At 43.1% G+C, this 288,358-nt stretch overlaps 3 long non-coding RNA genes across 3 annotated transcripts; 2 read left to right on the plus strand and 1 right to left on the minus strand.

The window, feature by feature from the left end:
* Positions 1 to 97,727: 97,727 nt before the first annotated feature.
* Positions 97,728 to 229,204, plus strand: LOC142827152 (uncharacterized). The gene is made up of 4 exons (XR_012901611.1): positions 97,728 to 97,906; positions 221,406 to 221,601; positions 223,962 to 224,095; positions 225,583 to 229,204. It is a non-coding gene; the product is annotated as an uncharacterized LOC142827152 (long non-coding RNA).
* LOC142827151 (uncharacterized) lies at positions 101,635 to 130,179 on the minus strand. Its single transcript, XR_012901610.1, has 3 exons — positions 129,982 to 130,179; positions 129,565 to 129,695; positions 101,635 to 102,094 (listed from the first exon to the last, which is right to left on the minus strand). It is a non-coding gene; the product is annotated as an uncharacterized LOC142827151 (long non-coding RNA).
* Positions 229,205 to 276,835: 47,631 nt separating the features above from the next.
* On the plus strand, positions 276,836 to 287,237 carry LOC142826758 (uncharacterized). The gene is made up of 3 exons (XR_012900990.1): positions 276,836 to 277,023; positions 281,132 to 281,221; positions 286,784 to 287,237. It is a non-coding gene; the product is annotated as an uncharacterized LOC142826758 (long non-coding RNA).
* The last annotated feature ends 1,121 nt before the right edge of the window (positions 287,238 to 288,358 follow it).

Genomic DNA, 288,358 nt, shown 5'->3' on the forward strand with positions numbered 1-288,358 from the left:
CGATAAAGGGCTTTCAGGTCGGCACAGGAGTGTCCAGACTAGCGCGCTGAGCCGACAAACAGCTGATCAGCTGTTTGTCGGCTCAGCACAGCAGCCATGTAAATTTAAATGAAGCCGCAATTATTTAAATCGCGGCTTCATTTCCCTTTGCCGATTAACCTAATCTACATGGCTCCATCGATGGAGCCATGTAGTTTAGACACAGCCTAAGATATAACACCTATTTTGAAATTACTATTTCAAAATAGGGTGAATGTAGACCTCAGGCTACATCTAGACTGCAAGCCTCTTTCAAAAGAGGCTTTTTCGAAAGATACTTTTGAAAAAGTCTCTTTTGAAAAAGAGCATCTAGACTACAACTAGTACGTTCAAAAAAGCACAGTTTGCATTACATAGCACCTTTTTTCGAAAGAGCACTTTAGAAAAAAGGTGTTCTTCCTCGTAAAACGATGTTTTCCGCAGTCAAAAAAACTGCCGCATTTTTTCGATTTACTTTTGAAAGAATGCAGCAGCAGTCTAGATGCAGGGAAAAAATTTTCGAAAAAAAGCCACCTTTTTCGAAAAAACCCTGTAGTCTAGACACACCCCCACATCTGTGCTTATTTTGAATTAATTGGCCTCCAAGGCTTCTCACATCTGTCCTGGTCACCACTCTGTCCTGGTCACCACTCTGTCCACACCCATCAAAACTTTATAGTTTCCCTTCCCCTGAAGCCTTTAAAGCTGCAGGAAGCAGGGAAAAGGCTTGAGGCACCACATCAGCCCTGCCAGCCCTGCTGCCTGCAGAGGAGCCATGGCAAAAGAGGGCACCCTCCTGGACTGGTACAGAGATCCTGAATCTCACTGAGGTCTGGTGGGGAGGAGACCAACATCCAGGATCTCCACACCAAGAGGTGCATTGCTGAAGTCTATGGCCAGATGGCCAGCCTGGCCCAGAAGCGGCACAACCAGACCCTGTACCAGATCCGAATGAAAATTAAAGAATTCTGGCAGTCATACTCCAAGGCCAAGGATCAAAGTTCCTGCTTTGGGGCAGCACCTCACACCTGCTGCTACTTCAATCAGCTGCAGGCCATCCTGGGAGGGGGGCAGATCGCCCCTCCCCCCATTGTGGACTCCGGCCTGGCCACACCCATCATCAGCCTCAATGAGGGCAGGGCTATGGAGGAGGAGGACGATGAAGGGGAGGATGAAGTGGCCAGCCTGGACACCATGCCAACCAGCCAGGAGGTTGTCTTCACCCTAGAGCCAGTACCAACTACTCCCTCCCCCGCCCCAGGACATCTCCCAGAGCTCAAACAAGGCCAGGGAAGACAGTTCAGGTGAGTTACATAACTATCCCTATCTAAATGAGGAAGGAGGCAGCAGGCAGTGAATGTTCTTCGCTTGGGCCTCTTGGTCTGTGCATGTGGATGAACATGGAACACCAGTCCAGAGCACTGAGTCCCATGACACTCTCACACAGGAACCCCTCGCTCCTTCTCACAGGGTTCCTGCACAGACCTGCCTTACTCCAGCCTCCGTCGTGAGACACCTTCCCACAACAAGCCACCACTAAGGAAACTGGAGTCAAGAAAACATACAGCCGTGCTGTACATGGCACATGGTCATGCTCACACTCTCAGGCAACATCCTCTCCTGGGCAAGTATGGTGATGCATAAGAGACTGATCCCCTGCATAGGAGCCTGCTAAGGGGAGGAAGATGAGAGGACTCCAGTACCACCCTCCCCAAAAAGCAGCATCTGCTGCTCACACACACCTCCCTCCATACTCTCCTCCAGCGAGCAAGGATAGAAGTTCTCTCTCTGCATGCCCTGTGCATGCAGGACATGGAAGGAAGCTGAGCTGCCCATCTCCTCCTCCCATGCCTGCTTGTCCCTGGGATGTGGGGGTAGTGAGGCTCCCCTGGGACATCTGTGCCCCTGCAGGACAGTGTCCACTGTCTAGGCAACAGATGGTCTTGTTTGAAGTACATCACCATCACGTGAGCCGATACCTTCAATGTCGGCTCACAGATTAGGGCTGGGCTACATGCACGGTGTCTCCTGGGATGACTGCCCTTCTCGCTTTTCTTCAGAACTGGCCAAGCAGTGAGCATGATGCATCCACCACCTTCAGCACCATGAGCATGACCCTGTGAGACCCGCAAGTGGAAGCAACCCCAGGATGCCCTGGCGAGGGAACACCTCGAGTACCTGCCTGGCCTCCAATGCAATTTTGAGTAGAAGGACCAGGGGTAACTCATCAACTGGGCAGAGCACTGTGCTGATCGGGAACTGAGCCGCACCCTCTGAGAACAGCTGTGCTGGCAGCAGGAGAGACTGTGCACTGCATTCCACAGCACCATGGAGCACTTGCTCACCACCATTGAGCGCTCCAGCAGCCACCCTCCAGCACCTGCTCCCCTCCAAGTCCTTCCAGCACCCACACTTACTTCTGCTCCCAGCTCCCAACCTCTCCTCCTAGCTGCCCTGGGGCCACTGAGGGCTGCCTATACAAGGCATCCCAAGGGGCCCAAGGCAGGCACCTGTCCCATCCCTGAGCCCCTCTTCCATCCTCCCAGGTGCACATTCACACATTACCTCATATTGATGTTGCACATAAGAAATGTCAACCTGCACAAAAGAAAATTCAACCTGCCCAAGGATGGAAATTCTGAGAGGGAAAACTGATGACGACTCACTGGAGGGGGATTGTAGGTCACGTGCTGGTGTCCCATCACCAGAAGGAAGGGGTGTGCTACTTGCAGAGCGCCATGAAGGTATCCTGCATTCAGAAGTTCTGGAGCCACTGCTGGTTGTCCCACCGCTCCAAGACAATCTGGTCCCATCAATTAGAACTGGTGTCCCAGTGCCAGAAGTGGCAGTGCACGGTGTGCTGTGGAGGATGGAGGGGACTGAGGGGTAGGAGGAGCTCCCGTGGCAGGGTGAGGAGGTGACCTAGTCTGAGATGGCCATCTTGGTCCTGAAGTTCCACAAGGGTGGCCTGCATTAACTGTGCCAGAAAGTGCAACAAGAGGTGTAATAGCCTGACACTGCTTTGCAGCAGGTCCAGCTCTATGGTGGAAGTGCTGTGGCATCTGCAAGGGCAACCAGAGCATGTGGTGTGGGGTTTGCTGTCCCTCAAGGAGGTAGGCAAAGGAGAAAAGTCTGAGACACGGCTGTAGAGGGAGCCCCATCAAGTGCAAGTCTCAGATAGTCTTAGGAAGCAGCTACAGGAAGTGACAGTTGCCCTGATGCCCCTCCCAGAGTGCTTCCGGGGGGCCTTAAATGCGATTCAGGTTCCAGTGACTATGAACGTGCTATTTTGATATAGCTCCATGCTATTTCAATGGAGATTTGTAATGTGGACGTGTTATTTCAAAATAGTTATTTCAGGAGTTATTTCGAAATAAGTTATTTCAAAATAATCTTGTAGTGTAGACATAGCCTAAGGTGCCACAGGACTCCTCGTTGTTTTTTCATTCATGAACAGTCCCATTTATTTCAACAAGGCTCACTTCCTTGAAAGTTAAGTGTTTGCAAGATCAGGACCTTCGCTTTTCCCCCTTTCTACTTTCTCTCCACAAAGAGCTAGCATTATTTGTGCTGGGAAACAGTCCACACTGAATACTAATTTGACTGCTTGGATCACTGGCATGTATTTTGTTGGAAGTGTGAGGGGTGATAGTGATAGCCCAGCTAAGTTATACTGAATTACTTTTAGTCCCTGACTGGGTGACCTAGTCTTTATACATTACTTATGCTTCCTCATCAAACTACTGGGGAATCATGAGTAAGAAAAGTGTTTATCAGCCTTACCAATGGCACGGTTCTCCACTCTTACAATCCTCATTTGTTCCTCTGCACACCAAGGCTTAGCCATCACAGTAAAAAGTTATGAAAACGGTCATCATTTTCAAATTCAGTGACTGCCTGGCTGTCAGGAAGGGAGGGAAACAGAGGAAAGTTTCATCTCTGTCCAGTTTGCTTGGTTGTAAGCTTCTTAACCATGTTAAACAAAGATTTATAACATATTGACTGGTTAAGGCCCGTGGGTTCAGAAAAGCAAAGGATGCGGGCAGAGGAAACAAAAGCTGCTAATAGAAATGTAACATCGCATTATGATAATTAGCATGAAATGTGAGGATTTTTATAAATTGCTTATCTGTTTTAATTATTCCTGAGATGTCTGTAATATTAATGCATGGATAAAGAATGTTTAATTCAAAAATAAAGAGAGATCTACATTTATTTTTTCCCTGTGCATAACAAGGGGAGCCTTGGTATTAAATCTTGAACTTCCAAACTCTTATAATTTAGAAACAAATACATTAATCAAACATCTATTATACAAATCAGACCTTGTCAAATCCCAATTCTGATGGATTAACTAGCCAGGGAGTGTTAATGCTGTGGAAAATATACTGTTTGCTTCATTAAAAAAAATCCTTTGTCACTACCATTACCATAAATGCTATAATGAAAAAATCTGAGTAGCAGCTTTTTGCAAATGACATTTCCCTTCCCTTCTCTTCCCTTCCCTTCCCTGCATGTTTCACAAATTTGACTTTCCCCAAAAGACAATAGTGTGTATTAAGCAAAAACAAGATGATTATAGGATGACAAAAATTTTTTTGCTTAATCTTTCTTGGGAGCCATTACAAGGCAGCATTATAGCTATACTTCATCTTGCAGAAGGAATGCACAAAATATTAATTTAAATGGATGGACACAGACTTAAAATGAAAAAAAAAGAGTGAAGGAGTAAAAACAAAGACTGATAAATGTGGCAGATATAGAGGCAAACAGTTTCAACTCAAAACCAGAGCTCAGAATTTCTGGTCTGCCGGAGTTTCATGTTTATTAAAGGGGATTTATCCTGGAACCATCAAGGCTGAGCCTACTAGCTGTTCAGTTCTTCTTCATTTATCTTATTGATTTCCAAGTTACAAGGATTAGAGCAATCTAGTCATGCAGACCGCCTCTTGTAGACTCCATTAAATACAGAATCTGCTGACAAGATGGAGCTCTCCCTATCTTCTCCCTATTTTGGTTGCACTATAATGAACACACAGCCAATGCAAATCAAGCTGCCTCTCTATTACATCAGTCTTATCATTTCTTGTGATTTTCTTTCATGGAAAAAAATATTGCAGAGAAAATCCTCAGGAAAGCAGAGCTTAACATACAGATTAATGTATATGTTAACATATGGGAGCCTGTTCACAACTGGATACATAACTGCTATCACGGAAGAGCAAATGCTGCAATCAGAATCTCTTATTTCTAGGTTTTGTTTTTACAAGTTTGCCTCCCTTTTGATTTGCTGGACATAAAGTAATTCGCACTTAACAAAAATCCCCAGTGAATATTACTGTTTTGAAAGAAGCCAAATATAGAGCACCTTTTTATCCAAAACCAGGGACAGCACTGGCAGGAGACCTTCAAGGTCCCCCCATGTTACCCCATTCTAATATCTCAGCACTGACTGGAGGGATTGCTTCTCCTGCCGGGCACATAGTTTACTCTCCACATGCCTTTTACTATTGATCCTGCTTCATGGAATTCAATGGGAGCTTTTCTGTTGGTTGTGAGTGTAAGCTTAGGCTCCTCATCCTTGAACTCTGCTGAGACCCCCAATAAATATACCTATTTGGACCTGATTCTTCAATGAGCACTGGACCCTTGTGGCTGTGCAGAGCTCCACTGAAAGCAAATACATCAGTGTGGCTCTGTGCAGGTGCAGAGATCCTCATGTGTAGTGTTCATTGCAGGACCAGGTACTTTGATGGCAATGTTTGTTATGCAGACATCTGCTCACTAGGAAACAGACAGAAGTTACTTTTTCATTTTATTTAAGCTCTGACATAAAAGTTTCCAGGGGCTGCTTCTTTCCTGTTCAAATTTTCCAGGTATTCCAGATCTATGTCTTATTAGTAGTATTCTATTTGTTTAGGCTTTTTCCTTCCTTCCTAGCAAGACTTCTTTTCTGTATTGTTCTCATTAAAGATGTTTTTAAAAAAGAATTCAAGGTCATGATTTTATTAATCAAACTGCTAAAAACTATGTGACCTCCAGACATCTCTGCTCTTATGTGCATTACTAACAGATAGCTCTAGCAGTATGCCATCAAAAACTTCTTTTGCTCACCATCTTTGAATCAAATATTAGTTAAGTAAACATAACTGCTGAAGAAATAATCTCCCACATTCTGATTTAACTAAAACCAGTACTTTTGCATCAGGCAATAACATCCTAAAGATCTCAGGATACAGAGCTCACTATATTATGTCACATCTTCCAGGAACAATTTCGTCTTTTATTGGCCAAGCAATGCATTGTGTTCTGTATATTACTCTCCTTCTCCATGCATTTTTTTGCCTTATAAACCTAACTAGCGCTATTTTGACAATGAGGTACTGAACATGCTTTTAATTTCAATTTAATAAGAGAGGTATTATATGCAATGAAGTAGAGTATTAAAAACACATTTCTTGAAGCTGTATAACAGATTTTTACATCTCTAACACAGCTGTTAAACCTCAATAAATATGTATTCAGATATATTATTTGTGTAGAAATTGTCTACACAAGACATAAAAAAGTATGCTTTCCCAAAGTACTGTGAAAAGAAATACTAAGCCCTAATTTTTCAATATGCTTTGGACTGTGTAGGGTAAAGATAATTTACATCCTAGGAAGGTAACATTGATAGAGCTCTAAATGGTTTAGAAGTTGGGGATTCCAGAAAATGAATAAAAAGAGTCCCAGGAGTTAATATATATTATTCCTCATTTCCCCTTGCGTAAATCCAGTGGCATGATCTGGCATGTTTCGATGAGAAGAAGAATAGAATTTTGGTGTATTCATAGAATTATAGAACCATAGAGCTGGAAGAGACCTAAGAAGGTCATCAAGTCCAGCCCCCTGCTCTAGGCAGGACCAATCCCAACTAAATCAACCTGGCCAGGGCTTTGTCAAGATGAGACTTAAACACCTCTAGGGATGGATACTCCACTACTTCCCTAGGTAACCCATTCCAGTGCTTCACCACCCTCCTAGGCTGTGTCCAGACTCAGGGTTTTTTTCCAAAAAAGTAGCCTTTTTTCGAAAAAACTTCACCTGCGTCTAGACTGCAGCCGCGTTCTTTCGAAATTAAATCGAAAGAACACGGCTTTTCTTTCGACGGCGGTAAACCTCATTGCACGAGGAAGAACACCTTTTTCGACGCAGATCCATCGAAAATAAGTGAGTGTGGACGTGGGGAGGCCATTTTTTCGAAAATACTGGCCTCCAGGAATACTGGCCCCAGGGGCAGCTCTGGCTCCATGCCAAAAAAATGGGTCAAAACAGAAAAACCTCCAAACAAAAAACCTGCTGGGGTGTCCCAGGAAGCTGAGCACTCCAAACCAGCACTGCAATGCCTTCCTTACTTCCTAGAGGGACAGCAAAGGCAGCTGCAGAAGCAGAGCAACGGGTGTTCAGGAGTGTCCCTTTAACCACGCCGCGTCTCTGCAAAGGGCAGGCAGGCAGCAGCACCCGGAAGGAAATGCTGCCCCCATGCCCTGGCAGAAGCGGTCCCGGGTGGCTTTTAATTTCGAAAGAGCGTCCAGCAGTCAGGACACTCTTTTTCGAAAAAGCGGATCGATTTTCCGATCCGCGTATTGTAGTCTAGACGCGCTCTTTCGAAAGAGGCTCTTTCGAAAGTATCTTTTGAAAGAGCCTCTTTCGAAAGAGGCTTGCAGTCTAGACATAGCCCTAGTGAAATAGTTTTTCCTAATATCCAACCTGGACCTTTCCTACCACAGCTTGAGACCATTGCTCCTTGTTCTACCAACTGTCACTACTGAGAACAGCCTCTCTCCATCTTCTTTGGAACCTCCCTTCAGGAAGTTGAAGGCTGCTATCAAATCCCCCCTCACTCTTAGCTTCTGCAGACTAAACAGACCCAACTCCCTCAGCCTCTCCTCATAAGTCATATGCTCCAGCCCCCTAATCATTATTTATGGGGACATTGGAAAAGGACAAAGCAAATTCTGTTATACCTCCTATTTAAACGTATGCAAGATCAGGCTCTCTACATAACAGGTAAGATGCAAAGAACACGGAGTAGTGTAGTAGTGCTGGGGGTAGCTAATCCTGAACTACACTCCATGCTGCCGAACCCCATGGAGGGAGTTTATACAGGGCTAGTAACATACGAGTGGGGTTTTAATGGGATGAGGATGTGCATCATTCACTCCAGTCCTTGTCCACATGATTAGGGGCTTATCTAGCCTGACAGTAAGCCTTTTGCCCTGGAGAACCATGATTAACGGGGGCAGGACCAGTTCAGAGAATGCTTGCAAAGACATTCAGTTGGGCCCGTGTCTGCAAGTGGCAGGATTCGGTATGTGACCTTCTCTCAAACAACTTACATTCTTCTGTTCTATCATCCTGCATGGAGAGGGGAAAACTTTAGGTCTGTGGGATGGGAATGGGGCCTAATAGGGGACATTTTCAGCCATGGAGTCTTAGTTATCACTGCAGCAATACTCCTTTTTGGTACATAGTCCTTATTAACCTTATTCCAGATACTGAAGGAATTCAAAGAGAATGTTAAGAACCTATTGAAATAGATATTTCTTAATACTCAGGGACTCATTTATATATGGCCCACTGGGTACATGCTAGATTGTGCAACTAAGGAGTAAGTTCAGTGGGTCCTTCTGAGGGGCAGCATGTCCCACTGGTGTCTAACCAGATAGTGCTTACTTATAGAGTTTTTTTGTTTTAAAAAAATCCATCAACAAAAATGTGTTCTTCAAGGTTCAGTGGCCAAACACTCAAAAGTAAGGACATGCTAAAGTTAAGATTACCTGTGCAATTTTAACTTTTTTCCCTTGTGCGGATACACAACCACCTTGAGTGATGTAACCACATTAACTTCTGAAACAAAAAATATTATGTCCAACTATGTATTTTCTTGTGTATCTTGCAAAGAGGGCAGTGACTCAGTCAATGCATCCAAAGAAGAAGACCTCATCGTGCACCTTATACAATAATGTCTGGCTAGCATACACAAATGTAGTAGGTAGCACAGAATGGAGGGTGCTACATATGTGGATGTAAGGTGATAAAAATCTACACTATATCCTTTAACTGTATTGTGTATGCATAAGGGGGCAAAATTAGGATTGTGTATGTGACCTCAATGTTGCCATTTCCTAATTAGCTGTGCAATCCAGAATATTCTTAGAATATCTCTTAGAATATTCTTAATGGAATAATTACATATCTATAATCTAGCTTCATAAATGGGTTACAAATATTTCCACTTTGCTGGTATTTTTTTATCTGGGCTTTAGGAAATTATATCTGTTTTCACCTCCGGACTACTTTTGCTCTGTGTTCTTGGTTCTGTTTGTTTGTTTACAAAATTAATCTTGTTTCCTTTTAGCACATGAAAAAGCTATATCCTCTTTACATGTGAGTGCATGCATGTATAAACAAATACACAGAGGCCATACAGCATGACATATAAGTTTGTTACTGTGTGTACATATATGTATGCCCACATCCATCTTTTTAGATGTATAGTGTGTGTGTTCTCACACACACACATATATATACAAGGACAAAATATTTGAAGGTAGCAGCCATTTATGATAAGCCCACATGTTTTCAGCCGGCTTCTTTCAATTACCACCCACTCTGGTAAATATGCTTCCCCTCCCTGGTCTGCCCTGATAAAACTGCACTGACCTGCAATCTCAGCAAGCTGATGGGCAGATCTTGTTTCCGATGCGCATTTTGATGAGCCCTCAGTACAAATCCAATCTGAGTTTTAGGCTAGCTGATGCATGGCTGGCCTCCTGTTCTATTTAACTCACCATATTTTCCTCATTCCACATACCAAATTCTTGTTTATGGGTTCTGTTCAGACTAAATTGGAAAACAAAATATATTCTGGTATATTTGATAAAGCTGGGCACAGAGCACATGAAAAGGAAGAGTAGCACAAATTTTTAACCATAATTTAGTATACAGATGGTCACGATAGGAGGTGTCGGCTGTAAGAAATGAGTTGATAAGGAAGATTTGCTTGACTGAATTTTGATTTTGTTTCCAGCAGACCTCCTCACATGGCATTGTTTATGCAAATATCCCCTCTTTTCAGAAAGCGTCTGGCTTCAGAAAACCCCTGGCAGTAGAGCACAAAAGCTAAGTTGTACAGCAGCTAGAAGACCTAAAAAGGCAGGCTGAATGGAGCAATGGATGCAATATGCAGGCAGTTGGACAAACAGAAGAGCCATTCTTCTCTGGTTACCAGTGGTGTGTGGAGAAGGCAGCCTACCCTTGAGGCAGAAAGAAATGGCCCTGAATAAGGGGATAACTGCCCTGCTCCTATAGAGAAAAAGAAAAGGCTAAAGAGACTAGAGCCAAAGATTACAGACACAAGTATGCTAAAGTAACTTCTTTAACCTGTTTTTAAGACATCATTAAGGATTGCAAAGTTTGGGAGGGTAAAATGAAAAGGTGCCTAGAAAATATGTGTAAATCTTCTTCACCCTCCATTTGTTCTGCAGTAGGAAAGGGAAGATTGAGGAAGGGCGAAGAGTCATTGCTGCCTTCCACTCACATTTCACTTCTACATTCTGACCTCTAGAATTTGTATTTAGACTATTGGCTGAAATAAACAAAGGAAACGGGAGATATTTTCCTAGGAAACCGGCATTTCATTTGGTGGCTTGTACTGCAATAGATTCTGAAAAATCTGTTTTTCTTTGCACTGTGCACACAGAATAGCTAACTAGCTATATAGACGTATCTGCTCACACATCTGTTTATAGGCATATGTGTCGGTATGCATGTCCTGTATAACATATATACACACACACACATACTGATATAAATATATGTAAATATACATAAATGTTAAGTAGGCAGAAATACTACATTAACCATAATGATGTTATAAAGCACATAGCAATGAACACATCATTTTGCAAATTCTGAACATAAGTCTATTTTTCACACAGGAAGTAGCATGTTTCTGCTGAAATTCTAAGAACTTTGATGCATCAGGTCTATAACACTTTTCTATTATTTCTGCATTATTAAATGGCTGATGACATAAAACAAATAATTTTGTCTCTTTCTAAATATATGGTGTTACAGTTGACTTAAAACCCAAGTCTCTTTAAATATATGATTGGAATTATTTTCCTAATATAAAAATATCAGTGTGTGTATATTTTTGTAAAAGATGCATGCCAGTGTATATGTTTTCCTTGAAGATGCATATCATTGTATGTCTGTTTAACATACATACAAATTCTGAAACTTTAATTATCAAATTGTACACGCAACTGCATATTCCATTTACAGCTTCAGTGAATCTATGGGGGGAGGATTATGTGAGAGGGGGGCTTTTCCTACATTATGAAGAAGACATCCACTCTGGTAAGTGAAAATGTTGCCACGTTAAGTAAATGAAAATGTATTTTTAATTTCCGTAGTTCTGGATGCTCATCTTTTAAATGAAAGAACATGTCTGGAATGGTTGCTTTAAAAAGGCATTTGAAGATAGCACAAAAAGCCTTTAGAAAGCTTCTTGAATGTGGAATTTTGCAAAATCCAATTCAACCTTAGATCCTCCTCTTTTTAAGCCAGAAAATCTAAGAAAACACAAGTACAAGAGACAGTGACATCATCTACATTTCAGTTGCCTGGCTTCAGTATAAAAAAAGCTATCCCCCCCCCTTTTTTTTGTCCCCCCAAGAACAGGAACAGAATTTTTTTTTGGAAGGTTGGAGATCAGAGTGAGAGGTTATTTGGTATCTGCCATCAGCCTGTGTTTTGCATATCAATAAAAATTAATAAACTAATTTCAGGCATACATAACACAGTTCATGTAGAAGGCCCATTGTTAGGAGAGGAATAGTATATTCTTATCAGTGGCTTTAAACAGCTATTCATCATTTCTAAAGGGCAATTATTTGGAATCTATTAAACTGGAATTCATAATACTCCTGCATGCTGAATTTTAAATAGAAATCTGTATTTAGATGAAGGAATACATTAGTATAAGTCATTAGAGCACTGAAAATCCATGACTTGCTCGTTTTTCACTCACTTGTTTTTGTTTTGTTTTGGTTTTTTTGCGGATAATATAAAGTGCCAAGGATGTGAGCATTTAAATAAAACAAAATAAAAAATGTGTGCTCTTCCATGTAGATGCAGTTATAGATAATGATTTATTCCTCTCTTTTTATTAGAATATTTCCGTAATTGCTAATTATTTCTGAGAAAATAAACCATCCACAATGACCACCTGAAAAATCAAAGACACAAACAAACACATTTGTATTCATATATTAGGATGAGCAGAAACAAATATATGAAATGTATCTGAAATGTAGCTATCTGAAATGTTTGATTAAGGTAACCTACAAGACAGCAAATGATAGATATATATGTTGATTTCTTGTTAGATTTTTAAAAATACACTTGTAATTTGAATATTCTGATTATTCAGTACTGTTTATTAGAGGAAACGAGTCAACAATGGCCAAAAAAAATCAAGTAAAAACAATATCCACAGTACAAAATTAGTAGAGGGAGATGGATAAGGAAGTGTTGACCAATTTAGTAAATTCTAATAAATCTTTTAGCAGGAAGTCCATAAATATAAGCAAGCAATAATTCAAGCTCTATGAAAGATAAACAAACAATCTAAATTTCAGTGTCACATGCTGTTCATATTCTGGTTTACGAAAAGGCACAGCACACAGGTAACTTGCAATCTGGTTTGGAACTGTGTGAACACAGACCACTCCCTCACACATCCTGTTGGATTAGAAGCATTTACATACAAACACACACACACACGCATAAAGCAGAGAATAAATAACGCTGAAGTTGATTTAAACAATTAACCAATAGCTAGGAGAACACACACTCTAAATTTGCTACTTTTCTAAATTTGCTACTTTTGCAATCATGCTGCTGCTTTACAACTGTACTCAGGCATTTTTTTTTGTTTGTTTCCTTATTTCAACAGAAAAGAAATTAGACGTGCACACACACACACACACACACACACACACACACACACACACACACACACATCTTCTACTATATATTTGACAGAGTTTGTGTGTCTGTCTTTCGGTCCATCTGTATGTCTGTTTGTTCAAGAACTCCTAAATGGTAAGAGCTAGGACCACTAAATTTGGTATGAAGCTTTCTCTTATCATAACTTAAAGCAGGGTCAGAGTTTGATTGTGCCAGGACAATGGGATGTGCCTGGAATGCAACTATTTCTCATTAAATAGAAAGGAAGGGTTCTGCTAACAGGGCCAGCTAATACTGTATAATAATCACAGTGGGGGGAGCAAGGAATAGTCTAGGGTAAATCTGATCAGAGGTTTGACACTCCAAGGCTCTGTTACTGTAGTGTTATTTCTGAAATAAAGTATTGCACATTTACATAGCAAGCCCATTATTTCGAAATAAATTTGAAATAACAGGCTTCTTATGCTGACTCCTGTAAAGCTCATTGTATGATGAGTAAGAGAAGTCAGGGGAAGAGGGCTCTATTTTGAAATAACTGCTGTGTAGACTTATTTCTACTTAAGCTACACAATTAGTGTAGCTCAATTTGAATAGTTTATTTTTGAGTTTAACCCTGCTGTGTAGACATGCCCCAAGAGAGCTGACTTTTTTTTTTTTTGGATAATTTTTCATTCTCTCTTTTGTGCACATATTTATTATGGGTTTACATAGGTGTAGTTTGGATTTGAGGATTTCAGATTGCTTATCAAGAACACATTGTAATTATTAATAGTACCCCTATCAGTCCCACTTTTGTCCCCGCCATCATATTTCAACATTTCAAACCTCATTCTTATCCGTACTGGGAAATAAGGGTCCAGGGATCAGAGGATAGGTTTCCGCTACAGAGAAGATCAAAGCTGCTGCTGTCAATCTTTCAGGGTTCGAATTAGCGAGTCTAGTGAAGACACACTAAGTTGAACTAAGAGGGGTCCTCCGGTTGATGTCAGTAGTCCTGATTCCATGAGGAGCAAGGGAAGTCAAAAGAGCATTCCCCCTTCAACTTCCTGCAGCATGCACAGCACCAAAAGTCGAGTTAAGGTACTTCAATTTCAGCTACAAAATTAACATAGCTGAAGTTGCATATCTTAATATGACCGTATCCCATTTTGTAGAGTAAAAATCAAAACAATGAATAATAAAATTGCCCAGAGAATTTGAACTACAAAAATCAAGAACATGCTGATCTACTTATGAGCATTGTGAAAGCTGTTTTTTTAAAAAAGGCTTAACTGATAAAGGAAATTATCCAAAGGGATACAAAATGAGAATGCACACATTTTTTCTCTCATGTAGTTATTTTTAAGTTGTATCACAGATAAATTTATGCAAAGTATTGTGATACTTATTTATGGCATATTCTAGACCTTTCGGCTTCCTCTCCCAGTTTCCTCATAATTGGCCACTGATCGTATCACACAGATTACTCTAGTGGGTGAATGTGGCTAGGGGCTGGCAACAGCAACCCTGTGTTGAAGAGGCATCTCATTTCCCATAACAAAGGTCTAATAGTGACCTCACTGGGAAGAGCAAAATCAATTATAGGAATGTAAAAATCTCTCTGAAATCAGGGAAAATGTGTTTTCCAATGTATTCCTTCAAGATAAAACATAGCCAAATGGAGTGTCATGTGTGCCATGGTTTATCTCTTAGATAACTCGAGTACTATCCCTGGAAAAGAGAAGGGAACCAATTTCAGTAGAAGCTATGGCACAATTAGTGAATAGTAGTAGCAGTAGCAGATACTATTCAAATTAAAAATAAGAGCATACACTGGAATTCAAGTACTTCCAGTTCTAGACTTAAATTGAGTTGTTTTGCATAAGCTATATAGAAAAGGCAAAATAACCCTTACTGGAGTTTATGCTGTAGAATATAGTTCTATAAACATTTTTCATGATAGCGCAGGAATAAACTATTAATCTATATATTTTAGAGAGTTTGTGCATCTGTCTGTCTCTGTGTGTGTCCATCTGGCCATCTGTGTGTCTGTTTCAAGATCTAAACGGTAAGAGCTAGAGCCACCAAATTCAGTATGCAGATTCCGCTTATCACAATAAAGTAAGGGGTTGGTTGTGTCAGAACAATGGGGTGCATATGGAATGCAATTGTTTCTCATCAAATGGAAAGGTAGGCCTGTGATAGCAGGAACATTTATACCCCAGAATGACCACAGGGGGCAGCAAGTGCACCAGCCCTAGGGAGCAGCTGCTGGCTGGCCAATGTGGCCTTGACCACCCTGGCCTGGCCCTGGGGAGCAGCAACCAGCTGCCCCCACCTCCTGGCCTGAGCCCCCCCGCCTGTTCCAACTCCCTTCATGCCCATTCTGTGCCCTGAGCTTCCACTCACTCCTCTGATTTCTGCACCCTACCCCTTGCCCTGAGCCCCTCCTCACATCACAACCCTAACTCCCACACCCCCGCATCTCCAGCCTCCTGCTTTGTGCCTCCCACATCCCAAAGCCCCTCCCCTGATTTCTGCAGTCCCTGAAGGACCCATGAAATGCTGGGTAAATCTCCTAGTATTCTTTATATTAATTCTGGAGTGCACAGTGGCATTCACCATGTGCAGGTGGAGATATGTCCCCTGACAGCAAAGGTGGTGTCAGTAGTTCCCTTGTAAACACCTGCTTTGGGAGCTTTATAATAATATAGCCACATAAATTTGTTCTTTGCTGAAACTTTCCCTATTTTATCACAAAATGTGAGGCGACAACAGAGACTCTACTACTAAGAATGGTTGGTACACACAGATGTATTGGCTTGTATGTGGCAGCCTCAATTATTAATAACTCCTCATTAGTCAGGCACAGGACAGGGTCTCTCTTTGCCATGTCCCACTAATGTTCCATTTGCAGAGTGCAAATCAAAAACATCAGAGCCCATCTTGCCTAAATCCCCTTCATCTGAGTATCTAGCAAGGCAAGCAGAGAGCTCAGTGAGTGTGCGAGCCAAGCTCACAGATAAAAGAGGACTCACGAAAAAAAGGTAGATCTCAGTAATGATCTGCAGGGTTACTATTCCCTGCCTGTCCCTCTAATTCTGTGTGACTCCTTTATCATCTGATCTTGTATCAGCTGATGCTAATTTATGAACTAGGAGACTGTGTCTGAAAGCTGATTTATTTGGCATCCAGTTTGTGTGGTAAAAGGGAATGTGTACTTCAGTAGTTGGATTATATGGAGAATAGCTGGTGTCTGCAAGCCACTGCCCTTTATTAGGTGGAATGTACATGCATTTTGCAGGCCCTGTACATTCTTTATAGGTGTAGCTGCTTGTACATCTCACTGTGTTCTTGAAGCTGAGAGTTAGAACTTTCCTTCCAAAACAGAATTTAAACAGCTGGAGTTGGTGCTATACACCTTAAAAAACTAAAGAAAAGGCCAACAAAACTTCTATAGAAGAATGTTAAGCTTGCAAAGTCAAACACTTGACAGTTAAGAAGTGACAATATTAAAGTTGCTTGTGCAACCTCCATATGGCCACGTGTGCATTATTATTACATGCTATTTTTTACTGCAGGACTTCTGTTCCTGTCTGCTCTGGCCCTCTGCTCCTCTTCCCTCTTTTTGATCTGTTTCCTCCCCACCTTCCCACTGCTCTTGCTTGCCTGCTCCTTACCCCTCTGCATTTGAACCTGGAGTCTTCTTCCTTCTCCTTCTCACTACCTGCATACATGCAGGGGATGATGGAAAGCAGAGGAGAGACAGCTTCCCTGCTCTCAGTTCCAATGTCTGATCCACAGCAGACCCTGGTAACTAGGAGCAGCAATTGCAAAAAAATCCTGCTGAGCTTCTGAGCCCTAGAGGCCACTCAGTGTGGATGGAACTCTGTGGGGGTGGTGGAGTGTATTCAGTGTGGGTGGAATCTATAGAGAATTTTGCTGCCAAACTCTGCGAAGTCTCCTAAGTGTGGGCAAATGGAGATTTTCAGAGGGTTATAACTTGTTGATTAGATTTTCACAGAAGCAGCAAAAGACACTTCTCTCTCCCTAGGGAAACTCTCCTGCAACTTTTCAAATCACTGCTCCAAAACACAGAGGTCTCCATTAAAGGACTATAAATGTTTTCTACCATTAGCAAAACAACAGGATCCAAAATGGTTCAACTGTTTTTCCTGAAGCTTCAGAAATAACTTCAGCCTGGAGCAGGCACCTGTTCTGGAAAATTTCACCCCAAATGATTAAACTTATAAGCAATGGAAACAGGATCTTATACAGAAAACCATCTGGCAGACGAAGCTAATAGGAGAAATGCCTATAGTGAGGCCTCAGAGATTGTTAGGCTCAATCCTCAGTGCTTGCCTGAGTGCTTGACTCTACACATAAGTTGTCCTCCGGAAGTGGATGGGACAAATCACAAATTACTAACAGGTGCAAATGGGGTTTTGGTTTTCAGTGCAGTCTTTTCACATCCATGGAAAGTAGCAGATTGCTCACACTAGAAAGTAAACTTTTCTGATGGTCCATAGATCAGGTGAATCAATGCTGAATGCTTTCCATGCCCACTGAAGGCGAATGTAATGAAGCTATGCCTCAAGAGACTGGTTAGGCCATTTTTCTAAACACATGCATCTATATGACAACAAATATGTACCATCAGCGGCGGATATACGGAAGGGCGAGCAGGGCAGCTGCCCCAGGCCCCGCGCTCAGGGGCAGACTGGCCCGATGGGATACTGCACTTTAAATTCCCTGGCGCTACACGGTGGAGGAGCGCATGTGCGACATGCTGAAACGCTGCTCAACACAGATGAGAGAGGAGACGCCCGGTGAGAGGGGCCCCATGAAATTATGCTGCCCTGGGCCCCGCAAAACTCTCATCCACCCTTGGGTGCCATTCTAATCTGTTCCACTACTAGGGTAAAGGAAAGTACTCTGTTTAATAATGCTCATATCATTTTACACATACAAAAAGAAATTTCAGCAAATAATTACAGAATTTTTACAAAAATGAATTATATTGGAAGTAGGGAAAATAAAGTCTGGCATTTCTTACCCTGTATATGATAGGAAGGCCCTGGCATCATTCAGTGAGCTGCCACTGAGAGGGAGACATCTGAAATTTGCATGAAAAGCTGTCTGAAAAACAAATGAAAAGGGACAGATAAAATCCCACATTATTAGCTAATATAGCATATGAATTTCAGTGTGCAGTGTGCACATTACAGATAGTCATGCTTTATTGTTGCAGTGAATTAATAACATTGTCACAATGGATAACATCATATATTCCTCCTATCCAAATGATAGGAAAACAATTAGGATTTCATAATGGCATGGTTATCCCATGGCTACTTTAGGATTAAAACCCCCCAACAAGTTGAAATTCTTTAGTGGTGAATGGTGTAACCTCAGACATGCCACTGTGTGAGACAGCTCTCAAAATAAAAGCCTACATTCATGGCAGATTTATGTATTGTGTGTGAGTCCCAGTTGTTTTTGTGCTGCTGACTAAACTTAGTTATACTGAGGAGTAGATAATAAAAGCAAGCTCCTAGTCTACTTAATATTTTCAATAGTGATAGAAATGTTTTAATATTTTCAATGTTATTTCTGCCCTTCTTGGAAAGGACAAGGTCTTGGTTTGCTGGAAAGATAGCAGGGGAGGGGAAGGATGTTGTTAGGAATGAGTCTAAGTAATTCTAAAGGGAGTATTATACCTTTGTCTGGCCTCCCTGAGGGCACATCTATACGTCCCAGAACATAGACATCCAGAGGTTGATTTTCTGGTGTTCAATTTAACAGGTCTAGTATAGACCCGTAAATCAAAAGCTGAGGGCAGCCTCCACCAGCAACCAGTATACCTTCTTTTGCTACCCTCAGCCTTCTGCAGTGTGAAGCCACCAAGGCTCGGCTTAAGGTAAGCTGACTCAAGCTACACATTTTACGTAGCTAGAGTTGTCTACCAAAAGCTGACCTTCCCGGTCTAGTGTAGACCAGGCCTCAGCGCGTACCTTTCACCTGTTCCTTATTCTTAAATTCCTTCAGATTGAGATTTGCTTAGATTCACACCCATTTACTATCAGGTAATTCCATCTTCTGAATTTGGTCCATTGAATCTGAGTCCATGTCTTACTGTGTAACTTAGATTCCTTTATGCTCACACAATTGTTAGTATTAGTAAGTCTAAGGGTGTCTGAATAAAAAGCCTTCGGAGTAAATGAAAGGATATTTAATTAAAGACATTTTATCATTGCCTCCAAATTTGATCCAATGCCACTATTGCACAATATTCCTTGTGGTATGTGTATCATTTAATTTCAAAACTAGATAAACTGTATTCTTTTCCTGGTGAACTATGAGAGTTACACAGTTCCCATTGTCCTGTTTCATTGTGGAAAAACTCAGGTTTCTATTCATAATTCTTATGACTATCTTAACTATATTGCATTTACAAAACTACCAGTGGAGATAACAGTATCTACAATACTGAATTTAAAATTATTCCCCATTCATTTTCCTTTGTTGCACCATAGAAATAACAAATGCATCATACACTTTTAGTATTAGAGGTGCTTGCAATCTCCAGGGACACATTTTCTGATTAACAATTTCCAAACTTTGTCAAGGATTGCACATTCCCTTTGGTATTCCTTATTAAATTATGCACTGCTTTTCTTTCCAGCATACTTAGAATATCTCACTGATATTTGAGGCAGCTCATATTCATGTGAAGATATATGACCACTATAGATGGTCAAAAATGTAAATACATTCTGTAAATCAATTCTATGTAGCCTCTTTTGATCTAATAATCTGTAGATTTTTGAATCAGTTTGTCTTTTGTGTTTTGTGCCCAGCATGCAAGACCTCCTGTGTATAGTGTGAAATGAAATACTTGTGTTGTAGCTGACTTCTTATGAAAAATTAATGAAAACATCAAGCAATATATTCCACTTTATGTTTTTGTAAAGATTTTGCACAGAAAGCAAATTGGACTGTCCATGAGCACTGTAGGGTTCTGAACACCACCCAGGTGTAATGTTTCAAGGATAGACAGACCCTTATTACAACTGATAGATTTTTATTATTTTTAGGTCATTCTACTTTGTCTTTTGGTAGTAAATAGCTTGACATGCAGCAATTTGTTTTTTAATTGAAATAGACACAGAGAATCACGTAGGATATGTCTACACTACAACGTTAATTCGAACTTAGTTCGAATTAGTTAATTCGAACTTAGTTCGAATTAGTTAATTCGAACTAAGCTAATTCGAACTAATGGATCCAGACTAAAAAACTAGTTTGAATTAGCGTTTTGCTAATTCGAACTAGCATGTCCACATTAAGTGGACCCTGAACCAGGCTTAAGGATGGCTGGAAGCAGTGACGGCAGGGCATCAGAGGAGAACTTAGAGTGTGGAGATGCTGTCTCAGGCTAGCCGAGGGCTGTGCTTAAAGGGTCCCGACCCCAACCCCGGACAGACAGTTCTCAGGGGTGCCCCGCTTGCAAAGCAGTCCTGGCTTGGATTGCCCGGAGTACCCACACTGGGCACATCACAGCACTCGGCCATCAGACCGGCTGCACTTGCTGCAGGCTGCCATCTGGGGAGACGGGGCAATTGGGGGGCTGCAGGAGAGCTTCCACCCCCAGAAGCCCGCAGAGCCAGCCCAGTCCTCCCCATCAGGGGCGCGTACCCCATTCCTCCCTCACCTCCTTCCACTTACCCTTCCCTAGCCCTTCTTCTTGATGTACAAAATAAAGGACAATTGTTTTCAAAAATGGAATCTGTCTTTATTGCACAAAACTGGGGGAGGCTGGGAAAAGGAGGTGGGAGAGGGGAAGAGAGAGGCTGGGAGAGGGGAGGGCAACTAAAATGATCAGGGGTTTGGAACAGGTCCCATATGAAGAGAGGCTAAAGAGACTGGGACTTTCAGCTTAGAAAAGAGGAGATGGAGGGGGGACAGGATAGAGGTCTCTAAAAGCAGGAGTTGGGTGGAGAGGGTGCATACAGAAAAGTTCTTCATTAGTTCCCATAAAGAAGGACTAGAGGACACCAAAGGAAAGGAATGGGTAGCAGGCTTCAAACTAGTAACAGAAAGTTGTTCTTCACAAAGCAAAGAGTCAACCTGTGGAACTCCTTGCTGCAGGAGTCTGTGATGTCTAGAACTAGAACAGAGTTTAAAAGGAAGTGAGATCAAGTCTTGGAGGTTGGGTCCATGGAGTGCTATTAGCCAGGGGGTAGGAGTGGTGTCCAGCCCAAGGTTTGTGGAAGGCTGGAGAGGGATGGCACGAGACAAATGGCTTGGTCACTGTCTTCGGTCCATTCACTCTAGGGTCCCTAGGGTTGGCTGCTGTCGGCAGACAGGCTACTGGGCTAGATGGACCTTTGGTCTGACCCAGGACGGCCATTGTAAGCTCAGGGCTCAGGGTCAGGGCTCTCAGTGGACCACCTTGATTTTCATGCACACCTGCTCCTGGGTGGCCAGGCTGGCAGCTCTCCTGCCCTAGACAGCCACTTTCCTGTGCCTAGTGCGGAGATTGTGGACGAGGTCCACGTTGTCCGCACTAGCCCAGGCGGGTGCCCGCCTCTTGTGGTCCTGTGCAAGCTCCTGGGAGCCGCCAGCCTGGTCCCGGGAAGAGGGGGAGGGCTGGGGGGCATCGGGTGGGTGGCTCGAGCCGTGCCAGGTGCAGGGTCTGCTGGCTGGGTGCTGGCAGGCTTGCACCTGGCACAGGTACCGTAGCCATTCCGTGCCCCTTTAAGGGGTCCGGGGCGGGGGCAGAAGAGTTTCCCTGGTGTTGGCCAGAGTGGCCACCAGGGAAACCTGGGGAGGGCTAGCCTCCCACTAGTTCGAATTAAGGGGCTACACACCCCTTAATTCAAATTAGCTAGTTCGAACTAGGCTTAATCCTCGTAAAATGAGGTTTTCCTAGTTCAAACTAAGCGCTTCGCTAGTTCGATTCAAATTGGAACTAGCGGAGCGCTAGTGTAGCGCCTATGAAAGTTAGTTCGAACTAACGTCCGTTAGTTCAAACTAACTTTGTAGTGTAGACATACCCTAACATTCTTCCCAAAAAAGCTAACTTGGTATGCATAGTGCAGTGTATTCACCAAGCATATAAAAAAAGGTGAACAGTTGCATTTTTTCTTTTTGCTTATCAGTGAGACTGTTACTATCATATGCCTATTTTCTCTAGCTGTCTGAGAAGGGTGACTGAATATCTTTTGCTATTATTTATTAGTAATGTAGTGGTGCATAGACACGCTAATCAAATCTCCAGGTGCTAGGTGCTGTACATACCCATCATAAAAACAAAGGCAATCCTAGCTGTAAACATCTAGGCTGCATTTAGTCTGGCACGGATGCTTTTGCACAAAAAGTGCTTTTGCACAAAAGCATCCGTGGCCAGTATAGACGCGCGTTTGTGCAAGAAAGTTCCAATGGCTATTTTAGCCATCGGGCTTTCTTGCGCAAAAAATTAAGGTCCCTATCTACACTGGCCCTCTTGCGCAAGAATTCTTGCGCAAGAGGGCTTGTCCCTGAGTGGGAGCGTCAAAGTATTTGCGCAAGAAGCACTGAATTCTTACATTAGAACGTCAGTGCTCTTGCGCAAATTCAAGCGGCCAGTGTAGACAGCTGGCAAGTTTTTGCACAAAAGCAGTTGCTTTTGTTGAAAATCTTGCCAGTCTAGCCACACCCCCTAGTCTTTAATATTTTTCTGTATACTATATATATAAATTAAAATACATAAAATCTCCCTTAGCGTGAGAGGTTTGAACATCATAGATAGATGTTATTGCATTTCCTGTACTTCATATAAAGAACCCTATAAATATCACAGTAAAATTAACTATGAAGAGGGCATCATATTAAAGAAAGTAATGCCAACCCATGTGCAGATTTCCACCCGCTTCTGTAGATGAGGGGGGCAAAAGTGGAAAGCTGGCCTGATGGGAGGACTGAACATTGTGACAGTGAAAAGCTGTTATTACCTCATATCGCTTGGGGAGAATCACAATGCAAAATATGGGTGCTAATAACTAGCAGTGTACATGTGTGGAGATGGGGCCATGACATAGTCTGATCCTAACCTGTTACAGTCTCCACCAGCTAGACTTTGTGAAGTCTTAATCAAATTTTCAATCTCCTTACACTTATCAGTCCCACCAGTGGATTTATTTTCCATGCCAGGTATCTGTCTCAGTCTGTGTTATTATTATTAATTATGATTATAATGTTTCAGACAAAATGGTCCAGGTATTTCTGAGAAGAAGGGACTATATTGTTCTGCTTGTGTTAAAAAAAATCGTACAATAATTTCACTGGCGGGGAGCGATTCTCATACCTCTAGGCTTCAGAGCAGGAATTTGAAATTTGGTAAGAGGGAGACCCTGGTATCAGGGATATGCCTTTTGCCATCCCTGTGAAAAATTGCACTAATTTGGACAATTTATCAGCCTCTAACAATCTGCACATGCCCAGTAAAGACTTATTAGAGATTAGCTATTCAATTCTCTGAAGAGGCTGCCTGTACTGAACGTGCTCCAGCCCTTCACTACTTCTGCATACCAGTCTGTACGTGTACCATCACACAGAGTGACTGAGCGTGCTCTAACCCAGGGCTGCAGGAGCTGGACTTTCCTTACAATTTTTCTTCCTGGCTGCTATGATACTAGACATGAGAACTGCAAGGAAGGAGACTCTGGGTATGTCTACACTACAGCGCTAATTCGAACTAACTTAGTTCAAATTAGTTAATTCGAACTAAGCTAATTCGAACTAACAGATCCAGACTAAAAAACTAGTTCAAATTAGCGTTTTGCTAATTCGAACTAGCATGTCCACATTAAGTGGACCCTGAACCGGGGTTAGGAATGGCCGGAAGCAGTACTGGCAGGGCATCAGAGGAGGACTTAGAGCGTGGAGATGCTGTCTCAGGCTAGCCGAGGGCTGTGCTTAGAGGGTCCCGACCCACACCCCAGACAGACAGTTCTCAGGGGTGCCCCGCTTGCAAAGCAGTCCTGGCTTGGAGTGCCCTGAGTGCCCACACTGGGCACATCACAGCACTCGGCCATCAGCCCGGCTGCACTTGCCGCAGGCTGCCATCTGGGGAGACGGGGCAATTGGGGGGCTGCAGGAGAGGTTCCACCCCCAGAAGCCCGCAGAGCCAGCCCAGTCCTCCCCATCGGGGGCTCGTACCCCATTCCTCCCTCACCTCCTTCCACTTACCCTTCCCTAGCCCCTCTTCCTGATGTACAAAATAAAGATAACGTGTCTTCCACAATGGAATCTGTCTTTATTGAACAAAACTGGGGGAGACTGGGAAAAGGAGGTAGGAGAGGGGAAGAGAGAGGCTGGGAGAGGGGAGGGCAACTAAAATGATCAGGGGTTGGGAACAGGTCCCATATGAAGAGAGGCTAAAGAGACTGGGACTTTCAGCTTAGAAAAGAGGAGACGGAGGGGGGACAGGATAGAGGTCTCTAAAAGCAGGAGTGGGGTGGAGAGGGTGCATCCAGAAAAGTTCTTCATTAGTTCCCATAAAGAAGGACTAGAGGACACCAAAGGAAAGGAATGGGTAGCAGGCTTCAAACTAGTAACAGAAAGTTGTTCTTCACAAAGCAAAGAGTCAACCTGTGGAACTCCTTGCTGCAGGAGGCTGTGAAGGCTACAACTAGAACAGAGTTTAAAGGGAAGTGAGATCAAGTCATGGAGGCTGGGTCCATGGAGTGCTATTAGCCAGGGGGTAGGAGTGGTATCCCTGCCCAAAGTTTGTGGAAGGCTGGAGAGGGATGGCACGAGACAAATGGCTTGGTCACTGTCTTCGGTCCATCCCCTCCAGGGTCCCTAGGGTTGGCCGCTGTCGGCAGACAGGCTACTGGGCTAGATGGACCTTTGGTCTGACCCAGTACGGCCATTGTAAGCTCAGGGCTCCGGGTCGGGGGTCTCAGTGGACCCCCTTGATTCTCTTGCACACCTGCTCCTGGGTGGCCAGGCTGGCAGCTCTCCTGCCCTAGATGGCCACTTTCCTGTGCCTAGTGCAGAGATCGTGGACAAGGTCCACGATGTCCGCACTAACCCAGGCGGGTGCCCGCCTCTTGCAGGGCAAGCTCCCGGGAGCCGCCAGCCTGGTCCCGGGAAGAGGGGGAGGGCTGGGGGGCATCGGGTGGCTGGCTCATGGCGTGCCAGGTGCAGGGTCTGCTGGATGGGTGCTGGCAGGCTTGCACCTGGGATGGGCACCGTAGCCAGCCCGTGCCCCTTTAAGGGGTCCGGGCCCGGGAGGGGGGCAGAAGAGTTTCCCTGGTGTTGGCCAGAGTGGCCACCAGGGAAACCTGGGGAGAGCTAGCCTCCCACTAGTTCGAATTAAGGGGCTCCACACCCCTTAATTCGAAGTAGCTAGTTCGAACTAGGCTTAATCCTCGTAAAATGAGGTTTTCCTAGTTCGAACTAAGCGCTCCGTTAGTTCGAATTAAATTCGAACTAACGGAGCGCTAGTGTAGCGCCTATGAAAGTTAGTTCAAACTAACGTCCGTTAGTTCGAACTAACTTTGTAGTGTAGACATACCCTCTCTCTCCATGTTTCTCGGTGGTCCCTTTTATGGTGCCCAGGAAACAAGGAGGAGGAGGAAGAAATTACTAGACTGTAATAGAGAGAGTGAGGAAGGGAGGAGGCAGGGGCTGGATGGGATTGGGGAGGGGAATAGAAGCAAAGAATGGGTAGACGTGAAGAGGAGCAGAGGGAGGGGACATGGGCAGGAGTCAGGAAGTGGGGGGTTAGATGCAACTGATGAGAAAGGGGGATAGGAACAGGGTAGTTACACAGTGATAGGAGACCAGGTAATTTAAAAAGTATCATTATTCGTATGTATAAAGAGGCTGAATAAAGGCTGGACAGAGAACTTTCATTTTGATATTTCTGAACTGCCTAATGTTTGACTTTGCAAGCCTATGATTCTTTTAACATAGTTTTTGTATGAAATATACTGTATGAAATCTGTGTTAGCCAGTAAACATTTTGTCTACCTCCTGACTATAGGGAAAAATGCACCCACAGAACTCAATTCAAAAGTCAAAATTCAATGGTTCAGTAAATGTAGACACTAGTCTAGGATTCTTAGGTACTTTGATGATTGGTGCCTAGATAGATAAACAAGAGAGACAGAGATGATATATTATAGAGAAGAAAATAAGTTTTCTGGTTCACTGAAGCACAGAACAAATCCTCTTTCTGACTTACTCCCTCTTTCTGAGACAGCCATAATGCGGCTTTTCAATAAAGCACAATGGAGTATAATACACAGGTCTTCTTTTGGCTTGCCAAGGAGAGTAGACTTCATTTATTTTATTTTACAAATCATTTGATATAATCATAATATCATCAATGGAATTGAACTTTTATGACTCAAAAATAGTCTCCTGCTTTGAAAATAAATGTCTTAGCCTCCGCATTTATCTTTCAGCAGGTGACTATTATCCAGTCACAACGTTCAATTTCATTGACATTATCTCCTAAATTGAATCATAAATGTGAGCGAGATCTGTAACATAATATGCAGACTTGGGTGTTGCTGTGAATGAGGTGGAATTTCAGCTCCTGTCCTTCTGTTTTATTTTTTTAAAAATCAGTGGATCATTTCCAAATGAACCTCTCCATCTTCCTTTGAAAGATTGTAAGCACAGCATGCTGTCTGCAGTCAATTGAACCTCTATTCCCCATGGTAACTCAATCCCTTGCCCTTTGTGCATGTGAAAGCTATGCAACTGATTCCCAAAATAAGATGGCATCCTTAGCCCAGCCGAACCTGACATGATGCACATATAATTTAAGAAGAAAATGACACAAATTTTCCAAAGCTAGGATCAGGTACTCAATATAAGTGCTGTCTATGTCTATGGAATGTTACTATAGTTAACCAATACCTACTTACTACACCAAAATGTGCCACATCTTCCTCACCTTTCCCAATAATGTTATCTGAGAAAGAATCAAAATACCAGCTGCTTGTCTTTGCCTTGGATAACTATACTAGGTCTTTGCTGCCTGAAAGTGAAGATTGAAAACAAAACATAGAAGGTGTTTGCTTTTTCTAAAGGCAGTTCCCAAAACTGTTCCTTATAAAACGCTTCTCGATCACCACTTTGAGCTATACCACACTAGCAAATACTAAGGACATCAAGTGTGGAGGTGTCACAAGACCTGAAATGAAGGTGTAACATTTGCATTTTAAGACATCAAAGACAAAATACTGCTTTTAGTTCTGATATGCTGATGTCCTGACAGGTCCTATACTGCTAGAAACCCAGGTGGGAATTTGGCACACACAAAGCGAGAACATCAGAGCTAAGATCCTCCATAACTACTGTAAAGCAACTTTTGCCAAGATACTATTAAAATCTGTTTACCCTGTAATGTCTTTGGAGATCTCCTCTACACCTGAATTTTGGTGCCATGTGTCCTGCTAACTCTGCAAACAGCTTGTATCTATAGGAGTCAAAGGAGTTTTTTCAGCATCTTTTCTTTTTGGACCATAACATCAGCATACTACTTTTCTTATCTTACACTAGATTTATGGTAGCTGTATACATGACAGCACTGGCTCATGACTGTTCAAAGTGTTTACAGTGAAGGGAAGTGCTGCTATGATAATGATATACTGAAAATTAAAGATAATTCCTTGGGGGTTGGGGTGCACTCTATAAACCTCCTAAGAATTACTGTATGTCAAAATGGCAAATAAAGAGCTATATTTTCAACAGACATTAACTTGCAGCTAGATTAGGAAGTGTGTTAGTTGATACATGTAAGTTTATAAATGATAAATAAATGCCTTCTTTATAGGGCACACAGGCCTGTGCTGTTTTTGCCCAGCAAGGCCAAGCCTACATTGCTAAGAATCCTGTCAGATTAAATCAACCTGCAAATATGTAATTGTGGCATATCTGGTTACCACTGGTATAGTGAACCACTGTAGTCATTATCTCAAAGCTCTTTCATTCTGAGGAGCATCAGTGTTCAATTATAGCCTTTTATGAGGCTTCATTTGTAGGCATCTCCCCTTTTCAGACTGAGCTTTGCTGAGTAAACGATGTCATTGTGCCTGAGAATGTCCTCAGTAATGCTGAACATTAAGCCTCTGTGCACAGTGCTCCTTGAACTGAGCACCACATTTATTCCAGTCTCCTTTTTGCTTCCTCTGAGATAAACTGACAGATGTGTATTCCCACACGCACACATACCCCTTAATGGAAGCAAGCACTGCGTGAAAGGGAAGACCAGCACAGTACACGCTGTATGCTAGTAAACAGAGCTGGGAGTTCTACAACAAGGCTGCTTCCATGGAAGAATTCACCCTTGAAAGGCCCTCAGCAACTCTCAAGCCACACTCAACACTTGGGTTAAGGGGCAACTTCAGCCATCCCCTCTGCCAACATAGAAAGCTCTCCTAAAAGTGGAACAAATGCAGTTCTCCTTTGCATGAGGGGATAAGATGTTGGGTATGTATGATGATGGGGATGGAAAAGGGCCTAGCTCTGAGAGCTATAGCAGATTCACATCCCCTGGGGACTGGCCACAGAAAGAGAGAAGTAGCGTATATGGACTGCTGAACTACACCTGCATGAATGGGGTGAGAGAGGAGATGACTTGGGGGGCAGGACAGGGGTTGGGTTGTGAACAAACCATTTGCACTGTTTGTGAAGCACTGGATTTGAGCCTAGGATCTTGCCCATGTAAGTGCCTAATATTAGATATATATTTTTGTTAGCCTCTAAGGTGCTACAGGATGTCTTGTTTTTTTAGGGTCTTAAGACTGGTGCTGAAGACTGTGCTTGAGCTCTCTGCACAGAAGGAATTGCATCCAGAAAAAAAAAACAGGGATTGGCATTTTTCATTTTCATCTTGTCCCGTTCTTTAGAAGTGCCTTTTCCAGCACAAAGCTGTATGGAACATACTAAAAACAGATAAGGAAACATCCATACTGGTCTTTTTATTACAAAATTGGATATGCCCAGCTAGCATTATCTTCAAGTTTATACAGGTAAAGTGACCAGCTGCCGCAATGCCCACAGGGAGTTGAAGAAGTAGAGTAACCTGGTTGTAGATACAAATTGATAGCACTGCTTAGCGCACCAAAATTCAGATATAGTTTCCAATGTCTGAAACAGCTCCTCAAAATTAAAGAAGCTTGGTTCCTATGTGGATTGCTAACAGAGTCTAGCTTAATGCTGATGAGTTCTGAAGACAATGAAAGATTTAATTCTGAAAGAGCACATGTGGGCAGAGTTCCTTCTACTCAGAGCTTGTGGTAGATACGGGGTCTATATTATCGCACAGATATACATATTTGACCCAGTCCTGTTCATACTGAAATAAATGGCAAAACATTTAGAGAGTTAATAAGACCAGGAATAGGTCTACTGTAAAAGTTAAACTTTTAATGTCCCATGCCCAGCCTCAAAATCTGAAATAAAAAAAATGAAAACAATGAATACAAAGATGCCAAATCTGTGTGACATACAGTGTATATTCAGAGGTGAAAGTAGGCGGATGCACTTTGGTGCACAGTTCCAGCAAGAGCTGGCTGAGCTGTGGCAAGAGCCAGCAAGGAGGTATTTAAGGATCTGACAGAGACCTGGGCTGCAATAGGACAGTACCTGTAATAAATGTTAAGTTACTTTCACCTCTGTATATATTACAATATATTGTTTTTCTTTTCTATACATTATTTATTTGTAAACATTCTACAGTGTCGTCTTTGAATACAGGTCACTGAGACAGTCCATAACAGTATAAATGATGACTGAAATACTCTAATCAATGTCACTTTGCTTTAAATAAAATAATAAATAATAAATAATAATAATATTAAATAAATAAACAACTACTATCTTATACATGCTAGGGATGTTTTTGTAAAGAAGAGTTTTTAGGGTCTTTAGGGTTTTAGGGAAGAATTCACAAGCTGGACTCCATACCATGACTTAAAATTAAACCAAATGTTCCTTTATAAAATAAGAAACTTTGGGGATAAATGAGACTCCTAGATGGAAATCATGATTTCCAACTTGTGTTTCTTTGGGGAACTCCCTCCCAAGTTAGTCCATACACCCATCATACAACTCACATGACACCTAAGATACTGTACCATAAATTATTGCTTCATCATAAAGGTCCTCTGTTTTGCAAACAAGGGCTCAGTATGTGGAATGACAGCTTGATTTTTCCATTTTGACATTTATTAAAAATGAACTACAACATAATCAGGCATAGAAACTTTGTGTATATTTTGTGGAAATCATTTGCGCTCTCAGCCTTCAGCCCGCACCTTTTCCCGAGACTCAGACTGAAAAGGGCTGCAATAGAGATGATGAGTAGGTGATGCTGTTAGCATTTCAAAGTAATAGAACTAGTCAACCTTTCACTAGATTCACAGGCAAAAGAATCAAAACAAAAATAATTTTTAAAAACTGTAAAGGGTTAAAAGAGGGTTAAATAAATTAATACAAATATAGGTTGTACCTTGGTTTATTTAGCACAACTCACTATTAAATCATACATCATCTTCTTTGATACCATTTTGGGGGCTGATGCAAAGTCCACTAATTTCACTAACTTTGGTAGGTTTGACTCAGGCCTTTAGATTTCAAAATTCTGAACAGCATTGGGAGCACATGCATAAAGCGATGCCTAATTAGGAAAGCACTCAGAATATGCCTTGTGCTCTTCTGAATCTGGATACTTTCTCAAATTGGCACTTAGTGGCTACCTACCATAGGGGTCCAATGCTTCAGCCCTTACTTACCTACATAAAAATAGTGTAAAATATCATCAGATGAATAAGACTAGACGGATAAAAAGCAGACCACAGAAGACCATTTCTATTATCCCTTTTTTATCTCTCTCTTACCTGTTCTTAGGTATCTGTAATGGTGGTGTTATAGCTAACTTCTCTTTTTTTTTTTTTTTGGCTGATCCTATTAATTTCATAATACTATATTGTCTTTGCAAAATGTCATCCATAATGGCATGACAAGACTGACTTACCTGTCATTACATGTCATTTACATGATGCAAATTACACAAATTTCTTCATTTTAATGGCTTTCAGCTTACCGCATCAGTGGCAAACTGTTCATCAAGGCAGCACAACCTGTTGCAACATGAGACTTCATTATGTCACTTAAGTGCTTTATGGTGATGGTTTGGAGGGCTAGAGAATGGGAAACTTTCTGTCTTACTCGGTAATTGCTAGCTCAAATTAAGTCAATTACTGTCTAAGCCTCAGGGCTGCTCTAACTTTTGTCTCATGGCCCCAAATCACTAAGAATTGCTGGAGACTGCCCCGCCATGCCCCTTACTCCAGGAGATGGGATCGTATAAAAGTCACTACATTATGACATATTTTTCTATCTTCCTGTTTACATGTAAATTAACACCTGGGCTCTCCTCAACATCTGTAAAAATTATAATTATATCACAAAAGGTTGTTGTAAGAATAGAGTATTTAACATTTGTGAGACCCTGTAGTGCTGGGGTTAACAAACTGTCTAGAAAACAGCAGAAGTGTCAGTAAATCAGAATACTAGGTATCATGAACTGTTGGCTAACTGTCTGGCAAGGTCCCAACAGAATAAAATGAGATGGTAGGAAACAGCTTTGTATTTTTCAATCTGAAAGTGATCCTCTGAAATACTCCTCTGACCCCTTCATAAGGTGAAGTTTCATCACGCCACATCATGTGACCCTACAGGTTCATAACAGAATGTGGCTGACTCATAGTCTGGGAATTCTGAAAAGACGTGGCCTTTGGTGCTAAAAACTTGCTGTACAAGAAAAACAAGGAAAATTTGTTACTTGGAACAAATATCAGATGCTTGCCACTTTGTTCTTTTACAGTTAATCATCACAGGCACATTTTGATAGACGTTGCAGTGTAGCTGCATAGTGCTGTCAAGACAGACACAGCAAATCTCTGGTTTTCATTGTTATACTAGACAGTTTGTATAAAATTGTCTCAGAGGGGTAGCCATGTTAGTCTGCAACTTTAAAAAAAATGAGTTGTCCTGTAGTACCTTAGAGATATATATCTATATATAGCATCATGAGTTTTCGTGGAATGAGTGGAGAAAAAGAGTATAAAATGGTGATGCTATATCTTTTCCCATTAAAACAGATACTGAAATGGGCCCTACTTTGGATAGACACAGGAATAAGAGTCATGTTTCTATCAACTGGGGGCAACCTAGAGCAAATTATTAGCCCTTTCTCCAACTGACTGACGGATTCACCAGATAAACCTAAAAAAGAACCCACATGATTCGTAGACAGCAGCTGTAGCAATAGAGACAATGGAAGCCTCTCTGCAATCAAAGTAGTAAGAACTGTGCTACATGTATATCATGTGGAAATTACTATTTGTATATCTTACATCAAGCAGATCCCATCTGTCTAATGTCTGGGCCTTCTGAATTGGAAAACAAAGTTTCTATGCCATTGTTTTAAATGGTTGAGATCACATAGTTTCTAATTCAGCTAATTAGTTATTGTCTACTGTGATTAAACAGTTTTTCCAGAACTACAAAGCAGTCAGAGTAGCTTAAGGGATTTTTAATAAGAGCCACAACCTTTTACCACTGGTCAGTGGTGGCCAAAAGTCATTATGCTCTGATAGGCATTTTATCAGAGTGACTAGAAGTCCATCTCACACAGGGCTGGTTCTAGGTTTTTTGCCGCCCCAAGCAAAATATTTCCCCCCCCCCTTTTTTTGTAGGCCCCCTGGCGTGGAGGGAGGGGGTGTTCTGCTTGGTGCGGTTGGCCCAGGCCACAGGATCTGGCCCAGCACAGCCTGGCACAGGGATAAGAGCTCTGCCTGAGACCAGGACCATCCCCGAATTACCCAGAGTGCCAGGCTGGAGCCCAGATGCCTGGGTTCTGTCCCCAGACCTGCTGCTGGCTGGCCTGGGGCAAGTCGCTTCCTCGCTGCCTCAGTTTCCCCTTTGGGAGCCGGGGAGATGTTGCTGCCCTGTGAAGCCAAGCACAGTGACTGGGTGGAGAGGGGCAGAGGGACTGGGGCTCCCTGGCCAGCCCCTCCAGATGGACCCCCACACACCACGACTCCCCGCAGGGCCCCGCCCGCCTTCCCCTCCTATTCCCCCCACAGGACCCCGCCGGGTCTGTGACATGGTGCCAGACAGCCAATTAGCACACACAGCGGGGCACGCGCAGGTCCCGGCCCTGCGGGAAAGAGACTCGGACAGCACCGCCCGTGGAGGGGCGGGGCTATGGGGCACCTGCCTGGGCGCTGGGACCCCCCCCGCATTGGGAGGGGGGTGCGTGGAAGGGGCTGCTGCTGGCAGGTGACCGCAGATGTGGAGCAGAACAGGGGTGGCACAGTAAACACAAGTATGGCCGGAATGCCGACCCTGGAAATGTGCTGCCCCAAGCACGTGCTTGCTTTGCTGGTGCCTAGAGCCGGCCCTGACCTCACAGTAACTAATCCCATAAATATCTCAGAGGGGTAGCCATGTTAGTCTGTAGCTTTAAAAACAACAGGCAATCCAAAATCTGGTGCCACAGGACTGCTCATTGTTACTACCATAACTGGCAGCCTGACTGGAAGCAGAGAAGCTCTGGGGACAGAGGTGATGGAACAATGTGAATAGTGGGAGGGCTGAGAGCCATTTAGCCAAGCCATAAACCTGTATATGAATAAAACCTCTTCAGGACAGTAGGTGTGAAGGTCAGGGCTGGCTCTAGACTCCAGCCCCCCTACTTTCAGCGACTATGTGGATTGTGCTAATCACTAAAGGAGTCACTGAAGAATCAATGGGCTATGGAGACTGAGCTATTCACTCATACAGTCAGGTTTAAGATCCTAAGGAATCTATTGCTGCCCACCCAGTATCTGTTCTGTGGGTATGTAAAGGGCTTCACTCTCCAAGACTGTCCATCTGGCTCTTTTCATGAACATTAAAGCTTTTATGAGAGACAAAACAGGAAACTGATTGGTTAGTTTTTACTTCGAGTATGGATCTGAGACTTGAATCCTGACTCTTACCTAAACATAAGCCACTAGCTGGCCTTCAGCCTCAGGCCCTTCTTGCTACCTTCCTGAAAACAAACTCTGGATACATTTGAGAAGCCATTGAAAAATATAGAAGTTTCTGGGTCAGATAATTATAAGTGTCAATAGGCAAGGAGCACAGAGGAAATGTGAGGCTACAGGAATCTCTCGTATCTCCTATTACATTCTAGTTCACCAAAGAGTGCCATGTGAAGTTTCAAATAGAAACCAGTGCGTCACATTGGTCATCAATATCATCACGAAAGGTATATATGGCAGTTATGCTATGTAGAGGTATGGTGATGAACACTGAAAATTATGCTCTTAAAGGCTGTATCTAGGCCCAGAGACTGGTCACTAGCAAAGGTGAAAAACAGGTTTTCTGTCTGACAAGAAAGGTTCACCGAGCTCCCTGTTTACATGTAAACGAAATATTGTATAGTTCACAATAGGCCTCTTCTCACCAGTTGGAACCTGTCTGGAGGATTATGAAAACTTCAAAGGAAAAAAAATAATGGAAGGTGGTGGGCTGGATAAGCCCCTGTCTTGAATTGCACATCAAAGGGTCAACTTCACCTATGAAGTAAAAAACCATGTGAGTTTGCTTCATGAAAAATGGGTCTCAAAACCAGGCTTGGTTGAAAATGCTAGTGAGAACTTTGGGTGAGCTTATTTTGAAATAGCTTATTTTGAAATAGGGAGCATTGACACAGCACTTATTTCAAAATAGAATACTCTTCTTCCAACTTCCCTTACTACTCGCACAGTGAGGGTTACAGGAGTTGGAGTAAGAAGTCCTCCAGCTTGACAGTATTTCAACACTCTTTCAAAATAACTGCCTGCTGTATAGACGCGGACTAAGTTATTTCAGAATAATACTAGTTATTAGGAAATAATGTTGCTGTGTAGATGTACCCGTTGTGATCAGAAAATTTCGAAAATCTTGAAAATCCCTGATGAATTTGTAAGCTTATTGGAACATCTGGGGTATGGGACATCATTGTAAAATTAGGGTCTCCCGTTATATTTCCAACACTTAAAAAAACTTGTAATATATTTATGAACGTTATTTTGACCTCTGCTGACAACAGTCTCAGAAAAATGCTAAGATCCATAGCCTTCACACAATTTTGGGGAGGCATAACCCAAGAGAGAAACTAATAGTCCTGTGTTTAAAAGCCCTTAGTATTTGCTAAGATTTTTACCTTAGAGAGAGAGCTTACTTTCACCCATATTACAATGACCCATAGTACAAAAACAAAACACCCATGTTATAGCTAAGTTAACTAAGAGCTTGCAGGCTTCAGGGGGTAGCCAAGTTAGTCTGTACAGAAAAAAACAACAAATGGTCTGGTAGCACTTTATAGACTAATAAACATGGAGATGGCATCATGATACCATGTACGTTTTGCTAGTCTATAAAGTGCTACCAGACCATTTGTTGTTTTTTAAGAGTTTGTAGTAAGACACTTCAGGAGAAGCTATAAGCAGAACTGACGGTTCTTTTCAGCAGAACCAATGCTCATCCACACTGCCACACGCACTTCCAAAAGGAACATGTCAAACTGGGTGCTTCTGTAACCCCTACAAACTGTGTAACCTTTCAGCAGGAAGACCACGTGTGTATGTTGATGATTCTGCTATCACTTTTAACATAAAGGCTGTGTCTAAACTACATGGCTCCGTCGACCGAGCCATGTAGATTAGGGTTATAGGCAAAGGGAAATGAAGCAGCGATTTAAATAATCGACGCTTCATTTAAATTTACATGGCTGCCGCGCTGAGCCGACAAACAGCTGATCAGCTGTTTGACCGCTCAGCGCGCTAGTCTGGACGCTCCCCTGCCGACATCAAAGCCCTTTGTCGGCAGCCCCGTTATTCCTCGTGGGATGAGGTTTACCGGGGCTGCTGACAAAGGGCTTTGATATCGGCAGGGGAGCGTCCAGACTAGCGCGCTGAGCGGACAAACAGCTGATCAGCTGTTTGTCAGCTCAGTGCAGCAGCCATGTAAATTTAAATGAAGCGGCGATTATTTAAATCGCCGCTTCATTTCCCTTTGCCAAAACAACAAATCTACATGGCTTCGTCAACGGAGCCATGTAGTTTAGACGTACCCCAAGAAATCAAGTAATTTAGATAATTTTGCTTTTTCATCCAGCAAATCCAGATTCATTTTTCTCCCCTCAGATTACTCAGTAATATGACATTGTTAAATCTTCTATTCAGTATGACTACTGTAGGGGTTTCTAATCAGAAACAATCACCTGTCAGAACTGTGCCATCAAAAAACCCATCTTCAGCACAGAAAAAAAATAGAGGGAAATGTGAGTAAAGCATAAATCTTCATTAAATCTCTCTCCTGATCTCATGACGTTGCATGACAGTGCCCTTCAGCAGGAAATAGGGGAGAGATGGCAAGGGAAGAGAGAGAAGTGGTCTAAATGAAGCTTACCACAAGGAAGGAAGCATTCTTATCCATGGGAGGCAGGCAGGAGCACCAGTGATAAAAGGAAATAATTCAATATCTTATACTACCCCCTCCAAAAAGCTCCATTTGAAGCCTAATCCTACTGCCATTGAAGTCTACAGGAGTTCTGCTGTTGAAGTCATTGGGACAATTGGATGTTCACTGCTTAGTAACACCCCCAAAAAACAACATCTACAATGCAAAGCCTTCTGTTTAAAGGGGGAACATTTGCATGTAGGGGGTCTAGCTTCCTCAGAAGATTGCTAATGATCTATCTTTCACCTATACCTCACCAGTCTGGGTCCTGTGCAGATTATCTATGGGATGTTTAGGAGACTCCCCCCTCCCCCCCCAAGATGAAATTGGTCAGCTACCATATCGCATATACCTGTCCTCACACACATACGGGGACTCTTTTTACCATATGTTTGTACAGTCCTTACATACCGTGGTCCTTATTTGATTTGTGTCCTCTTTTAAGACCTTTGGGACTTGCCTGCAGGCTCCAGAAATTAAAGATTAGTCTTTAATTAAAGGTTATGTCATGGGATTAAATCTCCAGGAACACATCCAAGCAAAATTAGCAACCCTAAAGAAGGACCAAATGAAGGTACTCAAAATTTGCAAGGGTTGGCAACCCTGCCATTCCCTCTGTTTCTCTTTTGCACAAATACACAGTATAAAGGACAGAAGACAGATTAAAAAAAACATACATAAAAAGATCGGGGTCTGGAGGCCAAGTTTATGCTTTTTGTGGCTCTGAATTGTGATTTTTGAACCTTTGAGGTTGGCGAGACAGAAATTTGTGGGTATAAATCAAAGCAGGATCTGGGGCAGGTTTTGCTAGCTGTACTTACAGTTTTCCAATCACCGTCTGCATCTTCTTATCCCTTTTACTCACATGAGTAGGGGTTGGCAGACTCTGGTCTTGAGTTAGCTCATTTCCTTCTGAAAAACCTGCAGGGACAGTACAAAAGAATGTTTTCTGGTTGCTTCAAAATAGACTTCTTAAAACATTCAGGGATTTGATGAATTAGGAGAAAAAACCCCACAGTGACACTGGGCATTTAAATCCCAGAGACTTTTTCAACTTATTATGGTATGTTTAATTAATTGGAGCATGTATGGTTGGATAGAAACCTTTTATTTTAGTAGGGCAGTTTCAAAAGAGAGGGGGAAAAGAAATCTAAGAATGTCCTTAGCAAGCAAAGGCCTGTAGGTTTGGATAACATGACATGAATGTCTCAGAAGTCTGAAAAAGTTTGATTAATTTTTGTTTCCTAATTTTTTACTGCACTTCTGTGGTGCCAGTCTTTGGCTGAAAATGGCAACAGAAATATCAAATTACCACAAAAGAGCCTGTTCTCACAGTATTTCTGGTCCAACCAAAACCAAGATATTCTTCTTTCCTTGACACCAACCGACATTCATTCTTTCAGGGTGATCTTTTAAGGGAAGTGCCAGTTAAAACCACCTAAGAAATGTTTACTTCCTCTTCCCATCTTCCTCCACCTAGATTTGTCATTTGTACGGTTGTATGAATGCTGAGAATAGAGATTTTATAAACGTTCTTGGCAGGTGTAAAAATCAAATACTTTATTTCTGCACTGCTGTTTTTCTCTTCTTTCCATACAGTCATGTACTGTGTATGTTCTCTAATGGGGGGAAGTGCTGTGGATACAGATCAAAGCTTCTAATCGAATCAGGGACTAAATTTGGCTTAATAGGCTAACTAGTTCAAATGTGATTAAGGTTGCAAGAAACCAATCCTTCTCCTTAACTAGGCCTGGCAGTTCTGGGTTAAAAACTGATTTTATAAGGCTATATGCTCCTCTTCCATATTAGTCAAATTTCTACATTTTTCTGTTTCCACAATCTGCAATTTGTACATTTCCTAACAAAGCCTTGCCAAGCCATCAAATGGACAGGTTGGCAACTTTACAATGAGCAGCTTTTGTTTATTTGGGGTTGTTTTTTTTTGGGGGGGGGGGGAAGAGGTAGCTATCTATTTAGCCTCCTTCCCCCTTTCCCTCTCCTAAGAAAATCAACTGCAATAGTTTTGTGGGGTCTGATATTTATTTGGTCACCTTGAGCTATTGCTAGTTTATGATGCCCCAGTTGAACTTTTGTGGCCATGTTGTATACTGAGTTATACCAACATATGGAAAAACTTAGATTGAATATTCGTCCCTTTCCCTCACAACAAATACCGCATGGTCTACATAATTATTGCATTCTTCACAAGCATCATCATCTGTTTTTCCCCATATATTTTCATGGAACAAATAAAAATCAGCCCATTTGCATGCTAACTAAAAATTGGGTCAGTGAGCACATTTTAAAAAATGACCAACATTGGCCACATTTAGGATATTTTAGGTAAATGTAGAATTTTACATTTGTTTTCATACACACACAATAGTATTATCTATTTATTTATATGCCATCATAGTATTATCTATTTGTTTATAAGCCTGTCCAGGTCCCGATGAGATCACATCACAAAGAAAAACATAGGAAAGACAATGTCAGATAAATAGATACTGTGCTTGGAACATCCTTTTTCCCCCTGCATGAGTTAGGTAGATAAAGCTAGATAACTGATCCCAAATAAGGTCCCACTCTGTTTCTCTGCTTCCATTGAAGCTGCTAATGGAATTCTCATCTCCAGGAATTAATTATATATATATATATATATATATATATATAAAATACATGGTTGTAAGGGGTTCTGCAGTTTCAACTTGGGCATATGTTCCGACATATTCTCTGGTCTCCACCGTAATGACCTTGGGAAGTCCGGTTGTGTAAAGCCTCTTCACTCTCCAAATTGAGATACAGATTAACAAGCCAAAATATCATCCTAAATTTGACATAGTTATACACACTCGTACTCTCTCTTTATACATAGTCTTGATCCTACACCCACTGAAGTTAATAGGACTTTTGTCATTGATTCCCATGGTGCAGGATCAGCCTTTACATGAATTCATGTGCACACATAGAAGATATCATTTTAAGCTTCCTGTTGGGATTCTGGCAATACACAATTTTTGTCTTCTTATTACAAATGATATTTTTCACAGTAAAATAACACCGCAGCTATGTAAAGAAATGGTGCCATGTCCCCTCCAACTCCTAAAGTGCGATTTCCTAGAGGCAACTCCATGCAAACCTTATACTGAAAATTATTTTGCATTCTTTGGATTACAGAAGCCAAAAATAGCCTATAGGATATAGGGTGTATCTGAATAGATGCAATTACAAGGTGTCCCTGTGGTGATACCTAAAGAATCAAAGAAGAACAAGCTCATCACAAAGTCATCTAATACTCCAAGGATGATCAATGTTCCTTTATGAGTGCATGTATAATGAATATATCTCAGCCTCAGCTGATGAGCTACGCTATTGTAAAGAAATCGACAGAAACTTAAACTAGAAGCTTCCCTCCCATCAGCCTGGAAAAGCACATGAAGCAGAGAGAGTCATTTTACTAATGGAGTTGTTTCTATTTTCTATCCCTACCAAATAATTTTCCCTTTGTTCTTCATTTTTTCAGTATTCATTTTGTAATATTTTAGTATATACAATGGGATGAAATACTTTGATTTACGTTTCTGAAGCTTATTTGAGAAAGCTGGATCAGTACCTTTCTGCCCTATACTTCTATCTTTAGAATACATTCCTTACATTTTTGGCACACTGAACTTCTGTCCCACCACAGGAATGAAAATATTATTTCTTCTTTAATTTTAAAGCTCACCTGTTGAGTTGCAATGTTGAAACAATTATTTATTTACACATTGCATATAACAGTAACAGTATCTTTCAAGCAAACTATATTCTACCTCTTCCATATTCATGAAAAAAACTCCATTTTCTATGGACAGCAATTGCTTACCTTTCTAAAGCACTAAAGACATCAGTTCTTTAAAATATTGCCCACAGTTTAAATCACTGAATTACAGATAAGCCAGAAATGCATCAAGATTTACGGCTCTGAATGTATAGTCTTTCAAGACTCTCTTAATCACCTTCTTTCCCCTGCCCCCTCCTTTTTTTGTCCCATTTTCCCCTTTTCAGTATCTGCTGAATACGGTTCCTGATTTCTGCCCCTGCAGAGGGCAACAAAGAGCTTTTGGTGCTGGTTGTATGATTTGATTTGCACCCTAATGAAATACTGTAACCAATTACAGCATTCTCTTGCTATCAGACCTTTGTGAGGCCTTGACAACTAACTTGAATCATGTTAGTTACTCCAGGCTGTGATCACTTCTCTAAATGCATGCTATTGCTTTGCTGCTGGTATATTTCACTGGCCTGACTGGCCTGCTAACCAGTTTTCACATCAAAGGGTTGATTGTTCTGACTTTTTGGCCATGTGTCTCACAAGGAAGCATACAAACCTTTTAGAAAAAAGGAATGCTGGAAAGTTAGATTTGTAATCACTCAAACTAGCCTATAATGTTTGTAAGTCCTGCCCCCAATAGAGTTGGTGAAGTATTTAGCTTTTGAAATCATGATTCAATAAATCAGTTGTCCTTTGTACACAGGGAAAATGTTGATTTAGGCTAAGTGCAAGATAATACTTAAAATAGTGCTACATACAGAAACCATTTGAAGGTTCTATGCTTTGAATAAGAGAAAACAAGTCGTCTGAAAAATTTGTATATACAGTGGTTCAGTTATCCGGTGGTGTGTATGTGTGTGTGTGTATCTATCTATATAGCACATGCATGTGTGAATAATATTCATCTCACCAGCTTAACGGTTTCCAGCTTGCTGTATCTATTATCATTTGTGGCACAGTTTCATGCCTAGTGGCTGACATTTTCCTGTTCTATATCTCTTCGTTATTGTGAACTTATGACAGCACAACTAAACATTTAGACAGCAGGAGGAGCTGCGTGAGTCCACATCTCTGCTGAATGAATCAGGCATATCAGTAAAAAATTCTACTAGCAACTTCTATAGACCAGGAGAGAAATATTTAACTGGATGGTGAAAAGTCAACGGTGAAAAAAACATAAATGAGCTCTCCTACAAAATATAACATGCTGTTAGTTTTACTCAGTTGCAAGGGCTATCTATCTAAAAAGACCTAAATTATTGTTGATCTTGGTATTTCCTTCGTGCAATAGGGAGAAGGAAGTCACTTCTTCATTCAGGATATATAATAGGGATGTGAACAATGAGTCGACTATCTGATAAGCAAATGCTTATTGGATAGTCAACACGCTGGTCAACTAGTCACTCCTCCCCCCCCCCCCCCCCCCCACTTGCTGCCTCTATCAGAAAGAGACAGCAAGAGGAGAGGAGGAGGTGGGAATGCTTCAAAGCGGTAGCACCGCATGGAGCCTGGAGTCTGCCACTTTGAAATGTCGTGTGGGAGTCCCCAGCTGGCCCTGGGCTGCGTGCAGCATTTCAAAGCGGCAGTGCTGCATTGAGCCCGGGGTCAGCTGGAGAATCCCCTGCTGACCCTGGGCTCCATGCAGCACTGCCACTTTGAAACACCATGTGAAGCCTGACGCCAGGCTTCCCATGGCATTTCAAAGCGGCAGCACTGAACGGAGCCCAGGGTCAGCTGGGGATTGATTGAGTCCCCTGCTGGTCCCGTGTTCCCTGCAGCGCTTTTGCCTTTGAAGTGTAGCAACAGCTCCAGGGCTGTTGCTACACTTCAAAGGCGGAGGTGCCCTTATCGACTAATCGAACAGTGGATGCAAATTGCATCCACTATTTGATTAGCCAACTAATCAAAACTTTACGTCCCTACTATATAATCAGTGAAACCTAATTGTTTCAGTTCATCCTTGGCCTGACCCTCAATCTGCTCTCATCTATGGAAAATGAAAATGAACAATCAGATCTCACCCTGTATAATGCAATGGCCCATATCCTAAACAATTTTGACAAAATATGTCTTCATCACTTTTGCTAGGAAACCTTAACTACATACATTCTGGGACACCTGACTGAGGGTAGCACTGAAATCAAGAATCTGTCTTGTGTGCTTGCATGTCTGCTTTGCATGCATCTGGTAGGCCAGGGTATCTCATTCTGGGGCTGTCAACCCTAAGTTAGGTTGTGAGTAGGCATCAAAGGGTCACATGAGGGGCTAATTGTGCCTAGCTCCCTGCTTCAGGAATTGTGACCTCTCAGGTTGCAATGCCACTCAGGTCTGGCACAGGCACCCCTCCTCTGTCATGATGGTAGGGAGGTGGCCACACCAAATTTCAAAATGCAGCACTGTGACCCCATGCAGCAGGCCGCAATGCCATGCTCATAATTTTGGCACCTGTCAGAGAGCTGGGGCCAAACCTATGAAACACTGTGACCTGAAGGTTAGAATCCCTGTCCCCCGCATAACCAACTTAAGCTCTGTCTCCCCCAAGACCCTATATCTCCATTCAGCTTCTTTTGTTTGTGGCATCAAATTTCCTGGACAGAATGCTGGTCTCCTACCTAAAAACTGAGAAGGTTCATTATGGCTCTACCTTGCATCCAGTTATTGATTTCAGAAGGCATTCTCAAACACTGTTCTCTGTAGGGTACCAGTCCATCTCCCACTGAAATCAATGAATGTGCTGCATTGAGTCCACGGGAAGGTGAGATCGAGGGATATTTGTGTCTAAATTCACAGGCACCTGACCTCGGGGATGAACACCTACAGAAAAAAATGAGTTGGGGTTTGGCACCTACCAGCACCCATCTCCACCTCATCCTACACAGTGCTTCCTGCCCGTCAGCAGCCCCACTGACAGGAGCAGAGGTGGGAAAAAACCGGCTGGGGTGGGGGCTTGAGGGAAAGGGTGGGGTGGGAGTGGGGCCTAGGGCAGAGCAGGGATTGAGCACTTCGAGGGCAAGGGAGAAACTGCTTCCTATGTCTAAATTAATACCTTTTTACCCTTTTTCTAAACTATTTACATAATACACACAGTGGTGCTAGAGGTGAACACCAAACAGATAAGTTCCAACAACATGGAGGAAAATAGGCACAAAGAACTCCTGCACATAACATGTATACTACAGGATTGAATCGCCGGAGCTTCATGAAGAGGTGGTTACATTCTTTTCAGTCTTCATAGGCAAGAATACAGTATCCATTCTTCCAATGCCATATATCTGTCCTTCCCCTATACAGCTATGAATTGTTCAGAAATAGCTCCTTCTAGGGCTCTCTCGCACATGCAAGACTAGTGGTTTCAATTCATTTGGGAGCAATTACCTACAATAAGTTGGATTTGTAAAACACATCCCTGTTTAAAAATTTATTCTGGAAAGTTATATCTTTGAATAGACCCTGAGCAATATCTCCATATGTAAAACAAATCTGGGTCAGTCCCAGACTTGCTTCTCAGCCACACCCAAGCCAGAACAACTCTTAATGCTAACAAATTGGACCACTGCTTTTGCTTTTCACCTCAATTGCTCTCTCGGGCTATGTCTACACTACAGCGCTAATTCGAACTAAGCTAATTCGAACTAACGGATCCAGACTAAAAAACTAATTTGAATTAGCGTTTTGCTAATTCGAACTAGCATGTCCACATTAAGTGGACCCTGAACCGGGGTTAGGGATGGCCGGAAGCAGTGCCGGCAGGGCATCAGATGAGGACTTAGAGCGTGGAGCTGCTGCCTCAGGCTAGCCGAGGGCTGTGCTTAAAGGGACCCGACCCCCACCCTGGACAGACAGTTCTCAGGGGTGCCCCACTTGCAAAGCAGTCCTGGCTTGATGTGCCCTGAGTGCCCACACTGGGCACATCACAGCACTCGGCCATCAGCGCGGCTGCACTTGCCGCAGGCTGCCATCTGGGGAGAGGGGACAACTGGGGGGGCTGCAGGAGAGCTTCTACCCCCAGAAGCACGCAGAGCCAGTCCAGTCCTCCCCATCGGGGGCTCGTACCCCATTCCTCCCTCACCTCCTTCCACTTACCCTTCCCTAGCCCCCCTTCCTGATGTACAAAATAAAGAAAACATGTGGTCAAAAATAGAATCTCTCTTTATTGAACAAAACTGGGGGAGACTGGGAAAAGGAGGTGGGAGAGGGGAAGAGAGAGGCTGGGAGAGGGGAGGGCAACTAAAATGATCAGGGGTTTGGAACAGGTCCCATATGAAGAGAGGCTAAAGAGACTGGTACTTTTCAGTTTAGAAAAGAGGAGACTGAGGGGTGATAAGATAGTGGTCTATAAAAGCATGAGTGGGGTGGAGAGGGTGCATACAGAAAAGTTCTTCATTAGTTCCCATAATAGAAGGACTAGAGGACACCAAAGGAAAGGAATGGGTAGCAGGCTTCAAACTAGTAACAGAAAGTTCTTCTTCACAAAGCAAAGAGTCAACCTGTGGAACTCCTTGTTGCAGGAGGCTGTGAAGGCTAGAACTAGAACAGAGTTTAAAGAGAAGTGAGATAAAGTGATGGAGGTTGGGTCCATGGAGTGGTATTAGCCAGGGGGTAGGAGTGGTGTCCCTGCCCAAAGTTTGTGGAAGGCTGGAGAGGGATGGCACGAGACAAATGGCTTGGTCACTGTCTTCGGTCCATCCCCTCCAGGGTCCCTAGGGTCGGCCGCTGTCGGCAGACAGGCTACTGGGCTAGATGGACCTTTGGTCTGACCCAGGATGGCCATTGTCTCAGTAGACCACCTTGATTTTCATGCACACCTGCTCTTGGGTGGCCAGGCTGGCAGCTCTCCTTCCCTAGATGGCCACTTTCCTGTGCCTAGTGCGGAGGTCGTGGACGAGGTCCACGATGTCCGCACTAGCCCAGGCGGGTGCCCGCCTCTTGCGGTCCTGTGCAAGCTCCCGGGAGCCGCCAGCCTGGTCCCGGGAAGAGGGGGAGGGCTGGGGAGCATCGGGTGGCTGGCTCGAGCCGTACCAGGTTCAGGGTCTGCTAGCTGAGTGCTGGCAGGCTTGCACCTGGCACGGGCACCATAGCCAGCCCGTGCCCCTTTAAGGGGTCCAGGGCCGGGAGGGAGGCAATAGAGTTTCCCTGGTGTTGGCCAGAGTGGCCACCAGGGAAAGCTGGGGAGGGCTAGCCTCCCACTAGTTTGAATTAAGGGGCTACACAGCCCTTAATTCGAACTAGTAAGTTCAAACTAGGCTTAGTCCTCATACAATGAGGTTTACCTAGTTCAAACTAAGAGCTCCACTAGTTCGAATTAAGTTCCAACTAGCGGAGCGCTAGTGTAGCGCCTATCAAAGTTAATTCGAACTAACGTCCGTTAGTTCGAATTAACTTTGTAGAGTAGACATACCCTGGGCTACTGTCCTATTGCCAGCTGTGTCTCACTTTTCTCAGATCCGACTATGATTTCTACTAGAAATGAGTAAATAGTTGAGGCAGGGAAAGGGGGACAGGAGGAGGTAATTGCAAATGTTTGTTCTAATTCAAAGTTCATTTCAGTTTGAACATCCTTGCAAACCTTAGGTGAACCTTTGAGAATTCAAGCCCCAGTAGCGTGAATATTTGCATAGCAAATGCGCCGAGAATTGTCTGTATTCAATTGTAAAATTCATAAGCTGACATTTGAATGATATGGTCAAAAATCATTTGCTGACAAAAAACCAAACAATTTGAATAACTAATAAAACTAACTGGTTTTCATGATCTGTCATTAGACACAAAAGAAAAATTAATGGAATTGTTTTTTCACCATTTTCCAGTCTCAGGTTGTTCCTATAATATTGCCTTTAAAATAAAAATATTGTTAAATCTGCATTGCAATATTAAACAATGGACACAGTTCAGCTGTTGTTTGTTTCTTTACTCTACAGTAGCTGGAATGTTTCTAAACACATACAGTAGCCAAGGTTTATTGGTTATCTAGCATAACTTTACCACAATGCATAGGGATATGTGAATGAGTCCAGAGAAATACATAAGGATCCTTTATCTCCAAAGGGCCTGGCAGAAAGCCCTAGCTCTACCTTTGACCAATTAGACTTCTCATAGATATAAATGGTACATTTCTATCTAATCCATAGGATTTGTTAGCTCCCAGTGAAGTAAATCAAGCTTTAAGCATATTTATATTCTAGATGAAATGGTTCTGAGCTATTCTATGGTCCAACAAGCTTCATATTTTGCCTGGCCTAGTATAAGAATCATATTAGAAGGAGATTATTTTTTTACAGCAGCTGGCAGATTAAAAATCCCATTGGCTATCTGCCCTGCATTGTTCCAAAGTGTGCTTCAAGATCTGACTTTATTCTAAGTATTATCAGAGTAAGAAAGTAGGCCAGGCTCTGTCTCGAAAATCTCACTGGAAGGTGGTAAACTGTATGGCGTCCTATTACACCAGGACATTTCCAAGAGGCACATTTCTTCCAGGGCTCCAGCAAGCACCGGGTTCTTTTCTCTATACGAGGGATACAGGGGTTGGTCAAAATCCAAACTGTTTTGCTGTGGTACACTGCAATGCTCTGAGGCACATATCTAGAAAAACTATGTTTGCCATAACGACCAGCAGAATGTTTTAAAATTATTATTTGTAAAAATTAACTGGATAAATCTTCACTCAAAGCATCAATACAAAATTAGTATTGGTTGTCTTTAAAACTGAACGTTGTACTCATAGAAGATTCTAGATGGACAACACTGGAGAGTAAAGCCCAGATCAAGAAAGGACCTGTGGCTCCTGTATTTATCCATAGGCTGGGCCACTGCATTATAAGCTTTTCCGCGTCAACTCCACAGGCTCTCGGTAAAAATAAGCAGTTTGTTCAAGCTACATTCCTCAAAGGTTTCTAAAGCACACAGTATCTAAGATAGATGCCCATTCAGTTGTTTGTAAAGTTAACAAAGACGACAGTTGCAACCAATGGACATGGTGGCTTTCTTGTTGTAAACATTTGTCTACTAAGAACTGAAGTGCACCACAAGCTTCCTGTTAGCCATTTCAGTTACTCTGTGTCCGAGCAGCTCTGGAACATATGTCAGGTAACTTAGAGGTAAAAGGCTACCTATTCCAGTGTCAAATATCTGTCCTCTACAACATTCCTTTGACCCCTGGATACAAGTCACAAGTTAAACTGGAATTTAAGGATTTTTTATCTGAAAAACAAGGGCTAAAACTTTCACAAGCACTTGCATAACAAACTCCTAAGTCATGGTTTCAAAAGGGACTTAAGCTTTTGGTTCACAAAGAAGCTTAGGTGCCTAGAAAATCATGGGGGTTTCACAACACCTGAATTCAGCACCTAGGTTCCCTGTACAAGGAATGGAGAAAGACAGGCACCTCAGAGTGGGCCAGCCTACCAGGCATCTCCTCTCCTAAAGTATCTAACTTGAGATGCCAAGTCAAGAAGGGTATGTTAAGTCCCTCCCCTCCTCCTGCTTCTGCAGAAATAGGCACCTAAGACCAAGCTGCAGGAAGGCACCTTCCCTTGCTTTAGCAAACAAGAAGAGAAGGAGGCGATTTGAATTGGGATTTGACGCCTCTTAGGTGAGAGCTGTAACCACTGAGCTATGGGATATTCTCCTGTTGAAGCTGTTCTACTGTGGATAAATAATGAAAGAATCATTGGGCCAGAGACAGAGAGCACGCATGAGAATAATTTTGGTTGTTAGCATTTAGGACGGGGAGGCGAACCTAAGGCCTTGGGTGAGGAACCTAAGGCAAGCCGGGAGCTGCATATGTAGATGCAGCTCCCGGCTTGCTCAGATCTGGCCCCAGAAGCTCAGGGTTCCCCCCACTCCAGCACTGGGGAGCCTGCACTGGTGCTCCAGCACCCACACAGTCCCACTGTGAGGTTGGAGCACCCAAAATATAATAGGCCCATAGGCTCTGGTGTGTGAGGTGACTGTGGAGAGTATCTTTCTCTTTCTCAGTTGGGAGCCACAGCAACAAGTTGTTGTTTGCTTCTCACTGATTTTTCAATGGGTCAATAGCCCCCAACCCAAAAAAGTTTGCCCATCCCTGCTCTAGGCGGTGAGAGATCCAGGACTCAGTTCCTCCTGCTGCAGGACCTTGATTCTCCAAGACCACAGTGGAACATGATCAACAGGAGAAAGAGGTGGCAGACTCTTATTCAAATCCCTTCCCTGTCCACCTGAGGGGAAAGGGCAAAGACTTGAGCTGGGGATCAATCACCTTACTGTGAAAGAGCTCTAACCACTGGGAAAAAACTTACAAAGCAGCAGCAGCTCCTTCTCCACCTCCATTTTGTGTAAGCTCACTTACAGGGCTATGATCCATAGGCAAGGTATCAGCTTCTTTACCTGACCAAGCACCACAGAGGAATGTCCATCTCCCCCAAGTTTGTGAATCACTGAGGTGCTATAGGGTACATCTACACAGCAACATTATTTCAAAATAACTTAGTCCACGTCTACACAGCAGGCAGCTATTTCGAAATAACATCAAAATATTGTCAAGCTGGAGGACTTCTTACTCCAACTCCTGTAACCCTCATTGTACGAGGAGTAAGAGAAGTCAGAGGAAGAGAGCTTTATTTCAAAATAAGTGACGTGTAGATGATCCCAATTTCAATTTCAAAATAAACTATGCAATCGACGCAGCTCAATTTGCGTAGCTTTTTTCGAGTTAAGCCCTGTTGTGTAGACACACCCCTACTGTGTATGTTTAAGAACAGAAACATAGGGATTTTTTTTGCAAATATTTAGGCTCTGAGCAAATTTAGGCATCTACAGAGTTCAGAGGTAGCTGTGTGGGGTGTGAATTCTAGAGAGGAGCTTATTCTAGGATCTTAGGTACCTAATGCTGCAGGTGCTGGAACCAGTGGGTGCTATTTCAAGCCCTGGCTAGCAGTGGTTTCCATCACATACTGGATTTACAGTTTGGTTCAACAGCTCTCAGTACTTCCGTCCCCCTCCCCTCCTACCTGGGGAAAATTGTTCCAGTGCCCCTGAGTGCCTGAGGACTTTTGTGAATCTAGCTCTTAGGAACCTAAGTCACTCCGAAAGCTAAAGTTAAACCTAAATGGTTCTGAGAATCTGGACCTGAGGCACTTCTGAACATTTTATTTCAAATGTTATTTTCTTGGAGTCATTTTAATTATTTTTAAATTAGTAGTGGTCTTAAGACTTCCAGCCTGATGTTCCACTACCTTGCACTTTGAGTAGCCACTTACACCTCTTCAAGAGTGGGTATAAAATGCTACGTGTTCAGATTGGTTCAATTTTTACCCTTTTTTACATTGGGGAAGCCTTGGGGAAGCTGTGAAACTCATGCCCTTAACTGAGCTTGTTATATGGTGCAAGTAATTTGCAGAGTTTCAGTGCTGCTTAGGACTGTTAGCTTAGTGAACAAAACACGTACCCATTCTATCCCTTTCCCCAATATTCAGCAGTGAACTTCCCATAGGATTGACCAAGATTTATGGATGATATTTATTGTGATGCTGCTTGGTGAAACCATTTCATCTTTTCTCAAAAGGGAGTCAACGTAACACATGTTGAGTGAAAAATAAAAACAAATAATAAGAAAGGATAAGTTATTATTTTTGGCAAACAAAACATTTTAAAAAATAAAGTCAAAGTAAAAAAAAGGCCACAGAAATCATTAAGAATGAGGCTTGGAGAAAGGCATAGGTTTTGCTGATGACTAACATAAATGTCTTGGACTTGACTACTACCTCAGCATGGGCTCTCACTGCTGACAGGACATGCTGTTATTCTTCACAACAAGCATTAAATATACAGAGGAAAGGGGTTACAACGGCTGTACTGAAGGAAAATTACTCCATTTGCAAAACCAGAAATGGTTTCCCTGTAACAGAGAACAGTCTAATTTACAATTTGAAAGCACAATCTTATGCTTTAGGCAATCCTGTGGCTGCCACCAGAATCACCTCTGTTTTCTGAGAGAGAAAAAAAACACTTTTCCTCTCTATTTTTCTTCCCCTCGCCCCCAGCCTTTTGTATGCTACACTCTACCGAAAGGTCAGAGGTTAGGACTTTATTTTTCTCCAGACCATGAATGCTAAATAGCACTAGCACGAACAGTTCAATGACCCCTATGTGTGCTGAAGTTCCTGAAAAATGAAAACAAATGTTAAGTTGGGTTTCACATCAAACCCTTTTTTGCTGAAATATACTTATGGAGAACATTAGCCCACTTACAAAAATCAGGCTGAACTTCTGCCTGTGACTTCTGACCTAGCTCCATTTGAAAACAGCTAGCTTCATTTGTTGGAAGCCAAAGCTGCTGCTGGGCTTGCAGTCCAGGTTCTCTCATGTAATTCTCACTTGGTGCCTACTACTGTTCATGTGCAAGTTACATAAACCAGAGCAATCTCCAACACACATCAAGGGCACTGTTCCAATTTAAAAGTAGATGGCTGGAGTAGGTGTTATTTGTACCCTGTGTCAAGCTGTGATTGCTCACATCTGGCAACAAGCTGAATAGGACTTTTGATTCAGGGTGAAGACAGAAAAAGTTGGTGGTAAGAATGAGGCAGAAGATGAAGTAGGGTTTATCTTAAAGCTTTGTGACTTGAAATGAGGTCTCCACATAGACAGAAAAAAATCAAGTTAAAAGAAATGGATTTAGTCATGTATATGTGCTGCAGTATTGCCAGATGGCCATGACTACAAATAAAAAATCTGATCTTGTCACATTTAAAATCACTACATTAAAAAATAACCACTTGTTTGCTAAAAGCTTCTGACGCATAATATTTCTTCACTAGCCAATTAGCCAGTCATAAGATGGGATTTTCAGGTCTCTCCTCCACTTTGGTCTTCTCTCCTAAACCTCCGGTCTCTTGCTCTGTCTGTCTGTCTGTCTCTCTCTCTCTCTTCTCCTCCTACTGCCTCCCCCCTCTCTCTCTCAGCTCTCCTCTGCCTCCTGCCTCTCTCTCTGTCTCTCTCTTTCTCTTCTCCTTCCTCTCCTGCCTCTCTTGTGGGACCCCGGAGCCCAAATGGCCATTTGGGCTACGCACTCCCCGTGCTGCATGGGGGGCGCGGAGCCCAAACGGTCGCTTGCGCCACTTGCTCCCACACAGCGGCCTGGTTGAGCAGCACAGAAGTCAGCTGAGCATCACGGCGGGAGGCGAAGGGGGGCAGGGCGGCGACGTTCGTGGCCAGCAGGTGGGGCCTGGAGCCACTGTCATGCCGCACGTCACTGCCCCACACCCCTTCACCTCTAGCCATGGCACTCGGCTGACTCCTGCACTGCTTAGCCGCGCCGCTGCAGGGGAGCAAGCGGTGCAAGCGGCCGTTTGGGCCCTGCACTCCCCATGCAGCACGGGCCACCCATAGGGTACGTCTAGACTACATACCTCTGTCGCCAGAGGCATGTAGATTAGGCTACCAGACATAGGAAAATGAAGCGGCGATTTAAATAATCGCCGCTTCATTTAAATTTACATGGCTGCCGCGCTGAGCCGACAAACAGCTGATCAGCTGTTTGTCGGCTCAGCGCTGTAGTCTGGACACGCGGGTGTCGACATCAAAGGCATTTGTCGACCACCCAGGTATACCTCATCCCAGGAGGCATGTAGTCTAGACATACCCATAGAGAATAGCCAGCATTTCAGGCAACAGCACCGCCCAGAGGGAACAGCCAGCATTTCAGCATTACAGACTCTCAGACATTGGGCTACTATTATTTCTTCATGATTTCCAGTAGGACAATATATATTTTCTCTTTTTAAGTTTAGTATTAAACCATGGAAATGGTCTCTTGTATCACTGTAAGCCAGATACCTCTTTTTTAAATCTCATTTTCCTGGGGTAGTGTGGGGGGGGGAGGTTTCCTTCTCTCTCTCCTCTAGCCATTGTCTGTAACGCAGATACAGAGATTTGCTGAGGCTAAGACTGAATTACAGAGACCCACAGATTACAATCAGTCTGCAACTGTGGGCTGTACAGCTACTGATACAGAGTTTGCTGCTGCTTTTTCTTGAAGGGATTCTTCTGAGATAAAAAGCACATACACTGCATTGGTTGCTATTTGAGTATTTAATCTCATGCTCTGCTGCAGCACTGCATTAAAAAGCTGCCTATTGTGCTTATACAATACTGTGCAAAAAGAAATGTGTAGATGGATGCTAACAAAGCTTGCAAAGATACCTAAGTTGTTATTTAAATATACTTCGATTTATGAAAATCCAGATACTTAGAAATGAAAAAAAGCACAAGAGTCTCACTCACTTCAGGAATCTGAAAAAGTGTGGGTTGAACACATTTCGGAGCTTACAGGTATTTAAAGCCCTGAACTATGTGTTACAACCGTATTATAATTCTCTGTTGGTGCAGCTAAAAGCAATGTGTAATTCAGTGGTGCTACACCAGGGCCCCTTAAATAAAAAGATTAAGCACTAGGGGTCAAAAATCACCAGAGGTTCTGTTTCCCAAAAGCAATAATTACTCAAAAGCTTCCTGAGCACTTGAGTTCAATTATCTTTAAGAATTTTAAAGATCTGATTTGCTACATGCAAACCTGGCATCATTTTTGTGACTATAGAGCTGTCCTTTGTCCGCTTCTTTAATTATTGTTGTGGGTTGTTGTTGTTTTTAAATGGAGGTAGATTCACAGTGGTTTCAATTCACGGTGGCTTCAAGGCAAAAGAGAATTGTTAGCACAAATTTGTAAATGAGCACTTGTGAATTTAGAATAATTTAAGGGCACTTCATATTATATTTCTTTATATTGGAGAATGATTTTTATGTTTACCTTTTCTGTGAGAGATCAATTAGTTGCATGGGGTTAATCTATCTTGACAAATACTTCTACAACAGAGTTCAGAGTAGTTCATCTGTACTTGTGTAACCCTTGTGCCAGGTAGCGCCAGCAGCAGCCAGGGCTGGGTTCAACATCTAGGGGTCCCTTTTCATACATTTTACACAGAACTGGCTCGAGCTCCCACCCAGTAGCCTGGGATAATTCATACCCCCCTGGGCACCTCTGAGAGGCAATGCTTCCCCACTCGCAAGCATGGAGTCGGAGCGTAGAAAAGAAACTTTTAATGAAAGATGAAGAGAAGTTACATGGCATTAGCTCGGAAAAATACCACAAACATAGTTCCTCACCCCCCATGAGGCACCATCCCAGCTCAAATGGATTGAGCAATGTCCTTTGTCCCTCAGGCTTACTAGTCCAACAATGTAAGGGTTCCATACACTTACCCAAATTTTCTCCATACCCTACTTCAAATGCCCCACTTACAGCTCTGTCCAGTCAGTGCAGACCCTGACACATCACCCTGATGACTCCACTCATTGAGCCTGAAGCTATGCCTCCTTTGTGCTGCTCCTGTGGTCTGTTTGCACCGCCTGCCGCTGTTCCTACCAGCCACAGATCTGCTGACCCATGGCACAGCCACAAGCCCCCCCAAGATCCTCCTCGCCCTTCCAGGGAGCAGCACCAGGGGTCACAGGATTCTGGGCCCCCTCCTTGTCTGGGGTGAAGATTCTGACCCTCCTGGAGCTGTGTGGGGCGAAGGAGACCTTGAAGGATCTCCACACCAAGTGCAGAAATGCTGACATTTATGGGCACATGGCCAAAGCTCTGGTCCAGAGGGGACACCACTCCTGCACCCTTGACCAAGTCCAGAGCAAGGTAAAGTAGCTCCAGCAAGGGTACACCCGGGCCAGGGTACACAGCTCTTGCTCCAGGGCAGGACCCTGCTCCTGTCCATTCTATAGAGAGCTGCACCAGAACCTGGGGCGTATAGAAGCCCTTTCCCCACCCATACTGGTGGATTCGGGTTCAGACACTGGTGGAGACACCCATGGTCGCCCAGCCAGAGCTCCTGGAGGAGGAGGACAACAACAAGGAGCAATAGCAGCTGCAGGAAGAGGATGACACTGGTAGCGTGGTCATCCTCATGATGGAGCCGGTACCCCAGGCCCTGAACATCTCCCAGGCAACATTTGACGCCGAGGAGGGATCATCAGGTGAGTGCTCTCAGTTTGTCACACACACAAGGTGGGGAAGGTGGGCGCCCAGGGGATGGGGTGCAGTTGTTACTCAGCATGCTTGGCCTGGACTGTGTGCTGCTGTCTGTGCACATGGAAAAACGTGCACCAGCAGCGTGCACCATGTGGTCTCAGGAACCAGCCCCAGAGCAAACACAGGCTGCTACTCACAGGCTGGGGGGAGGCCCCACACATGCCCGCCCCCTGGGAGAGATGTCCTTACCCCATCAGCCACCACTGGAAGCAGGCTGGGCACAAGGACACATGCATGACCCCACACAGACCGAGTGGCGTACATAGCACCTGGCCATGCCTGCACGCACGAGGCACCACCTGCTCCAGCAGACAGCGCTGCTAGGTGCAGGTGTGTGTGCAGGCCCCAAGGAGAGACAGACCACTCCAGGCCCCTCTCCCACCCATGGGATCCCACTGTGGCCAGACACTTCCCTGGCCTGGTTGTCCCCTGGCCTGGTTGTCCATGGAGGGGGAGGAGGGAAGCGGGCAGTATGGTCCTCCTAGGAACCTCGAGGTCACTATGAGGAGGGCACAGCTTCAGGGACAATGTCTGCTTGGATGGATGACTGACCACCTCTCCCTCTTTTCTTATACAACCAGACCAGCCATTACTGAGGGGCGATCCACGCCATCAGAGGCAGCCACCTGAACCTGGGGGAGCCGCAGGTGCTGGTGGGTTCATGAGGACCTCATGCGGGAGGAAACCCATGGCCATCCTGTGTGACATGCAGCAGACCCTGGCCAAAAAGGTCCGCGAAGATGCCAAGTGATGCAACCGCATGTGTGACCAGCTTGTGTGGCAGGGTGAAAACGTGTGCCACCATCTGGGAAGTGATGGCATACCTGGGTCCTGTCTCCGCTCTCACTCTCCCCACTCTTGCTCTCCCTAACCCTGCTCCCAGAAGTAACTGCTGACCTAATGCCTTGGCTGAAGTGGTTCTGGGTGGCCTTTTATGCGAGAAAGCATCTAGATCCCTGATTTCCTCAAGATGGAATTTATTTTAGTCATTTTGAGTTTAATTTGCATTTTGTTCAAGGGTTACACTTCATTTTCATTTCCATTCTGTTCTGGATGTGGACAACGGTTGACACTTTGAGGCTTTGTACGTTTGTTAATTGCATTTGCTAAGTCATCCAGAGGTCTTTGGTCATTGGTGCCAAAGACACTTAATTTATTATGATGATACGCTCTAACATCATTGGCACTGAGCAGAATCAAATGAAGTACAAATTTAGACACATCTAAAGTATGGGGTTTTCTGGGGTGATTAGGTCCATTGGCTTTTTGGACATGAGATGGGTGAGAGGTAAGCTTCACGGGGGGGAAGGCTTCTCTTCCAGAAAAGAAACTAGTTAACTTTAACTTCTTTGAGGGATGCTGCCTTCTCTAAGGACCCAGGGAGTGTGTATATAAAACACTGTCAAGTGTAATTTCTTCTGCATGAGGTTGTTTATTTAGTTTGTCCTGCCCTGAGCTTTCGGAGTAGTATTCATTTCTTGCTCTATGGGAACTAAATACACACAGATGATTTTCTTGAACCTGGCTTTCAATAATAAGACATGCACATGCCCCTTACTCCTACACACAGGCATTGCTAATCAGGACAGAGTCTGGCCTGGAAAGGGTTGAGGAGCTATTGAAGGGACAAAGGCAGGGGCGGACTGACAATCAAAATAGGCCCGGAAAATGGGTTGAGAACACTTTGTCACATCAAAGAATTTTTTAAAAATTTACTCTTTGACCCTCATTAGCCACACCCCTGAACCCTGTTAACCACGCCCCTGACCCCCATTAGCCACACTCCCTGACTCCCATTAGACAGGCCTCTGGAGGTAACACACTCAGGGCAAGATGGACACATGACCAGAAGTAAAAGGTGTCATGTGACCCCTCTAAGGACTTTTCCCACCATACTCCTACCAATAGGGATTAGTTTGACCCCCACCAGCCCCCCCTCATGCAACTATCCTGCAATTACATTAACCCAATCTGTCTGATATTAACTCGGGGGCGGAGAGGCTGGGGGAGTCTCTAAGGGTACGTCTAAACTACATGCCTCCATCGACGGAGGCATGTAGATTAGCCAGATCGGCAGAGGGAAATGAAGCCGTGATTAAAATAATCGCGGCTTCATTTAAATTTAAATGGCTGCCCCGCTCTGCCGATCAGCTGTTTGTCGGCAGATCGGGGCAGTCTGGATGCGACGCGCCGACAAAGAAGCCTTTCTTGATCGGCACAGGTAAACCTGGTTTCACGAGGCATACCTGTGCCGATCAAGAAAGGCTTCTTTGTCGGCGCGTTGCGTCCAGACTGCCCCGATCTGCCGACAAACAGCTGATCGGCAGAGCGGGGCAGCCATTTAAATTTAAATGAAGCCGCGATTATTTTAATCGCGGCTTCATTTCCCTCTGCCGATCTGGCTAATCTACATGCCTCCGTCGATGGAGGCCTGTAGTTTAGACACACCCTAAGAGTTTCCTCCCATGAGCAAAATGAATTTTGTATTGTGCACCAATACTGAGTTCATGTGGCTTGTTTGGATGTGCCACTGCGGCACCCAAGTTATTCATAAATATTTTATAAACCTCTACCTTTTTCCTCTGCTGCCATGCATCCTCCCCTTGCTCCATCAGCTCCCCTGGTGCCTGCTGCCCCCCAACCCTTCACCTTCCTCTGCTGCCCTGACTCAGACTCCTGCCCTTCTTACTGCCCTCAACCCTCCTGAGACCTGGCCCCCTCCACCAGCCCTTCTCTCCCCCCTGTGCCCACTCCTCCAGTAGCCCCACTCTGATCATGTGAGCTACCTCTCCTCATCCCCTCTACTAACACCTTCCTCTACACACCTGCCCTGCCTCTCTCCTCTGGTGCTAGTCCCTCCCCTGCAGGTATCTGCCCTTCTGCTTCACCCCCAGAATCCCCTGGCACCTGCACTTTCCCTTACCCCTGCACCTTCCTGGTGCCTCCCCCTTCCCTCACTGCCCATGCCCCCTTTGCCCTCTTTTTCCCTGATGCCCACCCCCTCACCACCCTCTGCCCACTGTTCTCCTCATGCCCCAGTGCCCTCATACGTGACTTGCTCCATCCCCGCCTTCTTCATGCCCACCCCTTCTTTCAAGCCTTATCCCAGCACCTCCCCCTCCAGCCCACAATGCCCTTACCCTCTTCTTTCCCAGCATCACCCTGTCCCCCCTCCCACTGACACCTCCCTCCTGCCCTTTTCCTCATTATCTCCACTTGACCCCCTGGCATTTGTCTCTCCTCCACCCTGTCCCTTGGTGCCTTCCCCTTTCTTCTCCTGATCTGCCCCCTTCCCCTCAGCACAAGCCCCTTCCTCTCCCACCCCTTCCTCCTATTTTTCCCCCTCTCCCCACCTACCTTCTGCCTTCCCGTTTGCGGGGCTGGAGTCTGTGATCGGGCCCTAGCTGCTTCCGGGGCTCCAGACCACGTGCCGGGCCTCAAGCTGGGCTGTGCGGTGCAATTCTGGGCCGAGCACTTTTAAAGTCCCGGGCTGTGATGTCACGCCTGGGCATCTCCCCTCTCACCTGTTGTGCGGTGTTTGAGCACGTCACACATGTGCTCCCTCGGCCCCACTGTGCTTTGTACATGGCCGGCGCGTGGCGCTGGGGAATTTAAAGTGCGGGGCTGCGGCGCCCCATCACAATCCCCCTCCTCCTCCAGCAGCCTCCAGCTGGCCCTTCGGCCGGCCCTTCACAAGACGGCCCACCAGGAAAATCCCGGTGTCCCGCCAGGTCAATCCACCCCCTGGACAAGGGTAGCTCATACAAATGAGATCCCACAATTCCAATTATGTGTCCGTGTACTTCTGCTCCGCACAGCCAACAGCAGCTTCAGTAACTGTAAGTATCCCGCAATGGGAGACCACAAATAGGAAAGCAAAGCTCTTCCAGACTTGGACAGGGTGAGGCCATGTATTTTGCCCAACTCCCAGATAAGAAGTGAAATCATCTAGTGACACTTCTTTGGGCTCTGCTGTGCATTTACGATTCCCTCCCCTACAACGATCAATCAGGTGCTTAGACCCATCCTCTACATCTGAAGATGTAAAGGAGGCTCTACACAAGTACAATGCCTTTTGAAAGTCACCCTCAAAAACTTAGGATGCCATGGAAGCCACTGTTTCCTCATTGAGGGTATGTCTACACTACAGAGTTAGTTCGAACTAACGGAGGTTAGTTCAAACTAACTTTGATCGACGCTACACTAGCGCTCCGCTAGTTCGAACTTAATTCGAACTAACGGAGTGCTTAGTTCGAACTAGGAAAACCTCATTTTACGAGGATTAAGCCTAGTTCGAACTAGCTAGTTCGAATTAAGGGCTGTGTAGACCCTTAATTCGAACTAGTGGGAGGCTAGTCCTCCCCAGGTTTCCCTGGTGGCCACTCTGGCCAACACCAGGGAAAATCTATACCCCATCCCGGCCCTGGACCCCTTAAAGGGGCACGGGCTGGCTACGGTGCCCATGCCAGGTGCAAGCCTGCCAGCACCCAGCCAGCAGACCCTGCACCTGGCACGGCTCAAGCCAGCCACCAGATGCCCCCCAGCCCTCCCCCTCTTCCCGGGACCAGGCTGGCAGCTCCCGGGAGCTTGCCCGGGAATGCAAGAGGCGGGCACCCGCCTGGGCTAGTGCGGACATCGTGGACCTCGTCCACGATCTCCGCACTAGGCACAGGAAAGTGGCCGGCTTGGGCAGGATAGCTGCCAGCCTGGCCACCCAGGAGCAGGTGTGCAAGAGAATCAAGGGGGTCCACTGAGACCCCCGACCCTAAGCCCTGAGCTTAGAATTGCCGTCCTGGGTCAGACCAAAGGTCCATCTAGCCCAGTAGCCTGTCTGCCGACAGCGGCCAACCCTAGGGGCCCTGGAGGGGATGGACCAAAGACAGTGACCAAGCCATTTGTCTCATGCCATCCCTCTCCAGCCTTCCACAAACATTGGGCAGGGACACCACTCCTACCCCCTGGCTAATAGCACTCCATGGACCCAACCTCCATCACTTTATCTCACTTCCCTTTAAACTCTGTTCTAGTTCTAGCCTTCACAGCCTCCTGCAGCAAGGAGTTCCACAGGTTGACTCTTTGGTTTGTGAAGAAGAACTTTCTGTTACTAGTTTGAAGCCTGCTACCCATTCCTTTCCTTTGGTGTCCTCTAGTCCTTCTATTATGGGAACTAATGAAGAACTTTTCTGTATGCACCCTCTCCACCCCACTCATGCTTTTATAGACCTCTATCCTATCCCCCCTCAGTCTCCTTTTTTCTAAATTGAAAAATACCCGTCTCTTTAGCCTCTCTTCATAGGGGACCTCTTCCAAACCTCTGATCATTTTAGTTGCCCTCCCCTCTCCCACCCTCTCTCTTCCCCTCTCCCACCTCCTTTTCCCAGTCTCCCCGAGTTTTGTTCAATAAAGAGAGATTCTATTTTTGACCACACATTTTCTTTATTTTGTACATCAGGAAGGGGGGCTAGGGAAGGGTAAGTGGAAGGAGGTGAGGGAGGAATGGGGTACGCGCCCCCAATGGGGAGGACTGGGCTGGCTCTGCGGGCTTCTGGGGGTGGAAGCTCTCCTGCAGCCCCCCAATTGCCCCCTCTCCCCAGATGGCAGCCTGCGGCAAGTGCAGCCGGGCTGATGGCCGAGTGCTGTGATGTACCCAGTGTGGGTAGTCTGGGCACTCCAAGCCAGGCCTGGTTTTCAAGCGGGGCACCCCTGAGAACTGTCTGTCCGGGGTGGGGGTTAGGTCCCTTTAAGCGCAGCCCTCGGCTAGCCTGAGACAGCATCTCCACACTCTAAGTCCTCCTCTGATGCCCTGCCGGCACTGCTTCCGGCCATCCTTAAGCCCTGTTCAGGATCCACTTAATGTGGACATGCTAGTTCGAATTAGTAAAACGCTAATTCGAACTAGTTTTTAGTTCTAGACGCGTTAGTGCGAATTAGCTTAGTTCGAATTAACTAATTTAGTTCGAACTAACTCTGTAGTGTAGACATACCCCAAGTCTGCATCCACTATTGTACCTGTGGTGCTCCACTGGATGCTATGTGTAACCCACACAACTCCTGGGTGTCCTATCTAGTAGCATGGAGCCCACTTACAGAAAAAATGAGCTTGCACTACAGCCTTTGCTAAGCCAGATGGCTTTTAGTTCATGCAGTAGAGGTTCATGCGCAAAGCTCCAGAGTTCCCAGGTTCAGTTCTGCCTGTTGGCCTTACAAGTGGAGGCTCTTCTGGGATTTCAACTGGGAACGCTATGAAGCTTGGGATGTACTCCCTCAGCTAGGGGAAGTATTTAGCCCACACACTTTCTGGGTGTGGTGCACTGTCACATCTAGTGACACTGAGACCACTTACAGAGAGAGTAATGAGTCTGCTCTATAGCTAATAGCCAGCTGGCTTTTAGCTCATCTGGTAGAGGGTCATACACTAAGCTCCAGAGGTCCCAGATTCGGTTCCACCTGTCGGCATTACATATGCTGTCTCAGCTGGGACAGATTTGGCCTTCAGTGCCCTGGGCAGATAGCATATGAGTTTCAAACATTCTCACCTTGTTCCTGTCACATCTGCATCCTCCCTTCAACTTGATGGAAATAAGAAAGAAAATTATTTTGTCTTTTGTTCCCCTGGGATAGTGATGAGGAATTTCAATATTGGATTGATTAAACTAGATCATCCCCAGCAAGATTGAAAGCACCTAGGAAAGACACAAAGAAATAGCAAGGGTCACAAAAGGAAGACAGAAATGTATTGTTTTCTGGTTTTGGAGAGTTCTGCCTTGCACAGTGGAAACTTATTGTATTGTACTGTAAAATTAACTCAACAACAGCACTCTACTGTACAAAGAGAGTTTGCTGAATGATTCTGTGTCATTCCAATGTCTCAAGCATTTTGGAGCAGGAACTGCCTGTTATGGGTTTATTCATTGTTTAGAACAACATTGCCTTGACCCAACATTCACAGAATACTAGGACTGGAAGGGACCTCGAGAGGTCATCGAGTCAAGTCCCTTGCCCTTATGGCAGGGCCCAGTACTGTCTAGACCATCCCTGATAGACATTTATCTAACCTACTCTTAAGTATCTCCGGAGATGGAGATTCCACAACCACCCTAGGAAATTTATTCCAGTGTTTAATCACCCTGACAGATAGGAACATTTCCTAATGCCCAACCTAAACCTCCTTTGCTGCAGTTTAAGCCCATTGCTTCTTGTTCTATCCTCAGAGGCCAGGAAGAACAATTTTTCTCCCTCCTTCTTGTGACACCCTTGTAGATACCTGAAAAATGTTATCATGTCCCCTCTCAATCTTCTCTTTTCCAAACTAAACAAGCCCAATTCTTTCAATCTTTTTTCATAGGTCATGTTTTCTAGACCTTTAATCATTCTTGTTGCTCTTCTCTGGACCTTCTCCAATTTCTCCACATCTTTCTTGAAATGTGGCACCCAGAACTGGACACAATTCTCCAACTGAGGCCTAATCAGCGCAGAGTAGAGCGGAAGAATGACTTCTCGTGTCTTGCTCACAACACACCTGATAATGCATCCTAGAATCATGTTGGCTTTTTTTGCAACAGCGTCACACTTATGGTCCACTATAACCCCTAGATCCCGTTCTGCCATACTCCTTCCTAGAGAGTCGCTTCCCATTCTGTATGTGTGAAACTGATTGTTCCTTCCTAAGTGGAGCACTTTGCATTTGTCCTTATTAAACTTCATCCTGTTTACCTCAGACCATTTCTCCAATTTGTCCAGTTCCTTTTGAATTATGATCCTATCCTCCAAAGCAGTTACAACACCTCCAAGCTTGGTATCATCTGCAAACTTAATAAGCGTACTCTGTATGCCGAAATCTAAATCGTTGATGAAGATATTGAACTGAAAAGGTCCCAAAACAGACCCCTGTAGAACCCCACGTGTTACTCTTTTCCAGCAGGATTGTACACATTGCCTCAAGGCACTACAATAATAAACAGGGCTCGCCGAACTGCGGCGAGCCCCGCTCGCCAGCTGCGCTGTCCAGCAATCTGTACATGTTCAGATTGTTCTGCATATGCACAGGTTGCCCGAACCTGGCTCTTCCAGGTTGTAACCTAGTCGCCCTGGGCGAGTAGATTACATAGTTTGTAGAGCCCTGATAATAAATAATAATAATAATAATAATAATAATCCCCATGCACAGAACAGGAATTTAATCCCAAATCTCAAAAAATGTTTTAAATTTGTTTTTGAAAAAAAAAATCGTGCATGGGTGTCAAACCACACTAAGGGAGTGTATTTTATACACCTTTTAGTCTCTATGGATTTAAAAAGATTATATAGCATAGTTATTCATGAGGAGGATAAAACAGAGAGGAAAGCTGCTCCAGAGGTTAGAAAATTAGACTTGAGAGACCTGGATTCAAGTCACTGCTCTGTTTCAAATTTCCTATGAGATGCTGTGCAAGTCACTCAACATCCCAATCTGTAAAATGGTTTCCTATCTATAAAATGGAAGTGATAGCGCTTCACAAAGGTGTCGTGAGGATAAATACATTAATTATAAGGTACTTGGACACTATGGTGTTGAGGGTAATAGAAACGCCTTAGATAAATAAGTTAACCAGGGTACAAGCTTTATTGACTTTAACAGGAGCTGTGCCAACCACTACTTGTGCTGAATTTGATCCATACACACTGGGATTTAAGACCTAGATGTCATTTCTCCACAGAACCCAGAAAACTAACTGACCAGCAAGCTGTTCCAACAGCAACAAAGAGCAACCCAACCATGTCACTCTGATTATTCACACACATTTTACTTACCTTTATCTTGGTGCACTCCCAAAATCACTATCGTGAGTTTACCAGATTGGAAGAAAGCTCAGTCACATGCTTTTGTCCTAGAGATTACAGTACCTGTCACTGTTTAAGTCTAACACAAAACCATTTGCTGACGTGCCATACAAATAATGGAAAGAGCAAAGCTATTATTCTCAAATACAGTGTTCCAGCCACTATGGTCTGTGTGATTTTAAATGTTTAATGGGGATTTGACTGCAGAATAGAAGGGCTTGGTTGAATTGACCTCAACAAAGTCATGCTGAGAAACTGAAAATCCAATAGAGTGAAAGGCAAAGTATCATCCCCATTTCTTATTGCTTCCTGTGAGCAGAGGGCATTCAAACTGAGGAACTATATGGCCAGCTTTAGGATACCGGAAATTTTGGTTTGCTACATTTCTAAAACAGAAGCTATCCTTCAGGTAAGAATTTATGCCTCAGGACATTTTCCAAAGTGGCAAGTAAACACAATTCCCGCTGGAAATCAATAGCACTCAGATGCCTAATAGCTATTTCTGCCTTTGAAAATCTCCTTCTTAGTCACTTTTTGTGCATATACATGACCTGAGCTTCTGTAATAAATAGCTATGACTCCCTTCTAATTGCACTCATTTTTCTTTCCTTCTAAATTATTTTATTTTGGGGAGAGGGGTGGGAGGTTATATTTCTTAATCAAGTGGAAGTTTCAAGTTGGATTTAGCATTGGAGAATGTTTAGGGAAGTTTTAATTAAACTGCAAGGTGTAATTTGCTTGCTTCTGTTCCTTTTATGAGAAAGCTCTCAACAAAGAAAAAATGTTGGCGCACATTAGGCAATTTTTGCCTACTCTGCCCTGTTGAACTCTAAACAAGCAATTTACGGAAATATTTTTGTGGTCCATATTGCCAAAGCAAGATTCAAATAATAATTTTACCTGACACACATGGTTCTCTGAAAGAAGGAAGCTCCTATAAACAGAGCATTGAGTCCAGATCATGCGTCACCTTCCTGGCTGTCTTCCTGGTCTCCAGTATACGAGTGGGCACTGAGCAAATCTGAAAAAGAGTAGAAAAAGATCTTTTGTATTTTCTCTGAACTGCTCAGCAGCATGTGACTTTGCTGAAGACACAACTTGAAACAGAGCTTCCTTGAGCCTCTGGGATAACTCAGAATATAAAAGAGGCAAAGGCAATGGCCACAAACATTACACTACAGCAACTAGAGATGAGCTAAATTGCCTATTTAATCCCAATTCTCCCAATCCAGCAAATACCTTGAGATGCCACAAAATTTTCAGGGCTCCCAGCCCAATTCATCTGCTCATCTCATCCCAGGCATCACTTGTCTCCATCCTGTGTGTGCTATGGATGCTCCCCACAAGCCCAGCACTTCTTTTCTTTCATCTGAATTGACCATTAAGGAATCCCTTAGCAGTCAGGGATTTGGCAAGAAGCAATCAGCTATGCATTACACTGCCTTTCGTTGTTATTTAGATTGTAACAGGGCCTAGAGAGCATAGGCACAGGAACTAGGGATACTGTAGCACTATTAGGTATTAGCTAGGGCTTTTCTGCCAGGCCCGCACTCAAGGTCCTGGCAGCCACCACCCTGCACCGAAAGTCCCGGTAACTGTCATTCTGCACCCAGAGTCCTGGTTGCCACACATACACCCTGGGTTCTGGCTGCTGTCAAGCCCAGGTCTGTGCTCCTGGCTCCATGCCCACTCTCAGCTGAGGGTCAGACAGGGGTAAGGGAGATGGATTTCAGGACCTCCACTATTAAAAGTGTTCCCGTGCCACTGCTAGAGTGCCCTAAGTGAGCTCTTATTGCCACCGTGCTAGGCATTGTATAAGAAAGAAAGAAAGAAAGAAAGAAAGAAAGAAAGAAAGAAAGAAAGAAAGAAAGAAAGAAAGAAAGAAAGAAAGAAAGAAAGAAAGAAAGGCCTTTTTCTTTACAAATTAAGCACTGTATACCCACCTAGCTCCCAATGTAAAGGCGGCTAGGTATGCAGAAGAATTCTTCAGTTTACCTATAGGGCTATATCCCCTCAAAGGGTGGATCACCTACAGCAATGGGAAAACCCTCTCCATCACTGTAGAGAATGTCGATGTAATAGCAGCGTAGCTGCACTACCACCAGTGTTATTCTGCTGTAGCACCCATAGCATAAGACCATGGCCACAGTGTTTGCCTGACAAGAATACAATATGAGACAAAAGGGTGGGAAAACAGGCAAAGAGATTTGCCCATGGTTACACACCAAGTAAGTGGCAAAGGCTTGAATAAAACCCAAGTTTGCTAATTCTCAGCCCTCTGGCCATAGTACCATTATCTGACTCTGCTACATCTGGATCATCTCCCACTGTGGAATCTGGATCACAAACAGCCTTAATGAAAGACTAGCAGCAACAGTGACAGATGGCTATATCTCTCTGTCATGCAATATAGCCTGTAAATTACAGATTTCTTACTAAGGTAAACAGGCAGTGTCTACACCACAGGGAAAAGTCAGAAAAAGATATGCAAATTGTGAACTGCAATTTGTGAATCTTTTGCCGCTTTTCTTCAGAAAAAGGCTTTTCCAACATTTGGCCTATCTCCATGGAGCCAAATGTCAGAAAAAAACCCCTCTTTTGGAACATCCCTTCTTCCTCGTAGAATGAGGTTTACAGGGATGCCGAAAAACACGTCTGCTTTTCCAATTTTTTTTTGAAAAAGCAGATGTGTTCCTTGGACACAGTATCCCTCTGGTATCCCGGAAAATCTCTGCAGTGTAGACATAGCCTTAGAGTTATATGGACCCACACTCTCGGTCTTCACAAAACATTTGTGCAGGTATAGAATTAACATTTGTAGGGACAAATGGGCATTCATGCAAATAGGTGGGATAACTGTACAACCACATAGAAGGCTCAGCAGTGCCCCTCCTCACCAAATCATAGTTGCTTCTCCTCTCTTGGCAGCAGATGGCTCCATCTTTTTTACTTCTCCAGCTGTTCCTGAGGGGGTGGGTAAAGCCAGAGTTTGCTGTAGCTGAAAAAGAAACAGCCAGCAGGGAACAAGCAATTAAGTTGCAGCCCATAGGAAAATCTTCATGGAACACACAAGTCAGTTCTTAGAGGACGTAAAGTGCAGAAAGAAGTAACAGTCATGCCTGGGGGACAGATACAACTATGTATGAGGTAGGGTGCTGGGACAGAAGCAAGTGTGATGGGAGAGGGTATAAAAAATGAGCAGAAGCAGCCATGATGTGAACAATTCAGAGAGTTAGATATGCTGAGGGAAATGAGGAGAGGAAAGTTGTCTTCTCAGCCAAACTTGTAGACAAGTTCTAGAAAAGGTAGACAGTCCAAGGTTGGTGCTGCTTGCTGGACAGAATTAATGCACAGAAGACACAGAAAGACTGGAGGTGGTCATTACGTAGCATTTTCAAGGGGCAAAGAACTAAATGCTGTGCACATCTATCTGCCCATCTGATTTACACATCAGTCAATATAGTGATCTAACAAAGTAACGGAAATAACTATATCAACAGAGGGCTCTGTGTTTTTGTACAGGTTCATTCTCTGTCTCTCTCTCCCTCTCCCTCAAGTTTGCATAATCCCTTCAAATAAAATCTTCTAAATGTTGTCTGGGAAGCGCTACAAAGTGAAACCTCTGTGGGCCACATGGCCATGGTGTGACTGTTGTGTGCTCAAGTAATGATCATTCCACAATATATACCACATGCAATTTGTCTGTGATAATGGATTGGCTGGTTAGTTTTGCTAGAGAAATTAACCATGGCACTCTTACAAGACCTTGTTTTGTCCTCCACTGACTACTCTTTCTTCTTAACTAGCTCTAGTCATGTTTCTTTCCCAGTGCTCCTCTACTTTCTTCCTGCAATGGCTTATAGGGGTGAATACCATTGAATCCACATAGTAATTATCTACACAGATGGCCATTCCCCAAGTAAATCCTCTTTGATACCGAACAGTTGTTCAACACATCAGTTTTGAGTTTACTCCATTGGTTCAAAGTATGTTGAAAACTGCTTCACGTCAAACCAAAAAATATCACCCTTCCAAAATAGGCCAGTCTAAAAGTGTGTACATTTGCTGAAAGAAAGTCCCTGGCGTGTTTCTCTCTATTTCTGTGTTTTGACTCTGCTGCATAATAAATCAATCCTATCCACATTCACTGAAGCAGGACATTGTCTTCATACTATCTGTAAAGGGCCCAGTGCATGGTTGTCCTAAATAAATAATAAAATAACTCAATAATGCTCAGAATATTGTGCTAATTACCTAGGGTTCCTCTTGTTAATTTCTGAATCAGTTCATTACCCACCAGGCAGGATCATGGTACAAAAATTCTTTTAAAGAAATAAACATACCCCAAAGTAGCACATGCACATAAGGCCATGGAAGCATTGGTATGTTTAACTGTGGCAAGTGAAATTCACAGCAAGAAAAAGAATCTGTTGCTCAAGTGAACTATGGCATGTAACTGGCACCTTTCCAAATGCCACAGTATGCTAAACACTTAACACAAGTGCAAAAGTGAAGCAGCACATAGAAAGCTTCCCCCTTCTCAGCACTGCCCCATATAAGAACTTTTCTCAATGTGTCTGTGTCTAGACTGGCCACTTTTTCCGGAAAAGCGGTCGCTTTTCCAGAAAAACTTGCCAGCTGTCTACACTGGCCACTTGAATTTCCACAAAAGCACTGACGATCTCATGTAAGATTGTCAGTGCTTCTGCGGAAATACTATGCTGCTCCCATTCGGGCAAAAGTCTTTTTCCGAAAAACTTTTGCGCAAAGAGGCCAGTGAAGACAGCAGAGATTTGTTTTGTGTAAAAAAGCCCCGGTCGCAAAAATGGCGATCGGGGCTTTTTTGCGGAAAAGCGTCTGTGGCCAATCTAGACGCGCTTTTCCGCAAAAAGTGCTTTTGCGGAAAAGCGTCCTGCCAATCTAGACGCACTTTTCTGAAAATGCTATTAACGGAAAACTTTTCAGTTAAAAGCATTTCTGGAAAATCATGCCAGTCTAGACGTAGCCTGTCTGTCCCTGTTTTTCCTCTAGATCAGGGATCATTATAATTATAATCAAAATGGGTGGCCACATCCTCAATCTACATCAGCCCACAGATAGGACAATCATCCTGATGAATGGCCAATCCAGCACAGCCCCATTGCATGCTGGGCCATTGGTGGGGGAGAAGGATTATGCCTAAGGCAAGGCCCACCTCCTCTCAAAGATTCCCATTGAGCAGGGTAATTCTACATTGCTTCCTGCTCAGGCTGATGGCTGAATGCCACTGCTTGGTCTCAAGCCTGTTTTCAAGGCTCCAGTTTCATTTATCTGGGTGTTAAGATGACTGGGATAGCAGTGGGAAGCTGACCTGGAAAGAATGAAAATGGTAGAATACAGTTGCCAAAATTTAGAAGAAGAACTTTTGTAACAATGTTTTGTTTTTATGTCTAAACATTAATTAATCTTTCCAGTAAAACCAGGTTTTGTGAAGCACAGGGTTTTTAAAAGGAGTGCAATTAAAATTCCTCATGTAAAGCTACTTTCCACCGTTCAAGCTAAGACCAATGCATCTTAAAAAATAAAAGAAAACCACAACCATATGTGCACAAAGAATATCTGACAGCCTGATTTTAATAAATGAACACTTATTTATCTCTCAGTGCCTTTTTTCATAAGTGTCCTCAATCACATCACATCTAATTTCTTCACAAAGATTTCTACCAGATGGGCATAGAAAAGCTCATACCATTCCAGCCATAGCCACTCAGATCCTATTTTCAGATCAAGTACTAATGGCAAAATTTATTTTTTCAGTTCTTTTCTTTTCTTTTCTTTTCTTTTGGGGAGGGAGGAATGAAGGGGTGGGAACCTTCATTTTTTCATGCAATGACCAAACTATCAAAATTATGGAATCCTGCCACATTCACCCTCAAGTTTATGTCTGTGTATTATGTTTTGGGGTTATCTTTGAAGTTCCAACAGAATTACACTGGCTGGGACCCACTCTGGTTCATGTCTTTAGCCAAGAACTTGGACTTGAGACAGGTTCACGCATAGAACAGAAAGCTGTTTTCCCATCACATGAGACTTTCAGAGTTTTCATTTCTTTCCTCCCCCCAAAACAGGATGAAAGTCAGTCTCAAAAATGGTCACAGGATAACAAACTAAAAAACAAAAAGAAATCATTTGGGGTCAATTGCGAAGCTTAGTTTGGATAATTTTGAAACATTCCATTTTAAACTTGTCCCTCTGAGACTTCTTAGACATTTTAGTCTAAATTTATTGCAAAAAATAAAAATGACTTGAAAATCCAAAACTTTCGCCTTAAAAAAAAAAGTCAAAATATCCTCTTTCAAGGACTTTTAAACTTTTTTCTTTATTTTTTTTAATTGGGAGATTTGTCAGAAATTATTCCATTTCGTAAACAGTTTAAATTTAAAGAAAAAAATGGCTTGTTAACAACTTTCCAGACAACTGTTATTTATAATTCCCCTACTTCTTTACCTAAACTCAGGATGAATTATGAGTTATCCAGATACTTAGAAGCTTATATTTTAAAAGTTTATTATTAAATGGAGGAAAAAATATTTTAAAATCATGTCTAGTCTTTGCTTTGTTTAGCAATTTAGGGTAGGATTTTAAAAGGAACCTATGAGGTTTAGTTGCTCGACTCACAGTGAAACTCAAGGGGAATCAGGCATCTGCTGCTTCCTTGAAAATCTCAGCTTTAGTCAGATGAAACACAATGCCAGAGTCAAGGAATTAAGTTAGTATTCATACAGCAATCTGTGCCCCTTTAACAAGAAAACAAACAAACAAACAAACTAGGATCACACAAAGGCAAAATTATAACACGATCTGAGGAAGTTATGGAATCTCATTCTTAGCCAACGTGGCTGATCCCAAATACAAAGATACTAGTTTGAGGTCAATTGTGGACCATAATCCTTTCCTCCTCAGGTTTAAAAAAAAATCCACATTTCTAATCTGATCTAGATTTGCTATGCAAGTTTTGTCACAAGTTATTGCACCAAAATGGTGGGAAACTGTGGAAGAAAATACGATAGAATGTGAAAATTTGTTAGTTATTTAAAACACCTGCACTCCAGTCTAACCAACTCATTGTTAATAAAGATTTTTTTTCTAGGACCTTTGGATTGGTTTTGTCAAATAGGAGAGCTTGATTCTGGAAAGCAAATATGTTGGTAGAAGTGCAGAAGTATCTAAGGATATGTTTACACTGCAGGGAAAAGTCAGAAACAGATACGCAAATTGCAAACCGCAATTTGAGTATCTTTTTCTGCTTTTCTTCTGCAAGAGGCTTTTCCAACATTTGGCCTGTCTACACAGATGTGGCATTCCTAGACGTGGCAGAGCTTTTCTGGGATACCTCCAGTAGCCCAGAAAAGCTCTGCAGTGCAGACATACAGTGAACCCTCGTTTATCGCGGTAGATAGGTTCCAAACCCGACCGCGATAGTTGAAAATCCGCGAAGTAGGGACATGTATATTTAACATGTATACAGCGAGCCCTCGCTACTTCGCGGTTCGACCATCGCGGATTCACGTATATACATAATGTAATGAAAAAAGTCCGCGAAGTCGTGAATCCGCGATGGTCGAACCGCGAAGTAGCGAGGGCTCACTGTAGTCTAAAGATAGGTCTAACTATGTAGCAAATTGAGGAATCAAATACGTTCTTATGTATTACTTAAAAAATTGCAAGACACCTTGAAAAATGACACCTGAACCTCACAAATGATTCATCATGGACAGAGCCTTTTACTTGCATGGAGGTTTATTTAAGTCACATTACTGTCTGTCCAAACAAAGCATGTGTATTATATACATTCATATTCATCTAACATTGAGCAGTCACCATTGCGGATGGAAAACAGCAGGCATTTAACAGTGCTCAGGTATTAGCACAGATAGACACGCCTTGGAAACTCACAAACATTGGGGACAGACAGGGAAGGAGAGTATTGTGGTAAAATGAAACAATAACGAGAAGTTACAGAGACAGAATGTAAATATGTTGAATGACACCAGTGTTAACATATTCCTAAAACTGTAGAAAGTACCACAGAATTTTAATGAATGAAAATTTCGTATTTTCAGAATTTCATTTTTTTTTTAAATTTTGTATGTGAGGTAACACTTTCAGTGGAACAATCCTCTCTCTACTAACTCCATATTACAGCACTAGATCTATACAGAAACAGAGGGCAAAGTGCCTCCTATTAAAATACCAATCCCTTCAATACCTGTGTTTTTCCTAGAAATTTTCCATCCGAGTACTGATCCAGCCTATTGTGGGTACTTGGGAGATTTCAGATCACAGTTCTTGTGAAAAAGTAAAGAAAGTAAAAGAGCTTAACTGGCTTTAACAGAACGCACTCAAACTTAGCCATTAGAAGCCTGTGGTTCAATCCAAGTGAAAGTGGGGAGTGACTGGTGTGTAGTGGGGGAGGGGACTTTCTTTGCTTTTGGAGACTGTAGTTAACATTGTGGGACATTTATTTGCCTGAAGAATAAGATCATTTTTCAACGTATTTTCTGGAGCCCAAGAGCCATGTTTTCAGGGGAATGGGGCAGACAGACTGGCCTTTCCCAACTGTCAGGCTCTGAAGAAAGGCATCCATCTTCCCATATTGCAGAGAGCCAAAAGTTGGCAACTTGGGGGCAGAGATGGAAATGTTCTCACGTGACAGCATATTTAAGGAAGTAATTGTGCATATTTTTCATTTGGCATTGTCCATGTTAATGTCAGCTTAAAACAAAAGGGCCAAGTTTGGGCTTTTTGTAGAAGTGATTTCGGGAGCCAGCCTTCCTTAACAGGGGCCTGATTGTGTAAAACTATGATCATCCATCCCTTAAAATCATTTAAAGTGTCTAACAAAGGGCACCCAAAAATCACTAGCCACTTTTGAAAATTATGACCATATACATACATGTTTTGAGCAGCAGTTTAACTGCAAGTGCCCCAGGCAATTATCTGTGACAAGTCTGACAGGCAAAAGGGCAGACTCAGTTCAGAGCCATCACCTTCTAGGGTCAGAACTTTAAATCAACAAAATGGTCACTGAAATAACATATTTGTAAAGTTCCACCAGGGTGAAACCTGGATGTTAGAGAGGGAAAATTCTGATTCTCATGGGGAAAAAAATGTGGTAAACATCTCTTCATGTTTCACAGTGAATACATTCCACCCACATATGGACTTACCCAGTATACAGCCCTCTCTGTTGATTTTTTCACCTTATTTAGTAAGAAAAAACATAAAAACTATAATCTTTTTCATTTTCTTGTTGCTGAAGTCTCACGTCTGGGTTTCCAAAGTGACATCACTTAAGAGCAGAGCATAACCTCAATGTTTAGTGAAAAAACACAGGAAAAGCAGCACCTCCCTTGTGGAAGAGGAAAAGAACAAACGCACAAACAGTATTTCAAACACAAAAAACTACCACATACCACCAAAGCAGCCACTAGAAAGTTAGTGCCTCTCTTTCAGTGGCTATTTAAGGTTAATCAAACAAAGTCATGCACAAGAAATTTAAATAAAAATACCCAGCTCCAGGCCAAGAGTTCAAAGCTCTCAGCTATTTTCCAATGGTATTTCATAATATAAAACTGCAATGTGCAGCAATTCTCCATATACAGGATCTACTTAGCTATTTTAGGGTTTCATACCATTGCTCATCACTGTAGTAACTGAGTGCCTTCCATACATAATCAATAGCAATACGAAAGTCATAGTGGAGTCCTTTGAGATGGGGTTAGATTTTTTTCTTTATTATTATCTTTATTATTATTGTTATTTGTTGTTATTAGTTAGTTAGTTAGTTTTGGTTTAATTGGGGATGTCAAAGTCCTGACTGTCATTCTCATAATGGTAAGGCCTTTTACCAGGCTCCAAATGTTGTCTAATATAATACAAAAAAGACCCATGTAATGTGATCACACGATCAGTATTTCACCAGCTGATAAACAATACTGATAGCAATGTACCCCATACTAATACTGAAGAACCATTCCACAGAGGAATATTGTTTAGGAATAACCAATACAATCAGAGCACAAATGCAATCTCCAAAAAATTACATCACCAAGCCAAGGCAATATTTACCTATTTTTGACAGAAAGATCAAATTTAATTCATAGGGATTTTTTTCTTTACGTTGTAATTGTTTGTAATTGTAGTCATGATGCCTCTATATGCTAGTTTAGGAGCATTAACATTGCTCAGATAATCTTGCTGGTGAGAACAGAAACAGCTATCATGTTACTGGAAAGAACTGAAGCTGTATTGTGTAGTAGTCATTAGTCTCCTTGAATCTGTTCATAATGATGAATGTATCATTCTGCTTGCATGCAACTTTGGTAACAAACAGCACAGCCAAGACTTTTCCAGTTCTGTTATTCTGTTTTAAAAAACACTGACATTTTCTTAAACAGACATAATTTACAATTTTAAGTAACACAACAGTGCCTTGGTGTGTAAGGGCCAGCAAGCAAACAAGACTCCTTTCAGAAAGATTAGAAAAAAAAAAAGACTCGTGCTCAGTGAGGTCACTACAGCTTAAAGCTGGAAGAGTGCAGAACTAGGGCATTTCTGTGATTTTCTTATTTTTTATTTATTCATTTGCTTTGAAATGTGTATAATGCACCCATTATAGAGTCTCTGAGGGCATGTAGAGGAAAAACCAGTATCTAACACTACAGTACCCTGTGGAAGTAAATTTAGACACAAAGAGATCAACCAGGGTCATGATCCTGCTTTGGTTGAAGTCACCAGCAAATCTCCCATTGACTTTAATAGTGGAGGATCAGATTATTAAATTCTAAGAAGTCAATGAGAGAGTATTTTTGTTTACCTCACTGGGCTTTAGCTCATGCAATTAATGCACTTTTATTATCAGGACTCTTTCACTCTATTCTATACTCTGAAACTAAATTCTTGCAGGTGATGATGGGCTCTAAATTAGATGTTCTCATGCAAAAAAGAGATCTTGGAGTCATTTTGGAGATGTGCTGTGTGTGTAGTGGCAGTCAAAATGCAAACAGAATGTTGGGAATCACTGGGAAAGGAATTGCTAGTAAGACAGAAAATATCATATTGCCTCTGCATAAACCAGTGATATGCGTACATTTTGAATACTACATGCAAATGTGGTCTCCCCATCTCAAAAAAGATATACTGGAATTGGAAAAGTACAGAAAAAGACAACAAAAATGAGAAGAGATTGAGGAGAGATAAGTAAGTTTGTGACTTTTTCAGTGTAAAAAAGAGATGGCTAAGGGTATGTCTACCCAGCCAAGTTATTTCAAAATAACTGTACTAGCATCTACACAGACCAACCGCTATTTCGAAATTAATTCGAAATACCGGAGGGCTTATTTTGAAATTGGTAAACCTCATTCCATGAGGAATAGTGCCTATTTCAAAATTGCTATTTCGAAATAAGTGCTGTATAGACAGGGAATGGGGCTATTTTGAAATAGGGGGCCTCCAGCCTTTCCCAGGGTGCCCTGGTGCCCACTCTGGGCACAACCAGGAAAACTCCTCTCCTCCCTCTCCCTCCCGGAGCCCTTAAAGGGGTAGAGTCTGGCTACAGTCTTTTGTGGCTTGCACCAGGCCTGCCAGCCCAGAGACACTCTGCTGCTGCCCCTGAGCCAGGCCGCAGCATGAGCCAGCAAGCCACTGGCAGCCAGCCCTTCACCGCTCTCCAGGACCAGTCTGCCAGCTCCCAGGAGCCTGCCAGGGGCTGGAAAAGGCGGGCGCCTTCCTGGTCCAGTGCAGAGATCAGGGACCTTACTGAGGTTTGGGGGGAGGCCTGCAATGTCCATGATCTCCGCACTAGATGGAGGAACACAGATGTCTACCACCACATGGCTGCCAGTCTGGCCACCAAATGCCACATCCGAACCCAGGAGCAGGTTTGGATGAAAACCAAGGAACTTTGGTAGGCGTTTGCCAGGGCCACGGGGGCAGTCCCCAAACAGGGGCAGACCCAGACACCTGCCCCTATTATGATGCCCTGGACTGCATCCTGGGAGGCGGGATGGTCCGTATCCCCCAGGTGGTCATCGACCCTGGGGCAGAGGGCCCTGACCAGGGCACAGAGGAGGAGGGAGGAGACACAGGAGCCTGGAGGAAGCATGCCGCGCAGCCAGGGCCCCCGAGCTATCCCAGTGGACCTGTTGCCTGTGTCATCCAAGGCCAGGGAGGCAACAACATGTGAGTGCCATCACTATCCCCATATGTGGGGGTGGGAGGGGAAGGAGACCAGGGACCACTCACATGGGCCTTGCTGGCCATGGCTCACACAGCAACCTGTGCATGTACTGTGCCACCCCTGGCCATGATGGGAAGCGACTGTCTAGGAAGGAGCATGGCGGAAAGGGATCTAGGGGTCATAGTGGACCACAAGTTGAATATGAGTCAACAGTGTGATGCTGTTGCAAAAAAAGCAAATATGATTCTAGGTTGTATCAACAGGTGTGTTGTAAGCAAAACTCGTGAAGTCATTCTGCCGTTCTATTCTGCACTAGTTAGGCCTCAGCTGGAGTACTGTGTCCAGTTCTGGGCGCCACATTTCAAGAAAGATGTGGAGAAATTGGAAAGGGTACAGAGAAGAGCGACAAGAATGATTAAAGGTTTAGAGAACATGACCTATGAAGCCAGGCTTCATGAACTGGGCTTGTTTAGTTTGGAAAAAAGAAGATTAAGGGGGGACATGATAGCGGTTTTCAAATATCTAAAAGGGTGTCACAAGGAGGAAGGCGAAAATTTGTTCCTCTTGGTTTCTGAGGACAGGACAAGGAGTAATGGGCTTAAAGTGCAGCAGGGGAGGTTTAGATTGGACATTAGGAAAAAATTCCTAACTGTCAGGGTGGTCAAATATTGGAATAAATTGCCAAGGGAGGTGGTGGAATCTCCCTCTCTGGAGATATTTAAGAACAGGTTAGATAGACATCTGTCAGGGATAGTGTAGACGGAGCTTGATCCTGCCTTGAGGGCGGGGGGCTGGACTCGATGACCTCTCGAGGTCCCTTCCAGTCCTATTATTCTATGATTCTATGATTCTATGTGGCCCCAGCTGGCTGCCACACAGGGGCCGTGACCTGTTACCCACACGCAGGTATGTATGAAGGCACATGACGTGCTTCTGACCCTGGGGCGGGACACAGCAGGACACTCTCCCACCACAAGCCCCCTCTACACAGAGGCAGGGAACATCTTCCCTCCCACCCCGCCCCCCTTCCCAGGCCCATAGCACATACAGCACAAGGGAATGGGTGCACTCCTGGGCCAGCACCCACTCCCGGGGATAGCAGGACATCCCAAAGATGGACTCTGTGCTAGCACATAGGCTCTGATGGTATGGAAACCTACCATCCTCGGCTTGCAGAATGGGGCTGGGCTTCACCCACTGTGTCCTGAGGAATAACTGACCACTTCTCTAGTTTGTCCACAGCCGCACCAGCTGCGAGTGCAGGGCTCACCACCCTGCCCAGCACTACCTCCTGTACCCGGGCACTAAGAGGCTGACCCGTAACCAGGAGGAGTACCAGCAGCAGCACCCTGAACCCTGCACCACACTCTGGACTACTGGGTGCACAAAGACCTGCAGCTGCGGTGGGAGAGCTGGCAGGAGCTGCTTGCCTAGGGCCGTGCCATTTGCAACCACCTGCAGACCCTGGTGCAGAGATTGCTGCCTCCTGATGCTCCAGCCCCTGCTGCCTCCCCAGCTACCGTTCCTCCTCCCACACCTGCTCCCCCTCCTGCTTCTTCCTCCCCCCCGCCTCTCTCCCACGGGAACGCCGAGGCCCTCACACCCGCAGTGCTGGGAGACAGGTGGGCTGGCAAGATCCCCAACCCTGAGCCCTGAGCTTCTCCTCCCTCTTCCTCACCTTGCCTCCCTCTTCCAGCTCCCTCCTCCCAGGTTTCCCCCTTCCCTCTCCCACCCTCATTCCCTTCCCCCCCCCTCCCCACACCCCATTTTTGTTCAATAAAGAGAGTTTGTTTTCTGCAACACATGTGTCTTTATTGTACATCAGGAAGGGGGGGTTAAGTAGGGGTAAGTGGAAGGACGTGAGGGTGGAATGAGGCAGAAGCCCCCAGTGGGGCACACTAGGGAGACTTTAGTCCTCCTCCGGGTGGAAGCTCTCCTGCAGGGCCTCCCGGATATGGACAGCCCCCCGATGGGCTTCCCGGCTGGCAGCCATGCAGGGCTGCGTGTACAGGCCAGCCAAGTGCTTGGCCTCTGCCATCCAGACTTGCATCCTTCCTCTCACACAAATTGTGCAGAACACAGCACACTACCACCACGTGCGGAATATTCCACTTGGAGAGGTCCAGGTGGGTGAGGAGGCATCTAAAATGGGCCTTCAGCCAGCCGAAGGCACCCTCCACCACGACGCGGGCCCTGCCGAACCTGGCATTAAATGACTGTCAGGGAGGGTTGAGGTGTCTCATGTAGGGCTTCATGAGCCAAGGTTGTAGGGGATAGGCTGCATCCCCCACCAGGCACACAGGCATGTCCACATCCCCAACCCTGATGTAGTGGTCGGGGAAGAAAGTCCCAGCGTGCAGCCTCTGGCAAATGGAGGGTTGCAGTACAAACGTGCGTCATGTGCTTTGCCAGACCAGCCCACACTGATGTCCACAAAGTGGCCCCAGTGGTCAGACACAGCCTGCAGGATGATGGAAAAGTACCCCTTGCAGTTGATATAGAGTGAGGCCTGGTGTTCCAGGGCATGGATGGGGATGTGTGTCCCATCGATAGCCCCCCTGAAGTTGGGGAAGCCCAGGGCACCAAACCCCTCGATGACCACATCAACATCGGCAAGGCAGGTGACTCTGCGGACCAGCACTCTATTGATGGCCTTGACCATCTGCAGAGGGACACTCAAAACCGAGAGTCACTGAGGTGCCAGGGTGGCTGAGAATGCTCCTTCCCTGCCACTTCCCCATGCCCCTACTCCCCAAGAACAACCCCCCCTGCAATCCTGGCACCGTGGGCAGTCCATAGTGTGGGTGGGACAGAACAAACACTCCCATGGAGGGGACTTGCACCACCTCCCCTCCTTTTCCCTAGGGCAGCCCATCCCCTCCTTGCACCCCCCCTCCCTCCTGGCAAAGTGGCCGGAGACTGCCATACCTGTGTGAGCACTGCTCCAACAGTGGATCTCCCCACACCGAACTGATTCCCCACAGATCAGTAACTATCCGGCGTGGAGACCTTCCAGAGGGCAATGGCCACATGCTTCTGGAGGGGAATGGCGGGCCTCATGTGTGTGTTCTGTTGCTGCAGAGCAGGGGTGAGTCACTCGCAGAGCTCCAGGAAGGTGTCCTTCTTTATTCTAAAGTTCTGGGTCCATTATTGGTCTCCCCAGCACTCAAGAACAATGTGGTCCCACCAGTCGCTGCTGATGTCCAGACGCCAGATGTGTCAGGGCACGCTGGCGTCCAGGAGCTGCAGCTGCTCCTCCACATACCCCTGGATGACAGCCTAGGGGTTGGGCTGCAGCAGATGCTGTGAGGCAGCCTCCAGAAACTGCTGCCAGGCTTGCAGCAACACATCCAAAAGAAGCACTAGAGTGCCCAGGAGCAGCTCTGGCTCCATGGTACAGAGTGCTATCGTGTCCCGAGTGAGGGCAACCAGAGCACTCAGAGAAAAAATGCTTTGCTGTCCCTCACCAAGGTAGGCAAGCAAGCAGTGAAACCTGAGAATCAGCTGTCCACGGGGGTCCCTTTAAGCACAGGCCTCAGATACCGTCAGGCAGCATCCACACAAAGTAACTCCTGACCTGATGCCCTGCCGGAACCGGTTTCAGCTGGCCTTAAATGCGATTCAGCGTCCAATCAGTGTGGATGAGCTATTTTGAAAGAGCAAAATGCTATTTCAAAATGCATTTTGTGTGTAGAAGCGTTATTCCAAAATAAGATATTTCGAAATAACTATTTCAAAATTTTCAAAATAACACTGTAGTGTAGATATACCCTAAGGGAGGATATAATTGAGATCTTTAAAATCATAACTGATGTGGAGAGAGTAAATGAAGAGGTGCTATTTACTCCTTCACATAACACAAGAACTAGGGCTCGCTAATTGAAATTAAGCAGACTGTCTAAAAACAAACAAATAAAAAATATTTCTTCATACAATGCACAGTCAACTTGCAGAACTCTTCACAAGAGAATGTTGTGAAGGCCAAGATGACAACAGGGTTAAAAAAAAAACTAAATAAGTTCATGGCTATTAGCCAGGATGTGAAGGGATGGTGCTTGTTTGCCAAATGCTGGGAATAGGCGACGGGAGATGGATCATTTGATGATTGCCTCTTCTGCTGATTTCTTCTGAAGCATCTGGCATTGGTCACTGTCATAAGATAGGATACTGAGCTAGATATTCTTACATTCTTAGCCGGAGTGCTCAATTTATACCAAAATGGTGGCCTTGAAGTGAAAGATCATTATGATGCTTCTTGGTGGTAGCTAGGGGTATGTCTACGCTACCCCCCTAGTTCGAACTAGGGGGGTAATGTATGCATACCGAACTTGCTAATGAAGCCCGGGATTTGAATTTCCCGGGCTTCATTAGCATAAAGCCGGCGCCGCCATTTTTAAAAGCCGGCTTGTTTGAACACCGTGCCACGCGGCTACACGCGGCACGGGCTAGATAGTTCGAACTAGCTAGCCATTCCGAACTATCTGTACGCCTCATGGTGTACAGATAGTTCGGAATGGCTAGCTAGTTCGAACTATCTAGCCCGTGCCGCGTGTAGCCGCGCGGCACGGGGTTCGAACAAGCCGGCTTTTAAAAATGGCGGCGCCGGCTTTATGCTAATGAAGCCCGGGAAATTCAAATCCCGGGCTTCATTAGCAAGTTCGGTATGCATACATTACCCCCCTAGTTCGAACTAGGGGGGTAGTGTAGACATACCCTAGGGTTGTGAGGTAATCTCTCTGCCATCTGTCCTTAGCATAAGGAAGCTTTCTTGTCTGTGCCTGCTGAAAATCAATTTCTCAACTCCACATGGGGAACACAGCCATTCCCCTCAAGACTTATACTGTCCCCAGCCCTGTTCATGTTAGTGATTGGCACATTCCAACCCCCAAATCCTCCAAGCGTGCCCCTGGAATGAACAATTCCTGATCCACTGGAAATGGACATCATAAGTTAGTGTTTCCCAAATAAATAATACTCATGAGTATATCAGGTTCAGCCTGAGCTCACCATTCCATTTGACATGCACCACTTAGAGATGTTGTTACTGAAAACAAATAGAAGGCTATTTAACAAAGAGTAAGTTGAAACACTGAAAACAAATGCTTATGTGTAAAATAAAACTAACACGCATTTTAGAACACAGACTTACTTAACTAGTGACTAACACATCTTACAGTTGTGCTGGTATGTGTTTTTCAGCAAGTAGTCTACAATCCCTTTATTGTGAAACCAACCATTTTCGCAGCATGCTTCCCTAGTGAAAGATCCCCCCAAAACTCATCTTATTTATTTTAAACAGATGCCCCCTCACTATTTTTGTTTCTTCCTCTAGAGCTTCTCATATGTAATTCACAGTTTCCTCATTTGCATTAGGCTCAGTAATACACTTAGACTGAAAGTATGTCTCTGTTTAAAAGGCTACATCAGCATAGCTGAATTGCTTTAGTGTAGACACTACCTAAGCCAAAGGTGTAGACACTACTACATCTGTGTAGTTAATCCATCTTCCAAAGCAGTATTAATTAGATCAATGGAAGAATTCTTCCATCAACCTAATGCTCTATGCACAAGGACTTAAATCAGCTTAACGATGCCACTCACCCCCTAAATGACATGATTAAATTGACATAATTTTCTAGTGTAGACTAGGCTTTACATTGTAAGGCAAAGGATACCAATGACCATCCAGAGAAACTTTTACTACCCCTTACCTGAAACGAACTAGCTTAGCATTTTCTAGTGACCTGTCTTACTATATAAACCTATAAACACTGGGTTTAGGTACATAACTCCTTAAATATCATCAATCCATACATTTCTTTATTACTGGGATGACCAGTAAGCTGCAGGTTGAACTTCTCTAGTCCTGTACTCTCTGGTCTGGAAATATCCATGGTCCAGCATGATTTTAGTTAGCACGTGTGCACATATCATAGACATGGCCAAGTTTCCTGTGACCCCATAAAGTTTGTTTACAGCCACGAGTGTTCTGTGCTGTTATTTAGCTCTAATTTACCCCTAAATGTCTTCAAAGAGCCCAGTAAAAAGTGGAAATGTTGTAGACAATATTGACTTCCTATGGTTCAGCAAATTCTCTGGCTCGGTACGAGTCAGATCCCGAGGGTATCAAACTAGAGAGGTTCAGCTTGTAGTAGCTTTCAATAGAGACCTTCCATGCCTTAGCCAAACTATTAGGTAGATATGTCCCCTGGGATTTCTGGAAATTCCTTATGCCTGCCACCAGGGATCTCTGCAAAACCCTTATGCCTTCTGCCAGCCAGCATCAAGAGATCGTTGGGTCATTATAATTACAAACAACAGTTGACTAATGTCATAATTAAATAAACTGCCCCAATAAACTAAAACTTAGTCATAACACAAAAAAAGGTAAAAAGGTCAAAAATAGGGAAGTGAGTTCCGTAATCAAGGATCCTCCACTGAGAATGCCCTAACTCTATTTCTCTTATATTCATATCCAGGATTTTTAACAGTAGCATTCTAGTTTTATAGTTGATCTCAACTGCTCCGATGGTGCACATGGAAAGAAGTAGTGTCTCGAATATCCAGGATTTTAAAACCACTATATTCAAACCTAAAAATTGTGCTCTGAGAGACGTAAACTAGTGATTTCTGCACAAAACAGTTGACATATGTGCCACAGAACTGAAACTGCCCCAGGAAAGTAAGAGGGTGCTGCATTTTGCAGTAGCTACATTATCTGTGTGGTCTTCAAGACAAGCCCCATTTAGAAATACTGCAGAATGAATACCCCAAAGATGTGAATGAAATACTGGCCCAGTTGAAAATCCTGAACCCAAACACCTGAACTTTGAACATCAGCTCTGGGTTCAAACTATCTGGGTCTAAATTAATGTTTGTTTAAATGCTTTTAGGGCCTTATTCAAAGGACAGCAATGTGGACTAAAACCATGTGACTGAAGTTGTAGGTACAACTGGGATCATCAATGCTTAAGTACTTCAGAAAAGCCTGTTCTGAGGGTATTTGAAAGCTGAATGAATACATGGATCTCACAAGAAAGCTCATACGTGTGAAAATCTCCAGCAAAATTTTGCAGACTTAGGAAGTTTGGATAGTCTAGACAAGGTTGAGCTATGCATGCACATTTTTGAACGTTCATTTGAAATGAACTCAAGCTCTGAATCTTCCTGAGTCTAGTGTATACAAAGTAAATATATTCAAACTTTTTACCATTTTTATCATTAGTTGAGGAAAATCCAGTTTGTTAATATTTCCCCCCTGCCTCTGCAGCTACCTGGATGGATTCAATATAATCCAAGAGAGACAATTATGCTTGACACATCTCTCTCGATTCTTCCACAGATTACAACAAATTCAAATGTAGATTGGATGTTTTAAAACTTGGTTGAATATGGTCAGAGGTACATATTACCCATGAACTTCGGTGCTGAATATGTTTGCCTGATCAAAGTAATCTTCCATATTCCACAGAAGCTTTTGAAGAATGTTTAGAATCAAAACAAGTGGGGAAAAATCCTCCTTGTGCCAGACTCTAGGAAGTTTTTTAAACACACATCAAGGCAAAGCCATAAAGCAGCCAGGTGTCTTCTGCCAAAAGCAGCATTCTCACTCGTTCACGCTCTCCTGCTCCCTGGAAAAATGAATGCGATCTAGATCAAGGAAGTTACAGCAGGCCTTTTAGGTACTTTTTTTATGTGCAGAAATCTCTTTTTTTTTTTTTTTGCAAGCGGTCTTTTTACTTTTCTTTTGCCCAGCCAGCCCACTTCCCCATCCTGTATGTACACATCATGCTTGCACTGCACCAAAGGTCAGCAGATAAATAAGACCTGTCAGTTCTAGAACTGCAGTGGTTTGTCCCAGCTATCAGCTATATGCAAGGGGACTCATGCTAATGGTCACAACCTTCCTAGAAATTTTGGAATGTCTTAGGGTAACAGTTCATTTTGGAATGTCTCTTCTGAAAGTGAGAGAGAAGTGGGGAGGGAGAGTGTTCTTATTCAAGATTACCTCTGAAAAAGATAGCTTGGTGGAGGTCTGATAAGAGTGAATCTTTCAGGAGATAACACAAAAGAAGAGAGGCCTGCAATATTTTATCAAAAGGGGTTACAGTAAACTGCTCATTCCTTTGTTATCAAAATACTATATGCATGTTGTTAAAGGCCCCTTATTGCTGTAACTAAGTTACATCAGCTCCCCCACCCCCCATCCTGATCATATGCTGAATTCGCCATTCTGGAAACAGTGCTGTCTCTGAGAGGTACTCATTCTGGATGTATTGGTTTAGCACTGTGAAGGGCAAGTGGCCAAGTGGCACCAGGGTAATTTCGTAGTCCCTGCATCATAGTTGCAAGACTGAAAGATGCTGTATGTGGATTTACAGTGATAAACCAGATCACAGCAACTGAAGACATGGCTCTGCATCTAGAATCTGAAGAGTATTTGCACCCCTGCTTTAAGGATTATCCCACAAAATATGATGCTTCTGCTCTCATGTTACAGAAATTTACTAATCAGGGAAAGTGCTGAAATATCATATTGCAGGGTGCAACTGTGGGCAAAATCTGGATTTGCAAGTGATTTTTTTTTTTTTTTTTGGTAGGTAGAATATAGCCCATGTAAAAGTAGCAGAAAGCTTTAAACTAAATAAAATTAACATTTTGATGACCCCTGTTTTTATTATCTTATTATCATTAACTTCTCCTCCTTAGCCCTCCCCCAAACACACACACGAAAACAATCTTTGTCATTCTGGTTTTTCAACGGGTCTCTTTTCTTTCCTTTAGTATTTTTTCTCAGCTAGTAAAAATGTTTTTTACACTTCTCCATGTTTTTCTTTCCATCCATTATTCTTACTCTTTTTCAGTATGAGCCTCTTACCCATTGATATCTTTGTCTTCTCTGCACCCCAATTTCTCTTATGGCTTTCCCAGCATGGGAGAGTCCTCGGGTGCTGTAATGCTGGCCTAGCCAGCTTTCTGTCATTCTGCCTCACAGTACATCAGGGACCTGAGCAGCTAACAAGAGCACATGCAGAACACCATGGCACTCTGGAGATCCCTAGACACTAGATAAGACCACTGAGAATGTGGGTAGCTGGGAGCAAATTAGAACACTTTGGGGCTGCTTTAATTCATATCAGAGATTGAATTGCCTTGTAGCTGCCACCAAGGTAAGACAGTTATAAAGTCTTTTTTGCCCCTCTGCGGATCCTGCACCATGCAGAATTTGGCCATTTAAGAATTGGGACCCATCAAAAAGTAAACATCTTTCCCTCAAAAAAATCTCTGATTACATTGAAAACACATGAATAGAGCCATTTGTGAATTCAATAAGTTTAAGGGTTCGTGCATTCATCATTTCTTAAGGCGGCTGATCTGAGTGTATTCAAGTAGAGTATGGGGCCAAAAACTCATTTGCTTAACTCACAAAAAGTCAAATTCAGAAGCAGGGCAAGCTGGATTTGGTCTCTAATCAATAAGGACAGAATTCTGTAAGTAGTTAATAGCGGACAAACACCCTGATTCAGCAACATAATCAAGCACGTGCTTAATTTTAAGTGCTTAAGTTCCACTGAAGTCAAACATGTATTTATGTTGCTTGCTGAGAAGGAACAGATTCACAGAAGAACTAAGTTCAGTACTAAATATTTGAAGAGCTGGCTATAATTTTGTTTTTTGTCTAATGTCATAAACTTCACTCAGATTCAGATCTTCAGTGAGGAAGTGAAAAGGTTATTACTTCCGCTGAAACAGACAAAACTGCTAGGGAAAAAAAGAGCACATTCAATGCATTCCCCAAGGCAAACATTCAGTAATTATCATTGATAGGATACTACCTCCCTCATAATTCCATGAAGTATAAAATGCAGCAACTTACCTATCTTTAATTAGCTGTATTTAGTAGTTTTTATGGACACTGAACATGGTGTGTTAATTTGCATACATTAGCATGTTATTTAAATGCTTACCTCAAGGTACTCAATTTTATTACCTTTTGTGGCCCTGTTTCTCTAATGACTGTATTGGAATATAAACGAGATTCCCTATTGTGTTTGTTCCATTATCTTTATATGAATTTTGGAATAATGCATGTTGCTAAGATGTGGGAATCTTCTTGCAGAAGCTTTAGTTTTAAAATCAGAGTCTTTTCAGAAATAGCACCCGGTGAATTTTCTGTCCAGTCTTTATTTGCTTGCTGCTTTTCTATCTATCAAAATAAGCACCCATATTTTTTTTTAAATCAGATACAAGGTAGACATTTGCTCTGGTGCAAGCTTAAAAAGAAAAATTGAGCACAAAACAAAAAAATGAAACTCACTCAGTCCATCAGCACCTAAAGGCACACAGAGAGAAAAATAGCAGCTGCAGCTGTGGAAAGCTGAGAAGGGTCAGAGGTCAGCGCCTGCATCTGCATTCACTGAGAGACAGAGAGGAAAAATAAAGGGTCTCTCTTTGTTGCAACTCAGCACTATTTTAGAAAGTGCAGATACTAACTTAATTACCACAGTTCCCTTTTGCACTGGAGCACTGCAGCAGGCTATAAATCAATACCTAAGGTCACATTGCTAAAAGCACTAAAAAACAGCCTTTTCTGTTTCTCTCACGTGTTGTTTGCTGCTTCTGCATCTGTATCACTGGAGTTCAATATCAGATGGGAAAGAGAAGGCTAAAATAATGACCTAGTCAAACTCAAGGCAAATAAGATGACTGCATTAAATCTTCTAGCCTTTCACCGGTAGAAGTGAGAGTGCCCAGCAGTTTAAGGAAATTTCAGTGAGTCCTGGATGCTTGTTTTGGGTTATAGTTTGATTTTTTTTCCTGACACTAATTTCTACCGAGTAAATGGTTGGCAACTTGAACACATACCTGAAATGAACAATATATGCAAATGCATGGCATCTGATTTCAATAAGGTATTGGGTGTGGAGCTCACTTTAACAAAGGACAGACATTCTCATTTGATTTTCCATTATACCTGCAGACCCAGATATTTTACAACCGTTGGACAAGAAAACGTTTCACATGCAACGGTAAGATATGGGAGAGTTGCTTCCAGCTGAGACAGTCTGGGCACAACTTCAAATGGCTCTGCCAGGAGGAGCCATTTTTTTCATTTTGGCTCACATAGTCAAGCTGCTGTCTCTGGCATGTCAAATACAGTAGTGTGCAGGGCATACGGCCTGGTACCAGAGGGATGGAGCACTGTTTGTCTAGATTAGATCAGAAAACTGAGGCTCCACTGCCTTGCAATAATTCATATTCATGCTAGGCAAGAGCAACGGGAGTATAAAATGCTACCACCATTCTGACATGCTTCTTTTCCACATGTGTAATTCACTGTTCAAGGCAGAAGGGAATCAAGTCCCAGACTTCTGCCCGGATACCAAAGATCCCCATGAGCTTAGAACTAACTGTTTGAGAGAGAAACTTAAAAAACAACAAATAGTCTAATAGCACTTAAAGACACATAGATGGTATTGTGAGCTTTCATGGGTGCGACCTACATCTTCAGCCGGTCATCTGAAGAAGTGGGTTGTGCCCATGAAAGCTCATGATCCCATTTACATGTTTTGTTAGTCTTTAAAGTACTACTAGACTATTCGTTGTTTTTAAAGTTTTTCCTGTTACGGACTAACTCAGCTACCCCAATGAAGCTGTTTGAGTGATTGCCTTTCCCCCCTCAACTATGGTCTCCCATGACAGATGAAACTGTTGATCAATAGAAATAGATTTGAGAGCAAGGCAAAACATTTATAGAAACCAAACCTAGATGTTGGAGCTGAGGTGAATTTTTTACCATTGGCTTTCCACACACAAAATTAATCGAAGTCTGCAGACTGAAATGGAGGGAAAAGACACTATTAAGATTTTTATCTTTAAGTACTTGGAAAATGCCTAGATATTAAGAAGACAGGTACCATAAAATATCCTTGGGGATGCAGTGGATAGATACACAAACACAAAGAGATAACTAGTGCCCTGTTTGATTCCATATTCAATAGGTCAGCATATAATCAGGCCATGGTGGAAAACTGAAAATTTGCAGTAAAAATAAACAAAATTCTGATACTCAAGACTATGCCTGGAATCATTTTACTACCTTCAGGTCCATTATTCTAAAATATCCCCTTTTGTTTGTTTGTATTATCTAAATCCCTGGTTTGATTTTTAAAGTCTTAAGAGAAACTAAATTAATATCTACTGCCCAGTATACAACATTTATTTTCTTGATAATTATGGGAGTTGTAACAGGGTATGAACAAAACCCAAACTAGGTTTGCCCACTTTCTAATCGCACAAAACTGAACATTCCTGCTCCACTTCTTTCCAAAACCCCACCCCCTGCTTGCCCCATCCCCATCCTTCTGTCGCTCACCGCCCCGCTCCCCTCCCCGCCCCGACCCACACACTTTCACTGGGCTGACCCAGGAGGGTTGTGGTGCAGGAGGGAAGTGAGAAGGCGCATAGCCATGGGTGGGCCTGTGTGGGACAGATGCCAACCACTTAGTATCCAGTCCCAACCCCCTAGCCCTGGCTCTACTCCAGTACTTGTCACGCTCTTAGCATCTGCCTGGTGCTCCTGCCAAGGTGTGGGGGTGGCAGGGTGGATGGAGTTGGGCAACCCCCTGCATCGAGTAATTCCTGCCAGGGAGCAGGGGCAGAGGGACAGAAGCTCTTGCCATTAGAAATAAGTGTCTAGGGGTACGTCTACACTACAACGTTAATTCGAACTAACTTAGTTCGAATTAGTTAATTCCAACTAAGCTAATTCGAACTAACGGATCCAGACTAAAAAACTAGTTTGAACTAGTGTTTTGCTAATTCGAACTAGCATGTCCACATTAAGTGGACCCTGAACCAGGCTTAAGGATGGCCGGAAGCAGTGCCGGCAGGGCATCAGAGGAGGACTTAGAGCGTGGAGATGCTGTCTCAGGCTAGCCGAGGGCTGTGCTTAAAGGGTCCCGACCCCCACCCCGGACAGACAGCTCTCAGGGGTGCCCTGCTTGCAAAGCAGTTCTGGCTTGGATTGCCCGGAGTACCCACACTGGGCACATCACAGCACTTGGCCATCAGCCCGGCTGCACTTGCCGCAGGCTGCCATCTGGGGAGAGGGGGCAATTGGGGGGCTGCAGGAGAGCTTCCACCCCCAGAAGCCCACAGAGCCAACCCAGTCCTCCCCATTGGGGGCTCATACACCATTCCTCCCTCACCTCCTTCCACTTATCCTTCCCTAGCCCCTCTTCTTGATGTACAAAATAAAGGACAATTGTGTTCAAAAATGGAATCTGTCTTTATTGAACAAAACTGGGGGAGACTGGGAAAAGGAGGTGGGAGAGGGGAAGAGAGAGGGTGGGAGAGGGGAGAGCAACGAAAATGATCAGGGGTTGGGAACAGGTCCCATATGAAGAGAGGCTAAAGAGACTGGGACTTTTCAGCTTAGAAAAGAGGAGACGGAGGTCTCTAAAAGCAGGAGTTGGGTGGAGAGGGTGCATACAGAAAAGTTCTTCATTAGTTCCCATAAAGAAGGACTAGAGGACACCAAAGGAAAGGAATGGGTAGCAGGCTTCAAACTAGTAACAGAAAGTTGTTCTTCACAAAGCAAAGAGTCAACCTGTGGAACTCCTTGCTGCAGGAGGCTGTGAAGGCTAGAACTAGAACAGAGTTTAAAGGGAAGTGAGATCAAGTCATGGAGGTTGGGTCTATGGAGTGCTATTAGCCAGGGGGTAGGAGTGGTGCCCAAGGTTTGTGGAAGGCTGGAGAGGGATGGCACGAGACAAATGGCTTGGTCACTGTCTTCGGTCCATCCCCTCCAGGATCCCTAGGGTTGGCCGCTGTCGGCAGACAGGCTACTGGGCTAGATGGACCTTTGGTCTGACCCAGGACGGCCATTGTAAGCTCAGGGCTCAGGGTCGGGGGTCTCAGTGGACCACCTTGATTTTCATGCACACCTGCTCCTGGGTGGCCAGGCTGGCAGCTCTCCTGCCCTAGACGGCCACTTTCCTGTGCCTAGTGTGGAGGTCGTGGACGAGGTCCACGATGTCCGCACTAGCCCAGGCAGGTGCCCGCCTCTTGCGGTCCCGGGCAATCTCCTGTGAGCTGCCAGCCTGGTCCCGGGAAGAGGGGGAGGGCTGGGGGGCATCAGGTGGGTGGCTCGAGCCATGCCAGGTGCAGGATCTGCTGGTTGGGTGCTGGCAGGCTTGTATCTGGCACAGGCACCGTAGCCAGCCCGTGCCCCTTTAAGGGGTCCGGGGCCGGGAGGGGGGCAGACGAGTTTCCCTGGTGTTGGCCAGAGTGGCCACCAGGGAAAGCTGGGGAGGGCTAGCCTCCCACTAGTTCGAATTAAGGGGCTACACACCGCTTAATTCGAACTAGCTAGTTCGAACTAGGCTTAATCCTCGTAAAATGAGGTTTTCCTAGTTCGAACTAAGCGCTCTGCTAGTTCGAATTAAATTCAAACTAGCGGAGCGCTAGTGTAGCGCCTATTAAAGTTAGTTCGAACTAACATCCGTTAGTTCGAACTAACTTTGTAGTGTAGACATACCCTGGGTGAGGGAAGCCACTTCAGGCTGGGATGGAGGGTTGGATATGGGATCCTGGCAGCACTTACCATGTCTCCCAAGAAGTTGTCATGAGACATTCTAGTTGAAACCAGATATCAACAACCCTGACCCAAATAGTAAGTCAGGCTAGGCCTTCATGTTTAAAGACACCTGAAATTTGCATCACTGCCTACAGCACATTTCTGCCATCAAAAAGTCTGTCCTTTTCAGAAAGTGGCACTGTGTGTGATCATTAATCATACACACTCTGAAGTGATGCTACCATAAATACTGAATCTGCATAATATTCACTGCTGAAATTGCACTATTTTATTTTTTCCCAAAGACTATCAAATGCAGAAGTGACAGGAAGAAGGTCAATAAAAGACAGAACAGAAGGGGGAAAATACCTCAGTCCCTTCACTAGATTTTGCTTTGACATTTTAAAGCAGTACTATACATTTCTTGTACAGTTTTTCAGTTCTTGAGTATTATACCTAGTTCACTCTCAGTCTTAAACACCAATCCTCAGTCACATCCAAGTAAAGCTTCAACATAAAAAGGAAAAATCTTTCTTTCATTATTCCAAAATAATATATACTTTCTCTAATTATTTTAATTTTTCCTCCCAGACTGTCACACAAAAATACATTCCTCTTAGATGCACTTTACAGTATATAGATTTGCTTCTTAAATCAAGTCCCAAGATTCTATTCCCAAAGATGGAGCTTGGCATTTGAAAATGTAACTCTTAATCAGTAATGCTGCACAAAGCAATATGTTTCATATGTCTGATACTGGTCTGATTCCAGATTTTTAAAAGAAATATCACAATATTAAAAAAGATAAACACATTGTCATTTATAAAACTCTGTTTTAACTATAATTAGTTTCATGCCTTTATAAATGTATGATATGTAATTCACGAAGATTTACACATGTAATAGATTTATATAAATACCCATGTGGTTAAGTGCCTAGAACAAGAAAATGAGATGCTCAAAGTCTGTTTTCCATTCCTGGCTTGATGATAAACTTTCTATGTAAACTTGGTCACGTCAATTAGCCTTACTATGCCTTAGTTAACACAGGAAGTAATAAAATGATGTAAATTTTCTGTAGGAAAATACATTTCATGGGAATGTGTCAGTTTTGACAAATTTTCGGTGGGAAAGTATCAAATGTATCATTTAAAATTCCTTATTTTATTTTGACTGAAATGTTTCTTTTGGATTAAGCAAAAACAATGACTACTACAAAAATTAAAATGATATAATTTCATTTTGACTTTTTAAAGTATCGATGCTTCAAATTTTTGATGTTGCTGGAATTTTAATTCCACCTTTTTTAAAATTTCAACTTTTCAATCTGGTATAGAAAGAAAACAAATTTTCTAGTGTTGGAATCCATTTTGTAATGACCTGTATTAGTTGACTCATATGTAAAAAAATGGAGATAGTAATACTTTCATATTTTGTGGCATGTTTTGACTCCATTGCTTGGGTTCAGGTGGTTAAAAATTGTGTCACACAATTCTGCTGAAGAATCATTCCTGTGAATGAGAAAAACATACCACAGGTCTGTGCATGGGACTATTGCTAAGGGAGGCTATAAAGAGCTGCTAAATGAAACTATTTACAGTGCACCACAAAAAGAAGTTTTATTTGTTTCAAAAGATCCAGGAACCCTACTATATATTCTGGTCAAAAAAATTCTATGAAAACTGATTTTTGACAAAACATTTTTCATGGAATGTGCCTGCTTTCTCTGGAAAAATTGTTATAAAAAAAAAGACCAAAACATTTTGATTCAAGATATGCTGTCACAATGCCTCATGGGAGTTGTAGTTTGGTGGCTTCATGGTCTGAGGTCCCCAGCCAGACTACATTTTCTCTGCTACAAAACTTCCAGTTTCCAAGAGGAGAGACCACAATGCATGAAACCTAGTGATGGAGTCCAGTTCATAAAGGAGAATGGGAGCATGAGTCACCAGTTCTATAATTTTCATGTGACATTCCCAAAACAAAAAATGTTGCGTTTTCATATTTTTTGCTGAAAAACGGAATTGTTCAGCAGGTAAAATGTTTTCTGATTAGCACTGTATCTAATGACATCTACTATTTAAATATCCTAACAAAGATTTCACATTCCATTGGGCTACTCTCCCCTTCCTACTGACATGGGAGTGGAGTAGATAGAAAGGTAAGGAGTGAGGGGAACTGTGTCTTTCCCCCCCTTCCAATACACTGGCTAAGACAGCTGAGACATTGCTGAGGGGGGAAGTAATCTGCTGCTGGTTTGCTCTGACAATAGATTACTTCTCCAATGCAGCAAGACGGAAACTGGGGAGAGAATTATAACTCTTAGGCTAGAAACATCCTATTTTGTCTTAACGTGTATTTGTGACTAGTAACATCGTTCTGCTCTGCAGCTAGTCACAAATGAAGCAAACTAGGTGGCAGGAGAGAAACACTGGTTCCTTGGAATAAAGAAAATTCTGCAGGTGGGATGGGCTTCCTAATTTGCCAATTCCAGGAATAAAGTAATCATTGAGATTCAAAAAGAACTATGACAGGTTTCAGAGAGGTAGCTGGGTTAGCCTGTTTCAGCAAAAACAGCAAGGAGTTGGTGCAACTGGACTCCTTGGTTTTGGTTTTTGTTTTTAAAAAGAACTATGAAAGTAGAGCTGATTCCAATATAGTTGTTTATATATTCCCACAGATTAACTTTCCTCCTCATCAATATGACTGATAATGTCACTAAGAATGATAGTGGCCTAAACTCTGCTCCCAGTTGCAGCGAAGCCAATGGGTTTCCTAGGTTTAATGAAGGACGGAAGTTGGACCTATGTTGATAGTTATATACAGAATCCTACAGACACAGGACTCTGATCATTATTATGCTAAACCTCTGGATGATGTAGATTAATTTCCACTTTACTAGGAGATTTACTCAACATTGTTCAGGTTCCTCAGGGCAGGGTTCTTCAGGTGAGGGGGTGCAAGAGTCATGGCAGGGGCTTGGAGATGTGGGAGACTCAGAGCAGAGGAATGGAGTGTAGGAATCAGGGCACAAGGGTTGGGAGTGGGGGGTGCTCAGAGCAGGGGATGGGGTGTAGAAATCCAGACGGGGATCGGAGGTGTGGGTGGATCAGGCAGGGTGTGGGGAGAGCAAGAATCAGGACATGAGGGTTGGGAGGTGTGGGGGCTCAGGATAGGGGAGTGCAGGAGTCTGGGGAGGGGCTTGTGGGAGCATTCCCACAGCCAGCTTGATTGGTGGGGTCTGCACTGCCTAGCCGGCAGCACTGCTCCCTGGCGATGGCTAGGATGGCAGGGGCCAAACTGTCTGGCCAGCATCTTTACTCCCCAGGTCCATCCAGGACCATGTTGCCTGGCCAGCGGTTGTTGCCCAGGGCTAGCCACAGTGGCAGGGGTCATACTGCCCAACTGATGCTGCTCCGAGGCTGGCCGAGCAGTGGGGTCTGTGCCACACAGTTGGCAGCTGCTCCCGAGGGCTGGTGCACTTGCTATCCCCCTGTGGTCATTTTGGAGTATAACTGACCCTGCTATCAGAACATTCTTTTCCTATTTGATGAGAAACAATTGGATTCCAGCATATCCCATTATCCTGGCACAACCAAACCCTGACCTTAATTTAAGTTATGATAAATGGAAGTTGCATACCAAGTTTGGTGGTCCTAGCTCTTACCATTTAAGAGGAGTTCTTGAACAAACAGACTCACAGACAGACAGATGTGCACACACATGCGCACACACACACACACACAAATATATAATAGAAGAATACTGAAACTACTAGCCTCCCAGATCTGAACCCAGATTTTTTAAAAGATGACAGCCTAACACAATCACTCCTATGGCACCTTATCTCCACTTTCAACACATGGTCAGTTTTCAGAGTAAGACATTTTATTTTATTTTATTTTTTCCCTTTCTGAGTGGTCTCTTTCCTTATCCCTTTTCTGAATTAATTTGACAGATGAAGAATTTAAAGCCAGGGCTCTCTCTTAACAGCCTTTACCAGTGAAAGATCAGAGGGGACTCGAGGAGTTAGATGAGAAGTGGAAACAGTTAAGACCAATTATAGCAAGGCACATTAAATTGCTTCATAATTCGGGAGTAAATTTAGCTGTAGGTCAAGTATTACAGAATTGAAAAGCTCAAAATATTCACCTTATTATTTTTGTGTGTGCAAAAATTGTAACAGCTGTTCCAGTATTCTAGACACAGGTCATCCCATAGTGATAACTGGTTGCATCAAAAGGTAGATGAGAAATAGAACTACCATCCAATTATTCAGAGTGTCTGTCCCCCTTTCCCAAACACCTTCTCTACCACTTCCCAAGCCTTAAGAGTCCATAACTCTATCCTTTACTCTTGCATATTTTTTCTTGAAGCTACATGTTGCTCCGAAAAACTTTCAGCAACAACACTATATGGGGAGCTCCCTAAAATGTTGGAACCCCTTTTCTTTCACCACATGAAAGGTCTCAGAGGCTATGAGAGATGGATATTCTTTACAAACAACCTATACAGTAGGCGCTCTTCAGTACTACTTAGATCCCTGAGTGGATACAACATTTGTATCCCCCTCTGTATCTGCAAAAACCAGCCACAGATATCCACATCCACTGATGTGGCTACTTATGGATATAAAGTGGACACCTGCAAATTTGCAGGGTTCTAGATACAGAATCTGTATCTGCCGTCATATCTACAAAAATGAGACGGGGATATCGATGGATTTGCAGGGCTCTAGTACTACTGCCTGTCCATTTAACTGAATATAAATTTTGTCCATTATGGAGATATCTAAACATCTCCTACAATCATAGCATATTCCAAGGCAGCAATTTCTGGTACCGAGATCAGGTTTGTAATTCCCCCAAACACGAATACATACCTCCACCTCCATCTGGTGGCCCATGTCAAAACATAGCTGCAGTCTCTGTCAACTGTCAGTTTTGGAATTTTTCTCTCCTGCCATTTCTCCTGAGCGGATAAAGATTTGGAGTTCTGATGTAAGCATCCAAAGTCTAGAGTACTTATCCTGTAACTCTTCACAGCCTCACTCCACCAGTTTACAAGGCCACTATGCTGAGCTTCCAGTGATAATACCCACAGCACAAGAGTGGTTGGTTCCTTGATAACATGGCCCTTCCTTCCTACCCAGTGCTTAATTTGTAATAAAAGTGCAGGGGTCAAGCACATTTTGTACTTTCATAACTACTGTTGCAAGCCAAAAGATGCAGGGGCTATGAACTACCAACATTGAGATGCCAGGACTCAGCCATGGCACAAATTCACCACTGTCCATACCCCTTTTGGTGCTTTCCTCACTGTAATGAATGGAGACGCCTATCTCCTAGAACTGTAAGGGATCTTGAAAGGTCATCAAGTCCAGTCCCCTGCCTTCACAGCAGGATCAAGTACCCTCCCTGACAGATTTTGCCTCAGATCCCTAAATGGCCTCCTCAAGGACTGAACACACAACCCTGAGTTGAGCAAACTAATGCTCAAACCACTGAGCTATCCCTCCCCCACTACAGGAGCATGGGAGGGCAAACTGCTCTCCAGCTCTCCAATGGAAAGTGGTACTGTTATAGAAGGTCTGTTGACTTGCAGTGGGGCTAGATTCTAATGACAAACACATCCGAGATCTCTCTCCTGGTCTCCAGCACTCTTTAAAGCAGAGTGACAGTTTAGGGTTTCAGATTTAAAAAAACTGAAAATAAATGTCTCAGAGGGGTAGCTGTGTTAATGTGTAACTTTAAAAACAACGAGTAGTCCTGTAAGCTCATACTTTTGTTAGTCTCTAAGGTGCCACAGGATTACTTATTGTTTGGAAAATAAATGTTTAACTGGTCTGCATTGGTAACTACAATTTCCTACATAGCCTGTCAATGGCTGCTGCTTTCTGCCCTCTCCTTTTCCAGCTCTTGTAATGCACTATCGATCACATAGCTTTCCTATGATATAATAAAGGGCAGTAAACAAATGTCAGCATTCTAACCTTTAGAGAAGGGCTTCTGCCAGGAAAGAAGGAACTCCCTGCATCCTCTTTCCCCCATCTCTGTGCACTCATCCAAGGGGAAAGCCAAAATCTGATTATGTAAATAAGCCTCACAAAACCCTTGTAGGGTAATGTTTGCCTTCCCAGTTTACTGAGGAACAAATGCCATCCCCAAGCCAAATACAAACCTGGAAATAGAAGGTAGGGATCCTCTTTCCATCCCCTGTTCCATCCACCAAACTACAGTAAAACTCCAATAGTCTGGCATCCAATAGTCCGGCACTCCTGAAAGTCCAGCATCAAAATGGCAAGAGCCTAGTGAGTGAGCTTCGGCAAAAAATGAGTCACAAGGTAACAGCGGCAGCAGCTGAACTGAGCAAAAAGGGTAAAAAAGGCTTTAAAAAACTAAAACATTACAGTATACTGTATACAGTATGCACAATAAAAAGGGTTAAGAACACTCTATATACAGTATATAATGTATACAGTATATATATATATAACCAGTTTATAGTACCTCCTGATAGTCCGGCATATTTGATAATCCAGCACCACCTAGGTCCCATAGGTTCCGGATTATCGGAAGTCTACTGTACATTGCTTCCTGATAGTGGCTTTTTTCATGTCAGATTTTGAATCATCAGCTATCTCTGGGGGTGTCTACACAGCAGGGCTTAACTCGAAATAAGCTACGCAAAGTGAGCGACGTCAATTGCATAGTTTATTTCAAAATAGCATATTTTGAAATAGGAAGTGTCTACACAGCACTTATTTTGAAACAGAGCACTCTTCCAATGATTTCCCTTACTCCACGTACAATGAGGGTTACAGGAGTCAGAGTAAGAAGTCCTCCAGGTTGACAGTATTTTGACTTTTTTTAAAATAACTGCCTGCTGTATAGACACAGACTAAGTTATTTTGAAATAATGCTAGTTATTTTGAAAAAGTATTGCTGTGTAGATGTACCCTAGGAGATTACCACACCTTTTAGCATATCAGCTTTTCTTTCACTTTATCATTAGAGGAAAATACAGGCACAGCTTGTATTCTGGGACCTTATACTGTTGATATTCAACTCAATTGATCTGGTTACAAGGTTTCACTTGCAGAAGTGACCATGTACATCGTTACATACTAAACAAGAAATTCACCCAAAGCAACAAGTTTTATCAGGATAAATAGGCCCAGGCCTTCTAGGACTGTACCACTTTCTACTGCCTGGGTGATTAGAGAGTCCATCATAGTCAACCTCTTTTCTGCTCACCAGGCTTTAAATAAATACTTGTGCTAATTGCAGATGGCAGCAAAATGTAGCACCAAACGTTTCAAAATCGGCATAGCTGTGAAAGGGAATAAACAAGCTATGGTAGATTAAACACTGCAGAGTGGTGTTTTTCTGTCACAGTCAGAATGTATAATGAAGAGTCCCATGCTATTTTACTGTTCCTGTCCTTGTACTGCATGCCGGATACCTATAATTTATGACACAGAACCATTGCTTCATGAGTTGCACTTCCTTTTAAACTGATGCTGAACTCGTTAGTGGGGGAAATGTGACAGGTTGATAGTGGTTTCTTATCTTCAGGTTAAACATTGTCAGAATAATTCATGGTCAGGCAACTGTTAGAACTGTAATGTTTTTATAATTGGCGCTGGAGTGGACTGTTCACCAAGGATTTGAGATCTGGCAAACATGACTCCCCTGTTATGGAGCTCAGTGTCTCCTCATCCATCAGTGTTCACAGAAGGAGGCACTCTGAAAAACCGTTCCACTGAGCTTGGAGGAAATTTCAAAGAAATCCAAGCCTAGGAACCAACAGAGCTGCTAAAAGGTAAAAATCACTGTATTGCCAACCCTCAGTGTTCAAAAATAATGAATCAAGTCCCTACAAACAGTGAGATTGTCTTAAAAATTGTGGGATTTAAATAATTAATAATAAATGTGGAGGACTTTTTTTGGTTTTATTCTGGACTTTGAGCTGCTAGAGTTAATGTTTTCAAGCTTTCCTCTTTACCCCTGAGGGCCAGAAGCTTACTTCATTTTTAATAAAAGCTGAGATGTTCATGTAATCACATGACTCCAGGACTGAAGATTTCAGTAGAAACAGCAAATAAAATCCTGAAAGCTGGCAACCCTGAGGTTACAATCAGAACTGGGATCCCTACAGCTGTCACTTTACAGCAGCTAAGAATCTGGACTTCTCTCTCTTTTCTGGGAGTGTGCATTCTGAATGCTGTTTTGCAAGCATGTGTGTCTGCATACATGTATGTGTGCCAAGAATGAACTGAGCACAGTGATCGGAGCTCCAAAACTGGAGGAAACAAAGTATGTTAAAGTTTGCACTAAATTTACATAGAATATGCAGCTTGCTTTCCCATCTGGTTTAGTGGTAAGAAGGGCTATTAATGCTGTCCCTTTGTAATTAGCTATCAGTTGCAATACAAAATGCTTCTTTATTTTATTTCAATTTATTTTTATGAGCTCAGGAGACCAACAAAATGTGCTGGTGCCATGACCTTGAGAAATGGCACTTACTTCCAAGTTCTGTACAAGAGATCACAGCACAAAGGTTTGACAGAGCAAGCCTCAATGAGAGAGATGGTGAGTGAGGTAATTTCTTTTATTGGACCAAGTTCTGTTGGTGAGACTGACAAACAGTCAAGGTACACAGAGCTCTTCCTCAAGGCTGGGAAAGATACTCAGCTTGTCAAAGGTCAAACAGATAGTAATTAGCATATTTTCTAAGAGATCATTAAAGATGAAGTGACCCATAAACATTCCTGGAGTCATAGGGGCTAATAGGGTGAGTTAGTGGGTTACAGATTGGATTTATGGCTTATTGAAACAATGTTTTTATTAGGACTGTTATTTTTAGCATCTTGCAAAGTTATACATTTCATCTCCCAGGCTCATCTTTGAAAGTGTTGTTCAGATTTCCTTTGAGAATGAGGATGGATAGATCAGCTAGAGGTTTTGTGAAAAGTGTTCACCCACAGGCGATAAGGTGTTTTTGCATTTTGTCATTTTCCTATGAGAATTCATTTGAGAGTTTCAGCCTTATTCTTGCTATTGGAGCTTTTACTGCACTGAATGAGGTACACCACATGATATGATAGGAAGGTGTAAGATGCAGGTAAGACCCAGGGATCTAGAAAGACGTGCTGTGTGTGAATGCGCAGCAGTGAAAATGTGTCTACAGGTTGGCATCTATTGTTCCGGTGCTGCTTTGAGTTGATATGTCTTACACTGTGGAGAGCTTTCCTCTGATAATGAAGTTGGAGTGACTGAGAGTTTGTTTGAAGGCCAGAAGAGGGGATTCAGGATGACGTCTCCATCAAGTATTATTAATACCCAATGGGGGTTCTGGTGGAAGGTAGTAGATGACCACTTAGGGATGTGCAGCTGGAGGGAATTTCATTCCTGTACTGAAGAAGGTTCTTTTGTGGTATTCAGGTGGCCCTTTCTATGATGCAATCTACTTCTCTGGTGGATTGTCCTTGTTTGTTGAAGATGGCTTTGGTGTGTTAAGCTGTATATTTCAGACTTTCTCCTCCTTCTGTAGTATTAGTTCCCTAAATAGAAGAACTAGAGGACACCAAATGAAATTAATGGGTAGCAGGTTTAAAACTAATAAAAGAAAGTCCTTTTTCACACAGCGTGTAGTCAACCTATGGAACTCCTTGCCAGAGGAGGCTGTGAAGGCTAGGACTATAATAGAGTTTAAAGAGAAGCTAGATAATTTCATGGAGGTTAGGTCCATTAAAGGCTATTAGCCAGGGGGATAAAATGGTGTCCTTGGCCTCTGTCTGTCAGAGGCTGGAGAGGGATGGCAGGAGACAAATCACTTGATCATTGTCTTCGGTCCACCCTCTCTGGGGCACCTGGTGCTGGCCACTGTCAGCAGACAGAATACTGGGCTGGATGGACCTTTGGTCTGACCCAGTATGGCCATTCTTATGTTATGTTCTTATGAGTGCTTGACTATAGATAAGAGATTATGGTGATTACTTCTGCGGATGACATTGCCCTAGTCATTCCGCACACAACTCTCCAAACCATCAGGTGCATCTTAGCCTTCCAACTATGGAAATTTAGGCCTAATCTCACAGACACACACATACTACCCTGTGGTGACCTTTCCATCTGAACAACAAAATGGCTAATACCAAACATGATGTGCAGTTTTGCAATGAGAGTGTCAACCATGAGGCTAATCTGTCATTGCACTGGACCAAAGTTTGACCTTTCAAGCACACTGTCGTGATCATGAGGGTTAGCCAGCATGGAGACTAAGGGGTTAACTATGTCCCTTACCTAAACCAGGTGGCAGGCAGTCAATAGAAATGTAGGTAGGAATTTCAAACTGGGACAAAGGAATGTTGGGGGGTTTCCCTCCTTTGTCCCTGGGTAGTTCCTCTCCGGTTTCTGAGAGAGACAAAATACAGGACTATGTAGTACTTTAAAGTGCTACATAGTCCTGTATTTTGCTTCAGATACACCAGATTAACACGGCTACATTTCTATTACTATTCTACATGAGAGAGACAGACATGTCTCTCTCTCCAAGAAATCATTCTTCACTTTCTGTAAGTAGGGTAAAGTTTAGATAAATCAGTTAGGTTTTATTGTTTTATGGTTTGGGAAATGGGATCTGATGTCAGTGCACGTTTAAAAATTGTTTTGGCTTTTCTGTGTAACTAAGTTCTAGGCCCATGGCAGAGTTTCTCCATGAGTATATTATTTTGTTACTTTTCCATCTAGTCATTATGCTTGCAACAGGAATACTGTGGTGATAATAAAAGTTCTTTCTCTTTTATTTTTATTAACCTGGTATTGGTTAATTTGTGTGTCCTGGTTTATACTTTAGGGGTGAAATTTCCCAAGTAGTCTGTCCCTGATTTCTTTAGCATATTTGGGTGGTGGCAGCAGAGATTTTATTCCCAAAATCTAGGTTGTTAAGATTTTGGGGGGAAGCTTTATACCAAAGCCTGGTAGATAAGGCTTTGGGGTACTTTTGCTGCCCCCCACTTCTGCATTTATTGTGCCAGAGTGGGGAAGGAGCCATGATACACACCTTGAGAGTACCCACAGTACAGTCAAGTCTTGTGTCGTGCTTATCAGGAAATCATGGGGTTCCAGTCTACCGACCTTACAAACTTCCTTTATAGATTCTGCAGCTACATACAATGCACCAGTGTAGTCTCATAGCAGTCACATGAAACTCCTTGATACTCAACTCAATAATACCATGCTCCGATTGACTCCAGTCAACAGGTGTCCTATTGCACATCCAGCCTCCACAGATTAGAAGAGCTACCCAGTGTGGCAGGATTCCTAGGGTGCAGCTTCCCCCTTAACTCACTGTTCTGGGTTGGCTCTCACAAAGCTTGCTAGGGACAAGCATAACCCATAAGCTCCTGTTATCACACACCTGCATGTGCAGCCCCACAAGCAGCTAGATTGCATGAATGCTCCCAGAATCACTCATGAATCATGAATCGCACAGAGCAAGCCACCAGCCAAATCCCCCCCCCCCTCCCCACACACACACACTTCCAGATTTGTACCTCAGAAAAAATAGACTTGAATTGCTCAAGAAAGATCTTGAGTAGTGCAAGCTGGTATAACTGATTCACCACTTCAACAATGAAAACACCTCAGCCTTGGTAAAGTTGAGAAGATTTACCAGCAGCCGGCTATCAAATCTAGTTATACAAACCACATGAAAGAAAAAGACTAGGTCTTTGGAGGCAGGTGTATTGATCCTTGGGTGTTCTTGTATATAGTTGTTTGTAGGGTTCCACTGTTAAAACGGGTGTCCAGGAAGTTGACATTTTGTGGACATTTTCCAAAGAAGGTTTAATACAACAGGTGGCAATTGTTGACTTTGTGTTGGAAATCTATGAGGGAGTTTAAGTCATCTGTCCAGAGGATGGAAACAACACTGACACATCGTGGGTATTTCACTGGTTTTGTGGGGCAGTTGTCCAAAAATTCTTCAGGATGGTCCATGAAGAGTCTAGCGTATAGAGAGGACATGTTAGGACCCATTGCTGGACAAAGTGATTGTTGTTGAATGTAAAATTGCAATAAGCAAGAATGAACTGCATGAGTCTGACAAGGTTTTGGGAGCTGATATCCGGTGATTGTCTATTATCTTGTAAATATTTGAGGCAGGCAGCTATGCTGTCATTGTGAAGGATATTGGCATATAGGGAAGTGATATTACAGTGTCTCAGACACTCAATGACTCATCCAGAACCATTAGAAAAAGAAATTCTGGATATTAGACATTTTTGCTGTTGGAAAAATAGGTTTTGTATAAATAAATATTTAATAACACGTGCACTCTTCTTAGAATAATATTGATGAAAGGGCTATGATTGTTATATGTCTAAAAATCCCAAATGGCAAAATATAGTTAAAGCCAGAACTGTTGAACAAACAAACCCATTAAATACATAATATTACTAGGCAAAATGGCTATGCATTTATCACTTTGCTACTGTAATTACACTGACTGCTATCTTCATGAATATATTAATATCTTGCAAACATTACAGAGGCTGAAACATAACTTACATAGCACAGACTTGAAGGAAGGCTGTAGTCAGAGAGCAGTAGAAGCAAGTATTTTATATTACAAAAATATACTCCTAGCACTGAATTTGACTGTTGTTTTCACTGGGATGTTCCAATTTGTTGTAATCCCAAGCAACCCAATTTCTCCAAAATGATAATTAATGAAGTGTCAGCTTGGAAAGCTTATCTAGATAGGGTTTATAATACTACAGATCACCTTGCCCTGGCTAGGATTACAAAATTAGCTGAAGTCTGAGACCTACACAAGACATTCAATTTATCTTGAGACAGGAAAGGAAAAGCACACGTCAGTTCTATTTTCTGTGTAAATAAAACAACTATTTTAAGGCCTCTCAGCTAATTTCAGCAAGGGTTCTGTATAAGCATTGATTGGCCGGAGTGGGTGTGCTAGCTATTAGAAGTGAAAAAGGTCAGGGAATTCATTCCCAGGGGCTGAATGGTCTGAACTTTTCTGAACCTAGAAATGAGAGAAGAGACTTGGAAGGGACTTCTGACCACTTGAAACAAGTGATGCCAAAACTGCCTTTACAATTTATATACTGCATTAAACAGTGACTGGCTATTGAAGGTAGGAACTACTAAATATTGTCCTTGAGACTGAAAAATTATAAAGATTGTGGTGTTTTCTTGAAGAAACTCATGGACAGATTTTCAAGTGGCATTTTATCTTAAGATTCTATTGATAAATGGTTTAGAAAAAATAAGAAACAATGAATAGAAGTAATAGGCATGATGAACATGAATTATAGATAGTTATAAGTACATCAATAAAAGGTGTTATGGATAGTTATTACATCCAAATGAACTATGCTAACAGAATGTTAAAGTTGCAAATCCAAGCATTCAAAAATTATGAAAAGCCAGAATTAAGGTTGACTGTGAAGCCTTTATTCAGCCCCTTTGCATTTATCCATGATCAGTAGTCTAATTATAGGATCACATAACATTTTTTTCATGGGATCCCAGCTTTATTCTGAGCACAGGATGGATGATGTTTTCTGAACGGGTAGTCATTCGACATTCTTTTTAAACCTCAGCATTCAAGGTATGTCCCTATGTATTATTTATTGCACATCATGCAAATGGTGCATTTGACTACAAAATTATTAATTTCCTCAAGGTGCTTTTCCATTGTGTTCTTATTGTAATATGTTAGTGCATTCGAAACATTAATGAATTTATCTTCACAACACCTCTGGTAGAGGAGGGGTGATATTTATCTCCATTTTACAGATAGAAGATTGAGGCACAGAGAGCTTACAATCAAAAGTACCTACTACTTTTGGTGCCCAATTTGAGATGCTCAGGATTTGACTTGTTGGAGTATTTAGCATTTCATAGTACTTTATGTGATCAGAGCAGCATTCTAATAACCTCAGTTGGTTAGATTTAAATTCTCAGAATACGGTATCTGCAAATCAGAATCTAAGGCTGCGTCTAGACAGCAGAGCTTTTCTGGGAGGTATCCTGGAAAAGCTCTGCAGCATCCAAGAAACACATCCACTTTTTTGGAACAGTTTCCGAAAAAGGCAGACATGTTCTTTCAGCATCCCTGTATTCCTCTCACTGGGTGCATCTCGACTACATGGCTCCGTCGACGGAGCCATGTAAAGTAGTTTACTCGACATAGTCAATGAAGCGGGGATATAAATAATCCCAGCTTCATTAAAATAAAAATGGCCACCACACTGTGCCAACAATCAGCTGATCCAGCACAGCGTGGCAGTCTAGACACAGCACGGTCGACAAGGGAAGCGTTTCACGAGGTTTACCGGAGCAGTCAACAAAGGCTTCCCTTGTCGATCATGCTGTGTCTAGACTGCCATGCTGTGCCGGATCAGCTGATTGTTGGCACAGCGCAGCAACCATTTTTATTTTAATGAAGCGGGGATTATTTAAATCCCCGCTTCATTGACTATGTCGAATAAACTACTTTACATGGCTCCGTCGACGGAGCCATGTAGTCTAGATGCACCCAGTGAGAGGAATAAGGGATGTTCTGAAAGAGGACTATAGATGGATCAAATTTCAGAAAAGCCTCTTGTGGGGAAAAAAAATGGAAAAAGATATGCAAATTGCAATTTGTGTATCTTTTTCCAACTTTTCTCTGCAGTGTAGACATAGCCTAAGTGTCAAGCTGGGTACCCAGAAAGGCAAAGCACAGACACTGGTACAACATTTTGATTTATATAACTCGTCCAGCACTGCACAGAAATTTGTGGCACAGCCAGGGATAGAATCCAATTCTCCAAGGCAGCATTAACCATGAGACCGTCATTTCTTTTCCTGCAACCCCATCTCACTCAGTATAGATCAGGGGTCTCAGACTCCTGGCCCACAAGCCATACCCAGCCAGAGCAGTTGTACAGTTCAGCCTGGGAGTGAGAGGGCTGTCTATTCCCATTCCCCAAGCTCCCCCCACCCTTCCCACCACCATCTCACCCTTTCCCACACCCATGGCCCTCCATTTCTCAAGGATGCACCTTAGGGATTACCCAGGGAGAGGGGACAGCACAGGCAGCATCAGTGGTTGAGTCCCCCTATATTCCCCATAGTGGCAGGAGCCACGGGGAAAGGACGTGCACTCAGCGGATACACTCACTTTACTGTGTTCTGCTTCCCTTTGGCTCCTGTCACCGTAGGGCCTTGGAAAGGGTTCAGAAAAGGGCAAGTAAAATGTTTAGGGGTTTGGAACAGGTCCCATATGAAGAGAGGTTAAAGCGACCGGGACTTTTCAGTTTAGAAGAGAGGAGACTGAGGGGGGATATGATAGAGGTCTATAAAATCATGAGTGGTGTGGAGAGGGCCGATAAAGAAAAGTTATTTATTAGTTCCCTAAACAGAAGAACTAGAGGACACCAAATTAAATTAATGGGTAGCAGGTTTAAAACTAATAAAAGAAAGTTCCTCTTCACACAGTGTGTAGTCAACCTGTGGAACTCCTTGCCAGAGGAGGCCATGAAGGCTAGGACTATAACAGAGTTTAAAGAGAAGCTAGATAATTTCATGGAGGTTAGGTCCATAAAAGGCTATTAGCCAGGGGATAGAAATGTTGTCCCTGGCCTCTGTTTGTCAGAGGCTGGAGAAGGATGGCAGGAGACAAATCACTTGATCATTGTCTTTGGTCCACCCTCTCTGGGGCACCTGGTGCTAGCCACTGTCGGCAGACAGACTACTGGGCTAGATGGACCTTTGGTCTGACCCAGTACGGTCGTTCTTATGTAGGGAATGTGGGAGGACCTGACAACTGCTGCCGCCCCATATCAGACCTCTCCCCCCGACCCCATGATCTCCAAAGCCATGTCCTCAGGAGACAGGGTGCCGGGAGGGGGTGTGGGGAAGTGGGTGGTGTCAGGAAGGGGTAGGGCTTAAGGAATAGGAATGGACACCACCATGACCACCCCAAGCCTGCCAGGACTGTGGGGCTGGATTGCATAACTGCTCCAGGGGCCAGGAGTGTGAGACCCCTGGTACAGACATTCCAACTCCTGTGACAAATGAAGCATAAGGATTTCCCAGATATTTGCGGGACACTCAAGGGTATGGTTGGTGAGAAGGGGAGGCTGAACAGCCATCTGTGGCCCCGCCCCCAGGGCCCTGCTTTTGTGGTGCCACTGGGCTCCAGGGGCTTGGACCACATCACCCACCTTCCTGGGACTGCAGTGGTGCTTCTGTGCACACTCTCTTCTAGCAGTTTGGGGCTGCAGGCACTAATCACTAGGTGCTATTAAACTGAGGAGGCGGGGACTGGTGGCCACAGTGCTGGGACTTTGGATTCCAGGGCGCACAGAAGAGGTGAAAGGGGTGGGGCTTGGGGCTAGCCTCCACCTAGCCAGTTGTTCATGAGTCACCAATGAGCCCAGTTTTTGAGAGAGCATGTGCTCTAGTGCTTAGACAGTCTTCCACTCCTGTACCCCCAGACTCTCTGTGCCTTCTGTTGCCCCTATTCTCCCTTCTCAAGCTATTGTCCCTGTTATCAACACTCCCTACCTTCTATCATCTGCTGCTATCCCTTTCAGTTCCCATCCACCATAAGAACTGGATCAAACCAAAGGTTAATGTAGCCTATTATCCTGTCTTTCAATAGTGGCCAATGCCAGGTGTCCCAGAAGGAGTGAATAGAACAGGTAATCATCAAGTGATCCCTCCCCTGTCACCCATTACCAGCTTCTGGGTATAACTGCCCGCGTCTACATGCGGCAGGGACCCGGTAGTTCAAAAGAAAGCCCTTAAATCGAACTACCTGTTAAACCTCATTCTAGGAGGAATAACAGGTAGTTCAAACTAGGGCTTTATTTCGAACTACCGGGTCCCTGGCTAATGTGCTAGACTGCACAGTTCTACAGTCTTAGAGCATTAGTTGGGATTGGGCAATTACCATCTGGTGAATGTAGCAGAGCCTGATCATCACTTCAAGAACCAGTGTGTGAGACCATCACTGCCACTGTGAGATGTATTTTGCAATATCTAAACATGTAGCTTTGTTTGGGTCTCTGCAAGACTTTGCAAACCACTAACTGTAACACCTTGCAGGAAAAAAAGTCATTTTTCCATTGTTTCCACTATATAGTGAATATGGCACAGATCTTCAGCTAGCGTAAATCAGCCTAGCTGCATTGACTCCCATAGAGGTACATCGTTTTACACTAGCTGAGGATATGAGCCCTTGTTTTTAATCTGAACAAAACATATATTGGTAATAGCAAACTGTTAGAAGATATAAGGGAAAACAAGCTTACTTTTCAGGGTCTCAAAGAGAAATTAAAGGAGAAAAATGTCTCTAGCAGAAATGACACAGTCAGAGAATAACACAGACCAGTAGAATAACAACCATGCTGTCAAAACATAGCCAAAGGACCACAGTTTGCAGAGAATTACAGTATCATTATCAGTGACATGGGGGAAAAAAGATAAGAGCAGCTTAACTACTGCCTGTCAATGTCTGCACCTAGTTCAGCACCCAGCTTAAATAGTACTCAGGCAGCTGCCTGTGGATATACCCAATATTACATGTTAATGTAAAAGTTAGACTGCCAAGTTAGGGTCTCCCTCTCCTCCCAACACTTTTCTTTGTTCTCTGAAAGCAGCCTACCAGAAACTACTTTAAACTTCTGCCATTCACTGTGATCCCCAAAATGAAGAAAATGCATGTGGCTTCATGATTCACAACTATGTTAGTTTCTGTTGTATAACAGAGACAGAAGCAACCGATTAGAATTCAGAATACCAACCAATAATCCTGAATGTTGATTTTTTCCTTCTTAATTTTGACATTAATTTCCTCCTTAATTTTTACCTTCCTGTCACCTCTCTGTAGCTTAGATTCCTCATTTATAAAATGGATAAAATAAAATAAAAATATTAATAAATATATAATAAAAATAATAAACATGGTTTAGCAATTGGCAGAACATTTTAATCCTAACCTAATTGGAGGGTGAGCAGATAGGGCATTGGACAGGGACTCAGGAAATCTGGGTTCTATTTACGGCACTATGCCTGGCCTGCCTAGTGATATTGGGCAAATCGCTTTTGTATCACTGTGCCTTTCTGTTCTATTTAGATTTTAAGTTTTTTATGCCAGGGACTGTGTTTCACTTATGGAACACAGTGTACACCTTAGTGTACAACATCTATTACTGCTACCTACCGTTTTGACAGTGATCAAGTAATTTTTAAAATGTATGATTTTTAATGTGTAAAATGTTTTGATTCAGACACTGCAGAGTTTCGCTGAGCCTTAAGTCTGCCAAAAAACTATAAAGGTAAATCATATTAGGTTTACAGTTTAACTCTCTGTTAAAGTGATAGACTATAATGATTCCAAAGGAGAAGTTATAGTCTCTCATGAAGAAAAGATGACACAAAGGATTAGTTCAATATTAGAAAATATTTACAAGGCAGACAATATTTAGAGTTAAAATAAAAAGAATGGTTCTTAGGCACAACATAAAATGGCACCTGTTGAAACAACTCAAGTTCAGAGCAAGTCTGACGGGGAATCCTTTGTTGCTCAAGTATGGCAGTATATACTTGTGCCCTTAATAGAAGGATCCAATGAAGAGAGCTGAATTTCCAAAGACAATGAAGGGATTACATTTAGTTGTGCAAGTCTCTGATTTTAGACCATTAAAATAAACTGGTGAAATTCGGATTTAATCGACTGGACTAGTAATAGTGGGTAATTTGTTCTTTGACCATTTAATAAACTGCCTGAAACTCAAATTGACAGTTAATTTCTTCGAGTAAAGAGTGCTGTCTTTGGAGGTGCTGACTTGCCCTCTCAGCTTTCAATGAATACATACTGTACCACACCGCTTACAGGTATCACTGATGCATAAAATCATCATTTTCTTCTGTTGGGTTTTTTTCTTAATTTTGATTGCAAAAATCTCATTCCAAGATGTGCAAGTTTTTCCAGCTCTTCTGTCCTAGCAAATAGGTCAGTCCCTTTATACAGCACTAAAAATCTGGTCTGAAATCCTCACCCTACTGAATTCAATTTGGGGTTCTGCCAATGACTATAATAGGGCCAAGGCTTTAACCTCTGCATCAGAAAATAGTCACAATATACAGCATATGGCTCCTGCCCACCCCCCTCCCCACCCTCAAAGAATATAATTTATTTCTAAACTTTGAATGCAGTCACTTTATTTCTCCATACTAGAAGCTGTGCAAGCTAGGTATGAGTGAATGTTTAGGTTTTTACCCACAACAGGAACATCTTCCTTTTATTAACTGAAGACATTAAGGAACATTTTCAGCATGAGAGCAGGATCATCCCTTTTGTTTTGTTAAGAGGACTCATCCATGTTTTCCCACAGGAAGCACATTTATTTTACAAATATATCCTCTTACAGATACTTGGGCCCAAGATGTAAAGTCTGAGAAAGTTTGGATCTGGCTCCAAAGTTCAAGGATGTTTGGATCTGGAGTTAGCTCATTATGGAGAAAAGGCCCTGCTTGGAGGGTTAGATATGAACTTTATTAAATTTCAGGGCATTCAAATTTGGGACTTAGTTTAGTCCCAGCTGTGAGCCTCATGTCTGTACATGTGCCTCTAAGGGATTTGGAGACAGCCAAAATTATGCTTGTCACTATGTAACGTAAACAGTGGTCAGTATTGTTTTTGATGTTGTAGATTGGTCAGTTTTTAGTTTATTTTGTTGGTAGTGGGTTTTTATTCTATAACATCACATGGTAATTTGGATTTTCTATGATGGAAGTTTTAGAAATATCTGGGCAGGCACAAAGTTATAGAAATATATTAAATTACTTTATATCACTACCAGAAATTCAGTTGTCCAATGAGTAATGAAAGTCAAATAAGAATCAATAATTTGGTGTGACACTACACTACCTACCCATGTTTTTTCCAGAACTGCCATCACAAAAGTTAGGCACATAATATATATATATAGAAGTCCCCATTCAACAGATAAGATACCAAGACATTAACCAAATTATAAGCAATGATTTACAGCTTGTCAAAAATATTTTTTTAAATGGCAAAAATAGTGATAATTTTGTTTGTTTTTATTTTTATCTCATTTTAAATGCTTCAAAATTTCCCAACCAACTCTAACACTGATCAAAAGTTCCTTTATGGGACCTCATCTTGAGGGACACTCATATTTCAAAGCTTTGCTATTAATCTTCTGTTCATGAAACACACATATGACTACCATCCTTTGGGCACTTTTGTCATTCTCTAGCCTACAGGTTAGTTTCCTTTGGATTTGCTTATTTGTTTTCACCAGAATTTACAAAATATGAGCATGGTCTAAGTGCTACTTTTCATCTTAGTAGAAATGGCTTATCCCCAAATCCTTCACAGTTGTCTTTGTTATGGGCTATATCTAAACCTATCCTCATTATAATTCAGTGTTATTATATTCAATTACCTTTACTTTTTGTACAGTAAAATTTGGTACCATTTAGGTTTAGATTGTGTTTCAAATCATCCCATGTTTAGAAGTGTTCAAATTTTTGTTTTTTGGGACAACCTGTTACAGAGATCCAATATTTTGGATTAGCCCTATTTCTACTTATTGGCTAAAAGAATAACAATTTCAGATGTAAAGAGAGATCTTTATTCTCATCACTATAATTTCAACTCAGTGATTACACTGAACTCAGAACATTTCCTGAGCATAAAGACTCCAGTTGCTCTTCATAGTGTTGTTGAGAATCTGGAAACATGTTTCACTCAATGTGCTATTTGTACACATGCTGGCTTTCTGCATCTTATTCTACTGGCTTATGTATATAAACTGATTTGAATCCTGGCATATACAAAGAGAGGGTCCCTCAGAAGGCAAGAAAAAAATTAATTCTTGAGGAAATAGAAAGATTGGTGTAGGATGTTACCAAATGTCACAGCTTCCTTTTCTGCAGCCAGGTTCTTAAAAGGGGGGGAAGGTATCTCTGTGGGGAAATTCTGAGCCAAACATCAATTCTGATTCTTACACCAATCAAAAGCAGAAGTAATTCCACTCAAGTCATAAGTGACACACTAGTATAAACTAAGATTAGAACTGGACTCTCCAACTGCTTTCATTTCCATCTGTCACAGGTATTTCCAAGCTTTATATCTCAATGCATACCCACTGTCTATAACAATGCATTCTTGCTCATGGCCTAATTCTTAATTTATGAGTAGATTGTGCTACCTGGCATCTAATAGTTATTAATATCCTAATAGCATTAAGGTATTAATTACAATTAATTTATTGTAACACTGCTGAATGTCCCCCAAAATATGTAGAAATCTGATTATTGTGGAATCTCAATAAAAAAACCACAGCTTCCTCCCCATTCCTTAATTTAGTATTTGCTAATAGTGTATTAACTATAGTAGTTATAGAAGACATTGACAATTTGGACTGAAGGACTACTGGTATATTTTTCATAGGCAAGATTAAATTCCTTAGACTGGTGCAAATGAGAAGCCATTATGCTGTATACTAAACTACTTGCTGTTCCGTATTCTTCATCAGTTAAAACTTTACACAACACAACCTGAAAAAATGTGATATATGTTTTAATGTATTACCATGACACTAAAACCTGTTACACAACCAAGGATGAAGTGCTGTGAAAAAATTGTTATTCTACTGTCACATTCCCAATGCAGTCTAGCCTACTGGTGGGGAGGATTGTTTTGTCACCTACCCTGCAACGTTGGGTGCCCCTCCATGCTTTGCTGTTTTATCTCCCAACCTGGGCTGTTCACAAACAGCCTAAGAACTTGCAGGTCATACACTGAGTATTTGTGTGTAGCTATAACCCTAATATAGCAGCTCTGGCTCTAACAGCCTGTAAGTATCACTCCAGTCACAGTCTGGTTTCCAGCAGCTTTGGTTATTACTTCCAGGGTGACCCCAACACCCTACCAGTCTTGAATTTTACTAAAACCGTACATTTTGCACCGTCCAGCCTGGACAGTTATACAATCAAAGGTCCCATTAACAATCATTATTCAACTGTTTGCTACCGTATAGTTACCAAACAGTTCATTGTAAATACTGCATTGGATTGGTTAGGTTAAAAATAAAACAAAAGAGAGAAGTTGTGAGTACAAGTTAAAGGTAGTAAAAGTCAAAAAGGGTTACAAGAGAAATAAAGATAAGATGCAGCTAAAATGTAACATGCTGAACTTGGTTCATGAAAAAACAACAAGGAGTCTGGTGGCACTTTACAGACTAACACATGTATTAGGGTATTAGAACATATGCTTTCATGATCTACAACTCTGAAGAAAGATAGAAAGAAAGAGATGGGAGTGTGACAACAGTGCTAATTAAATCAGAATGGATGTGGCTCATCTCCCACAGTGGTGAGAAGGTGAGAGTAACTTAATAGGAAATTACTAGGCTGTGCCTGGCACAGCCTCCCCGAGCCCTTCATACAATTTTGGAACCCTGATGTGGCCTTCAGGCCAAAAAGTTTGCCCATTCCTGCTCTAGATACTACATTAAGCAAAACCAATCATTCGCCACAAAATTCAAGCCACTTAACAGAGGCAAGCAGTCCAATCGGAATATAACAGCCTGAGTCATATCCCAAAAGAACAATAAAGTAGGCCTAATCAGTTGCCCCCCTCTCCTGACCAGCCATCAGTTGAAAGACTAAGAAAAAAAGATGGATTTAAAAACTCATTACAATGAATTACCTACAATCATAATTGTATTATCTGTGATCTCACTTCTTTATCTATCTATAATTACACTCTGTACAGTGGGAGCCATTAATAGGAAAGTGCACTGTGGTTTCACTGTAAGTAATATGGGGCTGGTCAAAAGCCCACTAAAGACAAAAGGAGACTTTCCTTTACCTTGGCTTTGGAGCACCTTCTCAAGTTGCCCCTAGAACAGTTCACCTTCTCGAGTTGCAAGGGGAATAGACATCATTAGAGGGATACTGGAAAGACTATGGCTTTGTCTACACTTAAAAGTTGAAAGCACAGCCGTGGCAGTGCTTTAAACAGAACATGTGGCTATGGCACAAGGACTGGGAGAGAGATCTCCTAGTGCTTTACATAAACTGCCTTCGCAAGTGGAATAGCTAACAGCGCTCGGCTTCCCATGCTCTCAGCTGGTTCACATTGGTGCTTTACAGTGCTGTAACTTGCTGCATTCACAGGGGGGATGTTTTCTCACACTCCTGAGCCAGAAAGTTACAATGGTGCAAAGCGCTAGTGTAGACGATGCCTAAATCTTCAGTACTGAATGCAACAAGACCATTTTCACTGTCCCTTTTCCTTTTCTTTCCAGTTTAATTCAAACCTGCATTATTTTGTTGATGATATAAAAACCCATTAATGTTTGCATCGATAAGGAGAACTTTTTTTCCTCACTTAATGCCAATACTTCTAATATCTTATTCCTATCATTTCAAGCTATCACCCCAATTCTAGAGAATGGAAAGAAAAAGACGATTTGTATTGTATGTGTAAAAACAAACACATCAGGGCAACTATCTATTGTCATGGTATTCACTTTCCTTTTTGCAGATTACTGTTGTGAGGTTTTTCCCCTTCTCATCACTCATTTCATAATTGATCTCTGCTATAAAACATACTTCAGAATTGTTCATACTATGGAGCACACACAGGGAATTTTTCCTTGGGGTGTGCTATTCGGTATTGTTTTTTTCCATCACAGGCTCAGGGTGAAGACATAATGGACTGTGCAAGCATTAGCAGTAACATTTATTTCAACCCTAATTTTGCAGCATTACCACAGAGAACTCATTTGAGAGGATGAAGCACCTTGTCTAGAAACCATGACAGAAGGGATCATAACAAGGAAACTTTCCCTGAAGGTAGCATGCAGAGAGATGTTAAAGAAAGGCTGCTTCAAAATCCTACAGAATCCTGTTGGAGGTTATGGAGAGTGAACAGGAGAATTGTTCATGTTGTGGGACCATCAGGCATCCAGACCGCATAGTGCTCAATAGTGCGCCCATATGTCTTACAAAAGAAGCAGTCCATGTCCCAAAAAGCTTTTAAGTACGCTTCTCTTTTTTGATAAGAGTCCAAGATACTGGGGTGGGGTTTCACCAATTATCCAAAACAGCATTCTGAAATGATCTTCCATACTAACAGAGAAAATTGAAAGGATTGGGTGTCTGTAGTTGAGAAAGGAGACAGGGTAGTAATATATAAAATAATGCATTGCTTAAAAGAAATAAATGAAGTGCTACTATTTACTTTATCATAATACACAAACAAGGGGACATTCAATGAAACTGAAAAGCAATAGCATTAAAATGGATACAATGATTTTTTTAAAAATATAAAAAGCATAATTGGTCTATGACACTCACGGCCACCAGATATCATCCAGGCCAAGAGTTTAGTAGGCTTCAAAAATGGTTTAGACATTTGTATGTATAATAAGAACATCCATCATTATATTAGAAATGATTAAACAAGGTTGGGACTATGCAACCTCATGCTTTAGGGTATAAACTAAGCACCGGCTGAGGCTGGGGAAAAAACTTCCCCTATGAGCAGATTATTCTATAACCATTTGTTGGTTTCTTGCACCTTTCTCTGGAGCATCCGGTGCACATCACTGTCAGAGCCAAGATAATGGACTAGAACAAGATGCCGTCATCTGACTATTCCTATCTTCCTGTTGTCACACAATTTTTTTTTTTTTTTTTGTGTGGATGAGATACCGTGTTATTCCAACCCTCACAGCAATACCAGAGCACACCATCCCGGCATGTACTTTGCTGCAGCAGAGCAATGAGAGAGAGCGTGTGGGCCTGGACTCACTTGGCCTTTACTACTGAAGTTTTGTCCTCTGTTTTTGGTATGGGTGAGACACTATTCCATTGAAAACATTCACACATGGACCCTGATGGCCTAGAAAAGAAAGAAAATATTTTGTTCCTGACAAAACCAGGCCTGGGCAAATTGATTCCTGGTATAATTCCATTCATTTCCATGGGCTTACTCCACAGAGGTTATATGTGTCCATGCTGTTTGGACAGAACAGGAGCTCAAAGGAACAAACTGAGACCCCAAACTAGTCTAACCTATGAGCTGGAGTGATTCCTCTGTTTGTGTCACATACACATGTGAGCAGGTGGATCGCTTCACCCATGAGGGCTCCATGATAGATGAGAAGTGAGGTAGTTCTTGAGCAATCAATTTCAGGCTGGCAGTACTTCAGTCCATTCTGGAGTTTCTTGCACAGCTCCGGCAGGATCGAAGCGTTTAAAACCAAAACCAAAACAATCCCACACAGTTTCCCTCAGCTTTCATGTTGCCTCTCAGAGCTATGCCCGAGAGTGAAAGAACCAGGTCACTGATGATTAGAGTCTGTTTTGAAGTTGGATTGCTGGAATAGGCTCTGGAGAAACGTGAATGGTGAGCATGAGATTAAAGAGCTAGCATTACAGCATCTGCAGCCTGTGCAAGTTTTAGTCCCAAAATGTAGCATGTAGTCCCACTCAGACATCAGGCATTGTCGTTCCCTCAAGACTGCATGAGGCACTACCCCCCACTAAGCTCCAGCAACCCAGCACTACTCTCCTTAGCTGTGAGAAGCGTTATTAAGCCCTGCCAGTACATTAACGAGATGGGGCAAGTGGAGATTGTACAACAGAAGACGATGCAAATCCAAAGTGAAGATAATACAGGAGCAATTGATATAAAGAAAAAGAAAAACAAGGAACATTTATCCCACAAGCAAGGGTGATGAGAGCCTCCGGCAGCCCCTGGGTATGGTGGGAAGATGGCAGTGTGCTCCTGGAAGGGGCGGGGACGCGGGCAGTTAGCCCTCTATGTCACCCGGAGCATGTCACACCACCCCCTCCCCCAGCTCTCAGAGCCACTGAAAGCACGCTCCACAACGGTGAGTCAATATAATCATCTTCTGTTGATAAGTGTTTTAGTAGGTAAATTCCTGAACTGTTGTTGCTCATTAAAAGTGCTGTCATATGGGTGAAAATCGGGTAAACATTGCATTTTATTAATATCAGCAGAACTGACTTAAAAGGGGCCTGCGTGTTGTGTAGTCTTGCCTTAATCTTGGTATTCATGCCTGTCAGTGTGAAAGAAGCTACTTGCATATATATTTGCATGAATATGCAACCACACTTCAGTTGCAGCCCTCGGCATGTGCTGAGAGTATCATTGTGGCCCCCAGAGCTTCCAAAGTTGAGTAGCCCAGTACTAAAACATGGACTCACTTGGCCTTTACTACTGAAGTTTTGTCCTCTGTTTTTGGTATGGGTGAGACACTATTCCATTGAAAACATTCACACATGGACCCTGATGGCCTAGAAAAGAAAGAAAATATTTTGTTCCTGACAAAACCAGGCCTGGGCACATTGATTCCTGGTATAATTCCATTCATTTCCATGGGCTTACTCCTCAGAGGTTATGTGTGTCCAAGCTGTTTGGACAGAACAGGAGCTCAAAGGAACAAACTGAGACCCCAAACTAGTCTAACCTATGAGCTGGAGTGATTCCTCTGTTTGTGTCACATACACATGTGCGCTAGCTCTCAGTGTCAAGCATGTTTATAAATAGTAGTGTAGCTGAGGAAGCACTGGTTGAAGCACTGGAACCATGGCTGAACCAAGCCAAGTGTAACTCAACCTGACACAGATAAGCACATACATAGCATGGTTTAGCTGAGCCACCACTGCTGCTAGGGTCAGTTCTTACTGGGGGTGAAGGAACTTAAAATTTCTTACAGGTATCGTCCTATTGCAGCCCGGGTCCCTGCCAGCTCTTTAAATAGCTCCCTGCTGGCTTTTGCTGCAGTTCAGCCAGCTCTTGCTGGAGCTGAACACCAGGGCGCACCTGCTTACTTTCACCTCTGGCTCTAACTTAAAGTAGCCATCTACAGGCACAAGTGGGCTGCTCTTTAGGTTAGAATCTCAAGTGTATAGCTCTCAGGCTACTTCCCTTACTGCCCCTGTGACACTCCTCTCACCCATTATACCCCTACAATAGTTGCTGTGGGAAAAGTCAGGGAATAACCTGTGTCTGAGTTTGCCCGCATTGCCTCTGTGCTGGGTCTGGAATTATTCTTTGATGGTGAATATAAAAGTGTTCCAGCAGAGCTCAGAACTGGGCTTGGGGTTTTTTTGTTTGGTGGGTTGGGTTTGTTTGTTTTTTAAGGCTCTTAAGTCCATTATAAAGGGGAAATGGCTAGACCTAAATTGAAAAAAATAAAGCAGTGTAGCTTAGCTGTGGAATTATCCACTGATAGGTAACAAATAATCTTCTCTGAACCAAAATGCAGGAACGCTGGTCTCCACAAGGCTTATCAGGAGAATCAAGTAATAGGGTGAGTGGGGAGGGCAGACTGAAACTGAAATTTTGCTCTTTGCCATGAAAGCAGAACATGTCCCTGTGGTACAACTCATAGTCTGACCCTGGACTAGAGAAGCAAACCTCATCGGCTCCTTTCTGAGAAGACTCCAGACACAACCCTCTGTGCATGCAGCATGCACTCTCAACCTGTGCATTTATAAAAACAATAATTACAGATCGAGTGAGGAAATTTCCTTTCATGCGGTATTTCAACACTTTCACATCTGGCTCAAGCGGATCTCACAAGTACGTAGACATGAAGTAATGAATGGGAAAGGGAAGTGAGCCACACTTTTTTTGAACACTGGGTTCAAGTTCTGGGTGAAGGTTCAAGGGAAGGGCAGGGGTCCCTGTTTACCCAAACTAGTTTGAACATCCCTCGGAAAGAATGAAAACAGCTGTCTAAGATAGTGTTCCAAGTTGCCAATAGTTTTGTAAAACTAAAAAAAACTTTAATCAATTCAATGAACAGGCATGTGCTTTTCCTACCCACCAATGTGTACAATGACTATGAAGGCACAAACAGCATATCTGGCAACTGAAAGGTTTGGCTGGAAATCAGGAATTACATTTTGCAGTTCTTGTTCTGCATCGAACAGGCATCCACTGGGATTTTGGGGGAGACAGGTTCTAGGCCTGATCTCAAACAAACAAAGTAGGGACTTGAGCCTGTGTCTGCCACACATCGAGTGAGCTCCTTATCCAGTGGACGTGAATTAACTTTTCTAGTGGGAAAGAGTTTCACTGGAAAATTCCCAAACAGTGTTAGCTAGGGTTGTAAATGAGTAGTCAAGTATACAAGTAACCAATAAGCCTAGGTTCATTGGTTAATCTTCTCGACTATTCACATTTCCCCCTTTGCTGCCTCTGTGTCAGAGACAGCAAGGGAGCAGGGGAAAGCTGGCTTAAAAGTTGTTTCTCCACAGCACTGGCTCTTCAGTGCCACCTACCACTCCTGCTGATGGAGGCACCAGCATGGAGGGACAGGGGAGGGTGCCGTGAAACAGCCTCTGCCTGCGACAAGCCTGGGCCCACCATGGGCAGAGGCTGCTTCACGGCAGCAGCTCCTGTCCACGGGAGTGTCCAAGATTCCTGTGGATAGAGGCTGGTCTGTCCACATCCCACGGAGCAGCCTCTGTCCACGGTGAACCCAGGCCTATCCCCTGTCCGCGGGGGAACCCAGCTCTCCATGGACAGAGACTCCTGCCAGGGACCAGCCTCTGTCTCTGGTCAGCCTGCCCCCCCCCTCCCCAGCAGCATCTGTCTGTGGGGAGCTCAGACCCTGCTGCAAACAGGGGCTGCTGCCACCCTGCACTGCTGCTCTATATCAGAAGCAGCAGCATGGGGCAGCAGGCAGTTGGTCTGTGCAGAGAACTGGTTTTTAAACTGGATCCTGTCACGGACCAGCTCCCGCCTGCACCCTGCACTACTGTTACTGATACAGAGACAGCATCATGCAGCGTGGCAGGGGGCTCTTTGGGAGTGGGGCTGGATTGCCCCGGGCTGCTGGCCCCACCCCCAGGAACAATATTTTATACAGTTACTCGACTGTTACCTGTTACTTATTCTATTACCTGATATCTAACATCCCTAGTGTTAGCTGTGCTTCTCAGGCATTAGCTAAAGGTCCAAATGATTTTTTTTTTTAATTTCAGTCATCATCATCATTAAGTAGTTGGAATTACCAATGATACACTGTAAAGTAAACTGTAACTGGCTCAGCCAAGTGCCCCCAGCTGACCCCACACAAGACTGCTGGGGATGTAATCCAAAACTCTGGAATCTTGGACCCCCGTGTGGCTTAGGCAGCCCTGGATCTTGGCAGGCCGCAGTATTGTTTCCTCCTTTGGTGTCTCTGGCACATTTCCTGGGCACAGACTTGATGAGTTACCCATTTATGGAAATGGTACTCCTCAGCTTCTCAGTTGCTTAAACACACCCTGTTTCAGAATCTTGCTGAAAGATGTGAGCCTCTTGGGTTACACCATCACTCTCTCAGGAGGCATATGCAACTGTGAAACAAATGGCAGACACACTTTGCATGGAAGCCTAACACCTTTGCACTTAACCATATAAAGCACGAGAGAGTTCAGATCATTTAGAAAACAATCACCACTGTAACCACAATACCCCTCACAAGCTCACCCTTCTCTTAAGAAATCATCTGGACTCAGAAAAGCAGGCAGGGATCCCTGCCTCCACAGGTCCCTACATGCTGCGATGCTTCTCAGTCTTCCTAAGCTGAAGTGGAGATAAACTGGCCAACAAACCACCCCAGATCACTCACCTTCTCTTTTTTATATAACTTGGAGCCCCCTTTATCCAGGGCCAGCTCCAACAGGTGACCACAGAATCCTGCCAGGTGACTTCATTACCATGGCAACCTCTCCCCTGCTAAACCAGTTCTCCTAGTTGGGAGCCAGGGCATTGCTTAGAGCTACTGCATTTCTGTGTGAGAGCACTCAACATCAGGGGCTGGCTTTTGTTATTCTTTTGCCACCAGCCTTTGGAATTTCAGCCCAGCATGGAGGCTGAAATGATACAGAAGTGCTCCTCGGTAGTTGTCTGGATGGGAAAAATGGGTAATCCAAAGAAATAACAGGGACGTAGGTCCAGAAATCACTAACTCTTCACTAACTCAGTTAGGGGATGCACAATAGGCCGGGATTGGCATTAATTATTAGTTTATGCCATAGGTTACATTTTTGAAGGCTACCACTGTTACCAATGCTGTGGAGCCTGACAACATTTTCAGGAAAGTTGTTTGCCTTTTGCAGCACTCAAACGATTAAGTAGGATGGGAACGAGGAGGGAAAAATGGTGAAGTAGCCACTTCAATGCAGTGTGGCACGTCCACATTACAGCTGCTTCCCAAACATTTCCTCCACATCCAATTGGGCAGACCTTTTAGAACATGTTCTGCCTTTCTGACCACGTCATATGACAGGCATGCTAGCAATAAAAAGGAGGTCAGGGAAGGTGTGGAACCTTTACTGAGGCTATGTCTACACTACAGAATTTTTTTCAGAAAAACAGCCATTTTCTGAAAAACTTCACTTATGTCTACACTGCAATAACATTCTTTCAAAAAAAAATTGAAAGAACAGAGGTTTTTTTCCGACATTGGTAAACCTCTTTCTACAAGAAAGAAGCCTTTTCTGAAAGTGCTCTTGGATATTAGGATATTAGGTTGGATATTAGGAAAAACTAGGTCACTAGGAGGGTGGTGAAGCACTGGAATGAGTTACCTAGGGAGGTGGTGGAATCCCCATCCCTAGAGGTTTTTAAGTCACAGCTTGACAAAGCCCTGGCTGGGATGATTTAGTTGAGGTTGGTCCTGCTTTGGGTAGGGGGTTGCACTCTATGACCTCCTCTTCAACCCCTATTATTTTAAGATGAGTGTGAGAATGATTTACCAGCCTCCAGTAGACAGAACTTCACAGCTACAGCCGGCCTACTACTCTTGAATGATATACTAGTGTGCAGGGTAAATACAACTCATTTAACCCCCCCTTCCCCCAATGGATTATTTCAGTCTGTTTTGTTACTCAGAAATGTTGGTCCTCTTTTGTTGTACAGACCAATTCAAATGCTGCTTCATACCTACAACAGCATACCCACCATCTATCTACCCATTTCCAGGTGTGGAAGTGGATCCCAACAAGAATACCTGGAACACACAGGTTCTGGCGGTCTCCATTATTTGACAGCTATAAGAGGCGGCCCCATTGGTCTATAAACCCACTCATTGGAGAATTTGGTTGATCTGGATTAGCCCAGTGGTCAGAATTCCGTTGTGTGTGAGCATGTCCCCCAAACCATGTCCCAGTGGACATTGTGCTTTCTGGCAGGAGAAGTCACAGAAGGTGTAATAGTTGGGCTGCAGCAGTAGGGAAGGGTTAATAGTCAGTATGGGAGATGCTTAGCAGTCATTCTCCAGAGGCTGAGGCTGGGGCTCCCTGGATCCCATTTGCCCACTTGACAGAAGCAGCCCTTCAGATCAAGAATGGATCACCCAATTGACCAGAAAATAACAATCTTGGGGACCCTGAGCAGCTTTATTTTTCTCCTGCCCATTTTCCCCCTGATTTTCATGGGGTAAAAGTATCCTTCCCTGGGACTCAGAAATGCAACTCAGGATGCTACATGCCCCTAGCCAAACACATATACAGCTGCTAGTTCATAAGGATGCCATCATATTAACCCCATTTAGCTGTACTGAAGCAGGTAGGAAAGGTAGGTTAGTGGATCGGCCAGAGCGATATAAAGAGTTGCATTCAATTACTAGCTAAGCCATTTTCTTCCTGGGGTATGTGTTCACTGTAATTAAAAAAAAAAAGGAAAAGTCTCAGGGCTCAGGTCAGCTGAGGCTCTTGGTCTAGCAAATAGCAATACAGAGCCCAGTCTCCGGCCCATACCCAAAAATTGACCGTTAAACTTTATAGCCCCACAAGGCTGAGTTAGTTGACTCAGGCCTGCAATGCTGCATCATTTACCACAGTGTAGACCGACCCATGGATAAATCACAATGAGAGCTACAGAAGTACAGGGAGAACGAAGAGTGTCTCAAAAAAAGGCAGCTTTGATTTTGCTATTAAACATTTTGCTATTGAACCTTACCTGTTTGTTATTGTAGCTCAACAGGACATGAAGCAACCAAGAGACTGTTGAAGGGCACATTTTCGCAACGTGGCACTCTATTACGATTCACAACTCAAGGTTAACCCCACTGTGACAGGGCGCTCGCCCTGCACTGGCCCTTTAAGGGCAGACCCCGGCCTGAACCAGGGCCGGGGAGTTTAGCCCAGCTGAGGCTGTACTAGCCCATTAGGGCCCAGCTGGGCGCTATAATAGAGAATGGGCTGCTGCTGTGGAGGGAAGCAGTGAGAACCTGGCTGCTGAGGGAGGAGGAGGCTCCCTGGAGCTAGGGCAGGGCTGGGGAGGCCAGGCAGGGCTAGGGGAGCTCTGGCCCGCAAATCCCCAGACTGCAGGGCTTGAAAGAAGGCCCGCTGGAGGAACATCAACCCCCGGAAGGGGGGCTCAGAGACAGACTTGGGCACTGCCGGAGGGCAGTGTGGCGAAGAGGACGCCGCAGCCGGGAGTAAAGAGGGGAGACACCACCCCAGAGAAGGCACCCCACCTGCCAAGGGAGCCAATTCCGGAAGACAGACGGCAGGGGGATACGGTGGTGAGTGCGAACCCCCTCACAGATGGTGGAGAATGTGGGCACGTGCGGTCCCCCCCTGATACAAGGGGGCTACTTTGGTGAACTCGGGCCATTGGGCCTGCTGCCCTGCGACCAAGGGGGCTGGTTTGGACCCGGGACGTTACCGAACGAGATGGACATTTATTGGAGGCCGTGGGTGGCCCAGCCTGCCGAGCAGCAGAAGAGGCCGGTCGGGCCGCTGCAAGGGTGGGCACCCAGACTCCAGGGACACACAGGCGCCAAGGGCTGGGAGCCCGGGCCTGGACTTGCAACTTGTTTCTCCTGTGGACATCGGGGCCACAGGAGGAGGGAGTGCTGCTACTGGGTTAGGGAAAGGAGGTCCCACCCAGATAGGACGGATGGTGGGGGAGTCCCCCCTGTGAAGGCAACAGGGGGGTTACGAAGGTGTTGGGCCTGTGGGGAACCTGGGCACCTGAAGAGGGAGTGCGCCAGGGAGACCTACAGGGCACCGGCTAGCCCGAGAGGAGGGGCTAAGCCACAAAGGGCCTGGCGGGGGGCCAGGACCCAGGGGAGGCACAAACGGTGCTTCTACTGCCACGCTGCAGGCCACATAAAAAGGCACTGCCCCCAGAGAGGGGGGCGGATGGCCCAGAAAGAGAGTCAGCGTAAGGCGACTCCCCAGGAGGGAGTGGGGGAGATAAGAGCCTTTAAGAAGGGGAAGGCTGAGGCCCGAAGGCCTAGCGCAAAATGGGGAACCCGCCTCGGAATAGGCAGGGCCTCGGTGGGAACCCAGACTCCAGCTGTGGTCGAGAGGACCACAGTGGGAGTCCAGACCCTGGAAGAGGGGAGTAGGCTGCTCCTGCGAGTGGAGAATCTGCGGGAAGAGAGGGACACCCTCCGGGCCCAGCTAAGGCGTACATTGGGGCGTTAGGGTACTTCCCTCCCCTTCCCCCCCCCCCCCCCCGGGAGAGATACTTAAGGGGGAGGGTGTGTGACAGGGTGCTCGCCCTGCACTGGCCCTTTAAGGGCAGACCCCGGCCTGAACCAGGGCCGGGGAGTTTAGCCCAGCTGAGGCTGTACTAGCCCATTAGGGCCCAGCTGGGCGCTATAATAGAGAATGGGCTGCTGCTGTGGAGGGAAGCAGTGAGAACCTGGCTGCTGAGGGAGGAGGAGGCTCCCTGGAGCTAGGGCAGGGCTGGGGAGGCCAGGCAGGGCTAGGGGAGCTCTGGCCCGCAAATCCCCAGACTGCAGGGCTTGAAAGAAGGCCCGCTGGAGGAACATCAACCCCCGGAAGGGGGGCTCAGAGACAGACTTGGGCACTGCCGGAGGGCAGTGTGGCGAAGAGGACGCCGCAGCCGGGAGTAAAGAGGGGAGACACCACCCCAGAGAAGGCACCCCACCTGCCAAGGGAGCCAATTCCGGAAGACAGATGGCAGGGGGATACGGAGGTGAGTGCGAACCCCCTCACACCCACAAAAAGAGGCTGATGTTTGCACATAGAAACTCTTGGTTTGCATGGGCAAATTCAGGTACATCAGGGCAGTCTCATTGATTTGCAGGTGCAAAGCTATTTTAATTGAGAAGCTCACAATCCAAGAAATATTGCATATTTCACAAGAAGGGGAAAAGTTTTCATTTCATGGTAAACATTGCATGAAATAAAGACCAGATGTTTGCCCCCGCTCCTGTTTTTACTCTCCCTCACTCTCCCAGCTGGAGTTATTAATTATACCTTTTACTCTCCTTTAGCAGCTCTTAACTTTAAAAGATTAAATGGCTTGATTAGCCCTGTTTAGCATTTCCTAGGTGGTTTATTGAATGTCACATTTAACATTCTGGCACTTCAGAGAGGAAGCTAAATTCTTGCAGCCTTGAAGGAATAACACTATTATTTTCTCAGGGAACACGAGACGGGCTCTTGTTATACATTGGACATTTTTATTTAGATGCCAACATTCATTTGCACAGTCTCAGCCAAAATGTATATTATTTATATGGGCAGCAGGTATCATAGGACAGGGGAGGCTAAGCCTCCACAAACAAGCCAACCCACTGCTTTTGGAGTGCCTCCTGTACTCTGCCGAAAGGCCTCCATTCTCATTTTTCCCTAGGCCCTGCCACCTGTCGGCAGGCAAAAGGGGGAGGAGGGAGTTCTCTGGGGACGAATAGGGTGGAGAGTGGGTGGGCCCTCAGGGAGATTAGGCAGAGTCAGAGCAGAACAATGGGCATGGCCAGCCCCACACCCAGCCTCCCCATATGCCAGAGGCACATGTCACCCTGATTACTTGTAATTTTGACATGGAATTTTTTTAAGTATCTCTGGAAGTTCCTTAGGAACAGTACCCGGACTGTCACCTAAAAAAGTACTCCACACAGTGTTCTTTTGTAGCAATTTCACTTCTTAAACGTATGTAGAATTATCCTCCTGACCTGCAACTTTTTGCAAATGCTATGCTACACCAAATTCATCTATTCTAAATGGGACTGAGTCTTTCACTCTGTATTCCATGCCATATGCTACACAGGAGGTCAGACTAGATGATCACAGTGGTCCTTTCTGCCCCTGGAATTTATGACTCTGAAGCCCAGCTTGCATCCCCTCTAGCAAAATGTAACCTGTAATTTACCAACAATAATGAGAGGTTCCGCTCCATCAGTTACAGGAGGTTGGGAGTTATGTAGGTAGGGCTTACGCATTTTTACTATTGTATGCTCTAACTCTGCTCCGTGAATGAATCCGCACTGGTAGTGTGAGCCACAGGTCCAATATTTTCCACAGTAAATAATTACTAGATGGCTGGTTGGCTGGCATGTGTGTGTGTGTAAGGGGGAGGGGAAGAAAGTCTCTCTGCATAGCTGACCTTCAGCTAGCTGGAACATATTCAGCAATTTTAAGCCATTGTCATTGGAGAAATCCTTGTGAATGCCTGAGATCATAGGCCTGAAAACAAATGGAAGGGTTCTATCTCCAAACTCTGGTTAAATAGCTATCATTTCTAACATTTGCATTCTTCTTGCCCCATAGTGTGTGTATGTGCGGGGGGGGGGGCGGTTATCATAATTACACTACATTCTTCTGGATTCCATAATGAGCTATTATTTTGCTAATGGAATATTCAAGTAGTCTGCAGTAATTTATCAAATAGTCCCAAGTCCCATTTTCTCTGTGTGAATCTTTTTGTTCACAGGTAAATTGATGTGTGGGGGGTTATCAAGGCTTTTTTGTAATTCAAATTAACCATTCCACCTCCCTTTCTGAAGAAAAGATCTTTAGGCACAGAATGTTATTTCTTTTAAATAATGTTTAGAATTAGAATTGTGCAGACTTTCTGTGAGTGGTAATTTCTGCATTTTAATTTATTCTTACAACCTCTGCATTTCAACACCTAATTTTGAAAATTGGCCTGAACTGAAAGGGAGCAAAACGTAATTCAACTTCCCTTTAAATCTATTGTCTGTTACACTGTCAGATTAAACTGCACTGAGTTGGAAACGAAGGACAGAAAAGCTTCCTGGTTTTCAGTGTATTATTTTACCTCCAGTTAAAAAAAAGGCCTGAATATACATATAGAATAAATTGAATACCCACCATATGTACATGTACCCCACACACATTCATAGTGGAGAAGGAGGGGAAAGGGGAAGAGAGAAAGAAAAGGAATAGCTAATAGCCCTGCATAGCAGTGACTGTTCAAAGCATTTTCTGTATCCAACTCTCTCTCTTTCAGTGCCTCTCTCAAAACCACCTATTCCACATATCTCCAAAAAAAATCAGCCATTTAATAATATTTTGGGGGCATAGAAGGGGACCACTGGTATTTTACATATAAGTAGCAGAAGGAAGAAACTGCAATAGGAAATATACATAGCCAAAAACTGAAAATATTTGATCCCTTTGCCACACATGTACAAACACCATTCACATGCTATCATCTTAGTGCCCAATCCTGCAATAAGCTCAGCAAAAGTGTGCCCAAGCACCTGCACACATCCCCGTTGAGAACAGCATACTTCAGATTCAGAGACTTAGATTTGTAAGCTCTTTGGAACAGAGCCTGTATCATCCTAGGAGTCTGTACCGCATCTAACACAATGAGGTTTTAGTCCTTGTTGTGATCTCTGGAGATGAAGGCTCTGCAGTCAAAGATAATCTCCCATCTCTCCTCCAGGGCTCACTCCAATGCACATGTCTGTTCCAATATATTTATCAGATGAAGCACAGAGTCACTAAACAAGACTATAATACAATAAATAAAATCTTAATACTTCAAAAAGGAAACTTTAACTCCATCCATCACAAACCATCTAAATACTCTCTCTGGCCTTTATCCCTAGATGAGGACACTTCCCTCCCTTTACAATTAATGTTCAGTGTAGCTCAAGTGTGACGGTTGCCCTTTTGGCAGACATACTAGGGATTGAAGCAGGGATCTCCAAGCTAAAGGCATAACTTCTAAGGCTTGAGCTAATGAGGCAGGGCTGTATCAACTCCTGTTCTTGAGGCACACACACCTGTACCAACTCCTACAGGCCACATAACCAGGTTACTCCTGTCTGTCTCCCACCCTAAGGGCTTATGCTCCGAGCCTGCCACACCTCTGCTGCACAGTCCCTTCTAGAGTAGCATCCTCATCCTTAAATGCTCAAAGCAGCAAGTATGGCCCATCCTCTAACCAGTCACAGGGATGGACTTCACAGCACTCCTACATGGAGCAGGGGGCTTCCTCATAACCATAATAAGTTAATAAATACAGCAAACAAGACAGCATTGAATGGGGACATTTTAGCTATAATGTTCCATTATAAACAAATAAATACATCTTTTTTCAATTCCTCACGTACATCAATTATTTTAATAAGAAATTAATTCTTTAAATGGATGCCAGATCATATACCATTTTAACATCCTCTTGCTCAGCCATATCCCCACATTTATAACACATTTAAAGTGACAGAATGCTTTGGGAATATTCTGTTGCCACAATATCATTCATTAAACATAAATATTCGGGAACTGAACTTCACAAACCACATTTTTTTTGTTGAAGGAAGTTGTGTAATGTAAACATTTGGTTCACACTATAAATGTCTTAAAATACTGTCATCTGCCTGCAGTAATTTATGTTAAACAGAAACTAACTACTGTATGTCTAATCATGGCTCCAAGTTTCCCATGAGTCTATGGTCAAGTGGTTAGAACTAGAATCCACACTAGTATGCTTCAGACTATGTCCTATAGGTAGGCTTGGAAAGGTTAGATTTTTAATTGTTAAATGTTGCCAAATGTCAATTTCACAATACACAAACCTGCAAAAAAAATCTTCCCATTCATAATAATCACTATTTGTAGACAGGCAAAGTAAGAACTGCTCCTTGAGAATTTATTAGAGTTTTATTTAAGGATGTTTACTTTGTGTAGCTTGACAAGCAATGTTGACCAAAGCTATAAAGCTTTAATTTTTTGAGTCTCAGCATCTATCGTCGATAAATTGTTATTGTTGGCTCCCTATTGTCTGGCCCACCTCCCCATAATTCCCCACAAGTGTGAACATTTAAAATTGAAAGCAAATTAAAAATGCTTAAACTAAATATCAGTATTTCTTAAATCAAAGTTCTTCCAAACCTAGTTATAGTGAAGTTATGCCCAAAGTTGGCATCAAGCCACATAGACCCCTAAACTGAATATTATCAAAATCTTTCAGAGTAGGTTTACTCCCTAAAATAGAGATCTGTTTGTATTTATTCATTTAGTGAAATGTGACTTTATCAGTTTAACTTGTGCAGAGATATAGAATGAAACAAACTTGATGGCCAGTATCCTGTAATTAGAAACATTTCAAAACAGATGTATGCTTTGTACCCCATTGAAACTCTAGTACAAATAGACTGAGATATTCTCCAATATTTAACGATGTTACATATGCTGTTTTTTACTCTGTATCCAGAAATATATACACATTCTCTGTACCCAAGGAGGTGTGATCTCCTGACCAATATAATGGTGCCAGAAAAAGCCCTTAATGCAGATGTAGCAATCAGCAAAACTGCATTTTTATTATTAAAGCTTATTTTGCTTGGTTGGGGCTGAAACAAACATGGGCAAAAGTGCAATTTTGCTGGTATGAGCTGCATTCACACCAATGTAGACCTGTCCTGAGATAGACCCAAAGAAAAACCTAACTTTTACTGTCCCATCAAACCATAAAAAAAGAAAGGAAAACAGTACTTCCAAACCCTAAGGGATGTGTGGTACTTAGATTCTTTACTCAGATTCTTTGCTTTACCTAGTAAACAGGGCCATCAGAGGTTGAACATAAATTCATGTAATGACTTTTCAATACTTAATATTTAGATTGTGAATTCTTTGAGGGGCAGAGACTAATACTTGGTGTTTGTCCAGTGGCTATCCTAATAGTCTTTGATGTTGGTTGATTTCTAAGTGCCACCAATCCATGATACAAATTAGTAATAAATAAAACAACAATTGAAGCTTTAGCATTCTCTTAATAATTTTGTTTCTAGCAGATACTTCCATGCAAGCATCTCAGTTTCTCAATTTAAAAAAAGTTAAAGAGTATGAAATTTCTCTAGATTTTTCTCATTTCATCCTCCCAATAATTCAGTAGAATTTTTTTGTTGAGTTATATTTGACCAAAGAAGTATTTTGCATAACAGTGGCATCCACACATACCAATTCTGTGGTGATCCACTCCCAAGTATAACATATCACTGCTCTTGTAGAAGATTATCCTGGTTTAGGGTTGTTTGGTATATTAGTAGTCACATCTTCAGTGCTAATGCAAAGTGATTTTGCCAGTTTACTTGGGGTGGATGGCAGGAATTATCTGCACTATTGCTAAAAGATTTTTGCACGTACCTGTGAGTGTCCACTCCATCTTTTCACACCATGCTGCTGAAAGAATGCAGTCAAGGAACATATTCTGAGGTCCCCCTTTTTTTCTCCATTCACGCTCATCTCAGCTGAAGAAGTGGGCACCTCTTTCTTCCCTTAGTGCAAGAACAGAGACAATAAGAATGAAGATCTAATGACTTAAAACATAGTACACTTTATGAGAACTCTAGAGCTTTCAGCAGTTCACAGAGACACCACACACACACACACAGATATATAGCTAACTTTGTTCCACCCCATTGCTCATGAACAAGACTAAAAAAACCCATCCCTTTAACAGAAAGGAGACAGTCTCAACAGTTTGAGTTTAGCAAGATTTGCCATAGCATCTACAAAGATGTACTGCAAAAGCAAACACACTGATTAGCAAAGGCTTCTCACCAGTGGAAAACAAGCCCTCTTTTAATAAACCCATATCATTCTTTTTTTTCCAGGGCTAGCAATCCACAACTTTCAGAAATGGCTTTCACAGCCCATCCATGGAAAGATCTGGAATTCTACTGTTTCTTGTGGGGGGGGATTACATGCCCAGATGATAGCTTTCACTAAAACCCATCCAGTTGAAAGTAAAATTCCACTCCTTCCTTTCAGCAGTTGCCATAGCCTTGTTAATGCAAAGCCCAATTGAAAACACATGATATTTAGAAGAATTTGAACACACAAAAGCACACACAGCAAACAAAACCAGGGGAGATTTTTCACAAGGCTACTTTCTCCTGGCCTGAATTTCAAGACAGAGGAATGTGTGTCTGGTCCCATATATAAACGTTAGCATTGACATTTACGTTTTGCCATATCTAAGTTCAGGGAAGAAAAAAGGCTTTCAGCTCTCTGTTATTTCTGACAAAGAGCTTATGTGAGTCTCAGGAAAATGGCTGCTGCAGCTGTTTCAAATGTGAGACCTTAATTTTGTTGCAAACCCTTCCTGCCTGCTAGCTTTCACTATCAATATGCAATAGTAAATTATTTTGTTAAATAATTCTTGTACTCTGTGCCTACTCCTCTTTGAGGACAAACTTTAGATCCACCTTGCAAATGTTGATGCTATTTCTACTCAAAAGACACCTGCTGTTTTCTAAAGGGGAGACACTACCTGGGCTCCATACCCAGTCTTATTCATGAAGATCTATTATCATTTACAGCAGTTATTAAGAAAAAGAAAACTATCCTTTGGTTCTTAGTGATCTATTCAATTCTTGCCTACCTTACTTCTTAGTCAGACCTCTCTCTCCTACAGACAAACACGAAGACAACCTTAAGTGACAATGAGGCAAATTTCATTTTGTTGTGAACTGCCTTTTCAATTACTTTACTGCTTTCTATATTCCATTGCTGACCTGGACCCGGCTGTTAATCTGACAGAGGTCCCTAATCTCCAGATTAAAATATGCAAATTGTTATCCTTCCATTTAGACCAGTGTAGTATGCACTGTAATTACAGGGGAGTGTTTGGTTCAGGATTACAAGAAGAACTGAGTTACTTCTGCCATAACCCTTGTTAATATAAACAAAATCAAACACATTATAATCAATGCATTTATATAAAAACAGAGGAACATAAAGTACATGTACATATATTTTATATTCTTTATAGCAGCCATTGTTAGGAAATTCAGTGATACCTCCTAGGAGTCAACTGGCCTGATTCTTTACCCAATTACACATAATGTACTCCTTTGCAACCCACGTTACAGTCAATAGCCTTACGTGAGTGTAATGGAGAGGAAAGTCAAGCTAATTGACTCAAGTCCTGCTCTCACATAAAGCCTGATACATTGCACATTGAAGTAAATTGGAGCTTTTCTATTGACTTTAATGGGCATTAGATTGGCCCTTTACAGAGTAATTATTTTGAAGTTAATGTAGTTACTCCAGTTTTACAGCAGAATTTCCTCAGTTCGCTGAAGGGACAAATATTATAGCATAGACATACTGACTCTAGGCTGGGCATTCCTGCCCCACCCTCCAACTTCATTCTGCTTCCTTTTGTTGTTTTGTTCTCTTTTTAAAGTATCTTTCCCAATATCATCACTGACAATGCTGCGATGAAAGATATCTCATGATACTTAAAAATGTGTGAAGCCAGCCTACTGAAGACAGTCTATGTGGTCAAGTCACATTCTTTCCAGGCTTTTTCAAGAGCCATTTGCACAAACATTCCAAGATCACACATTTTATATAATCGTGTGTCATTTTCTGGTCATAAACATTCTGTTACAGTACAAGAAGATATCTGAATTTCATAAGTGCAATTTTTCATAGGTAACTCAATTTTAACAACATAGGGTGAACTGAAACATTCCTTAGCACAGAAACCAGGCTTTTCTGGGTGCCTGAATTAGGAGTGATAAAGATTAGAAATTGTGTTAAACATCCCCGAAACATATGGACTGTGTCTACATTGGCACCCCTTTCCGGAAAATGGATGCTAATGTAGACTTCGGAATTGCAAATTCCGCGGGGGATTTAAATATCCCCCATGGCATTTGCATTTACATGGCTGCCGCTTTTTTCCAGCTTGGGGATAAGCCAGAGAAAAGCGCCAGTCTAGACGTGATTCTCTGGAAAATAAGCCCTTTTCCGGAGGATCCCTTATTCCTACTTTCAAGTATCTACATTGGCACCCCTTTCCGGAAAAGGGATGCTAATGTAGACTTCGGAATTGCAAATTCCATGGGGGATTTAAATATCCCCTGTGGTATTTGCATTTACATGGTTGCCGCTTTTTTCCGGCTTGAGGATAAGCCGGAGAAAAGCGCCAGTCTAGTCGTGATTCTCCGGAAAATAAGCCCTTTTCCGGAGGATCTCTTATTCCTACTTTCAAGTTATTCCTTTCAAGTAGGAATAAGAGATCCTCCGGAAAAGGGCTTATTTTCCGGAGAATCACGTCTAGACTGGCTCTTTTCTCTGGCTTATCCCCAAGCAGGAAAAAAGTGGCAGCCATGTAAATGCAAATGCCGCGGGGGATATTTAAATCCCCCGCGGAATTTGCAATTCCGAAGTCTATATTAGCATCCCTTTTCTGGAAAGGGGTGCCAATGTAGACACAGCCATGGAGCATACAATGGTAATGGGGGCTATATCAGTACACAAGCTGGAGAGACCATCAGGGTCTCAAGGGCCAAGTGACCTACCACAATCAAAAAACAATTCCAAGTCCTGAACAATCTGATTAATCCAATCTGCACCCTTCCATTCAAGAGCTTTTGACATTTTCAGATTATTTTGTGGCTAAAATACTTTAGGGTGTCTGTCTCACTGTGTGGTAGATTCAATCAGAAATGCTTCCCTGCTTGTGTTGCTCACTGACTAGACAGGTTGAGGAGTCATGGGCTATGATTTGGAAATGGGATCCACCCCTCTCAAATAGATAAGGAAAGTGCAGAGATGCTGTGGCTCTTCTTACAGTTGACTATCAATGGTTTCCTTTGGGAAGGCAAGAAGCCAGCTTTTCTGAAAGAAGCATGAGTCGGACCCAGAAGTTCAACCACATAAATAAAGATGAAGTGAACCAAGAGTAAAAACCTGAGAGAGCTGCATCTGCACAGAGAGCAATTCTAGATCTAAAATATAATGCATCTTTAACAACTGTAATTTGCCAGTGAATTTGCCATTGCTGAAGATGTCTGATGGTTGGTCTTTCATCCTTCAAGGGTGCCTAGCCTTTCAACTTCTGTGAAGGAAACAGTAACTAAAATTAAGATAAATTCTTACAGGATTTATCTTACTTATTATTATTCTTTATTATTACTTATTACATATGCACAGGATAAGCATTATATAAGCAGTAACAACACAATGAGTATACTAACCCATTAATGCACCTCAAGTTCAATTTGACTAGACCAGCCTGTGCATGTGATGGTGGTAACAACTATGAACCAAGATACTCCAAACATATTCAACTTCAAAAGTCAGAGGATTTTGCCTGAGTAACTCTTAAGCAATAACTATAGAATTTGGCCTGATAAAATACTTTGCACTTTGTTACTAAATAACACTAACTACTTAAAAACATTAAGAACGAAACCAGTCTGTGGCAGGTAGGTATTACCCTCCTCATTTGAAAAATCACATAGCAAGTTAGTGGCAGAATAAGGAATGAAAAATCAGAGCCAGTATTCCTGATTCTGAATACCACTAGACATTGCTTTCTTCAGATCTTTTTGGCTTCTTTCACTCCCCATTCCCATTCACGCCTTGATGAGTTTCTGATGAGGCTACCAATGGCTCTCATTCTTCTGAGGAGTCTATTGCAGTAATGTGAAATAATGCCAACTGTCATGTTGGTTTCTGTGATGTGGACAGCTGTCCACTGGAATCAACCTGAGGGCAACTCATTTTGTGTAGGTTACCTAACACCCAACAGATGGTAGCAGCTTTACATGAACACCAACAATGGCTACATTCACACTAATGAACTAAAGGTGAAGGCCTTGTATCCCGTTACCATTCCCTAAGCTATATACTTCCTACAAAACAATATTGTCTGGGAGTCTCATTATTAACTGCAGCATGTCTTAAGAGAATGTTTGATAAAAGTCTGGAGAGCTAATTTTAGAGAAAGAATCAATTAAACTGTTACAATTTCTTTGTTAGTTTAATATATAAACTTTTCATAGTTTTCTTAATTTGGCATCATTAATAACTGGAGTATCAGTCATGAGTTCTGTTGTTTCTTAAATCAAAGATGATCAACTCCACTCTTTTTTCCAAGGTATAATTTTGGAAGGATAACCAATATTAATATTAACAATGTTGCTTTTGTGTATGGTTTTATGAGCAGGACTGCATCAATCCAATGAGTATATATAGTTTAATACATTGCTACCTGCATCTCCCTAATGGAATGTGAGATATATCTGTAATGAAATTCAAATTTGCTGAAGAGTTTAGCACTTGCATATATTTACATATCCCTTTTCAAACAAAATTGCTTTAATTGCATCCATTTCTTATATTTATGAGACAAAGACTCACAAAATTGAACAATTTCAAATATGCAAAAATGAGGCAAAATATAATTATAAAACATTCCTCACAAAAATGTTCCTAGAATTTCTCACAACACTTTATTTAACCCTCTCATCTCGCTGGTAGCATTATAAAGGATCTCAGGGATCAGAAACCTTTAGTGGTCTCCCCATGCTCTTGCCATTTCTTTTCACAAAGCAGACAGTCCTCTTCTAGACTGCCTCTTCAGAGCTGTCGGTTTATCATTATTCCCTAACTTCTGACACACTTGTCCTCTGTTGCGCACAGCGGGTGGGCTACTGAACCTTCTCCTCAGTCCTGGCCACCACAGCTCTTACACATATCCCAGCCAGGGGTTTTCAGGATCCCACAGCTTGCCCATCTTCCCTGATGACTGCTGCTTCATTGCCACCCACCTATCTAGCTGTCTTTGTAAATGGGAATCTCTAAGGGTACGTCTAAACTACATGGCTCCGTCGACGGAGCCATGTAGATTTGTTGTTTTGGCAAAGGCAAATGAAGCTGCGATTTAAATGATCGTGGCTTCATTTAAATTTACATGGCTGCTGCGCTGAGCCGACAAACAGCTGATCAGCTGTTTGTCGGCTCAGCGCGCTAGTCTGGACGCTCCCCTGCCGACATCAAAGCCCCTTGTTGGCAGCCCCGGTAAACCTCATCCCACGAGGAATAACGAGGCTGCAGACAAAGGGCTTTGATGTCGGCAGGGGAGCGTCCAGACTAGCGCGCTGAGCAGACAAACAGCTGATCAGCTGTTTGTTGGCTCAGCGCGGCAGCCATGTAAATTTAAATGAAGCCACGATCATTTAAATCGTGGCTTCATTTGCCTTTGCCTATGTGTCTAATCTACATGCCTCTGACGATAGCCTAAAATTGCTACACTATAGCCCAGGTCTAATGACCTGTTAATTACCTATGTTTCTTTTGTGGTCTAGCACAGGCTTTGTAGCTGGGTGTTCATACCAAACATAGGCTATGTCTACACAGCAGTTAACTGATGTTATTCTGAAATAACAAAGAGCATGTCTATACTACAAGCCATTATTTCAAAATAATGGTGAGCTGGAGGACTTCTTATTCCGACTCCTGTAACCCTCATTTTATGAGGAGTAAGGGAAGTCAAAGGAAGAGCGTTCTTCCTTTGACTTCCTGCTGTATAGACAGCACCAAAAGCCGAATTATTCTATTTTGACTTCAGCTACACAATTGACGTAGCTCAAGTTGCGTAGCTTAATTCGACTTTAGCCCGTGTGGATGTACCCACAGATTCCATCTGTCCATTATTCACATCTCAAATATATACTATCCATGAAAGAAAGCAGTTTCATTCGAAGCACTAAATATTTTAGACCCAATTCTCTGCTTTCTTGAACAGGTGTAACAGCAGAAAAGTCAAAGGAATAATGCCACCATGTCAGAGTAGATTTAAAATAGAGCATAGGTCAATAAGCTTACAGAATGCAACATTACCAGTGCACAGAACTACATCTCATTCAAATGCCAGCTACTCATCTCTCACATCCACCTTCACAGACACCCTTTTTCTTTATGTGTAGGGATTCCATATTTTTCTGCACCCAATTAAAATCTCTCTAATCAGATTTAGAGCTAAATATTCAAGCTGCTATGGGATAGCTAGCTGCACAGCTCCCAATAATGCCCATGCATCATTTCAAATATTGACATCAATATCTGCTCCTTCCACATGACTTCACAGTCCCAATTGCTTAATCAAATGAAGCTGAACACAACAGCAAAGCATTCAATGACTCACCATCTGTGCAGGACAGATGACAGATGAAACTTCTATCACACAACCACTCCCAAAGGAGGAGGTCTTCTAGTGATCGATCAGTGTCTGATCAGACAGAGTCCCTTACCTCCCAGTTCCAACTCTTTAGATAATTCTTTACTAACCATCTGAGCTACAGAGCTGTTGACCTCAAGACTCAGGCTTCAGCTTCTAATATCACTCAAGAGTAAATAAAGATAAGCTCATGACACAATATTTCCATACTACATGAAACTGGGTTTTTTTCCACCTAACTGGCATATATAATGCCAAAAAAAACCTACCTATTTATTTTGAACACAAATGTGAAATTGTGGAACTATTAACTGTGGTTTGTAACCTATCCTTTAAATCAGCATCCTTACCGAATGACTGGAAGATAGCTAATGTGATGCCAATATTTTAAAAGAGCTCTAGAGGTGATCCTAGCAATTACAGACCAGTAAGTTTCATGTCAGTACCAAGAAAATTAGTTGAAACTATAGTTAAGAATAGAATTGTCAGACACATAGATGAACATAATTTATTGGGGGAAAAGTCAACATGGATTCTCTAAAGGGAAATGATGCCTTACTAATCTACCACAGTTATTTGAGGGGGTCAAAAATGTGGACAAGGGGAATCCAGGGGATATAGTGTACTTAGATTTCCAGAAAGCCTTTGACAAGGTCCCTCACCAAAGGCTCTTACGTAAAGTAGGTTGTCGTGGGATAAGAGGGAAGGTCTTTTCATGGGTAACTGGCTAAAGAACAGGAAACAAAGGGTAGGAATAAATGGTCAGTTTTCAGATTGGAGAGAGGTAACTAGTGGTGTTCCTCAGGGGTCCGTCCTGTGACCAATCCTATTTAACCTGTTTACAAATTATCTTGAGAAAGGGGTAAACAGTGAGGTGGAAAAATTTGCAGATGATACTAAACTACTCAAGATTGTTAAGACCAAAGTGGACTGTGAAGAGCTTGAAAAAGGATCTCACAAAACTAAGTGATTGGACAACAAAATGGCAAATGAATATTAATGTTGATAAATGCAAAGTAATGCACATTGGAAAAAATAATCCCAACTACACATACAAAATGACGGGGACTAATTTAGCTACAACTACTCAAGAGAGAGATCTTGGAGTCATTGTGGATAGTTCTCCATCCACTCAGTGTGAAGCAGCAGTTAAAAAAGAAAACAGAATGTTAGGAATCATTAAAAAAGTGAGAGATAAGGAATAATACAGAGAATATCTTATTGCCTCTATATAAATCCATGATATGCCTATATGTTGAATACTGCATTCAGATGTGGTTACCTCATCTCAAAAAAGATATATTGGCATTGGAAAAGGTTCAGAAAAGGGCAAAAAATGATTAGGGATTTGGAACGGGTGCCATATGAAAAAAGATTAAAAAGACTGGGACTATTCAGCTTTCAAGAGAAGACTAAGAGGGATATGATAGAGGTCTATAAAATCATGACTGGTGTGGAGAAAGTGAATAAGGAAAATTATTTACTTTATCCCATAACATAAGATGAGGGATTACCAAACAAAATTAGTAGGTAGAAGATTTAAAACAAACAAAAGGACGTTTTTCTTCACACAGCACATGGTCAACCTGTGGAACTTCTTGCCACAGGAGGTTTTGTGAAGGCCAGGACTTCAGCAGGGTTCAAGAAAGAACTAGATAAATACATGGATGCTAGGTCATCAATGGCTATTAGCCAGGAGGAGTAGAAATGGTGTCCCTAGCCTCTATTTGTCAGGGGCTGGAAATGGATGACAGAAGAGGGATCACTTAGGGTATGTTTATACTACATGGCTCCGTCGACGGAGCCATGTAGATGAGGGTTATAGACATGGCGAAATGAAGTGGCAATTTAAATAATTGCCTCTTCATTTACATCAAAATGGCTGCTGCGTTGTGCCAATCAGCTGTTTGTTGGCACAGAGCGGTAGTCTGGACGCCCGGCGGTCGACATCAAAAGTCTTTGTCGACCACCACGGTAAACCTCATCCCACGAGGCATAACGGTCTTTTGATGTCGACTGCCAAGTGTACCACGCTCTGCTGACAAACAGCTGATCAGCACAGCATGGCAGCCATTTTTATGTAAACGAAGCAGCAATTATTTAAATCACCGCTTCATTTTGCTATGTCTACAACCCTCATCTACATGGCTCCGTCAACTGAGCCATGTAGTGTATACAATGATTACCTGTTTCTGTTCACTACTTCTGGGGCATTGGTCACTGTCAGAGACAGGACACTGGGCTAGATGAACCCTTTGGTCTGTCCCAGTATGGCAAGTCTTATGTTTTTAGCCTGGTCTTTAAATTTACAATAAATTCTACATCCTATCATCAGTCTTCTAGGACAAAGAATCTACACTGGATCAATGCTCTGCTTGGCTCAGAAGGGAAGAGGTGGAGGGGACCTCAGTTACATTCCCTTCTGCACCATCCCTGGCAGAGTGTAGAATAGCCTATGGACTGCTCTAAAGTACACCAGAGGGCAATGGTTCCTCAGAGTCTAGCCTTCAGATGGAGCTAGCCAGAGCACAGTATGCTCTGACAATGTTGCCTCTGTGCTAGTTGAGCACTTTTCCAAAGCTCAGTTAATGAGATCTGGCCAGTTCTTGTCTTCCTTGTGCCTTCAGAGCAAGAGCTTAGCAAAGCAGAGTAAATCTGGCCGTGTAAATATTAAATGTACATAATAAAAGTAAAATGACACCAGTTATATTGTGCCTTGTTTGGAACATTAACATTTAAATATAGCAGAAGAAAAATAATTTGTTAAATTTCTCTGAACAGGCCAGTCAATATATTTATTAAAAGACAAAACATCTTTCTTAGTGGCAATAACTAATGTGGATTCCATCATTTTGTATATATTGTTGAGATTATGTTTTCCAATGTGCATTATTTTGCATTTATCAACACTGCTATTGTGTTGGCCAGTCACAGAGTTTGGTGGAATCCCTTTTTAGTTATTTGCAATTAGCTTTGTACTTCACTACACAGCCTGATTAAGAAAGGGGTTGTAGAGGCTGTAGTCTGGGGCCCCAGGGTAAGAGAGGCCCTGCCAAAGATTTCCAGGCTGTCAAAAGTACAGATCTTTTTGCAGGGCCTCCTTAATCCAGGGCCCTGGACTGCAGCCATTAAAGCCCCTGTGTTCCAGCCCTGCTTGGTGGTAGGGGATGGGGCATGGCTCCACATGCTGACATTCTCCCCACACACTAGGCTGGAGCTGCAAGCACCAGGAAGTTCCATCCACACAATTCACTTGCCTGTAGGATCCACCCCCGCAACTCCCATTGGCTGGGAATTGCAGCCAATGGGAGTTGTAGGGGCAATACCTGCAGGAAAGCACAGGACAACACAAAGAGCCACCTGCTCCCTCCCATCCTCAGGACTTGTGACACCAAAGGGGAGCTGTCCCGAGTAAGTGTGCTGCACCCGAACCCATGCCCCAGCCCTGAACTCTCTGCCCTCTGAGTCTAACTCGCACCCAGACCCTGCACCACTACCTTGTACCCTGTGCTCCTTCCCAGCCTGGAGATCCCTCTTGTGCCCCAAACACCTCATTCCCAGCTCCACTTGACCCCTCCATTCCTCACCCTCCTTCATTCAACCGTGTGCCTCAATCCACAGCCCCCCTTCCCGCACTTTGAACTAGGATGTTAAATTTAGTTTAATAAACTAATTGATTAGTTGCTGGCTCTTAACACATTTAAAAAGCTGAAGCACAGCATGGGAGACCTGGTGCAAGCCCGGACAGCTGCTTCCTGGCTCGCGCTGGGCCCCCTCCCCGCCCCCACTGCACCTCTGCTTTTTAAATGTATTAAGAGCCAACAGCATCTTAATAAATTTTAAAAAAAAGAGGCAGTGTCTGAGACTGGGCGTGATCCAGGAATCAGCTGATTACCGGCTCGCAACTGGTTCCTACTACCCCTTTGTCTCCTCTGCCCCCTGCAGAGATGGAGGTGGGAGGAACTGACTTCTAAGCTGAGCCCCCCCCCCCCCCCCCAAGCACCGGCTTCAGCTTTCCCCTCCCTTCCTGCCTCTGATGGAGGCAGCAAGGAGAGGGTGAAGTGACTAGTCAAGGGACTAGCTGACCATCCAATAAGCTTATGCTTATCGGATAGTCGACTATTCACTTATATCCCTACTCTGAACCCCTCATTTTGGCCCCACCCCAGAGCCTAGGGCCCCCCATAACATCTAATAGTTCCAAGTCCCCAGAAGTGTTAGTCTGGCCCTGCTTAACTATTTTGGGTAACAGTTCATTGTCAGAAAACTTTGCCATTTCATAGTTTAAATCTTTTTCGAGATCATTCCTGAACATCACTTATGCAACTACAGATCCCCAGTACATAGCTCATATGCCCCCTGCACTCTCCAGCCAGGGTGAGGCATGCAGCAAACCATGTCCTTTCCCCTGACTAAGAGGAACAGACAGCAATGTCCCCACACAAACTGTCCCCACAACCTTCCCTAAAAATGCCTGGGGGGTGGGAAGCTGAGGACTAGGGTAGTCCCAGATGGAGAGGGGCTGTACCCCTAGCCAGCTCCTTTCACCTCTATAGCTTTTATGAGAAGAAATCCTATTCCAGGCACATCTCATTTATGAGGAGAAATCCCATTCCAATCAGACCCCAATTTCTTAATCTTGCTTTCAGTTATGATAAGAGTCATATATCAAAGCTGGTGGTCCTAGCTTAGGACAGACCTGGGCAAAATAGAGCCTGGGGGCCAGATCTGGCCTGTCAAACCTACAGCCCACAGAAGCAGTGGGGAGCCTCTCAGAAAAACAACTGCCACAGCCATTTCTCTTTCTCAGCTGTGAGCCCGGGGGAGGAGGACTACTCCTACCCCCAGCACAATCTCATTGGCTGATTTCTGGCCATGGGGAGATGCCTGATTGAAGAACTGGTAGCACTTCCCCACTCCCTCTGGGCTCTTTTTCACCAACTCACATGGCCCCTGCAGGCTGTGCAAGGGCAAGGCAGGCAGAGAAGCTGCCTGAGAACGGCTGCTGTCAGGGGGTCACTCAGGTATGCCTCCCAGCCAGAGCCTGCCTCTGCCTCCCAGCCTCCCACTCCTCTGAACCCTCTGCCTCTCTGCTCCTGGCCCCCTACCCCACATAAGTCAAAACCTCTGTCCCCCTCTTGAATCCATACTCCCTCCCAAACCACAAACCAAAATGCTTCATTCCAGTCCCCTGCCTGAGGCCACCACCCCCTCCTGCCCTAAGTCACAACCCAAAGCCCTGCACCCCAATCCCCTGTCCTAGGTCAAAAACCAAACCCTCTGCACCCCAGTCCAACGCCCCAGGTTACAACTGCCTCCTTCACCCAAACTCCCTCCTAGATCCCACACCTCATCCTGCACCCAATCCCTTAGCCCAACCTCCCTTCTGCACCCAACCTCCATCCTAGACCCCGTACCTCCTCCATTAATATCATGGAAAAGTACTGACCTTGACCACTTTCCAAAATATTGGCGTGGCCCCCCCCATCAAAAAGTATTGCCCACCCCTAGTTTAGGAGGAGTTCTTGAACAAACAGGAGAGAAAGAAAGAGACAGAGATTACATGCCCGGTTCCTTCTCCAAAATCTCTTCACAATGTGGCACTTCAAAATTCCAATAAGTCACCTTTTGTCTATCCCTCATACTTCCAAAATGTCAACTGCTTTCCTTGTTGGTACCCATTGCATTCAGAACAACTATTATATTCAAACACGCAATTCATTTGCTGCTCATGCTAATGCTGATCCTTGGTAACTGTCAATTTGAAACTTTTTTTTAAAACCTGTTTTATTGCTGGGAACATATGGCCTAGTTACTTTGTACTCCAATAGCCCAGGCTTACAGTATATTAGCTTCCTGGCCAAACTCATGCATGATGTAACAGCTGATGTTAGTGCATGATTTCTAACTATAAATGGATATCCACTGTTTGGCTGGGTCTGCAGCCATATTTCTTCTAAACACTTCATGTCACTTAAGCAACATGCTGTTATAATAAGTAGAGTGTGCATTCCAGGTGGAATTTATGTAACAGTTATTGCATTTATTCCTCTCCCAGTTCCACTGGACAAAATACTGACATCCAAGTGTTAACTGCTAATGCTAGTTCTGAAACAATGGCTACCTTTTCTTTTTCCAATGACTCATCAGCTTTACCTTTTTGAGCACTTCACATATTGAAAATATATTGCATGTATTCCCATCACCTTTTTGATCTATTGATCAATTAGTTTCCAGAGCTCCAATTAGGAACAAAAGGTTTTTAATATCACCATATCATTTGCCCTGTTCTACTAATGGTACTGAAGCTGTACATTAAACCCACCATTAAGAGGCTTCGTATATTACTGGCCTAATTTTAGGGTCAAACCTTGATGCCTCTTTTGTCCTCAGGCAGGCTCTAGTTGTAGCAGAACTGGGCAATCTTCCTTCCAAACACCCCAATCTTGATTGCTATGAATTGTGGCCCAATTACAGCCCTCTCTCATTTTAGGGCTTAAGAAAAAGCAGCAGACAGATAGAAGAGAAAGATGAAAAGATTATGACAAGCAAGGAAAAGTACATGGTAGAGCTTAAAACTCTTAGACCCTCTCCCCTTTCCTCCCCCTCCCCCCACATACTAAATATCTGAAGTACTCTGCCTAAGATTTCATCACAGAGGCCAAAATATCTCTGGCACCAGAGTTCACTTTTTTCACTACAAGTACACACCCTGTCATGAAATGTTATTTTACTATGAACATTTGTCATTGGCATTTCTGAGTAAAAATAAAACAGTAACTTTGATCCATATGGTTCTTATTCCATGAAATGTGAGGTTATCTTGCCCCATCCATGTTAAGCCAGAATTCCCCCCACTGAATTTAGCGAGGAGTTCTGCTTTCAAATAGATGGAAAGGAGAGTATAACTCACAGGCTGGAAACCTTAGTCTTTTTCCACAGTACAGTGTTTAGCCAAGTTTCTAATGGCTTCTTAAAATGCTTGGTTCTCTACATGACACTCACACACAACTTAGTTGATTCGTAACTGGATGCAGCTAATCAGTTTTGCTCTTACCCCAGTGGGATGAAGTGGGGATTGTATTCACTCTGTTTGTCATGTTGTATGTGATTCCTACTATCCTGTGCTGCTCTGTTGTAACTCTGTGTGTGTGCCTCAGTTTCCCGGGGCACTGCATCGGTGTCCGGTTGGGGATGAGAGTTTTGGGTGTGACTCTCACTGAGGGGGAGGCTGCCTCAGCTCAGCAGGTGCATGATATAGCTCAGGCTCTCTTATAACCTGAGCCGAGGTGGGGAGTGCAACCAGATAACTCCTTTTTCCCAGGAGGGGAGAAAGGAGGAGGCAGGGCTGCCTGAAGGGCTGGAACCGGTTGCTGAGTGTGAGTGAGAGTCTCAGCTGGCTTAGGATGCAGGGAGGGGGCCCATGGCTCTAGCTCTGGGCCCCTTACTCCCGAAGATGAATTGTACTGACTGCTCCTGGTTCCTGTGCTAATAAGTCTGTGCTATGCTGTATTCCTCTAAACGAATAAACCTTCTGCTATACTTGCTGACTTAGGGTCACATCTGTCTGTGGATGGGAGCGCAGGACTCCCCACTCTTCCCTGACACCTAGGTATATAGTTATATTTCTATGGCCATGGCTAATCCTTTAACCTCGATTCAGGGAAGCTTCCCTATTGAAGAAGGGTGCATAAGTAAGTGCTTGGCTTTAAACACGTGTTGATGTACCATTTAAGCATGTGTTTTATCAGTCCTTATCAACCCACATCCTCTTGTGGCCCAATCAGCACACAGCTGCGGCCCATGTGACATCCTCAAAGCCATACAGGCAGCATATTTATATCATGTGGATACAGCCCACATAATACATACGCAGCTGACAAAGGTAAATAGATTGAGAACCACTGATTAAATCCTTTTCTAAATTGGGACAGACAGAAGCATGAACTTAAGTTCAATACTTTCCTTTAGCACTTCCTGAACTGGGGCCGTAGATAGCATTATGGACAGAGACTCATAACTGCTTCTATGTAGTCAGAATGGCTGTTTCCTTCCCTCTCTGCTGTCAGTGCAATAAGATATCTCAGTACTCTGCCTCATTTACTGTTGACGCTGCTTCCGGATATGGTCCTCTAAGCTCTCCATGTCCTATTGAAGCAGTACAAATAACCATCCAGATTACCCTGAAATGCAGATTTAGGCAATGTGGTAGGGATGGATGCCCAAACTCCCCTGATACATGCATGTGTTGCAAGAGGAAAAAACTACTGCATGGGCACAACCCACTCAGTGTTAGTGTTCCTGCATCAAATGAGACTCTCAGATCAGTTACAACACCTTGATAGTACTTGTAGCATGGCAAGGTGTGACACTTCTCATGTGAGATGGCCAGGGCAAATCACTGCCACTTGCTCACAGTGGGAAGGAGCCCTATCTGTGCCCACTAAAGGAAATACTCCCCACCTGTGCTCTGTGAACACTGCTCTTCCCTCTTTATGGCTACATACCTCATTTTGTCACAGTGCCCCGTCTTTTGTCTTCTGGAAACACACACTATACACTGACATGCTGCCTCCGTTAAAGCAGTGCACTGCTTTACCTCCAGTCAAACCAATTCTCTGGGTTAACTCAGTTCAATACTCTCCTTAGCACCAAGCACTTGGTAAATTGGTAAAACTAAATTGGTAAAATTAAATTTAAGTTTATTGAACAGACCTTGACAGGTACAAATAAAGGCAAGTATTAAGGTTTGGAAACATAAGGTTACAAGCAAAAGAAAAACCTAAAACTCAAATCTCTAGCCTATATTTATTAACAAGTGACTTCCCTGTCTAATAAGAAAAAAACAGCAAATGGTCTGGCAGCACTTTATAGACCAGTGATCCCCAACCATTGGAGGTTGCCGGGCGCCAGGGGGCGTGGCCATTCGCCCGCCGGACGCCAGAGGGCGGGGACACTTACGCGCCCGGGGGCGAGACCCCCCCCATAGCTGCACGCCCAGGGCCAGTGCCCCCCCAAGCGCCGTGCACCCGGGGCCGGTGCCCCCTCCAAGCACCACGCACCCAGGGACGGCGCTCCCCCCCCAAGCGTTGCGCTCCCGGGGCCAGCACCCCCTCCAAGCGCCGCTTGCCCGGGGCTGGCGCTCCCTTCAAGCGCCGCGCACCCAGAGCAATCTGCGGCACTCTCGGGGCCAGCGCTCACCGTGCGCCAAGCGCCCGGGGCCGGCTCTGGCACCATGCATGTGCCACGTGCCTAGGGCCAAGCCAGTCCCGAGCACTTGGCGGGTGCACATAAATGCACCGTGTTGGGGACCACTGTTATAGACTAACCAAAACATGTAGATGGTATCATGAGCTTTCATGGGCACAGCCCACTTCTTCAGATGACCCGAGTTATGAGTTTAGGATGTGCAGACCCTTCAATGGTTCAATCAGCTCTTTATGTAGATTCCTAAGTCAGGCAGGATACTATCAATTGACTTTGGTTCTTATCTGCTTCATTTTAACTACCCAGTCTTCAGCAGCCTTCAGATACTTACTGATTCCCTCTAGCTCCCTGTTTCCCACCCCTCTTTTCTTTTTTTCCTTCCTCCCTACCCTTCCTCTCTCCTATTTATTTTGGGTCTGCACATCCTAAACTCATAACTCAATTATGACATTGTTGGCATCACAGAAACTTGGTGGGATAATACACATGATTGGAATGTTTGTATGGAAGGGTACAGCTTGCTCAGGAAGGATAGACGGGAAAAAAGGGAGGAGGTGTTGCCTTACATATTAAAAATGAACACACTTGGAGTGAGGTGGAGATGGACATAGGAGACGGAAGTGTTGAGAGTCTCTGGGTTAGGCTAAAAGGAGTTAAAAACAAGGGTGATGTCATGCTAGGAGTCTACTACAGGCCACCTACCCAGGTGGAAGAAATGGATGAGGCTTTTTTTAAACAACTAACAATATCATCCAAAGCCCAAGATTTGGTGGTGATGGGGGACTTCAACTATCCAGATATATGTTGGGAAAATAACACAGCGGGGCACAGACTATCCAATAAGTTCTTAAACTGCATTGGAGACAACTTTTTATTTCAGAAGGTTGAAAAAGCTACCGGGGGAAGCTGTTCTAGATTTGATCCTAACAAATAGGGAGGAACTGGTTGAGAATTTGAAAGTGGAAGGCAGCTTGGGTGAAAGTGATCATGAAATCATAGAGTTCACAATTCTAAGGAAGGGTAGAAGGGAGAACAGCAAAATAGAGACAATGGATTTCAGGAAGGCGGATTTTGGTAAGAGCTGATAGGTAAGGGCCCATGGGAATCAAGACTGAGGGGAAAAACAACTGAGGAGAGTTGGCAGTTTTTCAAAGGGACATTATTAAGAGCACAAAAGGAAGCTATTCTGCTGTGTCGGAAAGATAGAAAATATGGCAAAAGACCGTCTCGGCTTAACCACGAGATTGTGCATGATCTAAAAATAAAAAAGGAGTCATATAAAAAATGGAAAGTAGGACAAATTACAAAGGATGGATATAGGCAAACAACACAGGAAAGCAAGATTAGAAAGGCAAAGGCACAAAATGAGCTCAAACTAGCCACAGGAATAAAGGGAAACAAGAAGACTTTTTAAAAATACATTAGAAGCAAGAAAGAGACCAAGAAGAGAGTAGGCCAACTGCTCAGTGAGGAGGGAGAAACAGGAACAGGAAACTTGGAAATGGCAGAGATGCTTAATGACTTCTTTGTTTCCGTCTTCACCAAGAAGTCTGAAGGAATGCCTAACATAGTGAATGCTAGTGGGAAGGGGGTAGGTTTAGAAGATAAAATAAAAAAAGAACAAGTTAAAAATCACCTAGAAAAGTTAGATGCCTGCAAGTCACCAGGGCCTGATGAAATGCCTCCTAGAATACTTAAGGAGCTGATAGAGGAGGTATCTGAGCCTCTAGTTATCATCTTTGGAAAATCATGGAAACAGGAGAGATTCCAAAAGACTAGAAAAGGGCAAATATAGTACCCATCTATGAAAAGGGAAATAAGAACAACCCAGGAAACTACAGACCAGTTAGTTTAACTTCTGTGCCAGGGAAGATAATGGAACAAGTAATTAAGGAAATCATCTGTAAACACTTGAGCTATTTCTACACTGGCAGGTACTTGCGCCAGAAATATGCAAATGAGGCTAGGCATGGAATATCGCCGAGTCTTATTTGTATACCTAATGAGCCGCCATTTTTGCAGACGAGCCTCTTGTGCCAGAAGGAGCTGTCTGCACTGACCCTTCTTGCGCAAGAAAAACCCTCTTGTGCAATGCCGCTATGCTGATTATTTTCAGGAATAACGGCATTGCGCAAGAGGGTTTTTCTTGCGCAAGAAGGGGCAGTGTAGAGACTCCTTCTGGTGCAAGAGCCTCTTCCACAAAAATGGTGGCTCATTAGGTATGCAAATGAGGCTCGGCGATATTCTGGTGCAATAACCTGCCAGTGTAGACATAGCCTCGGAAGGTGGCAAGATGATAGGGAACAGCCAGCATGGATATGTAAAGAACAAATCATGTCAAACCAATCTGATAGCTTTCTTTGATAGGATAACTAGTCTTGTGGATAAGGGAGAAGTGGTGGATGTAGTATATGTAGACTTTAGTAAGGTGTTTGATACAGTCTTGCATGATATTCTTATCAATAAACTAGGCAAATACAACTTAGATGGGGCTATTATAAGGAGGGTGCATAACTGGCTGGATAACTGTACTCAGAGAGTAGTTATTAATGGTTCACAATCCTGCTGGAAAGGTATAACAAGTGGGGTTCCGCAGGGATCTGTTTTGGGACTGGTTCTGTTGAATATCTTCATCAATGATTTAGATATTGGCATAGAAAGTACACTTTTTAAGTTTGCAGATGATACCAAGCTGGGAGGGGTTGCGACTGCTCTGGAGGATAGGGTCATAATTCAAAATGATCTGGACAAATTGGAGAAATGGTCTGAGGTAAACAGGATGGAGTTTAATAAAGACAAATGCAAAGTGTTCCACTTAGGAAGGAACAATCAGTTTCACACATACAGAATGGGAAGCGACTGTCTAGGAAGGAGTATGGCAGAAAGGGATCTAGGGGTTATAGTGGACCACAAGCTGAATATGAGTCAGCAGTGTGATGCTGTTGCAAAAAAAACCAAACTTGATTCTGGGATGCATTAACAGGTGTGTTGTGAACAAGACACGAGAAGTCATTCTTCCGCTCTACTCTGCGCTGGCTAGGCTTTAGTTAGAGTATTGTGTCCAGTTCTGGGTGCCACATTTTAAGAAAGATGTGGAGAAATTGGAGTGGGTTCAGAGAAGAGCAACAAGAATGATTAAAGGTCTAGAGAACATGACCTATGAAAAAAGATTGAAAGAACTGGGCTTGTTTAGTTTAGAAACGAGAAGACTGAGGGGGGACATGATAGCAGTTTTCAGGTATCTAAAAGTATGTCATAAGGAGGAGGGAGAAAACTTGTTCATCTTGGCCTCTGAGGATAGAACAAGAAGCAATGGGCTTAAACTGCAGCAAGGGAGGTTTAGGTTGGACATTAGGGAAAAGTTCCTAACTGTCAGGGTAGTCAAACACTGGAATAAATTGCCCAGGGAGGTTCTGGAATCTCCATCTATGGAGATATTTAAGTGTAGGTTAGATAAATGTCTATCAGGGATGGTATAGATAGTATTTGGTCCTTCCATGAGGGCAGGGGACTGGACTCGATGACCTCTTGAGGTCCCTTCCAGTCCTAGTATTCTATGATTCAGCTCTGGTCATCTGAAGAAGTGGGCTGTGCCCACAAAAGCTCATGATACCATCTACAAGTTTTGCTAGTCTATAAAGTGCTACCAGACCATTTGTTGTTTTTTTCTGTAACAGACTAACTTGGCTACTCCCTGAAGCTTCTGTCTAATAAGGTCTCTCTCACTCCATGGCTAGTCCTTTCAGTTCTTGTCCAGTTCAGAAACCTTTCATGAAATGCTCTGCAGCACAGTCTCCCCTCCGTAAAGAGAACAGCTCGTGCCATTTCTGCAGATCTTATACAGTTACAGGCATAGGCACTGACTCCAAGGGTGCTATAGGGTTGGCACAAACACAGAAAAAATGTGGGTGCTCAGCACCCACCAGCCACTCATTGTTTGGTGGTTCCACCAATCAGCTCCTCCCTCTCTCCCCCCGTGCCTCCTGCCCACCACTGAGCAGCTGTTCGTCGGTGGGCAGGAGATGCCAGGGAAGGAAGGGGGAGGAACAGAGGCAGGAAGAAGCAGAGCAAGAGTAGGGGAATGCTTGGGGAAAGGGGTGGAGAAGGTACAGGGAGAAGCAGTGCAGGTCTTTGGGGGACAACATGGAAAGAGGTGGAGTGAGGGCAGGGCTTTGTGCGAGTGAGGACAGAGCCTCAGACAGAGCAGGGGTGGAGCACTCCCAAGAAAAGCTTCCCCCCTTCCTCCCCCCAGCAGTGGGCCTGACAGGTGTACCGGACCTGCCTGGATATGCCTGTGCCACACAAAGCTATTTGCCAATTACAGTAGATTATCCCCTCAGTCCTCTTTTCCTAAGTAATATTAACACCCCAGAACAACTAGTTTAATCTCTCCATCCATATTACAATAATTTATTTTCAAAAATTATTACGTCAGTAACTCTAACCAGAGAAGTAATAAAGGCAAAGCCTCAGTGGCGTGATTAGCTGTCAAGAGCATGTAAAAGTTCATAAAGCACTGAGTGGGTTCTGCCAGGAGCAATGACTTGTGAGCATTGTTCACAGAAGGACAAGTGTACGGGAAGGCCTGGAAACACTTCAGGCGCTGGATTTTATTCCCCATCCTATCCTGTTTCACTTGTACTAAAACTTAAGAGAAATGGGAAGAGAAATCACTTTCCCATGCTGTGCTTGGAGCCTCTCTCGTGATTACATGCCATCTTGTCCCAGCAGTGGTAACAGAAACAAACATTGCGAAAGCCATCTCGCCTCTGCATGGGAAATACAGAAAAGCACTGGCTGCGGTCAGAAGTGGTTTGTTCCATTGCTGCAGATTCTATTGTGAGTTATTAAAGACCCTGCTGCAGCATCTCTAGGAGGAGGCCAGTAGCAGAAGCTTAAGTGGAACTACAGATCAAAACTTTGATGACCATAGAGAAGGAGGAGTAGCAAGCCAAGGGATCCTGAGAAGAGTAAGAATCTGAGGATCCTACCAGAAGGAAAAGCGGGGGACTAGGAAGAGCCAGTTGTTTGTCTATATTTTTTTCCTGTCCCTGTAGATTTTGTGCTGGGTGGGTTAGTGTGTGGGCTCTCCCACACATATAAATAAGAATATCAGTTCCATCTCCTGCAGAAACCTTAGTGGGATGGTGCCACACAGGGTCTGCACAAACAGGTATGTTTTCATGTTTTGATTGTTTTGCAATGTATTCTGCCAGTACTAGCTCAAGGTTTAACCAAAACATTTATTAAATAATAAGTATGTAGCCCCTTTCCCAAGGTGTGGCCGAAGCCAGCTCCTTTTTCTAACTCTGGTGTTTCCTGTCACCAATGTTTGGCATAGTTTATCTATCTCCTCATTGTCAGATTCTGGGCTCTTTTCTGATGCCTCCACCTGAAGTGACTTCTCACTGTATGAAATACTCATAGACGTGGCCCCTGAAGAAAATCAAAACTAATACTGCCAGGTGGGAGGCAGTGTAAAACCCACTACACAGGGTACAATAAAGATTAATTTTAAAAAAACCCCGCAGAGGAATGAGATACCAAAAATAACAACATAAGAAAACTGAAACAAAATACAGGACTATGTAGCACTTTAAAGACTAACAAGATGGTTTATTAGATGATGAGCTTTCGTGGGCCAGACCCACTTCCTCAGAGCTCACCATCTAATAAACCATCTTGTTAGTTTTTAAAGTGCTACATAGTCCTGTATTTTGTTTCAGCTACACCAGACTAACACGGCTACATTTCTATCAACATAACAAAGGAGAGACAGGAAGAGAATAGGATCTAGGGAAGGAAAGGGCTACGGCCAACTAAAAATTAATAGAAAATAACTCCCTACCTCTTAACATTCACAAATTCCTCTAAACCCCAACCCTCTCCCTGACACCTTCCCCAAGCAGGTGATAGACTGAGGCTGCTTGTGCTGACAGAATGTTGAAGTGACATTGACCAGCTTAAATAAAAGTTGCCTCGCTTTATTTTGGGAAAAGATCCTCTCCTGACTCCAAATGGTCTCTTTGGCTCTTCTGGTCTAGAATCCTCTGAAGACCTTCGCTGGTTCTCAGTAGCTAGTGCCAGGTTAGATCTCTCTCTGTCTGCTGCATGCTGGTCGCTACAGTGCTGGAACTGCCGGATGCATGCAGATAAAGCCTCAGGGCATTTGCAAAAAGTCTCTTTGGGGGCCAAGTAGGAGTTTAGTAGGGACGCTTGGGGCTGGGCTTTCTCTCGGCTTCCAAACCAAAACTGAACCTAAACTCTCTCCTTTATATTTAGTCAAGTTGTCCCCTCACTGGGGCTATGCAGCTCTGACTTCTCATTCATCCAGTTGCCTGCTTGCCAGATCACTCCCTGCAGAAGTCCCAGTACTAGCCTCAGTAGAGGTTTCTGGTTCCTTCTGTACCAGAGCTCCAGCTCCCAGCATGCTGTGAATTCTCAGAGAGCTCTGGTAGCCATGTTACTTATAGGGCCCTCTAGAGACTCAGTCCAGAGCTCAAGGAGTGGTCATGCTCCACAAGAGGGTTACATGTAACTCAACTATGGTTACTATTCTTGACTATTTCTTAATTTATCTAATAAGTATTCAGAAATGGTTTCTATAGGCTTCAGGGCTAATTGTAGGAGATAATAGCCTACCAGCTGGGACTGAGGCAAATTCAACTAAAACCTGGGCCTGTTCTAATAAAGAGAAAGTGGTGGAGCAAGGTCTAGGACTAAAGCGAACAATTGAAAATGAGGTGTGTCTTCCTACACATGCAACAGACTCTTTATGTGATCTCAAGACAGTTATTTACTCTCTCTCTGACTCAGTTTTTGCACCTGTAATATTGTGAGGCTTGATGCACATTAAGATCCATGATAGAAGTGTAGCCGTGTTAGTCTGGTGTAACTGAAACAAAAAACAGGACTATGTAGCACTTTAAAGACTAACAAGATGGTTTATTAGGTGATGAGCTTTCGTGGGCCAGACCCACTTCCTCAGAGGAAGTGGGTCTGGCCCACGAAAGCTCATCACCTAATAAACCATCTTGTTAGTCTTTAAAGTGCTACATAGTCCTGTTTTTTATTAAGATCCATCACATCCGAAAAAGGCAAAAATGGCTACACTGTATTTTCATGAGCGATGCTAGTGCAATATGTGTTGATGCTACAATACCTGCTCACATATTCTGGCAATCTACCATAGGTAATTAAACTATAATTATTTCTTATACCTTTGCAGTGCTTTATTTTTTCTTGGAGACAGTAAATCCCCCACTAATCTTTTCAGAGATTGATTTTTAAATGCCCACTGTTTGCAAAGGGCAAGGCTGTTAGGTAATTATGAGTGAATAGCTCCGTTATTATTAGGGGATATACATCACGAATGATGGGTAAATCTCAGGGCAGGGAATGGTTGAAGCATAAATGAGGGTATGTCTACACTAGAAAGTTAGTTCGAACTAACGGACGTTAGTTCGAACTAACTTTCCTATGCGCTACACTAGCGCTCCGCTAGTTCGAATTTGAATCGAACTAGCGGAGCGCTTAGTTCGAACTAGGTAAACCTCATTTTACGAGGACTAACGCCTAGTTCGAACTAGCTAGTTCGAACTAAGGGCTGTGTAGCCCTTTAGTTCGAACTAGTGGGAGGCTAGCCCTCCCCAGGTTTCCCTGGTGGCCACTCTGGCCAACACCAGGGAAACTCTATGCCCCCCTCCCGGCCCCGGACCCCTTAAAGGGGCACGGGCTGGCTACGGTGCCCGTGCCAGGTGCAAGCCTGCCAGCACCCAGCTAGCAGACCCTGCACCTGGCACGGCACAGAGCCACCCACCCGATGCCCCCCAGCCCACCCCCTCTTGCCGGGACCAGGCTGGCGGCTCCCGGGAGCTTGCCGTGGACCGCAAGAGGCGGGCACCTTCCTGGGCTAGTGCGGACATCGTGGACCTCGTCCACGATCTCCGCACTAGGCACAGGAAAGTGGCCGTCTAGGGCAGGAGAGCTGCCAGCCTGGCCACCCAGGAGCAGGTGTGCATGAAAATCAAGGGGGTCCACTGAGACCCCCGACACTGAGCCCTGAGCTTACAATGGCCGTCCTGGGTCAGACCAAAGGTCCATCTAGCCCAGTAGCCTGTCTGCCCACAGCGGCCAACCCTAGGGACCCTGGAGGGGATGGACCGAAGACAGTGACCAAGCCATTTGTCTCGTGCCATCCCTCTCCAGCCTTCCACAAACTTTGGGCAGGGACACCACTCCTACCCTCTGGCTAATAGGACTCCATGGACCCAACCTCCATGACTTGATCTCACTTCCCTTTAAACTCTGTTCTAGTTGTAGCCTTCACAGCCTCCTGCAGCAAGGAGTTCCACAGGTTAACTATTTGCTTTGTCAAGAAGAACAACTTTCTCTTACTAGTTTGAAGCCTGCTACCCATTCCTTTCCTTTGGTGTCCTCTAGTCCTTCTTTATGGGAACTCAGGAAGAACTTTTCTGAATGCACCCTCTCCACCCAACCCCTGCTTTTAGAGACCTCTATCCTGTCCCCCCTCCGTCTCCTCTTTTCTAAGCTGAACAGTCCCAGTCTCTGTAGCCTCTCTTCATCTGGGACCTGTTCCCAACCCCTGATCATGTTAGTTGCCCTCCCCTCTCCCAGCCTTTCTCTTCCCCTCTCCCACCTCCTTTTCCCAGTCTCCCCCAGTTTTTTTCAATAAAGACAGAGTCAATGTTGGAAGAAACGTTATCTTTATTTTGTACATCAATAAGAAGGGGGGCTAGGGAAGGGCAAGTGGAAGGAGGTGAGGGAGGAATGGGGTACGAGCCCCCGATGGGGAGGACTGGGCTGGCTCTGCGGGCTTCTGGGGGTGGAAGCTCTCCTGCAGCCCCCCAATTACTCCCTCTCCCCAGATGGCAGCCTGCGGCAAGTGCAGCCGGGCTGATGGCCGAGTGGTGTGATGTGCCCAGTGTGGGCACTCAGGGCACTCCAAGCCAGAACTTCTTTGCAAGCGGGGCACCCCTTAGAACTGTGTGTCCGGGGTGGGGGTCGGGACCCTTTAAGCGCAGCCCTCGGCTAGCCTGAGACAGTATCTCCATGCTCTAAGTCCTCCTCTGATGCCCTGCCGGCACTGCTTCCGGCCATCCTTAAGCCCTGTTCAGAGTCCACTCAATGTGGACTTACTAGTTCGAACTAGCAAAACGCTAGTTCGAACTAGTTTTTAGTTCTAGATGCGTTAGTTCGAACTAGCTTAGTTCGAATTAACTAATTCGAACTAAGTTAGTTCGAACTAGCGCTGTAGTGTAGACGTACCCAGAGATACCTTACTTTATAGCTGGACTCGGATGGGGTCAGTAGAAGACTTTCTTTGTCCATCAGCTGATGCACATCTATATCTATGGCATTCTTTGTTCATCTTCACTATGGTTGGATTTTAAAAGAAAATTACACCCCCCACACACACACCACCACCGCCACCACACACACACACACATACACATCAGGGATAGCTTATAGGGTTTCTGTTGTCATTCCCCCCCCCCCCACACACACACACATTTTTTTTTAACTTGATCCTTTCACCCTCTTGTTTTCAAAGGGGATTGTGGCTTTTTTCTGTACAATAAATAAGCACTGATTTTCTGTACAATAAATAAGCACAGTGTGGACTTGTAGTCTGTAGCTGGCCTGAAAAGTCTACTACTGCTGAAACTTTGGACAAGCATCTGTCCTGGGAAAGTATAATTTTAAATGTTCCAGACTAAACATTTTAAATTGGACAAAATAAATATTTCAGAGTGCCAACTTGTAAACCATTCCTTGCTGCTTCTGAAGCTTGATGCACTTACTGCTGGAGTTCCCTGTTAAAGGGTCATACATATTTAATACATTCAGGCATCACTGTGAGTAACACAAGTCATGTATATTGGCTAACAAATTATTTGCTGTCCTTCAGACTTAGCTTACTACATCTGAAATTGCATCCATGGAGATTTGGAATTATGGTAGCAAACAGGAAACATGCATTTGCTAGGATCAATTTACCATTTGAGGCTACACAGGCCTGGGCCTTAAAGTTCCATCAATCCTGAAGGGCATTTGCACCAAAGAACATCAAATCCAGGGGAATAAAAAATACTCTTTTTCTGTGAGGAAGGCAGAATTTTAACGTGCCAGGAAAATGTACTCTCATTATGCCTCAAACTCAGCAAATGAGAACTTGGGCCAGTCTCCCCTGAAATACCATTTTTTTCAGGATTTTAGGCACACCCAACATGGTAACTTTCCCTCTGATGAGTATACAAAAATCACTTCCCCTGTGATCCACAGTATTAGAGAGTACCATGCTCCTAGGAGTGATACCTTTTGCCGGAGAGCTCCTTGTTGCCCCTTGTCAACATTAATGATTCCATCCTACTTATTCCCTCTAATTAGGCGTGTTAGCCTCATGCCAGGTCAAATTTCAACTTCGCTAATTACATGTGACCTGTCTAAGAATTCTGGCATTTTATAGCCACTTCCCACTTATTAATAACTATACCAGGCCTAAGGTATTTTTGTTAAAACTATAGTGCAAGAATTAAATTGCACTACTTCAGCTCCCATAGGGAAATCTCAGAGGGGTAGCCATGTTAGTCTGTAATTTTAAAAACAACGAGTAATCCCGTGGCACCTTAGTGACTAACCAAAATATATAGAATCATGATCTTTTATAGGCAAAACCTACTTCATCAGATGAATTGGAGTGGAAATAACAGAAATTGATAGTACCCCCTGTAATTGATGTATTTGGAGGCCCAGTGGTCGGGAGGTCCAGAGGGGGATGTGGGTGCCATCAATGCCCCACCCCCCGCCGCAGTTGGGGAAGCCCATGGCAGCAAAACCAGTGAGGTCCACGTCGCCCAGGATGATGAGCAGGATGGTGTTGATGGCCCTTGCTAACTATAAAAGGAGACAAACAGAGAATCACAGGATTGCAAGGGCTCTCAGGAGGTCTCTAAGCTCAACCACTCCCCCCACGGACACACCAGGACCAACCCCCAACTTACCCCATCCCTCATCAGGATTTTGTGAAGATGAGACTGAAAAACCTTCCAGGGGGGTAGCCTCTACCACTCCTAGCCCTTTCCTAAGGAACCCATTCCAGCAGTTCACCACCCGCTTGGGACAATAGCATAAGTGCGCCATACCTTCATGAGCATTGCCCTGACAGTTGATCTCCCCACACCAAACTGGTTTCTGATGGAGCAGTAGCTGTCCAACATGGCGAACTTCCAAATAGCAATAGCAACCCACTTCTGGAGTGGGAGGATGAGCCACATGTGGGTGTCCTGAGGGCAGGGGCGAGCCCTCACACAGCTCCATGAAGATGTCCTTCTACATGCAGAAATTCTGGAGCCATTGCTGGTCATCCTACTGCTCCATGACAATCCAGTCCCACCAGTCGGAACTTGTGTCCCATCGCCAAATGCAGCAGTGCACAGTGTGCAGAGGAGGGCGTGAGGGGTCGTGCTTCATGAGCAGTGTGTGGAAAGAAGAGAGGAGATGCCCCACAATGAGCTGGAGGTCCTGTTCCTGCAGGATCACAAGGGCAGCCTGAAGGAGGTGCAGCACGGGGTCTAAAAACCTTCAACTGCTTGGAGGCAGGTCCAGCTCCACAGCAGATGTGCTGTGGTACCACAAGGGCAACCAGAATAGGCAATGAAAGGGCTGTCCTTCAAGGAGGGAGGCAAAGGGGAGGAGCCTGAGATATGACTATATTGGGGGGGTCTCTTCAAGCATGAGCCTTAGATAGACTGAGGCAGCAGCAGCAGCAACAGGAAGCAAGGGTATGTCTACACTACCCCGCTAGTTCGAACTAGCAGGGTAATGTAGGCATACCGCACTTGCAAATGAAGCCCGGGATTTGAATTTCCCAGGCTTCATTTGCATAAGCGGGGAGCCGCCATTTTTAAAACCCCACTGGTTCGAACCCCGTGCAGCGCAGCTACACGGGGCACGAACTAGGTAGTTCGAAGTAGGCTTAGCAAACCGTTACTCCCGCTGCACGGGGTTCAAACCAGCGGGGTTTTAAAAATGGCGGCTCCCCGCTTATGCAAATGAAGCCCGGGAAATTCAAATCCCGGGCTACATTTGCAAGTGCGGTATGCCTACATTACCCTCCTAGTTCGAACTAGGAGGGTAGTGTAGACATACCCTGACTGCTGTCCTGATGCCCTGCCTGAAGTGCTTCAGGGGGGCCTTAAATGCGATTGAAGCTGCAATCAGTGTGGACACTCTATTTTGAAATAGCTCAGCGCTATTTCAATTGGTATTTGCTGTGTAGACATGCTATTTCAAAATAAGCTATTTCAGAGTTTTTCTTCCAAAATATTTCTTCGAATATTTATTTCGAAATAAATGTGCAGTGTAGACATACCCCTGGACATCCAGATGGAGGCAGCAACGTGCGCGCTCATAGGCAAAGACATAGGGAACTTTTATGCTGAAAATTTAGGCATCAAGTGAGTGTTTGGAAAGAGTTTTATGGATCTTAATGGAGCCTAAACTTGGATTTAAGCCCTTAGTACATTTGTGGATGTGGGCTTAAGAGCAAATCCCTATATCTAGATTACTTGTGTTTCACAAACTTCTTCACTAGTCTTAGAACCAATGGAAATCTGGAGAAATAATACTGTACAGCCAATTCCTTAAATATTCTTGCAAGTTGTTGTTATGGATGCATGAAGGGGGATGGGAAGGTTTTCACATTATACAATTAAACTTCTAAGGATAACAATGCTAGAGCCTCCTTAATAATTAAGTATCATATAATCTTCAATGTGTAGATCAGAATGTGTTCCTCTAAAGAAGAACTTCTGATTTCAAATATAAAAGCACTGCGACTTTATCCTGGGCATGCATCCCAAGCAAAGAGCTGACACGAACTTCAGAAACTTCTGGGCAGATAAGGAAGCACCAAAGCAGCTTTATTATTTCAAATTCCTAAATGAGAGATCTAAAAAATGAAAACAAAAAAAATAGAAGTTTCTCTTAGCTTGCAAGCCTAAGGAAAGCCTTAATTAAAATCTCTTACCATTGTATTACTCAAGATTCCCTACACTTTTTTTATTACTTCATCTACCAGATGGAGGGTTCCCTCTCTGTCTAGGGACAAGTAGATACATCTCAAAAAAACATTGTTTCTTTTCCTTTCTCCACACTTCAAAGTTTGACATATTCCAGTTCTGAGCATCAATATGGGCAGTGTATTTTAGAGACGGGTCAAGCCCTCATCAAGATCCAGATTATGAGCACCCTAAAATGTCATGGATCTTGGTTTGGGTTTGGCCCATTATAAAGCTAGGGATTGTTTGCAACATTCAGCTCTACAACTGGAATTTCACATTTTGAACATCTCAAGGGAGATAATTCTCTCCTTCCTCCACCCCTTAATTTGTCATAAAGCACCACACTCCACACAACTGGTTGCTGCTACTAAGAGGACATGGATTTTGTGGGGGAAAAAATCCTTGAAATTATCTGATCGAGGAGCAAATAAACTTAAAGGAGGTATCTTACATTGTGCCCCGAATAATCTTTAGCTTAGTTTCTTTGGGTATGTCTACACTACCCTCCTAGTTCGAACTAGGAGGGTAATGTAGGCATACCGCACTTGCAAATGAAGCCCGGGATTTGAATTTCCCGGGCTTCATTTGCATAAGCGGGGAGCCGCCATTTTTAAAACCCCGCTGGTTCGAACCCCATGCAGCGCGGCTACACGGGGCACGAACTAGGTAGTTCGAACTAGGCTTCCTAGTTCGAACTACCGTTACTCCTCATTTCACGAGTGCGGTATGCCTACATTACCCCGCTAGTTCGAACTAGCGGGGTAGTGTAGACATACCCTCTGTTTCTTTTAGGGTGTTTCATAATCTAATGCCATCCAACTATAGTATCTTGCCTTCTGATCTTGACAGCTTCACCAAGGATGAAATCCCCAATGAGCATTGCTTTTTAGATGGCTCATGGATATGGAATGTAAAAGATAATCTTCCTTTTAAGACTTTTCTCTGAAACAACAGGCATCGACCACTCTCAGAGGCATATATCAAATATTAAGACCCATTAATCTGATGTACAAGTATCAGAGGGGTAGCTGTGTTAGTCTAGATCTGCAAAAGCGACAAAGAGTCCTATAGCACCTTATAGACTAACAGATGTATTGGAGCATAAGCTTTCATGGGCAAAGACCCACTTCATCAGATGCATGCGTCTGACGAAGTGGGTCTTTGCCCACGAAAGCTTATGCTCCAATCCATCTGTTAGTCTATAAGGTGCTACAGGACTCTTTGTTGCTTAATCTGATGTAGTGCATCTTGCATTCCTATGAAAAATTGTGCATGTTTATTGGCCATACAGCTTACATTATGATAGATGCAAGCTGTACATCATAGGGGATATAAAAAGGATTTTATTTCAAGTTTCTCCTACTCCTTCCCTTATTCCACCTGTGGATTCCCATCCCCAATTCCTGGCTTTTAATGTTAGCTCGCAGAAAAAAAAAATCCATCCTCTTTCTGGGCTCTTTTCTCTTAAACTAACAACCAGGCCTTCGTGTCAGTTTCAGGTATGTTCTTCAGAATGAAAGTGGACGAGGCACGCAAGGGACGGTATCAGTTTCCCTGGGACTAATCAGTGTGCACCACTTAAGTGCTAGAAATAAGGCTTAGTTTAAGTGGAGTATAGGCCCTTTGCTTGCTCTCTGCACAGATGGGAATGCTACCTCAGAGGAGGCACTCAGCCACATCTCATGGCACTGGCCTTTCTTCCTCATCTAAATCAAGTAATCAAGTAAACTCGAGCAAAGTGGAATGAAAAACAAAGCCACCTTTATTTCCCAAATCAGCTTCCAGGGGCTTTTCATCATGGTTTGAATCTGCATTGGATTTGAGCTCAGTACAGCTCTGGTGATATTTATATACCACCTGAACAAACTCAAAGACTAGAATTTAAGTCTTAAAGGCTCAGTGACAGACTGTTCTTGGAACTTATTCACCCTGCAAGTAAAAGTCTAACTAGCTCCAAACACAGGCCCTTCTCAAATGGCTGTAGGCACTTACATTTTTGTAGGAGCAATTAAACTTGTTCATTTTTGAAAGTGACATTAGCAAAGACAGCTTGTGTGTGAGACAGGCGACATTCAGCTCTGGCTCCACTATCAAAAGGAAAATTGTGCTTTGATTGCACCCTTTCTGCTGATTCATATTGAGGCTGGCAAAGTGGCTTTCTGTGGCGTGACAATATAAACAGCTAGAGCTATTTGTTTTATTATTATTTGTCATTTTTTTTCAATCAACCAACAGTAAAAAAAACAATACACAGGATAATATAATATACTGTAGAAATACAAAGCCAGGCAAAATCATGTTTATACCAAATAACTCCAACTAACAAATCATGCATCTTTAAGTATGCCAGTAAGCCAGTAATTTAATGCTGGTTAGCAAAATTTCAGAAATAGTAAAATCCCTTTGTGAGGGGAAAAAGTTATTCTGATACCAAAAATCACAGGAAACTAAGAAGTTCACTGAAAGTATTCTAGGTGCATTTCCTGAACCACAGTAAAATACTCTACTCTGAAAAAATGTGTCCATTGTTTATAATTATGGAAATGGAAAAAACCCAAGGGCTCAATTTTGCAAAGTCTAGCCTCTCCTGGGATGTCCTGGGTGTTCCCAACTTCAATGGGGAAGTTGATTTTTAAACGGTGTTAATGGCACCCTGCAACTCCTGAGATCAGGACTGAAGCAATGGGTAGCGTCATTCAGCAATATTGCCATATGTCAGGATTTCATATAATCAGTTATTTTATTCAGTTATCTTTTCTGTTTTAGTTTCTATCAGCTGACTTCTTTTTCCCTCCCCACCAAACTTCTGAAATATGCTGGATTTGCTATCCATTATGTATTTTGAGTGAATCAGCCTCCATGTTCTATTGCAGTGCCAAGCCAAGCACTACCCATGGACATACAAGGGAAAGAGTTAATCTGAGAGAGCATGTGTGCAAGCTCCTCCCAGAGTTTAGTACTCCTCTGGGAGTACCATTGGGCTGAAGGCCAAGGAAGCCAGAGGTTCTAAGCTCATCTTCTCTAACAGCTGATTATATTACTGTTTCAAAACTGCTGCCTTTAAATACGGTCTCCTATCCCTGAGAAAAGCCATTATTAGTCTCTCCATTTTATAAATACATTAACTAAGAGGTGGTTCAAGCCATTTATGGGGGTCTGGGCCTGTCTACTGCGGTGGGAATCCACTAGTTTACATGTGAGGGAATTTTTTTTTCTTTTTAAACTGGTATATTTGAATGAATAGAGTGAGAAGACATCCTTCAAAACAAGTTTCCTAATTAAAACAACATGATCATCATGCCATGTGCCACAAAACCACAGTAATTCCATATTTCAGTTACTTCTGGCATACATTAGCACGGTTAAAGATTGAGAGAGTTTTGTCCTTTCAGTAGTCACCAATACATTATTTCTCTTGAAGTCTAGTCTTATGCTATGATTTTGTTGGCAGATGATTTGCTGGTAAAATAACACTCACTGTTAGCCCTGTTCTACACTAGGGAGTTATTTTGAAATAACTCCCCTTATTTCGAAATATATAGTAGCCCAATGTCTGTGAGTCTGTAATGCTGACGTACACGGCCATGCCCCCTGGCTGTGTACATCACCACCCTGCCCCCCCTCCTTCCCCTCCCCCCGTGGCGCCTTGCTGAGCGCTTTGCCTCTGAGCTGGGCCGCGGCAGGGGAGCAAGCGGCGGAAAGTGGCCATTTGGGGTCCGTGCTCCCCATGCACGGCAGGAGGGGAAAGGGGTGGGGCGGTGACATACACAGCCAGGGAGTGTGGCCATGTATGTCACCGCCCCATCCCTCTTTCCCCTCCCGCCATGGCACTGAGTGCTGTGCCCCTCAGCCGAGCTGCCATGGGGGAGCTTTTGGGCTCCCCCACGGCAGCCCAGCTGAGCGCTCAGCACTCAGCTGAGCACCATGGCGGAAGGGGAATGGGGGGGGGGCGGGGCGGTAACATACACGGCCACACCCGCTGGACGTATACGTCACCACTCTGCCCCTCCTCCCCTGCAGCAGCCTGACTGAGCGCCAAACACTCAGCTAAGCTGCCATGGAGGGAGGGGAAGGAGGTGGGGTGGTGACGTATATGGCCAAGAGGTGGGGCCGTGTAAGTCGCTGCCCCCCATTTCCCTCCCACTGTGGTGCTCAGCTGAGTGTTGTGCCCCTCAGCCAGGCCGCTGCAGGGGAGCCAGCAGCGCAAGGGGCCATTTGAGCTCCCCCACGGTGGGAGGGGGAGGGGAAGGGGGCGGGTCCCACCGTGACGTACATGGCCAAGCCCCCAGGCCGTGTATGTCACTGCCCCGCCCCTCTCCCTCGTGGTGGCCCAGCTGAGCAGGCAGCACTCAGCCGAGCGCCATGGCGGGAGGGGAAGGGGAACGGGGGCATGGAGAGAGGGAGGGGAGAGAGAGGCAGGAGGAGGAGGAGAAGAGAAAGGGAGAGTGAGCGGCAGGAGGGGGAGAAAAGAAAGAAAGAGACGGAGAGAGAGGCAGAAGGTGGAGGAGAGCTGAGAGAGAGAGGGGGAGGCAGTAGGAGGAGAGAGAGAGAGACACGGAGCGAGAGACCGGAGGCTCAGGACAGAAGACCAAGGTGGAGGAGAGACCTGAAAATCCCTTCTTATGATGGGCTAATGGGCTAGTTTCGAAATAACAGGCAGAGTGTCCACACTGCCAAGCCTGTTATTTTGAAATAAAGGGCTGGTTATTTCAAAATAATAACTCCTGCTTTCTATGAGGAATAATGCTTATTTAGAAACAGTGATTATGTGGATGCTCCACTGCTGCTATTTTGACATAAAAACTCCCAGAAACATTCACAGTAATTATTTCCCAGTACTTCCTGGGGCTCCAAGTCGAGGTAGTGTGTCTACATTAAGGGAGCCTGCTTCGGACTAATTTCGAGCTTCCCTGTATTATGCACATCCTATTTCAAAATAGTTATTTCAGGAATTCTTATTTCTAAATAAGTTATTTTGAAATTATTTCCTAGTGTAGACATGCCCTTTAGAGTCAGACCTTGGTGCCCTACTTCACCTTTTACTTGGCCAAAATTCCCAGAGTCAATGGGAATATGCACTTTGCACCAGTGTGGTTGACCCATGGCTGTGAAGGAAGCTGCTGAGTGAGTGGAAATTTTGTCTGAATATTTGCTGAGAAAAAAAAGTGAGTACCTTGGTCACAGCCCACATGAAGAGTTCTAAACGGGACAGAATGCAGCATGTTTGCATGGTTTATTTAGCTAATTATTTGTATAAATTTGTTATTTCAAAGAACATCAAGGTCCCAGAAATCCAGGAAAATCTGTACTGTTAAAGCCCAAAACCATTCTCAAGACTGACTCACAAGTGGTTTATTTCCATGATCCAAGAAAGGAACCTCACGATATATTTAACATTCAGATCTGTATTAAGGGTCAGGTCACTTGTGCAGCTAGAATAAGGTGAGTATTATCACATCATCCACATAAAATAAAGAAGGCTCTGTGATTTTTCTATTATCTTAACATCCTATAGCAGCCTTAAAACTACTACTGGGACCAGGCTATCTATAATTCATTCTGGAAGCAGATGATTACTATAAAGTTTTTATTGTGCCTTAATTTTCCCATGGTACAAAGGCTGTTCATTAAATTGACTATATATGACACAGTCGTCTAGAGTTGCCAGACAAATGCATTTTCAGTACTCTCACATTTCCGGTTTTCTGAATTGAAGTCTGTATTTGTAAATGGTATGAATTCCCAGGCTCAGTAAAAAGCAGCAAGCTGATATGTGGCCACATATGGTAAAGAGCATTTTAAAAATGTATATAAATCCCCTTTTCTGCCAAAAGGAGGAGGCAGTAATCTCAGTGACTCATGTTATCTCCTGACACAAATAAAGATAGAAAGCAAGTCATTTTCTCTCCAAAGACTCTAAGGGTATGTCTACACTACCACCCTAGTTCGAACTAGGGTGGTTAATGTAGTCAACCGAAGTTGCAAATGAAGCCCGGGATTTAAATATCCCGGGCTTCATTTGCATCTTGCAGGGCGCCGCCATTTTTAAATGGAACGAGGTGTAACGGTAGTTCGAATTAGAAAGCCTAATTCGAACTACCTATTCCGTGCCGCGTGTAGCCGTGGGCACGGAGTCCGAACTACCGGGGATTTAAAAATGGCAATGCCCAGCAAGATGCAAATGAAGCCCGGGATATTTAAATCCCAGGCTTCATTTGCAACTTCGGTTGACCACATTAACCACCCTAGTTCGAACTAAGGTGGCAGTGTAGACATACCCTAAGATAATGCCTTGTAGTGCCCCTCAGTAACCAGAAAGTCCTGATTTTCAAAAAACACCATAGCATTTGGACATATTAGGATTACTCTACACTTGGAAGTTGACCAACATAGTTATTTTCTAATAACTCCCCTTGTGGACACACTTATTCTGGAAAGATCATCCATCCATTGGCTTATACCAAAATACTACAGTACATTTCCCAGAGTAGACAAGCCCTTCACCAGTAACAGGTTAATCTGATAACACTCTCATGTGTGAATACTGCAGGCTATAAGCCTAACAGAATGAGTCTAACAAGAACATGGACTGTCAAGTGCCATTAAACATCAGTTTGGGTATCTAAAATGTTGAATAATGATAGTTCCACAAGGCTCTCTGTTAGCCTTCTTTCAACCATTTTAATAAGTCACAACTATAGGATCTGTGAGTTAGATTTATAAAAGAAAATTAACACCTTTTAAATTATACACTGTAAAAACACCTGATCAAGAAAAAACACATAATGATATCTCTCCACATGACTTAATAGAAGCACAATAAAAAGAAGCACAATACAATATATAACTTCCCATTGCACTATTCTGATCAGATTAGCTACTTATTCATCTGTCTTCTTGAGGTATTAATAATGCAATCATCACAGTGGTATTTTATCACTAAGGGTACGTCTAAACTACATGCCTCCGTCGACGGAGGCATGTAGATTAGCCAGATCGGCAGAGGGAAATGAAGCCGCGATTAAAATAATTATAATTTAATAATATTAAAATAATAACCAGGTTTACCTGTGCCGATCAAGAAAGGCTTCTTTGTCGGCGCGGCGCGTCCAGACTGCCCCGATCTGCCGACAAACAGCTGATCGGCAGAGCAGGGCAGCCATTTAAATTTAAATGAAGCCGCGATTATTTTAATCGCGGCTTCATTTCCCTCTGCCGATCTGGCTAATCTACATGCCTCCGTCGACGGAGGCACGTAGTCTAGACACACCCTAAATGATGAGACCTTCACATCTCAGGGCATAAACTGATCACCGCACAGGACAGGAAAGAATCTCCCATTTCCATTCCCATTACATTACAGCATTGCACAAAGAGTCAGATAGATTCTATAGCCGGAGTTCTCATTTGTGGAAAGAGATCTCGGTGTTCCCTAGTGTACATGAGACTTCAAGACAAAGAATCTCACTAGTTGTGCAAAAAGCAGACATAAATCAGAAACCGATTGTATTTGCACTCATATTAAAGCTCCTTTGCACCATCAGAACAGGAAATGAGAACCACTCCTTTTATTTCTCTATCGTTAATGTCTCACTTTGTTCCATTAATGGAAGTATACAGCAACAGCTTGAATTTGCATATTAACCGTTCCCTCTGCTATAGCCCCAAATTGTCTGAGGGTATATCTTCACTACAGGGAAGATTGATGCTTCTGCAATCGATCTCATGGGGTTCAATTTAACGGATGCAGTAAGGTCCCACTAAATTGAATGCTGAGGGCATCCCAGTTAGTGGCCAGCACTCCTTGGGAAGCCAATGGGAGCAAACACTCCTGTCAGCCTCACACTGTGGAGATTGAGCAGAAAGTCTAATTAAGGTACATTGACTCCAGCTAGGTAATGAACATAGCTGGAGTTGCATATCTTAATCAGACCTTCCCCTTTAGTGTAGACCTGGCCTCACTCTCCTTTCATTTGCTCCTTTGCTGGCCGGTGCGGAAGCCAATCTGAAACTTTTGTTTCTTCCATTGATTAAAATTGCTTTTTAAGAATAACTTTTATTTCTAGCTCCTTAAAAGGAATGCTACTTTTTTTTTAAGCGAAAGGATGTGGAAATCTACATATCTATTCAGTGAAATGTAGAAACTCACTCTTAGGTCTAATGTACCAATATTATTACTTATTCAATAATTGAGCTTGAAGTAACAAGATTTTATTATGCTCTTAAAAATGCCTCTGTGGCTGATTTGCACACCCCTCTGATGAATATTTCACATGTGCTTTAACTTGCAAAGAACTGAAGATCTGAAAAAGAATGGTCAAAAAGCAACAAAGCCTATACAGGTATCTGAACAGCTCCAGGAAAATCAAAGAGTCAGCTTCAATGAGTGCCTCCACAGGTTCCTCTGTGGTTGTTATTTTTCATAGTCACTTGTATGTCCTTTGTCATTAATTTCATTGTGTAGGTTGAAATCCAGACACCTTCCATTCCTGAATAAAAACATTTGTTGGTTACATTTTCACATCATTTGCAAATTATTCAAAATAACCCCTAAAAGAAAACACATATCTCAGTCCAATACTTTTTAATACCAGATTCCTAAATTTGTTTAGCCAAGCATTCAGAGAGTACTCCCTTCTTAACATTCCCATTCAAGAGAGTCTTAACATATTTCCTTTAATTTACCCCATCCAGCCCCCAAATCCTTCACTAAGATGCAGCCAGTGAACTCAAAGCTCAAGATCAGGGGTTCCCAACCTGGGGTACGCGTACCCCCAGGGGGTACGAGATGTTTGTCAAGGGGGTACGGGGAATATTTGGTAAATAACTAGATTATCCTAATTGAAATATTCCCAAAGTAGTAGTGTTAGTGAAAAAAGTTGTAGATTCTAGAGTCTAGAATTTATTTCCTTTCATATTGAATAGGGGGTACGGGAAGGTTTACTAAAAGCCAAGGGGGTACGGGGACCGTAAAAGGTTGATCTCCAACTGAGTAGAAGATACTGCAGAATTCAGCTAATGTTTGATGCATTAGTAAATATCAGGAACCTGAGGGGAAATGACCGTCTTTTGTTACAATAGCTAGGAAAATATGTGCATTTATTGATCCAAGTATCAAGGTTGAAAAGACAGTGACAAGAAAAACAACATAGTACGCAGCTGCAATAAACAAGCTATTGCCAAACTGTAATGTCAGTTTACTGAAGAGAACCTTTCATTTCTATGTCAGCTAGCTAAGTCTGAACTGTGTCTGGGTTCTTTCTAATTACTAGGGAAAATTCTATCACACTTCCAATAGGGGAGGCCCCAAGCATCTATCAGAATGTTAGAAGCTTTTTTAAATCATCCAGATGTTTAAACTTAGTTTTATTTTTAATCTAAAAGACAAAAAAAAAAGCCATTTTATTTTTATGGCTGGTGAAAAGTCTTGTTCATAGAGCATGTAAGATCATGCCAGAAAACACAAGGACAACTCAAGGTGAAATCTATATCTCATACAGTTGGAATAGACTGCTTCCCTAATCCATCTGGCACAGTTTACAATCTAGAGGACTATAAAGGATGAATAGTACGGTCCTTTGCACAAAGCACATGGAAGTGACCTCAGCTGCCCTCCTATGAATAATGGGAGCTATTAGACTGAGGTGATGGCAGTAGCAACAATATAGTACTTTGTAGCTCCCAATTCTGAGCAAGTAGGGGGAAAGCAAGAAGATAGTTCAGTCCTGCAGATAGGTATTGACTATCCCGATATTTTTCCTTTTTCTTTTGTTGTTGCTCTGATACAGCAACGAGTTATTTATTCTGGCATGGCTAATAACCCCCAAAGTATACCATTTTAGTCATCAGCCATTTTGAATGCACTTCATTTTTAAAAGCTGACAAGTAAACAATAATCCATTTCAAGAGATCACCCTAGCAAAGGACTCATTATGCCAGCTTCTCTGAAGACAACGGCTGTTATGACATTCATGACATGCATAAACAGACAGGTACAGCTCAAGGCGTGACAGGTGCAGTCAGAATAGTGTCCATCATTACCATTCACCATTGCCATCAGTATTCACCTTTTAACTGTGACAGGGATCTATTTAAAGGCACATGCACACTGTAAATCAAATTATCGTCCTCCGCCCCCTCCTCCCAGGCACTTTGGAGACTTCTTGGTGAGTTCCAACAATGCTTTTGATTATGGTGATGCAAAGAAGGTGACCAAATAGTCACTGCTTTTATTCTACATGTCTCTGCTTTCAGGCATCATGCCAGTGACAGTTTTTCTGAGAAAACAAAAATGACTGAAAATGTAAATGGGGATTTGGAGTGGGGAGCTATTTTGGCTTTTGTGCTCCATTTTCGGGTTCAGCTCCAGCTCAAATGGTGAAAAGGGTCTCCTCAGATCTGGCCAAAATGGAGACAAAGGCCAACATAAAGCTTCAATTTGCCCTCCTAGATCATGATTTTTCTGGAGACAGGGATAATTTTATTTAGGTAGGGTACGTCTAGACTACAGGGTTTTGTCGACAGAAGTTTTGTCGACAGATACTGTCGACAAAGCTTCTGTCGACAAAGAGCGTCTAGACTACATTCAGTTCTGTCAACAAAGCAAGCTGCTTTGTCGACAAAACCCTGTAGTCTAGACACAACCCTAGATGCAATAACGCCTTCTGTCGACAGAACTCAGCGGTAGTGTAGACGCAGGTATAGTTTTGTCGACAAAAGTCCACTTTTGTCGACAAAACTCTGTAGTCTAGACACACCCTTAGGTAGATAGACAGACAAACAGTCAGACAGACATACAGGCAGGCAGACAGACTGATAGATGGGTGTGGGTGAGAAAGAGAAACCACAAGTGAGTGCAGTAGCAACTTGAGGGGTGCTCTCACTTCCTCTGGCTGCCAGTGCTACCATATAACTGAAATTGCAGCAGGGGACACCATCTATGCTTTGGTCAAATTTTATCCCAGTGCAGAAAGTAGAAAGAGTGAATCTGCCTCAAATGATTAAGCTGTTTCTATAAGCCAGTGGTCTCCAACCTTTTTAACCACAAGATCACTTTTTCAATTTAAGTGCAGTATAAGATCTACCTCACTCTTCCTTCCTGCCCCTGCTTTGAGGCCCTGCCCCTCCTCCATGACCTCACACTGCTCATTCCATCCCTCTTTCTCCTCCATCCTCACTCACTTACATTAGGCGGGGGGTGCAGGCTCTGGTCTTGGGCTAAGGAGTTTGGAATGTAGGAGGGGCTCTGGGCTCAGTCCAGGGGAGAGGGGAATTGGGGTCCAGGAGGGGTTTCAGGATGCAAGCTCTGGGAAGGAGGTTGGGTGTAGGAGAAGGTTCAGGGCTGGGACCGGGGTTCAGGAAGCAGGCTCTGTCTGGTCACCATTTAACTGAGATGGTTTCTGGGTGGTGGAGCAGTGGGGTTAAGGCAGGTTTACTCCTGCCCTGGCCCTTCACCACTCCTGAAAGCAGCTGGCATGTACAGCAATGGCTCCATGGTGCCTTGTGCTGCCCCTCATCCACAGACACTGAGCTCACAGCTTCTACTGGCCACAGTTCCCCAATACTGATCAATGGGAGCTGCAGGTCTGGTGTCTCAGACAAGGACAGTGTGTGGAGACCCCCTGCTCTGCCTTTCTCAGGAGCTACAGGGACATGCCAGCCATGTCCAGGAGCAGCAATTACCATGGGGATAATTACTCCAGCCATGACAGGTTAGACATTTTAGAGCTCACTGCTCAAAGAATTAAATTTACACATAAGAAAAAAATGAAAATTATGAAATGCACAAATCAGTCAAAAGCCACAAATACCACTTTGCAAGCAATAAAAGTAGTAACAACAATCCCCCACATATGTGCTGGGTTGGGAGATGAGAGTGAAGGACAGTGTGAGAGAGAATGAGACACACACACACACACACACAGACACACACACACACACACAGAGTGTGTGAGAGTGACAGAGATTTGCATTGCCAGGCTCCCTCCGGGTACGTCTACACTACAACGTTAATTCGAACTAACTTAGTTCGAATTAGTTAATTCGAACTAAGCTAATTCGAACTAACGCGTCTAGAACTAAAAACTAGTTCGAATTAGCGTTTTGCTAATTCGAACTAGCATGTCCACATTAAGTGGACCCTGAACCGGGGTTAAGGATGGCCGGAAGCAGTGCCGGCAGGGCACCAGAGGAGGACTTAGAGCGTGGAGATGCTGCCTCAGGCTAGCCGAGGGCTGCGCTTAAAGAGTCCTGACCCCCACCCCGGACAGATAGTTCTCAGGGGTGCCCCACTTGCAAAACAGTCCTGGCTTGGAGTGCCCGGACTGCCCATACTGGGCACATCACAGCACTTGGCCATCAGACCGGCTGCACTTGCCGCAGGCTGCCATCTGGGGAGAGGGGGAAATTGGGGGGCTGCAGGAGAGCTTCCACCCCCAGAAGCCCGCAGTGCCAGCCCAGTCCTCCCCATCGGGGGCTCGTGCCCCATTCCTCCCTCACCTCCTTCCACTTACCCTTCCCTAGCCCCTTTTCTTGACGTACAAAATAAAGAACAATTGTGTTCAAAAATGGAATCTGTCTTTATTGAACAAAACTGGGGGAGACTGGGAAAAGGAGGTGGGAGAGGGGAGGGCAACTACAATGATCAGGGTTTGGGAACAGGTCCCATATGAAGAGAGGCTAAAGAGACTGGGACTTTTCAGCTTAGAAAAGAGGAGACGGAGGGGGGACAGGATAGAGGTCTCTAAAAGCAAGAGTTGGGTGGAGAGGGTGCATACAGAAAAGTTCTTCATTAGTTCCCATAAAGAAGGACTAGAGGACACCAAAGGAAAGGAATGGGTAGCAGGCTTCAAACTAGTAACAGAAAGTTGTTCTTCACAAAGCAAAGAGTCAACCTGTGGAACTCCTTGCTGCAGGAGGCTGTGAAGGCTAGAACTAGAACAGAGTTTAAAGGGACGTGAGATCAAGTCATGGAGGTTGGGTCCGTGGAGTGGTATTAGCCAGGGGGTAGGAGTGGTGTCCCTGCCCAAGGTTTGTGGAAGGCTGGAGAGGGATGGCATGAGACAAATGGCTTGGTCACTGTCTTCGGTCCATCCCCTCCAAGGTCCCTAGGGTTGGCCGCTGTCGGCAGACAGGCTACTGGGCTAGATGGACCTTTGGTCTGACCCAGGACGGCCATTGTAAGCTTAGGGCTCAGGGTCGGGGGTCTCAGTGGACCCCCTTGATTTTCACGGCCACACCTCTTGCGGTCCTGTGCAAGCTCCCAGGAGCCGCCAGCCTGGTCCCGGGAAGAGGGGAGGGCTGGGGGGCATCGGGTGGCTGGCTCGAGCCATACCAGGTGCAGGGTCTGCTGGCTGGGTGCTGGCAGGCTTGCACCTGGCACGGGCACCGTAGCCAGCCCGTGCCCCTTTAAGGGGTCCGGGGCCGGGAGGGGGGCAGTAGAGTTTCCCTGGTGTTGGCCAGAGTGGCCACCAGGGAAACCTGGGGAGGGCTAGCCTCCCACTAGTTCGAATTAAGGGTCTACAAAGCCCTTAATTCGAACTAGCTAGTTCGAACTAGGCTTAATCCTCGTGGAATGAGGATTACCTAGTTCGAACTAAGCGCTCTGTTAGTTCAAATTAAGTTCGACCTAGCGGAGCGCTAGTGTAGCGCCTATGAAAGTTAGTTCGAACTAACGTCCGTTAGTTCGAACTAACTCTGTAGTGTAGACATACCCTCCATCCCCTTCTCTCTGGAGAAAGGTACAGAAGTGGGGGAAGGAGGGACACCCTGACATCAGTGCCCCCCTTTCTTCCTCCCTCATCTTGCACAGGGAGCAGGAGGCTCCCAGAGAGGTAGGTCCAAGGCATGGGGCATGAGCAGCATGACAGTGGATGAAGGGACCACTGAAGTGCCAGCGCTTGATAGCTTCCTGGCCAAACCAGTGAAGATCACCTGTCAGGGGCTCCAAGATCTACCAATAGATCCTGATCTACTGGTTGGTGACCACTGCTGTAAGCAATGTGGCCCCCTTCCCAGAATCATTTTGAAATGATGCTCCTGATTTGTTACCTTCATTGTTCTGAAGGAAACATTAAAATGTAATCTAAGCCTAACCAATGCCAGCCTGAAAGAATAACTCAGAGAGGTATGAAGTGCAGCTGCTCCATATGTTTTACTGAGTTGTAATCTGGAGGGCTTCCCCTGTGCCTCTAGTTGAGGGAGGATCTCATTCCCACAAGCGCATCAAGGCTTTGCTGAGATGATGACATCCCATGCCCAACACCCCTGAAACTCTTCCGCTCCAGTGAGTTTGTTCATCCCACCCTGACTCTAGGCAGATGTGATTCTGAGAGGGAGGACTGCTCTTCCCCCAAATGGCTAGACAGTGGACCACACACCAGTCTAGCAGATTACTCTTTTTCTAGTGGCTCTTGACACTATCACCCCAAGCAGAGGCAGGACCATTACACAGGCATGAGATCACAGCAAAAAGCCAAGCAGTCAGCAGAGACCCCCATTTCATGGAGATTTGCCGAAGATACCAGATTGACTTAAACCAGCCTCTGAATGCTGATAACAATTGACCTATGAAACAGGGGGAAACTTTGATTGACTGCAGGAGCTGGGGTGGGGAGAGAAAGGGAAATGACACATTTTCCCTGAATTAGAAGTTTCACATTCTGAGCATTCGTGGCTGGCTAAAACGTTAGCAGTACTTGTGAAACTTGGTCCAGTGACAGGTAGTTGCAGATATTTGAAACTGGGTTTGTAGAGACTTCACTGATGACTTGTCCCCACAGGTTTTATTCCCACTCTTCCCAGCCCTTCAGACACTGAGGGGTTACCATTGCAAAGTAAGTATCTGGCCACAATTTACTGTATAGTGCTCTCTCACATACCACCATTAGTTCCGATTGTAAATTGAGAAGAAACAGTGGTACTTGAGAAACCACTGAAAACAAATGCTTAGTTTTCTTTTAAAAAATGGTGACCACTCTATACTCATTTGGTTTCCTGCGTGACACCTTTTATTCCCCAACTACCAGAGAGTACATTAGCTAAATGCTTCACTTTTCACCAGCCTCGAGTTGTTCCTAAACGCATCTCTTTTTGCAGCATATTGCAATGTCACCATGAGATGCAGCCAAATGACAGCAATATAGTAAAAAGTATTGTATTGCTAACCTGAAATATGTTCCAAGTATTACTTTTCCAATATCATGTAATCACATTTTTCTCTCTTGTGTTGTAGTAAAAAGAAAGGAATTGCCTGTTAACCTAGTAATTCTCATTCTAAATATTTATTATCGATAAAATGAGCACTATAACCTCTATTTGTGAAATTATTTCCAATAAGGTTCCTCCAGAAACAATTATGAACTTGGGGGGGGGGGGGGGGAGGCGGAATTTCTAGCAAAGCATGAAACAAATTCCTTAGAAAAGTTCTGCCAATATTTCTGGTAATCCAGACAAAGAGATGTATAGCTGATTAGATAGATATAGATATAGATAAAAAGGACAAAGATATAATGGTATTATCTATTTATTATGTTATTGTATTCAAAACTAAATATCAACAAGAACAAAAAAATTCAACAGTAAGGAAACAATGGCTGAAATTGCACTGACACACAGTACGAATGAGGTGGATAAAAACAAGCGTGAGAAAAATCACACTTGAGGGTATAGCTAATGATTGACAAATATTGAGCACCAGAAGGACCACATGTGAAAGAGGAAAAAAAGGACTTGTTGACAAGTGCAGAGCTGTGAGAGAAAAGATGAGCTGAACATATTTTTTTAATGAGGTGTTAAGTAGATCACCTCAAGAGGTTGGGATAATGATTGTGATGACAAGCTGGCCAGAACGAGAAAATAGCTAAATAATATGACACTTGGTAAACTCAAGAGAACAGTGAAACAAAGATTGTCACTTTATTCAGAAGCTAACAATTCATTCTACTCAAATGACTTTTAGTGATGTTAGCAGGGAAAGTGGTGGCCGTCTCATTGAAGTAACAGTTTGCAAAAAAAGGCATGTGCTTTTTTTAAATAGCCAAGAAATAGCCCAATGTTTAAAATATCAATTCTCCCTTCTTTCTAAAAGCTTTATCAAATCCAAATTCTCTGATTCCTTCTAGCTATAAGTCCTGAAACAGCAAACTTTCTTAAGTACGTACATATGTACTACTGAAGTCAATACTTAAATATTGAGTGCTCTGATGAATAACCACCCCAGTCTACTATCTTTGTTTCTACCTTGTACTCTACATAGACCTGTGCCTTCAGAAGGTTAGTGCCTTTTCCATGGAAACTCCCATTTAATGGACAAAGTGCTCATATGGTAGTTTCATGTACAGTTAAGTTGAGGTCATCAAGTCCTGTTCTCTTCACTCATGGCAGGACCAAGCATCATCTAGACCATCCCTGACAGGTTTTTGTCTAACTTAAACAATTGTTGTTATTCTTCTCTGGACTCTCAAATTTGTCCACATCTTTCCTGAAATGTGTCACCTAAGAAACATGGACACAATACTCTAGTGGCGAACTACAGTAAAACTCCAATAGTCCGGCATCCAATAGTCCGGCACTCCTGAAAGTCCAGCATCAAAAAGGCAAGAGCCTAGCGAGTGAGCTTCGGCAAAAAATGAGTCACAAGGTAACAGCGGCAGCAGCTGAACTGAGCAAGAAGGGTAAAAAATTTACTTTACTGTATAAAGTATGTACAATAAAAAGGGTTAAGAACAATTTATATACAGTATATAATGTATACAGTATATATATATATATATATATATATATATATATATATATATATATATAAAACCAGTTTATAAATGGGTAGCAGGTTTAAAACGAATAAAAGAAAGTTCTTCTTCACACAGCGTGTAGTCAGCCTGTGGAACTCCTTGCCAGAGGAGGCTGTAAAGGCTAGGACTATAATAGAGTTTAAAGAGCAGCTAGATAATTTCATGGAGGTTAGGTCCATAAAAGGCTATTAGCCAGGGGATAAAATGGTGTCCTTGGCCTCTGTTTGTCAGAGGCTGGAGAGGGATGGCAGGAGACAAATCGTTTGATCATTGTCTTCGGTCCACCCTCTCTGGGGCACCTGGTGCTGGCCACTGTCGGTAGACAGGATACTGGGCTAGATGGACCTTTGGTCTGACCCAGTACGGCCGTTCTTATGTTCTATGTTCTTATGTATAGTACCTCTTGATAGTCCAGCATATTTAATAATCTGGCACCACCTAGGTCCCATAAATTCCAGATTATTGGAAGTCTACTGTAATCAGTTTAGAGAAGAGGGGGGAAATTACTTCTCATATTTTGCTTACCACACTTACGTTAATACAGGAACAAGATATGCTTGCATGTAGAGATTCTAAATGTAGAGCTCCAATGCAGCGCAAGGAGAGAGGGGTCCTCAGTAGTATCAAAAGTCATGAACATAGCACAAACTATAGAAGCACCACCATCACTACTGTCCAAACAGTAAATATGAGGTGATTCTATCACATCTCTGCAAAGCATTTTACTGGATCCACTGATTTAGTATATGCCGGGGGGAGGGGGAGGGCAACCCCAGGGCAAGGTGAGAGATGGCAGCTCCACACTCCCAGAAAGGATGGGTTCATGAGTGAAAGGGATGATCTCAGAGCTGCATGGAGCACACTGTGCTAGACCCCTCTCCCTCCTGGCAACCCTCAGAGCCACCTGGAGCACACCGCGCAGGTCTGCCACTAATGAAAAGAGACTTAAGTGGTAGATTGGGAAACAAGAGGGCTAGAAGTGGAAATGCATAAAATAATTTTAAAATATGCTGACTAGTTTATTGTATGTCTCATCCACTGCTCCACTGATGGAGTGTAAACCTCTTGACATAGATATTTCTTTCATGAACCTGATTCTACTCGGTCTAAAATTCACCAAGCAACACATTCTTGGCCACATTTCTGTCCATCCGTATTTTGTCACCTCAGTCTTCTTGTTCAGGTGAGAAGCCCCTAGCCATGTTTCAAGTGATATTGACAATAAATTCCACACCTGAACTGAAATACAGGGACTCCATACTTAAAACAATTGTTCATCTAATGTGACCCAGCCACTTCTAATCTGGAATCAATTGACACTGATTAACAATGCAGGGCTAGAAAGTCTTGAGGGAAGGCAACCTCACAATGAGACGTAGGGCAGATGGGTGTGAGCAGTACAAATTAAAAAAGCAATACTAGGACTAAGGGGAGAGAGCAATTAATACGTTTGCAAAAGTAAAGATGTTGGTTATCTTGGCCTATTCTATCCTAAGAAACATGTCAATATTAGCCTTCTGGAAAACAGATATATTTCACTTGGATATTTGGGGGCTGCAATTACAAAGAGGTTGAAAGGGTCAGAAATGGTCTCATGATGAGGTAATAAGCTACACTGGTTTACTAGTGTTCAAATGCTTTAGATAATTTTTCTCAATCTTACATGAGAAAGACAGACCAGCACAAGACCAGCTGTGCTTACAGACAAGTGGAAACATTGTTTGCCAGAGTCCATAGATTCTTAAAACAGTTGTGCATGTATTTACCAGCAACCAGCAAAGATCAAAGAGGAGTTGCATATAGGATCAGAGGGCAGTAATGACTGAATCAGGGAAGGAGATCTGAAAAGGACCAAAATGATAACTAACAACAGGGACATAAAATTGCTATTGACTGTAGCTGAGAAACCTTGACAAAAGGAGTGTAAAAGATTTGGGATAGGTCCCCTCCCTCAAAACCTCAGAACAGAGACAGCAAGGTGTCACGTGAATGATGCTTTTACAATAAAGAAAAAGATATTCCTCGGAAGCTGGTTGGTACAATTAAACTTTAGGGTCACAAATGGGGGTGAAATATTTTATGAACAGAAGCTGCATAAAGTTTCTAGCAAAAAATAAATGAGAACCAGCACCACAAAACAGTTCCATTGAGGCTGTGGTATTAGGAACAGTGCCAGAACTGGGAAAACATTTTGAGAATGGTGCTAACCCAAAGATATAGCACCGAACAGCAGAGATGAAGAAATATCAATAGAGGTTCCCTGTAACCTGTTTTATTTTCTCCACTGATGCACCCGCAAATCTCAATAAAGCAACTCAAGCTGAATGGAATGTATTACTGAGGTATGTGCCTGTTATGGGGTAGATAAAACTAGCATTCGAGAATTAGGAGGGCAGGAATAATCTTGGACCTAGGAATCCCACCCCAACAAGCCTTCCATTCAAAGAGACTCTTTCCAGAACCACCGGGTGGTGGGAAGAGACGTGCACCCATTGCTGTGGAGATGTTATACCTGGAAGGCATTCCTTATGAGGCATCTGCTGAACAGAGCCAAGACTCCGTATCTGATCAAATCAGTGGACCAGGTCACCAGGGACTACTGCCAGCCCTAGGGAAGTGGCAGAGCAGCAAGAAGAGGCTCAGGGACGAACATGAGCTGGATTGTCAATAGCACACTCCTGCATTATAGCAATCAAGAACTCCTCTGAATTGGACGGCAGTGGAGTGGGAGGACCTGGGTTTCTCTCCCCATAACAACTAAGTGGGGCTGTTGCCACAGACTGCAGTCATTAGGCAGGGAGGTTCACCACTACTCACAGTGTCCCTTTAGTAGACAATTTACCTGGGGTTTCTCGGGTTCTTATCTCAATTCATTTTTACTTTTTAGAAAATACAATGAAAATGTACATGCTCTGGGGTGGGATGAGGATGAGGGGTTCAGTATGCAGGCTTCCCTCTCACTGCAGCAACTTGGGGCCAGGTGAGAAGCCACTGCAGCTCCAGTGGGCACAGCCAGGAGAGGAGCGCGTGTCCCACCGCTGGGACAGTTCCAAGTTCATCTGCTGCTTGTGCTCCCCAGACAGAATAAGGAATGCAGCAAACTGTGCTCTTTCCCTCACTCCCTGACAAAACAGCCAGTAACATTTTCAAGCAAATTGGGTGGGGGGCTTCAGCTCCACGCCCCCTCCTGCCCTGTCTAAAGGCTTAGGTCTGGGGCAATCCTAGACGGTGAGGAGAGGGCTGCCTCCCATCAGCCCCTTTCACCAGCCTGGTGATTCTGTCTTTTCTCTATATGGTTTTCTGAGAAGCAGTCCCAATTCAGGCACATCCCATTTTCATGGCATAACTAAACCCTGACCTTGCGTTAAGTTATGATAAGAGGAAGCTGCATACCGAATTTGATGGTCCTAGTTCTTACCATTTAGGAGTTCTTGAATAGACAAACAGATAAACTCTCTCAAATATATAGTAGATAATTATCAGCCAGATCACCCCCTCCTATGGACAAACTCAAGACACCTGGCTCAGGAGGAAGAAAGCTATAAGAGTCTTCTCCTAGAGGGATGTGAATTGCTGAAAAGCTCTCCTACACACCCTGCGGATTCTCAGGGCTCTATATGGAAGTCCTCATGTTCCCACTGTGGCAGCCGGAGACCGTCCATCTCCCTCAAACTCTCTTTGGCAGTGTGTTTCCATGGCATTGACTACTAAGGGTACAGGGCTCCTATCGTAAATGACGCTCTTTAGAAAAGAAGAAAAACCGAGGTTCAGGGAATCTCCTCCAAGATGAAGAATAGATTATATGGATTTCCTAATGGATTTAGGAAGGAATGGGAACTGTCCAGACACATTGGTTGCTTGTTAGGGAAGAAGAACATCAGTTGCCCCCTGAAGATAAGAGCATGATGCTTGAAGTGGGGGAGGATAGCAGTGCCGGATCTCTCTCAGATGCTTGACTCTCCCATGGTTCTATGCCGGTCATCTCTTCCCCCTTCAATGTCTAAAGTCATACTTAGGAGAGGAGAAAAGTGGAGGTAACATGAAGGAGTTTCGAACATATTTGGTTAAATTTCAGTGAAAGATTATGTTGGCTAAGGAGGGTCTTCTTACTTGTTCTGTCACATTTATTAGATGAGATAATGTGTATGGTCATGTGACAATGGCAAAGAATCAAAAAAGTCATCACTTTCTTCTGACACTGACGCAGAGTTTTATTATAACAAGGAAAAAGCAATTGTTCCCACAGCTACTTTGTCTCTTTCTGGTTCATGGTCGTGCTTCAGCCTAGAACTTCCCCAGCCCATGCATACTTGGGCTCCTGCTACAGATTTAAAGCGGCAGCCTACATATCCTCACCAGTAGCAGAGACATTTCCATTGTGACCTGCCTGTCTTTGCTGCATGGCAGAACTGGAACTGGCTGGATGACACCATTTCCCTGCAAATGAAACAGGATTTAAGTGTTAGCTTATAAATAAAGATGAACGGAAAATGGTTCAAAAGTGAAGAACCTGATGGTAGAAAAAAGGTCAAGTTGAGAATGTCAGTGTCAAAGTTCTGCTCTTTCCTAATGACCTGTTCCTTCCAGCCTGATGATCTGTAATGGGTGGCTAGGTACATGTGTAGCCATTAGAAACGGGCACTGTAAATTGATTCTTTGTTGTCAGATTAATTACTTGCATTTAATTTGAGCAATTTAGTCACCCAGAGCATTAAAAAAAAAGTGTGTTCAGCAGCCTTGTTCATTTTAGATATCCGCTTACTATATTATAAGGTCCCAGTTTTCATACCTGAGTTTTGTCTCTCTCTAATGCATGTATTATTTTTCCGGATGGTCTGAAGGAAGGAGCTTCCTTTGCAGCACATAATGTATCTACTGAGAACCTGACATTTGTTTATGTTGGCTTCCCTGTATTTCATGGGCATGGATGTTAGACTCTTCAACACTATTAAAGCTCCAGCTTAGATGGAACTCTGAGTCAGCATTTGATACTAGTAGTTGAAATAAAAAGGCCCGAGGGGGGAAAAAGAGACTTTTAAAGACCTTTTCATTTCATTTTTAACAGATGTATATTAGCAGTCTCTATCTTCACAAGAAAGTAGGCACAACAGAAAGATAAAGCATTGAAATTGCCCCTTCTGTGTATGTGTGAACATAAAATATGCACTATACACTGCTGTCATCTGACTTCATGTATTCAGAATGGAATGACTCATACATAGTGAAAGAATCTGTTAGATTTTCTGAAGTCCTATCCTCTGTATTCACAAATGGATGGCTTATTAGCTAGCTCTGTGTTTAGAGGGTTGGAAATTTTCATTTTTATAATTGCTCCATTAGTAACAATCAAAATAACTCATGTGTCAAAAGACCCTTCAGTGTCCCTACTAGGAAAGTGGATGTACCTTGAAAGCTTGACAAAAAATACAAAACTCCAGCAATAAACCAATAACAGTGACCCAGGGAAGAACTCGCATTTAATTGATGGTTTCTGGTTTAATTAGTTTTAAATTTAATTAACAAAATGTAAATACTTATTTCAAAAAAATACAATATTTTTTATTATTGCTACAGGCTTGATTGTACTGAAAAACCAACATGATACTGTAATATACTCTACAATTTCTTGTGAGAAAAGAATGAACCAGACACCTGTAGGATGTGTTAAAGGAAAATTTCTTCTAGAGTCATTTTAAAGCTAATTAGTAAGATATGTAGTGAATAATATGTGTCCGCTAATATGATACCTCTACAGAGCAGATGAATGAACCACTAATGATGTGGTATGTTGCAGTGTTTGCAGCTTTGGAAGCTCCCAGACTGCAACCCAAGGTTGACAACCCATCACAGAGAGCTAGCCTTTCATGTTTCACTCATTCTGAATCCAAGTTGGAGTAAACTAAAGAAATGCGATTTGATTAAATGGAATATTTTTGTATTCAATTTGGGCCTGGAATGATCACTCACTTTTTTTAGACTTGAATACTGTTAGGAATTTCATTAAACAGTCTATCAAATGAACTTCTTGCACAGATGGTAAAACCATAGCCACAAAACACTGCTCCAGCAGATCACAAAGTGTTAACACATTTGTTTAGAAGAGCACTGCTCCTTAATACAGGTTGAACCTCCCTGGTCCAGCATCCTTGGGACCTGACTGGTCCCAGATGAGGGATTTTGCTGGACCAGGGGAGGCCAATTTCTCCCCCCACCCCCAACCTTTCCCACCCTACCACCCCACCAGGCTTCCTGGCTCCCCTGAGAAGCACAGCTGAGCCACACGTTGGGCTTCCTGGCTTTCAGCCCACCCCCAGCAGCCCAGCTGGGCCACGCACCAAGCTTCTTGGCTCCTGCCCCCTTTCCCTTGGGTAGTTTCCCAACACCCAGCCCTCCTGGACAGCCCAGGAGGGCAATGTGCTGGGATCCCTCTCCTCCCACACTTGCGCTGGGCTCCCATCCTCCCCCCTACAGTGCACTGGGACTCTTCTGATCCTGGGACATCTGTGATCAAAGGCTCCATCTCCTATTGCCAATTCCCAGCTTCTGGCAAACAGAAGCTAGCAACACTCTCCCTGCCCATTCTGGCAAGTAGCTATTGATGGACCTATCCTCCTTGAACTGATTTTGTTTTTAGTGGAACCTGTTATAGTTTGGGCCTTTCTATTGTCTCCTGGCAAAGAGTTCCACAGGTTGACCATGAAGAAATATTTTTGTTCGGTTTACATCCGCTTCCTATAAATTTCATTGGATTAGCTTCTTGTGTTATGTCAGGGGAGGAGTAAATAACGTTTCCTTATTCTATTTTTCCACATCATTAATGATTGTCTAGACCTCTAATATATCTCCCCGCCCTTTAGTCATTTCTTTTCCAAACTGAAAAGTCCCAGTCTTGTTAATTTCTCCTCATATGGAAGTTTTCCCCTACCCCTAATCATTTCTGTTGCCTTTTCTGTATCTTTTCCAAAACTAATATGTCTTTTTTCAGATGGGATGACCCGATCTGCATGCAGTGTGTGGGAGTGCTATGACTATATAGAGACAATACGATATTTTCTGTCTTATTATCTAGTACTTTCCTAATTATTCCCAATGTTCAGTTAGCTTTTTTATATTGTCACTGCACATTGAACAGATGTTTTAAGGGAACTATCCATAATGATTCCAAGATCTCTTTCTTGAGTGGTAACAGCTATTTTATACCCATCATTTTTGTGTGTGTAGTTGGGATTACATTTTTCCATTTGCATTACTTTGTAGTTATCAGCACTGAATTCCATTTGAGTGTGTGTTGCCCAATCACCCAGTTTTATGGGATCCCTTTGTAACTCTTTTCAGTCAGCTTTGAACTTAACTATTTTGAAGTTATTTTGTATCATCTGCAAATTATGCCACTGTTTACCCCTTTTGCACAATCATTTAGGAGTAAATTGAACAGCAGTGCTCCAAATGCAGACCCTTGGAACACAGTATTATTTATTCCTATTCTTTCCCCCCTATCTTTTAAGTGGAGTTCCCAGCAATGTTTTCATGATCATCTAACAATCCTTCAATTACAAGCCTTTTGTTATCTTAATCACCCTGCCTCCCCCTGTTTATAAACAAACTCCCTGCCCCAAAGGCAAAGCTGTGTGCAAGCTCTGTTTCAGTTAACAACAGCTTCTAGGGCTAGGGCACTTCAAACAAACCTCAAGTGTGAAATCCAAGGGTTCAAACTTTATAGGAGGTTCAAACTTTATACCCCCAAGCTCTTTATAAATGGTGTCCTTGCTTACGCTCTTCAGTATGGAAAAAGGCTCTCTCCCAAGATTGCTGGTATCATCAGGTGAAATTTGAAATAGATTGCATGAATTTGTATGAAAGTATTTGGCATCCACCCTTTCAACCCCAAGACAAAAATATATTCTAATAGTTATGGCTTTTGATCCTGTCTCATATGGCTGTCTGAAACAAACTAGGGAAACAAAACTTAAATAAAGGTACTATAAGGCAGGTGCATAACTGGTTGGAAAACTGTTCCCAGAGAGTAGTTAGCAGGGGTTCACAGTCAAGCTGGAAGAACATAACTAGTGGGGCTCCTCAGGTATCAGTTATGAGTCTGGTTCTGTTCAATATTTTCATCAGAGATTTAGATACTGGCTTAGAGAGCATACTTCAAAAGTTTGTGGATGATACCAAGCTGGGAGGGGTGGCAAGTGCTTTGGAGGACAGGGTCATCATTCAAAATTATTCTAGTCAAACTGGAGAAATGGTATGAGGTAAATACAATTAACTTCAATAAGAACAAATGCAAAGTACTCCAATTAGGAAGGAACAATCAGTTCCTCACAGTCAGGGTGGTTAAGTACTGGAATAAATTGCCTATGGAAGATGTGGTAGGTTGATCATTCAAGCTTGATAAGAGCAGGTTACACAAAGACCTGTCAGAAATGGTCTAGATAATACTTAGTCCTGTGATGAGTGCACGGGACTGGACTAGACAACCTCTCGAGGTCCCTTCCGATCCTATGATTCTACAATCTCCACTATAAGGCTGCAGTTTTATTCTTCCTAAAAAATTAGACCTTAAATCACTCTCTACCACATCTCCTTTTCCCATCCTTCATGATAATGGCTCTCCAATTGTCAATATAACCATACTGTGTGCAGGAGAAGAGAGATTCAAAACAAGACTTATAATTTTCCAACCATCAGCATCACTTTGAATCAAATAATGTTGCCATCCCAACTACGGCCCCAACTACATCCCAATCTTGCTCAAATATTTAGCACTTTTGTTTTATTTACTGTCTGGCCAGTCACATGCTGAAAGAATTCCAGGCAAAGGAGAAAAGCCTGACTTGCCTCCTAAAAGACAAATGAAACTCTTAACATTTCATCACTGGGATATTCTTCAGCCGGCTTTCTTGTGGTATACAAAAATGATTGAATGGAGAGGTCACCTTAACCACTTAGCTGACCTACTCCAGGTCAGATGACTGTAGGTGATAAGAAGCCCAAGCAAAAGGACACATCTGCTATGTATCTTTGAGTCTCCTTACTGAAATTCTGACAGTGGAACAAACATGTTAAATACATTATCAAAATGTAACCAAGTGGTAAAAATATGATACTTTTTATAGCTCTTTTAATTGGCTGCACCTGGTACTGCTCTGCACCTTTTTATATTAATACCACGTTTACATAGTGAAGCCTTCTTAAATTACCAATTAAACAATAAAGCTGTTTTAAGGAGTAGATATACTGTACATTAAGGCCATGCTTTTAAGGAACTAGGTAGCATATGAATCCCAGCTGATAAACATCAAAGACATCTAATGAATTATATTACATAATCCCCATTTAGCAGCTGCGTTAAAGTAGGTGACATTGTCTGCTGCTGTATCCATCTCAGCAACCTTCTCTTTCTATTCTTTGAGGGAGAAGTGCTTTCATACATTCACTATGTGAGTGTGTGTTAATATACATTCACACACAATATATATATATATAGTGTGTATGTATATATGTATATATATAGTTTACAATATATAGTGTACATAACAGATATTTCATATATATCATATAGAGTATCAAGTAAACTCTTAGGGTATGTCTACACTACAGCGCTAGTTCGAACTAACTTAGTTCGAATTAGTTAATTCGAACTAAGCTAATTCGAACTAACGCATCTAGAACTAAAAACTAGTTCGAATTAGCGTTTTGCTAATTCGAACTAGCAAGTCCACATTGAGTGGACCCTGAACTGGGGTTAAGGATGGCCGGAAGCAGTGCCGACAGGGCATAAGAGAAGGACTTAGAGCATGGAGATGCTGTCTCAGGCTAGCCGAGGGCTGCGCTTAAAGGGTCCCGACCCCCACCCTGGACACACAGTTCTAAGGGGTGCCCCACTTGCAAAGAAGTTCTGGCTTGGAGTGCCCGGAGTACCCACACTGGGCACATCACATCACTCAGCCATCAGCCCGGCTGCACTTGCCGCAGGCTGCCATCTGGGGAGAGGGGGCAATTGGGGGGCTGCAGGAGAGCTTCCACCCACAGAAGCCCACAGAGCCAGCCCAGTCCTCCCCATCGGGGGCTCGTACCCCATTCCTCCCTCACCTCCTTCCACTTACCCTTCCCTAGCCCCCCTTCTTATTGATGTACAAAATAAAGATAACGTTTCTTCCAACATTGACTCTGTCTCTATTGAACAAAACTGGGGGAGACTGGGAAAAGGAGGTGGCAGAGGGGAAGAGAAAGGCTGGGAGAGGGGAGGGCAACTAACATGATCAGGGGTTTGGAACAGGTCCCAGATGAAGAGAGGCTACAGAGACTGGGACTGTTCAGCTTAGAAAAGAGGAGATGGAGCGGGGACAGAATAGAGGTCTCTAAAAGCAGGGGTTGGGTGGAGAGGGTGCATTCAGAAAAGTTCTTCATGAGTTCCCATAAAGAAGGACTAGAGGACACCAAAGGAAAGGAATGGGTAGCACGCTTGAAACTAGTAAGAGAAAGCTGTTCTTCACAAAGCAAATAGTTAACCTGCGGAACTCCTTGCTGCAGGAGGCTGTGAAGGCTACAACTAGAACAGAGTTTAAAGGGAAGTGAGATCAAGTCATGGAGGTGGGGTCCATGGAGTAGTCTTAGCCAGGGGGTAGGAGTGGTGTCCCTGCCCAAAGTTTGTGGAAGGCTGGAGAGGGATGGCACGAGACAAATGGTTCGGTCACTGTCTTTGGTCCATCCCCTTCAGGGTCCCCAGGGTTGGCCGCTGTCGGCAGACAGGCTACTGGGCTAGATGGACCTTTGGTCTGACCCAGGACGGCCATTGTAAGCTCAGGGCTCAGGGTCGGGGGTCTCAGTGGACCCCCTTGATTTTCATGCACACCTGCTCCTGGGTGGCCAGGCTGGCAGCTCTCCTGCCCTAGACGGCCACTTTCCTGTGCCTAGTGTGGAGATCGTGGACAAGGTCCACGATGTCCGCACTAGCCCAGGCAGGTGCCTGCCTCTTGCGGTCCAGGGCAAGCTCCCGGGAGCCGCCAGCCTGGTCCCGGGAAGAGGGGGTGGGCTGGGGGACATCGGGTGGGTGGCTCGAGCCGTGCCAGGTGCAGGGTCTGCTGGCTGGGTGCTGGCAGGCTTGCACCTGGCACGGGCACCGTAGCCAGCCCGTGCCCCTTTAAGGGGTCCGGGGCCGGGAGGGGGGCATAGAGTTTCCCTGGTGTTGGCCAGAGTGGCCACCAGGGAAACCTGGGGAGGGCTAGCCTCCCACTAGTTCGAATTAAGGGGCTACACACCCCTTAATTCGAACTAGCTAGTTCGAACTAGGCTTAATCCTCGTAAAATGAGGTTTACCTAGTTCGAACTAAGTGTTCCGCTAGTTCGATTCAAATTCGAACTAGCAGAGCGCTAGTGTAGCGCCTATTAAAGTTAGTTCGAACTAACATCCGTTAGTTCGAACTAACTTTGTAGTGTAGACATACCCTTAAAGACTGGTTTTTGGACTAATTCAATGCCACTATTTGAATCTATTTAATTTGTTCTTACACAGTAACTTTCTGCTTCCAACAGAATCATTTGCAGTACTAAATATCCCCTCTGAACTGGCTTATTTACATCATGCAGCTATATAGATATAGATAACTATGGCCTTGCCAGGCAAACTAAACACTCCGAATAATAACCCTAAGGTCACATTCACCCCAAAACAAGTGGTACTATATTTTTAAATGGCCTGAACTTTACTTGCCACAGCAAAGGGATCCAATTTTTGAATTCTGCTAGAACCCAGGCAGAGGTAATTAAGCTAGACAAGCATCCGTTGGCACACTTTGCAGCTAGGACCACGCATATATACGTAGTTACTTTGACCATAGAGAATTACAGACTAGTATACAGTATGCAATGCAATTATTATTTTTCTTTAATAAGATCTTTTTAACTCTTTAATTCTCTTCCAATCAGAATATTTTTGGAGATGAGTTACAGAAATTCAAATCCTAGCATGTCTGAATTTTTCTAAAGTGCTTTTGGATTCCTAAGGTCCTCATTCAACAAAGGATCCGAAATAATACCACGTAACTGATCACACTAACCAGCACCACTGAAATTTCAAATATCAAGATGTATACATAATTGCAGTGCCATGAAGTCATAGTCATTCCAGAAATAACACAGGAATGGCTCCCCACTCCCTAAGTATTTTGTCTCTTTTGCTTCCATTTCTGGTAACAATTCAGGAAGTGTAGAAGAAAAATAATTACATTTTACTTTTTCTAGTTCTGTTTGGAGTCACCGCAATTGTGTGAACCACTCAGTCCATTCCTTTATTTCACATACACATTTCTTATATCTTTTGTTTCTGCCAGCCCTTGAACTTGGCACAAGCATTTTCATGCTCCTAAGTTAATTACATCAATCAGCTTATCTTTCCACACTAAGAAACCTTACTCATGCAAAAACACTACTGACCTCAATACAAGTTCTACCCAAGTAAGAACAGCAAGAAACATCCCTTAGAAAAAGAAATCATTATATAGCCATTCCCATTCATTTCCTGGATTAACGGTAGATTTTACAGTAATATACTCTAGGCCAAGCTGAAATGGATACATTTTCATAAGCACTTTCTCACCTATTAACATCATGTTACTTTGTATGCTCTCCCTACTGACAATGATGCTGTGAAAAGTCATAGTGCATGCAGGATAAAGCAGACATTCAGCATTCACACTCCATTAATTAATTCATCACCTAAAAGCTAAGTATTGATTTTTTAATGGCTTTACAAATCTGTTTAAGTTTCTATGATGTAATTAAGAGGACGTGTGTTTACTGTAAATTATCTAACAATTGCACTAGCACTGTTCTCAGCAATAACATATATCTTGGGCTCAAAGCAGACAACAGGGAAGAGGACTGCTTGAAAATGTTTTCCTACCTAATCATTACTTAAAACATACAGGGTAAGAGTATTTTCAAGTAGTATTAATAAAAATTCCCTTATGGAAGTTAAAAGAAAGGGGGGATAGGGGATTCTATATTTCCCAACTGAAGTCAAGGATAGATGATATTCAATTCAATGGCAGAAGAAGCAGGCCACAAAATGAGACATCTCTTCCAGATTTCAGTTCACAACAAAAATCACATTTACCAAATAAAATACCAGAAAATGGTGTCAAATTGTACTTGTCATCAACAGACAGATAAAGCTCTTAAGAAGTCTGAATTGAGGGATCTGGAATAATTCCATGTCGTTTTCCATCACAACAGAGGTTTGTTTGGGTGTCATTTTGAAATTGTTCCCAAAATCGCTAGTAGTAATTTTTGTTCTGCCTAAAAATAAGGAAGAAATGCAATGCTAGAACTACTATTACACAATCTTCACTGTACCTTTTCTCCTAAAGATTAGCAAAAAAAGCCATAATTCATAAAGATAGCAATGATTTTCCACTAAAACAACAGTGAGCAAGAATGGATGCATGACACAAACTTGGAATGAATTCTCTTCTCACTACTCCCTCTTCCCTCTCCACCATGCCTAAAAATATATCATAGTATAGTGATTAAGGTACTGGGAAGAAACAGTCTGTCATACTTATTAGAGTTGGTCAAATTTTTCCCCTAGTATGCTTTTCTGACAAAAGCACCCTTCTTGCAAAGCCAAAGCTACTCATGAGAAAACATAAGTTTTAACCCCTCCAAAAATGATTTTCAGTCAAGAACATGAAAATGACAGCTGCCTAGCTGCCTCCTTGGAAGACTCCTCAATTGCAATTTTCTCCCAGTGAAATTGACAAGAGCTTTTATAATGGTCTGCCCAGGCTAAGTGCCTTGATTCTGTTTCCCCACCCACTGTAGGGACAGTGAAACAGAGGTATGGAGAAGCCGAGTAGGAGGTGGGGAGCCAGAGCAAGTAGGTTCTCTACCTCTCCAGTTCCAACTAATGATGCTCATGCAGCCTACTGCAAGTACTGCATCTGGGAATCTTTCTGGCCTTGCAATCACAATGCAAAATTAAGTTTGCCAGGGCTAGCTGATTATCCAAAAGAGAATGGGTTAGAGGTGAGTAGGGTTGATAACTGTTTGGTCCCAAAATAAGAAACGAGGCATGCTAGGTACTGCAGCCAGCAAATAAACTGGCTGAAAATAGTGGTGCTGAAAGAATAAAGATTGGCAAGATTTAGAAAATTCTGACTTTTGACACATCTCCAACCAGAGGGCACATCCGATTGCTTTCCCTGCTAAACTGCAGCCTTTCAATTAATGTGGGGGGGGGGGGGGAGAAGGGAGTGGAATTATCCATTGGGCAAGTCTATGTCCAAAATGCAGAGTGCATATTTTATTTTACATTGAAGTCCAAAAGGAGGGTTGCAACACTTTTGCTGAAAATAGTGACTGCTATTACTCAGTTTTCAAATGACACCCAACTGGTAATGGGAGAAGAGAGGATATTTGAAGCTACTCATCATGCAGAGATAAAACAGTGGCAGAATAATCCTGCTATGTCTTTTTTTAATGTTAATTAGCAGCAGAGCTTAGTTGGTTTTAATTAAAAATTCATTGGATTTTATACTTACTTGCAAAAATGTGAAACTCTTCTAAATATTTAACCACTGGGATGTAAAAAGATATTTGTCTTAATATCACAGTTTGGTTTAAGCAACAACCTCACCATTTTTATACTAATCTGCACATTTTGGCAAGTTTAAGGAAAGACGTTTGCATAATGAATGTTCTAAAAGAGGCTTATATAGCTCATTAAAATAAGTCTTTTTTCATTAACTTCATGTTCTATGGCTACTATACCATGAGAGCAGAATACAAGGTGGTTTTTTCACTGGCAGTACTGACAGGGAACATTTCAGTGTTGTTAGTCCATACTCTTAGGCTGTGTCTACACTGGGCCACTTATTCCGGAAAAGCAGCTGCTTTTCCGGAATAAGCTGCGAGCTGTCTACACTGGCCCCTTGAATTTCCGGAAAAGCAGTGACGATTTACTGTAAGAAATCAGCTGCTTTTCCGGAAAAACTATGCTGCTCCCGCTCGGGCAAAAGTCCTTTTTCCGGAAAACTGTTCCGGAAAAGGGCCAGTGTAGACAGCACAGTAGTCTTTTCCACAAAAAAGCCCCGATCGTGAAAATGACGATCAGGGCTTTTTTCCGGAAAAGCGTGTCTACATTGGCCACAAACGCTTTTCCGGAAAAAGGGCTTTTCCGGAAAAGCAGCCTGCCAGTGTAGTCGCTCTTTTTCCGGAAATACTTATAACGGAAAACTGTTCTGTTTTAAGCATTTCCGGAAATTCATGCCAGTGTAGACACGGCCTTAGGGTGTGTCTAGACTACAAGTTTTTTTCAAAAAAAACTATACCTGCATCTAGACTGCCGCCATGTTCTGTTGACAGTAAATCAAAAGAATGTGGCGGTTTTGTCGACAGCAGTAAACCTCGTTTTACGAGGAATAATGCCTTTTTCGACAGACATCGGTTGAAAAAAGGTGTGTGCACATGGGGAGCCTGTTCTTTCGAAAGAAAAAAGGCCTCCAGGAAGAAGCCCTCATGGACAGTCCAGCCTTTACATGTTGAGCACCTCTGTGCTTCCTGGCTGCAGCCACTTAAAGGCACAGGCACCCAGGCTGGCATTGATGTCAGGAAGCCAGCCAGAGCACCCGAGCCAGCCATGTCCCAGCCTCAAGGTCCCCCTGGCCCTTCTCAGGACAGTGACAAGAACCCACGCAGGGGCACCGAAAGGTGGGCACCAGCCTGGTCAGGGCCAGAAATTAAAAACCTGCTGGAGCTCTGGTCCCAGGAAGAAGCCCTGCAGTCATGCTGCAGGAATGCGGACATGTATGAGCACATGGCCCAGGGACTGAGCAAGAAAGGGCATCTCTCCCGCACCATGGACCAAGTGAGGGTCAAGGTGGAAGAGCTGCAGTAGGAATATGCCAAGACGCAAGACCAGAGCTTCCACTCCGAGGCAGCCCCACAGAGCTGCCCTTACTACCAGAAGTTGGAGCAGATCGTGGGCAGTGGGGAAGCCCGGACTCCACTGCATGTGGTGGAGTCCGGGTTACCCCACCACATCGTGGACCGGGAGGAGCAGGAGGAAGAAGAGGAGGCCAAACTTAGACAAATTGGAGGATTGGGCCACAAGAAATCTGATGAGGTTCAACAAGGACAAGTGCAAAGTCCTGCACTTGGGACGGAAGAATCCCAAGCATTGCTACAGGCTGGGGACCAACCGGCTAAGTAGCAGTTCTGCAGAAAAGGACCTTGGGGTTACAGTGGATGAGAAGCTGGATATGAGTCAACAGTGTGCCCTTGTAGCCAAGAAGGCTAATGGCATATTAGGTTGCATGAAGAGGACCATTGCCAGCAGATCCAGAGATGTCATTATTCCCCTTTATTCGGATCTGGTAAAGGCCCACCTGGAGTATTGTGTCCAGTTCTGGGCCCCCCACTACAAAAAGGATGTGGATGCATTGGAGAGGGTCCAGTGGAGGGCAACCAAAATGATTAGGGGGTTGGAGCATATGACCTATGAGGAAAGGCTGAGGGAGTTGGGTCTGTTTAGTCTGCAGAAGCAAAGAGTGAGGGGGGATTTGATAGCAGCCTTCAACTTCCTGAAGGGAGGTTCCAAAGAGGATGGAGAGAGGCTGTTCTCAGTAGTGACAGATGGCAGAACACAGAGCAATGGTCGAGGTCCAGGTTGGATATTAGGAAAAACTATTTCACTAGGAGGGTGGTGAAGCACTGGAATGGGTTACCTAGGGAAGTAGTGGAGTCTCCATCCCTAGAGGCGTTTAAGTCTCGGCTTGACAAAACCCTAGCCGGGTTGATTTAGTTGGGATTGGTCCTGCCTAGCGCAGGGGGCTGGACTTGATGACTTTCTGAGGTCTCTTCCAGCTCTATGGTTCTATGATTCTATGAGGCAGCAGGGACCCCCTCCCAGGAGCTGGTCCTCCAAACCCCAGAGGCCTCCCAGGAACACCAGGACACTTACCTGCAGCCTGCCATCCCCCTGAAGAAGTGGGTCACAATCGCCCTGTGGAAGCTGGCCACCCCCGAGGGCATGCCATGGCTGTCAGGGGCTCTCCTTTGGACAGGAGACTCAGGGGTATTACACATGACACCGCATGTGAGTTGGGCAGCTGCCTGACAGCATCACAGGGGCCCCACAGTGGCAATAGGGCTAGCTGGCCCCCCACACTGCCAACCCGCCCATGTGTGATGATCCCTCAAAGCACTCACCTGATAATCCCCCCCGATGTCCACGGATGCCTGGGAGGCCTCTGGGGTTTGGAGGACTGGCTCCTGGGAGAGGATCCCTGCTGCCTACTCTTCCTCCTCCTCCTCTTCTGGGTGCAGCTCTCCCGCCTCTCCTGCCTGGTCATCCTCTCTCAAGGGTCGGTCCACAATGTGGTGGGATAACCTGGACTCCACCACATGCAGTGGAGTCTGAGCAGAGCAATGGCTGTCCAGGGGGATCACTTTAAGCACGCGTCTCTGCAAAGGGCATGTAAAGGCTGCCCCCATGTCCTGCCAGAAGCACTTCTGGGTGCCTTTTTTGATCAATTTTTCGATCCGCATAATGCAATCTAGATGCTCTTTTTCGAAAGAGGCTTTTTCAAAAGTATCTTTCGAAAAAGCCTCTTTTGAAAAAAGCATGTAGGCTAGACATAGCCTTAGTGGGCCTAGGAAGACACTGATGATCTGAAAACTCTTAATATGTGATGACCAGAACAGCAGAAAACATGGAGATAATTAACCCTTTAGTTTTTCACCACATTGTGCAAAGCACACATTTAATTATTACACTGTGTATAGATTAAACTGAAATCCATATGCATATACTTTGAGATAATTAGACCATAGGCATACAAATGTAACAATTAACCCTTTTACTTATTGGATTACTACAAGATGTGGTCCACATGAGCTGCTGCATTCCCACAGTAACTGCCTATCAATTGCAATATATTGTTACTATTAACATTCTAGACTGCAGTGAACTCAGAGCAGGTGTCTTACACGTGCAGATTAATAATGAATAATAATAACTATTTAGAATTAAAACTGAAGCCTTCCAATTGATTTTCTGCAAACGGATAAAATGCTTTTTATGATGATTTATGTGCTGTTTGATCACTATTGCTCCTTGCAAGCCTTTCTTTATATAATAAAATAATAAGTAAGTTAAGAAAATCCAAGTGGGTTCTAAGAAATTCATCAAAACAGTCATTCTAAAACACTGTAGATTTTCTTTTAGACTATATTTCTCCACCCTTCCCCTAGATAAGGACTTATGGAAATGCAGCAGAGGAAAAAAAAACATGAATTACAAAATATACATGTCATTGCTTGAGATTGCTTGAGAATTAATCAAGTTTGTGTCCTTACTTACTCTCCTCAAAGAGATTTTCAAATACAATTAGTAGAGTAGTGGTTATTGTTATATGGAGGCCTGAAATTTAAAAATAATACAGGCAGTCCCCGGGTTACGTACAAGATAGGGACTGTAGGTTTGTTCTTAAGTTGAATTTGTCTGTAAGTCGGAACTGGTACATATTGTAGGGGAATCTTTAGCCAAACATTTCTCCAGAGCTCAGTTTTATTCTCCCACACCTCACTTCCCTCAGTCCTTTATTCTCAAGCTGAGGTGTCTGCTGAAAAAAGCCGCTCCGTATCTCCCTGGTCTGCTGGAGGGGGGGCGCTAGCTTCGCGTCTCCCTGGTCTGCTGGGGAGAAGCAGCTAGTGCGGGATTGCCTCACCCCGTTTGTAAGTAGGGATCCAATGTAAGTCGGATCCATGTAACCCGGGGACTGCCTGTAATGCATTTGAGGTTTGTTTTTGGATTTGGGCATACTCAAGTCACCTTTTTAAGCTTTTCCCATGGGACTTTTGCTACATTTCAAAGCAGAAACGCAGCAGTCAGAACCCGGCACAAGCGGGGACTACTTTAGTCCCCGCTTGTGCCGTTTCCCTGCTGTGCCTCTGCCTCTCCTGCATTTTAGGCTCTACTGTTTTCCTGCTGTGCCTGTGCTTCCCCTACATTTAAAAGTCTAAGGTGCAGCCAGGATAGCAAGTGCCCCACTTCTCCCTTATCAACTAGTCAATGAAAATTCCATTGACTACACAATTTAGCTGATTAATCACAATTTAAGATCCCTAGTCTGCACTGGGCTACATTGTGGATAGGCTGGAGAGATGCTGCGTCCTTTCCATTTACGAGAATCCACTGCCACTGTACAGCTGGCCAAAATCAACAGTGGTCACTTTTCCAGTCCATATGCAGCATCCAGATTTGTGGGGTGGATTTCACATCCTCACACATTACTGCATGCTCAGAAAGGGGCAGGGGGAAGGTTATAAGGCTGGCGTGAACAACGAGTCACAACGAGTTTGTTAAATATATTTTTCAATATTTCTAATGTATCATTACTGCCAACAAATACATTTGTATTTGGAATGAAAGCAGAAGTTTCTCCTATAGAAAGAAATAAGGAAAAGTCAAAATGCATGGATACCTACTGTGAAATAAATATTTCATCCCATTGGTTTCAGTGAAGAATTTTGAGTGTGTAAGCAAAGAAAGATTGGGCTCATGTAAGGTTTTATCTAAACTAATCCTTTTAGACACATCTCTCTCATTTTCATTTGACCACTCTAAATAAAGTGGAAATATGGCACATGCCAAGCAATACATTACAATGCTCAGGTTCAAGTCCTCCCGAGTCTTGTTATTTTACGTCCTTCGCTTTTTCAGAGTTCTGAATCTGATCATTGCTTCCCATACTCTCAGCCAACTGCAGTAGTGCTGTAAGCAGATGTAAATCCATCAATAAGAATGGATTTATGCATGCTCACATTGCAGCTGAATTTGGTCCAATATGTTTTGCAACAGATCTAATCATAAATTCAATCATCTAAAGAGACACCATTATGTACATATGTATGTGCATAAAATGGTGTCTCTTTAGATGATTTTAGCTATAAATGGTGTCTCTTTAAATGATTGGATATATGATTGGAACATATGAACATATATATATTTTACTTGACAAAAAGATTCTGTACATAGTTTTCAGATTTAATTACTGAATTCCTGATATTCTCACAGGTACTACAATCTTCCACAAAGAACATAAGCTTCTAATTATACGCATTCTTCAGGAGTAAGTTGGGTTGTATAGGTCTCAGGCCATGTGCCCACATAGGTGTTGTGTCCATTTATTCTATTTAATAAACATGCTTATGCAAATAGCCCTGCCTCTATTAGCCTGTATTCAGGACAGTGAAAATAAAAAAAAAAAATACAAATTACCAGTTTAGAATCACCCCACAAATGTGGCTTCATGCCTAACTGATTTTAATTATGGAAAGATGATAATTAAAAACAGGCAAAAGAGAGTTATGATGGCAAATTGAGCATGGAAACTTACTTTGTAGAAATAAGAAAAAATAGGGCTCTGGTTGAATAAAGGTACGCTGTCAATTTCTAATGAATTAGTTAGTAATGAATAATATTTCTACCTCTAACTTTTTGTGGTGTATATCAAAATAGTCAACTTATTTGCTTTCTTAAAGCTAACGAACAAATAATTCCTGGGTGAAAAGCAAATGACTTCATTTGAATTTGGTGAAGAACAAAGCATAGAAGCAATTTAGCTAAGACTCTAAAACACTAGATGCTAGATCGGGGTGGGCAATAATTTTTGCAGGGGGGCACTCCACAAATTTTCGTAAGTCATCATGGGCCGCACATTTCTATTACACTAATGGAAGGGGTACAGCATCTGGGAGGGAGTTTGGATGCAGGTGGGAGCTCTAGGCTGATGCAAAGTGTTGGGGTGCAGGAGAGGGTGAGGAGTATAAGTTCTGGGAGTTTGGGTGCAGGAGGAGGTTCTGGCCAGAGGCAGGGGTTTGGGGCATGGAAGGAGATAAGAGATGCAGACTCTGACCATGAGGTATTTATCATAGACAGGGGGCACTCAGGCCCCTGCCTGCTTGCCATGGCTCCGTGCCATTCCCAAAAGTGGCTTGCTGCTGCTTCTCCATCTCTCTGCACACAACCCTTGGTGGAAAAGGCACACTGTGTCTTCATGCACTGTCCGCGCCTTCCCCCTCTTCCCCCAGGCAATGCTCCCTCCAATCTTTTCCATCCACATGCAATTTTTCCCCAGATATCTGTGGAGTACATTTTGTTATGTGCACTAAAGCACGTGTGAATGTGCACAATCAGTAGAAAAAACACCTCACTGTGGGCACTCTCCTAATCAGCTGGGTGACACTGAAATCTCTCCTGAGCAACTGCACAAGCACACAATTTACAGGAAACTCCGCCCATAGCTCCCATTGGTTGGTGTCCAGCCAATGGGAGCTGTGGGGATGGTGCGGCATAAGTGGGGGCAGCACACAGAGACCAGCTGCTCCCCCCACCAGGGGTGCACAGAGACATGGCAACAGCAACTGGCCACTTCCAGGGGCACTGTGAAGCTGTGACATGGAGCAATGGCAGGCAAGCAGGCAACAGTACCACTAGGTAGAGCTCTGTGGAGGGCTAGACGATTTACAGGCAGCAATACAGGCAATCACCAGTTGTGCTGGGATCAGAGTTTGGGGCCCCCCAAAGCAACTGCTCCAACCACGGCTAGGATGGTCACCCATTTCGAGATCAGCTTGCGAGGCCCAGGGAGGCCTGGGAGATTATCAGGGGACCTGGGATCAGCAGCAAGGGTCGCCCCCGCTCCTCCCCCCCCCACAGCATTTACCGTAGTGGTGGGAAGCGGATCAACTTGGCCCCAACCCACTCTGTTCTGCTCCCCTAAACCCTGAATCACTCGGGGGAGTGGAGCAGGCTGGGGCTGGGTTTCAGTGTGACGGACCGGGCCGGGTCTGGGCACAGCTGAGGGCATTCGCTCAGAGTGAATTTCTCAAACTCAGAGCTCCTTACAGCCCCAGACTGGAGACCTTCCCGAATAGGCCACAAACCAGTCACATCGAGCGCTTCAGCTGCCTGCCTAGCCAGCCAGAAGCCTCACAAGCAAAACCCCTCTGACACCTCAACTCTCCCTGTGCCCCAATCAGCCCCGTGCCTAACACACAGGTGAGGGGTTTTAGAACCCAATCTCACCTATCCCAAATGGGTTCTTCCGGTCCCGAGAAACCAACCACAGGTCCCAATCAATTTACACTCTGGATCTTACCCACAAGACCACGCTGAGCCAATCCTTTAGACTTTAAAATCTAAAGGTTTATTAATAAAAGAAAGAAAAGCATGAGAGTAAGGTTGTTAAGGAGAATACATTACATGCACCAATCACCAAGTTCTCAATGCAGGCTCTTAGCAGAGATGTTACAACTGCTATTTTGATGTTACAACTGCTATGTCAGGATGGGTCCATGGTTCTTCCCGGCTCGTTGTTCCCTGCAAGGCTGCATCTGGGATCAGGAGCTGAACTCAAGACAAAAATGGAGACTGCCACATGGCATTTTATATCCATCCCTGGTCTCTTCCAAGCTGTCCCAAGCCAGCAATCATTATTCTGGCTGGTCTGCAGGCATCTAGATTCATTCCTCAGGTGTCTTTGGCACCTAGAGATCTATTGTCCCTGGAGTCTCTCTAAGTAGCATAGCCATTGAACAAACATTCCTGGCACATTGCACTGCCTCAGACAGAGAATTTTCCAGCATCAGCACAGAGAACATATTTATAACTCCACATGCAGATATTATACAAGTACATGAATAGCACATACATAATCAGCAGAACATAAGCTTCCATGTGACACCTCACATGACCCCCTTTGTACAGACTTTTGGGGCAACTACCCCCCCATGGGTGCAACAGTGATCTTTAGAATCCAATAATGTGACACTGGGTTGCTCCACTTCCCGGCACTGCAGGGAAGTGGAGGGACCTGTCTGAGAGATGGCAGAAGAACGGAGCAGGCTTCTGTGTTACTTCATTTCCCATGGCTCTGCTGCCACAGTGAGTGCAAGAAGGCTGATTCCTCCTACCACTCCAGGCCCGGCCCCCCATAATACCCCAGGTTGCATCGCACCCGGGAGGGATCAGAGTCATGAAGAGGTAGGATAGGGGCCAGGGCTTGAGGTATAGTGGGGGTTATCCTAGGCCATACATCCCTCCCAGGGATGCTCTGGCTGGGATTGTGGGACACTGGGCTCATGGTGCTGTTTTTGTTGTTAGTAACACAGAAAATTGAATGTTTCTAGTAAAATGTTTCGGGTATTCCATCTAAATTTTTCACGAACCTGATAGAATGTTCTGGATCTTTGTAAAATCTTGTGGAACCTTCCAGACTTTCTGAGAACCACCTGGAAAGTTGTCAGCCATGCCCTTACAGGTATATAAGGGGTTGGGCATAACCAGTCGGTCTCTGAGATATAAGGACAAAGTAAGAGCCCAGCAGCAATACTGTGAACCTTTTTCAACTACACAATTGTGTAATCATGAATGTGTACCTATGTTTGAAGACTGGAAGAGAGTAAGTAATAAGTCATGAGTTAACTATAAGCGGTCTCGCTCAATCCTGGACCCTTGACTGGTCTCAGGCCTATACTTATTAGCAGGGCTCACCAACCTTGCTCACCAGCCACGTGCTACCGTGCGCAGCGCATGCACAGACTGCGCTGCGCATGCGCTGACCACACTGTGCGGCCACGCCGGGCTAAAATCTACTCGCCACAGGCGAGTAGATCACGTTAATTGTCGAACCCTGCTTATTAGTCCAGCAGCCCTTTTAAGACAGTGAGGCCTGAAGGTGGGGCAGGCCACAGTGCTCACATCAGCCTAAATATCAACACAGCCCCAACCCTGGTTCAGGGCAAGCAAGGAAACAGATCCTACCGTTAGTTTTAGCTCAGGCCCTGGTTCAGATGGGGCAGGCAAACAAACAGTTCTCACAGTCAGTGGTGACCCAGGCCCTGGTTCAGGGCACGACAGACAAGCAAACAGTCTTCCCAGCACAAGTGGGGAGGGGGGAGACTGCCACCCATTATGTGGGGGTGGCCAGAGTGACACGGGTCCTCCCTAATCCACCGCGTCCTGACCCAGGGTCCTAGCAGTTGCTGCCTTGGCAGCCACTGGGGTCAGCAGGGAATCCACTCCAAAACATGCTGGCACACATCAAAGGGCTATTAGGTCCACCTTACCATCCTCTGTTTCCCCTGGGCCACTTCTAGACTCCCCCTCAGTCTGTACCTGGCTCCCAAGCAGCAGTAGGTTCATAGGGTCTGCATGGTCCACTTTTGTGTGTAGGGAGAAAGGGTCACCTCTTCAGTGCCTGGGCCTGGTGGCCCGGGCCAGACATCAGCCTTGGCCAGATCCTCAGGGTCCTCCCAGTGTGAGAGTTTAGGGTAAGCCTCTAGCAGCTGGGCCCTTACTTAGCTTCTGGACTCAGCTTTTATACTTGCTGCCCCACCCCTAGGTCTCTGTGGACTTAAAGGGGCAGGCTCCGTCTCAGCCGACCCAGGCTCAGAGAGGGGTTCTTCCTCCTCGGGGTCAGTTAGTGGCCAACCCTGCTCACTACATTAACTAATAAGTAATAACTAATAAAGGACATATTTAATGAGATGCCAGAGATCTCTATTGAATACCTATCTATATAACAATATAAAATAAATACTGTTATTGCTTTTGCCATGCTGAACATGCAATGTTTGACTTTCTAACAGACTTCTGCTCTCCCTAAAACTGTCTGGTTTTCCACTGTAGAAAATAAAAAATGTCCCCAAAGAAGCTTTCAGGAGCTCAGTATAGGAACCAAAAGTTCATCTGCAATTTGCTTTGCAGGGCAAATTTGATGGGAAAATATCTGAAACAGGAAAACACAGATCGGGTTTTTGGTTGTAATGACTGTCACAGTCCAGAAAAACTTGAGTAGCAAAGTATAAATGATGGAATTCTTATTACTAAGGAATTAGCAGATTTACCCGATGATAAGGAATATAAATATGAGGAAGATAATGGAGCTTCATCCAGTTTTCCTAACAGTGTAAAAGAGAGTGATGATAAAGAAAAATGTTGTTCACATGAAAAGGAAGGTAATGATGAAGAAAAATCTGATTTACCTGAAAAGGAGAGAGAGGATAAAGAAGAATCAGCCCTGTATGATGGCAGAAACAGCAGCAAGAAAAATTGCACACCACAAATCTGTATATCAGATCTTGCTTTATGGCCAGCAATCTTAAACTGTGCCAGTATTGAACATACAGTCTTGAACAGGCCAGGCAAAGTCAAGGGTTTGACATTTTTAGTAAATCAGCAGAAGTGAAAATTCTCAAAGTCACACTGTGAAAGAGTGCTTGAGAATGGAGATAAACTGATTTGGAGTTGGCTAGGACAGTGTTTCTCAAACTGTGGTACAAGTAACCTTAGGGGTACTCAAGAGAAGTCTGGGGGGAGTACGTCAACACAACTGAAATTTAGAGAAAACTGAATTTTTGTTTTAAGTTTTACAGCGCTTTATTATTTTTGTACTTTTTAACACCCAAAAATTTCATCGCCCACCAGGCTATAATTAAGTTGTTTAAACAAATGTGTTGCAATGGTAGAAAAAAAAATTGTGTATCTGAAAACTGTAGGTACTGGGGATAACCCTTTTTCGAAAAAAAAAAAGTACTTTATAAAAAAAGGCTGAGAAACACTGGCCTAGTATACTCGAAATCAACTGACAAAGTGTACTATTTTTGTTGCAAAATATTTGGCAAAAATATTTGCTTGTGCTTTCTGGGTAAAATTACTGGCACAATGTAGTTGATACTCTGAAGCAACATGAAAAGTACCCTGTCAATGTAATGGCCTGCTCCAACTATATGGAGATCAAATCCATGCTAAGAAAAGTAAATGCATAGATGTAGAAAACAAATGTATTATTAATACAGAAACCCAACACTACAGAAATGTGCTCTGGTGTCTGATCTCAGTTACGCTCCACCTTGCAAAGAACAATTTGGGTTTCTGGGGCTCATCGGATAAATTGTTCACTGAACATAATGGTCATTTCTTGGTTTGGTAGCGTTCCTTGGGAAACACAACAATGTCATCGAGTAGTTTCTAAAGAGGCCGTGGACAATTATGCAACAAAACCATTTAAAATGAATCGATTGACCTTATGGCAAGGAAGATGTTTGATAACATATTGATGTGGCTTGGCAAAGCCAAGTATTATGCTGCAATAATGGACTGAACTCCCAAAATTAGCCACAGCCAAAACATGCCATTTACAGTAAGATTTGTTGACAAGGATGGCTGTATCCAAGGAAAGGAACACTTTATCTGTTTCTGGTCTGTGGACAACTCTACTGAAAAAGGCTTAAGCAAATTGTTTAGGAATGTTTTGAATGAAAAGAAAATAAAGCTTTAGGACTGCTGCGGCCAAGGCACAATCATGAAGGGAAGAAATTACGGCATGTAGGCAAGGTTCTTTGTGCTGAATCCAAGAGCTTTCTCCATGACTTTTGGAGCCACTTCCTCAACATGATTGTGTGTCAGATGCAGTTTCATCTTCGTTACATTCAGTATTTCATTTCAGGTTACTGCAAAGAATACACCTCCTGTTTTCAGTATTAGCTATCAGGTGGAAGATTCTCGTGGACAATGTTTCAAATCTGGCCATGAAGCCACTAAGTGGCACCCTCCGCAAGAGCTGAATTGACAGCATAAGGACACTGAGTTATCAAATGACTGAGGTTTACAACACCCTGATGGAACTGATATTGTTGAGTAAAGCCTAAGACAGAATCAGATACGAGGCACAAAGCCTGGCAAACCAGATCACGGACTTCCAATCTCTGGTGTCAACTGTGGTTTGGCACAATAGCCTGTTCAAAGAAATGTTATAAGCAAGGCATTACTAACTCAGTTGATGTACATCATAGCCACTACAGCTTTGCTGAGAAACTGTATTGATTTCATTGTGGCCTACAGAGACAATGGATTTGAAAATGCCATTACTGCTGCTAAGGAAATCGTGGAAAAATTTGAAATTGAGCCAGTCTTCAAGGAAACGTGTATTCATTGGAAAAAGAGATAGCTTGGTTACGAGGGCAGAAATGACATGATGGGAAGCTCAAAAGAGGGAGTTTTTTTTTTTTTTTTGCTCAATTATTGGCACTGCTCAAGTATCTACTGAAGAAAGTTTTGGGCAAATGAAGCACCACAAAAAGAGCAGGGTTTGTTTTTGTTATGACCTTAGTAACAGGAAAACTCTTAAACAATTGTACGGACTGTCACCTGATGCTGACACAGGGGGACATTCGGTCATCAATGATAAAAACCTCTGTGTTGAATTGGACAACATGCATTATGTCTTGCAACACAGGAAGCACTCTCCACTTCAAAGTTATCCAGTTCATTCATGGCACAGAGCAGAGGGACAATTTCCTTAATCTGAGGATAGCTCACAATTTACCTAATCTGAGAATTCTGCTCATGCTGCCAGTTACAGTTGCAAGTGGTGAAACACAGCTTTTCAGAGCTCAGGCTCATTAAAACAATATCTTCAATTCACAATGGCTGACAAGAGACTGACATCACTTGCTATTTTATTGCTTGAAAATGACATTAGCCAGTCTCCGGATCTCTCTGACACTGTGCTTCAGTTTGCAGGAGGAAAGGTGAGAAGAGTGATCCTTTGAACTATAGAACTAGGGTTAATATTCTGAGGCTATCATGTATTGTAGCGCTATTTAGTACTGGTGTACCCAATGTTGGTGCACTGTTCAGTTTTTTGATGTTGGCACATCAGCTATCCTTAAAATTAAAATGTTTATATAATCTTAGAGGAAATCGGTTTTTATTTGCTTATATAGGGCATGAATAAATAACAGATATACAGATCCTAGCATACAAATTTATCATCTTATATGACAGGGATAAATCATGCGTGCAAACAGAGGATCAAAGTCATGAAACGGGCTAGAATTGCAATAAAAAAATAAGGTATTCAAAATTAACAAATGGAAAGGAAGGGCACTAAAAGACACTCTGCCTTGGACACCATTTGGTCTAGGGCCAGCCCTGGCTGTGTAAACTATTTCACTATAACTAAGAAGTATTTGAAATCAGTAACTTGGAACAAATTCAGATTCTGTCTTTGAACCAGCAGAGATTTGCTTGAATTTTGTTCACACTCCTTGCTTTCTGTTTTATCAGGCAGCTGTTTAATGTACACAGAGTTCAAATGTGACTTGTTTTAAAAATGAGTCCGAGCCAAGCCTCCAAACTCTGGGAAAATCTAAATCCAGATCCCAATTTTATAGCTAAAGGCAATTTCTAATTAATTGATTTAGGCTGTGTGCAGCTAGTCAATATGTCATTACTCCTTTTTGGGAGGTTAAAAGACAAATAATCAGTTAATTTATAGATTACCACATCTAGATATTTTATAGCATACCTGGTCTTGTGCAGATAGTAAACTTCCCCTTGCTTGATATAAATAAGCACCCAAACTCTATCTCAGAAACTCTTAATTTCCAGAAGACACATCAAAACATATAACAACACATAAGATATCATTCTAGCTTCAAAACTCCTCAAATATTTTTCAATCTGTATCTAGAATTTTCTGGATCCTGCAGTTCCACACATTGGATGCTCTATCGTCTCTGAGATATTTAAAAAAAAAAAAAACAGACTCAGAACTGGCCTCTCCTTGACCTTCAGTTGAGTGCTTTGGAAAAAAGCCACTCTCCCTATGCAAATGAAAGAATGTTCAGCGTATGTTTCTGATTAGCAATGCAACATACAGCAAATGTTGCCTAGTTCACATTTACTTGCATTACAAAAAACAGGAGAGAACTATACCAAAACTATTTTAAGTTACCATAAGTACATAAGATTTAATGAATTACAGCCTTCAAATGGTTACATTTCCAATAATCCAAACCAAAATTTAGCAGTGACCTCTAATGACATTGAGAAGTTCCTATTAGAATCAGTCTTATAGAGCTCATATGGTGACCCTGAATACTTCCAGTTACTTAGTTATACTTCCAATATTGAGAAGCTCTTATATTTTGGTATCATCATTGTTGCAGTTCCATGGCTAGTCTACAGCTCCATTGTACACCATCACATGACATACTACCAGATTAAAAAATTTCAGAGATCATTCCTTTAAGCTGATGCAAGCTTCCTCAAAACACATGCTGCTAAATTCAACTCACTAAAAGCACTGACTGTTTTTTGGTCATTACTTGAAATTAAATTCCAGCTGTTCTGAGTAACTCTATCTGCCCCCGGTTTGCATGTCCAAATCCCCAGCGCTGTGTTATAATTCTTTTTTTAGACACCGCAAATAGATTTTCACCAGGGTCTGCTGCAGAAATGACAAACCACTGTACATTTCTAACATGAATACCTCGTTGTTAAATAATAATAGACAAATACAGAAATAATAATGAAAAATATATTTCATGAAAGAATAGTTTTGGAGGTCACTATGAAAGGGGGGGAAAAAAGATTTATTTAACAAGCCTGATTTGAGACGATTGCTAGTAATCTGCATAGCCCAGGGCCAGGGCAAGGAGGAAAGAAGGAGATTCATACCTCTGTTACCAGATGTCCATGCTGCTTTTCTGCAGCAACATCCTATTGAGTACACACGTTTTTACATGAAATGAAACATAACATGATATTTCATAATGACAAAAAAGGCATTTTATGTCAGCAACTGACATGCAGTTTATTGCAGTGGTTCTACACTGGTCTGTTTTGTTCTGAACGTTGAAATTCCTGGGGCTGAGCTGCCATGTGTTCAGAAACACTTAATTTTCTTCCCAGTTCTGCGTTATCACATCTTGAAGGTATGTCTTAATGTAAAATCATATGATCTATGAAACCACCAAAACAATAAAACTGAAGAGCAATTCTCGACTGGCCTTTTTCTATAGCTCCTTTCTTTGGCTTTAACCCTAATCTTAGCTTTGATGTGCTTCAAATTCTTATGCAGATGTCCTTCCATGACCTTGCACAGCTCTATGCCATCATCACACAAACTATTTGTATGTTTACTAGACATTAACAATGTATTCCAAAATCCCTCCTATTTGTTTCATTCACTTGCCTGTACTAAGATTAATAATATATTATTGTAAAGGACTCAGAAACAATTCAATTGTATTAACTTTTCCTCATGTCAGGTGAACATACATTTCCTCTTCCATTCCCTTGCTTGACAGATTTCCTGTGAAGGCACAAATCTGAACACAGTTCACTCATTTATCATTAGAGTCCCAATTTAACTGAATTAATATGGCTTTATTTAACCTTCCCCCCCCAGAGGAAATGTATTAATCTTTACAGAAATAGCATGTCTTTATATATATATATATATATATTAGTCCCACTATAAATCACAGCAAAAACATGCTTTCTTATCCTGCTTAACCATGAAAAAATAACTAACTAAAAAAATAGTTTTACCTAAGCGCAATAGACACAAAACCACATATGCTTCGCTGGAAGCAATGCCTGACTTTTTTGTTTGTTTGTTTCTGATTGAAATTAGTGTTCCTGAAAGGTACTGGAATGACAGACCTCCTCCCTCCCCCCGCTGCCCAGCTCCCAGCCCCGCTCACTTGGCCGCTCACTCAGGGCCCAGTGCTGCCTTGCTCCTGGCCCTGCCCACCCGGCTTAGTCACGCTGCTTTGGCCTGCCTAGAAGCTCAAAATCTTGATTCATCTACAACTGAGGTGTGATACATGCGGATTGCAATCTTCTGGATAGAATCTTGTTAATATGCCTTCTCTTTATTCTGGAGGAATTAACTGTATAGAGAAAGAAAGAGTTTATGTTCCATTACCATTCAGTCTTTGGCCTCCAATGAACCCTCCAGTTAGCATAAATTGTAAGGGTGTTTATTTGTCAGTTTACATTAGGACCAAAGAACATGAATGGAGACCAGCAACTCACTCTATTTAGGCCAGATAGATGCTAATAAAACTTTCAATCACTGATAAGCTAGATCAGAACTCAGCTGGGGACCTAGAACCCTCCCATATTCTTCTTAACATCTCACTCTCCTCTCTCACAATGCAAGCATGTTATAGTTTCTCCATCTTAGAAAACCCATGTTTGACTCCACTTACCTTTCCAACTATGACTCATCTCCCTTTCATCTCTAAGTCCATTAAATGTAAAGTTTACATTTGCTTTCTACAGTTCCTTTTCTCCAGTTACGTGTTAGATTCTCTCCAATCCAGCTTCCACCCACTTGCATTCCACTGATGCTATTCTCATCCAAGTCTCTAATGAGCTTTTCCTAGTCAAAGCTCAGAACAAATATATCATCCTCACCTTCCTTGAGCTGTCAGCTGTCATTGACACAGCTGACCGTGATCTCCTTCTTGTCCATGACTTCTTTACAAGTTTTCCTACTATCTAATTACTCCTTCAGCAACTACCCTGCCACTTTCTATGAGATTTCTGTTCTTGGTCCTCTTCTTTTCTCCCTCTGCACCTTCTCTCTGATCAATCTCATCCACAAATATAAATTCAACAATTATCTCTATACTGACAACGCACAGAATCACCTCGCTGCACTCTAGATCTCTCAACTTCAGTCCAAACTAAAATTTAATCCTGACTCTCTGACATCTCCTCATGAATGTATACTCATCAATTCAAGGTCAACATAGCTCCTAATTGCCCTTGTCTACCAATGCTCCCCAACTTTTCTCAATCACTGTAGCCACCACTACCGCCATCCTCCCTGTCACTCAGGCCCATAACCTGGACATCAACCTTAATTCAGATCTCTCTCCCGGGCCTCACATGCAGGCTACATTTAAATCTTGCAGATTCCTTCTGCATAACATCTCAAGAATCAGCCTTTTGGGCCCATTAACACAGCTAAACTCACCTGGAATCTCATCATCTCAAATATCAATTCCCGCAATATATTTTTCTCTGGCCTTGAGAAACACAATTTTGCCCTGCTTGTATGCATACAAAACAATATTGAAAAAATGGTTTTCTAGCTGTTCATTTTGAACATGTCTCTCCACTCTGTCTTTTTCTCACTGTGGGTCCCCCTCTTCTATCTCATCAAACATAAGCTGATTGGTCACGCTCTATCCCCAACCTATCCCTCAATATCGAAATGTAAGCTCCTACCTCTGATCAGTTCATAATGTGAATTTCCATCACCGACTGGTTAAATTTTCAAACAAGCACCTTGATGCTAATCTTAATTCCAGCTTTAAAAAAAAAGTTTAAAAAAACCCCTATGTTGGCTGAGTATCTTTAACAGAGAGCTTGAAAAGACAAATACTTACTGAAGTCCACTGTACCTCCATTACACCACGGTACCTCTATTACACCAAAATGGATGATTTATTATTAATTATTATGATGCTGGCAGGTATCTTCTAGTGGTCTTTGTTATACCTCTTCCAAAATTAGTCACTTTGAATTACGTGTATCTAACTGTACCAATTGGACAGTGAAATATAATGAGCTTTTCACTTTCATCCTCGTTCAGGTGCCCTGACACAGCATGACATAATTATGGCATTGTCCTTCCTCAGTTATGCATGAGGTTGATGAGCTAATTTTTAAAACTATCAGATCTAATTTGCAAACACTGTAACAGGTCACAGCTTGTCTCTGGTCAAGTGATGTCATAGTCTGAACCGGTGTGAAAACCTGAACTAAGCCCTAGGGCAGTGATCCTTAGATTTCAACAAGAGTTGCTGAAGAGGGGAATAGCAATGAGGTGGAGGGAGAAAGTTTGCGTACCAGATACAATTGGCTTTCCAAACAGACAGACTCATGAGCGACTTCTCAACTTTCTCTTATTGATCAGATCCATCTTTTCTGGTCTCTTTGGGGTTTTCACACCATACTTCTGTTATTGTGTCCCTTTTTTCATGTGTGGTTTTCCCATAGGCAATGTAGAATCTCAAAAAGCTCACATGCAGTGTAGAAGAACATGGCAAAATTGAGACATTTAACCAATGCTTCATAGCAACATCCCAACATGAGATAAATTGCTGCAGTGGATTTGGCCTGTAAAATGAGTCAAATCCACTGCAGTTATTCAATTCAGTGGAGTAGCATGCAGCAGTGTATTGGCCCTTCATTTGGTCAGAGAAAAACTTCCTAATGAGACTGTACCCCAATGAGCTAGAAAGACAGACAGCTTTTCACTAGGTATTTCAACACTTTGGATCCAAGACAGAATGGAAATATAGACTCGCGTAAAAGTGAAAGAGAATGTGAGGGAAGAGGAAACAAAACCAAACCCCTTTGATGCTCAAAAACAAGCTTTGGATCAATATTTTGATAAAAGTTCAGAGGACTTACTACCAGTTCAACCCTTCCTTGTTCCAACCTGCTTAAACACTTTGAAGGCAGCTAGTAGCAAAGATATATGACTGTCTAAGTGAACTTTATGGTAGATATACTGTCCACACGACTACATATTCCTCTGCTTTCTCTTCCCCCAGTATCACTTTATTTATCCCTCACATGACTTGTGGGTTTCACTATGATTTTATATGAAATAATATGAATAAATATTATGGTATGGCAGTAGTAATTCTCTAGTTAAGATTGAAATTATATAACTGTCTTATTAGCCTAATTTTCAAATCTATTTCCAAAGAGGGACTAAATGTCCTTATGTTTTTCCTGCTACATCTCATCCTAGGACATATTTTTCCTCCAACATTTGGTAAAAATCCAACAAAGGGTTTCTTAATTGCTCCATTCTTAAAACGTGTCTTTAGTTTACTTTTAGGGGTTTTTTTTGTAAGGCTTTTATTGTTGTTATTTATTAGTTGTATTATAGCAGCACCTTAACCCAATACCCAATTGAGATGGGGGAGTCCAGTGTTTCTAGTGTACAAACACACATGGATGGAGACAGTGTCGGCCCCTAATAACTTACAAGCAAAATAAGATATACCAGACTATGTTGGAAGGAAAGGATAAAACATACAAGTGGGGAAAACAAAAGTGATAATCTCCAAGGGTATGTCTACACTACAGCACTAATTCGAACTAACTTAATTCGAATTAGTTAATTCGAACTAAGCTAATTCAAACTAGTGCATCTAGACCTAAAAACTAATTCAAATTTCGAACTAGCATGTCTACATTGAATGGACCCTGAACCGGGGTTAAGGATGGCCGGATGCAGTGCCGGCAGGGCATCAGATTAGGACTTAGAGCATGGAGCTGCTGTCTCAGGCTAGCCGAGGGCTGTGCTTAAAGGGACCCAACCCCCACCCCGGACAGACAGTTCTCACGGTTCCCCGCTCGCTTATCTACCTCGATGAGGGACAGCAAAGCAGTCCTTGCTTGGAGTGCCCTGAATGCCCACACTCGACACAGCACAGCACTCGACCATCAACCCGGCTACACTCACCCCAGGCTGCCATCCGGGGAGGGGGATCAATCAGGGGGCTGCAGGAGAGCTTCCACCCCGAGGAGCCCGCAGAGCCACCCCAGTCCTCCCCATCGGGGGCTCGTACCCCATTCCTCCTTCATCTCCATCCACTTACCCCTCCCTAGCCCCCCTTCCTGATGTACAAAATAAAGGACACGTGTGTTCAAAAATAGAAACTCTCTTTATTGAACAAAACTCAGGGAGACTGGGAAAAGGAGGTGGGAGAGGGGAAGAGAGAGGGTGGGAGAGGGGAGGGTAACTAAAATGATCAGGGGTTTGGAACAGGTCCCATATGAAGAGAGGCTAAAAAGACTGGGACTTCTCAGCTTAGAAAATAGGAGACTGAGGGGGGATATGATAGAGGTCTATAAAAGCATGAGTGGTGTGGAGAGGGTGCATAAAGAAAAGTTCTTCATTAGTTCCCATAAAGAAGGACTAGAGGACACCAAAGGAAAGGAATGGGTAGCAGGCTTCAAACTAGTAACAGAAAGTTGTTCTTCACAAAGCAAAGAGTCAACCTGTGGAACTCCTTGCTGCAGGAGGCTGTGAAGGCTACAACTAGAACAGAGTTTAAAGGGACGTGAGATCAAGTCATGGAGGTTGGGTCCATGGAGTGCTATTAGCCAGGGGGTAGGAGTGGTGTCCCTGCCCAAGGTTTGTGGAAGGCTGGAGAGGGATGGCACGAGACAAATGGCTTGGTCACTGTCTTCGGTCCATCCCCTCCAAGGTCCCTAGGGTTGGCCGCTGTCAGCAGACAGGCTACTGAGCTAGATGGACCTTTGGTCTGACCCAGGACGGCCATTGTAAGCTCAGGGCTCAGGGTCAGGGGTCTCAGCGGACCACCTTGATTTTCATGCAAACCTGCTCCTGGGTGGCCAGGCTGGCAGCTATTCTGCCCTAGACGACCACTTTCCTGTGTCTAGTGCGGAGGTTGTGGATGAGGTCCACGATGTCTGCACTAGACCAGGCTGGTGCCCGCCTCTTGCGGACCTGGGCAGGCTCCCGGGAGCCGCCAGCCTGGTCCCGGGAAGAGGTGGAGGGCTGGGTGGCAGCGGGTGGCTGGCTCGAACCATGCCAGGTGCTATGAATATATCCCTACTGCTAATAAGAAATTAGCAGTAGGGATATATTACCGACCACCTGACCAGGACAGCGATACTGACATTGAAATGCTGAGGGAGATTAGAGAGGCTACCAAAATAAAGAACTCTATAATAATGGGGGATTTTAATTACCCCCATAGTGACTGGATACATGTCACCTCAGGAAGAGAAGCGGAGATAAAATTTCTCAATGGCTTAAATGACTGCTTCTTGGAGCAGCTAGTGCAGGAACCCACAAGGGGAGAAGCAATTCTCGATTTTAGTCCTGAGTGGAATGCAGGATCAGGTCCAGGATATAACCGTTACCGGACCGCTTGGGAATAGTGACCATAATATAATAACATTCAACATTCCTGTGGTGGGAAGAACACCTCAGCAGTCCAGCACCCTGGCATTTAATTCAAAAAGGGGAATTACACAAAAATGAGGAGGTTAGTTAAACAGAAATTAAAAAGCACAGTGACTAGAGCCAAATCTCTGAAAGCTGCATGGAAACTTTTTAAAGACACCATAATAGAGGCCCAACTTAAATGTATACCCCAAATTAAAAAACATAGCAAGAGACCTAAAAAAGAGTCACCGTGGCTTAACCACCATGTAAAAGAAGCAGTGAGGGACAAAAAGGTATCTTTTAGAAGTGGCAGTCCAATCCTAGTGAGATAAATAGAAAGGAACATAAACACTGTCAAATCAAGTGTAAAAATGTAATAAGAAAAGCAAAAAAAGATTTTGAGGAACAGCTAGTCAAAAACTCAAAAAGAAATAACAAAATTTTTTTAAGTACATTAGAAGCAGGAAGCCTGCTAAAAAACCTGTGGGACCCCTAGATGACCGAGCTATAAAAAGAGCAATCAAGGACGATAAAGCCATTGCGGAGAAACTAAATGATTTCTTTGCTTCAGTCTTCACGGCTGAGGGCATTGGGGAGATTCCTGAATCTGCACCGTCCTTTTTGGGTGATTAACCTGAGGAACTGTCTCGGATTGAAGTGTCATTAGAGGAGGTTTTGGAACAAATAGAAAAACTTAATGTTAACAAATCTCTGGGACCGGATGGCATTCATCCAAGGGTTCTAAAAGAACTAAAATGGGAAATTGCTGAGCTATTATCTGTGGTTTGTAACCTTTCCTTTAAATAAGCTTCCGTACGTGATGACTGGAAGGTAGCCAACGTGACACCAATATTTAAAAAGGGCTCTAGAGGCGATCCTGGCAATTACATTCCGGTAAGTCTAACTTCAGTACCGGGCAAACTAGTCGAAACAATAGTAAAGAATAAAATTGTGAAGCATGTAGAAGAACATAATTTATTGGAGAAAAGTCAACATGGTTTCTGTAAAGGGAAATCCTGTCTTACTAATCTGTGAGAGTTCTTTGAAGGGGTTAACAAACATGCGGACAAGGGGGATCCAGTAGATATAGTATATTTGGATTTTCAGAAAGCCTTTGACAAGGTCCCTCACCAAAGGCTCTTGTGTAAATTACATGGCCATGGGATAAGAGGGAAAGTCCTTTCTTGGATTGAGAACTGGTTAAAAGACAGGAAACAAAGGGTAAGAATAAATGATAAATTTTCAGATTGGAGAGGGGTAGCTAGTGGTGTCCCCCAAGGGTCAGTCCTGGGACCAATCCTTTTCAACTTATTCATAAATGATCTGGAGAAAGGGTTAAGCAGTGAGGTAGTAAAGTTTGCAGATGATACAAAACTGTTTAGGATAGTCAAGACAGAAGCAGAATGTGAGGGACTCCAAGAAGATCTCACCAAACTGAGTGATTGGGCAACAAAATGGCAAATAGTATCAGAGGGGTAGCCGTGTTAGTCTGAATCTGCAAAAGTGACGAGGAGTCCTGTGGCACCTTATAGACTAACTGAAGTGTAGGAGCATAAGCTTTCGTGGGCAAAGACCCACTTCATCAGATGCATCTGACGAAGTGGGTCTTTGCCCACGAAAGCTTATGCTCCTACACTTCAGTTAGTCAATAAGGTGCCACAGGACTCCTCGTCGCTTTTGCAAAATGGCAAATGAAATTTAATGTGGATAAGTGTAAAGTAATGCACATCGGGAAAAATAACCCCAACTATACGTACAGTATGATGGGAGATAATTTGGCTATGACAAATCAGGAAAGAGATCTTGGAGTTATCGTGGACAGTTCTCTGAAAACTTTCACACAGTGTGCAGCGGCGGTCAAAAATGCAAATAGGATGCTAGGAATTATTAAGAAAGGGATAGAAAATAAGACCCAGAATATCTGAGGGTATGTCTACACTACCCCCCTAGTTCGAACTAGGGGGGTAATGTATGCATACCGAACTTGCTAATGAAGCCCGGGATTTGAATTTCCCGGGCTTCATTAGCATAAAGCCGGCGCCGCCATTTTTAAAAGCCGGCTAGTGCGAACCCCGTGCCGCGCGGCTACACGCGGCACGGACTAGATAGTTTGGATTATGCTTCCACGAGGCGTGGAACGAGGTGTACAGATAGTTCGGATTAGGAAGCCTAATCCAAACTATCTAGTCCGTGCCGCGTGTAGTCGCGCGGCACGGGGTTCGCACTAGCCGGCTTTTAAAAATGGCGGCGCCGGCTTTATGCTAATGAAGCCCGGGAAATTCAAATCCCGGGCTTCATTAGCAAGTTCGGTATGCATACATTACCCCCCTAGTTCGAACTAGGGGGGTAGTGTAGACATACCCTTACTTCCCCTGTATAAAACTATGGTACGCCCACATCTTGAATACTGTGTACAGATGTGGTCTCCTCACCTCAAAAAAGATATTTTGGCCTTGGAAAGGGTTCAGAAAAGGGCAACTAAAATGATTAGGGGTTTGGAACGGGTCCCATATGAGGCGAGGTTAAAGCGATTGGGACTTTTCAGTTTAGAAAAGAGGAGACTGAGGGGGGATATGATAGAGGTCTATAAAATCATGAGTGGTGTGGAGAGGGCCGATAAAGAAAAGTTATTTATTAGTTCCCTAAATAGAAGAACTAGAGGACACCAAATGAAATTAATGGGTAGCAGGTTTAAAACTAATAAAAGAAAGTTCTTCTTCACACAGCGTGTAGTCAACCTGTGGAATTCCTTGCCAGAGGAGGCTGTGAAGGCTAGGACTATAATAGAGTTTAAAGAGAAGCTAGATAATTTCATGGAGGTTAGGTCCATAAAAGGCTATTAGCCAAGGGATAAAATGGTGTCCTTGGCCTCTGTTTGTCAGAGGCTGGAGAAGGATGGCAGGAGACAAATCACTTGATCATTGTCTTCGGTCCACCCTCTCTGGGGCACTTGGTGTTGGCCACTGTCGGTAGACAGGCTACTGGGCTAGATGGACCTTTGGTCTGACCCAGTACGGCCGTTCTTATGTTCTTATGTAGGTGCAGGGTCTGCTGGCTGGGTGCTGGCAGGCTTGCACCTGGCACGGGCACCGTAGCCAGCCCGTGCCCCTTTAAGGGCTCCAGGGCTGGGAGGGAGACAGAAGAGTTTCCCTGGTGGTGCCCAGAGTGGCCACCAGGGCAAGCTGGGGAGGGCTAGCCTCCCACTAGTTCGAATTAAGTGGCTACACAGCCCTTAATTCGAACTACTTAATTCGAACTAGGCATTAGTCCTCGTGGAATGAGGTTTACCTAGTTCGAATTAAGCGCTCCGCTAGTTCAAATTAAGTTCGAACTAGCGGTTTGCTAGTGTAGCGCCTATCAAAGTTAATTCGAACTTGCGTCTGTTAGTTTGAATTAACTTTGCAGTTTAGACATACCCCAAGTGACATGTGAGTACTACAATTGATTGATTTAAAAAAAATGTTTTGAGTAGGATTTTTTTGGGAAGGAGATAGCTAAAATATAAGGAAAAAAGAAGGGAGACGGGATCTTGAAAGGAAGGTGATTAAAAAGAACAGGTAGAAGAGACCAAAAAAGGGAAGCACAGGAGGCTGGTAGAATGAGGGTACGTCTAGACTACAGGGTTTTGTCGACGGAAGTTTTGTCGACAGATACTGTCGACAAAACTTCTGTTGACATAGAGCAGCTAGACACATTCAGTTTTGTCGACAAAGCAAGCTGCTTTGTCGACGAAACCCTGTAGTCTAGACACAACCCTACAGGTAATAACACCTTCTGTCGACAGAACTCTGTCGACAGAAGGTGTTATGCCTCGTAGAATGAGGTTTACCAGCGTCGACAAAACTGCTGAGTTCTGTCGATGTTATGTCAACAGAACTCAGCAGTAGTGTAGACGCAGGTATAGTTTTGTCAACAAAAGTCCACTTTTGTCGACAAAACTCAGTAGTCTAGACACACCCTGAAACTGAAGCTAAGAAACGGTAAAGGGGGCATGCCATGGTCCAGGAGGTGAAAAGGGCTGGCTGCTCCTTGTCCCACCCCTTCTACTGGAGCCCCTGCCTCTTTGGGGAGCACAGAGTCAAACTCTCCCTCATCTTGTCTGGGGGTCCTGCAAGGCTTTCATCTTCCCTGCCTCCATCCTCCCCATTTGAGTAACTAGAACCCCTAAGGAGTGCTCAGAAGGAGTAGACTTCTCACAATGCAGTGGACTCCAGTTATATCAGCCCCTTCTGCAGGAGGAGAGAAGGAAAACAGCCTCTTGCACTTTCCTGTCTTGTGCACCTACACAAGGGCTACATACAATCTGACCCCATGAAACATGACTACCTTCAGGGACAAGAACATAGTACACTAATATATAGAATATGACTTCTAATAGATTGCCATTTCGATTTCTTTCTTAACTTTTAAGACATTACATTGTAATGGAGCTTTGAACATTGAATTTTCGTAGCAGACTTTGGGAACATATTGATATATCATGGGTGTGTCTTCTGCAGCAAGAGTGCATGGAAGCTAACAATTTTCAGTGATCCTCATGCCCTCATTTCTGCCCGTGAAGCACATTAGGATGTGTGGTCTGTGGCGTGGCGAGGGTAACAAGCAATGTGGTGAACAACTGTCAGTAGCACACTGGTGGTCTGTAACGTACTGGAAGGTTTAAAATGTTCTGGGCTTACGCTGCCCGCTCAGCCAAATTAATTGCCACCCACAAACCACCAGACCCATTTGCATTTTCTAGTCAAAATAAGATATTAGATTTCTGTAGACGTCATCTCCAGAGCAGCTGGTGGGCTGTGACACACCACTGGTCTACATACGCTACCCTGCACACTGCAAAAGCGTGGAAGTGGGATTATCAGAAGTGTGGTAACATTTGGTCTATCTCCAGGATAGAGTTATTCATAGTTAGAGTCTCTATATGTAATTTGGAGAGAGAGCTAACAATCAATAGATATACTTAAGCAGCTAGCTACAAAAGATTAAAAGGTGAAGAATGTATAAGGTTGTAAGCATGTTTTGCACACATGAACATATTCTATGCGGATTGATGAATGATTTTTATACTCTCCTAAGAAGTCCCCAGGGTTCCTCTTTAGCTTAGTCAGTCTTGCGTGAGGTTTACATGCTGGGAGACATTTTCACATAATAAAAAAAAAAGAGATATCTTTCCTGGGCAGATGGGTTTTCAGAGCTTTCACATCCCCTTAAAAGTTCCTAAAAATCCCAATTCACTAGGTGCTTCCAATAGAATATGGTTCCTCTAAACAGAAGAGGCTAAGAAAGGGACTTTATCTCCAATCCAAAAAGAAGCAGTTGCTGTAGTACCGCAGGTGCAAGTCCTCAATTAGGGCTTGTCACACATCTGTCAGTACTAATGAAATTCAGCTGCCTGAAGTGACAGGTACAGTAGCTGGTTTGGGATTTTAAAAAATTGATACCTACGGGTTTCTTCTTTTCCCCACGACTCTGGGAAATAGAGCAGAGAGAGATACTGTACTACTTGTGTCTTGAGGCACCATGTCAGGGAGGCAAGAATTCAAGTGGACTTAAAAGGCATGAGGTTTTAAAGCAAGGAAGGAGAGACAGAGAGAGAGAATTCTGACAAGATGGATGAACATACAGCTGTGATATTTGAGACCAAGACTGACAGCTTTCCAAGGCAGATGTTTGACTGCAAGTTCATGGCATCCATGTCAGAACATGACATGTGGTTTAAAGAAATGAAGGGCTGGGTTATCTAAGAAAAAGCTCTTTGTAAACCAGGGAGCAGGAGAAGCAAATAATTACAGCACTGTAAGGGGCCCGATTTCTTTAAAACAACATAAAATGCCTATAAGCTTTTATTCATTTCAGCTGTAGAGGGATTTCTCCCTCCCTCTTCATTTTTACAAGGCAATTAAAGCACTGCATGACCATTGCAAACAGGAAAAACTGAAGATTTGTGCAGGTACTGAATAGTATGTAAGCAGAAATGTATGTATGAAATCATTAACAAATTTGTGAAAGCCCTCTTTCCTTCTCTTTCCTAATAAAGCTGGCAAACTTCTCTGTCTCTACCTCCACCTAACATGTATGCAGACTCTCTCTGGGTAAATTCTTAAAAAGTCCCATAAAAATAATGTGAATATTTGTTATGAATCAGGCCCTAAAAATCTGACAGCAAATCCCATGCTGAACTCCTAAAGACTGAGTGGAACAGACTTCTGTAGAAAAACTGGAATTCTGCCAAGAATTTTTAAGAGTCTGAATGCCTCGGAGGGAATATATAAAGACAACTTCATGATTCGCCTAACCAGTGCAGTAAAACTAGTTCCCACAAGCAAGGACCAACACACTGTGTATATTTGGGTGAATTTTTTAACTCCTAGTTTTGCCTTCCCTTCTCCTGTTCCATTACTGGTTGGCACCCACCTCCTTTGAACTAGGATGGTAGGCTATATCAGCTACTTTTACTTCTCAGGGAAGGGTCATCGATAGGGCAGCCAGTTCTCTCTTCTCTGAAAGCTGTATGTCTATTCTCCTTTAGATACACATCCTCCTGCGTAAATCTCAACACAGTGTGAATCCTATCAAAAATATATAAGCTCCAGTTCTGTCCTGAAAGTAAAACAAAAACACTCAAATTGTTCTGAAAGTAAAACAAAAACACTTATAAACACCCTAACATACAGTGGCTGTGTCTAGACTGGCCAGTTTTTCCGGAAAATCAGCCGCTTTTCCGGAAAAACTTGCCAGCTGTCTACACTGGCTGCTTGAATTTCCGCAAAAGCACTGACTTCCTACTGTAAGAAATCAGTGCTTTTTGCGGAAATACTATTCTGCTCCCGTTCGGGCAAAAGTCCCTTTTGCGCAAAAGGGCCAGTGTAGACAGCTGAGATTTGTTTTGCGCAAAAAAGCCCCGATCACGAAAATGGCGATTGGGGCTTTTTTGCGCAAAAGCGCATCTAGATTGGCCACAGACGCTTTTCCGCAAAAAGTACTTTTGCGGAAAAGCGTCCATGCCAATCTAGACGCTCTTTTCCGAAAATGCTTTTAACGGAAAACTTTTCCATTAAAAGCATTTCTGGAAAATCATGCCAGTCTAGACGTAGTCACAATGTTATGAAAAAGGAATCTCTCCATTCAAGATGGAGAAACCTATTTGAGTTCCATATGAACAAAAGGAATCTAAAGAAGTCTAACAGAGACCAAAGATGATGACAAGACAGACAGGATTCCAGAAGACTCTGTAACATACTTATGACAAAGTCTATTTGAGCTTTCGATAGTTACATTTTTAAATTACATCGGTTCAAGTTAGAAACAAACTTTTTGATTTGGACCAACCATGATAATGTTCCATATGATCCAACCCCTCAGACAGAGACCTACACCTACAAGATCTTCAACAAGCATTCTGTAAACTGCGATACCCACACGAGGAAGTGAGGAGACAGATTGACAGAGCCAGACGTGTACCCAGAAGCCTCCTGCTACGGGACAAGCCCAAGAAAGAAACCAACAGAACACCACTGGCCATCACCTACAGTCCCCAGCTAAAACCTCTCCAACGCATCATTAGTGATCTTCAACCCATCCTGGACAATGATCCCTTGCTTTCACAGGCCTTGGGAGGTAGGCCGGTCCTTGCCCACAGACAACCCGCCAACCTGAAGCATATTCTCACCAGCAACTACACACCGCACCATAATAACTCGAACTCAGGAACCAATCCTTGCAACAAACCTCGGTGCCAACTCTGCCCACATATATACACCAGCAACACCATCACAGGACCTAACCAGATCAGCCATACTGTCACTGGTACATTCTCCTGCACATCCACCAACGTAATATATGCCATCATGTGCCAACAATGCCCCACTGCTATATACATCGGCCAAACAGGACAGTCCCTACGTAAAAGAATCAATGGACACAAATCTGATATTAGGAATGGCAACATACAAAAACCTGTAGGGGAACACTTCAATCTTCCTGGACACACAATTGCAGATCTAAAAGTAGCCATCCTGCAGCAAAAAAACTTCAGGACCAGTCTTCAAAGAGAAACTGCTGAGCTACAGTTCATCTTTAAGTTTGACACAATCAACTCTGGATTAAACAAAGACTGTGAATGGCTTGCTAACTACAAAAGCAGCTTCTCCTCTCTTGGAATTCACACCTCCAGATCAGATGCTAGAAGTGGGCCTCATCCTTCTTGATTGGATACACCTCGTCATCCCCAGCCTGATCCTGGCCTGCATATTTATTCCTGCCTCTGGAAATTTCCACTACATACATCTGACTAAGTGGGTCTTTGCCCACGAAAGCTTATGCTCCTACACTTCAGTTAGTCTATAAGGTGCCACAGGACTCCTCGTCGCTTTTGCGTGATAATGTTGTAACTCCTACCCCAAGTTTGAAGAAATATTTTGGATCCAAATTAGGAACCAAATTTCACAGATAATCTCTAGTTCCTAAATAATTGTATAATTCTTTGCCTACCCGTTAAATGCATTATAAACCAGGATAACATCATACCCATTAAAACTCTAGTAGCTAAACTTCTGAAGTAAACAGTCTCCTAATGAACAAAGGTGGAAGGTCTGAGGAAGAAGGAGGTAACAATAAGTAGCATCTTTATTCCAATTTGTTTCCAGGTATGTAAAACATTAACTAAATTTCACAACAGACCTTTGAAAAATCTATTATATCTGGTTTTTTAACAGACAAATGAAATCCTGCTTTCTGTGAAATCTGTGGAAATTTTGTCATTGATCTTTAACAGAACTAAACTTGAGTTCTAAATTACTTACACAAGAGCACACAGAGAGTCAGTGACACAAATCTATAAAGTAGGCAGCAAGGCAGGCACTCCTGCAGCAGTGTGTCCATTCCAAAGAAACCAGCCAGTTGGCACAAGTGTCTCCATTATTCAACATATTAAATGCAGTGGGTTCTATTCGTGGATGCACCACATAATCTTGGACACATCACTTCACCTTTGTATGCCTCAGCTACTTCACCTGTAAAATAGGAATAATGGCACCTTCCCTTGTAAAGTGCACTGATATTTCAAAGTAAATCAAAGTTATATTAAGCATCAAATATTACTTGGAAAATGCATTCTTGGGGCGTATACTTCCCTGCTGAACTTTGATTCATGGGAGTGCCAAAACAAGCGCCTTTTACAACTGATTTAATTCTAAACCCCAAAGAAAATGCTGCAGGAAGTAAAGCTAGCAGCTGCAAATCCCATTAATCTTTTACAGTTCCCATGGCTTGTGGGAAGGTAGGATGCAGATACATTTCAAACAATAAGGGGATAAGACCTCAGAATAGGTAGCAAAAGCAAAAAAATGTTTTCAGAAAAACTTTCACAAATACAATGTGGTCAGCATATGGAGCGCATTGTACTGAAGAGAGGTTACAGTTATTTGCCACCTCTTGCTGGTAAAGATTAAAATAACTGCAGACCAACAAATGCCATTAATAGTTTTTTTAATCAGATATTTTCTCTTATGTAATGAGAATTACAAACTTTTAATACCACATTATCATCATTCTTCATTTGGAAAGAAGAACTATGTCCCAATTCAGCAAAGTACTGAAGGCAGGTGACTAGCTGGAAGGTGATGTTACCCATGTGTCTAAATTAACCATGTAAGAATTTTGCTGATTCAAAACCTAAGTTTGCAGAATCAGCCTTTTCAATTGATAATGAAGAGAGCCTGGGATACTTTTTATCTCTGACATGAAATTTCATGTGCTGCTTGTATATTTTAAATACAGTATGTCAGTATTTCATAGATCCAATGCATTTAACATCTGCTATCTGTAATCACTTACAGCTATGCAGAAGAACCATTATCACAAGAAGACAATTTGGCAATGAACTTTGATATACATCATTGGCAAGGTGTTAAACCCAAAACTGTGCCTCAAAGAGAAGATATTTTATTGCTTTAATTGGTTGATTTTGAAGCAGTTTCTCTCCTTGTTGTACTCTAAGAGTTAGAGATTGTCTGGTGGTGTTTCCAAACAGGAAAAGGGGATATTAAACACATGTGAGATTTTCCTTTTGATTTCAAGTTTCAACTATTTCTAGCATGTTCTAATGCAGTGATTTTCAACCGGAGGTCTGGGGCCCCCTCGGAAACTGCAAGCAGGACCAGCATTGGACTCACTGGGGGCTAGGGCAGGAAGCTGAAGCCTACCATCTAGGTCTGAAGCCTGAGGCCATGATCCTGTCATTTAGGGCTGAAGCCAAAGCCAGACCAGTGTAAGTTTGCTGGGACCCCTGTGGCATGGAGCCCCAGGTAAGTGCTCTGCTTGCTACTGCCTAATGCTGGCCCTGGCTTTTATCTGCAGAAAACCAATTATTATGGCACTGGTGGGCCACTGAGTATATAGAACATGTTGGGGATGGAGACTCTGAAAGAAAAAGGTTGTGAACCTCTGTTCTAATGTAAATCTCACCCTGCATGTTCTCTGAATATAGGACTCTCATGAGTGGTTTGCACAATCCGGCCCTCAATTCTTCTCCCATGATGCCTTTGTAAGATCCTCAAGGCATATTGACGCATATATTCCCTTGATGCACTGAGTTACATTGGTGGAAAATCAGTTTGGGAAGAGAATTAGGCCTCTTTGAGAGTTTACAGAGGTGTATCAAAGACCTACTCAACAGATTTTCAGACCAGGGGAACTGTGTCAGCCAGAAAACACATGATATGTTATGATGTTGACATACAAGATGATTCAGCAAGTATGCCTGTTGAAATTTACAGACAGTGACCAAACAGTGGAACCAAAATGTGATCTAAAATAAACATCCCAGCAATGCAGACAGCATCAAAACTTGTTAACACCTAGCTAGCATACAGACCAAATGGCTAGTATTTTTGTTCTCGTTCTATAGTTTCAGTGCTCTGATTGGCTATTTGATGAAAAGATGGTATGACTAAGTGAATCACATCTAATTTATCAATACATAACCTCTATCTATGACCAGCTAGCCCAAATTGTCACTGCATGTGAGACATCTGAGAGCTTATGGAAGTTAAATTGGAGGACATGAAGGAAGAGTTGTGCAAAGTTATGATCAGAAGAAATTTAGTTAGTTAAATGCTGTTGGTACATCTACACTGCAGTTAGAAGAATGTTTTTCATCCTAAGTGGGCACATTTATGCTAAATAAAAACATCAGTCTGGAGGAGGCAGCAACTCAGGGTGACAGCTCACCCAGCATCTTTGGACCAAGTTGGGGTGGCTAGCCAGGCCTTTGCCCAGGCCACCACATCTATTTTGCTCTTTCTAGCCTGCTCACAAGTCTGCCTGCCTAGACTGGGAGTAGACATATCCTTAAAGGTTTATGGAATAAGTGACTGTTTGAAGAGAGGTTAGGAAGGAAAATTTCCCTAATTTAAAGCACTGCACAATTGGCCAGATGCATTACTCCTTGGGAATTAATTTTCTCTAAAGTATCACCAGAGATAGCATACCTAGTCACCAGCAGTCTGATCTGATATGACTGATTCATATGTTTCTTTGGCATTGTCTACTGGTTTTCATGAAACCTGTTCAAACCCGTGTGGGTATGCTCTTATTTCATTTTATAACTATTGATTTTGGTATAGTGGAACACCTGCTCCCGATTAACTAATTATTCTGAAATAAACCACTCAAGTTGAACTAGAAGGGTTTGCACCAGTTTGATGAGAGCACCATCTATCATTTAAAGCTGCCCAACACTTCCCAGTAAAACCCTGGCATTAGTTGTTTATAACTTTGCCAAATGTTAAATGCTGGAGCCCAAATTTTGTAATCAGGTGTCTGCTTCAGGCTGAATTTTTCTGGAAAATTTTGGCAAAACAGTTCACCTGTCTGCAAGAATGAAACTAGGGGAAAATACGTTGTATTCCAATGTTTAAAATAATTAGTGTCCTTTATTTTGTACAACTCTAGTACCACCATGCTTTGAAGCAGTGTCCTGAAATTTGGCAGATGACCTTTGTGTTAGGAATATGCCTTTTGCCATTCTAGTGAAAATTTGCTCAAATTTGGCCAGGTTATAACACTTTGAGGGAAAAAATAGCAATTTGTGTATTCTCAGTAAGGATTCGCTAGAATTTAACACAGTGGTCCCCAAATTTTTTAGGGTGGAGCACCTCCTTACTCCTGACTGCTCTCCCTCCAGAGGTGGGTCTGAGTGTAGGGCCATGACTCCATGAGAGAGGGAGAACATGGACAGAAGTAAGGGGATGAGGATGAAGCTGCAGCTGGGGGGTCAGTATGGGACCAGGAAGAGACTGGAGCCAGGGGCAGAGGCTGGGAGGAGCCAAAGTTGGGTTATGATTGAGGCCAGAGATGGGCAGAGTTGGGCCTGAGGCTGGGTGCAGCTCCACTCCCAGACTTGCTTCCAGGCTCAGCCCTAGGCTGAGAAATGGAACCATGGACGATGTCTGAGGCTGGGACCTAGTGTGGGGCCAGAAAGACGAAGTTACTCACCTAGTGCAGTAACGATGGTTCTTCGAGATGTGTGTCCCCTTGGGTGCTCCACTGTAGGTGTTGCGCTCATCCCAGCACTGCAGATCAGAGATCTTTTAGCAGTCATCTGCAGGACTGCACATGTGCATCGGCCATCTCACGGGTTTTCACGCTGTTTCTGGTCATGCAGTCTCGCTCCCGCCAGTTCCTCCTGATCGTCGAGACCTGAGACACATAATCAACAGACTCCGAAGAGGGGAGAAGGGCAGGTAGTGGAGCACTCACAGGGACACACATCTCGAAGAACCATCGTTACTGCACTAGGTGAGTAACTTCATCTTCTTAGAGTAGTGTCCCCATGGGTGCTCCACTGTGGATGACTCCACAGCAGTAGCTGGAAAGGAAGGAGGCAGGTTTGGAGTCAGTGTATCACCACCGCTGAGACCACTGCTGCGTCAGTCATAATCATATTCGAGAGCGCGTAATGTTTTGCAAATGTAAGGTCTGAGGACCATGTGGCCGTTCAACATATGTCCTTGAGGGGGACTCCCTTGAGGAAGGCTGAAGAAGACGCCATTGCCCTGGTAGAGTGAGCCCTAATGGTATGTAGAAGGGCTCTGTTTCTGGTATTGGTTGATTACCAGTGGGCGTGGGTGGCCTCGCCGTAGGAGGAGAGGGGGATCTGATCCTGTCACGGGTGGTATATGATCAGGCACATGAAGGTGATTTGCATGCCGAGTGAACAAGTGAATGGGAGTAGCATTCTCAGAGAGTGCTGTGCCTATGCCACCGGTTGTCATAGTACGGTAAGTATCTGTGGTGGTAGTTACTTCTATAGGTATCTTTATACCTGGAGCCCCTGGAGAATGAGGGGGACCTGGGAGATCTGGATCTGCCTCGTGAGCATGGTGAAGAGGGTGACAGATGATGGTGCTGATGATGATATCTTGGGGAGAGAGATACACTGAGTGAATAGTGTCGAGCCCTAGATGTCAAGTGGGCGGAGTGGATTAATGGAGATGGTGAAGGTGGTTCAGGAGAGAATGCCTCCTGATCCGGGCTTGGCGATGGGGTAGGCTACTTTTGTGACTTTCGTCGCCCTTACCGGTGATGGACTTGGTGCCGATGTGGTCGGTGCCATTGTGGGACTCGACGCCGTTCTGGTCGGTGCCGGGACCAGTGATGATTTGGCTTGCAGAGCCATGTAGTGCCGGACTCGGAGCTGATGTGCTGCGCACCTGTTTTTCTTTATCCGGCCAACGGGCCACTGACAATCCCGAGGTGCCTGGTTTATCTCCTGTGCTCACTCGGGTTGGTGGCAAAGAGTGAGACGGGGAAGGCCTTCTCTTTGTATGTGTCGCCTTTGGAGAAGGCTGGCGCTTCGCTGTTGGGAGGGGCTGAGATGGAGCCAAAGAGTCTGTTTGCAGCTGAAGTGCCTTATCAAATAAGAGTATTTTGAGCCGCATCTCCCGATCAAGCCGTCTAGCTCAAGCCGTCAGCTTCGAGCAATGGGGACATTTTTGCAGAATATGTCCCTTGCCCAAACACCTTATACAGGAAGGATGCCCGTCTGATGCAGGCATTGACTCCCAACATGTTGCACACTTTTTAAAGCCTTGTGATCCCAGCATGGTAGAAGAAGGATTTTGTGTATATATATATATATATATATATATATATATATATATATATATATATATATATATTTTGGTGAACGCACGAACTAAAACTAAAGTTTTAACTATTGAGTATGAACTAATGAATGAAATTGCTAACTATATACAACTTTCTCCTCTCTCAATTCCTGACAGGATTAACGTGAGAGGGAACTCTCTCCGTCTGCGCCCGAAGACGGTTAGGAGGAACTGGCGGGAGCCAGACCACGTGACCAGAAACAGCGCGAAAAGCCATGAGACGGCCGACGCACATGCACGGTCTGGCAGACGACTGCTAAAAGATCTCCAATCTGCGGCACCAGGACAAGCCCGACACCCACAGTGGAGCACCCACGGGGACACTACTCAAAGAAGAACAAAGTTGTACTGAGACTGGGGATGCAGTCAGGCTCAGAGTCCAAAGTTAGGGACATGGCTGGGCATGGGACAAGAGCAGGGCTGTGGGTGCTTCCTCCCTACCCACCTCCTGTGAGGGCTGCCCTGTTCCCCACTATGCCCCCCCAGATGTTCCTCCATGGCCGCCAGGAGGGCATGTCCCACAGTATGGGCAACTCTACTTTAAGAGTTAAAGTTTCTGAAAGTTACGTTGTCACTGAGCTTGCTTCAGCTTCTCACCATCCAGTGCTGGCTGGACTCCATTAAGGCTGGGTGTGACCTGAATTCCAGCATTTTCTACCTTTTGAGTGCTTGACTTTGTAACCTGTGTGTTCTTTTAATATAGTTTTTGTGATTATTGACTATATCAGGCCATTAAGGGCTTCAGAACAAATTGGTTGACATATTGACAGAGAAAATATTTGATAAAATAAAACCAAAAAAGCTATAGAATTTCAAGGTGGCACTTTCATATTTAATATTTTCTAGGTTCTATGCCTCAGCATCGAACTGAACACATACAATATATACCTAAAGCTATGGAATTGCTAATTTTTCAGATAGTGTGCTGCACATCCTGTCATTCTGCTGACATGCAATTGGCAGGTAGTTTTTACAATAGCAAGATGGATTCACGGTATGGGATGTGTTGATTGCTCATGTCAGTCCCTTTGAAATTTTAAAGCAGTAGTAATTAGAGTTATAAATCTCTCTCAAATATAATTAGATTACTATTTATACCTATTGTTAAAACCAGCCTGATAAATTACTTTTTGGGCACCTTGACAGGAGAAATAATCTCTTTAAAACACTAAGTTAAGTATAATCCATAGACACATATTCTGTAATATAAATGCATATTGCAGGTATTAAAGAACCCTTAGTGCTGCATCCTATTACCGAGGTTTTCTTCACTTTCTACCACTGCTCTGGTGAAATCAGATAAAGATACCATATATAGCCATCTTTGAGCAATAGGTTCTGAGATAACGGAACAGAACTGCATGTTGCATATAATACAGTGGTAGGTTATGATTACTGTGGTGCCACGCTGTGAACATCAGAGAGCTTGGATTTTAAATAATCAGACTGGAAGGCCTCAGGAGACCATTATGATCAGCTTGGTCTGACCTTGAACTGGACCATATTCATAGATTTTACTTTAGAGCTTTTTGAAAGATATCCAAGACTTCTAGTGATGACAACTCTACCATTTCGTTTAGTAATTTGTTCCAATGATACGTTACACTTTCTGATTTGTATCTTGTTTTGAATTTGGTTTTTTTTCCCCCTGACTTCAGCTTTCATCCTCTGGACCTTGTGACTTTGTGTGTAAGATTAAAGAGCTGTCTAGGATCAGACAAGAAAAAAGATCTCTAAACTGATGCTAAAACAGATATTTATATGATCAAGTCACCTCTTAATCTTTGCTTCTATGAACTAGATTAAGGAGAAAATCAGGTAATGGAACTCTTCAAGCAAAAGAGGAGATTTCCCTCCATTTCCAAATGTACCAAGCCATAAATCTTCATAGCAGACCAGCGCCACTCTTGGTCCATAGGCTCTGGCTAAAGCATGCGGATTCTGACTTGCTCTCAGTAATTCTGTACCTCTTTCATATGGAACAACCAGACAGGTTTAATGTCACTGGTATTTGACTGGAAAAAACAAAGTTTGAGATTAGTTCTTTATTCACCATTATACTCCTGCATGGCATAAACTGAGTTCTTCTGTATTATTAGCCTCTCTGTTAGAGAGATAATTTTCATTCAGGGTGGCTTGAGAACTTGGTGAAGAATTTCTATTTATTGTTCATTATTGCCATGGCATTTCATGCAATGCCAATGTCATTTTTCCCAAAAATATCAAAATTATAAGTAGAATTTTATAATATTCTGGGAAGTTTTTTGTTTGTTCTTACATGACTTTTCCTCCTGTAGTATACTTTTGACCCCTTTTTCCTGATGATGCGAATATCAAAGCTCCCATTGATTTCAGTGTGATAGGAACAGACTCCAAGTTACGGAAAACACGTCTGCATTCAGAGGTTATATTTATACTGTTTTGAAACCATTTACGGTTTCTGACATGCTTGAATTAGATTATTTCTCCACAGCACTCTCTGCAGAACTTAAATACATGCTTAACTTAAGTATGTGAGTAATCTCACTGAAGTCAATATCCCCTCGTGTTAACCACAACCAAAACATTTAAAACTTGACTAGCCCTATCTACACTAGATGCAATGTCCCATTTAAATCTTGTCAGCTAAAACTTGCTACTTACCATGTTTTCCAACACAACTTACCGTAGTCTCCCAGGCTAAACAAACCACAAATGGAACTCAGGGTGTGGTATGAATTAGTTGCCCACTTAAATGAACCACCAAGTCCTTTATTTATGTACAGGCTGTCCTCGCTATAAGTCCAAGATACATTCCAAAAAACGTGGACTTATAGCAAAACAACTTAAAGTGGGGAGGTTTTTTCCCATGGCTGACTTCCATTTGCACAAATTGTTTTGGTTTTTTGCGTGACTTAAGAGTGGGGAATTGGAGGACTCATAATGCATCAGTTCCTACAAGCATCAACGAATTTAGTGTGGAATGGATGTATACCAGGGCAACTTATAGCAGGAACACCCTGCATAAGCAAGTGTTTTAATAAAGGGTTTTTAAAAGGGCATAAGTGAATTTTACTTAGTTTCCCCATTTTCATCTCAATTTCACTTGCAGCTGTTGTTTTATTATGGCTATTGAATGTTTGCTCTTTAGATGACAATATCCATAAAGGAAGTCCCCCCACACCCCCAGCATTTATCAGTTAGGCTATGTCTAGACTGCAGGCTTCTTTTGGAAGAACCTTTCTTCAGAAGAGATCTTCCGAAAAAACTTCTTCTGAAAGAGCATGTCCACACACAAAGCGCATCGAAAAAGCGATCTGCTTTTTCAAAAGATAGTGTCCACAGTGAATGGACGTTATCTCACATTTAAGCTGTGATTACTATGGACGGAGTGGCCACCAGGGCACCTGTGCTTTTTTCTTTCTTCTTCTTCTGAAAGAACTCCCTCTTCCCCGTCCACATACGCCTTTTTCCGAAAGAGCTCTTTTGGAAAAAGTCTTCTTCCTCATAGAAGAGGAATACCAACACCAGAAAAAACCCTCTGTTCTTTTGGTTTACTTTCGGAAGAATGTGATTGCAGTGTGGATATAACTCAAGTTTTGTCAGAAAAAACGACCGTAGTGTAGACATATGCTTAGAGTCCACACCCTGAAGCACAAAAGTTCATATCCCCTGTAATACATAGCACAGAAGTTTGTGATGAACCTGTTGTGTGGTTACATAAAGAACTTCTGTTTCTAAGACTTCCAGCACTTCCATGAGTACTGAACTTACTTTAGAAAAGGGTGAGGGAAAGGATTTATAAAAATAATTTCTTGATATTAAAAGGAAAATATTAAAACCTTATGCTTTCAATCCAAAATAATCTGATTTTTTTCTAAAAACATTCCCTAAACTAAAGAATGTTTTATGTGTCTTTTGAGTTTTGACCACTTTAAGTACAGTAGCATATGTTTGTGCTGCTTTAGCAAATCGTCACATCTTCCAATGGCTGGAATTGTTCCTATTTCTTTTTCCTTTGTATGTGTGTATGTGTGTGCATGCATTGAGGAAATATTATTTATAACCTTCAAAGGTCTGCCACAACATTTTTGAATCAATGCCATTCAGCACATCAAGGTTACAGTTGTTCTATATTAATCTAATTGTTTTAACAACACTGGAAAGTTTGTTCCTACTACACTATATATATATAATACTACACACTATAATTCTGGCCTTTGGGGTAACGTGTCCTAAAGATCAATGTTTCAGAACTAGCTATTGCACTAATATTAACAAAAATCACCGCAAATTCATACTGAGTCACAGACCTCCCAGTATTATTAAAGTCTGCAGGAAGTCTCAGTCTTGCAAAATTGATGTAGGATTTAAAGTGGTAAAAGGAAGGAATGCAATTACCATGAAGAGAAACACCCTGGGAGATGGTAAAGAAGAAAGATGTGAATGAACTGAACCATGAGTTGGCCAAAAATATTAGTGGACACTGTAAAAAACATCAGCCACTGGAGGTGAGAGCTTTCCCTCTTTTTCCTTTCTGAATTACCAGAATTTGAAAGTGAGTTGTCCATATACTTGAGAGCACCTGCTTGTGCTTCCCATGCAGCATGCTAAAGGTGACTAGACATCCTACTTTTAAAGGGACAATCCCATATTTAACCCCTCCTGAAGGTGTCCTTACTTCCTTAACAATGGACAAATTGTCCCAGATTTTGTGTTTCCCTCCATCCATACTGGCAGGTCCTGTCACCTGCCCACTGGTATTGACTGGAGGTTGGGTGTGCAAGGCTGGTGACAGAACTGTAGTGTTCACAACTGACTGCTCCCTCTGCTAGTCTGGCAACATGGTCTCCGCTGTCTCATTTCCAGGGGCTGGTAAATGCAAGCAGATGCCTGGCAGTGGCCAGTTAGGTTTCGCCTTTGCTGCTCACCCACTGGCCCTTTATATGTTCTCATTGTCCTCTCCATGCTTTGCCCCTTCCCACACCCCCTCAGCCCTGCTGCTCCTCTATATTTCTCCCAGTGATGTGTGGCCCGCTCCCATCGCTCTGTATAAAACCAGCCCCTGGTCAGAGCATTCAGCTCACCAACAACCTGGCCAGCAGGCTCCTTCCTTCCGTCACTGCCTCTGGAAGAGCTGGTGCTAAGGACGTTAAACTGCGGTTACCTAGCTAGTCATATAGTCGATAGTGATTTCGATCTCTTCTGGTGCTGAGGACTCTGGAAAGACCTTAATTGGAAAGATTTTCATTTTTCAAAGGAGCAGCTTTCCCAAGTATTTCCTTATGCTCACTGTGTCTGATTTTAGCTCAATCCTGTTTTCAGTTAAATCACTGTGAGTTTTATCACTGCCCTCTATTAGCCTGATGTTATTTTACTGGTGCATGCAGTTATTTTACTGGAGCATCCCCTCTGTGGAGAACAGAGGGATAGAGAAATTTAAATGTGGATAAGTGTCAAGTAATGCACATTGGGAAAAATAACCCCAACTATGCGTACAGTATGATGGGGGCTAATTTGGCTATGACAAATCAGGAAAGAGATCTTGGAGTTATCGTGGATAGTTCCCTGAAAACTTCCACACAGTGTGCAGCGGCGGTCAAAAAAGCAAATAGGAGTCTAGGAATTATTAAGAAAGGGATAGAAAATAAGACACAGAATATCTAACTGCCCCTGTATAAAACTATGGTACGCCCACATCTTGAATACGGTGTACAGATGTGGTCTCCTCACCTCAAAAAAGATATTTTGGCCTTGGAAAGGGTTCAGAAAAGGGCAACTAAAATGATTAGGGGTTTGGAACGGGTCCCATATGAAGAGAGGTTAAAATGACTGGGACTTTTCAGTTTAGAAAAGAGGAGACTAAGGGGGGATATGATAGAGGTATATAAAATCATGAGTGGTGTAGAAAGGGCAAATAAAGAAAATTGATTTATTAGTTTCCATAATAGAAGAACTAGAGGACACCAAAAGAAGTTAATGGGTAAGCAGGTTTAAAACTAATAAAAGAAAGTTCTTCTTCACACAGCATGTAGTCAACCTGTGGAACTCCTTGCCAGAGGAGGCTGTGAAGACCAGGACTATAACAGAGTTTAAAGAGAAGCTAGATAATTTCATGGAGGATAGGTTCATAGAAGGCTATTAGCCAAGGGATAGAAACGGTGTCCCTGGCCTCTGTTTGTCACAGGCTGGAGAAGGATGGCACGAGACAAATTGCTTGATCATTGTCTTCGGTCCTCCCGGTCTGGGGCACCTCGTGCTGGCCATGGTCAGCAAACAGGCTACTGGGCTAGATGGACCTTTGGTCTGACCCAGTACGGCCGTTCTTACGTTCTTATGTAGAGCTCCCACCTGGATGTGCCAAACATAAAGCATACTAACTTCACAGCAATGTCCTGCTTCCCTGCAATCTTCTGAGTCCTCCTCACACACAGAACAAATTTCATGGGACTTCGGCATAAAGCTGAGGAGGGGAAGAACGCTGAACAATCCATTCCTCAGGCCACCCACAGGAACATTCCAGAAGGGAATCAACTGGAAGCTATTGCTGCTTCAAATTGCATTGCCCTCCCATGTTCATCCTTGTGACTGCTGCCAAGCAGTTGAAGGTGGACCCTGGCAATAACAGAACAGCTCACACAGGAACCAAACTACTAGCAAGGAGAGAGCCACAGAGATGTAGATGAGGGGTTGTCCAAGTGGATATCTCCTGCCTTTGTAAATATCGAAAGAGGGCTCCCTTTCCTTGGGATGTTCAGAATCCATGAAGTGGGATAGCTTCCCCCCTGCCAAAATCTGTGACTTACATAACATGCAGAATCAGGGAGCTGCTGTATATAGAATGCAGAGGTGCATCATGTGGCAATGACATGCCTCACTAATATGTTAGTGCTGTCCTCCTAAACAAGGGATTTGTAACTATAGGACTCCGCAAATCAATTTTCTACAGAATACATTTTCACACACCATGATAGTCAATGCAGATGTCACCCCCAAAAAGGCCAGTATCCTTTTGCAAAGGAATGTTTCACCAGCTGAGCACACACGCAGGAGCAATTTGCTCTAGGATTCACATGCATTCATATATGTTCATTTGTGAATTGAACACACCCACACATCAAATTAAATAAGATTGTTCATATGAGTAAACCAAGTGTTTTAGGATAGACGCCTTTATGCTCCAATCCTGCAGTATGATAGCATTTCCTGGGCATCCGCAGTATCATGCAAAAGACACTCCTGATTTGCAAAGTTGTCTCCTGAACTATTTAAAAACTTCAGGGGGTAGCCAAGTTAGTCTGTACAAGATAAACTTATAAAACAACAAATGGTCTGATAGCACTTTCTAGATTTTGTTTTGCAATCCCCAGAGGTCAGGTTGACTGATTCAGTGGTGGGATTAAGGCCCATTAGAGACAGCGGACCAGTCTCTAAACTGCAATCTCCAATTTAAAACTGTATCCGATTCAAATCGGATTTTGTTTTGTTAGTCTATAATGTGACCATTTGTTGTTTTTTAAGTTTATTAAAAAGCAGCTAGCAGATTCTGATGGCTAAGTCCAAAGTGTTTACAGCACTTGGGAGCATACATTTCATTTACCTTCAATAAGGCTTGGGTCAAATCTACACTGAGATGACATAGCTGCATCACTGTAGCACATCTGCTGAAGAAACACTATGCTGACGAAAGAAAGCTCTCCAGTCCCATCAACATAAGTATTCCACCTCTGCAAAAGGTGGAAGCTACTATGTGTTGCTGGGGGGAGGGCATCTTTTTCATATCCCTGAGTGACTTAAGCAATGGGGTAGACCACCCTTTAGGCTTCTGGGTGTTGAAGTCAAATTTGGGCGGTGCTTTTGAAAATATTACCCATACTGTTAACACAGATGGTCACTGATAGTCACTGGATGTTAAGCATGCTTCTCCATGAACACTGAGCACAAAACCCTAGATCCAACCACTCCTAACCTTAGGAATTGGAATTCAAGCTGTGAATAAAAATCCCCAGAGGTCAAGTTGACTGATTCAGTGGTGGGATTAAGGCCCATTAGAGAGAGCGCTCCAGTCTCTAAACTGCAATCTCCACTTTAAAACTGTATCCGATTCAAATCTCTAATTACAGTCCATTGCTAATGGAAAATTTATGCCAGGAGCCATGGCAGGACTCTCATTTTGACCATTACAATAAACACTGTTTGTGCTCTGTGGGTTCACACTGTAGAATTAGCAGTTGCAAAATTAAATGGATTCATTGCACAAAAATGCTTTCCTGACTAGTGTTTATAACTTGATGGTGCTCATTTCAAATGCCTGTCTAGCTGTCCCATCAGACATCCCATTTTTGTAGTTCCAATGCATATGCATGGTGAAATTAAGCAATAAAAATTTTATATTTTAACAGTCTAATTATTAGGAAATGTGAAGATTAACTCTTAGTTTTTAACTTTTTAATTGTTCTAATTTACTTCTATATTTTTAGCAGAAAATTTAATTTGAAATGGTGAAGGATTGATTATGGAAAACTCCCTAGGAAAATTCCAAGGAAAAGAGAAAGACAAATATTGAGTAAAACCAATGAAATGCTAATTTGAAAGTCTAATTTCTACTTTGACTTTTTTTAAAATTACTCATATTAACCTTGTGTATGGAACAAGAATAAGAATATACTTCTATTGAACTATGTTCTGAATTTGGCAAAAGGGAATTAAAAAACACACGCTAAACAAGCAAAGTAGGGCATGTTTTAAACAGGGACCCTAAGTAAGCATTTAATTAATATCAATAGATTTAGATATCTGATTAAACATTAATATCTAAAGCCCCGTGTGTCTCATTTTAATTATGAGCAGATGTAATCATGCATAACAAGCTCAGGTTCTCTTTTCCTCCTGTAAGTTGAGGCTTTTACACTCTTTGATTTAACTAAGGGTGTTTATTTAAAATTATTGGCACGTTATACCCAGCTAGTTTTGGAGATTTCACATTAGTACTTTGAAAAGGTAGCCTTGATCCTGGCTACAAATCACATACTGATATCCAAATCTCTGTACTGCAGCATCCCCTATCTACACACACTTGGATCCCTGTTGTGAAATACAGTCCAAACAAAAGCATTTGCATTTGAAATCTGAGGCCAGGACCATACATTATTAGGAGATGCAGACACAGTGTCAGCTGGTGGGATTTGCTGCAATGAGAGCTCTGCATTTAGGAGAAGAATATTTCAAAGACAGATCTTTGGCTTCCAAAAGAACCAACAATACTATTCTTGCACTGACATGCCCAGCAACTGTTAAGGCTTTGAGTACAAGCATCTCTCCTGCCACTGACCCCTTCAGCATGGCATTCACAGAAAACAATTAAAATGCTGAAAGCAAAAGCAGCTTATGAGGGTACTTCAACCATTCTGCCTAGTTCCCTGTGTCTGTCAGTCTGCTCAGAGGCTGATACCTCAGGTGGCCCATTCTGCCTCTCCAGACACTAAAAGGAAAAGCTCCTCTCCTCAGGAGATTTTTCAATCCAAGGTAACAATCTTCAGCATTGACTTCTCACGGGATTTTCTAATTAGAACCAGATACTTAGTTCAAAAAAGAAAGGTTACTCTGAAGAGCAGTCAATCTGCACTACAATACCCTACTCCAGCATTTATAATTAATTTGGCCCATTGCATCAACTTATCTACTACATGGATCATCATGTCCAATGATCAGCAAGTTTGTTCCCAGCTATTCCAGTGGCTAACTGTATTGCTTTTTGGAAGTCAGTTAAGTTCTGTGTGTGTCAGTTTCCAAATCAGTATAATGGGGATAATATTACTCTCACTGTGTACAACTCCAAAATCCCAATAAATTTCAAAAGTTGGGCATCTAAATTACTTAGTCTTCTTCTAAATCACAACTCTCATTACTTACTTGATTGTGCCCAAAAGTCACTCTTAAATATGCACATTCATCTGATAAATTCCCAGAAACTTGACAGGTTGCTGGTAAATAATGCTGATTAAAACCTTAAATAGGTCATTTGTAATATTTAGCTATGAAACAAATCCAGAATGAAAGATTATAATTCAGTACTTGTGAAACAGAAACAAGGAATTTTTTTCTTCCTCTACTACATAAAATGAGATGAAAAGAAGAGTCTTGTAGATTTTATATAAATGGAAACTGTCGTATGCTGCATTTGCACAACAGTGCATGTGGACTAGACAGTTTATTCAAGTTGTCAGCTGTCCATCAAGCAAGCAGATGCAATAGAGACGTATTTCATATACCAGATTTTTTAAGAGGCGTGTAAAGGAAAAAAAATACAAACTTGTCCAAACAAAATCACTGCTATGTGGTATGTTATCTTACTCATGAGGGATACACGAGAGAACTTTGATTTGCTGATATTTATGTTCTTGAGTAAACATAGCTTGTAACCACGTCTGTCTAGATTATGTGCATTTTACTTTACTGGAAGAGTAACTGGTGACACATTGTAGTTTAATTTTGGCCTCTAGATGATGTTAGAAGGCTCTTAATTCTAGCAATTTAGTAGTGTGTTATGTGCAAAAGGCCTTGAACCAAATTCAAACCAGTTGGTACAGCTAGGGTTACCAGATGGGTTTCAAAAAAATACCAGACACACATGATCTCAGAATGGGAAGGGGGGACCGGCCAGGAGGGGAGCAGGGATGGCCGGGAGGGAGTTGGGGGGAGCGGGACTGGCCAGGGGAGATCGGGGGCGGGGGGAGAATAGCTGGTGGGAAGCAGGGCTGTCCGGAAGGAGGTCGGAGAGAGGGGGGCTTGCTGGGGGGGGGGGGAAGAGTCGGGAGGGGAACCAGCAGGCAGGGAGCAGGGCTGGCCTGGGCACACACAGATCCCGGGGCGCTGCCCGTCCCGCACATGGACCCAGCGGGGCGCCCGGGCGAGTCCGGCCCCAGGGATTCCATCCCGCCCTGGCCCCGCCCCCTCCCCCTCTACTGCGTAATTGCGTACTGCCAGGCTGGTAGACATGCTCACGCAGTACGCAACTACATACTGATACTCATGATAATAATACAACTTCATTAAAAATATTGGACATTTGTATGTCCGGTATTTTCTCAATTTGCTTCCTGGACAGAAAGTTCAAATACCGAACTCTCCAGTTCAAAACTGGACACCTGGCAACCCTTCGTACAGCAGCCTAAAAACAAGAGTCATTAACAGTAAAAACTAATACCCACACAAAAACAAAACCCTCTTCTCAGAAAGTCTGCATTCCACATGTAAGATTAGATCAGACAAATTGATTTCATGGATTTTATAATTACAGTCCCATGCATTTGGTGGCAGCAATGGAGAAATTCCATAGAACAGCTTCTAAATTCTGCAGCAGCAATTTCTGAAGCATGCATCAGCAACCACTATTCTCTGCAGCAACTTTAATGTATTCTATTGCCATCAAATGCCCTTTATTCCCTTCCACACAAGCACCAATGGCTTATTGTTGCAAACAGGGAAAACCTGTCTGGGAAAGGCTATTCAGGTTGATTGGCCCATTAAGAAACATTCAATGGACAATGAAGCATGGCAAGTACCTAGCTACACTTCCCTGCAAACCTTCAATCTGGAATATGAGCAATGGCTTCTACCTGCAAAGAATTGAGTCATACATGGACAGGTGACTTGCCCATGTGACTCCAAACTCCATCTTGGAATTTACCTCAGCAAGAACGATATTTCCTTCACATACAAAGGGCTCTAGAAATCCCTCCAGTTTGTCTTTACTTCTGCTTCTTCTCTCTGGAGGCTCTTTACTAAAAATTGAAGCTCTAAGCAAAGGACTGAATGAACAATCCTAACAGCAGATATACTTCAGAGATTTTACTTGAGCCAGCAGTTTCTTTCATCATTGCTACAAGTCTTACACAAGAACTTTGTAATTGTATGTATCTGATTCCTTTAACCATTTTAACTCTCACTCTTTCTTTGTATGAATAAACAGTTACATTTTAGATAATAAAGGACTCACAACAATATGCTCCCTGGGTAAGATTCTGAGTTATAAATTGACCTGGGAATGTGGCTGATCCTTTTGGAATTTGAAGAAACTTTTCATTTGATGAGATTGGTTTTCATCACCTCTCATCTGTATCAAGCATGCTACTGAGGGTGATACTGAAGAATTGGAGTATCCGGGGAAAATGCTTGTATGAATTACCCAGCGTGTTGAACAGGACTTCTTTTAGGCCTGGTCTACTCTAGGACCTTAGTCTAAAATTAGCACCCCTAGGTCAATTTTCTAAGTGATGCATCCACACTCCCAAGCCCATTAGTTCAGAATAAGGGGCCATGGAATTTGAACTTTGCAGTCCTGCTTTTCACGAGGAGTAATGCTATTCCCGAACTTGTACGTCCAAAATAATTTAGTGTAGACACTCCGATGCCGCTAATTCAGCTCCCTAGAGTGCCTTCTGGGATACTGAGTCCGAGACAGGCTCCATTAATGTGGACACGCTACCTCAGACTCCATTCCATTCTTCCTCACAGTGAGGACGTGGAACTTTGAATTTTTAAAATAGGGTGCCCAGGAGTCTCAGTTATTAAATTCAAAATAATCTCCTAGTGTAGACATGGTCTCAGTGACTGGTTTGACGTGCCTGATAGGAGGACCCCAAGTCTTGGCTGTAAGAAGCCCTGTTTTTAAGCCACTCGCCTTGAATTCATACTCTCAGATAGTGTCCCTCAGAATCACCCCTGTTACAGTGGCATGCTATTTTTAATCCACAGGAGGGAGATTAAATTTGTTTGTAAGCATTTCTAGCTAGTGAGTGATTGTGAGGTAGAAGCCTGGACTATGCAACCCTGCTCATTTATAAGACAATAGTATTTTATTCCAGCATAAACTATTGAGCATGAAGGTAAAGGTTTAGCATTTTGAGAGAGATTATTAAATGAATTAAGAATGCATATTGCTTCCCATCCAAACAAATAAGTGATATTCCAACTTGTCATCCAATTTTATAGACTAAGTAGGGCCAAGGCAGGGAGATGGAAGGATTCAAAAAGTGCTGCTGCTGCTGACCTCCTTCCCTCAAGCCCCATCATGGAGTTAGCAGCACCATCCTGGGTGGAAGTTTGACAAATTGAGCTCCAGATTATATGTTATTAAAAATTTCAGACACTTTTTGTAGAAATTGATCTATTCCCTGCCATGTGCTGGCCGAATTCCATTTGTAATATATAGATGGTATTGTGCCTGACTAAATTCCTCTGTAGATTCACTTGTAAGTAGAATGGCATTCTTCATCCTCTGCCCTAAACTGCTGAAAGAATATTACACATAACACAGGAGCTGATATTCCATAAGATTTTACAAGGTAAGCAAAGTCAGGATAGGTAATTACTTAAATCGGAGACACTTTCCTCTGTAGTGGTGTCTTTCATCTGCGACAGAAAAACACGGTGCACACTAGTCACAGACATTAAATAACCCTTGGCTTTCTAAAGTTGAGTAAGGGGTGACACATTTCAATCACGGGGATTAAATTCTGCCCAGCTTTGTAGTAAGAATTAAATGGTATTCTTCTGGTCCTGATATAAAACTGTTAGGTATTATTGCTGTTAAAAAGCTTCTCTGCTCTGCTCCAGAAATGAAGTGATCCCTTGCCAAGTTGTTCTGAGATTTGACTAAATAAAACTCAATTCTTCTGTTAGATGCCTGAATCGGGCTACTATTGAAGACCATAGAAGCAACGTGCATGCATCTCATAGTGTATTTGGTCCATAATATTTGTAGAATGTTTTGAAATCTGGGGTAAAAAGCAATGTATGATTATTATTAATTTAGTTGCAAGTATACAGGTCTCAGGACATCATTGCAAAGAAGGATTTTCTAACAACCTGTAGATAGCGCATCTTATTTTGCCTAGTAGAGATGCCTCTCATCACATATCTAAGAAGCTTCTAAACCAGGTCTGATGAACATATCTTCAGGCTGGGTCCTCCCCCTACCGCACTACAGTATTTCCTGAGTTCCATAGAGACACTCATGACTGTCCTCACTTTTGTGGTTTTATCTCTGTTTATCTGAAGGGTATTGAAAGGCTAGTGGCTTTTGTGGGAGGGAAAGGGGGGTTACCACGCTGTTCCGTCATTTCTGACAATTAAATCTGGTCATGCAATAAGCATACCTCTAGCCACAAAGGCTTCCAGAGAACCCCTTTTGTTAGAAACACCCATGGCAGCTACCCTGTGGGAAGAAAAATTCAGTCAGACTCTCTGCATCCAATCGGTGCACCAGATCTAGGGGTCCTCCAGAATTCCACCAGAGAATCCAATGAATCCCAAGGCATATGCAGGCAGGAGAGCTTCATACAGACGGTTCTCTCTACACACGGCTCTCAGGGGCACAACCCAGATGCCACTTAGAATCTCATTTCTAAAACAGATTCAGTGCACAGCTGTCTATTTTCCTGCCCACCTCACACAGAGATGGCAACTACTCAATCCTTAATCTATTAGCTGGTACAAAACACTTGAATATAGACAGATGGGCCCGACTTAGTGTTCCCTCTAAGCTGCACAACAGCACAGCTTCATAGGTGATTAGTCAGCCCTGCCCAGTCAGTCAGCCCTAAGTCTCTGACTGGGAGGGACTGATTCATCACCTGTAAGGCTGTGCTGTTGTGCAGCTTATACAGAACACTGGCCTGACCCAAAACAGTAGATATAAACACCTCTGAAATTTGAAATGGTTTGGAGCCCAAATCCCTATGTGGCTCCAAATTTCATGAGTACCCCTCTTTCTCTGTGGCTAGGCAAAACCCAACACTAGAGCACTCTACATTTCCAGAGATTAAATCTGGATATTAATCAAATTTTGTGGCCTTGGTTTATCTTCAGGGCTGGCCCACAACATTTTGGCACCTGAGGAAGGGAGCTCAAATGACGCCCCCATGCCACCTCTTCTCCTGCCTGCCTATTATGTCTCTTATGCCCTCCTTCCTCCAGCACAGCACTCCACCATCTCTGCATCTAGAGCAGAGAGAATTGTGTCCAGCAGCAGACACAATTTTCTACACCCTGGGTCCTAATGGCGCCCCCCCACAATCTGGCACCTGAGGCGACCTCCTCAGTTCGCCTCATGGTAAGGCCATCTTTAATCTTTTCTACAATAGGAAGTTCTACAGGTTTAATTATACCACTCCAGTAAAAGCCATGCTTTCCCCCCGAATGGGCATGCAGCTGCCTTATAACAGTTCCCTTTCCAGATGGGAACAACTGGAAAGCTACATAACAGTTCCCTTTCCAGACGGGAACAACTTTCCCAAGTTAACTCATCTTTGTGTTAGTGAACTGCATCTGCACTGAGGAATTTACTGAGAAAGCCATTTCAGTGAAACAAAAATCAGACCCTAACTGAAAGAGTTATATCAGTAAAACTTTACAGTGCTACCCAGGCCTTTAGATCTCAAGACATATGCATGCTGCTGTGGCTTGCTGTAATCCGATAGCTCAGAGTTGGGTGGGGAGAAGGGGAAGTTAGAGTGCAGAAGGAGAAACTCAGAGGCAAACTTTGCAAACTGAACTTGTCTTGAAATCATGGTGAGTTCTGAATTTCATCTTAGGAATCTCACCAGAACACTGCTTTAGGAATTTTCATTAACTGTATAGCCCATGGGCTCCCTATGGAAAAGTTGCTGGTATAATATTTATGCCATTCAGCTGGTGGTGTAAAAGGTCTTAAAACTGAGCTAGCTGTAGCTGGAAATAAAAATTGGGAGAAAAGCATTCCAAGCTCAGTTCTGGATTGCACTTAGCTTGAGCTGAATTTTAGAGAGAGGAGTGCAAATAAAAATGTATCAACATAAGCAGTTAAGATAATAAACTTCTACATGCAGCCAACGGCAGCTAGCCATACTGCAATTATACACCAGAATGCACTAGATCTGGGATCCAAGCAAGCAAAGAATCATCCAACAGACTATGTGAATTTTTGTAACAGAAAAGCATAGGTGCTGGAATTAGGGTGCGGGGAGGAAGGGCTGCAGCACGCCCTGGCTTGAAATGGTTGTCATAATATATTGGGTTTACAGTTTAGTTCAAAAGCTCTCAGCGCTCCCATTATAAAAGTTTTTCCAGCACCCCTGCAGACAAGTGCTCTGTATCTTTGCGTTACCTCCTTATTCCTGAACATAGCCAAGGAGCTGGGGCCATGCAGCCCATAGATAAATAAATGTCTACACTTAAATGGGGGGAGGTCCACATTTGCTTTGCTAGCGCATAAATTAATCTGGTCCTGCATGGACCTCATGAAGCTGTTATAGAACTTAAAAAACTAAAAGGAGATTATCTTGTACTTCCAGGGTCCATCCAAGTGTCACACGACAGCTTATCTAGACATATGGATCTGAAACTACATACAATGGTTCATAGATCAGAAAGACATCAATGCCCCTTTAAAAGGAGGTGTGGGGGTTGGGAAAGCATTAACAGAGCTAGCAGCTGAGAACGGGCCATTGCTACAGCTTCTAACACATCCTCAGCCTGAGCAGACTGTTTTTCATGCCAGCCCCTATAATACTAACTGCTTCCATATCTTAAGCAGAGGGCAATGGGGCGTCAGGAGAGGCTTATGTTATAGCAGCAAGCACTGAAACAGCTGGCACCGCCTCACCACCTCTCCACCCAGCTGCCCAGGAAGTAACTTTTCCTACCACCTCATCATGAAAAATGGCATGACTTCAGTTCCCTCCCCCACTGCATTAACCCCCTTCTTGCCAGAATGCAGAAGTACCACAGGATCTTCTGATGGCTGATAACTAATAGAGCCTTGTTTTGAAGATACAGCTAAAGAGATAGATACTATAACAAGCCAGACAGACTGTACACTTACTACACTCTAAAGAGTTCTATGTGAGTAGAAACGTAGAGTAAATAAAGAGATACAGCTGAACATCTCTCCCAAAAATTAAAACCAGATTTGGAAAGCAAATCAGACACCGCTTGGTTCCCACATTCCAGATTATAATGATATTTACGTTACACTTTACATTTATCATATAAGCTGTACCATCTGAAAAACAGCTCAGCCCCTATAGAATGGAAGGAGATTTGTGAGGTAATGTATTTGCCTATTTGCAAATAACTCTGGTTTTGGCAGCTCACACCTCTTTCCTCCTCAAATATGTTTGTTTAGCCTGAGTTCTGTGTTGTATCACAGCAGGGCACTGCATAGCTCACCAGAAACTAAGCCCGTAAGAATGAGAATACAAAAACGTGTCCAGAGCTAATGTTCAAACTTGGCTATTTCCCAGGGCTGTCAGAAGCCAAAGGGGGAATTTCTGTGGAGCTGTTTCCTGTGGTGGCTGCCTAAGATCACCTCCACAACTAAAACCCCATCTCTTCTTCCCCTTGTGCATGCAGCCGCCGCCCTCTATGTCTGTGAAGCCCTTTCAACAGCACATGTGCACGTCTGTCAGCTGGATTGGCTTGAGAGGATTTAACACCCTGCAACTGCACATTTTTTTAAAATATGGAATCAGATTGCTTGCATGAGCGGGGCTTGTCTCTCTCCTCGAGCCACCCCTACCTACCTCATGCAAAGGAGAGAGACAATGACAGTCCATGGTTTCTTTGCTAAATGCTAACATGAAACTACCACCGGGGAAGGCACTGCGAGGTGAATTCACCCCGTGCAAAGGACCAACATAATGATCAAGCACAGTGCATAACTCTGGTGCTGGGCTTATGAATAAGGAAATGGTTATGCCTTTTTCCAGTCTCTTGCCAGTAGCCTCCCCAGGAATTGAAATGGGGGGGGTTCAAATTTAGGGGGGATGTCAGGGCCGATGAGGGGTAAGACTGTGAGGGTGAAGGTGGGCTGGATGGCACCATAGTTCATAAGACTGGGGGGTATTGGGGAAATTCAGGGGGGATATAAACCCCAAGAAGGGGGGGTGTAGGGAAATTCCTGCTTGTACCGAGCTTTTTGCACCAAGCTTCTTGTTTAATAAATGTCCCTTAGTTTCAAATAAAAGCATTTTACAGTAATTGCCCCCTCCCCAACCAATAACTTTTCATAACAGCATTGGCACAACATTTTGGGCCATTGTGAGACACTATAATTTTCTTTTATAAGAATTTGTAGGTCAAATTATGTCCAGTGGGGAGTGTTTTGTGTCATGGATCTGCAGGTAGCAGGCATTTCACTACTCCAGATCTGAAATCTACTGTAACATCCAAAAGAAATAAAAATACCCTCAAAGGGCTATGGAAATGCAAATAAGCATGAATGTAATGCTCAACTTCCACAAGTCAGAAATGAAGTTGAATTCATTCGGAGAATTTCCTTAATATGTTAAGCTTTAGGATATTCATACATGGAAAGGAAATAAATTTAACAAATAATAAAAATGGAAGTAGAGGGCTCAAAGATTTGTTAAGATTATTTACATATTTGTTTAAAAGTTAATTGGCCTAATGCCAGGTAGGAATTTGAGTCACATTTTCATATTTCATAGACATATTTGTTTTGAATTAAGCCTTTTTTTTTTTGGCTAACCTACCCTAATTTGTAATAATCTGGAGGGACATGTTCTGTGAATATTAGTTTATGGGTTCAGTTTTGCAACAATGAAGTCCATAGGAGTTTGGACTTCAGGAAGATCATTGACTTCAGTTAGAGCTAGGATATGCCCTTCTTGAACAAACTTCAGCCTATAGGTTAATACCGACAAATGGCTCATTTCTATCGTGCTTTAAATCAGCATTCACTCTTTGATTTGTCATTTTTAAAGCTGGTCAAAATTCTTCGCACTTAAAAATGGGATGTCAGCTCTGAAATTTTGTGTTTGTTTTAAAGGAAAAATGTAATTTGACAAAATGTTGATGGGAAATTTCAGTTCAGTTTTTGAAAACAAAGATTTCTGATTGTTGCCCCTTCTCCCCATATTCTTTTTGCTGCTGATTGGAATAGAAGGATTGATGTCCAAGGGTTCTTCTTCTCTTTATTTCCCCTTTCAGTAACAGACGCTTTGTAACTTTGCTATTCGATCTTTATGAGACTGGAGGGCTAGACTACATCCCTTTTTCAGAAAAGGGATGTAAATTAGATGTATCGCAATTGCTAATGAAGCAGGGATTTAAATCTCCCGTGCTTCATTAGCATAAAAATGGCTGCCGCTTTTTTCCGGCACAAGCTTTGTTGGAGAAAAGCGCCAATCTAGACGCTGATCTTTCGAAAAATAAAGCCTTTTCCGAAAGATCCCTTATCCCTCTTGAAATAAGGGATAAGGGATCTTTCGGAAAAGGCTTTATTTTTCGAAAGATCAGCGTCTAGACTGGCGCTTTTCTCCGAAAAAGCTCCGTGCCGAAAAAAAGCGGCAGCCATTTTTATGCTAATGAAGCGCGGGAGATTTAAATCCCCGCTTCATTAGCAATTGCGTTACGTCTAATTTACATCCCTTTTCCGAAAAAGGGATGTAGTCTAGATGTAGCCGAGATGTTTTGAAGAGTTGGAGTAGGGGAAAAAAAGGGTGTGCATGCACATGCGTGAAAGAGAGACCAACTGTATCACTTTGTCCACCCCTTTTTTCAAAACTATGATAAATTTTGTACAAACTAGGCCTTGAAAGGTATCATCTGAAAAAACATTATTTGCTAATTGCCATTGTCCTACTAAAATATGTGTAGCAACATTGCATATGAAATTCTACTATATGATGCCAGTAAGATATATTCCAAATCCAGGGAAGCAGCCACAGACGAGTTCCTCACAGACAAATGGCAGACTGACGTTTCTGCCAGGTATCAACAAAATCAAAAGGACCAACATATGGTGGAGCGGCCATTCTTTGGCAGGAAAAAGGGTGTGAGTAAGAAATGTACTATTTGGCAAAGAAACAGCTAAAGGTTCCCATCCCCACAGATTCTCTTTCTCTCCTGAATCCTATCTGGAACGGATTCTCAGAAAAGGATATAAGAAGAGGGAATAATGTGGATTGAGGGAGGGATCCTGTATAAACAGAATTCAGCCAATGAGACACATATGATGAGACAGATATCTTTTGTTTGAATTTGCTTAGCTCAGTGGTTTACAAACTATGGATTAGGATTCCAAAGTTTGTTACAGCCCTAAATTAATGATATACCTAGGGCTGTCATAAAACTTGCTAGGGACTGAAGCCAAAGTCTGAGACCCACTACCTGGAGCAGAAGCCTAAGTCCAAGTGGTAGGCTTCTGTCCAGAGTGGTAGGGCTCAGGTTATAAGACCCTCCTGGTGTTGGAGCTTTAACCCCCGCTGCCCAGGACAGTGAGCTGGAGTTTTGGCCCCAAGTCTCCACTGCTGCCGTCATGTTGCCATTTTTGTTATCAGAAGAAGGTCAGAGGTCAATGAAATTTGAGAACCCCTCATTTTGGCTTGTTAAATTCAGTATTAGTTGTGCTTTACCTTTATTTCTTTGTAACCAATGCTTACTGTTGTGCCTCATTATTTGTAATCACTTCACATGTATCTCTGTTAATTTGTTTCATTGTTTTATCTAAACCAGTGTGTTTGGATTGAAATGATTGAAAAACTGCATTTGGGATAACTGGATTTGTGCATATCGTTTTCTATTAAAAAAAGAACAGACTTTGAACTTTGGTTGTCCAGGCAAGGGCAGTATATAACATACATTTCTGGGAAAGTCTGGGAATGGGAATTTGCTGGTATTGCTGTGAAGTATAATTCAAGAGTGGCTGGTTACGGCACTCATGCTGTGCAGCTGGGAGTCATTAAAATGCTAGAGCGTGGTTGCTCACAGTAATGTAAAATGTACCCTAGCTTAGAGAATTGAAGGGGCACAACTGTCCAACAGTTCCTGCATAATGTCATGAGGGGAAATGAAAAACTGAAGAAAACCCTTGTGATAACCCTGGTAAAGGCCCCCCTTACAGGACACCCATCAAGTTGCAGTGTCTGGATCCCACACACTTGATTCATGTGCTTTTAAACTTTCTTAGACTGAGTGGAGTCCAGGCATTGACTCTGGATCTTGTGTCACACTTCTGGGGGGCAGAACATTTTTCTTGCACACTATTGTCAGAGCTGAGTCCCAACAATCCAGCTTCATCGTCAAACCTATAACTAGTGCCAGCCATCCTAGCATACCATTCCTCAGAGTTCTACCTGGTGGGCACACAGGCTTACAGTTCATCTCTTCAGGTGCCCATAAGAGCAGAAGCAAACAGACACAAGCTTGGCAAAGGGTTCCAAAACCAGTCACTGTGTAGTTTAGATAGAACAATATACAGGGCACACAAAACAGTAACATGCCTTCATGCCATTCCCTCTCTCATTTTTCTCCCCACACTGGAAATTCAGAAATTGCGTGTCTTTACAAGATTCCAAGTCTCCTTCTCTGAATCCCAGTCTACTCGGCTACGCTTCTTGCCTGCCCTAATGTATTTGTTTTGTGCGCCCAAAAATTAATTTTTGAACTATGTACTAAAAATCTCCTTTGACGCTTGGAAAAATCTGGTGATAAGCACTGCTCCACAGCAGACTCCAATTTTTTTTTAATGGGAAAACGTGTGTATTAATTTGAACATCAAACAGTGGAAGAAGGCCAAATTATATGCAAACAAATTAGTTATTAATGAAGATTGGGATCAATAAATAATGCATGTTGATGCTTTCACTGGTCAGACTAGCTTATAAATGGGCTTTGGGTAGTTGGTTACATCCTATGCAAAGCTAATGGAAATTGGGTGTAAAAGTTTGTTGTATTCTTAGTACAGATGGAAATGACTACCCAAGATATATAGTAGAAGAATTAGTTCCAATGGCTCTCATTCACCAATGTGCTCCAAAAGCAGCTGGAAAGCTGGTTAAACCAGGCTCCCTCAGTGGCATTCCACTGGCATAGCAGCTCTGGGTCATCAGTATATGATGCCACAGTTCAAGAACAATTTCTTGGTGCTATGGGCAGGGAGGTGAAGTTTAGGGCAGCAATATACTGCCAGACCTGGCACCACAGGCCTGACTTGGCATGGTGCTGGGGCAGGCCAGGATTGGGAGTGCATAGTGGGGACTTGAAGCCAGCTTTGAGTTTCATAAGCTTTGGGGTACCTCTAGAATGTCCCGGAATTCTCCATAGACTTTTAATAAGTTTCTGGAACTGTCAGTCTTCCAATTTAGAGAACGCCATCACCACATTGTTTATTTTAACTGAGGAGGCCAAGTTCTTGGAAGTCACACTAGAACTTTTTGGGGTATTTTCCCTTTCCACCCTACAGCTGAACTCCAGTTGCAGGCTCTGTGTATGCTTGATCCTAGTGACTGAGGACTGCTAAACAAGGCTTAAGTTTTAAAGAGAATGCACAGCACGTCCAGTGATTGAGAATGTAAACAGCCTCAGGAAGGGCAAATACACAGGATCCAGAGGCAACACAATAGACTGACCTATCAGCTTTCCTTGCCCTCCCCCTTCCCATCACTAGCCTGTGAAAGTAAATGCAGCAGAGGAAATAAAATAAATGAAAGATGACTCTCAGCAAGCAGCTGTGGGTTTTCAGCGACTGGCTACTCATCCTGTCTTGTGGAGCAGAGAGCAGAGCTAAACAGGAAGAGTATTTTTACCCAATTGTTTCAGAATGCATAACAACCTGAAAAATGGTAATGGATGTATATTACATTAAGAAAAAGAACAACATTTAAAAGAGTTGCTCTTATAGCTCTAGATTTGTTATGTTTTCCTAGGGGAGACTAGGGGATAATTATTTTATCTAGTGACTAACAAGTGCAACGTAATTGATGTCTGACCAGTGCTCACCACCACATATTTCACTGTGACCTTGAGAAAAGTAGAAGTGAGACCGGCCAAAGCAGTTTTGAACAAGTCCTTTCAGTTAAAGTCTGTCTCTCCCAAGTTTAGCAGTGCATTCGCTGAAGGGTTGTGTCATTGAGTTCTGCAAGAACTCCTCTATGAATGTGGAAAAAAACTGTGGAGGTGAAATCATCACCAAGTAAGTAATTACTGTCTTCTCCCTCTGAGGAATAAATCCAAGCCAACCAGACATAAAAATATAAAGTTTCTTTTATAGATGCAGGCTCCAAAGCCAAGAGGCACTATACAAGGGTTTTCACTGCCTTTGGAAACATTTAACAGCAATAAAGAATATAAACTGACTACAGATTAAAAATGAATGAAGCCGTAGGAAGGAGCTCCACTGCCCTTACGCTGTGCTGCCCAGGACTGACAACTGCTTCATTTTCCATTTGGCACAGAATGGCTTTGGAACGCTATCTGAATTAAAAATGTGCCCACAGCTCCGTGTCCCACATGTGACCTGAGACAGGTCACCTGGGTCCAGCAGTCAGGGTGAACCAGATCAGTTAACACCTTGCTGCAATCTGTGAGAATGAGGGAGGGGGCCAGTAAAGAAGGCGCAAGGGTCAGCTCAAAAAGCAAACAATCCTGTTTCCTGGTTTAAGAATATGATCTGGGCAGAGCAGCTCACTTGTTTCAGTCCAAACGGATGGCAGGCTCAGCTCCCCAGTGGCCTTGCTGCAAACAGTAAGCTTTATGTGTTTCGAGGCAGTGTGCGCAAGTTAAGAACCACCAGCCTGAGCCAAACAAACATTAATTTTAACAGATTAAGGGGCCAAAAAAGCACACAGAGAATTCCGTTCTCCCCTATGGTACAGCTAACAATTCTTTCCACTAACCAAGCGGCATACCTCCATCATAAGCATCCAGGAACCCATCCCTGCAATCAACCCCGGTGCCAACTCTGTCCACACATGTATACAAGCAATTTCATCACTGGACCCAACCACATCAGATATCACATCAGAGGCTCATTTAACGGCACATCCACTCATGTGATCTATGCCATCAAATGTCAACAATGCCCCTCTGCCATGTATATTGGCCAAACTGGACAATTTCTGTGGGAAAGAATTAATGGACACAAATCAGATATCCGAAAAGGCAACACACAAAAACCTGTTGGAGAACATTTTAACCTGACTGGGTGCTCTTTAATGGATCTCAAAGTCACCATGTTGTTTCAGGCCAATCCCACAAGCCAAATACACAGGGAAGCTTAGCTTCATTTACAAGTTTGGGAGCAATCAAATGGTATGAATAAAGGCATTGGCTAGCACACTACCTTCCACATACTAAAGACTTAGCCAACTAAATAATGGGTATTTAAGAACAATTTGCACCTTCTCTAACAGCTTCTTGTAACTTGAACACTCTAATTCACTATTTTTCCCTTTCTCCTCCCCCCGCCCATTTATTTTTGAAGCTAGACTTTTAATACTTCATTCATCTGAAGAAGTGAGTTGTACCCACGAAAGCTCATGATACCACCTACATGTTTTGTTAGTCTTTAAGGTACTTCTAGACTATTTGTTGTTTTTTTAAGTTTTTCCAGCTCTTTTCAGTGAGGGGCATGAGTGAGATCCTGGTCAGGATCCTGTAGCTCCCTGAACCTGTACCAACCTAGTCAGAGTCAGCTGGAGCAGCCTAGGAACCACTCTCATTGATGCATCTGGCACTAAATCCTTAAGGGACCTAATACTTGAGAAGGCTTGGCAGCGCAGAGTTCTGCTTTGCAGATTCCTTATGCCAGACTGGGGAATTGGGACAGCTGGCTTAAGAGCTTCTTTTGCTGGATTACGGCAAAAGGAGTCCTTCTTGCCAGAAGGATTCTCTGCTAGGCAACAGCATCCAGAATCAGTCCAGTGGCATGGAAGTGCAATGGAGAAAACTGGCTCCGATTTTTTTTTAATATAAACACAGAAGAAGCAGTTTAGACTCATTTGAAATATGGCTAGCATATGTTACAAAGCTGGTCAAAATGAACCAAGTAGGATTTGCTGATATTTTCTTCATTGCCATGTGCATGCATGGCACTTTCCATATATAGGTCATGATTTAGAATCGAAGGGAACCTAAGTAAGGGTATGTCTACACTACAAAGTTAATTTGAACTAACGGACATTAGTTCGAATTAACTTTGATAGGCGCTACACTAGCGCTCCGCTAGTTCGAACTTAATTCGAACTAGCGGAGCGCTTAGTTCAAACTAGGTAAACCTCATTGTACGAGGACTAAGCCTAGCTCGAACTTACTAGTTCAAATTAAGGAGTGTGTAGCCCCTTAATTCGAACTAGTGGGAGACTAGCCCTCCCCAGCTTTCCCTGGTGGCCACTCTGGCCAACACCAGGGAAACTCAATTGCCCCCCTCCCGGCCCCGGACCCCTTAAAGGGGCATGGGCTGGCTACGATGCCCGTGCCAGGTGCAAGCCCGCCAGCACCCAGCCAGCAGACCCTGCACCTGGCACGGCTCGAGCCAGCCACCCGATGCCCCCCAGCCCTGCCCCTCTTCCCGGGACCAGGCTGGCGGCTCCCGGGAGCTTGCCCGGGACCGCAAGAGGCGGGCACCCGCCTGGTCTAGTGCGGACATTGTGGATCTCGTCCACGACCTCCGCACTAGGCACAGGAAAGTGGCCATCTAGGGCAGGAGAGCTGCCAGCCTGGCCACCCAGGAGCAGGTGTGCATGAAAATCAAGGTGGTCCACTGAGACCCCCGACCCTGAGCCCTGAGCTTACAATGGCCATACCAAAGGTCCATCTAGCCCAGTAGCCTGTCTGCCGACTGCGGCCAACCCTAGGGACCCTGGAGGGGATGGACCGAAGACAGTGACCAAGCCATTTGTCTCGTGCCATCCATCTCCAGCCTTCCACAAACTTTGGGCAGGGACACCACTCCTACCCCCTGGCTAATACCACTCCATGGACCCAACCTCCATGACTTTATCTCACTTCTCTTTAAACTCTGTTCTAGTTCTAACCTTCATAGCCTCCTGCAGCAAGGAGTTCCACAGGTTGACTCTTTGCTTTGTGAAGAACAACTTTCTGTTACTAGTTTGAAGCCTGCTACCCATTCCTTTCCTTTGGTGTCCTCTAGTCCTTCTATTATGGGAACTAATGAAGAACTTTTCTTGATACACTCTCTCCACCCCACTCATGCTTTTATAGACCTCTATCCTATCCCCCCTCAATCTCCTCTTTTCTAAACTGAAAAGTACCAGTCCCTTTAGCCTCTCTTCATATGGGACCTGTTCCAAACCTCTGATCATTTTAGTTGCCCTCCCCTCTCCCACCCTCTCTTCTCCTCTCCCACCTCCTTTTCCTAGTCTCCCCGAGTTTTGTTCAATAAAGAAAGATTCTATTTTTGACCACACGTTTTCTTTATTTTGTACATCAGGAAGGGGGCTAGGGAAGGGTAAGTGGATGGAGGTGAGGGAGGAATGGGGCACGAGCCCCCGATGGGGAGGACTGGGCTGGCTCTGCAGGCTTCTGGGGGTGGAAGCTCTCCTGCAGCCCCCCAATTGCCCCCTCTCCCCAGATGGCAGCCTGCAGCAAGTGCAGCCGGTCTGATGGCCGAGTGCTGTGATGTGTCCAGTGTGGGCACTCAGGGCACATCAAGCCAGGACTGCTTTGCAAGCGGGGAACCCCTGAGAACTGTCTGTCCGGGGTGGGGGTCGGGTCCCTTTAAGCACAGCCCTCGGCTAGCCTGAGGCAGCAGCTCCACGCTCTAAGTCCTCATCTGATGCCCTGCCGGCACTGCTTCCGGCCATCCTTAACCCCGCTTCAGGGTCCACTTAATGTGGACATGCTAGTTCGAATTAGCGAAACGCTAATTCGAACTAGATTTTTAGTCTGGATGCGTTAGTTAGAATTAGAATTAACTAATTCGAACTAAGTTAGTTCGAATTAGCGCTGTAGTGTAGACATACCCTAAATGGTTTGATTTCCAAGACTGCCAAACACCTAATAGCTTTCACTAACCCCATTCATATGAGTCAATACTAAACTGGAAGATACAAACCTACAGCTATTGCTATATTAAAGTTTTTCAAAATGTAGTTATAAGGTTTATGACAAGACCTCTGCAACTCTGAATCATGCAAGTAGCCTGGGGACATTAGCAAGTATGGATGCATGAATAAACAAGTATTGGATTGGGCCATTCTTGTTGCATTTGGGTGTATTCTTGAAGCTCCTGCTCCTGGATTCATGTGGCTCTCATCTTTAATTTAAAAAAATGTTTATGGCTCTATAAATGCAAAGATATGTTTGGGGCGGGGGGAGATTCTTTCAGGTTCCAACACAACAAAAGAAAATCCTAAAATGCTTTTCTTAAAAATCTCATGACTTTTGACTTCTTGGGTATAGAAATATTTAAGCAAATCAGGACTGCTCCCTAGTTAGATGCAACAGATAAAGGAATAGGTGAAAATAGAAGCCAAATAATAAATTCTAAAAATTATTTGGTTTGCCTTTGTAGCATCTCCTTTTCTTCATTTCTTGAACAAGAGTGAAGAAAAAATGATGAAATCAATGTTTTTGGAAAGTTACCATACCATTTCATGCTCTATGTATACAGTACAAGTCAAAAATGTTTTATTCCAAGTCCTGATAGAAAGTTACATAAGAGCTGACAGAAATGTTTTGTGGGGGAAGCTTTCAGTAGGTAGTTGTTAATAATTCCATGCTAGAGTATACATGCATGATTTAGCTGTATTTATGCATGCTACTATCACACTGGCACAAGTGAACTGCAACAAAATGTCCCTGAATACCCAAGGACTTACTAGCATACAGAGTTATCCAGTATCCAATGACACTTGAACTCAAAGGTCATATTCTACTCCAGTTTACACCCTGACAGCGACATTGACCTCAGTGATGGTGCACTGGGCGTACAGCCAGACTTCAGGGGAAAATGTGCATTTTTTTGCACGCTGACCTCAGCCTTCACCTATTGACTATCATGTAGTGTGTTCAGTCCCCCTGGCAATCTATTTGCTCAGACATTCATAGATTTTAATGGCCAGAAGGGACCACTACAATAACCTAGTCTGACCTTCTGCATAAGAGAGGCCAGAGAACTCATCTAATACTTTCTTCATCAAACCCATACCTTTGGTTTGAGCTGTACTGTCTCTTTTAGAAAGAAAGTCAGCCAAGCCAATTAAAGGCTTCAAGTGTTTGAGAATCCACCACATTCCTAGATTAATTGTTCCTGTGGCTAATTACCCTAAATTAAAAAATAATCAAGTCTTTTCAAAGTGTTAAGCATTTTCTTCTTGTCCAAAACAAGATCTTTTCAGACAAATTAGGTAGTTCATCTCATAAGACCACCCAGTCATGTTTAGTTTATTCTTGGATTGACTCACAGTCCTTTAAGATAAATATTTTAGCAACCATCACGCTTGTTGTACACTGCTTATTTGAATTATTCTGACTTCAGTGAGAATAGGAGCAGGCCCCGCCCTAATCTTGTAGAACTCGTTTCTCAAGTCTTTCATTTTACTTACTACCACTTTACAGTGGTAACACTAACTCACTCTTTCTGATAACGAATAAGTTAAAAATGTATTTAGTTCAGTTTTAGATGCTTGGTTAGATGTTAACCTGCCATTTGTATGACATGCATGAATAGCTTTGTTTAAGATGTTGCAGTATCAGTTTATTCCAATGGATCCTAATCAAACACAGCAAATGGCAGAGAGGCCAAGCTGAAGTGATTCAGAATATTATGCAATTCAGAATATTATGGGTTAAGGATTTACATGTTTAGTTCCTCTTTTGTTCAACTGCTGTCAGATTTTAAGTCTTATAGAGCAATGGCTTTGGAAAGTATAGCTCCCTCATAAATTAAAATGCTTAGCAAAAGTGTTTAGTAATGATTTTTACACTTAGGCTTAAGCACAGGCCTTTTTAATATACTGTATTGAAGTCAGTACTGTGCAAAGAGCTAGCAGTTAGTTTAATGGCCTGATCCCCTCTTTTGTGGGTATTTTGTAGCAGTCCCTGCACTACATGTGATTTTGTATATAGAAGTCATATTAGAGAGTTCTGGCTTTTTTGCTGCAAAGAGAACTGTAATAGGAGAACCCGAGAGGCTTATACAAAAGCATTCACAGCACAAACATAGCCAGATGCCATCCAAAGAGAGCTCTAGAAAAAGCCCTAAAATAACAAGCATGAATGTATTGAGATAATATATAAAATAAGAATGATAACACTTCTCTACCTCTTAAAGAGGTATAAAAGACAATTACCTTTTTCATAACTGGTGTTCTTCCAGATGTGTTGCTCAAGTCCCTTCCACAATAGGTGTGCCTGCTCACCATATGCACCATTGCTGGAAATTTCCCCCTCAGCAGCATCCATAGAGTGGCTGCTCTCATGACCCCAGTTCCTTCTTGTCAGAAACTCTGATAGTGGGAAAGAAGGCAGGTTGTGGAATGGACATGAGCAACACATCTTGGAGTACATCAGTTATGAAAAAGGCAACTGTCTTTTCTTCTTTGAGTCCATTCCATATTAGGTTACTCCATGCAGCACCCACAGAGACAAGTAGGAGTTCAGGGCCAGTTAATCGCAGTACAGCCCTGCTGAACCCAGTGTTGTCTTTAGTCTGCAGTTGAAGGGCATAATGAGCTGTGAACATGTGGACTGAGGACCATGTTGTAGCTTTACATTGGTCCTGGATCAGCCAACAGCGATGCCTACACTCTGGTTGAATGGGCCCAAACAATCTATGGTGGGGGGAACCTTCGCCAGGTCATCACATGTCCAAATACATGAGGTAATCCATCTGGTCACCCACTGTATGGACACCAGCAGGCCTTTTATCCTGTCAGCTATAGCAACAAAATGTTGAGATGACTGGCAGAACACCTTAATACATCCCAGGTGAAAGACCAAAGCCCTCCATACATTCAGGGCATCAAGCCACCTCTCTTCCTCTGCCTTGTGAGGTTTAGGGCAGAACACAAATAGGTTCACATGGAAGGAGGAGACCACCTTTGGTAGGAAGGCTGGGTGGGGATGCAGATGGACTTTGTCCATGAAGAAAACAGTTTACGGAGCTTCCAAGGTTAGAGCCCAGGTTTCCAAAACCCACCCGGCTGACATCACCACAACCAAAACGGCCACCTTCCAGGACAAATGGGTGAGGAAGCAGGCTCCAAGCTGGTTGAAGTGTGGCCTCATGAGCCAGTTGAGGACTAGGTTTAGATGCGATTTAAGGACAAGTCCCGAACCTGAGAATAGAATCACTCAAGACCCCGCAGGAATCGGACTATTATGTCATGCTGGAACACTGTCTGGCCCTTGAACTGGCTCATGGAAAGTGGACATGGCCACAAAATGCATTTTAAGAAAGGAATGCACCAGATCTTGGTGCTAGAGTTGCAGCAGGTAGTCGAGAATTGATTGCACCAGAGCATGTTCCAGAGAGATACCTCACTCTGCCATCCAGTGGGAGAATCTCACCTACGTCATCTGGTAGGTCAGCCTGGTGGAAGGTTTCCTGCTGCCCAGCAGTTACACTCCCACCTTACTCAGAGATGCTGTGAGGCGTAGGAATGCAAAGTTTGGATGGAAGAGCTGGTCCGGGTTGTATAACAGCAGGGTTAGATGGTGAAGGAGGGGCCAGGAGGATATATCACCAAGTTCAGTAGTGTCCCAAACCAAACCAATGCTAATAGGACCAGACCAGTCATTTGATCTCTGCTTATGAGAGGGACTGGCGGGAACACATACATCAGGCCCTCTGACCATGACAGGAAGAAGGTTTATGAGAGGGAGCCTCTGCCCAGATCCCACCAGGAGCAGATGCGGTTGCACTTCCTGTTCAGCCTGGTGGCAAAGAGGTTTATTTGGGGGAGCCCCCACTTCCAGAAGATGGCAGAGGCGACCTCCAGGTGGAGCAGCTACTCAGCATGAGAAAAGAAGTCCTTGCTGAGATGATCTGCTAGAGCAGTGTTTCCCAAATGGTGCTCCGTGAAACCCTGGGGTTCCGTGAAGTGAAAGAAAGGGTTCTGCAAGAACTCGATCACTCTCCCCTCCCTCTCTCAATGAGACAGAGAGGAACCAGCTCCTTCTCTGATTCCCCGCCGGCTTTCAGAGAACTCCCCTCCCCCGCTGCTACGCTGCGTTTCCAAAACCTGCTTGGGACGCATTTTGACCCCCAGGTCTCCCTGGTCCACTCCAGGTTGTGGTTTTGTGCAACAAATTTTCCCACTGGCTGTAGGGGTTCCTTGAAATTCTTCCAAGTTTAAAAGGGTTCCACAGCCACATAAAATTGGGAAACACTGTGCTAGGGCATTGCTGATCCTCAGGAGGTGAGCTGCCTCTAGGTGTATATTGTCCCTGACTGAGAAGTCCCAGAGAAAGCATGCTTCCTGACACAGCATGGTGGCAAGTGCTCCCCCTTTCCTTGGCAATATGTGGATTAGATAAAAAAAAATGTGTGCATATACATTCCCAAATTTGTTTCTGCTACAGAAAGCTGGATACTTCATTTTTGTATGGAAAACTGCACTCACAGCTGTGCTCTTTTGAAAATATTGCCTACTATACATAAGATCGTTCAATATAGGTATTGCAATACTCCAGTCATTCAGGAGTGAGTTAAATTGACATAAGGCTGCCCTAACTCATGATATTCTTGTTTTTATTGGACTCCACCTTAGTTTTAACATTAAATCTATTTTAGCATTTAATATGGCATTAATGCAAATAAATCACATACAGAATATTTTTAATGGATCTGCAACATGTATACATATCACACATAATCATGTATTTCCATTTCACATTAATCACAATAGTATAATACATCTGACAGGTTTGTGCAAGTTTTAATTTGCTCAGCCCAGATCCCTTCTTCCTAGAATCATCCTCTACTTGATTTATATCTTAATTTTTCAGATACTCCTCCAGCTGGTAAGGTTGTTAAGTTCATCTCTGTAATCCAGCTTACTATTCAATCTAAGTGTGTTTAAAATATAAAACTAAATGTGAGCACTATTTATGTTTTCAAAAAGCAATAGAAGAGCTTCAATTTTCCTTTGTCACTTATACTCTAAGTGTCTTGTATTTCATGCAGCTTTAATGAGACACACACAGAATGCAGTCGTCTCAATCAAATTTACATAAAATTTGTACACACAAACATGGCTTAATCTAAAAACAAAAATGAACTAAAATCATTGCCATAGTTGGCAAGGAAGAAACTGTTCTAGCCTTCCCTCTGGTACATACAGTAACACTTCGCTTAACACTGTAGTATGTTCCTGAAAAAATCCTACTTTAAGCAAAATGATGTGAAGCAAATCCAATTTTCCCATGCGAATTAATGTACATAGAGGGGATAAGTTTCCAGTGAAATTTTTTTCAGAGGCCAAAAGACAGTAGACACATGTATAAGTTTTAAACAATTTTAAACAGTTTAATATTGTACACAACAATGATTATTGTAAAACTTGGTTGAGGTGGTGGAGTTAGAGGGTGGAGTATTTCCCAGGGAATACCTTGCTACTAAAAGGTGAACTAGCACATAGCTGAGCCCTCCAGGGTTAACATATTGCTGTTAATGTAGCATCCCACTCTACAAAGCAGCATGGACTGAAGCAGGAGGAAGGAAATACAATAGATATACAGCAGTGGCTGCAAACACTTCCCTGCAGAAAGTGCACAATGAAGAATCCACACTACCTTGCTGGAGTGTATCACTTTCTCCTCCAGACAGTGCATACACAGCTGCACACTGCTGGGGGAGAGGGGATATCAGAGGCTATGCCTACACTGCAAGCCTCTTTCGAAAGAGGCTTTTTCAAAATATACTTTCGAAAAAGCCTCTTTCAAAAAAGAGCATCTAGACTACAAGCAGTACTTTCAAAAAAGCAAGCCGCTTTTTCGAAAGAGAGCACCCAGGCAGTCTGGATGCTCTCTTTCGAAAAAGCCCTGTTTGCATTCAAGAACGCCTTTTTTCAAAAGAGCACTTTCGAAAAAAGGCGTTCTTCTTCGTGAAATGAGGAGTACCGCCGTCGAAAGAAAAGCCACATTCTTTCAATTTAATTTCGAAGGAATGCAGCTGTAGTCTAGACGCAGGTGAAGTTTTTTCGAAAAAAGGCAACTTTTTTTGTAAAAATCCTGCAGTCTAGAAATAGCCAGAGAGAGACAGACACACACACAGACTCCTCAAAAAATGAGGAGTATGGGATCTTTCGGAATGGGGCATTTCTGGTGAAAATGCCCCGTCTAAACTGCCTTTTTTTTCAAAAAGCCCCATTTTTAAAAAAAGCGACGGCTGCCATTATGCAAATGAAGCAGGGGATATTTAAATCCCAGCTATATTTGCACTTTCAAGACCTCTAATTTACATCCCTCTGCCGACAGAGGTGTGTAGTTTAGACATACTCACACTGTGCCTGTGTTTTTGTTTGACGGAGAACGGCAGAGACCTGTGCTGCCCCTTTAAGCACACTAATTCCACTTCAAGTACAGTACACTGCCCTTTGTAAGTAGACCAGGAAGTGCAGACACAAGACTCTGTAACTGTGATGTCCTACTTTGTGTAGATGGGATACAGAGTGGGGGACTCAATGGCAGGTGAGGGGGGACATTCTGACATAAGTCTCCCTCTTCCCCACCTTACTTCCAGCACAGCAAGCAAGAGGCTCCCAAGAACAGCTCCAAGGCAGAGGGGAGGGGAGGGATAGCTGAATTGCAGCTGTCCAGAACATACCTAACAGGGAACTTAGGGGAGCTGATGAGGAGCTTCCAACTCATCCTGGTTCCAGACCCCCACAAGGACAGCCTGCTTTTTCCAGAAAATCCTGAAAGTAATGGACAAAACAACATTAAAAGGGAACATTGCACAATTTTAAACAATGAACTGGGACAATATTAAGTGAAAAGTTACTGTAAATATAACTTCCGTATAAATTCATTAGAGATGGACCTGACACAAGAAATTCAGGTTCAAATTTCAAACCACCCCAGCTTTGTTCAAAAATTTTTCCACTTTACCTGAGCTAGTGGCCACCTGCAAATTTGGGGATCATAAGCTAGTTTAGATTCAGAACTATCCCCACCCTTCCCCGGAAAGAGCGTTGGTTTTGGCCACTAGATAAAACTAATAAGATGTAGACAGTTGTATGGAGGGACATAAATCTAAATACACTAGTTCTCCTCTTCAAAATCCTTTAAAAATGATGATGCTTTTAACTTGGGGCTGTCTGCACTGCTTAGATTTCTGTGTGAGCCTCTTTGTCATATTAGTTTCACTATATCATTAAGTATTAAATGCATCATAATAACAGAAAAACTTACTGGAAGTGTCGAATGCTGTATGTATAAACAACTTGTGTGAAATTGGATAAGTCTAAGTGTATTAGCTGACACAGCATTTGGCAACAGAAAGCTAGATCAGTTTCCAGCTGAGAAAAGCTTACCCCAGTATCTGTGAGATTTCCTTTTACAATAACTCACCTGGTAGAACTTCTGTCTGTGGATGATAAGGGTCCTACCTAGAATCTGGGCTATCATGTTGTATACTTTGTATAAAGCAAACTATGGAATTATCTTTTTAACTAGATGTTTTAAAAGACTACTGCTTAGCAGACAGTGATATTTGTCTCCAAATATTTTATGGCTCCAAAATTAAACCAATGCCTCTAATCTGGATAAGCCTAAAGTGGGGGAGAAAAATTCAAATCTAGATCGAAATATTGTGGCCCAGGATTATATAGAACTAACACATTTGTCCCACACTACTCAGGTCCTTAACTCAATTAGGTTTGTCTACTCGCCCCTGACATAACATAGGGGAACAGCCAGCAACATCCTTGTACACACCCATCCTCCCTAAAGGGCTCCTGTGAGGTGGGAGGTTCAGGCCTGGAGCAGTCCCTGATGGAGGAGGGCGCACCTCCAGCCAGCCCCTTTCACCTGCCTGGTGATTCTCTCTTTTGTGTATGGCTTTATGAGAAGCAAACCTATTCCAGCACATCCTGTTTTCCTGGCACAAGCAAACCCTTATCCTGATTTAATAGGAAGTTATATACTGAATGTGGTGATCCTAGATCTTATGGTTTAGGCGTTCTTGAACAGACCGACAGACTCTCTAAAATATAAAGTAGATTGCAGTGCCCTTTATTTAGTTTAAATCTGTGTGTATAGTTCTACTCTATGGCTATGTCTAGACTGCAAGCCTCTTTCAAAAGAGGCTTTTTCAAAAGTATCTTTCGAAAAAGCCTCTTTTGAAAAAGAGTGTCTAGACTACAACCAGTTCTTTCGAAAAAGCAAGCCACTTTTTTGAAAGAGAGCACCCAGGCAGTCTGGATACTCCCTTTCGAAAAAGCACAGTTTGCATTACATAGCACCTTTTTTCGAAAGAGCACTTTTGAAAAAAGTCGTTATTCCTCGTAAAACGAGGTTTACCGTGGTCAAAAAAACTGCTGTGTTCTTTCGATTTATTGTTGATGGAACTCAGCGGTAGTCTAGATGCAGGTAAATATTTTTCAAAAAAAGGCCAATTTTTTGAAAAATCCCTGTAGTCTAGATATACCCTATGGCTGTGTCTAGACTGGCAAGTTTTTCCGCAAAAGCTTGCCAGCTGTTTACACTGGCCGCTTGAATTTCCGCAAGAACACTGACGATCTCATGTAAGAAATCAGTGCTTCTTGTAGAAATACTATGCTGCTCCCGTTCGGGCAAAAGTCCTTTTGAGCAAAAGCTTTCGCGCAAAAGGGCCAGTGTAGACAGCTCAGATTTGTTTTGCGCAAAAAAGCCCCGATCGTGAAAATGGTGATCGGGGCTTTTTTGTGCAAAAGCACGTCTAGATTGGCACAGACGCTTTTCCGCAAAAAGTGCTTTTGCGGAAAAGCGTCCGTGACAATCTAGACGCTCTTTTCCGCAAATGCTTTTAACGGAAAACTTTTCCGTTAAAAGCATTTGCGGAAAATCATGCCAGTCTAGACGTAGCCTATGGGAACAATAACAATTCTAATTTAGGGTCTAATCCAAAACTCATTGCAGTCAATGGAAAAACTACCAGTGACTTCAGAGTGCTTTGGATCAAGTCTTTATGAACAATATGGCAAGGACACATGTAAGCAATAGTCCTTGCTTTCAAGCCATCACCAAACTGGCCTAGATTTGAGCAAGCCAGGATAAACCACTTGATCATATCTCCCATACCAGAAGAAGCAGGACTACTGCCAATCCAGAAGGACAGAGAAATAGGGTAATTTATTTCAGGCTAATTGAAATGTAGTTATAGGCCAAGCCAAAGAAGTCCCCCAATTCTTAGATATAATCAATGTTAATTTATATTGTATTAGTTTATGGTCTATTACTCAAGTAATTGTAGCCCTTTATTTTACTGAAAACATTAATTTGAATTAAAGAGCCACATGTTCTTTATATACAAGAATTTAAAAGCAATTCCTGCCTAGGAGAAATAACAAGTAATCAGAATAATAGCTGACTAAAAGGATTTAAATTTTTATGGAAACCCAATGGCTTATATAAAGCTTGCATTAAATGTTATGCATCTGCATGTTTGACCCATCTCATGCAGTCTCCAAATAGAAATCAGATTTAATAGCCTTTCAACTTGATTAACCCCATGATCATGAGTATAAAAGGGGGAAAAAAGATACCTAATACATATGGTAGCTAGAAAGGTTATTCGTTAAAAGCTGTCTGTAGATTGTACCATACAAGTCTATGTTAAGGCAGTTGACAACAAGTAAGATAGTGTGCTCTGCATATTGATCTTTCCTTTGCCGATTAAGTGAGGGTGAGCTCATCTGCAATTCTCCTCAGTCACCCAATTACTCTCATTCTAGAGCCAAGCAATGGTTTCAAAGCAGTGCCAGGAAAACTACTGCTTAGAGCCAGTGCATTCAGGTCAATCAACTATTCCTAGCTTTAGCAGCTGCATGCTATACTAATACATTATTCACTCTTTTCAGTATTTTATGTTCAACACTTTATTGGTTAGTTATTAACTGTGGGAAGTTAATGGGTTGGAAATGGGGGGGACTACGGCCTATAATGGCAAGGAGAAAGGAGGGTCAGGGCACAACAGGGAGGCAAGATCAAATCAGTATCTTAGATGCCTATATACAAATGCAAGAAGTATGGGTAATAAGCAGGAAGAACTGGAATTGCTAACCAATAAATACAACTATGATATCATTGGTATTACAGAAACCTGGTGGGATGGGACGCATGATTGGAATGTTGGTATGGAAGGGTACGGCTTGCTCAGGAAGGACAGACAGGGAAAAAAGGGAGGAGGGGTTGCCTTGTATATTAAAAATGTACACACTTGGACTGAAGTGGAGATGAACGTAGGAGATAGCTGTGTAGAGAGTCTCTGGGTTAAGCTAAAAGGGGTAAAAAACGAGGGTGATATCATGCTAGGAGTCTACTACAAGCCACCTAGCCAGGTGGAAGAGGTGGATGAGGCCTTTTTTAAACAATTAACAAAACTATCCAAAGCCCAAGATATGGTGGTGATGGGGGACTTCAACTATCCAGACATATGTTGGGAAACTAACACAGCGGGGCACAGGCTATCCAATAAGTTTCTGGACTGCATTGGAGACAACTTTCTGTTTCAGAAGGTTGAAAAAGCTACCAGAGGAGAAGCTGTTCTGGATTTGGTTTTAACAAATAGGGAGGAACTAGTTGAGAACTTGAAAGGGGAAGACAGTATGGGGGACAGTGATCATGAAATAATAGAGTTCATGATCTTAAGGAAAGATAGAAGGGAAACCAGCACAATTGAGGTAATGGATTTCAGGAAGGCAGATTTTGATAAGCTCAGAGAACTTGAAGGTAAGGTCCCATGGGAAGCAAGACTGAAGGGAAAAACAACTGAGGAGAGTTGGAAGTATTTCAAAGGGACGTTGTTAAGGGCCCAAAAGCAAACAATTCCGCTGTGTAGGAAAGATAGAAAATATGGCAAAAGACCAGCTTGGCTTAACAAGGAGATCTTGCATGATCACAAAATAAAAAAGGAGTCATATAAAAAATGGAAACTAGGACAAATAACAAAGGATGAATATAGGCAAGCAACACGGGAATGCAGGGGCAAGATTAGAAAGGCAAAGGCACAAAATGAGATCAAACTAGCTACAAGCATAAAGGGAAACAAGAAGACCTTTTATAAATACATTAAAAGCAAGAGGAAGACCAAGGACAGGGTAGGCCCACTGCTTAGTGAGGAGGGAGAAGCAGTAACAGGAAACTTGGAAATGGCAGAGATGCTCAATGACTTCTTTGTTTCGGTCTTCACCGAGAAGTCTGGAGGCGTGCCTAACGTAGTGAATACAAGCAGAGAGAGGGTAAGTTTAGAAGATAGGATACACAAAGAACAAGTTAAAAATCACTTAGGAAAGTTAGATGTCAGCAAGTCACCAGGTCCTGATGAAATGCATCCCAGGATACTCAAGGAGCTGATAGAGGAGGTATCTGAGCCTTTAGCCATGATTTTTGAAAAATCATGGCAGACAGGGGAGATTCCAGAAGACTGGAAAAGGGCAAATATTGTGCCCATCTATAAAAAAGGGAATAAGAACAACCCAGGAAACTATAGACCGGTCAGGTTAATGTCTGTCCCAGGGAAGATAATGGAGCAGGTAATTAAGGAAATCATATGCAAACACTTGGAAGGTAATAAAGTGATAGGGAATAGCCAGCATGGGTTTGTGAAGAACAAGTCATGCCAAACTAATCTGATAGCTTTCTTTGATAGGATAACGAGCCTTGTGGATAAGGGAGAAGCGGTGGATGTCATATACCTAGCCTTTAGTAAGGCATTTGATACGGTCTCGCATGATATTCTTATTGATAAACTAGGCAAATATAACTTAGATAGGGCCACGATAAGGTGGGTGCATAATTGGCTGGATAACCGTAGTCAGAGAGTTGTTGTTAACGGTTCTAAATCCTGCTGGAAAGGGATAACAAGTGGAGTTCCTCAAGGGTCTGTTTTGGGACCCGTACTGTTCAATATCTTCATCAATGATGTAGATATTGGGATAGAGAGTACGCTTATTAAGTTTGTAGATGATACCAAACTGGGTGGGGTTGCAACTTCTTTGGAGGATAGGGACATAATTCAAAATGACCTTAGCAAGTTAGAGAAATGGTCAGAAGTAAACAGGATGAGGTTAATAAAGAGAAATGCAAAGTGCTCCACTTAGGAAGGAACAATCAGTTCCATACATACAAGATGGGAAGCGACTGTCTAGGAAGGAGCATGGCGGAAAGGGATCTAGGGGTCATAGTGGACCACAAGTTGAATATGAGTCAACAGTGTGATGCTGTTGCAAAAAAAGCAAATATGATTCTAGGTTGTATCAACAGGTGTGTTGTAAGCAAAACTCGTGAAGTCATTCTGCTGCTCTACTCTGCACTAGTTAGGCCTCAGCTGGAGTACTGTGTCCAGTTCTGGGCACCACATTTCAAGAAAGATGTGGAGAAATTGGAAAGGGTACAGAGAAGAGCGACAAGAATGATTAAAGGTTTAGAGAACATGACCTATGAAGCCAGGCTTCATGAACTGGGCTCGTTTAGTTTGGAAAAAAGAAGATTAAGGGGGGACATGATAGCGGTTTTCAAATATCTAAAAGGGTGTCACAAGGAGGAAGGAGAAAATGTGTTCCTCTTGGTTTCTGAGGACAGGACAAGGAGTAATGGGCTTAAAGTGCAGCAGGGGAGGTTTAGATTGGACATTAGGAAAAAATTCCTAACTGTTAGAGTGGTCAAATATTGGAATAAATTGCCAAGGGAGGTGGTGGAATCTCCCTCTCTGGAGATATTTAAGAACAGGTTAGATAGACATCTGTCAGGGATGGTGTAGATGGAGCTTGGTCCTGCCTTGAGGGCGGGGGGCTGGACTCGATGACCTCTCGAGGTCCCTTCCAGTCCTATTATTCTATGATTCTATGATTCTAAGTGTTGACCTCAAGCAGTGTTGACTTTTGAAAAACAGACAGTTGGTTGGGATTTGCTTGTTTGAAGGATCAATTTGTTCTGTCATTGGACGGCAAATGCTCTGCCCCACAAGCTTTGAACACACTAGGCCAAATTACACTGGCATTTTGGCTGAGCTCCATTGACTTCAGTGAACTTCTGCTGCCAGTTTATATCAGTAGACAATTTGGCCACTCCCCTCCTCTATCCCCTGAGTTAAACTGGAAGCTAGTTAACCTTAGTGATTTTAAAACCTGCTTTAATGAAGAGAGTTTAAATAGAGGATTTTAACTTCAGCATGGACAGCAATAGACTGTAGCCTCTAAAATGAAAATAGATCAGTACAATTTATAACATGATACAGTCTATTGATCAAAGAAAATCCTTGTTATATGGGCAGATTCATCTTTCACTTTGAACAAGGTGGAAGGCTCTACCAGTCTTAAAAGTGGTATCATACTAATACTTTGTCTATACTGACTCCTAGCAGGGTATCTACAGCCCATTACATTCATGAATCAAGCCTCACAAGGAATCATTAAATGAAATTTGTCATCCTTCAGCCAGCTCTACCAGTGAATTCACTGGGTGTAAAATTGCTGTGTCCAATTGCAAGAATGAACAGTAGAACATCCCGCCACTTAACCTGTTTCCTTTTCTTTACATTTTATATTGATATTATACTATAAGTTTGAGTCCTGGACATGTCTGTGAAATACAAGATCTGACGTGAATTGCCATCAGGAAGACTCCTGAACAGCATTCTTAGTATGTTTATTTCCACTAGATACTACACCATTCAGATTGAATGCTAAAAAGATAAGATCCATGGATAAATTAGGACTTAGCATACACACATGGGAAAAGGAAATGCATTCCTTCATTGATCACCTCGGCATCGAAGACAAGTCTGCAATAGAATTTAAAGCTAGCAGACTTACATTTGCTATAAGAGAAATGAAAGGAAGGCTCACATTAAGGAAATGAACAGAACTCAAGGAAGTACTGGACTTGCTTTACAATGCACAACCCTGTGACACACACCAACTGTACAGCTGTCTCTTGAAGTTATATCCACAATACCTGCAGCAGAACTTATTTGTATGATGAAGAATAAAAAGGACAGAAACTTCAATAAGCTTGACCTACCCACACAGAATTTCAATGGGCTTGACATCTCCACACAAACAACAATACTCTAGAGTTTGGGAAAAGAGATGATTTTAAATAGATAGGCCTTACATTATTACATGAATGTGTAGAGGGTACTGGTATGTCTTACCCAAGGAGAAAAATGAATGAGCTAGCCGCATTTGAATTTTTTTGCTGAAGTTCCTGAGTCAGATATTGTGCTAAATTACACTGGCCTATGCCTGGAGTAACTCCACTACCTCAGTGGAAAATTTGCAGGTGTAAATACAAGTGGAATTCGGTCTTCTGAACCTACTTCCTTATCTCGCATCTTTTATATGGCAGTGTGTGATTGAAGAAGTCATCCTGAAACAGAGCAAACCTAGCCTCACTCCAGTAAGGATGTGCTGCCACGCCTCAGGACATGTCAAAAAAGAGAAGTGCAAAGCCTGACCCACAACACACTGATGAGCTTCACCTCAGGAAGGGCAAGAAGCTACACTCAGAAATTCTTTTAGTTGAAGACCCTAGAACTTCTGCCAGCAGAGGCTCATGAAACGATCAGCACAATCACCAGCTCCTCAGATTACACTTTCAACCACACCATCAGCAATGCCCACTTTTTGGGCTATATTAAATTCACTTCCCCAAGAAGAGAGGAGGCTAAGATACTTACTATTGCTCCTACCTTCTGCTAGGCTTTGCTCAAAGTTCTCTGCTGGCTATTGTTGACACAGCTTTTTGGTGACTAATCCAGTACCCCCAACTCTCTTATACCGGTTTAAAATAGATGTCCATGAAGTTGCACCAGTATAAAACTGGTATGAGCACAGAATCTGATATCTTATTTACGGTGCAAATCAGGAACAAATGCAGAAAAACTTGCACAATGGCAGATTTTGAAATACTGTTATTTGCAGTCTGGTTTAAAGCCAATAAGATCATGACAGATTTAGACAGCACTGAATATAGAAACAAGAAGTGGTCATTCATACTAGTACCAACTTGAGATTTTTTTTCAAATTCATCATTGTAATTCAAAACAACAACAATATGGGTTTGTTATAAGATCTTTGACTTGTGTACACAATCCAGTCTAACAAAAACCCCTGTTGAAAAATCCTTCTCTAGGAGGACCAGATGTCCAAGGTAGTCAGAGATTTGCAATACATTGCCCCCACCTACCACATCTGCCTCTACATCTTGGCCTAGGTTAACATTACACCCGGAAGGTGTATGCAACTCCAGCTATGTAAATAACATAGCTGCAATCAACGTACCTTAAACCAAGCTTGGCACTGTCTTCACAGCAGGAGGTCAATAGGAGAAATGCTCCCATCAACTTCTCTTACTCCTCACAACAGTGAGGAGTACTGGCGCCAACAGGGGTGCCATCAGCGTTCAATTTAGCGGGTCTTTACTAGACCTGCTAAATCAAACCCAAGAAAATCGATCACCAGAGCGTTGATCCTCCAGTAATTGGAGACGTGGCCTCAGTTTGCCATAGCGATTGTTTAGTAGTAACTCCTCAGCACAGCACCACTGTTCAGAGGAGACCTGCATCATTTAATTTCAACATCTCTGTTCAGAAAGTTGCAGAACTTTTGACGGAGCGCCTTTTTACTAGATGATATACATTTCTGCTATCCTGATTTACCCTTCCCTTTCCCGATAACCCTTCTCTGTCTCCTTCTTAACCACACTGAACCAGTACCACTGAAAACAATTTCTCTACCGGTATCTAAAGCTTTGTCCTCTCTACCACTAAGCAGGTCAGGTTTGGAAAAAAACTTCACTAAAAGCTCATCTAAACAGATTAGTTCACTTTGTGGAGATCTTGTTAAAATGTATTCTTATGCAATTAGTGCTGCCTGTATTGATGGGACAGAGCCAAATTATAGCCATTCCAGAGACTATGTTGCACCCATGGTCCTGCATAAGAGACTGTTATTGCTTCTATATAAAGAGTAATCTAAATACTCATTTTGTCAGTAAAATAAGCACATAATGGATAGAGATCTACTTTAATTTACTAGATATAGGTGGGAGCCAAACCAAAACATTTGAACCAACATAAACCCATAGAAAAGAATCAGGCCCATAGATTTCATACACTCCCTGATTCCAAACTCAACCCATGAATCCATCTCTTTAAGAGACTATGTATAAACTCTATACCGGGCAGCTTATTATGTGGAGGGAATTTTGTATGTGTGTGTGTGGGGGGGGGGGTCTTAAAAAGTCAAGTTGAACCTATTATGTGCAATCCCATGACTCTATTCATTATGATAGGGCTGAGCAACACACTATCTTTGAACAGGATTTCCCTTCTCCCTGTAATGTCTGAGGTAGTAACACTGTTGTATTGATATATGCCACTTGTGTTTTAATCAGGAATATAGTTGGTGAGAATGCTAAATTCAATAAATAAATGCAAGTTACTGATGCTGATGGCAACAGGGTAATACCATCAGCTTTTGACTTAGCTGGAGTTGGGGAGGATGAAGTTGTTCATCCTCTCAGTGGCATAACCTACCTTTCGCTGAGGGGACATTCTCAGAGATGATGTGCTGTCATATTTGTCAGAGGAGATCAAATGCAGCTTTCCAATATACTGTCCCAAGGGTATTAACTTCTTATGGAGGATCTCCTTTTCCCAAGGGATTGAGATAATCTTCCCACAGACATTGGGCTGGCACCCAATTCAAACTATTACAGAGGAAGATTAGGGGAGATTCTAGTGCTGTTTAATAATTGTAGCTACTAGCAGGATTTTAATATGCATGTTTGAGCACGGTACTTAGCCCCATTGTTCATACTTTGCATGGGCTGGATCCCTGGGACAGTGAAGCATAATGTAAACAAATATGACTCTTTCTTCTCTGAGAAATTTCTATCCTCCTGTCTCTTATCCTCAACAACAAAACATCAGTGTTCACCTCAGTCTGCTTTTCCTTTGGAAAATCAACAGTTCTAGCATTGTAAATAAAGAAACAATGTCAGTGGATTAAGTAATATGATAGCAATAGGCCCTTTAGTTATCAAAATACTATCAGACAGCTGCTGTGTTCTCCTCTTGCAACTCCACAGGGTTATAATTTGCTACAGAAACTCATTTACAATAGACAAGAGCAGAGGTTTCCCAAACCAACCGAATCATTTTTTTTTCAATAGCAAACCTGGATGTGATCCTACCGACCACACATGTGGAGGGCAAAGCTGACACCTGTCAATATGAGATGAGGAAATTAGTAACAAAAGAGTTTTGTCCCTACAAAGTAATCATCCAGGTGTGCTGTAAGCTATACCCTGAGGTTTAATAAATGTAATGCCATGAAAGAACTCTTTTTAATGTGGCCACCCCTATAGTAAGCTTGCCTATGTCTTCACTGTTTGCCTTACAATAAAACACCTTTACCTTAAAATGTTTCCAATGTGATTTTTCTTACCCTGACTGTGGTTCCAATTAAAATACGAAACATGTCAAATCATATATTTCACTCTAGCAGAAAGTGAAAACCTAAAGCAGGGGACAGCTGGCATTTTCAGACTAGATATAGCTCTTTTAAAAATGGGCAATAGGGATCTAAGACTGTCCCTCTCTCTTACTGGGAAGATTGTTTGTGAGCTGCTTAAGCCATAAATAGTAACCCACAAAAGTCACACTATTCCATAGACTTTTATGGCATGGCCAATCCAGGAGTCTTATGGAAAGAGTGTTCAATACACCAGACATGACATAACGACAGTATGTTTGTACATTTGGTAGTGAGCATATTGTATCACATATGTCAAAAATATCAAATTCTTCAAACCTTGCTCTTTTCAGATACGGCAAATTCGTGGTATTGCATTGGGTCCTCAGCAAAGCAAATGATGATGGCCTTAATAACCACTGTTGCAGTGCTGAGGGAGTGGAGAGTGGAGCCACACCAGCAGAAGGAGAATGTCTATCTGCAAGCAGTTTGCTTCTGGGGGTTGTAGGGGAAGGTACACAGGGGTAGCATCTGCCACTCTCTTTGCCCTTCCAGTGCCAAATTCAGCCTGTGCAAGAAATGGCCTTGCTCCCTTTGAACACACTACTGCTAGTAATGATGCTATGCCACCAACGTGCCCAGGGAGCACAAGCATTTTGGTGTCTCTCTATGCAGGAGCATGAGGGAAAGGGGTGTAGAGGTTTCTTGTACTCTTTCCTTCCACATAGACACAACAGGAGACAGAATATTGGCTCTCAGCCCTTCAAGAAGTACAAAACACAATGAAGCCTCAGAACATGAACTAAATTGTTAGTTTAGCTTTATCTTACTAGGTGTTTGTGGGTATGAAGAAGTTAGGAGGAAAAAATTCAGCTAATTACCCTCACTTACCAGCTGGAGTGCTAGAACAAGTTTTATAGTGGGAGTGTTGAGAACTAACGAACCCAAACTGTAAACCCTGCATATAAAATGGAAACCTGAGCCATCAAGCCAGGGGGGGCAGCAGCACTCCAGCATCCCTAGTTCCAGCACCTATGTTAACTCGTAAACACGACACTTCATATACCAATTAATGGCCGAGGCTATTCCTCTAAAGCAGACCTAATTTTGTCAGCCAGAAAATTGAGGCAATGTTGTGTGAGGAATGAGAGGGAGGGTATGTCTATACTGCAGAGTTTTTCTGGAAAAAACTACACTTACAGCCACACTGTAATTGTGTTCTTATGACAGAAAGTTGAAAGAAAGCAGGGGGGTTTCCGACAGCGGTAAAGAACTCTTTCGGGAAAAGGTGTATGTGGACGGGGAGGAGTAGTTTTGTTCAAAAGAAGAGGCCTCCAGGAAAAAGCACAGGTGCCCTGGTGGCCACTCTGTTCATTGTAATCACATCTTAAATGCAAGATCGCGTCCAATGAATGCGGACTCTATCTTTTGAAAATGCAGATCGCTTTTTCGATGTGCTTTTGCTGTATGGATACTCTCTTTTGAAATAAGTTTTTCCGGAAGATCTCTTCAGGAAAAGCTTCTTCTGAAAGAAGCCTGCAGTCTAGACATAGCCAGAGGCAGAAAAGGGCTCTGGTCATGAAAATACAGACTTCTTTCCAGATTCTCAATACCTGAAGAAGAGGTAAATTCTATTGAGAGAACTCTCATTACTTCTTACTGGAATGTTCACAGGCATCTTTATGGTTCATCATATCTTTTCCAAATGAAAAACTCTAATAAAAGTCTTGTAGCTAGCCTTTTCTGAAAAAACTGGACTTCGATGCAGGTAGCACGATATGCACATGCATATGCTCAGAGCTTAGTGTGGGCGCCTGTGTGGCTTAAGCTATAAAACCATCTGCTGCTCAACTTGGGCTGCAGAGCACCCTTGTTTTTATCTCTCGCTGTATATGATCTAAGTGCCGCTACATGGTACAGTGAATCGCACTAGGTGTGTGAGTTACAGACAGGGGAATGGTCACTGGTTTTGTTTGTTTGTTTGCATGGACTGAAGAAATCTGTTACCGAATGACTATGATATCATCAAGTACACGTGTTTGGATTGTGCGAGAAATCAACTTCATTCTAGAACTATTTGGAAGATACCAGTTTAAAAAGCACTGGGACATAAATCACAATCTTGCCTATGTACTTCCTTAAATTAGGTATCACATCCCTTTCATCACAGGTTTGCCAGAGAAGTTTGGCACCAGAAGCTTCTCACTGAGCTTTTGCAGCTTCATGTTATTCCTTAGATGAGCTGGGAAAAGAAGTTTTAGAGAAATTATACAAAGGGTTAATTTGTGGAACATGTTATCAAAGGCAGCAATCGAATCTGAAATGAATACATTCAAAAAGAGACCAGTACTTAAAAGACAACTTAAAAAAAAATCACTGCAGGGTAGAAACACAACCTAGAGTGGCAGATGGCAGAGACACATGACCTCTTCCTTTTTCAGGACATTATATGCTATACTAATTTAATTACATTGAAACCCTATTATTACCAGCTCCAGTTAATTTAGCCACCCCATCAACTGCCTTATTGATTAACTAATGACTGGCCGTAGCCTTAGCCATATCCCTTTAGCGATGCCTTATGATTTCAAACTAATCCTTCAGCTTTATCAAAATGCTATTTTCCCACAAATTTTGCCTTTATACCAGTTAGTCAGAAATCCATGTATTTATGGTTTAGATGTTTTCCCTCATGAAACCCACTTACAGTAATAGCATTTTCAATGTAAATATATAAACACTTACAATTAAATTAAGGCTGTGAAAATAGAGCCTCAGAAAGGTGACCACATCTAACAAATCCTAAGCCATTTTTGAAGAGTTCACCAAATAAGTGATGATACTCAGTCAAAACCTGGTTGCCAGGAAAACTGAATGAATAACTGAGAAAGGACCAACCAGGCCATTACACTCTGCCAGATTTGCAGCTGCTTCACATTTCGAGAGTGACACAAAGCAGCCAAAGCAGTCAGGTGAATGAAGCTCCACATCTGGACATCTATGTTTCTATATCAAAGACAGCAGACAATTACAAGCAGGACTGTGCAAAGTAATAATAACCTGTAAAAACAGCAAAAAAAGTGCGGTTTATCTCCAGTTTTTACCCTGTTCTTGTGAAAAAGGAAAGCAGCGTCAGCAGTTGGGACTTTTTTGTTTTCTTGGAAAAAAAGCAACATATTTTTCTCGTAGATATTTATATACTGGATAAAATACAGGAACATTCACACAGTTACTTACTGCTAACATATCATCCCCCACAATCAATGTAAAAAAAAGCAATTGATGAAGAAAAAGAAGCAACAGACCAGCTATGCCTGAGGCTGGAAGCAGTTTGGGATATACAGAGGAGAACAAGAAAGCTTGCTAAAAAAGCAGTGGTCTGATCCTAAAATTCTACTCAGACAAAATTCACTGTAGGGAGGTTGACTTACTTACCTCGTGGTGAAGTGTATGGAGCTCATCTTCCGCAGGTGCTTGGGTGATTTGGCCCTCAAGACTAGTGTTTCTTAAAGTTGTCCATGGACCCACTTTGAGAAAGCTGCAACCAGGCTGCTCCAGTTTGTTTACTTACTGGTTCTGAAGCCACGGAACCTCATAGTTTCCATTGGACACTGTTTGCCATTTGTAGCCAATGGGAACCACGAGTCTTCATGGCTGTGGAGCCAGTAAGTAAACAAACCGGAGAGCCCATTAGCAGCTAACAAACTGGAGAGGCCCATTAGCAGCTTTCTCAGAGTGGGTCCGGGGATGACTTTGAGAAACACTGCTCTAGACAAAAGAAGAGTCCTACACAACAAGACACATTGCTTTACTCTCAATGGGCCGGGCACCTATCCAGTTCTTAAATTTATGCCAGTCCTTGCAGGGAATCTATAGTCTGTTTTCCACTCAGTGCAATAGCTCTACAGCCCCTTTACCTCAAAATGGCTTGGCTTGCTAATGGGTCCTCTCCAAGGTTCTTCTCACCATCTACATAGAGAACTCTGAACAGTGTAAGAGGGAGCTGTCTGCCTTCCATCCACATCCGCCTCCTTCATATTTTCATTTTTCAGTCCCATATCACCTGCCCTCCTTAGGCCTATACCCTAGACTATTTCAGAGTTTGTTTAGCACAATCTTTCCAGGCACCCTCCTGTTTCTTTAATAGTGTCCTCCTAGCTTCCTGCCTTGCTTTCCTCTCCACAAGAAACTACTGGGTTTTTTTGTTGGGAAGGGTGTTGGGGGGGGCGGGGTTGTGACTTACCCTCTTCTCCCTCCATCTCCCTCCTCCTTATTTTTCTTAGCTTTCTACCTGAGCAGAACAGACCCTCATATAATCCTGTTCCCTTTTCCAGCAAGCTTTTCTTTATCTTGCAGTCACATGATTGGAGAAGTAAACCAGGCACAAATAGAAGCCATTTTAAGCAATTCTATCTCTATGAGTAGTCTCATTTGTTTCACTGGGATTATTTACAGAGTAAAGTCTTAAAGAAGCAAGCTGCCATGTACTGAGGCAGATTTTGAAAGTATTTAGACACCTAAAGAAGTAAATAGGCAACTAGTGAGTGTCTAGGTGTCAAAATCCCATTGATTCATATTTATGCATTTCAATACCTTTAAACATCTGGCCCTTCAAGACTCTTGGATGGATCCCTATTAAAGTCAGTACAGTAAATTGAGAGGGTAATAGTTATATATGAAATTAAAAGACCAGGAAGATTGAGTAATAAAAAGCATGGCAATAAAATTCAGAATGATTTTGCTACAATGGAGTTAGAGAAGCTTGTACAACTAATTGCAAGTTAAAACAAAGCCACAGAGCCAAAAGATAAAAGAGAAGGCAAAGGAATGAAATGATCTTCCAAGCTGTAAGCTATGCGAAAGTAATTCTTCCACTCTACTCTGCGCTGATGAGGCCCCAATTGACATATTGTGTCCAGTTCTAGGCACCACATTTTCAGAAAGATGTAGAGAAATTGGAGAAGATCCAAAGAGCAACAAAAATTATTAAAGTTCTAGAAAACATGACCTATGAAGGAAGACTGGGCTTGTTTAGTTTAGAAAAGACAAAACTGAGTTTTCAAATATCTAAAAGGGTGTCACAAGGAGGAGGGAGGAAAAAAGTTCTCTGTGGCCTTTGAGGATAGGACAAGAAGCAATGGGCTTAAACTGCAACAAGGTAGGTTTAGGTTGGATGTTAGAAAAACTTCCTAACGGTCAGGGTGCTTAAATTTTGGAATAAATTGCCTAGGCTGGTTGTGGAATCTCCATCATTGGAGATATTTTAGAGCAGTTTGGATAGACATCTATCAGGGATGATCTAGACCAGTGTTTCTCAAACTGTGCTCCGTGGAGCCCCAGGGCCCCGCAAGACATCTCCAGGGGCTCCGCGAGGTTGACAAACTGGAAACATCGATAAGTACAACACATACAATCAATGGACCGCTGGGGCTCTGCATAAATTTTTACACATGTAAAGGGCTCCGGAGCCCAAAAAGTTTGAGAACCGCTGATCTAGACAGTGCTTGGTCCTGCCGCGAGGGCAGGGGTCTAGACTCAATGTCCTCTAAGGGTGTCTTCCAGTTCTAGGATTCTAGAATTCTATGAAACCAAAAAAGCAAACAAAAGCAATCTTTGTCTGTGGGATTACAATTCCAGGAACAATAAGAATGACAGAGATGATTTTCTTGATGTAGCTTGGCAGACAAAAGTTGAAAGCAACAGTTACCAGAGAGAATGCAGTATATAATGTAGCCCTGTGGGAAACAAACAAACAAACAAACCTAGTATCACTCCGGTATGTCTACACAGCAATGTTATTTCGGAACAACTGATGTTATTCCAAAATAACATAGTCTGCGTCTACACTACAAGCAGTTATTTCGACATAATGTCAAAATAATGTTGAGCTGGAGGACTTCTTACTCCAACTCCTGTAACCCTCATTATACGAGGAGGGAGGGAAGTCAGAGGAAGAGTGCTCTTTCTCGGACTTCCTGCTTTGTAGACAGCGCCGAAAGCCAAAATAAGCTATTTCGACTTAAGCTACACAATTGACATAGGTCCAGTTGAGTATCTTATTTTGGTTTTAGCCCTGCTGTTTATATGTACCCTTAGGGTACGTCTAGACTACATGCCTCTGGCGACAGAGGCATGTAGATTAGACTACCCAGCATAGGAAAATGAAGCGGCGAGTTAAATAATCACTGCTTCATTTAAATTTACATGGCTGCCGCGCTGAGCCGATCAGCTGTTTGTCGGCTCAGCGCGGTAGGCTGGACGTTCCGCGGTCAACATCAAAGGCATTTGTCGACCTCCCAGGATGAGGAGGGATGAGGTTCATCGGCTCAGCGCGGCAGCCATGTAAATTTAAATGAAGCGGCGATTATTTAAATCGCTGCTTCATTTTCCTATGCCGGGTAGTCTAATCTACATGCCTCTGTCGACAGAGGCATGTAGTCTAGACATACCCTTAGTGACCAAGATGTTTTGGTTCAAGATGTTTCCAGGCACAGGAAAAAAAACAGATATTTTAAGTGTCTATCTCTTTTGGACATTTATCTATTCAAAGACAAGGCAAAGAGAGGAATCGGAGAAAGAATATTTTTGACCCACATAAAACAACATCTTTGAGTGTGTTGGAGGTTGGGGGCAGTTTGAATTGTTTGATCTGTAGAGCATTTGAAATCAGATGCATATTATTTAAATCTCTCTTGCTAAATTTCTGAACCTCGAGAACTAAAAAAAAGGGGGAGAGGGGTTCTCTCACCTAATTATATAGCATATCCTCACAATTCTAGTATTTCTTTATAAGTAATTGTGACAGGGCGCCTGCCCTGCACTGGGCCTTTAAGCCCAAGGCTCAGGCCCCGAACCTGAGGGAAGCTGGAAGACCAGCTGAGATGGTTAGGCTAATGAACCCAGCTGCCAGCTATAAAAGGAGAGGCCCAGTTGCTGGAAGAGAGGGCAGGGCTGACTGCAGAGGCAGCAAGAGCTCCTGGGAGGGAGACAGCGGCAGGAGAGGGACTGGAGAGGGAAGCTCTCCCTCAGCAGTTGCCGGGGACTCCAGGAGAGGCCTGGAGGAAAGCAGAGGCGAGTTGGTGTCACCTGGAGACTACCTGCCGAGGGGACGCTGGCCTGGAGATCGCAGCCAGCTGGGCAAGGCCAGGTAGGAAGTGGCCCAGGGCAGGAGCGGGAGGCGCCCCTCTTTGCCCGAGAGCCTCGGTGGGTTTCGGCTAGCTAGTCCCACCGAGGGAGTGACCCTATACCCGGTTGCTCACAGGGCCCTGGGCCGGGACCCGGTGGAGTAGGGTGGGCCCGGGTCCCCCTACCGGGGGGTGCCCAGCTACGACGAGAACCTGTTTGTGGACTCGGCCTGTTTAAAGGGCCAGTATAAACTGCGGTGAAGCCGATGATGAGCAACCCATACAGACTGTAACTCGCCCTGAGATGGGCCATGTGAAGACAGTCAGGGGGCACTGAGGCTACTGGGGGGCGTGCGCCCCATGACAGTAATGTATGGATTTCCAGAGTCTGCAGTCAATATTTGTGAGGAGTGGAGAAACAGATCCAGTTAGCATAAACCTGACTCAAAACTTTGTCCAAAATCAAAACGATCTATTTTGAAAGCTCATAAATATTTTATTAGTTGGGAATTTTTTGTTTGGTTGGTTATTTCTATTTCCATGAGCACTTGTGCATATTTTGTTAAAATCTGAAGTAGAAATACCACAAGAAAATCCATTCTTCTTATAACTCTCACCTATCTATGGCTAAGAAATATCAGAAATCTCACAAGAAATCCTCTCTCTTCTCCCACTATCTCCGACCCAATTTATCTGTCAACGGGAGGCAGAGTCGTGTAAGACTAGAAATTAGAAGACCTATTTTCTGTTCCTCAATGCTGCCTCTAATTTTCTCTGTAGCATGGTGTTATGTTTACAGTACACAAACAGAGAAGTTTGATAACAACATCAAATAATCTTGCTGGAAGGATGTAATGCACAATACTTTTAGTCATAAAACCCATAATGATAACACAGTAACCAAAACCAGGGAGAAGCAAAGCAAGCTGCTCTCCAAAAGCAGAGAGGCACAACCTTATTCTAAGCTCTTTTCTTTCAGATAGATTCTAATTGCAGGATTCCCTACAGAGCTTCCTAGCCTGTAAGAAGGACCAGGAATACCACTCATCCCTCCACACTCTTAAAATTATAGCTTGCATTTCCATCACAGTGCTCAATACATTGCACGTAGGATATGTCACCCTCATTATACCTAAGTTTTCTCATGTTTAAAAATAGGGCTAGTAATTCTTTCATACCACTGACAAGTGCAAAATATAGTGAGCTTTTCTTGGCCGTGCTAAGGTTCTGATCTCAACTTTTAAAAAGCGCTTGTGCTTTATGGGTGTTTACACAGTTTGCTGTGGCACTTAGATGGAACAGCAAAACTGCAAGAGGTCTCACCAGAACCTCTGCTACCCACAAGGCACCACATTTCCAAAGGGGCTCATTATCTGTGAGCCCATCACAGTAGACAGGTGGTGATGTGTACTTTGGTGTGTGGTTACCTGATTTGCACATGCAAACAAGCCATACACATTAAAATGCAATTCTTTGTGCAAACCCTCCATCAGCAAGGTGCTTAAATCCATGCCTAATTTAAGAAAACTTGGCTCTGAGCAGCTATTCACATGCCAAAAACATGCTGAATCAGGGCCCAAGCAACAGTGAAATGCAATTACCTTATATGGGGGCTGAAATGTTACAGACGAGCTTGTTTTAGGAGCACTTTTAACACCTGGATTTAGTTTAAGATACAAGTTTGTTTGTTTGTTTGTTTCCCAGATCAGGACTAGAGTCTTGTTCGGGTTCTTGATTTCACTCAAATCTGAAATAGAACTGTAAATTAAATCCCTTCCAGTTTTGAATTGGACCTGAAGCCAAAGCTGTATAGAAGGGGTTGACTAGGTCAGGGATTCATTCCAAAATCCACATGATTTTGAATGAGTTCTGAATGAAGATTCTAGTTCTAAGCCAGTTTTGTCCTTTGTGCCGCAATATGGACACACTGACAGACATCAGGGATACAGTTTGGCCCCAAACAGAGGGAAAAAACCAGGCACAGATGGGAGCTGGGTCCTAAGTACATCTTGCTGACAAAAAAATAATTATAATGTATAATTCATTTGCCTAGGATCCACTACATTTATTTTTTGTTTCAAGGCTCCCGGTTTTCATTTCAAATGAAAATGCACCAAAAACATTGTATCCCCAGATGTACTCTTGAATTTCCGCTGCCTGCTTACAGTTTATTTTCTTTTGATGGGTTTGCAAAATAAAAACAATTATTAAAAAGACTTTCAATAAGTTTAATTCATACACATTTCTAAGGGGCTCATAATGGTAATATGTAAGTGCCAGGTGCAGAGTGAATTTTCGTATAATTGGTTCTGTACCTTGCATTTTGCTTGAGAAGCTTGTAAGAAGAGAAACAAATCTCAAGGTCTGTCCAATTCACATTAGGTAATCAATTAATCAGATCTGTTAACTTGAAGCAACTATGAAGAGACCAAGAGAGCAGAAAAGGCAAATTTTAGGTTTCACATTTCCGTGCAAACCCTTCTTTCTCTCATTAGTCAGTGACCTAAGATCCCAGCTGTCAGCCAACACCCAAGACTGCTGTCTCCAGAAGCAGCCACTTCATTTTATCTGTGAATATGATATTTCCCTACAAGGGGAAAAAAATCTCTCCCCCTTTTCTCTACATACAGAACTGTTCCAACAGTTAGGAGCATGCTATTCATAGACTCATAGGGTTTCTATTACTTCTACATCTAAGCACATTAGAAACAGTTTGCAGTAATCTCTCCTCAGGCTAGAGGAGATGTGGTCATTTGTTTTTGTTTGGGGATGTGGGGTGTCTAGGTTTCTGTGAATAATTTATAGAGGGAAAGCTCTATAAAAGAGATTAGGATTTTATTAGAGGATGGAAAAGGGACTCCCTGTCCTCTGAAGCATCAAATATCAGTGCTGGACTACATGGACCCATGGTCTGATCCAGTATGACAAATCCTATATTCAGTTATTTATTAAATGCATCTGAATTCAATTGCCTGAGTTACTGTAACATATTATGAAGATGTAGCCTAATGTGCACCCCACAAAACCTCCTCTTAACTATACCCTCTTTCTTTCCCCATATCTTCCATCTCTTACCCCTGTACCTCTCAACTCAAAGCAATGTGGTGCTGCATGCCTTCCTGCTCACATGGATGGCAGTTGTTGGAGAAATGAATCCAAAAGAAACAGCCAATAGAAACAGTAACAGCTGTAACAATTTTACATGGCATGGTTCCGATTTCCTGGATTTGTGGGTCTTCCCCTACACATACTCTACCCTTTTTTTCTTCTTTTCATTTCTTTCCCTTTCCTTCCATTTTCCCTGTTTTATAATTCCATATTATATTCTGCATGGAGGAAGGAGCAGGTTTATTTGCCCGCCTACAAACCTTGTGATTCAGAAATTAGTTCTGGTTTATTATACATGAACATTTTCCAAAACAAAGGGAAGAGGGGGTGAGAAAAGGAGTGGTAGTAAGTGGAGAGGAAGAGGGAGATACTATGGGAAAGGGAAGCGAGTAACTCCCAGATGCAGGTGCAGATATTTATAGAATTTGCACTGGTGCCACGTTAGTTCCAGCAGCACAAGGAGACTTCAGCTGTCCAAAGTGAGCTGTCTGACTCAAACACAAGAAGGAAATGAAACCAATGGGTTAGAAAAACTGAGCACAAAGAAAAGTTCAGCATTAGATTATGATCAACCTGTCCCATCCCTCTCTTTAAAACTTTACAGCCTTCAAGAATACTCCCTTGATGCAGACTGTAAAGAAACCCACAGGATCAGTGTTCCCTGTAAGCTGGGCACTTGTGTGGCCACTCAGGAGAGACTCTCATGTCACCAGGCTGATTAGCAGAGCACCCACAGCTAAGTTTTTTGTTTGTACTGGTGTTGCACATTCACACATGCCTCAGTGCACAGAAAAAAATTATTCCACTCCTGGATGGAAAAAGTCTGCGCGCAGATGGAAAAGATTAGAGGAACATTGCACAGGAACTATGCAAGGTCAGGTCCACAAGGATTTCCCTTTAACAACCACCCTTTCCTGAACCTCCACTTTGCAAATGGAAAGATGTAAAATGTACGTCTTATTGCACAGCTGTAAGATCTCTATTGTTTTTAGGCAAAAAATAAAAGGTGATATCTTTTTTAAGTAGGTGCTACACTTCTCTACATATGCTCAGAGAAAGGAATGCTACTGGAAGACAAGAAAGGATCACCAACAGGCATTAGGTTAGTCTAAGGTTAGTCCAATTTCTCCTGGGACCCACATTATATATATATATATATATATATATATATATATATATATATATATATATAGTGAAGGTGAATCTCTCTCCCTCTTTTTTTTTTGGTTCATTTCTTATGCAAAATAGACAATCTGATTTTTTTAATTCTAAAAGGCACATTCTAATGTAACCACAAGTTATGGGCCTGCTGCAGGAATCACTGGATAAAATTCTGTGGCCAGTATTTTATAGGAGATCACCGTAATGTCCCGTTTAGCCCTAACGTCGATAAACTGGCTACCGGCAAAAGATTTTGGCTACCTACAAAAAGAAGGAAGTTCTTCTTCACACAGCACACAGTTCTATCTGTGGAATTCCTTGCCTGAGGAGGTTGTGAAGGCTAGGACTATAACAGGGTTTAAAAGAGAACTAGATAAATTCATGGAGGTTAGGTTCATAATGGCTATTAGCCAGTATGGGTAAGGAATGGTGTCCCTAGCCTCTGTTTGTCAAAGGGTGGAGATGGATGGCAGGACAGAGATCACTTGATCATTACCTGTTTGATTCACTCCCTCTAGGACACCTGGCACTGGCCACTGTCAGCAGACAGGATACCGGGCTGGGTGGACCTTTGGTCTGACCCAGTATGGCCATTCTTATGTTCTTATTCTGAACTGGGTTTGGTTCAAATGAGCACTCAAAGGGCACATCTACACACCAGGGCTAAAGCCGAAATAAGCTACACAACTTGAGCTACATCAATTGAGTAGCTTAAGTCAAAATAGTTTATTTCAGCTTTTGGTACCGTCTACACAGCAGGAAGTCTGAGAAAAAGTACTCTTCCTCTGACTTCCCTTACTCCTCATACGATGTGGGTACAGGAGTAGGAGTAAGAAATCCTCCACTCGACATTTTTTCAACATTGTGTCAAAATAACTGCTTGTAGTGTAAACGTGGACTGTTATTCTGAAATAATGCTGCTGTGACATAGCCTAAATGCTTGTCTGAGCCTCTTTGGTCTAGAGATTCCCAGTGATGTAAAAGAAATAAAAACGGGTCCTAGTTTGAATAAATAGAGGGAAATGAATGAGTGGGACAGAGTCTGACCGTGGATAGTTAACAGTTACATTGTGTAAATGAGAACAGAATTTGTCCAGTGTTTCCAAAACCTGCCTTTCACGTTAAGTATTTTTAACCAAAAAAGTTCCTGTTGTGTTTCTTATTTCCAAGGTTCACTCATCTGTGCCACTGAGACAAAAAAATGGTGTTGCCCAATAAATCCACCATATTTTCAGGCTCATGTATTTGCATTACATTACTTCATCTTTTCAATACGAATGTGAGCCATTATGCTTTCTGACCATTTGCCAGTAACTGATGAGTTCAATATGATTCCATATTGCTGCTGCACTAAAGGAGCCTGAAACTTTAAACTGAGGTCCCTTGTAGCTGTCACTTAAAGCCAATCAGCCCAGGACTCAAGAAGAGAAGGGGACAAGAGTCGTATTTTGGCCAATATTCCTTCTCTCACTGTGACAGGTTCTAATGCCCAAGGCGGTGCAACAGCTACAGCCAAATGCCTAACATTTGCAATGATTGCATCCATCAATCACTGATGGCATGAACAGTATTTAATTTGTAGCTGTAAAGAACTTTGGGACAACTAATAGACATTATCTAAAAACAAATTCTAATGCATTCCCTAACACAAAGGCTTTATTAAAGGTTAATCCCTTGAATCAGGCACAACCTGCCTACCCAAACACTTAAAACCAAGGAAATGAGAGCAAGGTTATCCAGTATTCCTTGCAATCAGCATGTCCTTTTCAACACTGACAATGGCATGCTCCAACTCCCCAGAGAAACCACTTCCATCTCCAGTAGATACCAAAACACATACAAGGACAGAGTTGCAGTTTGTTGTTTTAATAGATTTGTGAGCAGAGTATGGGCAATTGAGATGTGCACTGAAGGTTGGAGAATGATTTGGCCCTTACCTTGTGCCGAGCTTTCGCCACAACAAGGTCCTTTCAAAATGGACTTCGAACTTCTTTATTTTTTTTCAGAGAACTGTCATGACCTTTTGTCATGGTGGTACAATAGGAAACAATCCTCAAACCAGAAACTACCACAGTCCTGCAATCCACAGAAAGACCAAAGGACCTACAAAGTAATTCCCTTCAAACGTCACTCAGCTATGTTGCAGATTTTCATTTAGATGAAGTTTCTGCATGTGTAATACCAATCATACCCCTATGAGCCATGAACCCACCAGACCTCCCACAGGTCTGTATTCTGGGTCAGTATTCTGATGGGAGACATCCAGGCTACGTCTACACTGGCCCCTTCTTCAGAAGGGGCATGCTAATTTTGAACTTTGGAATAGGGAAATCCGCGGGGGATTTAAATATCCCCCGCGGGATTTAAATAAACATGGCCGCCGCTTTTTTCCCGTCTTGGGGAAAAGCCGGAAAAAAGCGCCTAGACAAGTACTTTGAAGTAGGAATAAGAGATCCTCCGGAAAAGGGCTTTATTCCGGAGGATCGCGCCAGTCTAGACGCTTTTTTCCGGCTTTTCCCCAAGATGGAAAAAAAGCGGCGGCCTTGTTTATTTAAATCCCGCAGGGGATATTTAAATCCCCCGCGGATTTCCCTATTCCCAAGTTCAAAATTAGCATGCCCCTTCCGAAGAAGGGGCCAGTGTAGATGTAGCCTGGATGTCTTGGATGGAAGAGATGATCCTGGAACAGAAGTGGTGTCTCCACATGGTATTAGGGGACACTGGCAGCAATGGGGCTGGTGCTGTGTGTCAGATGAGACATATAACCAATATTTTGATCACATGTATGGCATATTGTCTCATGTGAAAAGGAGCTTACCAAAGTGTCCTGATCATATTTCAATTATGAAAATACCTCCCCATGCAAACTGCCTTCTCTGTCTCCTCTAGAGTGGTGTGGCTTTGCACTATATCCAGCATGGGCACAGGCCCTCTAGACACAATAGACAGCTATGCACGGAATTTGGCCTTGTACATGTAACGGTGACATCAGCCCATCAGGAGCGGCCTGAGGTGGGCTGCGGCAGCTGGCACCCCAGGCGGAACATGCAATCGGCACTCCCGCCTCCAGGGCTGTCAATGGACTGACATCATCATCGGGTGCCCCAGGCGCCCTGTAATGTCATCATCGGGTGCCCCGGGCACCCCATTGAAGGCGGCACCTTAGGCGGCGGCCGAGTCCGCCTATAGTCACAGGCTGCCCCTGCAACCCATGCAGACTAAGCATTAGGGAATCCCTGCAGGTTAATACTAGACCCCACATTTTGGGTGAGTTATCCTGGGCCCTAGAGAGTCAAGGAGAACTAAGAGTGTGTCTAGACTACAGGGTTTTGTCGACAAAAGTGGACTTTTGTCGACAAAACTATACCTGCGTCCACACTACTGCTAAGTTCTGTCGACATAACGTCGACAGAACTCAGCAGTTTTGTCGACGCTGGTAAACCTCATTTTACGAGGCAAAACGCCTTCTGTCGACAGAGTTTCTGTCGACAGAAGGTGTTATTGCATGTAAACTGTCTTTTGCGTCTACACTACCATGTCGACAAAGCAGCTTGCTTTGTCGACAGAACTCAATGTAGTCTAGATGCTCTTTGTCGACAGAAGTTTTGTCGACAGTATCTGTCGACAAAACTTCTGTCGACAGAAGCCTGTAGTCTAGACGTACCCTAAGAAGCAAAAAACCTACTTTCGTTACAAATGAGCAAATCTTACATAAACATTTCTTATGGGGTTTCTTTTTTGTTTGTTTGTTTTGGAGCTTTTTTGTTTTGTTTCTGTAACAAACTTGATGAAACCACAATTGTTTAGGAAGTTAAGCAGAGTGGATTTTCAAACACACATGGTTGGACATAGAACATATATTGAAGCTATACTCTGGGTCTATTGCTGCAAAAATAACAGTGGCAGGACCAGGCAAAAGCACGGTGGAGGGCCCCGTGACCTTAAGGCTGCTTTTGACCTTAAGTGAAACATGAGAAGATTAAAATCTCTGTTGCAACTCCCACTGCAGACAGGAATCAACCCAGCTCTGGGCTAATGCTGCTTACAGGGTTAGCAAGCATTCACAGTTTGTGCAAGGGAGCATTCAAAATACTTGACAGAATTTTTAAATGTCTCATAAAAAGCCCTTCACCATAACAGAAGGATATTTTAAAAAGGCCTAACTATTAGGCATACATATTAATCCAAAATGACAGCATCTCCTTCCAACTAAGTGAGATCTGGCAGACCTGTGCTTAGCTTCATTTCTGTATCTTCCACTGCCAAGGATAGTGAACAAATCACTGCTAGTTCTACCAAGGATGGTAATGAAATCTCCAGTAGACTAATAAGATTCCCTTCCAAAAAAATGGTGACAGAAGAAGTGGGGTCATGGGTTGTGTCAATATTTCAAGCAATATTCACATCTCAGAGTGGCTGAGAGACCTGCTCTCTAGGTGCCACTATGGCAGCTGAGAGCTTCTGAGGTACTTTTGCTTTCCGTCCCTACACTGTAATGGCCATAGGATTGGGGTAATTATTTGTTTCTCAAGTCACTCCCTCCATTAGGCTCCAAGACACTCTGGCTACGTCTACACTGGCCCCTTTTCCGGAAGGGGCATGTTAATTTCAGAAGCCGTAATAGGGAAATCCGCGGGGGATTTAAATATCCCCCGCGGCATTTAAATAAAAATGTCCGCCGCTTTTTTCCGGCTTTTAAAAAAGCCGGAAAAGAGCGTCTACACTGGCCCCGATCCTCCGGAAAAAGCGCCCTTTTAAGTAGGAATAAGTACTTTGAAGTAGGAATAAGATCCTCCGGAAAAGGGCGCTTTTTCCGGAGGATCGGGGCCAGTGTAGACGCTCTTTTCCGGCTTTTTTAAAAGCCGGAAAAAAGCGGCGGACATTTTTATTTAAATGCCGCAGGGGATATTTAAATCCCCCGCGGATTTCCCTATTACGGCTTCTGAAATTAACATGCCCCTTCCGGAAAAGGGGCCAGTGTAGACGTAGCCTCTGAGTTTGTTAATCCTTAGAGTAGGTTTTTGCCTGAAGAGAGGAATGAAAAGCCTTAACTACACAGACTCCAACAACTGCGTTTGCTGTAAGCATGGGTTCCAACAAGAGTAAGTGCTGCCAGTGAAAACTACAGCTTTCCTTGTGTACAGTTGGGCTTTGCACTGAGGCATCTACATCTGTAACCTGACCATCAACTGCTAGATCTGGGGCAAATTCCTAGTATAGACAAGAGAGTAGAGAAGAGTCCATCATCTTCAAGTACAATCTGTTAGACTTGTCTAAGATCTTTAACAAAAACGTATGTATTTCTGCTTACTCTCAGGGCTGTGATTTTCTGACTAATAAAAGTTGGGATTTCCAGTCAGCAATTGCAAAGATTAGTCAAACAAGACTAGATAATGTAAAAGCTAACCCAAACCTACACCCCAAACTCAAACAGAGCCCTTTGTAATCTCAGGCAGTTCCGTTTACTTTGCTTGTTTATATTTTTCTGATTTTCCTTCATCTCTGTTCTCACAGGATGAGATACTCGACTAATATAAATCAACACGGCAGCATTGATTTTTATGGAGCTATGGAAATGTAGACCAGTTAAAAACATGGCCTCCTGGATTTTCAAGAGGAATGCATATTACACTCAATGATTTATCTCCTATACCTAATAAGCAATTGCATTGTTTTCTGACAAAATTACCTTCTCGGAGCACAACAAACAGCATCTCTTTTTCAAAATAAAATGTGAATCAATGTGAAAGCATATTCCATTCCTATTTAATTCATTCTCAATTTATAGGAAGTCAACACCCACTCCAGGGTCTTCCAAGAGCATTTTGTCTCATCTATATTTGTCTTCTAATTTATAAACTCCTCAGGGCAAGACTGTGTTTATTTATGTCCTGTTCAGTGCCGATCACGTCATCAGAGATTAGCAAGTACTTCTTATTATTAACAAAAATAAATATTATGTGGCAAGATATTCTCACGTGTGCGTGTTGCCTGCAAAGCACAATAGAGCAGAATACAGTGCAACTCAGAATGTCCTGACAGGAAGCAGACACCTCAGAAGTTGAAAGGTCAGGTCCCAGTAGAGAGGACACTTCAACACCCCATCCACACACTCCATGCAGGTAGCTCTCAAATAAGCTGTCAGTTTGGAGGAGAGATTCTCTTTCACCTCTCTGGGCTTTCCCATAGAATGGATTTTCCTGTCTCAGAGCAAGAAAACCTGCTGGGGTAACTTAAGTGCAGTAAAACAGTAAAATAAATGGAACACAAAGTGCTGAATCCAGTCATTTCCTCTAGGGGAATCTGAGCAGCTTTGTGGCTTTATTGGTACTTGTACTTAACACCTGACTCAAGCATGTTTATGGGGAAGAAGGTAGAAACTTTCAGCCTGAATTGGCTCAGTTTTCCAAAGAATATTTTAGAAATGGCAATGATTGAATAAACTTAAAGTGAAAAGGAGTTCAGGGCTCCCCACTCCCTCTCCTGCGTGCTCAATTCCTAGGATAAAGCATGTGTTTCCATTTAATACTGGATAAAATCCAATTGATGTCTGGGTTTTTATTCAAATGTTTATACTGCTTTGGGATTATTAGTGTTATTTTTTAGTTAGGAGCAGCTTACTTCTACTTCAGTTCAGCAAAATCACTTCTTTATTTCTTATGCTCACATTAGTGCCTTAGACACTTGAGAAATGTTTTACCTACATTGCGTTAAGTTTGTACTCTTCTCTCAATTCACACTGTTTATGTTTACAGGCCAGATCCTTTCAAGTTTTTACATAGAAGAAGCACCCACCAGTTTCAGCTGGAGTTTTCAAACAACAAATAATTAGAGTATCTTGGGACTAATCCTCAACTATGTTGCATATTGGCATAAAGCTGGTGTGGTTCCCCACTCTCTATCTTTCATGGGGATTTTCGTTTTGTGCTTTCCTCTTTATTTTTTTGATTGGTATGAAATAAGTACCATGAATAAGCGAATATAACCCACGGGTTATACACGTTTATACAAACCCTGCCCCCCTCCCCTGTGGAGTAAGCATGTCCACATCTTATACAAGCTGATTTTTACTCAAATTAAAAGAAGACA

This window comes from Pelodiscus sinensis, chromosome 2 (assembly GCF_049634645.1).
Source record: "Pelodiscus sinensis isolate JC-2024 chromosome 2, ASM4963464v1, whole genome shotgun sequence".
NCBI classification, from domain to species: domain Eukaryota; kingdom Metazoa; phylum Chordata; order Testudines; family Trionychidae; genus Pelodiscus; species Pelodiscus sinensis.